At 39.7% G+C, this 204,779-nt stretch overlaps 2 protein-coding genes and 2 long non-coding RNA genes across 9 annotated transcripts; 1 reads left to right on the forward strand and 3 right to left on the reverse strand.

The window, feature by feature from the left end:
- Positions 1 to 41,834: 41,834 nt before the first annotated feature.
- NREP (neuronal regeneration related protein) lies at positions 41,835 to 61,982 on the reverse strand. 2 transcript variants are annotated; one of them, XM_079331340.1, is made up of 5 exons: positions 61,911 to 61,982; positions 61,470 to 61,517; positions 59,943 to 60,005; positions 46,926 to 47,003; positions 41,835 to 43,512 (listed from the first exon to the last, which is right to left on the reverse strand). In XM_079331340.1, exons 3-5 carry the CDS (start codon positions 59,943 to 59,945, stop codon positions 43,390 to 43,392), a joined length of 204 nt encoding a protein of 67 aa, XP_079187466.1. In that variant the 5' UTR covers positions 59,946 to 60,005; positions 61,470 to 61,517; positions 61,911 to 61,982; the 3' UTR covers positions 41,835 to 43,389. The 2 variants fall into 2 exon arrangements, with proteins under 2 accessions (XP_079187466.1, XP_079187465.1); XM_079331339.1 differs by lacking the exon at positions 61,911 to 61,982 and having other exon boundaries at positions 61,470 to 61,615.
- Positions 61,983 to 65,260: 3,278 nt separating this feature from the next.
- On the reverse strand, positions 65,261 to 167,379 carry LOC306814856. Of its 4 annotated transcripts, XR_013777260.1 has the most exons (4): positions 162,237 to 162,442; positions 154,529 to 154,788; positions 152,989 to 154,231; positions 65,261 to 65,321 (listed from the first exon to the last, which is right to left on the reverse strand). It is a non-coding gene; the product is annotated as an uncharacterized lncRNA (long non-coding RNA). The 4 variants fall into 4 exon arrangements; XR_013777261.1 differs by lacking the exons at positions 65,261 to 65,321; positions 162,237 to 162,442 and adding an exon at positions 167,060 to 167,379 and having other exon boundaries at positions 152,980 to 154,231; positions 154,529 to 154,782; XR_013777262.1 differs by lacking the exons at positions 65,261 to 65,321; positions 162,237 to 162,442 and adding an exon at positions 167,060 to 167,379 and having other exon boundaries at positions 152,980 to 154,231.
- A 9,733-nt stretch (positions 167,380 to 177,112) lies between these two features.
- On the forward strand, positions 177,113 to 179,377 carry LOC306814776. 2 transcript variants are annotated; one of them, XR_013777243.1, is made up of 4 exons: positions 177,179 to 177,199; positions 177,886 to 178,036; positions 178,403 to 178,636; positions 179,071 to 179,377. It is a non-coding gene; the product is annotated as an uncharacterized lncRNA (long non-coding RNA). The 2 variants fall into 2 exon arrangements; XR_013777242.1 differs by having other exon boundaries at positions 177,113 to 178,036.
- A 3,425-nt stretch (positions 179,378 to 182,802) lies between these two features.
- LOC306814853 (band 4.1-like protein 4A) lies at positions 182,803 to 203,302 on the reverse strand. The gene is made up of 8 exons (XM_079331337.1): positions 203,178 to 203,302; positions 198,655 to 198,732; positions 194,428 to 194,547; positions 188,822 to 188,869; positions 188,151 to 188,219; positions 187,163 to 187,273; positions 186,078 to 186,159; positions 182,803 to 184,909 (listed from the first exon to the last, which is right to left on the reverse strand). The coding sequence occupies exons 3-8, from the start codon at positions 194,526 to 194,528 to the stop codon at positions 184,781 to 184,783; spliced, it is 540 nt and encodes a 179-aa protein (XP_079187463.1). The 5' UTR covers positions 194,529 to 194,547; positions 198,655 to 198,732; positions 203,178 to 203,302; the 3' UTR covers positions 182,803 to 184,780.
- Between the last annotated feature and the right edge of the window lie 1,477 nt (positions 203,303 to 204,779).

The raw sequence follows: 204,779 nt of genomic DNA on the forward strand, positions 1-204,779 counted from the left end.
AACTGTATACATTTAATCCTAATGTCTTGCAAGTCGGCAAAATATCTGCACTTTACCAGACATATTGGATCAAGTTCTGATTTTGTAGCAAAGGTTATGGAACTACTAATACATCATATGCTCACTTGTATATGACACTCAGCAGGCCACTTCCAATCCAGAACAATGCCCAAAGTATTTAACTGGATGAAACCTTAACTCCAGCTGTTGGAAGAAGAGTAAATGGCACTCAGTTACCTCATTAAAGTTATTCTAACAAATTTATTTCTCATATATTTAAATGTATTTAGTACCCTTTCCAGATAAAAAAGATATTCTTGATGTCCCTGGCAAGTGTTATATGATCCTAAAGTTCAGCAGGCTGCCATTAATAATAATGTATTTGATATTCTCAGAGTTAAATATAATGTGAACTTGTCTCACACAGAGAACTCTAAAAACCCACCATATTTTGTCCTGCTCTCTGCTAGTTGAGCTAACTTGATCATATGGAGATACAATATCTCAATTTATAATTAAATTAATATAGCTCTTCAGAATCAAATCTAAATTATGGAAATGAAAAAGCAAGTCCAAGATCCATGTTACCAGGCTTACTGTTTTCTCACTGCTTTTTACCAAGTAATCAATAGCTGCAGATAAGTTGGAAAGCAGCAGTTTTTCTCCTAGTTTTCTACCTCATTAGGAGCTTTCTTCTTTCTACAAGCATTAACTAAGTCTTGTGCAATTCGAGGTGTCAGATAATTCCAATGCAGAAGGGTGAAGATAATGGCACTTGGCATCCTTTATTCTTTTGGGCATCTACTTTCCTTTGGCTGATGGGTTGGCAAGAGCCATTATACAGTATCTCAAGAAGGAAAATGTAGCTATCACTGTTTATCAGTATTGCTTAATACTTCTGAGGAAAAAGCAGAATTTTGTCACTAGATTTCTTAGCAATTTATTTTATGGTGAGTAAACTACAGTGTGTCAGTGGGGTGTGATTACCAAGGTAGCCCGATATATTTATTTTGAATCTATTTTAGCAATTATGAACTTATGAAAAGCAGCTGCAATGTCTACATCAATACATGTTCTATATTACAGTTCTACTTGACATATCACTAATGAATTTTGGGGGCTTTTGTCTAGATTTGTAATTCTGTAGGAGAGTGATGTAATTGGTTGATTGACCAGTTGATCTGTTCCTAGAGCTGTGCTTAATTTGATCATGAGGGGTGTGTTTATCATTACTCTCTTCTGAGTGCTCAGTTTTCCTTAGCTGGTTATTTTGCTCACTGCTACAATGAAATTGTGCTCAAATCTACTTGAATCTGCCCATTGGTGGAGGAGGTTGAGCAATTTCAAACAGTGAAAAATACACACATCTGAGAATACAGTTCAAAATGTTGTTGGGTTGTTGGTTTTTTTTCAGGTACTAACTTAAATTACATTTAACTGTGAAAATTCACTTTCTAGACCTACACCTCCTGTGCTGCACAAAACACGTGGGCTGTTTAACGCTTTAAAGCTATTCTGCAGTTCAGAGCCAATGACTGGATGGTTGAAGCTGACAGGGATCTCAGTGCCATCTGATCTGGGGGAGGCTCCTGTCGGCCCCTTTCTCCAGCCTGTCCAGGTCCCTCTGTACAGCACCACCACCCTCTGGTGTGGCAGCCCCGCCTCAGTTTGGTGCCATCAGCTAATTTGCTGAGGGTGCAGATGCCCCATTATCCAGAGCATTAATGAAGGTGTGAAAGAGGTTCAGACCCAGGACTGACCCCTGGGTCACACTGCTCCAACCAGACTTTGTGCCACTGACCACCACCTCCCTCACTATCTGGTCATCCAGCTGGTGTGTCTGCAATTTCTTTGTAAGGATCTTGTGAGAAATCCTGCAATTACTTTGCTTCTGCAGCTGACTTCCAAGATTTTTTTCCCTCCACTTTTCTAACTACCCGATTTATGTTCTCTGTCAAGAAAATAAAATACAAGTATCCACATTTGCAACTCAGGTGTAAGTAGAACATTTGAAAGTTGAGCTTAGAGTAAAACCTGCTCTGGAAAACCACAGTCTTGGAATGTAGTGGAAGTGGCACAGAAGGACTGAAATTTAAGTAAAACAATTTTATTTTGAAGCTTTCTACTGGCTCCCCTGAAATTATATGGCCCAGAAAATTTCTTGCTAAATCATTGACTAGCAAAAGTGTTTTGCTCTTCACCACTCTTGGTGTATTCAGTTAGACTAGCATAGTATGTCACCCAGCAGGACAACTGCAGGGAGTCTGACTTTCGAGAAAGCTCAGCCAGCGAAATCTTGAGAGGCTGTTTTTTGCTAAAAACATTCACATGTATTGTTCACTCACAAACTGTCACGTGAACCACTACATCTTTGGTAGGAGACTCTTTCAAATCTGGCATAAGCAAATATTTCTTTCATACAAATATGTCCTAGGCATGAAGAAAACAAATAACTTTACTTTTTGTTTGGGCAGTTAAGAAGTGAGCCACCACAAAAACAAACCAAACCAACCAAACAAAAAAGCCTCCAAACTTTGTAGAAAGACTCTAATATTTTTTCATATCTGATCCTCAACCACCTATTTAACTTTGGCTGGATTAGGGAAGTGTACAATGTGATGGCTTTTAATCAGAGTGTGATAGAAAGCAAGTCTTTATTTTCTACAGTTGGCCCATATAAAATGACAGAAATGCCATTAGGATTTAATGTTTGTTTTCTTAATATGATCCATATTCAATCAGAGCTTGACCATTCCCTGTAAATGCCAAAGAATTCCAAAAGGCTATGGCTGGATTCTTAGCACACATACATATTGCCAAATGCAACTTTCCAGATGGTGAGAAGTGTAACTAAAAATATTGCATGTTTCACTTATGTAGCACTGGTAGGGTTTGGCTCATTTTATGAGTGAGCCAGACTAGAATTCAGCTCACTTCTCACATAATCATTCAAACTAATGTATTTAACTAAGAAACAGGAATGCAGTAAGAATTCACTGGCTTAGACAGATCTGGGTCAAGGGAACAGTCTGGAAGAGAGAATGGGCCACCATGCCTCTGGTGAGAACTGGGCTAGCTGGCACAATTTCTTTCCATGGTATCAAGTTGTAGGAATTTATTGGACTGCAGGTTATTGCTGTTGCAAGCTGCAGTGTTGTTTAGGGAAAAGGGGTGATGGTGTGGAACACAGGCCAAATACTATTCCAAAAGCAATCGCTTTTGACAGACCAGCAATTGTACCTCTTTCTTTAAAGTGCATTTTGTGGTTAAGCCACAAGATGGCAGGAAAACAAAAAAAATATTATTTTATGAAGCAACTGCACTTGAAAGTTACATCTAAAACCAAATACGATCGAGAAGGAATTTTAAAGAGAGTGGCTTCTAAAATTTCCTGTCTCCCTTTTCAAAAGCAGTAGTCACAATGTCATTGTTAGTACTGTGTAAGTAGCAATAGTGCACAGTAGCAGTACTTGGTGGTAGTGTCTAAGTGTGGTGTACATGGAGTCTTATGGGCAATTCTCAGTTGTTTGAATAGTCTTGCCCTGCAAACACTCTTGAATGTCCTGTCGTACTGATTGCAACCCAGGGAATATGTTGTCTTCTGTAATTAATAATGTTTAGTGGGTCTTAAATGTTTTCCTGACTGCAGCAAGCAGAGTGTAGTAAAAGACCTGTGTCCAAGGATAAATACAGTTTTAACCTCTTGGCTTATCTGGATTCCTGGATACACTTGCAGTGGCCCTCTCTGCAGTCATCTCATCAATAGTGAATCAGGAAACTGTTCACCAAAATGCCTTTATAAGTAGGACTGCTTATCTCCAAAAAAAGTTGTTGAACTGGTTTTGGAAAGGCCTCAATGATGCTCTGGAGGGCTTTCTGTAGTTTCATCTGTTTGAGAGCTTGCCTCTTTCCATTCCTGCTGTTCTCATTTACTGCTTCTAACAGGAGCACCTTTTTATTCTCCAAGAGGCAGCCCTGGGATGTGCCAGTGACAGAGCGGGTCTCTGCTGAGCTGGTCAAGGAGAGCACCATTCTGCAATAGCTGTGCCTTGGTTAAGGGTCAGAAGCATAGATTATGGGCCATAAGGCAGTGTACAGAACCTCATCACTGACAAGAAATGAGGAGTAGTTCGTGGCTTTGCCATGAAATTAAGCAGTTATAGTTTATCTGTCCATACATAATTGCCCTGCTAATAAAAGGAAAAAAGTATAACTGAAAAATTACTATGTTGGTAAGTCCTGGTTTCTACATACATCACACTTCTTTGTGAGAGCTACTGATCCCATCCCACATTTTCTGGTATGGAAATGTTTGTTTATGATTAATTCATAGCTGTCCCTAAAGCAATTTTGATCCCTGGGTGATTCAGATAGCAGTCCTAAAGCAATGGTCATTTAAAGCAGTCATTTCAATGTCTTTTCTGTGAATTGTTCATGCTTGTGCTGCTATGAGGGAGTAATATCACCAAGGTGTAGCTGTTGGATATATGCCTGTTCTAACTCATCATCTCAGTCATGGTGAGGAATTCCTGTTTTCAACTAATGAGTACCAAAATTGACTTCTTGGTATCAATCATTAAACCTGTCAAGTTTTCAAATGTTCCTTGAAAAGACATATTGCTCAGGTCACAGACAGAAGATGACATTCAGATTTAGGAAACCAGATATTTTATTAGAGCAATAAGAAAACAAAAAATATAAACCTGAGATTACAGATCTTTGAAAGGTGGATGTTGGATCAAAGCAAGGGCTCTGTACTACCTATTAAGATGTTAATGATGTTGCACTTTGCCTGGGAGAACTTACAGCAATAATTACCATTCTTTATTTAGAAGGCTAATGTTTAATGGGTTTTTAGAAATATGCTTCTTGCCACCTATCCATTGCTTTCCAACTTTGGGATTGTTGTAGTAACACAGTGTGTTGTGATTTATGCACCCTTTTAAAACCTTAGTCTCTGCTGTTTCTTTTTTTCTCCCTTCACTCAAAGACAGACAACAGGTGTAATGGAGCTGGTTGCTGCAGAACAGTGAAGCTGAAGCTGAATTCCCTCCTAGTGGTCTTACACCAGTAGCAGAGCTGTGCCAATCTCACTCTGCCCACTCAAGCTGCTGTTGTAGATTTGAGGAAATTATGGGAGGAAAAGAAAAAAAATAAAGAGAAACAATGACAAGTGAACACCAGATCCACTTTTCCTGTGGGTTTTTTTTAAAATTATTTAATTTAACATATCTCTTGGCAGCACTGTAGGCTTTTGTGCCATTTTCCTTTTAATATATGCTAAATACCCCCATGGCCACACATTGCTCTGCTTTGCTATTATCCTGACTTTAGCAGATCTGGAAACCATGTTCCTGATACATTTGCTGCTACACTGCAACACTGTTACACTGTTTATATTAATTTTTCAGTCAATTTGAATATGCAAAATTTGGTCACCCTTTTACCATTTTAAGTATACATAGGTATAGGGCTGCCATCATCACCAAAATATTTTGTGTGAGTCATGATCATTGTCAAGAAGAACAAGACCTCTTATGACCACTATGATTTCCAGGCTCAATGGAAATGCTTAAGCTTAGTAATAGCCTTTTGTACCATATATTTTCTGAAATAACTCTTACATTTTTGCACAGAAATTATTTTGTAGCTGGATGTGGGGTTTCTTTTCTTTTTTTTTTTTTTTTTTTTTGAGTGGTGGCAGAACATTATAGCACACAGTCCTCCTAGATAACATTTTTTCTTAGAAAAGTACCCTCCTTATCATCTATATAAAATAGAAACTACTTAGAATACTTCCAGGGTAATAACTTTGAGCTTTTAAGACCTTGAAGTATGTTTGGCAACAAGTAAGATACATTTGTCTTGGCTGTCTGAGCTATTTCCTTTCAGAAAATGGCATTAGGAGTTGCAAACAAGCCTTCTTGACTAATGAACAGAACGTGGCATCATTGTTTTAACAAACATTCTCCTAATCAGCTAATTAGGTGGACATAATACATGGTCCATTTTCTCAGTCAGTCCAAAACAGGCCAGATATCTTGGACTATACCTTCATTCAGGTTATAAATGTAATATTGGGAGTATTAAATACCATAAGGCAGCATAGTTCTGGTTGAGGCTTGCAGTCAAAGACAGGAAACCTAAAGTATTTTTCAGATGTGACAGTGGCAGAAGTCTGAACCTGATTGTCTTAAAAGCCTTCTTAAGTGCCATGACCTCTTGTTAGCTAGTGGTAGTGGTGGTATAAATAAAAGTACTGGTACAAATAAAACAGTTCTTCCTCTGCACCATGAAGGCATGTCCTTGTCTTTTCAGATGATTCTTACTACAGTGTTCTCCAGGGTTTGATGTGGAGGAGAGTAACAGTATGGACAACAAAATTCAGAACACAGCTTAAAACTTGTTGTATGCAATTGCTGTTGGTTTTTCTTTTTGTTTTTTTTTTTTTTTTTTTTTCAAGGGACTCCTTGAGACAGCCTTAGATGATTAGCAGAACATTTTTAGGAAAGAATTAATTTCCTGGACAAAAGGACCTTTGTCTTAGGATGGGATCCTGAAAGGTGACCACAAAAAAAAAAAAAAAAAAAGAAAAAAGAAAAAAAAAGGTCCTCTTGCTCTAGTGGCCAGGGTTCTCTGCTAAGATATAGCAGAGAACTGATGAGGAAAGTATGCACATTACCAGGTTTATGTAGAGGCAAAACAAGGTTGGAGTTCAAGGAAACCATGTATGTCATTGCCAGCTAGAAGTAGGAGGCTGATGATTTGGGGAGGGTAGTTCAGCTAATAAAAGGATGTCATTCTGTCGAGTAATAACAAAGGCTGCACAACAGGGGTCAGAGAGGGACTGTGTGGTTTCAAATAACAGCAAAACTTTAAGGGGCTTCAGTCACATCAACTGCCTGTGTGTACAGCAAGGAGGAACTTGAATAAAGCTCTACTCAGAGTTCAAGAAGCTGTAATAAGTTTGAAGGATGCTCTGACACAAGTATATTTTATGCAGTGCTCTGTAAATAAGAGGTTGAATTTGGGTCAAGAGAGCAATATTCTTCACAGCACAGTATTTTAAATTGCAAGATGCATTAGAAGACCTGAGTGACCTCTTCTCTGCATAAGAGGTTCAGGAAAATGAACTGTGTGTTAATGCATGTTTTTCATAGAAAATTTCTCTGCTGTATTTCTGTGGCAGAAAATTGTCAGATAGGTAGCCTAGGGAGAAGCAATTTCTATTAGTTTTCTTCTCAACTAATTCTGATTAAAGCAGAAGTAGGTGGTTTCATCAACTGCATATACCATAAATGTGATGTGAATATATATATTCTCTTTAAATGATAAATCTTGCCCAGTGGCCCAGCACTATATAGCTTAGTGGCTCCATCTTGCTATATCAGAGAATTTTAAAAGTTGTCTATACAATCTTCTTAAATACAAGTCAGATGTGCATTTATTTTTAATAAAATAAACTCATTTACTTTATTGGGGAAATATTTGTTATTTATTGTCATTTATTTTTGGGGTAACATTGGGCACTTTATGTATTCAGTAGCTACTGACAAAGTTTTTGAGTGGTGTTAAATAGTTTAAGGTAGTAACTGTGGTTTAAATTTTCTATAACTACAGCTGTAAAGTGATGGCAAAGAAAATAGGATAGTAATAATTGTTGTGGTTTTATTTCAAGAGAAAAGCACCAAAACAATAACAACTCTAACAATCTAAAACAAACAAACAAAACAACTTTCCTAGGAAACAATACAAAAAGTTTTATTTGCTAAAATGTATAACTGAACACTTAGTGTTGGAGAACTTTCACAATGTTAACCGTAGCTGGAAAATATTATTTTTTTCTTATTTAGCTTAACATTAATCCAGAGCATGCCAAAAGCCTGAGTTGAAATGTGACTGAATTCTTGTTTTCTAGAGAAACGGTTTGGAATTCTGGGAATGGATACAGAATTTACATATTTCTTTCTTTATTTTAACAAAGGACAATAAGCATCAACAACATTTTAACTGTCCTGTTTTGCTTTGTTTTGTTTTGTTTTTAATTTTCACACATCTTCTCTCCGCATCTTCTGGACTGGGACAGCCTCCGGTGCCTTCTCTTTCCCGTTCTGCTCTTCCCTTCGCGCCATAGCTCAGTCTGCACGGAAGACTTGCTCAGAGGATGAGTCGCAGCGTGTGCCGAGAGGACAGGGCCAGCATCGGGACGGCGGCGGCGGCGGCGGCGGCGGCAGCGGCGGGACAGCGACAGCGGCAGCGGGACAGCGGCAGCGGGACAGCGGCAGCGGGACAGCGGCAGCGGGACAGCGGCAGCGGCAGCGGGACAGCGGCAGCGGGGCAGCGGCGGCAGCGGCGAGCTGAGGTAGTACTCAGGGCTCCAGGCTAGGGGCTGGGCGCTGCCGTGCCGTTCAAAACTCCTTATATACAGCCTGGCCCCACCCATAGCCCGGCCGCCCCGAGGAACCATTGGGTCGCCGCAGGAGTTCATCCTAGCGACAGAGCCCCCGCCTCGAGGGCGCTCGGGGGGGCGGCTCGGGGGAATCATCGCAGCGACGGAGCCGCACTGACCTCGGACTCCTGACGATTCTGCTCTCTCTGGGCGTGTCACTGCCAAGGCATGCCTGGCTTTTCTACTACTTTTGAATCTAACGTTAGTAAACCAAATTTTGAAGCAACAGTACAGAAAAAAAAAAAAAAAAAAATCCAAACAGTTTGAGACATTTTCATTCTAACATTAATCTTCCCCCTCAAGTAGAGGAAGAACTCTTTCCTGATACCCCCGACACAACATCAGACCATTCCCTCGTGTCCTGTTGGTGCCTTTTTCTGGAGCAGCTGCACCACAGAGGAGAGATCAGCCTGCCCCTCCTTTTCCCCCCAGGATGAAGCTGCAGACTCCAATGGGGTCTCTTCTCAGTCTCCTTTTCTACAGGCTGAACAGACCAAGTGCCCTCAGACACTCTGCATATGGCTTCTTCTTGAGGCCCTTCACCATGTCCATGGCCCCCTTTGGATACTCTCTGATGGCTCAATGTCTTTGTTATGTTGTGTCTGCCAAACTAATCCTAGCACTTGAGGTGAAGCCTCCCCAGCCCAGAGCAGAGCAGGAAATCGCCCTTGCCCAGCTGGTGATGCTGTGCCTGATGTCTCCCAGGACAGGGCTGGCCCTCCTATACCTCCTGTGCCCCCAGGGCACTTGACTCAGATCCAGCTTATCACTGACCAGGACCACCAGGTCCTTCTCTGTGGTGCTAGTCTCCAGCCTCTGATTCCCCATTTCCAGCCACCTTGTTTGTCAGCCGAATAAAACAGGCAGCCCAAGGAGGTGAACAGGGCAGGTAGCTCTGAGTTAGGTTCATGCAGGCACCTTCTCCAGATATGTAGGACATCTCTGGTTACATAATCTCAGTTGTATTTTGAGAACCTAGGACAGGTCCCAGACACAAAGGGACTCAAAAGATCCATGGGTTCCATGGCCATGTCTGTGATGTTAAAGTGCTCCATTACTCACCCCCCCCAGTGGAGCACAGGGATCCAGTGGCACATGGAAGGGCCCAGGAACACCCTGCCCTGGCTGCTCCCAAGGAGCCACCAGCCCCTCACAGCCCACCTCAACACAGCCAGAGGAGCACAGGAGCCCAAAGCCAGGTGGGAACTGTGCCCTGTCCAGGCTCTTCCCAGGACTCTCCCAGGGGACCCACCACCCCGTGCCCAGCTGTGACACCCTTTATAATAAAAGGTGAAGGATGGAGCAGTTTTTGAACTGAGGGGGTTTCTGCCTAGAGGCATAGGATGTCTTAGGAGAATAACATTTTTGGATTGCAGAGGATTTATAATGGGCCATTTAGGGAAAAACCAAAGGTGGGAAAGGAAAGGAATTTAGATGATTTGGGGAGGAACTAGTGAAGGAAAGCAGAGGGACAAGGTGACAGAAAGGGCTGGTTGTTTTTGAATAATTATGCTCGTCTGCCTTTGCCGTGTGCTCAATTAGCTGAATCTGACCTATTTTCTTATCATATTAATTTTTAACTCTTTTTTTCACTGTGTTTAGGGAGGAGCTCTGTCTTGGGGGCCCAGAGGAATCCCAGTTGCTGGAGAGGACATAGGCACTGGGGTCTTCAGGGCAAAGGCAGGTACCATGTCTGTGTCAGACCACAAAGTGGCTGTCTCCATGTTGTCTCTGTCTGAAAGGGTCCTGTACCTCAGACGTTCCTACACCCACTGCCTACACCCCTGGGGAGGCTGGGATCCAGGGACAGCTGCTGGATCCACATCCTCACTGTCCTGCTCAGCCAGAGGAGGGAGCAATATGATGCTGTTTGTGCTGTGTTTGTGTGCCTGTGCCCACCATGTGGCAGGCTGTGACTACCTGTGGACGTGTCGTGCATTTCTGTGCTCTGCGTCCATCTGTCTGAGCTCTCAGTCATCTCTGGATTGGTTTCTTGTGTCATTTTAAGACAGCTCAAGCCATGTCAAAGTAAAGAAATTTTGAAGCTCTTGATTTCTGGAGAAAGTGTCTGGCAACATGACAGATGGAAGTTTAAGTTAGTTACAGAGAAATGGAAAGGGGTTTAGAATTTAAAGGCACCCAGCAAATTGAGTTTATCATCCCACATTATTTAGCCTTTTAATAAGGAAATCCACACTTCACACGGGCCAGTAGATGAAATTTTATCCATTTTAACAGGAAATACGGGGGTTGATGAGTTAATTTTTAATTATGGTTGGGGTTTTTTTTCCTATACTGCCATTACTCTTTTCTTCAATTATTTCTTTTATGCTCATTTTATTTCTGACTTTTTTTTTTTTTTTTTCCTTTGGCATTAGGTTGATTGTGGTTTTGTTTATTGGTTTTTTGTTTTTTTTTTTTCCTGGTGCTGTTTAATTGAAGAACAATTAATACTTATTCACTGATCTTCCACAATACTTTTGAATTTCTCTGTTTTGATAGGGTTTTTTTGCAGGAAGTAGAAGTTACTGTGGTATGAGATCCAGAATATTTGAGTGACTGATTTAATCTCAAGATTTGAAGTCATGAAAAAAAAATGCAGTAACTGTAGGGATCTTTTTCCTAGATCTAGTCATATGTATAGAAACATGTTTAAGAATTATGTTTGCAATCTTTTTGAGATAGTCTAAGCAACCAGAACAAATATAGACTGCAAATATAGAATGTTATTTCACCTCTTGCATAAATTCCTATTATTTTTTTGAGAAAGTAAAAAGAAGTAGGTAACTCATGCCATGAAGAAAATTATGCCATTTATGGCATAATGTTCCTTAAATTGCTAAAGCAGTATAGTCTACTTCTGTAAAACATTTATAATAGTATTTAAGACATCCATAATGACTTTCAGAGTTTTATAATACACTGCAAAGAGCATAAGAATGTCTCTTGCAGTGGCCAAGGGCAACTACCCATAGGAGAATATAACAAATTAATCACAAACTAATTTTTGCACATACACTCTCTCACCTTTTGATTATTTGCAGATAGGTATTTTTATAGGGTTTGATTAAATTAACAACTGGTTATGGATTTTTCTCCTATGAATTTGCCTACTCACTTTTCAAACCTGTGTAAAATAATACTATCCAAAAATTTGCCATATGCTGCAAGGAAAACCGCCTCCTTTTGCTTGTTTTCTATCTGCCTTCTGTTACTTTTATGTGATGCCCTCCCCAGCTCTGGTGCTGGAACACAGTGAACAGTTAATCCCCATTCAATATCTCTGTGTACTTGGGCTTTATTGACATCTGTTACAGACCTCATTCAGTTGTCTCTCTTTTTTCAACTGAAGACTCCTCACTTAGGAATCTTCACTGAAGAGCCTTCACATAAATATTTGTTGTGCAAAAGAAATTATAGACACATGGGCCGTGTTCTTTGCTTTTCTCTTAGTCTGTTGCAGTTCTATGCCCTCTCACTCAGACCTACATAAAATAGGCCAGTGCCTCTACATATACTAATGCTTTTAACTCTTGGGGGGGGGGGTGTGGAAGAAATTTATTTAGGTTACATTTATTTAGGTTACATCTGCTAGACAAATAGATCACATATCTTGCCACGCGTTTCAGGTGTCTTAACATTTGTACATTAGGTGAAACCAGGCCAGCATCTGTGAGTATCAGATCTTGCTAGACTTTGACTGCTGATTTAGAGAGAGTAGGGTTTGCTTGTTGACCAGTTCTGTTCAGCCAGGAGCTGCGCAGGAACCCTTTCCAGAACTAGAGGTATTGGTTCTGTGCCATTGGTTACTTATAGACCATGGTGAAGTTCCTCTTGAAATTATGCCCCCAAAATGTTTTAGTCAGTTCTTTATTCTATAACTTGAAAAGATGACAGATGGTGTTTTCTTTGCCTAACATGGAGGAGTTGTTTGTGCTGGCATAGGGTAGATGATATTTCATTACTTCTCAATGATTTTGTGTGGTTTTGAGTAAGAACAGGAAAAAAAAGGTGCTTGGTAAGTTTCACTGCTCTCCATTAAAATCTTGCTCAGTCATACTGCAGCCATTTCAGTAAATTCCTGGGGAATTTTTGGTCTACTTTTTTTCCCTCTTGCCCAAGATAATGACAACAGTAGCATTATGCTTAAGGTTAAATATGATATTCTGATTTAACCCTCACTATTCATTTAGCTTTTAATTCTGAAGAATAAATAATTATGTTGTGCTAGAAGCCCTTGCTGTGGTCACTGAGAATTGTGTAATCTATCACCTTGGACAATATGGATACCAGTCTGAATAATATTAAACTGATGCATCCTTCATAACTCTAGATATTCTTCACTGAGGATGTTAGTGATCCTCTCAGCTTCTTTATGGCATGCCACTTTGTGTGTTCCAAGGGCTAGTGCAGCTTGGAGGTTTTACTCTCTGAGTGTAAAACTTGCCATGAAGTTCTGTACATTTCTTCAGGTCAGCCCTCATTTAGAGATGGGGGAATTGCTGCTATTGATGCAAGACCTCCCTGGTATCTTGGCCATTCACACAAATATACCCTGCAGTGCCTTAGTGGAGGTGGCAGCAGTACCACTTCCAGGGAAGGAGCCCAAGAGTCCAAGGAGTGCAAGGGAGATGTGGGGACACTGATTTGCAGTTCTCATTGTGAATTGAAATGATAATAATAGACAGAGGAAAGCTCGTGGAAGGTAAAAAAATGGAGAGGAAAGATGATGTGAGACCTTCAAGCAGTGCTCAGAGTAAAAACTCTCTCAGTGTATTTTAATTCTCTGCAATAAGTGCAGAGTATGGGTTTTCATTCTTAAACTTGCCAGTACACTAATGTTTCTACTATTTCTGTTTTAGCACTGGCACTGCATCACTGACATATAAATTTTCCTTATGAATCACTCCAAAAACCACATTCTTCGCTAATCAGTGACCATTTTCCCCCCTTTGAAATTTTTGTTACTACTTCACACACAGATTGTCTGGAATTCAATGTTTGGGAAGTTTTTAAATGTAATTCTTTCTGGTTAATCAGGACATCCATACCTGTCCTCCAGCTTAATTCTAGAAGGCTTCGCACTTTTTACCCAAAAAATGCAGTTTTTTTAGAGGTGTACATGTTCTGCTATACTGCCCTTCCCCTCATCTGGAAGGTCAGAATATAACAAGTTACTCTTGTGGAGAAAGTATATCAAAGACCCAAAGACAGTGGGCTTTCAGTTCTGCCTTGGAGATAGAGGAAATGAAGCAGCTTTCTACTTTGCCTGGTCTCTCAGAGCACCCTTCTGTTGTGGAGTTGCTGAACATCAAAGAGCAACAGCTGCCAATCAGTTCCACAACTGATGTGGAAGATTCCCTGATTCCCATTAATTAGGTGATTTATCACCTGGGGAAACAAGGAGTGATCACCAGGATCTGTTTATCCTTCAGCAGTCCCATATGGCCAGTGTGAAAGTTTGAGGAAAAGAATGGAGACTAGCAATAGGCCATTGAGTGAATGAAGTCGCACCATCACTGAGCGCTGCTGTACTGGACATGCTGGAGCTTCAGTATGATCCAGAGTCAGAGGCAGCCTAGTGGTACCACAGGGAGTATCACTGATGCATTTTTGTCAATCCTTTTGAAAGCAGAGTGCAGGCCACAGTTTGCTTTCACTTGTCTGAGCCATGCTGGATATGGGGCTCTGACCCCAACTCCCTTTTCACCACACATTGATGAAGAATGAACTTTGATAGAACCATGAGCACAGCAGTGATGGATTCAAAACTGCTTTCCACATGCAACAGTCCAACACCACACAGCTCCTTTCCTGCCAGAAAACTGGTTCTGACAGATGGAGCCCAGGGTCATGCACTCAGTGAACTCAATGGGCTTTTATAGGGATGGTCCATTATTTAAGAGAACATTGTCTGTGGGCGTATATGTACCAAAAGAGAGGAAAGTGATGGGGTTTTGAGAAGTGGGACCTGGAATTAGAGAAATTACATGGAGTGCCTACTGCCTTAGTTTCAGCTGGAATAGAGAATTTTCTTTCCGGCAGCTGTAAGTGCTGTTTTTTTGATTCAGTGTGGGAATAATACTGATAACACACTGATGTTTTTGTTGTTGCTGAGCAGTGCTTATCTTAAATCAAAGACTTTGCAGTGCTTCATGCTCTGCCAGTGAGGAACTGTGGCAAGAAACTGGGAGGGAGCACTGGGACAGTGTGTTGGGTTGATGTGGCCAGAAATGTGTATTCTATCACCATCTGTTGAAGCCATGGCACATATTTGTTAATGGGCCATCTTTAAGACTAAGTGGGGCAATCATCTTTATCTTGATCTTTATCTTCATCTTTCATCTTTATCTTTTAACTCATCCTCCCTCCAGGAAAATATCTTCTGCTAATGGGCCATTAAGTCCCACTGCATGACAGATAAAATCACATCATCCCATGAGGAGATGCTCCAGCCAGGGAGAAGAGCCAAGCCTTTCCTACCTAGATAAAAATTGAAATTTTGGACAGCAAGATACCTTCTTTCCACTGATTACGAGAAGTTACCGGACCTTTCCATATCATTCCTGGACCTTCAGAGGAAAACTGCACCTTCTACAGGAGCACTGCTTCAGCTGAACCACATCTGCCACTGCAGGAGGACTGCAGCCACCATTTAATGGGACTGCTACCATCACCCTGACTGACAGGGTGTCAGGTTGTATCCTGACTCTGTCAGTGTTTAGGGTTTGTTCTTTGTAATACTGTATTTCTATTTTAATTTTCCTAGTAAAGATCTGCTATTCCTAATTCCCTTATCTTTACCTGAAAACCGCTTAATTTCAAAGTTATAATAATTTGGAGGGAAGGAGTTACATTCTCTATTTCAAAGAGAAGCTTCTGCCTTTATTGGCAGACACCTGTCCTTCAAACCAGGACAGATGGGTAACCCAGTGTGGCCAAAGGGATAGTCCATATCACAGAATGTCATGTGCCCAGTATGTAAACTGGGGTGTTGGGTGGCAGGGAACAACTGATGCCTGGGCAGCCTGGGCATCAGGCAGTGTATGCTGAGTAACTCTATTGTGCATCACTTGTCTCCCTTGTATTTTAGCTCTCTTTCTCAGCTCTCGCTACCATTGTATTGATATTGATTTTCTTTATTTCAGCTATTAATCTGTTCTTATCTCAGGCCATGTGTTTTTATGTTTCTCCTCCCAGTCTCACCAGGGGTGGGAGTGAGCTAGCAGCTGTGCCTATTTAGTTGCTGCTGGGACTGAACCAAAACACCTTATCGTCTTTGGAGTTTACAAATAACAGTTGTTGACTTGCACAAATCACTGTATCTGTGTACACAGGGTATCCATGGATACACTGTAAATACAATAAAGAATTTCTTAGTTCTGTGAATGCAGATTCTGTGATGCAGAATCACAGAGTAAGCTAAGCTGGAAGGAATCCACAAGGATCATCGGGTCCAACTACCAGCCCTGCACAGCACCATTCCCAAGATTCATACTATGAGAGTATTATCCAAAAGCTTCCTGAGCTCTGTCAGCTTGCTGCTGCAACAGCTGCCCCAGAAAGCCTGTTCAGTGCCCAAACATCCTCAGGGGAAGGAACATTTTCCAGATATCCAAGGTAAAGCTCCCCTGACATAAATTCAGGCCATTCCCTCCAGTCCTGTCACTGGTCACCCCAGAGCAGAGATCAGTGCCTGCCTCTCCTCTTCCCCTTTACAAGGAAGTTGCAGCCTGAATCAGGTGTCCCCTCAACCCCCTCTTCGCCAGGCTGGACAGATCAACTGCCCTCAGCTGTTTCTCAATGGCTTCCCCTCAAGGCCCTTCACCATTTTCACTGCCCTGCTTTGGACACTCTCTAATAGTTTAATACATTTCTTGTGTTGTGTTGCCCCAAACTGCATACAGTATCTAAGGTGGCAGCACTAGTGCAGGGCACAGCTGGACAATTACATTTACATATCATGTCTTGGTTTAGTTCTCAGTAAGTCCTGAAGATTCACTCATCTTGAAGGCGTACTTGCTTCAAGTTACTTCAACAACAGCTTTCTGCAGACAATCGGAGGTTTCCAGATTATGAAAGGGACAGTGAACCTGCACTGTGAGGAACAACTGAGGGAGTTCAGTAGTTTCACCCTAGATAAGGCCTGGGGCCATGTTTGCTATAGTTTTCCAATATTTAAAGGCTAGCTACAAAGAGGAAAGAGCTTGTCTCATCATGAGGACAAGACAAGGGAGAATGAGTACAAGTTGCACCAGGAGGGGTTTCAACTTGAAAAGAAGAAAAGAACATTTTCATGGTAAGAGCAATTTTCACTGGGACAGAGCCCAGCAATAGCTGCAATAGCTTTAATAGGCTGGATAATTAATTAAACAGATAGTATGTGAAATGGTTATTCTGAATTATTCAGGGATGGCAAACACATGCTTTTCAAAACATTTTCTGCTTCTCTGTCTTCTTCTCCCCAATTCACTTGTTTACTGACCTGACCCTTTTCCAGGTAATAATCAATTTACTTGCCTACTCAATTACATGGTAATATAGCAAAATCCTTTATGCATTTTCCCAGAAATCTGGTAAGGACCACTAGAAACCTAACCCTTCCTCCTCTACCTTTTATTTATTTATGTTCCCGTTCTTTTACGAAGTTTGGGTTTTTCACATGTGATCGTGACTCTGACAAACAGCAGTAATTATGTTGATATGTACTTTATAATGTTTCTTCCTAGCCTAAGTGTTTGCTATTTTCCAGGTCGAACTCCTCCAATGTGAAGAGGTCCTCATTGTAGTTTAGAAAACACTTGGCTCCTCTTGATGCTACCTAATGGCTTTTAAAAGCACTAACACTCAATGAGTAATTTTCTCATGCCTGATTTTGACTATTGGTGATTTGAGTCAATTTATATACTGAGCAGGCCCAACTGGCTTAACAGGAATACATGACTATTTTGTTTTCTACATACTATCAGTGAAGATTGGTCTTTCAGATCATAAAAACACTGCCCAAGAAAGGGCAGGAGTCACAAAATCCTAATTATTATTTTTTTCGTGCAGTTTTGTAAGAAGAACAGCAAGTCTTGGTATTTTGTAGAGTTTTGGTAAGGGAACTGTGTGTGCATGGGTTCATATCCTCAGAACAGGCTATTATTTTCCCTCTTTCATACAGTTCAAATGTGGCTCCCTTTTTACCAAATGCTTAGTTTTCACTCCTGTGGGAGTCCTGGGTTTTTCCCTGGCTCCTTTGGGGGTGCAAAAACCCCCCTGGCAGACCCCTCAGAGACCCCTGAGTGCTGCCCAGGAGCTGCAGGGGCTGGATTTGGCTCCTTGGGAGAATCTGCCCACATTGAGAGAAGAGACACAGAAAATAATGATGAGTAGAGTGTAAATTAGAATGTTAGAACGTAGATAAATAGGTTTTCTTGAATGTTTATGATAAGGGACACGTGGCCAAGATGGAGAATTTGGGGGGGGGACACCTTTTCCTCCTTCTTCTCCATGTCATCCATGTTGGGTGACACGTTGGCACTCTTGGATTGGTTGGGGTCAGGGCTGGACCATTTAATAAAATTGTATTGTATTGGTAAAATTTTGTAAACATGTAATACGTAGTACTAACTATATAAGATAAGCCCTGCCTTGACCAGGCAGATTCCACCATGGATGCCAGGCTGAGCAGATGGCTGCTGGCCAGGCAAAGTGTCCCAGAGATAAGAAACAATAAACAATCCTTGGGAAAGGAGAAAACCGTCTCCAGCAATCTTTCTTTGGCAGCTTCAGAGAAAAACAGGGTTTGAACCACCTTCGTGTCCCTCTGGGGTGATCTCAGGGCAAAGGAGAAACCCCAGACTGGGACACACTCCCATCCTCACATTTTAAAGGTAGCATAAATGGGACTGAATGTGTGTATTTCTGTGTAAAGCAGTTTGAGGTGAACATCCACAGGTTTGAATTTTGCATAGTGCAAAACCCAGAAAAATATTATTTTTCATCTGAAAAGAACCCAAAACAAACATAAAATACCACAGAAAAACTTGCTGCATTGAGAAATGTAACTAGTTTGCTAATTGCTATCTATGTAACTTTCGTTCTTGAAGAGAGGCCCTGCAGGGAATTTTTGGGAGAAAGGCAAAGATGTGGTACTTCTAATACACACTTTACCTATCAAGTTTCTTACTCTTTAACTACTGTTTTGAAATAGTAGTATCATCCCAATGATTCATCTGATTATTTTTCTAGTTTGTTACATTTATTTTTCACTATAATGGAAGGATTTGTTTGCCATGAGCATGAGTATAAACAATGAATTGGAAAACAGCACCTGAAGCTCACGTGTGGTGGCAGCAGTACACAAGCCTGGTGTTCAAAGGCTCTTTGGTGCCTACAGAATGTCTGCATGGCAGCCAGGTGTGACTGCAGCATATGGACATCTACCAAAATAGCAGAAGCCAAGATTTGTTGATGGCATTAACAGATAAGAATTACCAGCCAGGTTTGGGTGCATAAAGCTTGCACAGGACAAGGATAGCCAGCCTAGGCAAAAGCCCTTAGCAATGTTGGTGATATAGGCTTTAAGTGGATTAAATTGGGCAAAACTTTTCCTGTTCTCTGTGTTTTTACACTTCCACTTAGACCATGGTCATACTTAATGCACTGCATGTGTGTACACAAACATATGAATGACCCCGGTATCACTTCCAAATTCCCATTGCCAGGCTGACTGTCCTTAATATGGAAATGTTATGACAACTGCAGCACTGAAACTGCTGGCAGGATTTGTGGTCATTTTGATTCCTGTTTCATTAAAGTTTAGATGATTATTTATCTATTCTTGCTACTTTCAGAACCTTTTGCAGATCATTATGCCAGCTGATGGTGTTCCTTTCAACTAAATTTAAAGGTTCCTATGTGGATGTCTTAAATAAATTTTAAAAGGATCATTTATTTATTAACTGGTGTAAAAGGGATAATGCTGAAAGTAGACAGAATGTTCTGGATTGAACTGATGGATAAACGGGAAATCAAAAGACTAAAGATATTAATGGGTTACAGATGAAGTTTCCTGTATTCGATAAAATAAGAAAGCCAGGGACTAGATGAGGTAAGGAGATAAACACTAACATTCCTGATGGGAAGAAAACAAGGTCACCATTGCAGCAATAGAACTAGAGCCCTGGGGGAGGAAGGCAGGTGTGCAGGCAGCAAGGTTGCTCCTTCTGGAGCACTGATCTCCACGGAAATTGTGCCCTGGGAAACTCAGGGATGAGCAACACGAGGTGTACTGGAGCTCTGCAACACAGTGACAGTGAGTATAGGATCAACCCAATGTAGAACCTTCCTTCTACATTGATATTTTCACCGTGCTACAACTGTAACACGAAATGAATGCCACTCGCTTCAGTGTGTCTCTTTCACTGAGGGTACAGAAATCGAGACAGAAGTCCTCCCACTTTTACTCAGGACACAGGCTAACCAAGGTGGGAGTGACGGCACATCCTTTTGCTATTTTCTGCACGAATGGGTTTGTCATCCTTATCACCATAAGACTGACTAAACTTCTAGGCTGTGGGATTCTTCAGTGAGAGCATTTCCTGCTATTCAACTCCTTGGAGCAAAATTTGAAAAAGCCTAGAAAAAAAATAAACTGAATTAAAAGAAATTCAATGTGCCCTTGCGATTATGACATTTCAGTGAGTGTTTAGATGAGAAGGAGCCTCTTTTTTCTCTCTGTGCTCCAAAGACTGCTCTCTATTGCTAGGGAAAAGGAGCCTGTGATCACTTTGCACACAGCTGAGTCTGTAGACCCAGCTCTGCTTGTTCCAGCCCAGAAGGAATGGAGACTGCTCTTCAGAGGGAAGTTGGTTAGAGTGTGCTATACAATAACTGAGACATGGCTCCTTCAGTCCTTTTTAGAGGAGAATTTTATTTCTGGAATGGGCCTTGCCTTCCCACAGGCTTCAGAGCTGTCCATATCTTTGTAGCCAGATGTTTGGTGATGAATGTTTGAGGAAGAGCAAAATGCAGAAATTACATTAAATACCAAAACTAGCTGTGCACACATCTTACTGTCAGGAGTCACAATCAGAAATAGCACTGAAGCAGTTGAGAAGTTCGGTCCCAACCAAATTCTTTTTCCTCTGCAGAGTAGTCTCCATGTCTCTTTCGGGCATGTTGTGTGTGAGCAACACTGAGCTGTCTCTCTGAAACTTGGCTTTCTTCCCTCGCTGTTCCTACATCAGATTTTCTCTTAATTTCCCTCGGTAGAGACAGTGTACCATAAATAATGAAATGCTCCTGCCAATGCCAGCAAGAAGGTGAGCACGCTGGCCACCGTAAGCCATCACCACCACCATAAAGACACCACCACCATCTGTACTGCTCCTGGAGGTCTGCAGGTGGCATGATGGCCATGTCTTCAAATTGTTTCTCACATATAACAGAGGTAGGAGATAATTCCTCGAGTCAAAGCTTTGATTTTTCCTTTTAGCCCCCTCCAGAGACTTGCATTTGACTGAGGGCAGTTCTAAGTCAGAATTTATCTAACAGGGAGGTTAAGGTGGCAAATAAAAGGGCAATTATAACTGCAATGCAAAGATTAGTGAAAAAGCCATCAGATCATAAGTCTTGAACACATAATGTTCATGTTAGTCTTCCTTCTAATCTACTCACCGTGGAAAACAATTATCCAGCCTTTTCTGAAAGAATTAGTGCTGAGATTGATTAGCTGTTGTAGTGCGTAACCACTCATGTGTGGTCCAAAAATTATTTCATCCTATCAAGTCAAATATTCTGCCCTTGCTTCACAGTACTGTAATGTGATGTATCCTCCATTTTTTATCATAAAGGCAGAATTTATACAATAAATTTGCTTTGTGCAGCCTTGTAAGATTTCTCCCTTGTCTTCACCCTCAAATTTAATGTTCTAATTAGTAGAAAACAGATAGATACAGAAAAGTACAAACCTTGCAATGCTAAGCAGTGACTTTGACTTTGATCAGATTATGAGCTTCAAGAACACATGTAGGACCTTCACAAATCCAATTATACAGTTTATGCCAAGAGGAAAAATTTGTTCCCATCACAACCCTTGCAGTCATGAATTCTGACATGAACCATAAATCTATTCTGTATTAACTCTAATTCTGGTTCATTTAACAGCAAATAACATCTCATTTATGAAGAATATGTTAGATTTTTTTTTTAATTACTCTTTATCCATCTAACCTCTTTTCCTTGTTTTTCTGAGAGAATGAGATAGAAGGTACTCTGTTTATTATTTGGTTCAGCACGTAATAAAATTTCTCCACCTGATTCTAAATTGTTTACTTCTGTATTTTCAGTGGAAGGTCCTTTTTATCTTGTCTTATGGAAACTAAATGGGTGACACTTGGCTGACCTCCTGACACTGACTGTCATAGGGTTTTTCTATCTGCTCTGATATTTTTGTGCTAGGACATGTCTAGTGGCCAAACAAAAAAGCATTGCAAAAAACTGTTAGATGCTACCAAATAATTACGTCCCTGAAAGGTCATAACCCTGTCAGCCTTGGTCTGATCTCGAGCTAAGAAGCCTTGCTCCAAGGACTAATGAGATTAGGTTGCAGCCTACTGACATGGGATTCCAGATTCAACTTCATATTTTATTTACAGTTCTGGGACAACTCACATGGGTGAGCTTTTGAGTTCCACCACTACAGTGAAATTCGCCAGTGTGCAAAGGAGAATTACACTCTTTCACATGTAGGTCCCTGCCTTCTGTGCCTGAGGACCTGCTGCTCAAATTAATTTGTCTCTTCTGCTCGGTGTTTGGCTTAGCTAATACTTGTTGCTTGGCTCAGCAAGCAACAGCTACACACATCTGTCTGCTCCTGGGTCAGAGGACATCCTCTCTAATGTGCACAGTGAAGATCTTGATGTTTGGTGCAGATTGGGCCAGCTCTACCCACACTGACTACATGGAGTGTCCTCTGACAGCACAAGCTGGACATGTTGGACAGTGCAACAGGACACTGAAGATGCCACTGCTGCTCCTGCAGTATAGCTGCCAGAAGCTGATTGCTCCACAGATTGGAAAACTTCTTCTTGGGGGAAAACTTGAAATGCAAAGATTTTCAGCATCGGCCTCTTCCTGTTCTCTGTCTTCAATGGCACTACATTGCCACTGCAGAGAAGAGAAGACACAAACACGCTGGTTGCAAGAAAAGCTGTTTATTTGGGATAAGTTTGTTCAGAACAAGGTGCTCAGTACTGCCATAGTGCTGTAACTATGCTGCAGAGACTGTGCTGCTCTCAAAGCTGGCTTGCTTTCTTGACCTTCCTCAGGTCGATCTGTGCTGCTCTTTGGGCTGCTCACAATACAAACAGTCTTGGGAGATCTCAGAATCTCCTCAACCCTGCTAAATTGTTTCTATCACCAGGCTGCTCTCGCTTTCTAGTTGCTCTTTCAATGTGAGTATTAGCCTGTGGCAGAGGAGGGAAGGAAGGAAGGGAGGGAGGTTTAACAAGATCTTTGGGTAGATGTGAGAGGATTCTTTCTGGGAACTGAGACCTTAGGTCCTACAGATTGTATCTCATGATCTGGAGCAATGTCTTATCCTTTAATTGACCCAGCAGCTGAGTACTATCCAAGTGTATAGACGGGTTAAAGGATGCCAAAGCAAAGCACAAGAGAATGGGTTTGGTCATCGAAGAACTGAAGCAAATCAATTTTCAGGTGGCCTTGGAAGTGACAGGTTTTTTCTGAGGCTTTAGCACTTACACTACCAATTTAGGCCAACTAAACTCTCTGCAGTGTGAGAGCTTGTACAGCTCTTGATCTCTCCCTGTCAGACAAATTAGCTTTGTGAATTTGCCCTTCATGGTCTCACCACTGACTTGAAGGGAGTGTGACCCCAGCCCCTTGAATTGCCTGGTTTGTTAAAGGCTTTACAATGTCTGCTTCTGAGGGGCCTTACAGAAACTGAAATCCTAGAGGTCTCATAGTTCTCAGAGAGAAGAATATATGTAACTACAAATACTATGCCAAGCCAAGCCAAACCAAACCAAACCAAATCAAACCAAAAAACCAACCAATCAACCAACCAAAACAAAACAAAACAAACCCAAAAACAAAAAAACAACAAGCAAAAAAACCAAACAAAAATAAATTAGAAAAAAAACAGATTGCAAAATACTAATTAATAGAAAACACAAAAGTGGAGTAAATATTTTGTTCCAACTTAAGCAATACCTCAGGATTAAAACTGGGGATATTTCTTAGTGCTATTATGAGATAAGAAATAAATCAGCCTGCATTTGGCCCAGGTTTATCAGCAACAGTTACTGGATAATCAGTTCAAACATTACCTTGTTAGTAAGCAGAAATATTCTCTTCACCCTCTAGTGCATTCTAAGCCAGATACCACTCAGATAACACATTTTTCAGTATTGTGTTGAGATGAAAAGCAGATTTTTATTGTTTACCTGCAAACAGGTGATGCATTCTGGCTTTTTCCAAAAAACTTAAGAAGATAATAAATTCTATTTCAGTTGATAACTGATGCAGAACTGACCTTGAAATATTTTCTGTATCTATTTTAATTGATCTTTTGTATTTTTCACCAGCAGAGTATTTGTCCTAACTAGGACTTCAGGCAGATTTTAAGATTTGAATAATGCCTCCCAGAAGCCTTGTTTTCCCACAGAGAAGGGTCCTTTCAGCCTTACTCATACTGTGTATCACAAGCAAGAATGTGGCCCTCAGCTACAGGAACAACCTGAAACATTTAAAATTGTCTACCTGGAGTTTTTTAGAGCCATAATATTGCATATTTGTCTTTATAAACTTCATACTTCATACAATCAGAAATTGTCTGTTTAAATAAACACTTTAAAAAACAGAATGGGTGACTAAGCCTATGCATAAATTTCACTACCTTCTCATCTACACTGGTGTATAAACATCTGACTTTCTGCAACGGTATAAAATATATTTTAATAATAGTAGAGAATGCTTTTCAACTGGTTAAAATTTCAGGTTCAGTAACAGGTTATCTTAACATATGGCAAATAAGTGCCATAATTGCTCTAGCTTGACACTTCTGATTATGTCTAGCTTAAACCAAAACACAAAAAGTTTATACAGTCCTAGTAAAACATTCAGTAAAAGTGGAGTCAGCAGGATGGGTGAGACTCAAGTCTGTTCCTATTTTGTGTGTTATTAGGCTACCTGTGCTGCCTGGAAAATTCATTGAACATTAACTTTATTTCCTGCCCTTCCACCTCAGCACCAAGTGTGGGCTGTGTGGCAGAGTGAGATGCTGCTTCTTACATTGTTTGTCCTGCACACGTTAAATAGAGTGAGTGTCTAGTGATGGTACTTCTGATGGTTTTTACATTTTGTGTGTTTAATATGATTTTGTGGAGTTTGGTTTTGTAGCAATGGGGAACAAAGTGACACGTACCCCTCTACGCATCCCAGCCGATCGCTTTATTGCAGGAATCACCCCTTTGATTCCTTAATCTCCACCGGCCAGCACCGACACCAAACCGAGGCCTCACAACACCGAACAGAAGGAGGGCACCCATTGGCTGTCTCAGCCGCCGGGCCGCTCTCCTCGCGTCCTTCCACCCAATCAGCTTCCCGCTCTCACGCTGTCCCCGCGTTCCTCCAGCCAATCACCATCTCAGCCCGGCTGTCACTCATCTGGCCCCGCCCTCAGCTGCTGCTCCCACAGGGCCTTCAGCGCTTTAACAGTTACAGCGCCATGTCCCACAAGGTTTTATTAACCTTGAGCTGTTGGAGCAAAAGCAGATAAAACAAGTTGTGAGCAGTCAGCAATGAGCACTGTACAGAAAATGTTTAATTTTTAGTTTTAGTGTCTTCCCTCACTTAGGACATCTTTATAGTTTGTCTGCTAGGAGCTGCATAATGTGCATGCAAGATATTTGTGCAGGTGTGGAGGAAAAAGTCTTTCTTTCTGACGCAAAACTTACTATCTTCTTTTTTTGTTTGGTTTTTTTTTTTTTTTTTTAACATATATGCTTACATAACTGTGGTGTTTTTTATTTGGAAAAATACTATCAACTAGAATGCCCTGAAGTACTGGGGTCCTTTGGCAGCCGAGTGCTTGGAATGCAGCCACCTCTAAATGACATTGCATGGCTGTATAGGCAGGAAAACCTGAAAACAAATGAAACTTTAAATGAGCCATGCATACTTGTTTTGGAACATCAAGAGAGCAAGGAGGGTTGTTAGACTTAAACTACATATTTTTGCAGTCATCTGCATTTATTTTACCATCATAACTCAAAAAGATTTGAAAAAAAAAATAGAAAAAATATCTCTGTGGCTAGGAAAACATGCTAGAGGTGAGACAAAAAGCTGAACCAATTCTTCCAACTCTGTTGTTCAAAACCTCTGACTTTGGCTTAGCTTTCATTTCAGCACATGTTTATGAATACTGATATAGGAGGAGCTAATACTTGTCTCTGATTTACCAAGTAGAATCTTGCAGATAGATACTATACTCTTGAGGCTGGCAAATGAAATTGGACTTTTGGCATCTCTTTCTCAAATGCTTGCCAAGCTGGACAGCTTCCTATATTAACTGCTGCCTTATTTGGAAAATGCTTAAACTAATTCATGGAAAGTATTTGAACGTCAAGCAGAGGGGGTTTTTTTTCTGTGTTTTACAGTATTTATTATTACATAAGAAGGTTGTGTCTTACTTCTAGAGATCTTCCTAAAGACTATTGATATGATGGAGACATGCCTCCTGACACATTAGAAACCATGCTGAAGACAGTGAAAGGCTGCACTACCTACATGTCCCTGTACATGCTGCTCATCCATATTTACATTTAGGAAATAGGCACTCTAGAATTGTCTTTTAAATCTCCATTTTTAAATCTCCTTTTAAATATTAATGCACTGCACAAATTTTGGGGCTCAAAATGAGGTCTCTGATAAGATAGCTTTGGAATCATCTTACTCTGTGGAAGAGACCCTCACAGGGTCTCTCCTTTTGAGACACCTCAGAGAGGTGAAGAGACTGTGAAGATACAGGCACAAGGGACCAACAGGAGCCTGAGAATGAAAGCACAAATCATAACAGGTCAGCAGACAACAAAGAATAGGAAATACATATACCAGATGTTTAAATCTCATATATGGTAAAAAACCACAGGAGAAAACAGGGAAGTGTCAAGAATTATCACAGCCTCTCGAAGAACAGGAAGAGAGAGAAAGGGGAAAAGAATGGGAGCGAAAAAAGGAGGAATTGCTCCACTCGTCTTCTTCCACCAAGGACAGCACTGCTCTTTAATCACAGCAACTTCCCTCAACCTAAGGGCTGCTTTTTGTCTTGCTATTCAGTATATTTTGCCTGTGTGAAGTGCCTCTGCTATCTCACTGTGTAATGTAAATTTGGCTCCTACAGAGCCCTGTGTGTGCATATGTGTGTGTGTGTTTCCCACTCCAACCTGCCCACACAACAAAGTGATTGATCCGCAGCACTGAGCCAAATTCAAGTTCAGAGGCAAAAACTCACTTGAATGAATATGAGAATTTAAAATCTCCTCTCCACTCCCTCCCACAGCTTCTTTGATCTCCTTTTAAAAATCTCAGACTGAAACATGAATGCGTTTATGCATTTATGCACATGAATAGTCCCAGCAAAGGCAAGGAGACAGGGTTCTGCCTACCCTCACATTAGCACACTGCATGAAAGACGAACCTCTCCTTTCCTCTGCACTTCTGTTCTTGCCTTACCTGACCACTGGATTTGTTCTTTACTGGCTGCTTTCTGTCCCACGCATTTGTACATTGCATAGAAGAGCACAGTAGCAACCCAATTAATTATAATTGTAATTATAATTAGTTGAATTGCAAGAGGAGTGTGTGATTCAAAGAGCAGTGGTCCTGCTGTAGAGAAAAAGAACAAAATAAAGTAAGGAATAAAGAAGTCTAGGGTCAGTATTGGTATTTCTTTTATTGTTTCTCTTTTAAGGTTGGAGTTGTTCTGGTTTTGTTCAGCATAGACTTAGATTTCTGGGTGGAGAAGAAATTGTTGAAGTGTTTGGATACTGTGGTGTTCTTAGGTAAAAGTGTTTTGGCAAAGTATCTCCAATTATTTGAAATGTTTGTTTAAGAGATGTTGAGATTTAGATTGAAAATAGAGAGATAATAATTAGAAAAGTACCAACTTGAATTTTTGAGTATTCTGGGGGAAAAAAACCTCACCAGAAACCCTCTTTTGTTCACTTTATGGCTTTGAGAAGGTACTCTGTGCTTGCTCACTAACTGCTCTCCTACATCACCACAGTGCTGCTGTTCTGAGCCTGTCCTTGTAATTTCACTTATGTTTGCCTATAGTAGAAATTCAAAGCAGCCTTTGCCTTTCAATGAACTCAGACTGGAAAGGCAGTCAATAAACTGCCTAAAGTTTGTGGGCAGAAGCCCAAGAGGTAGCTACATTAACCTCAAATTATGTCTCTGGCAGACTATAAACATGATCTGCAATCTGGTGGAACAGTGTCATCAGATATGTGCTTCTCAGCTGGAGGTGGCTTCCCCCATCCTTTTAAAATTGTCATTGCTAACAGTGGTGTATGGGAGATGTGAGTGAGCATAAATACAAAGGCAATGTGTAGCACAGACAGTCAGTTAAAAACAAAAAAAAAAATTACTTTGGCGTGAATCACCCTCTGGGAAAATTATTGCTTTTTGAAGTATGCAGGCCAAGCCCTGAATGACACAATCTGATAAATTGTCACACATGCCACATGTTATGGCCTTGCTTCAGAAGCTCCTCAGAGGCAAGTTTTGTGAGAGACACCATTTCAGGACTGGATTATTTTCCCTTTTTCCAGTTCTTCATGAGCAGACTCAAAATTATTTGCAGAAGAGGGTCAAATTTGTCAGTGGCCTTAGAATAAAAGCACTCCCACAAACACAACTAGGGAGCAAGAACCTATTATGCAATAAATTACACTAGTTAAAATTGACCTTTGCCTTTGCCATCTTGCTGAACAATTGCACATTTTTTCTGAAACAGCTTTAAGCACCAGGCTAATTATATTCCTATGATGAGCAGCATGCTGAAGTTAAAGTCTGTTAGAAATTCAAACAGTTCTACTTCCTCCATATCTTGCTAACTTTCTCCCTCAAATGTCTGTCTTGCATACTCCTTCAATCCTTACACTATTATCTGTAGACACACTGGCATTGAACAAAGCAAGGCAAATAGTCTATTAATTGCTGAAATGAAAATAATATTAATTTTATCCTTTGGTGTAACTTGGGTGTAATTGCTGGGAAAACAGGAAGCTGAGATATTCTAAACAGCTGTTGGCTACAACAGTGTATGAAGTGATCTGAGTTACAGGTGAAGGAAGCCAGTCAGACATTCTTTCAGGTCTTGTCAGTTCAGAATCTTTCAAAGAATTGTACTAAACCCCAGTATATTATTACTATCTATTCTAAAGGAAGTACCAAGTGGAATGTTTCTGTTATAACCTTATTTTGTATTCCAAATACCTTCAAGCTATTGGAGCATTCATGAAGATGAACCGTATGAGACTTTAGAGAATTCCCTTCATAATTACGCACCACATTTTTTAGCAATTCGTTCATATTGCAGCAGAAGCCAGTAAGTTTTTAGTTTGATGTTAATGTGCAGGTACTAAATCAGATCTGAGGCCTATTCAGTTGAGTTTCCCATCTCTTAGAGTGCCCAAATGCAGAAGCATTTCATATCTGTACAAAAGCAGTCTGGTAGGAAGAAATTTTTTCTGCTGCATTAGGTCTTTCCTTTTAACTCCAATAGCAAAATTAGCTGAACTCATGAAGATAAAATTTAAAGACATACTGTTTGATGGTGGTCCTCTTATCTGCATGAAAATCACCACTGTAAACCTTCCTAAATTCTTGACTTCACCTCTGAAAAAGGATGTGTACAAAGCTTTCTTTAATGAAATTTAATAACAGCTGTGTTCATTCAAAAATTATGAAAAATACACAAAGTAATATAAGCACCTCAAAATTTTTAAAATGGGAGAAAGCAAAGTAATTGACATAAATTGCTGTCATGTAATATAGAAAACATAAGTCTTCTTGTCAGATTTTCCTTAGAGGTAGTTTGAAAAAATAAGCTTCTCTTTATTTCTTTACTAGTATAAAGAACATATTTTATTTAATTGCATTACATTTAATTTCATTTGAGTGTATAATTTCACATCTATTGACTGTCTAGTTCTGATAGGCCCCATAAACTTACTATGGTATCAATCCTTAGGATTAAGCAAGACTGAGTCCGAGAAACTTTTCACTTCTATATTCAGTGTAACGTGTAAATAATTGTTGCCTTTTAAGTGTGCATGAAGAACTGTAATCCTCCTGATGATAATAATGTTAAGCAGATGGTGTGCCAGATTAAATGGGTAAAATAAAGGTATTACAGACACGCTTCTGAGGGCAAACCTAATGCCAACATGAAATCAAAACTTGCTTTTGGACAGATAATTGTCCTGATGGTTACGTGTGCCTTGACAAAGCTTGAGGCAGCTTGGATGTCAACAGCTGAGCCCCGAGAAACAGCCAGTGAAGCGTCATGTTGTATGTTAGGAGCAGGTTTCCAGATACAAATCTGCTCCTGTACATCTTCCTCAAGGGGAATGCTGCAGTAGGCAGCTTGTTCAGCAGGTTATGTCCAGCCTGTGCTACCCAGCAGGTTCCAGAAAGGTGAAAGCTATTTCCAATAGTCAAGTAGTTAGACCTCTAGCTTCAACGGAAGCAATAGTTTTTACGCATAAATTGCATGTGTTTGGATTTTCATTGTCTATAAGTTGGTCTAGTACAGGTTTTGACAGCTGATGAGGACACCTGAGTTGTCCATGGGACTGCTCAGCAGCCTCAGAGCAGGAAACTCTATTCAGTGAGCTATTCACTGGGGTCATAAACACCCAGCCCATGCCCATGTCCCAGTTGCAAGCTACTGCATCACCTTATGAGGCAGAAATAATTAAAAATAAATAGAAATCTGGCATGCTCTAGGGCACTATGTAAGCTGGTGGGAGCAGGGTGGCCTAGAGGGCACCTGGAGCAGGTGACCTTGTTGTTCTCAATCCAGCTCCATGAGCTGCAGCTGAGTCCATGCTCATCTCTCTTAGAAACAGCAGCTGGTGGTCCTGGCCCAAGGGTAAAGATGGGGAACTGCCTGCTCTTCTTGGCATCACATCAGTGGGATGCACAATGAGGGGGAAAACTGGCTTATTATATGAGTAGTTGTCTTAAAAGACACCAATCTCCTTGGTTTTAATTTATTGTTTTCTTAAGGTAGTGAGATAAAGTGAAAATTTAAAAGAATTTTTGAAGCAACATGAATATTGTAAGTGCCAGAAATAATAGAAACTGGATGAAGTGAAACTTGTATTTCACTCACTATTTGTCTTCCTCTTCACATTTGCTGTGATAGGTGCATCATATATTCAATTAAAGCACATATTCAATTAAAGCCCCAGGGACTACAATCTGCAACTGCTGCTTCTGCTGGTTATTAGGTTAGATGCAGCCATGAAACCAGTAGTTTTAGCACAGTCTCATCAGAGTGTGGCAAGAAGGCAGTTAAGGTTAAGAGTTTTATGCATTGGTCTGTTTACACCCATGGAAACCAGCGCACTTAAACATACATTAAATGTTTTGGTGAGGTACAGAAGGAGAAAGGAAAGGATAAGATGTAAGTATAAAGCACTGAAGTCTTTGGTTTGTTAACATGATGATGCATTCCTGATTTAGGTATTGGGAGATTGCTATTGCAACCAGCCTGCAAGACCTGTTGAGATAGCAACGAGTGCAAGGCAAGGGGGAGCATCAAAGGCAGCACCTTTTAGGGGGCAGGACATTTCCACCATGTCCAGAGGACAGCACCACCACCCTCAAAACAGCTTTAAATGTCTCCCCCTCCACCAAAGGTCGCTAAGATTTTTGGCCTTCTTCAGCAGTATGAACTATATGCATGGTTGTGAGGTTTTTTGCAGCTTGGAAAAATTTGTGCAATTTTCTTTCTAAGATGTCCCATGTCAGAAGCCTGACTTGTAGGAAGCCACTTTCAAACATCATACTTAATGTTTCCTACCAGGATTTAGGCTCTTTGCATCCTGGCCTGACTTTAATGGACCACGAAATAAAATTTTTCCTCTGCCCCTTTGCAACTGCCTGTTTTGTTGTTTGTCCCTCATGTAAAATTAAAGAGTCCTATTTCAGTCTTGTGCAGTCTTTCCTTGCTGAGTAAATTTTCTAGACTCCTGGCTACTCTCACTTCTCTCTCAGGCATCCTCCAGTCTCTCCCCATTCTTGCAGGAAGTGCCTTGCCCAAAATCAGATACAGCTGTTCATCTGAGGTTTAGCAAATGCTGACAGGAGCGGAATGAGTTTTGCATGAGCCCTGTAGGTTAATGCTTCTTTTTGTATAATCTGGTAGAATGTTAGCTTTTCTAGCAACAGCAGCAGATTAATTGCTCCTTGCTAGAGATTCACTGTGACCCCCAGATAGTTTTCCACAGAAATACTACCCCAAAATTTGGCTAAGTTCTGGGTGACATTGCCCTCTTCTCAAATAACACTCCCTTAAAAGAAAAAAATACCAGTTTGTCATTAAAAGTTCAAGTGTTTGTGGTTTACACCACTGACACTGACTGTACTTTTACCTCAGTCCCTGAAATTCAGTTGGGTTTCTTCCTAGTTCAATATCATAGTTGCTGGAAATATTGATTTGGACAAAGATAAGGACTTAATTCACAACTGTGTTTTTGTAGTAGATGGCTGGGCACTTTTCTGGTATGATTTTGCTCCCACAGAAATGTATTTCATCCAGTCTTGGTTTGCTTAATTTATTTATAGAAAGATCACACCAGCCAGTGTCAAAAGCATAATGAAAGACAAGATTTATGGTTTCATTGTTTATTCACAAGCCTTTGACCTCATTATAAACTTCCATAAAGGAAATGGGATTGGTTGGATTTAATTTTGTTCTCACCAAATCCTTGGTGAATGCTGAAAAATGGTTAGTATATTATTAGTCTTGTTTAAAACTTTTTGTATTTTGTCTTAAAATGTTTGTGATCAATTAATTTAATTGGCTAAGGCCAACTTCTCCTGTCTTGCACAGATGAAAGTACAAGCCTACACACAATACCACATGGTGTAGAGAAGGATTTTGAAATTCCTGATGCAAGGCATCACTAGCTCTAGAGGAGGATTAGACTGTCCAAATTAATTTAAGGAATATATTCCTAGACATAGGATAAAATAATAGCCAAATCCCATACCTTATGATGAGCAGTGAGTAGACCCTTATGGCCTTAGCAAGCAACTCACCCAAGGTAAAGTACAAAGGCTTAGAAAAACTTTATTTATCAGTGTAATTTGAGTTGTGAATATCAACAGTGACTATTATTAATAAAAGGCATGACAGGATTTTTGGAAAGCCCTGAATAATTTAAACTCAATAACTTACATCAAGGGTAGACTCAAATAAACAACAAAACCTCGAATGGATACAGCAAACATGTAAATGCTCCTCACAAAGCACAAGTAAATAGAGTTGAACATACAGGGAAAAGCAACAACTATTGTTGATCCCAAATAATGTTGCTGCTAGCAGGAATATAGCTGAGGGAAAGCCTGTGTGTTGAAGCAGTACTGTTAGCTATAGCAGATATTTAATATTTTTAGAATCCTGAAATGTCAGCAACCAATCTTTTGAGCTACCATTGTAATAGTGTTTAGAAAGGAGTAATGACAACCACTGCATGTATCTTTCATACTTCCTTTCTTTTAAACTTTCCTTTCGTACATTCTTACTACTTTTCATGCATCAGACCACCATGCATTTAGTGTTTCCATGTGACTGGGTTGTCCCTGCAGCTCTCTGGGAAGGACGAAGGTCATGGTTTACAGAGGGGTTGTGATAAAAATGGGCAAGGAAGTGGGGTTACACACTTGGAAAGTACACTCCAACATGGAACCCATAGTTGATTTCTTTTGTTTTTCTCTTCCTTGTTGTTGTTGGTTGTACTGTTGTTATGGTTGGTTGTTTTGGGGGTTTTTTAGATCTGACATAGAGTGACCTGCAGTAGTTGGCATAAGAAATCAGTGAACATGACTTGTTTCCCGTGATTTTTTTAGTGTCATTTTCTGTTCTTTGGGCTATTTTTAATGCACACTTTATACTTGATCTCAGGGATTTCTGTACCATCTCACACTACAAAACCTAATAATCAATATTATTTCCTCTTACACATGTAAAAAGAAGCCAGGGATAACTTAAAGTTTCTTCTTCAAAAGCATCTGGTGTATCAGGAGCTGTGGCTTAGGGATTTAGAGACAGCACCTCTTTTAAGGACTGCAGCTGTTCCTAGGGGAGCCTCCTGCAGCTGCTGTGCATCCTCCTGGCTCTCCTGCATCCAGCAGCAGAGGCATCTGGCCCTGGGGAACAGGCTTTTCTGCTGCAGCCATTAACCTTTCTCCCTTGGGGATTTCAGCTCTCTTTTTACAACTACTTGCTTTTATTAGGGTCAATATGTTTTGTGAGTGCTAGGAGAGGTTGTGGTTGGTATCAACTTGGGATACACAGCTCATTCACTATTAGATTTTCTCTCTACTTTTTCTTATGAGTGCCAGGGAATCAGCAGTAAATCAAGAGAATAGCACAGCACAGGACATCCATGACTGTTCAGATTGCCAATGTGAGGTGTATACTTCTGCAAATGCTGTGGTCCAAGACATTAATATATGTATTTTTGTTTCCTGGCAGAAAAAAAAATATTTGTAGCAACTGGTAGAACATAAGCGAGTCATGAGCATCGGAAAAAGTAGTTTTCCTGATCTACTGCTTTCTTTTTATTTGCTTTCTTTTCAGTAACATCTACATATCATTCTGGAAACAGGAATGAAACAGAAAATCAATCAGTGACACAGGCTTGGTATGGAAGTGGTCTGCTTTGAGGAAATTCTAGTTGATACCTGCCATCTCAAAGGTGAATGGTGCAGTCCCAATTAGCCATGAATACACACCTCTAATACTCTAAAAATACTCTAAGAAGCTGAATGCTGTTCAGAGTCAGTTCAGAAGCCACCACCTCGGGCTCAAAGAGAAGACACATACTCTGGCCTTGAGTCACTTTGACACACTGACATACTGAGGGCACAGCATGCTAGTTTGTGCCCTCTAAAATGCCAAACTGGCCAAAAAGATCTGTTCCATGGTACAAGAGTTGCTTTGTGGTGCACAGAATGTAGGGAGGTGCCATTCACTTATCTGCTTACTCCCATGGGAACAGCAGCTGTTCCTGTCCTACTCCTTTGCCTCCTGCCTGTACTGTAAAAGCAACCTCCTGGCTCAGAAACAGGCAACATGAGGCCCTTAATCTGCTTTCTCTTCCACACTGAACTTGCATAATCCTTGAGATAGCCAGGCCAAATCTGGTTATTTATAATCCATCAAAACTCAGGCCTGTTGTCTCCATTGTTCCAGAGGGACTTTCCTAAAATGCAAGACAGTGTGATATTCACCAGCCTAGTTCTGGCAGTTTGCTTTAAAAATATTGGTGCTAAAAACTATCTACATAAAATGTAGCAAAATGATCTAATTTAAATAAATTTTTAAAATTTATTTTATTCTCAGATATACCTACCACCCTGAGTATAGATAGTTTTGTTCATTACAGAGTCAAAAAACTTATGTAGGTTAACAGTATTGCAATGACATCTTCTGAAATTATCATCTCTGCCTATCCCTTATAGTTTCTTATTGCTCTGAAGCCTCTGGAGAGTGACTTCTCTTGGTTTTGCATGATATTCCTAATATAACACATTACATAATGTTTTCTAGGGTTCAAGACTTAAAGGTTAACCAGAAAACATTACGTTCTTCTCTGAAGGGAAAAAAAAAAATAAAGGACATGGGTAATTATTCTCTCAGCCTTCAAAAATCCATTTTCTTAACAGCACTTATCCTCTCAAAAGAGAGTTTATGCTTATGGGGGTGGTTTGCTGATGGACTGTGCGGGAACAGGTTCGGTACTTCACGTGTTTTTCCAAGAAGCTCAAGGAAGCCCAGCTTTCTGAAGTGGGTCCACCTGTACCAGCCTGAAATAAACACAAAGTTTAGAAATAGGAACAAATCTTGCCTTAACCTGTTCCCCCTCGAGGCAGAATATTACTGCACTATCTGCAAACAAGGTGTTTGTTCCATTGCAGTCTGCAATTTGGATTGCTGTTTGCATTTCTGATATGAGTGTTTACACAGACAATAGGTAGGAGTGTAAATTAAAGGGGTATTGGCTTTGCAGCACAGGAATTAGCACAAGAGAAATTAGTTGTGTGTATCTTGTGCCTTCCTTATGGCCCAGCAGGACACGACCTGCTCTTGATGCCAGTCCCAAGTTGCCTTTACCTTTTTAGCATATTAGAGCAATGCAGAGTCCATTAGAGCATCTGGAGAAATCTGAGTTTTTAGGGAGCCTGTGTTCTAACTCCTTTCTGCAGCATGTAATCCCTAAATCAGTACAAAATTATTCACTATCCAATAAAAGCCTCATAGCTGATTACGAGATGTTTAGGCAGGTCTCAAAGCTTCCCAGCAGAAGGTGAGCTCTGGCTTACATCATTCTTCCACATCAGAGCAGTCCAGTCCTTCAGGAGGGAACATCATAGCACAATCACCTTGATAATAAAGGAAAGCCATCCACAGTTAGAGTGGTGGACTTACTTAAAATGCATGGAGAGATTCTGTTTCTGATCAGTAGCAGCCAAGAACCCCTGAAAGGAGAGAAAAATTGAGGTTTGCCTTTCAGCATCCCAGGGTGGGTAAAAAGACAGGGGTGCTGTGCATGGGCAAAGCCCAGCTGAGGGAGATTTGCCTACCCAAGCAGAATTATGCTCAAACTCTGTCTGTCTGTAAGACAATGTCAGTGACACTGTCTGGGCTGTAAGAGCTGAGCTCTGCAGTTTTCCTTACCCATCTGGAATGTCTGCCTCACAAGTGCAAAAGTTTTGGGTCATCCCTATGAACCTGGGATCTTGTTTTGATCTTGTTTATTCAGCCTGGTAATTCCAGTGGAATAGCTCAGCATTTACCACTGTGTGAGATCAGATGGATGGTTTACTGTTCCAAAATCGCTGGGTTTGGCATGTGATTTAGGCACACAGTGTTCTTAGAGTCTTCTTCTACTGAATTTATTGAAAATTAGGATAGATTAACCATAGAAAATTCTTTGATCAAGATACCTTTTTTTCTATCACAAGGAGTCATTCCTTACATTCCAGTTGTTTGACAATCTTGCATTCCAAGACTGAGGTAATCTATCCCACTCCTCTCATTTCTTTTCAGCAAGCTTCTCCCCTGCCTCTGGACATGTGTGCTGTATTGTCATGGATTATCAAGTATACCTGAGGCCTGTATTTATGTTTCTTGACTCACAGGAGCTAGACCTAAGCTTCTCTGGCTGCAACTTGCTTCTTTGTGTCCCTTTGGGCAGAGGAAAATAGAGCAGAGGCCTCCAGAGAGCACTGGGACTCCAGCAGGGTGGAAGGTGGGGTGCTCAGCTTTACATCTTCTTGCCAGTGCCCGGCTCCTCGCTTCTGCTTTCAGGGGTTCAGATCCTTCAGTAACAGGACAAGCAGCAGGTGAAATGTGAGGAACAATGCCCAGTTTCTTTCCTCAGGTCTTATTTGTGATCTGCCAGTGCTGTGAACAGTTACAGCAAATTGCAAGTCTGCTAACTTGAGGTTCCCCACTGAAAAGAGCTACCTCAAATCGTTCATATTGATGTATTTCAGAGTGGAAAGCATGAAGTGCATCTTTTCTCCTTTTGATAATGAAAGCATACTTTTAAATAGTAGCAGTTTTGCACTTCAGGTAACAATTTCCTGTCATTGCTGGCTTTCCCGAATCTGACAGAAATGTTTAAACGTTTCCTGCTGCTACAGTTAAGTTACTGATAACTTACTGCTGTTTATTTACAGACACAGTAAACGCAGTGTTCAGACATCCTTTTTTATAACCTTCCTCCCCCTTCTTTTCTCTCTCTCTCTCTCTTTTTTTTTTAGGGTGTTTTTGCCATATGCAGCCCTGTCCTCATGCAACCTTCCTGTCTGCCGGCTTGGGTGGGCTACCAAGGAAACACCGAGAGTTTGTCGGACTCGAGAAGAAAGCAAACGGACTGTGAATTAGTTAGCGGCTGCAGGTGGTTTTGATCGGCTGCGCGGAGTCTGTGCCGGAAACATTACGGCTCCTGAGCCTCCCACGGGACCCGAGCAGACAGGGCTCTACAGCCACGCTGGTGACTCATGGGCAGAATCTCACCTCCGAGCGAGTGGCTGTAGCGGGGAAAAAGTGACCAAGCCAAAATGACTCACGGCGGAGCGAGGGCTCCAGAGCGGGACTGCCCTGGCAGTCTGCTGACACACTTAACTTCAGCAGCTGCCACCAGAGCCGGCGGGAGAACCATTGCATAACTGGTGCGAAACAAATCTAGATGTAGCTGTAAAACCTGTGGCAGCCGGGTTGAAAACATAGCTGCCTTTAGGGCTTGCTGTCCAGTAATTTTGTTGCAGAAAGCTGGATGATCTGTGCTAAGTCTTGGGTAACAGAGAACATTAGGAACATACGGCAAAGTTTGCAGCTCAGAAAAGCAGCTTTGGGGAAGATGCAGTGTTGAATGGAGAAATTATATCACAAAGATATGTCTACAGTCTTATATTTGTCAGTGGCAGTCTTTTGAGATCAACTAGGGACCTGAGACTGCAAAATCACCTGAGAATATGAGAAAAAACACACAAGAAACCTGTTCAACCCTTTCATTTTCAGGATGTGTCCTGGAAAATAGAAGTCCCAGGTGTTGTGACTTTCGAAACCTTTGGGATCTGTTTTAAGTTACACAAAATTAATTTCCCAATAAAACAATTATCTATATGGACAGATTCATGAGTTTAACTTTGGACACGTGCAACATGAATTTGAAACAGTGCTGTGCAAACAGGATACTCTTTCTTTGTATAAAACATCAGCTGTTGGGTCACATCTCTTCCTCTGGAATCAGCAGCTGGAAAATATTAGATGAGTCACAAGAATCTGAGAGCTCTGAAAAGCAGCACACAGTAAGTGATATACAAGGTGAAAGCTTTAAACCCACAACCTAAAACACCAAATCAGAGCCCTCAGAGCAGGAATAGAGTTAAGCTGCTTTGAAATGTTACAAATTGACTGGTGGGATCAAGCTAATATGCTCAGGCAGCATCAGGAATGGCAAGATACAAATGAATACACAAAGAGAATGAGCGTCTTTTTCTGACTTCTTTTTTTTTTTTTCCCCCCATGCAGTGTTGATTTTGTAGTTACTCCACTTCCTGAGATAGTTTACACCGGCCTACACAGCACTTCATGCTCTGGCCATACCCTGACAGACAGATGGTAGCTCTGGATGCACTAAGAAAATAGTTCAGGTGTAGGCTAGCAAGATTTTCAGTATGCTAGTAGGATACCTGGAAATTCTAGGGTATGTTTACATAGCATTGAACTAAAAATGCAGAATTTTTTATTTTTTTTTTTTTTCTTCTCTCTCTCTTTTTTTGTTCCCCTGGAGCATAAGCAGGGAGTATTTGAGTACCCAAATACTGGGGTCTTCCTTTGGGGTTATGCAAACTGTGGAATAGCTCATCTGTTACACCATGTTAGTCTAGGACTAGGACACAGGCTCTAAATGTGGTAGCCACTGTCTGAACTTTGCCAGGCATGTCCATGAGCAGAAAAAGAGCCAGAGTCTCGAGATCCAAGCTGGGATAAGTCTGCACCCTGCCCCTGACACAGCTGGCCAAGAGTCTTGTCCTGCCATGTATTGTCCCAAGAGGGGATGCCAGCCTCTCCTGCAGCTCCTCACTCACAAAATTTGGTGGGAAAAAACCACCATTAGTGACTGTCTCATAAAGCCAGGGTTTCTTCCTGCATATTTTCAACAGGGCATTTCACAGGTCTGTATCTGTGAATGAAAATAGCTATTCCAAATTGGAATGTGATACTTGTGTTTTCTCTCTGCAAATCTTGCACTTCTGGAGTGTAAATTAACCATGTTTTCATGGCTGCAGCAGCAAAGCCCAAAGCTCCTGCATTTCTGCCTCCTACTTCACCAGAACTCAAAATGAACATCAGTAAACAGGGATGTGAAGGGCCACAAAAAGGGGGCTTGTTCTTGAGCACATAGATCATAGATCTCTTGGTATCAGCTTGTAGTGAGTGGGAAATGAAAGTCTTGTGTGAAGAATTCTGGAAGTGTGTAGGGTCACACTGTATTTGCCAGGGAAGTTTTTAGGAAGCTACAGAAAGATGGAAAATCCTGATTTTGGGCTCTATTTACTTCATGATAGGATAATGTGGCTTTGATTTACAGGTAATACAAATGGTAACAGATCTGACATGAACTGTAGGGTCTCAGATGAGCATGGATAGCCCCCACCATGGCATTTGTTGAGCACATTCCTAGCCTTCCACTTTTGACAGTCTTTTTCAAACAGTGACATGTAACCACAACCTCTTTTTATGACTGTGAGGTCTTGCTCTGCCCCTATGAAAAGCAGCTCTTCACTTTGGACTAAACCAGATTGTTTCACTCAGTCCCCATTAGCCAGTCTCTGCCATCTCTCACACTACTCCTGCTGCTTTTCACTGGGTTCCTGATGCTGTGTACCCATGTTCTCTGAGCTGGGGAACATAAGGAGAATGTTTTATTCCAGCTGTATCTTTGCCATTGCTGAGTGGTGCTAAACCACTACCTCACTTGGTTTGCTGGTTATAGTCATGTTCTCTTTTTCACTCACAATAACATGATGATGATAGATATGGGCTCATTCCATTCTATTTAAATTCCCTTTTTCTGTTTGAACTTCTTATGTAGAATACTGATTTAATTTTTCATCTTTTGTAATATGGTAGTACAGCTTTAATAGTGGAAATTTAATTGAAGTTTGGCACTAAAGTACTATTGATTTAAATTTTTTATGATTTTTTTCCATATGTTTTATATGCTTGCAGACAGAATTTAGGTAACTTCCAATGAATAAAATTATTCATATGAATCAGTCTTTTTAATACACATTTTCAGGATGCTGTTGGTGGCACAAAATCTAAGGTGTAAGGATTAATATTTTCTGCATTTGGTAATTATTGATGCAGCTTTTTTAGTATTGGAATATAATTGATAACACATCATTCTGCCCTACTCTTCATTTAAAATATGATGCTCAATGGTAACAACAGTTAGTTCCTAAATAGTGATTTTGTCTGCAGAGCTTAAAATGCTTTATGAAAACAAGTGTTCATTGTTATTTCTATTTTTCAGAATTCATCTTTGGGCTTTTATTTTTTGCTTGATTTGCTGAGGGACAAACATTGATTTGCCAGATACTTCATGATATGTTATAAAAAGCTTTGAAGTTGGAACCAGTGTTTCCTGAATCAATTTATTTGAACATAATGCTTTCAAAATACTCATATTAGTCCATTTCACAAATGATTATTTAATGAGGTAGGTAAAAGAGTAGCTGGTCACAGTGTTCTGCAACAACTGATCGTGAGACATATACACTGAGCTTTTTTCCCCAATAATTCTATTTATATAATATAGTACTTCATCCCAAAGGTGAAAATACATTTATTAAATCCTAGGGGCATTCTTCGAAATGGGTATATCCTTCTGTTTTGTTCTTAATGTATAATAACTATAACATTTTTCCTTTTTAAAAATCTTGTGAAGCTGATCCTATGTGTGTGCCACTACTGCAGATGCAGAAGCATATGCCATCTTTGCTTATTCTGGAGGCTTCTATTAATCACAGTGTATATTAAATAAGCTTTGTCTCTACTATATCTATACTATAATGAAACCAATATATGTTCTAAAACTTAGCAATGTTACTTTTCCATCAATAAAAGTGTTTTTAAGAGGACTGTATCAACACTATTTTAAACCAAATTACCCACACAAGGGAAAATACCTTTTAATTCAGTTTACCAGAGGTGGAAAATGAAACATATTGTATTTGCCAGGCCCAGCCCCAGAGTGTCCTCCTGGGGATACTAAAAATGGCATTGAGTGTCACATCTGACCCAGCCACTCTGCACTGTGGGAAGCCAAGTATGTGACTGCCATTGTCAAGCAAGCTATCATTTCCCAGATCCAGGTCTGGCATTTAGGTTATCTTGATAACTATTGTTTAGCAAGCAGCAAAAGGAATCACCTTTTGCTTCACCAGATATTCCTGAAACAAACCTCAGGGTTCAGGAAAAGAACAGGTAAAAAAAATCAGTAACAGGAGCCCTGTCCTTATTGTAATAAGGAAACAGACACATCACAGCTACCCTTAGAGCTTGCATATTTATTGAACAAATCCTACTAAAATAGCTAAAATACATCGGGTACTTGCATTATTAAAGATCACATTGTTACAAAAGCCTGCATTTTCAGCAGTACACAACTGCAACTATACATAAATGCCACAACTGCTGAATATTACTTCTTGCTCTATATACAGCACAGCAGACGTATCTATTCTATTGGAAAATAAAGTGTACAAGGAAAGGAATACAGAAGATAGGGAAAGGAAAGGAATCTAGAAGTGCAGTGCATGCATTGGTATTTAACAGTCAGAAGCTAAGACAGTTCAAAACAAGGCCTGCCCTGTAAAAGGAATAGCTAAAAGACAGAATTATATAAAAAATTAAGGTGGGCTTTCAGACTGTGTCTAACACAACAACACTCCATGAGTAGATGATACTGCTTAGTTTTGTGGTTTGTGTTATTTTGTATTTATAGTAGTTTGGGAGCAAGAACAAAAATGTAAAGTCCACATGTTGACAATACTGTGGAAATGTACTCTTTCCCCTTTAGGACTTCTCTTCCCAGAAATTTGCTGTATTTTTCTTACTATATCCCCTAGTTTATGGATTTGAAGAGGACATTAAAACTTGTCCCTTCTTTAAAAAAGGCTTGTAAGAAAAAAAGACAAAAATCAAGAGATTTTGAGAAGTTGGTGGAAAATTATTGCTCATCTTTCTCCGTAAGGTGGATAGGAGTCAGAAGGGAGATTTTACGAAAATTACAATTTTGTGATTGCTCCCACTGTAACTGCATGTTTGTGAGTGGACACTGATAGGGAATCAGTTCCTCACTTGTACACTATAAGTAGTTACTCACCTACAGCACTGAATAAGAAAGCCACACTGAAGACACAAGTAAACAAGTCAGTCCAGTCTAAAGAACAACATTCAGAAAAACAAAGTACCAACACCCTCTCAGAACATGGAAATAAAAAATAACTCCATCAGAGCTACCTTGCCAAGGAGCATATTTAAAGTCCAAAATAGCACCATTCATCAGTGTCTCAAATCCCGTGGCAGCATCACGATCACTTACCACAAGGAAACCATGAGTTTCATACTACTTCTATACATCAAAAGAGTACATGGATAAAATATAGAGATATACAGACAATCGATGAAAATAAACTACTAGGCTTGTTACATCTAAATGAAAAAGAGGGGGACTCTCAGCCTCTGCAAGAAGCAGTTTGGGTTGGTAGAAATGGAGAGAGTGGTTTACCAGTTGTGTGTGAGCTGTGGAGTTTGAGTAGTGAAGGACATTGCTGTGGTAGAACCAGGCCTGAGGGCCCACCTGTAATGTTTGTAAACATGGATTCACAGTGTGAAATTCTGAGAGCTTTCACTTGAGTTAGAATGTTAAAAACTAGTTTTTATGGTACACGTTTGTCCACTGTTATTCTCTAAAGCAAGGCTCAGAGTCCCATAGTTTCTTCATACACTTGATGATTTACACAGAAACAATTTCCAATATATGACACCATGACCTCATCAAACCCATACACCATATGTAATACGAATGGAGAAATTATGTTTAAAAAGAGTAGAGGTAATTGATTTTGGTGAAATGTTGCCCATAGCCACTTGCTGGAGCCAGGCATGCCCCCTCCTCCTCACTTTTCTTGCGATTCACTTCCTTCGAGATGGGAAGATTTCCCTGTGGAGAGGAATAAGTGACATTAGTTGTGCTTCCCTTTGGTGGGGTGCTCCCTTCTCTCATGATAAAATTTCCATAGCTTTAGTTCATCCACTGAACACTATTGAAGTACCTGATGCCACAGATTACAAAGAAAACCAGACAGTTCTTGGAAAAAACATTTCATTTGGGCGTGAATGAACGTGTCCCAGCGGCAAGGAATGTGAAAGATCCCACAAAAAAGTGCATCTTATTTATGAAAGATCATCTTAATATTAAGAGAACTTTTCCCACAACTTTTTCTCAATTTTTAAAAACCTTACTGTTTTACCAACTAAAATACACTAGTAAGTCACTTCCTATAATAATCTGTCAAAAAGAGAACACTAAAAACGCTGCAGTGTTTTCTTGTTCTGAGCAGGTAAGGAAGTGGTTTGCAATATGAGCCAGCTGCCTCAGATAGATCTTTGTTAGCCATACATATTAATTGTGCTATTCAGCAAAGTTTTTAGACAGCATTTGAATATATGTTCAGTTTTAAACCTCAGAATGAAGCCTAAAGGCTAAGCACATGCTTAAAGTACTTCGCTGATGATATGTCACTACAGAATCTGAAACAAAAATAATCTGTTTAGCTAGTAATATACCTTAAGTTAAGGAAGAAAAAATCTGTGGCTCTTTTGTGTTTACTTGATAAGAATTGTAAATGTGTTTTATTGCTCATATTATTTAGGATGTGTTTGTCATACAAGCTCAATGCCTCTCTTTGCTTAAGAAATTAAAGTTATCTTCTCCAAGTTTTTTTGGGGTTTTTTTTTCTGTTGTAAGGGTTGTGAATTTCTGAATTAGGAATTAAACACATAGTAGTTTTTCAATGACCAATAAACTACACTCTTCGGCAATTTTCCTTTCTTGGCTCTTCAAACCCAGAATTTTCCTGGGATGTTCATACTTGCTATATTCACTTGTGCTGGGAATGAAGCCATCCCATGCTCTCCCACTGTCTTTATCACAGTGTACAGGATAAATTCTGCTTTTAGGTAGAAGAATTTCCCACTGCACACAGGAGCAGTTTTCAGGCTGAGCTTAAAGCAAAATCCCTTCCTGGAGATTGCTGGTGACCTGTTCATTTGGGGCATCAAGAAATGGAGGAAAAGAGGATAATTTGGTCAGTACCTGTGCAGAAGGATAAGGAGTTGTAACATATCTTTGCTGAAGCCAATATGGGTATTTTGCAAGAATTTCAAAATGAGAAAACAACATTTAATTTTAGGGACTGTACAAACATGTTTCCTCACAGTACTCTAGAAAATTCCATCCTCGTACTAATAGTTTTACTTATTTTTGTTTAACTAAATTTGCTACTTGTATATCATGACAGGATATGAAGGGAAAACTAGAAACTTACACATGCAAACAGGCACACCACACAGACCAAAGGTCTGGGCAAATTTCCAGAAGCATTGTGTTGGGCTGTTCCTTTTCAGCTGTGAAAACAATCTCAGTTCTGAAATCCTGCCATATAATCATGAGATATAAAGTCCCATGTGACCCTTCTAGGTCTGGAAATAAAATGTCATTAAAAACTGAAGCCTTTTATATTTGTTGGTTGCATGAAAATAAGATTTTAAGGAAACATCATTTTAATCTCAAATAAAAGCTTTTAAAAATCTATCACTTTTGCTTTATTCTACCATAAGTTTGTGCTGTTTAGCACTGAGTATATAGAAGTGCTCAGCTGTAGGACAGAAAACTTTCTGCAGTTTTTTTCACCAATTTATTCTAATTAATTTTATACTTCAAATGAAAGTGTTTATGAAGATGGAGAGTTTCTGTTAAATATGATACTGTGCTGGAAGCTGGACTGTGTGCAATCAATATTATAAATAATATTATTTTATATATAATATTATAAACCGCATTTTTATATAATATTTGAAAGTTGCTTTCGCATGTCAATTGTGAAATAAAATTTGAAGCTAGTTCTAAAAACTGTTTGTTGTACCAGCACATGCCAAATATATTCTGAAGAATTACATAAAGGCTAGGGGGAAAAAATTGTGTTTTAAAAGTGAGAATCCAGTAACTTTAAAGGGGAAAAAGATTTATAATATGCTTTGGCTAGTTGAAAAACTGTTATCCCCTTTAAGAAAGTTTCATTTTATTTTAACTTTTAATTTTATTCATAAATCCAATATAATGCAGCATTGTTGCTATGCTGCACATAGTGCCCAGCTTCATTTCTGTTCTTCAGGAGGAACTTGTTTAGTGATGAATGACAGCTTAGTGAAACCTTCTAACGTAACATTTTGAATAAAAATAATCTAGTTATCATGATTTTTATTCAAAGAACACACACCCAATTCATAAAATTAGCAAATTCATTTGATTCAAGTGTGACCCTATAGGGCACGTTAATCATGCTCTGGCACTGCTATCAGCCCTCTCAGCTGAATTTTTGGAATACTTTGTGTGCTCAGAATGGCAGTACTGCTATATATGCCAGTTTAAAAACTGGCAGGCTGGCACATGAGGTTGCAAATAGCCCACTTACAAACTTTAGAAGTTCCCTTGTAGAAGTGTAGAGGAAAGTATAGTGTTACCTATATGGAGCAATAACAGAGTTTTATTAGCAGGGAGCAGAAGTCTAGCTAATAACTGAAAATTAAGCAAAACAATTTTCCATGTGTTCTCATCTTTACTTACCAGCTTAAGCCAGTGACTGAAAAGGAATATGAAAATTAAACAAGTACATCCTGTGGCTCTGCATAATCTGTTATCTTTCACTACTGAAATTGAATGTCCAGTTTCACATTTATTAAGCCAGTAATGGTAACAGAATAAAATGTTATTAATGCTGTCTGATGAGGCACATGTTCTACCTTTATACTGTGGTACTTCTTGTCAAACTCAAATGAAAACTGCTATGCTTTGTATCCTTGTTACTCAAGCCAGGTAAAGCACAAACAATATACTTAATAAAAGATAAGTAACCCCACTCAGCTCCTTCTGCTGCATTATCACTGACTTTTTCATCTGCATTGCTAGGAAAGCATTGCCAAAATGAAGCATTTAAAACTCAGATGTCAAGCTTGTAAAATCATGAGACAGGCTTGAGAAATATGAGCCTTTGAAAATTAGTATGTTTTCGTTTTGGTGTGCAGCCAGCAAGAGTCCATGCTTTCTGCAAGCCTGAAGGCTAAAAACATAATTATAAGATGAAATCTGAGATCTTCAGTTAACTGCATGGTGCAAGGAGCCAAGCTTTAAGAAAAACAGGGTAACATGAGACTCATGATGAAATCAAGAGCTGGCTACTTTCTTGAAGTGGTTGTAAAATAAAATCCATTGAACTTTCAATTTTTTTTTTTTTTTCCTGAAAACTGACATCTTAGGAAACTATTATATGAAAGAAATTACATAAATAACTTTACCTTTGGAAATCCCCCAACCCCACAGCTGGTTGGAAAGATCTTCTGGCTTACCCAAATCATTGAACCTGGCTGATAGACCTGTAGTGACACAAATATATACAAAATCTTATTAACAATGAGAGATTCATTAAGTGCAGTGACAGATCACATCACTAAAACAAGTCTAATGTCAATACAGCTTGGCCCAGAGTGTTTAATGTTTAGAATATTTTTTTGTACCCATGACAACATCTGTCCCTAGAGCATTCCAACTACATTGTTTTATGTTTATCTGCATTCAACAGGCACATTTTAAAAATGAATAATTGAAAAAGTATAGGATGGATTTTTTTTAAATATCCAAATAAATTCTTTATAGACAATGTCTGTATTAATGAACTTGCTGAGGATATTGTTAGAAAACTTGTCCCTTCCCTTCTGCCAGAGGTCACTGGCAAAGGGCTGTTTAATGAAGTTCATTGTCTTTGCTGATGACTGCAGGTGACAAGAGCACCACAGCTTTGATATCCTTTCACAATGAGTGGTGAACAAGAACATGTAACTTTGTAAGATTGTTGAAACAGTTATGATTCCTTGTTAGCTCCCTGTATTTTTCACATTAAAGAAATTCCAACACATTATAAAACACATACAATAAAATAGCTGGCAGCAAGATTTAACAGTCTATGAAGTCTACAGGAAAACTTTTTCTCTCTAAAATGGGTAAGATCCAGAACTGGCCACTGACTACAGTGGAAGTTAAAGTGAATAAATACCAAGCTAATGCCTCTCAGCTTCAAGGTGAAGATCAGAATATCTCTTCATCTCAGTCTCAGAGACACTGAAATGGTCAGGTATGAGTTACATGCAATGCTGAAATTCTTAAACTTATTTTCTTGCGGGGTCTTTCTCCTGGGCTGTTGATGTTTGGTGAGTTGAACTCTTTCTGCATTATGCCAGGATGCCAAATTGTCAGTGTTTTGAGCTAGCTGTTATAATCACTCAGATTTGTTTGCACTTTGGGATCAAAGCTTTCATTGTCAGTTAAGTGCTGGGCCAGTTTTACTCACCTGCTTGCTCCTGTGTGCATATATTGAAACATGAGAAAAGTTTTCATTTCTGTGGAGGTGCATGTTGGCTGTTAGCTGTCACAACTGGACTAGTTCTATCCTGGAGAAATTACCGGAAGATTATTTAAATCTTCCCAATAGAAAATGCTGAACTCTTCTATAATGCAGGACGTAGAGGAGAGATTTAAAACACAGAGTTCAAGGCAGTGCCTGCTTTGGACATTGTCCCATGCTTTTCTGCAGTGCAAGCCACAGTGTTTTCTATAGATTAAAGCAACAGGGTTTTTTTCGTATCTGAGGTCTCAGACAAACCAGTTCAGCTGTCTGGGTGTCTTTGACATAAAATAACAAATGTGTGAATTCAGTTAATGTTCACTCTGAATATTTGAAACATTGAATGAAAGATACCAAGCAAGCTCTGGGCTCTTCTGTTGCTATTTATAGTCACTGGTTACCCATTCTGTAATTATCTCTTGATTTTATTGTGTTGTCATACTTTCTGTGTGAAAACTCATGGTGGGAAATAGCAATAGGAGTTCAGCTCTACCACAGGATGTGCTGTGTACACCAGCAAAGTATACAAAATGTATATACAACACATAAGCATCAAAATACAGAATTAGTCATTGTCATGAACACAAATGTCTGTATTTTCCATGGAGTCTGAGATGTATTGTAGGTTAGACTATAGTAGTTTTATCCCTATTAATAACCTAATAGGAATAAAATAAATACCTGAAATGAAATTAAAAAGAAAGGAATCCTCAAATTAAATTCATAGAAACTTGGAGGAATTGCAGTTTGAGTGTGGATTTAGGGAATGAAGCAGGAGAGAAAAGATGTAAGGTGAGCTCACAGCTATGTCCCAGGGTTAAAAAACAAACCCCAAATCCTACCACCACCTGCATAAGACCCCACATAATCCTCAAACTATCTTTCACAGTAATTCTTGGGGGGTTGGGGGGGGGGATCAATAACATTCTTTTCTCTTCTTCAAAAGCAAATAATGTGGCCCATATTGGTAGATAATAACCACATGGACCTATTTCACATGGGGTGGCTGTTCTGCTATGGCTGTACCAGACCTGAATGGACAAAGGACTTTAGGTATCTGCCTTGGGAGCAGTGATGAAAGGCTGGAGAATCATAGCTTAGAAGCTGGCCAAGTGGAGGAATATTCTGGAATGGAAAAAAGGATGCAGGTGTAGAGAAGTCCACTTAGAATTTACTGTAATTTACTAGAAGGAGGAGGGAAAAAAAGAATAAAAAACAAGCCATGACATCTTGCTGTGCTTTATAAATTCAGAAATTACTTAGGTGTTCAAATATAGTGATAACTAGGGTATTAGAAAAACATATAGAAAGTTATTTCAGTTGCAACAGCTCAAATTTGCTAATACAAATGTTGAAAATTAGCTATGAGAGAGAGGAAAGCAATGCCCCATTACAGAGTAGGATGTGATAGTTACAACATTCCAGCTGTTCGCATGAAGCAAACACTTCTAAATAAATGCTTCCATTGATGCACACCAAATTTTCATTTCTTAGTACTTCCTGTGTGACTGTTATGTAAGTGCAGGCTTGGCTTAAATAACCAAAGTATCAGGATTCAGAAAGGAATTACTGAGCTTTAGAGTGGATTGAAACTCCAGTTACTGCAAGTCTGCATAATGCTGACTCACACTGATAGCTCAGTGTTTGATCCTTGTTTGCCAGGTAGTTAAGCCAGGAAAGCTTCATCCATGAACCACCAGATGTGGGAAGAGCTGCCTGAGACCCTGCTATGCAACAACCCTAAGTTCTGCCTGAAACATTGAGGCCAACTTGAAAACTGGGAACCATAAGCTCTCTGGGAGTATGCTTTCAATTTTGTAGCCTCCAGCCTCCTGAAAAGATATAAATAATAAAATTTGTATTTAAAGAAAGAGCAAAAGTGGAGGAAAATAAATGCTTCATCTGTTTACTAGTTCTCTCAGATTCCAGAATTACTGATAGCTGTTTGGGTTGTTTCAGTTTGTTTTGTTTTGTTTTGTTTTTTCAAAACAAGGAGGAATAAAATCTACTTTATTCCTTTGGCCAATGGACTGAGAAATTCTTTTGCTCTTTCTCTGTTTTACCAACATTTCAAAATTCTAATTCCTGGGGTTTTTTTATTTTAAGCCATGCTTTCGTGAAAAATAATGGTAGGGGAGCACAATATTTTGCCCAGCCTTAAAACAGATACATAAAATAATTTTAACAGAGCTGAACTAAACATACTCTATTAGTATCAAAATGCTAAAATTTATTTGGTACCCACTTCATTCCTATTCACTAAGAGCATCTTTCAAACCTTCAGATAAATCCATCAAGAGGAAAAAAGCCCCAGATTTATGGCATGCTAAACTTATTAAAATAAGCATACTCCTGTCAAGCATTCCCAAGGTTTTTATAGTTAAGAAATAACTGAGAAAGCCCTTGGAATTACTTTTTATAATTTTTTTCCTTTTTTTTTCCTCATGTGACCCACAACTGAGTTCTTGTAATCAAGTCTCATTCAGGACTTACAATGGTATTCAACTGCAGTCTTGATTTCTTAACTAAAATTTTATTAAAGAGCAACTGCTCTGAGGAAATTAGAAACCACCTTTTAGAGAAGCTTCAGGTAACTAATTTTGAGGCAGAGGGGAATGAAAACAAAGAAGAAATGGTGACAAGTACTGTTGATCCTAATTCCAAATAAAAAGGTGACAATGTCCAATAATTCTGCAGTAGCCTACTTAGGGAAAAAAAGGCAAAAACAAAAACATCACCAAAAAACACTGTGAGAAAAAGATTAGCTGTATGGATTAGCAGTGTAATAGCAGACACAGATGGCCACATGCTGAGGAGCATGGGAGCAGGATGATAAGAGGTGTGTGTGGAAAAGAAGGAAAGAAAGAGGCATGCAGCACTAAAGTGACACTGTGCAGCAGTGAGGACTGAGTGCCCTGTGTGCCTAATCCAGAACAGAGAAATAGAGAGAGGCCACCTTCCTCCTGACAGTGGGCTGTGTAGCCAAAAAGGAGCTCCTCATTTCTGTACCCACATTTCTATAAAATTTCTTAGTTGTCAGCTAGTTTGAGCTGTAGATGTACTTTTCACAGCACATCCTACCATGTACTTTTCAATTCCCCCAAATGCCTCCCACTGCAGTAAAACATTTTCTTTCTAACCAACATCCCACAATCACAGTCCAAATGCATAAAAAGTCTTACTGCACCACTGGTCAAACACTGAATAAATAATTTTGTGAATGAAAACATCACTAATTCTTTTTAAACCAAACTGGAGGAAAAGCTTATGCTAGGATCAAAGCCTTTGCTTCAGTGTAAGGGGTACATTAATGTTCCCATCCTCAGTAATTTATTTTTAAGACTGTGAGGGGAACATTATGAAAGTATAACATACAAATATCCACTGTGTTCCTAACCTACCACACAAGATTTAATACATACAGCAACTGTCAGCTGAATGGTTGCTGTTTTTCAAGAGATTAGTTGAGCAGCAGTATTCTATCAGTCACAGCTTTAATTTTCCAGATCTTCTGGAGAGGGCAATGGCAAAGCTACATCAAGAGTACTCATCATTACTCCTTATTTCAATGAGTCCTTGAAGTTTTTATGAGCCTTTGTTACGTTTGAGAAGCTGTGGTCATGATGAAACGGGATGCTGCCACTGTGATAGGCTGACTCTGGAGCAGGCTCACTATGGAAACAGCAGAAACCAAAACTTGCCCAAGTTAAAGTGCAACTTCATTACCTTAGCTGAATAATTTTAAAATGCTAACATGTGATTTAGCAGATGTGAGGCTTAACAATTTGGTGAACTTGTTTGCCTTTTGGAGGGGCACGAGTCTGAGCCTCTGCTTGGTGTGCAGTAACAGTCATCTCAAATAACCTGACTGCATGATTTCAGTGTCCTGTCAGGGCAGCAGATTTTTCTGTCATCCCTGCTTTTCACATCTGTGCCATGAACATAAAAAAAAAAAACAGTGGGGAAAACCAATAATTTACATTTTTTTCACTTGGTTAGTTCCACGCAGCAAAGAGGGTTAGATAAATGGTTTGAGAGAGCTGATGAAAAGTTACATCATCATTCTGCAGCTGGGATTGCTCCAAGTGACACACCTTTTTGTGAGACTTTACCTGTCATTGCAATGAAAATTAATACTTGGCAGTGTATCAGCAGAACATGGCAAGACATCTGTACACCTGAATTTGCCTTTGACTTCTCTGCATCAGCATCTTTTGATGTCTTTGCCTTTTCATAGGGAAGATATTACTGCTGCTTTTTATTCCTCCCCATCTGATGACTCAAACTCACAACCACATGGAGATGAAAAGGCCTAAATGAGACAAGTATGCTTTTCCTTGCGTCCTCCTCTCCACTGCAAATGAATTATAAAGTTTTTTTATTAGGTATTTGGGGAGTTTTTTGCAGTCCTTTTGCATCTCTTCTGCAGTTTCTGTCAATTTCACAGAATAGGATGTAATTTGCTCCTTCCCTACACAGTATAAGGAAGTGACCTTGAAAAGCTTCTCCTATAAACCCATGGTCATCTGTTGTTTTCTTTGCTCTGAAAGCATCTGTTCTTGAGGTTACACTGAAGTGTCTGCTCCTATGCAATCTCCTACCCTGGCTTATCTGTATCATCCTCTTCAAGAGACTTTTTCCTGTCCTCATCCATATAGAGGTTGCATGTTTCATATATGTACTTACATATAAGACTCTGCCCAATTATTTTTCTAGCAAGACCCCCTCTACAGGAACTTCAGCTGTATTCTAACATATGCTATAGAATAAGGTTAGCTATAGAAAACACTTTATAACTATTCCTGGGGAGGAATCCACTCCACATGACCTGAATGTAATGCAATTTTTAGGAAGAGGGATCAATTTTCACTTTTCTGCATCGGTTAGGATCTATCCTGTTTGTGTGCTACAATTGTTGTCATGTTGTTTTTTTACTTCATTAATACACAAAAATAATTTCAAAACATTGTTAATATTTACCATTAATACAATGAGTAAGAGAAAAAAAAAGTAATACATTGTGAACACTGTCATAAATGCTCCTCCAATTTCTTATAGAAAAACAAAATTATATTATGTGGAAAGTTCCATCAAGCAATAAAATGGCTGCAAATTATTTTATTCCTCCAGTATTCCTGTTTATATTCTTCAAAACTGCAAAACATCTCAGAAATCAAAATAAGCAAATCAGCCATCCAGAAAACCAAACTCAGAGTCCAGTACAACCCCACATATTTATTTTGTTTGCCTCCATACTACAGTATTTTTTCTGTTTTACTTAACATGCAGCACAGAGGAAAAAAACAACAAGGCTGAAAATTTAAATAATACTCTAGTTCTCAGTTAATTACAGAGAATTTTGTCATTTACTCCTCAAGTACAATAAGGTAGAACTTAATTAGTAACTATTTGCATCTTCACCTAATGGTAACTGCAGAACAGGATGCATAAGCAAGTCTCTTGTGATAAACTCAGCTGGACACACAGCATGGCAGTAAAAATTCTGGACCAAAAGATGCACAGTCGTTTTTCAGTGGTGTCATACCTAACATGGACAAATTACTTGAGCTACAGAGAAGGAGGAAAAGGAGAATGGTCAGAGGCTGACAAAAAAGTCTATTTAGTCCAATGTCCTTACTCTGTCAAGTTTTGGTCTTAAGGGAAAGTCCAGCAAGAGCAGTGGCTGGTGAGTGAATCCTTAGCAATAGGAACAGAGACAGACCATAATAATGCTTCTCCTGTGTGCCCTCTCAGACCTGGCCCTCTGTTCTTGGGGTATACAAAACATGCAGTCTCCCCAAAATAAGTGTTTCTTTTTAAAAATTTCCTATACATTTTCTAAGTTAATGGCCTGAATGCTGTAACTTACAGAACACTTTGGACTACAGCAGCTTTTCTCCCACATCACAAAGATGAGCAGAAATCCAGCCAGGGATGCTGTTCCCCTAGTGCAGGCAAGCTTGCAGTCTCTGCCCAGCCACAAGAGCCCTTCTTGCCCCTCAGGAGGTGCCAGCCCCTTGCCCAGGCAGCATTTTGCAGGCAAGTATTAAAAAGTTCCAGCCATACGACTGGAAATGGGAGAAAGAGCCACGCTGTAGAGCCAGCCCTTACTTACCTCATTAAAGGAGTGTAATGAGGGCAGCTGATTGTTAACAAGTGCTTGCAGGCACTGTGGAACATTTACCCTGTTACCAGCCTCTACTGGGCAGATAGTAATGCAGCTAAATGCTGCTCCAGACACAAAACACCAAATGTATTGTGGATGTTCTGGAGGCTAACAGCAATAAAACATCTGTGGGTTCTGGGACTCATCTAAGAAACTGTCATCTCTTTCATGGTGGAGATTTACCACAGATACACGGTCATTTCAAAGCAAAAAAAAAAAAAAAATCAAGATTTGTTCCTCTCTAACTTGACCTTTCTAAGTAGCTGTGTGGTGTCAATGTGTGACTTCTGGAGATCAGTGCTGGAAGAGGCCAGGAGTTCTTTGTGACAATGTGTGTATTAAAAGCCAAGGCTTTTACCACCTCCAGTAAGGATGTAAAATTTCTTACAATTTTTTCAACTTGCTCCCACACAAGTATGCCAACCTAGTAGAGATAATCAGGTTACTGTTAACAAAATCATTCCAGAGACACTTCTTCCTGCAGGATGAGAAAAATCCTAGTTTTTCTGAGGGTGGGTTGGTTTTGCTGGTTTGTTTGTTTGCTTTAATGCAGTATTTACAGAAGGAAACATCAGGAATCCTCCCAGCAACATGGACACAGTGATTCATTCAGTAGTGCTACTGTGAATTTGCCAGACCAGAAGTCCAAGTCGAATTGCATGTAACACTCAAACAATGATTCATACCATCATTCTATATTAAACGTTTGAAAAGGAAATTTTTTGCAATTTTGTAGATTGTGCCCTCAATCAATATGATTTAATAAGGTGAATAAATAATTGAAATAAAACCAAAATACAAACAATTAAAACTATTTTTATTAATATCCTGTCCCAGTCAATGATGCCAACTGAATTATGTTTATGAAGTTTTTCTAGAACTATTAAGTGTCATCCTTTTCCCATCTCTTCAGCATATACAAAAATCAGAATTCAGGTATGAAACACCAGTACAGCTTGGTCAGAAAAAAAGTAAAAATAGCCTTAAAAAAACAATGTCATATCTATAGTGTTACTAGATGTATATTCTTATTTCTGATTTTCCAAAATGCCAGCCTTTGAGAAAAAAAATAGTAAAGATTTTTCCTGGACCTAGTATTACATAAACTTCTCATTCCATGTGTCAACACAGTTTGGTTCAGACAGAGTATGCTGGGGCAGAGTAGCAAAATTTCAGCACTCAGAGCATGTTTCTGACTGGGTAGAAACAAGTGTATAAAAAGCTTTTGTCTTTTCATGTGCATTTGAGCTGTACCACTGAAATATCCACAGTATCTATAGCTTTGGGCAAAAATTACTTTTTTTTTTTTTAAACTCTGCTTTTCTACTCATAATCAATTAAAGGTTTGTTTTCTGCTCAGCTGAACAGGTGGCTTGACAGAGGTATGGCAAAAACTGGTTTGTATTTCTACTTACAAACTTTGTAAGCTGGAAAGGCTTTAATTCTCCCTGAGTTTTTGGCAATCAAGTGGCACTGTGCAACCTACACACAATGTATAACATGTACATTACATAAGCATAATAAAAAAAGCACAATATGAATGTTCAAATAGCCAAAACAATTTAGCTTTAATCCCTCACAATTACTTCTCTTGACCAAATTCTGCCCATGCTATACATGGACAGAAGAGGACCTGACAGTCCTGCAGGTTTGGTGTGGCTCTGACTTACCATAAAGGAGATTCCAGTTCCAGTTCCAGTACCAGGCTTGGTAATAATCAACCAGGTATGAGTTTTCTCATGCCAGAAAAGCGGTGTCTTTTGTTCAGTGTGTGTCTGGTAATAGGCTGGACATAATGTCTCATTTCATTACCTTTCTTTTTATTTTTATTTTTCTCAGAGCATATAGAAAGTTACAAATAATGCCTGCCTCTGCTAGAACAATTCTAGACCCCATTCTCCACAAATAATCCTAAAATTAAGAAAAGCTGTTCCAGGGGCACAGAAAATTACAGAATGTGTAAAGGCACCTGCATGTAACTCCCTGGAAAAAGGTTAAAAATGGCTAAACTGGGATGAAATCTTAAAACACAAAATTTTCTTCATAAATATCTTTACCTAAAGTAAATTAGAAAATAAAAAATAAAAAACCCCACACTAACAAAAAACTAAATGGGATGGTGGTTCTTTTCTCTTCAACCAAATGCAAGCTATCTTTTCTTTCCCTCTGACTTAACAAAGGGCTTTTCTCCAAATTGTTTTCACCCCTAAAGGTCACCATCATCCCCTACTTCTCTTTCCCCAAGTAAGACTATAAAATGTAGGGAATGTAAATGACAGACTATGACAGAATAACCTCAGAACTGAGGCAGTTCAGGCAAGGATGCACTGGAGGAAGCATTCAGCCCAAATGACCTACTTCCAGAGCCTTTTGCTCTGGGATGACACAGCTATACTGTACAACAGCCAGCCCAGAGACTCTACACCAAAGAAATGATGACAGGAAAGCCATCTCGTTGTGGTAAACCAGGAGGAAATTAATGATTGGCTCTAGATTATCTTCTGTTTACTTTCACTAGAGCAAAAATTAAATTCTGAAGGATCTGTTTACTGATACACATATTTATTAGTGTTGTTAGTTTAAATTCCTTAAGCACCAGCCCTGGGAGCTCCCAGAACTTTACTTAAAACCCACAAGAAGGAGAAAAGGACACACCTGAGTGCTTTGCAAGCAAATAAACAGGCCACTTCTCTAACTGTCTAAAATGATGGTCTGATTTCTTTATTTAAAAACTAATATTTACTATAACAAGAACAAATATAAAGCCCAACCCTTTCCTGGTTTTGGTAGGAGCCTTCTTTGAGATCACAGAAAACTGGAATTAAGATTTCCTTACTTACACTCTTCTAACATGTTCCTTTATTTAAATAATTGGATCACTTTCAACGATTGGATGGGGCAGAAAAAAATTTTTAAAAATTCCATTTTTAAATTTTTTTTTTAGCTAGAACCTAATTCTCCCCCTTGTTAGCACTAAAATTTTAGTTTATATTTCATGACACTCAGCACTTGCCATGAAGGTAGTACACAGAAGTTCCAACATTTCAAATTAAAAGACTACTGAAGTCACCTCAGAATTTTATACATTTCACATAAATACAAAAGCACTTTCCTCCTTCAGGTAGATACTTAAGGAAATTAAGATTATGCAGAAGTAAAGACAGATCTTCAAATGGCAAATGTTCTTGTGTAAGATGGCTCAAAATTACCACAAGTTAAAATTATAAGAATAATAGAAAGTGCACTCTTCTGCTTTTCTGTTTCTATTAAAATTGAGGATGTTATTATTAAACAGGTGCGAGAAAGATTGATTAATTAATAAGGTAATTTTAATTCCAAGTCCAGGAAAAGAGAAGCAGCATTGAAAACTGATGTGTTAGATAACTTTTACTGTTTAAAATGTTTAAAAAATATCCTATGAGAAAAGAAAATTAAAAAATAAAGAGGGTAAGACAGTGAAGTTAAACCAAGGACTCATTTGTTCTCACTTAACAAGTGAGAACTTTATTCTAGTCACTTCAAATTTTACTCTAGGCCTAGCTAAATAATTAATGAACTTTCAGACTGGCAAAGTAATAAGAAGGTCATTTTCCACCATTTTTAAGGTCTATCTCAATCTAGTGAAGCGCAATAGCTAAATTTTTACTGACCAGTCAGAGCAGGGTAGAGCCTTTGCATATACTATGATATTAAAAACAAAATAAGCAGTTTCATCATCATGTATTTCAATGTGTAGAGAGTGCTGATATGCAAAGAAGAGTATTTCCTGCAAATTAGAATGGTTAGAGAGACACTTGAAGTTAACACAAGAAGAAATATGTCAAAGACAAGTATGTCCACTGCTGCACAGAAAAGTGTGTCACTGGTCTGACTTAGAATTACATTCAATGTTAGTGTGCCAGAAGTGAAAAAAAGGGAAAAAGAGGGTGTTGGTAAGAGAAGAGAGTCTGCCAAGTATCACATCTTAACCTTGCAAGCTGGGGTAAAATATAATAGCACATTATAATTTTGATCACAAAAAAGAAGTGGAACTTTAAAAACAGCTAAATTAGGTTTTTATTTATTTTATCTGTAAAACAAACGATGGGATTAAACAGGTGGGTAACAATATTTGGAGCTTTTTTGCATTTTAATAGTTTTAAGTTGTATTTTATGTTCTGGCCCTGAGACTGACTTTACAAAACTGATTTCATTGACTACTACAGGAACCTTGCTAGATTTATAGAACCATCTGCTGGTGGAAATCAGTGGCTATTTTATGCCTAACTACACTTAAAATAATCTTTTGTTCCACAGATAGGAATATATTTCACACAGCAGCCTGCATAACATCTAAAATGTGGGCCGATTGTCACCTTGGTGCTGGTAGGAAAACAGTTGCCTTATCCAATATTCCACAGTTGTGTGAACAACATGTATTTTAACATTATTTCTATTCACAGTTTAAGTGAATCATTTCCCTTTTAATTCCCCACCCCCACCTATTCATTTATACACAGATGAGCAAAGCACTTTGATGAAAGTAGGTTCCAGAATAGACTAAAACTCCAGAATGTGCAAGTTTATTTTTGCAGACAGGAATGATATAAAACAAGGAGTCAAAAACAAAAACAAAGCCTTTATAACAAAGTACGTATTTGCTTATTTTAATCATTCTTTGATCATCACTCCTCCCCCATATCAAAACAACCAGACAGGGAAAATATTAATGCAATTAACCCAATCTTCATAGGAGTATCTCCCTCAGAACCTCAGAACTGGAGAAAATACTCTGTGCTAACGTACACCCTATGCAATGCTACTTAAAGCATTGCTCAATACTAATTAACAGAGGTTTGATCATGATTTTATCATGTAGCATCCAAAATATATCACATTTTTTGCCAGTACATGTATTTAGATATGCTTCTGAGCTAGCTGCATCCTCAGCTAGGAATGCTATAGGATAAAAAAACCATCTAAACAAAATCTGCCTACTTTGAGCACATATCCTAAAAAAATACTGTCACCTTTGTCCTGCTGATTCTGAGACAGTCCTTCTCAGAGAATGACATATTTACATGCATATCCTTAAAATCAGGAGCTTGTCAGCAGTGGTACCTCAGGGTATGAAAAATGGGCTTTAATCAATGAAAGCACAAACACAATTAGCACTGAAGGAAAGAGGTTGTTATTCATTAAACACATTCCAAACAAGTGCCTGTAAGCTCTGTCAGGTTTGAGGCCTAAACATTTTTTCTTGAACAGATCTGTGTCACAAAGAATGGTAGTGTTTTCAGAAGGTTAACCTAATAAGAAAATTTGGTTTGCACCTTATGTACTTCCCTGACAGACTGGCATTAAATCTTTTTCACTTACGAAGTGCAATGACCTATTTCTTCTTTTTGGGAGAAAGGTGTCAGTGTTGGCATTACTGGATGTTGTTTTATCTGCATGTATTGCTTCATGTCTTATGATGTGTGTTTTTCACAATAACTTAAAATATTTCTTGTTTCAATTAAATAAGCCTTACTGCACAGAGAGGGATTTCAGAATTTTATTCAAAAAAAAAAAAAGCAAGAAAATAAAAGATCATAAAACATAAGGAGCTTTTCAGAGTACATCAGATATTGTATGGCAAGTCCCCATAGCCTCAAAAAGTATGTTGTATAAAGGTCCTATTATAAGTGAGTATTGGGAAGAGGGAAATAAGGTTTGTATTGACACAAAAAAAAATACTGATTCTCTGCTAAAGCAACTAATTCTTACCATTTTTAGGTTCTGTTAGGTCTTGGGATTGCAGTTTCTCTCAAGTAGCACAAGGAGAACAATCTGAAAACAATTTTAAAAAATTTTAAAATGAAAAGTAATTCTGACTGTTGCAATAGTTAAAAGGTATTTTTTTGCCAGCATAACAGTGGGTTAACCACCGTGGTTAAGATTAAAGTCATGCAAATTATTCTTACCACGCATATGCTTATATATCATGCATCTTTGCACTTCAGTGGTCTGTAGGCTTAAATATAGGACAAAGGAATCCCTGGTACCTGGCTTTGCAGAACCCCAAGCTATTCTTAGCACTGGGTATATTTCTGAAGAGCCCCATACGTAATGGTTAACACAGGTTAAAATCAGTCAAGAGGACAAAAAACTGTCACTGTCACTGTTTACTGTAATTTCTGGTCCATTGTTCCCAGGCATACTACTAAGTGTGGGGTTTTGCAATCAAGGAACAAGTACAACACAATGTAACGGCCCAGAGAGTAGGTATTTTTGGAAATGGCACTGCATTACATAACCTCCAGTTTTCTCCCTCTCTCTATTCCACACACACCCCCTATTTTAAACAGGGAGAGAAAAAAAAGAAGAGTAGGTCCTACCTCATTTAAATTATGACTTTCTTAATGAACTCAATTTGTAGCATATGTCCTTTATCTGCTTTCTTATAGAAATAAAAATTAAAAGTTCTCTTCTATTGATTACATATTTCTTACCTATAGCGTGTATGTATGAAATATAATTAGGTATGAGTCATATGTTTACACCAACACACACATACATACTGGATTTTAAACTGCAAACTCATATATTCATAGACGTACACAGAAATGTTTGAAAAAAGCAGCACGTCACTACATGTTCAGCAAAATATGGTTTGTTTTGGTTTTGTTGTTTTGTTTTGTTTTTTTTCTCGAAAGAACCACCCAAAATTTAACTGCTGCACATGCAAAAATGCAGAAGGCTGTTGCAAGAATGACTGCTTTCTAAAAATAAACCCCAGCAGCCTGAGAGGAATCCAGTGTCAGGGCGGAGAAGAGGGAGATTCGTTTTACAAGGGAGAAGAAAGGAGATGATAAACCTATCCCGAAGCCTTGCATGCATGCGAACAAAGCCAAGTGCATTAGGTTCAAAAATGCATTTTGGTGTTTGCAGAGTGCAAAACCCAGAAAAAGGAAAACATTTTAGAAAAATCATTTCTCATCTCCCCTTGCATGTGTGCAGAAAAATCCTCAGCCTAGAAATCCAGCCTTAAAGCACAAAGACAAAGAGTTAGATACATATGCTGCATGTTTTCTCGTTTTCCTTAAAAAAGCCTGTTTGGAAATGTGCACTGAGAAGGGAAAGCCAAGCCGCAGCAAAGTCCAGCTAAGGACAGAAAGAAATCAAAAAGAAATTAAAAGACACAGAGAAACACAGAGAGAAGAAAGCAGAAAGGGGTGAGAGGGAGGGAGAGGGAGAGAAAGGGAATTGGTTAAAAGAAATAAAATTCTGCGGATCGGAATTGCATATACTTACAGACAAAAGCCCCCGCTCCCTGCTCACTTTCTGTCCTTTCTACATGATCTGAAACACAAATGTGGATTACAAAAGGGCAGCATGCTACAGAAGGGAATTTATAGTTGGGGGAGTGGAGAGAGGGTAGGGGGTGTGGGTAAGAATGACTGCACCTCTTCCAAAGTGCAGCCTCGGAGGAAAAAAAAAAAAAAAAAAAAAAAAAAAAAAAAAAAAAAAAAAAGGGGTGGGGGTGGCTGGGGGAAAGTCTCTCTCTCTCCCTCCCCCCCCTCCCGCCCCCCCCGTTCCCTCTCTTGGGCTGGGCTTTGCTTGCCAGCACTGGTTATATTGAACAATGAGCTAATTCTGATGGTAGCTGGCCAGCTGCCAGCTCCATCCCCCCTTTACATACACACACACACGCACGCACACACACTCCCCCTGCCCGCCCGCCTCCCCCCGCACCGTGCTGCAGCGCCAGACTGCTTAGTCTGCAATAATCCGCAGCCCCGCGTTCCCCCCGCTCGCTGTCTGCGAGCCACAGGGCAGCGCCCGCCCTCCGCCGGCCGAGCCCCGCGGGCAGCGCCGGCAGCGATGCGGGAGCGATGCGGGAGCGATGCGGGGAGCGGGGCGATTGTTCGGGGCGCGATGCGATGGAGCGGGGCGCGATGAGATGGAGCGGGGCGATTGTTCGGGGCGCGCTGCGATGGAGCGGGGCGCGCTGGCTCCGCGCCGCGGGGATCCCGCACCCTGGGCGGCGGCCAGCCCAGCCCGGGCCGGGAGCGCGGCCAGCGCGCTGCGCAGCGCGGAGGGGGGGCAGGCAGAGCGCAGCCACGAACTGTAATAATAACCCTGCAAAGGGCATCTGAGGAGAAGGGGAGGGAGGCGGAGGCAGCCGCCCGCCCGCCGCTTGGCCTCGGCCGTGCCTGTCTGGGAGGGGAGAAGGCGGTGGGCGGGCAGGACGGGGAGAGAGCAGTGACACGGGCGGACAGGACGGGGAGAGAGAGCTGAGACACGAGGGGGCAGGACGGGGACAGCCGTGACACGGGCGGGCGGCGGGGCCGGGGGCGCGGGCGGGGTCTGCAGGTGCGGGCGGGGCCGGGACAGCGCGGTATCGCGGGTCAGGAACCGGTACTGGAACCGGGCGATCGCGGGGCTGGTACCGGGACTGGAAACGGGGGATCGCGGGGCTGGCACCGGGACTGGAACCGGGATTTGGGGGGCTGGCACCGGTATAGAACCGGGGGATCGCGGGGCTGGCACCGGGACTGGAACCGGGCGATCGCGGGGCTGGCACCGGGACTGGAACCGGGCGATCGCGGGGCTGGCACCGGGAGTCGTTTGCAGCAGCAGGTTCGCCTCTTGTGGCAAAGCGTGCCCAGCCCTGAGTGCAGGAGCGGGGGACAGGCGACAGGGACAGACGAGCGGTGTGCGCGACAGCACGACACAAAGACTCCGCGGAGGCTCCCGCTGTGCAGGCGCCGGGAAAAGGGTGCGGTGGAGGGGCAGCGGATGGATGGAGGGACACAGGGGCGGTGTGCTGCTCCGTAGTGTCTCCTACTCAAATGCTGTACAGTGACATGCAGCCAAAAAAACAGATAAACAGGTGGTAAGAAGCACATTCCCTGCTACTCAGCAGCGTGTGAAAGTATCTTCCTCAGAGTTAATGTCTAGGGCAGGAGTGATTAAAACAGCATGGAATCGTTCATGATACAAGAATTGAGTATTAATAGATATATAGAGATATTCTATATAATAGAATATTAAGCCTTCTCTGTCAGGCCTAGGTTATAAACAACTAACCTTGTTTTTCAAGCCAACCAGTATTTAGCTCCCCATAAAACTGCATTGTTCTATGGTCCATATACGATGTCCATTTATTGAGTGCAAGCAGTTGGCTAGCATGTCTCTGCACCTTCCTGAACAGCTACTACATCTCTGGGAATGCTTTGCAGGCCTGCCAGCTTCAGGAAAATTCAGCAGCTGGTAGGGAGAAATGTGGGACATAAACAACCCCTGATATTTAAACCGCTGGTAAGCTGTGATAATAATTCTAAGTTTAGTGCAGTAGGATCAGATCATAAGCCTCAAAAATACAGTTACTACTGCTCATGTCTGTTCAGCTGCCTACCTCCTCCAGAGATTTCACCCATCAGCTGTTAAGACTGAAACACATCAGAGCTTGAACATTTAAACTTTATCTTGAGAGTGATATAATTATTCAGGGTTTGTTGTTTTTTTCTGAAAAACAAATATGAATCCAATGCAGGCAGCAGGCCCTCATAGCACATACCCAGGTACAAGCAAGGGGTTCCCTTTGACATTGGTGTATCTTCTAACCTGTAGAATATATGTCCCAGCTAGTGAAATGTCAGGGATTCACCTCCTGTAGAGATTAGGCACCATGGACTGAAGCTGGAGACCAAAGATCTGACTCTGAAAGGTGGGAAGCTTGTGCTGGTGAAGTCCCCAAGAGACAGAAATGGACAACAGTGTCCTCCAACACAGAGGAGGGGATGAACAGATTCTTTTAGGGATCCTTGGCAGAATAATGGTTGCACTAAGTCATAGTGGCAATTCAAGGTTTTTATTCTCAGCAGAATAAAGATAACATTCTATATCGTGACTCATAGTAGAAAATTTGTTACAATCACTATGTCAAGATAACCATGATTGGCATCATCACCAGTCTTTTATTAAAAACTTCTCATGGTTTCTGTCAGTGGACTTCCCTCAGGCAACTCCACACAGCACTGACTCCTTCCTTCACAGGCAGCTCCACACTGCGCTGACTCCTTCTCTCTGCAGCTTTCCTTCTCTCTTCTGCCTGACTGGCTAACCCCAAGCTGTTCCTTACCTGGCCACCTAACCCTGCCTGTCCCTCACACAGCATCTTCTTACCTTGTCTGTCCCTTGCATGACCACATGTCCCCTCCTCCTCACAGCACAGCCAGCACACTCCATCCCACACTGCAGCAGACTCTGGGTCTCAAGCTCCAACTAACTCCAGACCAGCTAACCCACTCTGTTATAGCCCCCATCCTCACTGGGCCAGCAAGGCTGTCTCCACTCCTCAACAATCAGGGCAGGAAAATTGTCTTCTGCACTGTCCTCACAAACTAACTTCCCAGAAAATCCCCCTTTTATATTTATTAAAGTAAATCGACATTATGATACATTCACATGTTTAAGGATGTGCTTCACATCCTAGTTCTTCAATATCCCAGGGTCCTGGTTTGAAGAACAGTTATTACCAATAAAGGCAGAAGGCTCTCTTTGAAATGGAGAATGTAAACCCCCTCCCTCTAAATTATAATAATTTTGAAATTAAGGGGCTCTCAGGCAAAGGTATGGGAATTAGGAATAACAGTTCTTTACTAGGAAAAATAAAATAGAAATACAGTATTACAAAGACCAAACCCTAAACACTGACAGCGTAAGAATACAACCTGACACCTGTCAGTCAGGGTGTTGGTAGCAGTCCCATTAAATGGTGGCTGCAGTCCTTCTGCAGTGGCAGATGTGGTTCAGCTGAAGCAGTGCTCCTGTAGAAGGGTGCAGTTTTCCTCTGAAGGTCCAGGGATGATGTGGCAAGGTCCGGCTTTCCTCTGGAATCCAGTGGAAAGAAGGTATCTTGGTGTCCAAAATCTCAGTTTTTATCAGGAAAGGCTTGGCTCCTCCCCCTGGCTGGAGCATCTCCCAATGGGATGATGTAATTTTTAGTCACACAGTGGGACTCAATGGCCCAGCAGCAGATGATATCTTCCTGGAGGGAGGATGGGTTATGGAAAAGCTAAACATGATTGTCCCATCTGGTTTTAAAGATGGCCCATTAGCAGATGGTATGTGCCACAGAGATAAGGGTCACTACCCCACCTGGCTTCAACAGATGGTGATAGCATACACATTTCTGGCCACATCAACCCAACATACTGTCCTGGGTTGATGTTACAACTCTTTGTATCCCACATTCGTGTGCTGTTCATGCTTGGAAGGTTTGTTTTTGTCTAGTAACTTGCCGGTGCCCTCCCCCATCGGCGGATGCTGCCTCAGCACTTCACAAGCGGTTTCTGCTTCCTGCTCCCCTGCCTTGCTTGCTCAGCTGCTTGCAAGAAGCATGACTTTTGCATGGCTTTGCCTTATTTTTCCTTCCCTTATTAGCTAGGAATACCATCCGAACCCAATTAGGACTCCACCTGATCTGGAACATCAAGAAGATCCCGGACTCTGTTTGTGGCAAGACATACGCGTTCTGCCCTCCCTGGCATCGGAGCCGCTCTGAGAGTTACACCTACTCAGATGGGTGACAAATTCCTTTGCCATCCATGGCTGTTTTTCCCTTGTGTTGGGGAGTGGGGGGGCTTTTGTGTGTTTGCTAAATAAATAAGTTTTTTCCACTTTTCCCTCGGAGGAAGTTCTTACTGAGCCTGGTAGTGGGAGCGGGGAAGAGTTCTGGGAGTTTGTTTCCTGGGGGGCTCCTTTGGGAGATTTTTCCACTAATTTTGTCCTAAACCAGGACACATACCCAGGTAGTTTGCCTAGCTTTACTTTATGATGGTTACTTTCAGTTATATAAGTTCTTATATAAGAGATAATTGTCTATATGCTGTAGATTATCATAGAGTTCTTTTAAATGGATTAGATATTTACCTTTCCTCAGAGCCAAGAGTCTTATCTTATTACTCAAGTTTTTCCTCACATATAACCAATTTATTCCAATTTCATTACTCAAATTGAAATTTTTCAGTAGCATTATAACTATATCCAATTCATTTCAATTAATTTTTTTCATTCTTTTCTCATTGGTTGTTAACTTAATCTTTTTGTTTACTTTGGTTTAGTTTGGCTTTTATCAGTACAGAACATTAACCTAAGGATTCTCTCTTAGCTCTGAAATGCATTTGTGAATTAAGCTTGATATAATACCCAGATTCACACAGTACATACTATTAAAGTTCAAGAATCAGAAAGCTGCAGTTCATAAATACAATATGTATGTTTCACCATCAAACAGATACATTGCATTGAACAACAGAACTACCATCCCCAGCTTTTTCTGTATCTTTTTGCTTTACTTATTTTACTTGTTTCTTCTTCAGCTTAGTGGCTTTTATAAAGTTATTTTAGCTAACTGCTGTGGAGAGTAATTTATTTTGACTTGGCACTTAATTCTGCTTTTTGGAGACACAGAAGCAGCTCTAGCAGCCTCTACTTCAGGGACAGGCACATTCTCAAGTTAAATCTCATTAACTTCTAGCCCTTGTTCTTCTCCCACCTCCTGCTCTGTTTTCCATTCTTTTAAAGTCTCATAGAGCAATCTCCGGGTGGTAGCCAAATTTGTAGCTACCTTGTCCATTTTGGATACCATATCCCATAGTCTTTCCCCAACTTCTTTCCATACTTTAACATTAAAGGCAGTACTTTCACCAGTCTAAATACACTTTTTTCATAAATTTTTTCATATAGATAAAAACAGCCTGTTCCCAGTGAATTCAGCTGGATAACCATCCCTCCAGGTGTCAAAATCAATCAGGTCTGGACCAGCATCTTCCCCCACTGCTCTCAGCTTCACTGGGCTCTTTCTCCAGCTGTACCTTGCCCTACAACCCAAATCCCAAACACATCAGGGCCACCACTGTGCAGCAATTACATTGAGACAGACATGACTAGCATCATCACAGTCCTTCATTAAAAACTTCCCATGCATTCTGTCAGTGAACTTTTCTCAGGCAGCTCCACACTGCACTGACTCCTTCTCTCTGCAGCTTTCCTTCTCTCTTCTGCCTGACTGGCTAACCCCAAGCTGTTCCTTACCTGGCCACCTAACCCTGCCTGTCCCTCACACAGCATCTTCTTACCTTGTCTGTCCCTTGCATGACCACATGTCCCCTCCTCCTCACAGCACAGCCAGCACACTCCATCCCACACTGCAGCAGACTCTGGGTCTCAAGCTCCAACTAACTCCAGACCAGCTAACCCACTCTGTTATAGCCCCCATCCTCACTGGGCCAGCAAGGCTGTCTCCACTCCTCAGCAATCAGTACAGCTGTAATTTATTGAGGAAAATTGTCTTCTGCACTGTCCTCACAAACTAACTTCCCCACAAATAATTTCCTGAAAAGCTGTGGAGAGAAGAGATAAATGCCCAGGTAGAGCTGTTGTGCCTTTCTGCATTCCCTGCTTTCTCAAAACCACACGTGCCTGGTTTCTACAGTCTCTCTGTAGTCTATCCTCTGCAGTACATTTGAGAACCTCTTGCATCCTAAAATTCCTTCTGGAACCACCAACAGTGATTGTGAATATGTGCAAACATCCTTCTGAGCCCTTTCAGCCTTGATTTTCTTCCCAATATCCTGGTTTTGCAGCACGGGAAAGCAGCCTGTTTTGCTGTTCTGTGTGTTGTGGCTGCATGTGGAAAGTTATACCTGTTTGCCTGTGCAAGTTTTGTTGCAGGGTTCTGCTCCAAGTCTGCACTCTTTAATTTGGCTGTAGCATCAGCAGTTTCCTTTTTCTCAGCCAGCTTCCCTCAGCAGCTCTGATGGAAACTGGAAGCAAAGTTTTAGCTGTTAAGAGGAGTCAGAGGGCAAGAGCCTGCATGGGAGAACAGAAGGAGGCAGTTGGGCCTCATTGTGAGGCAGAAAGGGTTTTGGAAACGCAATTACACTTCCAAATTTGGGAATGCCAGAAGCCTAACATGGACTGCAGATAATGAGTAGAAACTGAGAGGTTAAGAAGCAATTCAAGCAAACTGCTAATATTGAACCAAAGTGTCTTTGAACAGAACACTTTGTTGAAATTATTAGTCAAGTAAGTTTTTTATATTAGGTCTTTGTCAGAGTGGCAAGAGCATTATGATGCTGAGGAAAACACCCAATAGGTGAGCAGCCTATTAGGGGAAAGTATTGTCCTTTCTAAAATGCCCTGTTGTGATGTACTGGAAATCTTTTTGCACCTGCAGCTCTGGTCTTCAGCCTGGCTGGGAGTCCAGTACCAACATTCCAATGCTCTTTTAGTCTTTAATCACTCCTCTGAAACTTCATTATTACAGATGTGGCACTCAGGTAGATTGTCCTGCTGTCCTCAGGAAAATAGGTCTAACCTCAAGCCTGATTGTCACACCCTGTGGTTACCAAAACCAGTCTGACTTTGTTCTGCAGTCAGTTATAGATAGGGAGAAAAAGTTTGTTCTTTTTACTAGCTCTCATGTCTGACAATTCCCTTTGATTCATTTTCTCTTTATTTCTGTCTTTGTTCTGATTTATAATCCCTAAAATGAATAGAGTCCTGACCTACAAAGTGCTATTATTATACAAATAACCTAAAATGGGCCTGTAAAGTGGACAGAGCAGAACAGGCTGTTGTGGCTGAGGAAAAGGTAAAAGTAACAGGACAAAAATTTACTGTTATAAAGCAGCTGAGAAACTACATGGCTTGCAAAGAATAGACCTAAAACAGTCACCAGAAAATCACTCTGTAACTGTCCTTTCCAATTCTGGCAAGAACCAGAGAAACTGTGGGCTGCAATTGCCAGTCTTCTCACCTCTGTCCTTCAGCCATCCAATTCCAGCACTGGGCACAACAAACAGCACTGGCAAGACTCTGGTCTGGAAATCCATCAGACTGAACCCTGCTAGAGGTGCTTGAGAGCTGCCTGGTCCTGTGATGAATTTGTTTTGAATGGCCCAGAGCACCTGAAGAACAAAGGTGGTTGGAAGGTGCACAAGATTCTGGATGGAGGTGATATCTCAGCAAATGGAGTCAGGTCATGCACACAACTCATTGTAAACCCAACCAGACCCCAAAATTCAGTTATATTTACTTTGGTTTTTGTGAGTGCACAGTTTCCATTAATGGTATCTGCATCACCCCTTACTTTCATGGGTAAGTTCTAAAATTACCACAAAGAAACTCACCATATGAGTATAAAGACAGAATATATATTGACAGCTTCCCTTTCTTTCAAATTCCTCAGTGTTCTGCTATTCCTATTCTTAAGTTCTATTCATCAACAAAGAGATTTGAGGAAGAAAGTGCATTAAAAAAATTTGAAATATTTTAAAAAGCATAAAGGGGGCAATGTGGATTATAAACAGTATGAGAAATCACATGTGATGTTTTTTGTGGCAACAAGATGAAAGTTAGAGGGGCAAACTGATGTTTAAAGATGATACAAACTCTGGGTTGTATCTCTGCTTAGTTTTCTGGGAGCTGGATTCAGTGGGTTAGTTTTTCATGCATAATCTCCAAATTTATGAGAGTTTTGTTTTAATTTATTTTTATTACTAACAAAATGAGCCATGCATAAATAGTGAAGGAAATCAAGTTTTCTGGAAAATTTCTAAATAAGATTAGCTCATCATTAAATAAACCAAATATTCAGGATTTTTTACTGGTGCTTCATCAGAGGACAGCTTGGATAGAGAGACCACACATCAGCTGCCATACCAACAGGTTCACATTTAAAAGCCTGAAGTTCTTCACACTTGCAGTATGAATTCTTTGTTTAACCTGTTGTTGTTCCTCTTCAATAATGACTGACACTGGACATTTGACAGAAAGATGTGATCTGAAATATGCAGAACTCTTAAATAATACAGCAAAGGAAGGGAAATCGTGGCAAAGCCTGTACAGTTAGATTAGTCTCCTTGAGTGCAGCAAAGCTACCTACATGGATAGAGTTAAGTACCCTGCAAAGGTTAAGCACATACAAATTAAAGTGAAATTCTATATCCACTAAAATTCAAGGGAGCATTTTCATGGACTGAAATAAAGTGACTTTTCCCCTTAGATCAGACAGAAAAATAATTTGAGAGTATTATAGGAGAAAAAGTATGATTCAGGGTCTTTGAAGGGAAAAAATTGAGCAAATTTCTGTCCTGAGGCACAGTGAAGTGAGCAGAGCTCCACAAGCAACAGTAAATGATTCAAAGAGCTGCTGTTCAAGGGAAGAAAAAGATAGTGATGCTGACTGTCTTTATTTTGTCCCAGTCAGTACTAGTTCATAATGCCCAGTTTTGAAGTTGTGCACTTGGAAAACAGCAGCCACAGTACCAGTAGGTGCCTAAGAGTTTAGGTAAAGTCCTTCTTTGGACTTGCAAAACAAGAAGCAGAATAGAGTGGCTATATTGTCTTGCTTGGTTGGTACTCTTACTCTGCATGTGCTCTTCATGGATCCTAATTCAATCATGGTTCCTTGATCACTGGCTCTTAAAACTGTTGGCAAATTTTACTATATGATAAAAAATACTGTGTCTCACCTTCCTGTCAAGTCAACTAATTATCTCCTAGCTCTTGTGTTGGAGTAAAACAGAATGATGATTCTCCAATCAGGGTTCCCATGGGTTTTACATGCAAAGTTAGGATTTCTTTTGTAGAATCAGACCCAGAACACAGGAATGGACAATTGTCTGAATTAGGGTATCATGTAAGTAAATCTAGAATCTGTTTGTCTGTTTAACTTAGCTTTTCAGAGCATGTGCATGCTACTTCTGGGACATTGATTTATTTGTTATCAGGTCCAATAATACAAATATTTTTACCAAAATACTAAGCACTAGTAGATCAAGAGACCTATTTGTGGCCAGTAGATTATATTTTGAAGGAACCTTGCATATTAACCAACAATTGCTTAACAAGCATTTAGGACTTGGCTTGACCTTGACCTTGTATTTTCCTATAAACTAAGTTGTGCTGCCTGATTGCCAGAATATTTGAAGCAGAATCTGCATGTAGGGAACAGGGAATATCCTGAGGTCCCTGAAGACCCTAAAGGGTGGTCAGTCTCAAGAACATGGCTTGCTTTGATGTATGGCATTTCCATTCATGGCCCGAGTGTAACAGAGACATCATTAATTTAAGTTTACTGGAGCACGGAGCAATGCCTAATTTTCTTGTAAGGAAATCATGATAAATTACTAGAACAAGACAGAAAGATTCAGAAACTTGGGGGGAAAAGTACAATATGGGTTAGACTCCTTGCTAACTCAGGTACTTTTGTGTGAAAAACAGCAGAAAACATTTTAATTCTGACTAAGAGTGACTGGGGAGTGCTAGTTCTGCCAACTGGGATAAAGAATTGGCATGTGTTCCCTGGACAGAGAGAGATGAAAAACAGGGCAGAAAGCATTAGATGTTATCAAACTTCAGAAGAAAAATTAAAATACAGATCAAAGGATTTGTTGTTGATAACTACCAACCAAAATTACACCCAAAGCAGGTGGAACATGTATGTACTTTGCTCAAGCCAACGTGAGACCTCTCCTAATTACATTGATTTTGTGAATGTTGGTCTGACTTTTACATATGTAATACATGTGTGTGTACACACACACACAAATATATATACAAATTTACATATACTTTCAATGCTGCCATGCCTAGAATGTTTAAGAGACGTGAGTGTAAGGGGAACTCTTAAACCTTCACTTATGAAGGAGCATTTACTCACACTAATGACAGCACAGATGTGTTAATTACTGTTCCAAGCAATGGTTCCAGAGACAAGCCTTTCAATTCAAGTCAATTAACTAAGTGCAGTATGCTTAATTTAAATTCACAAGAATTTGTTTAATTAAAAAAATCACACTACAGTATTACGGGCCATGCATTCAATTATTCTCAGCAATTTAGCGAGAACCTGCAACATTACCTTCATCAACACTTCATGAATTTAAGTCAAACTTAAGTCTGGCTATGAAGCAGAGTTTAAGGTTAAATTTAATTTGTCTGGGATGCAAGACCAGAGGATCAATTGTTGCTAGTTCACCAGTTTTGGAAAAATAGAAGTAGAAGATAGCAGTTTGATTTAAATCAATTCCGTCAGCTTATTTTCAGATGTCTGGATTTTGATGATTTTTTTTCAGCACAATGTAAGTAAATAAATTCAGTCAAGGAAGATTCCTTCTAGACTGGGGAGAAAGCCACTCAGGTTCACACTGCTAATGAAGGCGAAAATGTTGATGATCTGGGCACATTATATTACTGCTGTGATTGTATTAGAAAACAAATGTCCCTTAAATTTCTGCATCCAGACCTGGACCAGCAGGGTTCTTGAAAGTAATCATAAAAGGGACGGAGTTTGGGTCAGACAGGAAGACAGATATTTGTGTTTGGGGAACATACATAGGGGAAAAGAATCAGTTAATATACCCAAGTATATATAGGGGAAAATTAAATTGCCACAGCTCAGGGATCCCTTAATCTGTATAACAGGCTATATCATTTCCTTTAGAGTATTTCAGGACATGTACCAAGAAAATGTGAAGTTATGGAAGTGATGGGTATGGAATTAATTGTGGTTTTTTGGCTAGCTGCATAGACTAAAAACCAAATAAACCCAAAACATTCCCTTTAACCAAAATGGCTTATAAATTCCCCACTGCAGAAAGACATGGTCAGAACCTTCTTGCCTCAGAATTCTTCTTTTCAATTTTTTTTCCAAAGCATTGCTCTATGGTGTCTCTCACAAATTGCATCATCATTTACTTTTCCTCTTTCTGCCTACAGGGTATATAAGAAAAAGGTCATGACTCCGTTCAGCAACAACACATCTCCCATTCATTTGGAACAGACTAAGCTTCAGTCCATCCTTCATCCAATAACTCTCTTTTTCCTGGTGTTTCTCATAACAGTGGCCAAAGAACACGCAGTAAAAGACTAAAGTTAGAAGAAAAAGTTAAAGGATCCCTTTTAAATGGGTGAACAGAGCTTCTTTCTTACTCTGTGTGTGTGTGTGTGCCTGTGTGTCTGTGTGTGTGTATGTGTGTTCACTGAATACTTTGTATTTTACCACTTTGCTGAAGCCTGGGATTCAGCAATTCCAGCATGTCATAAAAAAGAAATTGGGCATTTAAAAAAGATTAATAAATTTAAAAGACTTCCAAATTAGAGACTCCTTCCTACATTTAGAAGATTAGTTCAGTTATGCTGTGTTTTACACTGACTAATGAAAATCCATCCCTTGCCTGCAGAGGTAGTTACCACACTTGGCACCTGCCAGATACTCCATGTAAAATGTCAGACATGCTTTTCTTGTAAGGAAAACCCAGCCTAGTTTGGGTTCAATAGAGTTTTGTTCAGGGATGAAAATGCCACAATCAGTCTTTTGTTCTTAGGTTACAATGCATTCATAAACATACAGTGTCTGCTTCCTTCAACCTACTGCCTTGTTTTTAATGGCAACTTACTTTTTTCTTTTTTTCTTTTTTTTTTTTTTTTTTTTTTTTTTTTTTTTTTTTTTTTTTTTTTAATATATCCAGGGAAACTGTGGTCAGTTCTTCTAAAAACCAGAGCTTCCCTCTCTAGAACAGCTGCAACTGAAGTATTTAAACCATGTGCAGAAGGAGGACTGGGCAGCTGCATGTTACAATTCAGTGTGCTCACCTCTGCAGATGGCAATGCTGTTAGGAGGGCAGAAGTGAATTGTAAGTGGCTTCTAGTGGAAGCTGTCTTGGTTTGTATCTGCCACTATTAAAAAAGAGCTGTGTTCATTATTACCCTCTTGGTGTTGCCTTTTTAAACCACAAGTGTGCTTTAGCATTTTGTAGGGCTGTTCTAGAAGCAAATCTAGAGCTCTGATGAGTGCTCACAGTTCAGCGATTTTCACTATTAAAAACTTATACAGCTGAGGGGAAATTCCATCTTAAAAAAAACCCTAACATACCTTTGTAAGAAAGTTTGGGGCAGAAATGCAAAGGAACAGACTCAGAACAGTGGAATAATATTTGGCAAGCAGTAGGAAAGATTCAAGTTAAATGATCTTTGTTAATGATGTTAAATTTCCTCCTTTGGCCTCACTCAATCATTCATACAAAGCATGTCTGACTAATGTTCTGTCCTTGTGAACACTCTATGATCACATTACAGAGTTTGCATCATTTGCAAAAATGTGTACTCAGAGAACTCTTTTCAGCAGCAATAGTGAAGAGTTCCAGCATTTTAAAGTCATTCTGAGTGTTATTTTTATGAACAACTAATATGAAACAGATTTGAAAACTATGCCCTTAAAAAAAAAACAAAACAAAACTTAAAAAATATTATACTTTCTCCCAAATGAAAAACATATTTCCCTTCAAACTACTAAACCTCAAAAACATATTTTCAAATTTATTTCCAGCCTTTCTTGGGGAAATGCATCTTGGGTCAGAGACTGCACATGAGAATCAAGAACAAGGGCAGCGTGGTGAACATCAGGCTTGTCATGAAAAATAATTACCAATCTCCTCCAAGATGTTGTCTGCAGAATTTTCAGTGCTGCTGTGGACTCCATGAAGCTGTGTTTTCCTTCTGGTTTTGTAAATTCCTGGCTTTAATCATAATTTATATTTTGAAAACGAAGGCAGAACCATAGAGATGTAAGGTGGCAATTAAGAATGGAAGATCTTTGTTGAGGATTTTCCTGGGCTGTCTAAGGCTTCTGATTGCTGTGCTGGCACTGCACAGGAGCAGCACACAGGGACCTGGAGGGCAGAGAGCTGCCAGGGGCAGTGGGCAGGGCTGCCACCAGCCTCTCTGGAAGGCTGTGCAGAGAAGGACGAGCTCCTCAGCTGGGAGGGTTTGCATGGCCAGGTTTTGGTAGTGGGGGTGCTACAGGGGTGGCTTTTGTGAGGAGATGCTGGAAGCCTCTTCCATGTCTGGCAGAGCCAGTGCCAGCTGGCTCCAGGATGGATCCATGGCTGGTTGAGGCTGAGCCCATCAGCAATGGTGGTTATGCTTCTGTGATAGCATATTTAAAAACATGAAAAATAAAAGTTAGAGTGCAGATGTAATGCAGCCAGACAAGAAGGGGTTGAGAGCATGTGAGACTCCAGGGCAGTGGAGAGAGATTCCCCCCAGCCCAGGGGGATGCCCCTGGAATCCCTGCCCAGGATTCCACACTGGAGCAGGTTCCCTGGCAGGACTTGTTACCCCATGAGGGACCTACTCTGGAGCAGGCTGTGCCTGAAACTGTGCCCTATGGAAGGAACCTCAATTTGGCATCTCACCAATGCATATTCACACCTGCAGGGAGGGTGCAAGGAGGACAGAGCATGGATCTTTCCAGTGGAGCCCAATGACAGAGCCATAGAGAAAATGGGCACAGACAGGAACACAGGGGATTGTCCTGAGCAATTCAGTGCAGATGGATAAGAACATACACAGATCCTTTTTCTTGGCCTAGAAGAAATTAACTGCTCATCTGCATGTGGTCATGTTTGATCTAAGGCTGAAAAGGCATCTTTCAAAGGGCATTCCTTGCTCCTGGTGAGGGTAGGGGGTGGGGGAAGGACTTTGGAAAGGCAAGAAAGTTACAAACAGAGAGAAGGAAGGAAAAAATAAACCTAGCAGCAAAGTGCAATATTTAATTATAGGTTATGGAGGTCTTCAGTAAGTGACTCTTCCTGAATCTATCCAGACCATCAACTGACACAAGGTTAACCACTGTGTGTGAAAGACTTGGTTGATCAGCTTAGCTCATAATTGATATTATTTCACCCAGTGCTTGCACTCAGGGATAACTGGCGTTCTCATTTCCTGACACAGTAACAAGGTGGTGGACTAAAAATCACTGCAGATAAATTGAGGAAGTCCTTTCAGGTCAGTGCTATGACACTGCCAGCTGTATGGAGGGACATATAACCCTGTGCCTTTTGCTTTTGCATCATCTTTCAACATGTATCCTGGCTATCTTGTTGTTCTTTTCTGTTACTCCACTATATATCCTGAAATACTGTATTATCACAATAAAGGAATTTGTTTCAAACTTTAAATTAAACAGAGAATACATACTTTGTTATATGTATTTTTTGTTGAATTCATACTCTGTTGTATGTTTTCTTTTCACTTTGTGGATAGTATTTGTTTCTAAATAAATGCTTTCCGTGGCTGTTCAGATTCTGCTGCTTGATCCTGTAGTAAAGTAATAACTCTGAATTTGCATATCATAGTCTGTTGCCCTGTAAATTGCTAATGGTGAAGTTCAGAATCTGTACTCCCACGCAACAGCAATTAAAAGATAGATTGTATAAATTAAAATCTCATTTTGTGTGTTTAAAAACCATGTTAAACATCTTCAGGATGACCAAGAGAAATAGCATGTTAGGTCACAGGTTTATAAGGAACACTTAAACTTCAAACTTATTACAGTATAAAAATTACAATTTATTTAGTTTAGATCCCAAGTTAAAAGTGAATAGCAATTTGTGTATTTTCTAAGTTCCTCTAAAAAGTAGTAACAGTACTGTTACATTTTTTATGAGAGATAAGTTATTTTTAGGATTGCTCAGAAGTTCTAGGTAATATTTTTAAAATTTGCAATACTGTATTTAAAAACACCAACCAAACCCCCAAATGTCAGTTTTCATTTGCAATATTGCACATCTGAAAAAAGAAACAGTAAAGAACATCTTAATACTTTTATTTTTAAACAAATTAACTGAACTCGACTTTTCCATGCTATTTTTCTCCTTAGAGGTTGTAACCATATAAAATAACACATCTTAAGAGCATATTTTTCCAAAATATATCAAAGCTCATACTGACCAAGTACAGTTTTACCACAGATGCATCCCTCACATTCCTCATTTAATCTGGATTCAAATACATGGCTGTGAGAAAAGCACTGGGTGGTTTGAATTTTTCCTTATAGTGACACCCATTATGCAGCTTGATTCAGAATCAGCTGAATTAAAAGCTGGGACTTTTAATGAAGGCTTTATCAAAAAGGCCTCCAGCAAAACAACTTGAGGTGCATGCCTCTCCAGCTGCCTGAGAATGGCAGGTGCTCAGCTGCAAATTCACACTGTTCACACATTTGCTTAGCTCAGATTCACACTATTCACAGTGGAAGTCCTGCAGCCTGAAGGGTGGAGTGGTATCTCTGCTCTCAACAAATGGCTCATTATTATCTCAGAGTGGCTTGAAGGATTTTACTGGAAGAGTAACTGCACCTTGAATTTGAAGGTAACCATGGTGGGTTTCAGTACTTCACAGTATTTATAAGCCAAGTGACTGCCTTATCTAGAAATGGTCACCTTGGTGCACTTCTGCAGCTCTGGCTCATTGAACTCCAATCTGTTTCACCTTTCTTTGATTTTGAAAAGACCTGAAGGCTTCAGACAGTGTTTACCACAGCAGTTAACCTCTTGCCTGGAGTGAACTTCTGGCATTCTCCATTTCCTTAGATTTGGTGGTCTCTATTTCCACCTCCAAGTTATAATTCACAAGTCCAAGTTTCAACAAGGTCTGACTTTCTGCAAGTTTTGATTTCTTTGGGAAACTTTCCCTTGCCTCCAGGTTTCTTGTCTGCAGAATGATGACCAAGGCATGCTTGTACTCACAAGGACATTGTGTGCCTGCTCATGACGGAATGGTTATGCCCTGCAAACTCCTTTACTTCATATCTGGATGGAACCTTCATAAGGTGTCCATTAGGGCACAGCGTGAGGCACCTCTAATTAAACTTTTATCTTGCCAGCCTGGCAGAGAGGGGATATGTTTGCTGGTAGCAGATGACTACTTCATATCTATGAAATTGTGGCAATCTGTCTCTGTTTTTACATCTGATTGTGTCTTGGGGTGACTTTATGATGCTCATATCCCCAAATTGTCTGTTGGTGTTGAATATTGAATTGTGCAGCTTTAAGACTGGTTCCAGGAGTGAAGGGGGAGAGAAAGGTGCAGAGTTGTTATCAGAGACTGAACTTATTCCCACGCATGCTTCACACAAACCGTGCTGTCTGCAGTGGATGGCAGGAGAGAGCTCTTCTTTGCTTTTAGTTAGTTTTTTACTAGCTGAGGCAAAGGAGTCCCCTGGACTGATTCTTTATCTTTTTCTTGGCATTGTTTGAACCTGCTCTGGACTGAAAACCCAGAAAACCAGTGAGATCTGGCACCTGTGGCACACCAGGCCTGGGCTGTGACACTTCCCAGCTCAGGAGGGACTGAGAAGATCCTGAGTGAGCTGTGACCCACAGAGGGACTGAGAACAGCCTGAATGAGCTGGGCTATGACCCACAGAGGGAACCAGTCTCCAGAGGGATCCCATTCAGAGGTTTCCTCCCAAATTTGCCCTAAAATAGGACAGATTGCATGAGTGCGAAATAATTCAGGCTGGAGAGGATGTCAGGAGATCTCTATTCTATCCCTATTCCATCCTTCTGCTCAAAGAAGGGTTAACATCTGAGGTAAGACAGGTTTGGAAAGGGACTGAAAGTCTGCAAGGACAGACACTACCTAGCTTCTGCATAAGCTCTGTCACCAATTGACTGTCCTTGTAGGGAAATTTTTTCTTTAATCCAATCTGAATCACAGATTTCAACTCATGTCCATTGTCTTTGATCCTCTTCCCATATACCAATAAGTGTGTGGAAACTTCTTATTTGATTGTTTACTCAGCCCTAAGACATCATTATAAATTGTACAATTGGCAAAGGAAACCAGCAGTGTCAGAATCGTAATTCCAGGGTGGCAGCAGCAGGAGAATTCACACTTCTATCAGCCAAAAAATGAAAAAATATTTTATCAAGCGATATTACAGCATGCCATAAATTTTATCACTCAGTTTATTCTAACTCATCTGAAATCTGTGTGATTTGCAGGTCTTTTTAGTCAACTTGACTTTCAGTTGTTTGTGTTGTTCTAAAATTGTGGAGTTCAACAACAAAACCACCACACTACAGAAGAGTCAGACTCTGGTTTTAATGTCAGAAGAGAGACATAAGCTTTCTCGATCTAGTCTTGATGAAATATAAAAAACTCAATTTGTGCTAAATGAACAAAAACAGTAGCTTTGGTCACCTCTAAAATGAAGAAATAGAAAGAAGATTTTCAGAGTTGTTTATACAGACTGAATAGATTTTTTAAATACTCAGTGTTGCTACTTCAGAAAGTAAGTAGCTACAAGTAGGACATACATTATGAAGTTACCCACCTGGGCTTTTACCATTCAGCAGGAACACTACCTGAAAAAGGAATATCCTTCACTTCCTACTTTGTCTAACTGTGCTTCAGTGTGTCTGAGCAGGACAGCTGAGTCTCAGTTCTTTCTGAATATCCAGTTTTGAGATGTGGGCCAAAGCAGCAAGCCTTAGCCAGGTCATTTCCTTGGTAAGGAGCCCAGGAAAACACTCACACCTCACCAGCAGTGCTGTGGCAACAGAAGGGCTTCACACATTCAGCTGTCCTGTTGAAAAGTTCTTGCACAAATACAAGTTGTACTCCTTAGGAACCTGATTTAGGGTAAACTGGCAAAAGTGCTGTCTGTGCTAACATCAGGTACCCTACTTTCTGCACAGCTCACTCTACCTACAAGCTGCCTGATGGATGGGAAAAAGTATCTTTAATGGAATCCTAGAATTATACAATTACTAAGGTTGGAAAAGCTCACTAAGATCATCAAGTCAAACCATTAATTTACTATGCAATTCACCCCTGTCAGCAACCAAGCATTAATGAAACTAGATTTCTGACTGCGAAAATAATGGAGTTATATCCATTTTTACTAATAAACATCTTCACTATTTTTGCTAATTTAATATATATTAGCTATAAAATATTTTAAAAGAAAATTATGAATATTTGTCAGTCTGTTCCCTGGACTTTTTCAGATTATTTATAACCTCTGTGACTCCCCTTTGGAAAGAGCCTTCTAGAAATTGTCATCTTGCTCACCTCCTTTTGAAATAAACAAGCAGCATTGTGGTCAACCACACACCTTTACAAGAAAAGCTTAAGACATCTGGGTGTATTTTTGCTCATTCTGGAGCCCACATCTGCCTGTTTTTGAAATGGAGAAAAGTTGCATTCCTATGGATGAAAAATTTGGGACAGAGAATAAATGTGGTAATTTAATATTTGTTTCATCTTGATCTATTAAGAAAATGTTTTCTCCTAGTCTTACAGCTCACAGTGTTTGAAGCAGGGTTTTGGCTGTCAAGAGCTTTATGATGGTAATCATTAAGGTTGAATTCTTATGGGTGAGAATTAGGGGAAATTGGGCCAACAAGGCAGATATCCCAGGAGTGTGTTATAGACCACCCAACCAGGACGAAGAGACAGGTGAAATCCTCCACAAGCAGCTGAAGAGAACATGCAGGTGCTGGCCCTTTTCCCTTGGGAAACAAGAGAGTTCCCATGTGGTGGCTAACAGCTGGCCTGAAGGCCTCACAGTTACAAATAATCTTGATTTTATAACTGAAACATAACTAACTATATAACTAATTATATAATTACCTGAATTATATAACTCGACCAGTCTGGACCATTGGGGAGCAAGTCTGGGCTATTGGCCTAGTTGGCCAATCAGGACTAACTGCACAGATCTTCAAATGTCCACAAGGAGAATGGCACTCAACAAAAGTTGTCACATGCCTGTCTCCAACAGCAGCAACATCCCCATAATCCAGGAGGAAACAGTCCACGGGCTGCTCCAGTTCTACATGCCAAATGGTTTTGAGGGAACTGGAAGTGCTCTCTGAGCCACTTTCCATCCTTCTCCAGCAGCCCTGGCTAACCAGAGAGGTCCCAGCAGACTGGAGGTGAGCACTGGCTTTCAAGTGTTCAAGAACACATGTAGATGTGGTAATTAGAGACATGGTTTATCACCAGACTTGGAGTGCTGGGTTAATGAACAGTGGACTTTAACAGTGCTGGATCTGCTGGAAATTTAACAGTGAACTTAAGTGCTGAACCTGACGATATTCAGGGAATTTCCAGCCTTAATCACAGAACCACAGATCCATTAAGTTTGAAAAAGACCTCCAAGATCACCATGTCCAACCTTTGACCACTATGCCCAGTAGATGAAGGGAGAGGTGGTTTTGACTTTGCATTATGCCATGCAGTGAAAAAGAGAAACATTTTTTCCCCCTGAATCTTTGTAGCAGTGAGAAAAATCTTGTGGTTTCTCCCTGAGCCTGGCTCAGCAATTCCCTGGCAACACTACTTCAGTGAGAAGTGTTGCAAAAACTAGAAAGAATTTTCTGGGCCCCTCTAGCACTGGAAGACTTCCACCTGTTAGGCTAAAACTTCATTGTGAACTTCAAATGTTAAAGTTAATATAAAGTTATGCTTTATACCAAACAAAAAATTTAATGCAGCAAATGTTTACTGACCTTTGTTGCATTCAGGAGCAGTTTTGAGGCTATTTCAAAACTCAATTCTGCACTTTCATAGTGAATAGAAGAGTCTAGTCCTTAACCAGCTCATATCTTCCTATTTATTACTCCTTTGCTAATAGTTAAAATAGAGTTGTTTTCTCATGCTGCAATTTCACTGTGACATTGCCACTATATTGTGAAGAAAGTATGAATCTCCTGCCACCTCATTTTCAGCTACAAAACTGTATTTGTTCATTGCTATGGCAACGACTGCCCCAGCCCAGCCTAATAGGGTGCTTGTCTAGACAGCATTAAACATATCTGTGCTTATGTGTGTCTGGTTTTAGCAGCCAGGTGTGCAGAAGGCGGGGTGAAAGGAAGAGAAGCAAGAGAAAAGAAGTGAGTAGAAGAGTAAAAGCACCTCAGAAGACACCACATTTTACATGAGAATTCTAAGTTCTGGAAGCCCTTCCCAGGACACAGTGTTAAAATGTGCTCCTCACTCAGGGCACACACATTTATAGACTTGTGTGAAAGAACTTCAAACTGACTTCAGACTGAACTAACTAAGGGGCCAGCACCACATGAGGGCTACTCCAGAGCAGAGGCATTTCTCAGGAGCAGAAATCCATTTCATATTTCCTATGGAGAAGAGTGACGTATCTGAGACTGATCCATGACAGTAGGTCTTAGCAAGAACCTGTGGAAAGCCTGAGTTGTGGTTCAGATCTAATGGTTGGATCCTGGGGGAAACAGAATACAGCACCCCAGGGCTGTCCAGATCCCTGTCACAGGAGACCTTTGGAAAGAGAGAGTTACCCCAGGGACAGTGGAGTAAATGAGCCTGTGCACACCAAGAGAGCCACAAGGCTTCATTTGTGCAATAAAAGGAATGCATATTTTTAGCATTTGTCATTCACACGGATAAATCCGTATTTCACAGTGGAAGAACATCTAAGCAGAGATCCTTCCTTCTTTTCTAATCATGATACAAGCAGATACTTGCTAAACCATTTCAAAATAACCTTTAGATGTTCTTCTGGAAGATAAGCACCAACCTTCCAGCTGGCACTAAGGGACAAAGAAATACAGAGCTGTTCAGAATCAATTCAAGGACAAAATCTGATGGCAAACAGGCTCCTAGCAGGTGTTGGGAAAAGCCACAGATGAGTTTTACAGCTGCTTTGGTGCCAACACCCTGCTTCTGTGCTGTGGGGAAGATTTGTTTTCAGAACTGCTCAGAAAAAGAGCATCTCACTGAAGAGAAAACAGCTAAGACTGTTGGTGGAGATGCATGTTCAGCTTATTCTCATTACCACCTTGTCTAGACAGAGAGTTTCTGAATCCATGAGAAAATACATTTCCTGTGGAAACACTACAGGTAGCTCCCACTACTGAGTCCATATTTTGTCTGTACTGGACAAGGGGTTGCAGTTTGCACTTTCTGAAACAGATTGAGTAGTTTGTGAGCGAAGACTGACAAGGACAAAAAAACAGCATTAGGTGATCATATGTCCACTGCCCATTTTACAGCCATCCCAAACTCATGCTTACAGATTGTATGGTGTTCAGATGTTGCACCCCAACCTCAGCAGAGTAAAGTTATAACCTTCCATGTTCTTGGCTCAGCACTATTCAAATTAGAGCATCTGATCATTCCAAAATGGGATATCCTTGTAGCATGTTCATTCATCCTGTAAGTATGAGGAAATCATAAGCAAAACACCTATGTGTTGTATTTTAGAGTTGAAAAGTATAACTACAGTCTCAACTGTAGTCTGGCAACAATGTCCCAGTTTTCAAGAAGGGCAAGAAGGAGCACTCTGGAAAATACAGGCCTATCAGCCTCACTTCGGTGCCTTGCAAAATTATGGAGAATATTATTTGGGGAGGTATTAAAATACCTGAAGGACAATGCAGTCACTGGTCAAAGTCAGTGCAGCTTCATGACAAGAAAGCCCTGTTTGTCTAACCTTATTTCTTTTCATTACAAGGTAACACCACCTAGCTGATCAAGAGAAGGCAGTTGATGACATTTCTCTGGATTTCAATAAAGCTTTTGGCCCTGTCTCTCACAGGATCCCTCTGGACAAAATATCCAGCACACAGCTGAATATTTGCTTTATATCAACCTTTCCTGGCCAGAGATCACCATTATTTTGATGCCCCGTCAGGACTTTTCCAGCCTAGGTGTTAGTGGGGGTTGGACTTTGACCATCTGTTTATGGCAGGGTACTAAAAATCATTTGGTCTTAGGAACATCTCTTAAATACTTACTGCTCTTCCAAAATCTTAAAAGTGTCCACATGATATAAGTCGCTTTCATGCAGCCAAATTAATTACTTGTAGCTGTTTGAAAATGCTCGAATTGTCTAAAACCCAGTGTTATTTGGGTTAGCAATTAAGCCCAAGACAAGCTTAATGAGAGCAGTAGCATATATGAGGGTACTGTTGCTAGGCTCCCGCATAAACTCCTTGAGTTTCCTTTGTTTAAATGCTCTGGAGAGAATAAAATATCTTCCTGAGACATCAAGTGCCTAAGCTGAAGCATTACTTGTAAGAGCTTATTATTTTCCATCAGGAGGCCACACTGCTGATGAATCTCAATAATTGATACAATGTAGAGGAGACTGTACATGAGTGAGGATTTTATCTCAGTGTTAGTATTGCCCGTAGGAAAATTACCATCTGTGTTCAATAAAGGATGAAACTTGTTGCTTGAATATGATTTTTGTGTTTAATGCTTAGCATCAGTTGTGTTTCTGAGGCAAACAACTATCCAGGATACTCTTTGGCAAAAAATGCAGATGAAGAGGCACAATTCAAATACCGGAAGAATGATGTCTGTTATACAGAGACACGCTCCAGAAAGTTTATTATTTTTCTAAACAGAAATTATGTCCAGATGTCCAAAGTCTACTGTCAGCTACTCCTTTCATGAGGCTGCCAGACATGCAAGAGAGTTGCCCCTGGATGATGCTGCCTGTGCTCTGATCCTGATATTGCTCTACACTGGAACTGCTGGATCCAAACTGGATTGAAGCATTTTCTCCACAATATTAGGAGCACATCATTCTCATCTGGTCTGATAAATGAGTGCTAGAGAGTACTTGTGTTTAACATCAAATAATAAATGTATTTTTGTTTCATATGACATGAGATATGAATTGCAATAACTGCTGTTCTCCATGAGTAATAACAGCCACCACTATCATACATTTGATTGCATGGTAAGGTTGCAGCAACTGCAATCACTGCACTCTTTAATGAGGACATTACAGTTGATGAAAAGATGTATAAAGACAAATAGTTTGCATATTTTAAAAGGAAACACAAGATCTTATTTAAATTTTTTTATCATAGATCAGGGAAATCAAACTTATTGCAGAGGTCTACAGCAATGCAGTAGACCTCTTTTACTATTTCTGTTCAGTTCCCTGTCATAATCTCCAAAAAAAATTAATGTTTTCAAAGATTTACAAAATTTTTTAAAACCCACCAAAATGAGCAACAACTCTGCTTTAACACTTCTGTTATAAAAAGGTGATAACTTCTACATCTGCAGAATCAACATTTTTGTTTCACATTCCTTGCCTTAGTGGACAAAACTTTGTAATATTTGCAAAGAATTTTCAAGCTAGCATCTTGTTTGGCTGTGCAGCTTTTCTGGCATGCTATTGTACATTTGCTGTTATTATTCTTCTTGATGCACTTACTGCTGCTTTCATCTTGCCAGATCCTATCTAGAAAGAATCACCAAAACAGCTGCTAGGATAAGTGACTTCATGGAAGGAAGAAAGTAATGTTACATGCCTTGAAAATGTATCTGGTGTACAGCTTTATGAAATAAATATTGATAAAGTTGTCTTGGTAAAAGTCACAGGTGCCTTTTTATTAGTCTACCAATAATTTATTAAAGTGGGACGAGGATTTGGTCCACCTGTGTATTTTAACTGACAATCTTGAGCATAAACACAAAGTATTTAAAGTAGCTTTTGGAGACTGATTTCTTACTTTAATCAATTCTTACAGTTTCTCATCTATAGCTCTGTCATGCTTAGCTTTACAAAACAATTCTCAGTTGTAAACTCAGTCATGAAAACTGTAAAAATGCAACATGTCCTGCTTTTGCCAGCTGAAGTAGCACAACAGTACTTGGTATGGATGCCACTGGGTTGTAACTAACAGAGGAAATCTTGGGGTCAGATTCTGGTTGCAGAGACAGCCTGTCAAATTCTGGGAAAGAGAGGAAGTGCTGTGCATGCACAGTTGAAAACAGAAACCGATTTTGTTCAGTATTTTCAGTGTATTTTGTTCAGTAAATTCAGCATACACTGATTCAGTGTACAGCTGCAGCTGTCCCTGTAGCATGTTTGGATTTCATGGTAAACTTTATATTACGTGTATGAACACAGTGGCTGTCTGAGGGCTGCCAAGGGCTGTGACAGACATACTTCCAGGCAGTGCTGCAATGCCAGAGATGTCACACGCTGGAACTGGAATGTTTGGCATTCTCACCTGCAAGCCAAATTCTGGCTCAGCCCTAACTGTATTAAATAAAGTACATGAAATACATACATAAGAAAATCACTACCTAAAGGCCAACAGCCACTAGAGCCATCTGCAGCCCCCAGGGACACCACGGTTTGTGGGAAAGCAAAAACAGCCTTCCCATCCTGTTATCTCCTCATGCTTCCACTGCAATATTCTCTGGGGAGCAATGAGCTGAAGTTTAATTATTCCTCCATTTGAACCCATAGGCTGAGAAACCTTTCTGGTGTGTTGCTTGCCAGGGTAAACTGAGCACTTGGGGTAGAATCTGGCTTTTATACTTCTATTTTAGTTTCTGCAGCAACATTAATAAAGCATGGCAGCTTGTCCTCATTCCAATTCAGTGGCAGCCTTGTTATACAATGTACTTTGATGTACAGTAATCTCTATCTACTATCAGACTGGGAGACAAAATCACACTGAAAAGCAGAATCTGGTAATTTATCTCACTCTGACTTAGGAGCATGAAGGTTGCATCTAAAATGTAGAATTTGGTCATTACATAATGGACTTTTTACAGGGTTTTTAAAATTGCTATTTGAAATCTGTTGTGACAGGTCATTTTGTGTTTGTATGGATTTGTCTCTGCAGCATTAGTAGCAGTTTGGCCTTTTCAGCACAGTATTTATGGAAAGAGAGAACTGGCAAAGGGAAGAAACACTGAACCATAAGTAAAACATTAAAACAGAGTAAAATATTGAGTGATGGCTGGTGGATCTGTCTGGCTTTCAGAAATGGAATCAAAAGCACTTCCAGTTTCTCCTGGGTCATTATGCTTACTGTTGTGGGTTTTTATGGGGTAGCATTGTGTTTTCAATGTTCACAGACATTCCCTGAGAAAGATGAAGATTGAATTCCTGGTTCACTGAGCTAGTTTTTCATGGGGGAAAATTAAGTATCCTTAAAACCAAAAATGATAAAAACATGCTTCTGATTAGTAAGATCTAATCAGTAGTGTTATTATAGGTCTTCAAGTAATTAACCACAAACTGGCTTTACTTTTTAAAGTCAAGTATTTTACTCTTTAACTTTTCTCTCTAGGAAGGGATTTGAGTGTTTCTCAGATCTGAATCTCCTTAACAATTGACCACAGAATAATGTGTATTAAAATTCAGACAGATTTATCTTTTCAAGAAGATATAAAATAACTATAATGGGAAGAAATTAAAATAACAGAGACTTTCTTTCTCTACTGTATTAGCAGAATAAGCCAGAGATGAAACCAACAGGATCTTAGTGTTCCTAAAAGGATTAATACCAATAGAACGAAACCACCTTCAGATTTGCATGAAAAAAAAATAAAATAGTGTGGTGAATGCTTTGCCCTAGTAGCATGCACAGAGAGTTCTAAGAATTAAAATGTACTTTTCTTTATTACATTGCTCTGAAGGCACAAAGAATGTCATTTATACATTAGGATTTTTCTTGTATTTCTGCCTTAGAGTCACAGAATGGTTTGGGTTGGAAGAGATCTCTAAAGACCATCTAGTTTATTCCCCCTTTCATGGGCAGGGACACCTTCATCCAGACCAGTTTGCTCAACAGCCCATTCAGCCTTTTTTTATACTTCTTAGGGGCATCCACAGCTTCTTTGGACAACCTGTGCCAGTGCCTCATCAACCTCACAGTAAAGAGTTTCTTACCTATATCTTAAGTAAGTCTACTGTCTTTGTCCTATCCCTAGAGATCCTGCTAAAAACATTTTTCTCTTATATGCCCCTCAATGTTTCCAAAGGGCACATTAGTGTCTTTCTAGAGCATTCCCTTCTCCAGATTGAACAACCCACTATCTCAGCCTGTCTTCATGGCATAATTGTTTCAGACCTCTGATGATCTCTGTTCCTCCTCTGGAGCTGCTCAATCAGGTCTGTGTCTTCCTTGTACCAGGAGCGACAGAGTAAGATGCTGAGGGGAGAAATGTAATTTAGAGAAGTGCTGTTGTGTAGTATACCCTCAGTACCCTGCACCCCTTATAATGTCATTTCACCAGCATTCAGGTCTGACTGCATGTTGTTTAATATTTATGAAAGACACTGGTATTAAAGCTGAAATTAAACACATAGGGAATCTTGAATATGTGAGTGTAGGGAGAGACAGAGAACAAATGACCTAGGAGAGCAGGGTCTCCATGCAAGGCTGGTCAAGCAGCATTTTCTCTCCCAGTCTGTTCTCTCTCTGCCACAAAAACTTCTGTGTATTGATTTCCAGAAAGGGCACATGCAATATTTGACTGACCTCTTTTTAGGGGGGACACAGTAGATGAAATGAATGTAACACAACAGCGTTTGCTGACAAGTTTTTACACCTTATTTGCTCGTACAAAAGAAACAACTGGATTCATAGGTCCAATCATAAAAAGGGACAAAAAGGTCTAGACTACCATACGCAAGCAACTTGTGTATGTTGGCATCTGTGACGGAGAGCTCTGCCCTGAAAGCAGCAGCATCTTTCACATCTGCAGCAAGATATGTTAGCCCTGTCCACAGACAGATCTGCACATTCTCAAGAGCCATGAGCACGAGTCCTGCGTGTCTTTTTCTAAAGAGCAATTGCAGGGATTCTTGCAGCCAGAATTTCTATTGGAACAGTTTTTTTCACCTGAAACCTTAGCTGAGTGTTAATTCTCTCACTGGAATGCTGCCCTCTAAGTCTTGCAGACAGGGGATCAGATTGCTTGTGGCATCCAGCTCGTACTGTCTTTGGCAGAGTGGGGTGGTGGACAGGGAGTTCATAATAGCACTCTCAGTCTTTCTAATTGGGGGCCCAATGTGGGTTACACCACAGGGGATGCATGCCAGCTACTGCACTCAGAAAAAAACCCCTCACTTTATCTGCTCCACTTCTTGTACTCTTGGTGCAGGAAAAATCATACTCGTGCTATGCCATTTGCATATGCTGAGACTCTTTCCAACACAGAAATGTATCCATAAAGATTGTGTTCTAGTGATAGATTGCAATGAAAAGTCCTAAAAAAGAACAATATGACTGAGAAAAAAATGCTTTTGAACTTGTTAGACCTAGGTTAGAACCCTAAGTAGGACCTGAATGTAAGGCTTATAGATATTCTTGTACCTCAGTGTAACAACTACATTACACCAGTCTGTTCAAAACTTCTCTGTTGTGGAGAGATTATTTCTTTGTAAGACTGTAAAATGAACACACATTTACCATTGAATTTACCTTCAAATAGATACAAATACATAATTTTCTATTCTATATGCAACAATTGTGCTGGGGATTAATCTCACTCTGCCTTACCAATTCTTACTGCAAATGAGGGGTCACCAGAGCTGCTCTCTGCTGCTGGACCTCTTGTTTCTCAGTTTTATTTCATCATTACAACAAGCAGGAAGTAACAAAAGGGCATATATCTTTCAAAGACTATTGTCCATGAGCCGTATTTGACTTTTTGTCTGTGTTAAATTCCTAATTCTGTAACTTAACAGAACTTGGACCCAACACAGTCACCATGTGAGTAGGCAGATCAAGGGAGAGCAACACTAATTAATTGCTAAAACTATTCTAGTGAGGTTGGGGTTTTTTTGCTTTTTTTTTTTGGTTTGGTGGGGGTTTTTTTGTTTGGTTTCATTTAGGGTTTTTTGGGGGAGGTTGGGGTTTTTTTGTTTGCTTGGGGTTTGGGGAGGGGGTTGTTGAATTGGTGGTTTGTTGTTTCTTGGTTGGTTTTTTTGTGTCTCAGACCATAAAAAGAATCTGAGAGGGAAAGGAGCAGTGGTCTGTAAAATATATTGCCAGTACATGCTCATATCTGCGATACTGGCATGGTACTGCCTGATCCAGTATTCACTGGAAAACAATTTCTTAGCAAAGAGTTACAGACTGCAGTAGGGTTGCTGCCAGAGCAGAATGTCAGCTTCAGCAACAGAGCCTTGAATCCAGCATGGCTGTCATGAATCCTTGCTGGAGGATACCCCATTAGGCTTTAAATTTTCATGAACTGCACAACTGCCAGCTCTTTCTTGCTCAGCTTCAATCATTCATTACTTTGTATGTTGCACTTTTTAAATCGTGAATCTCAGTAGGGAATTAATGAGCAACTCCACACCTCCATTAGAACATCCCTTACATTCTCCTCTTGAAGCTAATTTTATAGCCCTGTGTAGAAGAAGCTGACAACGAGATCACCTGTAAGGGACTTCTGGATCATTTCATTATTACTGGAAACACAACCAAGGGAAAAAGAGACCATTTGGAGTATATTTTTGCCAATCTTCCATCATACAATGGCACACAGTCGCTGACATCTACATTCTTGCAAAAATTCTAGTATTTCTTTCCTTTTCTTCCCTCTATTAAATGACACCCCAGGAAAAATCAGTGTCTGAACTTCTGTGGAACAGTTATGCTTAATGTTATTCTGTGGTACCGTAACAACTGGGGATTTCTTCCCTTTGGAAAATAAGAACATGGCTTTTAGGAGCACAAGACTGGTGAGAAATAGGGAAGCTATGGATTCTTGCCTCTTGTTTTGCTGAAGAAAAAAACAGTCTTGTCCCCCTCAGACCAGGTCAGAAAGCTTGGCTTATCAGAAATCATGCATTCTGAACAAAGCTTTGTATCAATAGCTTGACCCAAGAAAGATATTTTAGAGATAACTTGTGCTTTGGTTAGTTGGCAAACATAGAACAGATCAGTTCAACCAGTGGTTCAGATAGAGCGTCAATAATCCAAATGTACATGGTGCTCAGGCAAATGGAATGACAGGACCTTGATGGTCTCAGATTGATGTAAATTTAACAGAACTAGCAGGCAGAGCGAGCCTAAATATCTTGAACACAGGTAAATGCAGTGATTGTGAAATGTGCTGTCTACCAGCTATCCCCCAAGGAGAAGCAGTGTATCTCCAAATCCCCAGGCAGAAACAACTCCCCAGGCAGCAATAAGCTTTGCCTCTTGTTTAGCCAAATCATTCCCAGGTGTTCAGTTTTCTCTGTATTACTACTGATATTGTCAATAAGACTGTCCATTACTGCTAAAAACTTTGTTTAGTGTCAGCTGGACTTGTGAGGTCCAAGGGGAATTAGATGTCTTCTAGGGGAATCCTAGGTGTGACAGGACACAGCCTTAGGGAACAATTTTCATTCACCTTTACAGGGAGGATAATTGCATTCAGAGAATTCAGATGCTGGTAGAAAGTTTCTGCTGAGTCCTGCCCTAACCCAGATGTCCATGAACACAACAACTCCAAATAATGAGTCACTTTTCCAGTGACAACCATATGGGGTTTTTTCTGCTCTCAGATTATTTTGTTTTTGTTGTGGTTTAACCCCACCCACAGAGCCCCACAGAGATGCTCCCTGATAAGCAGGACTGGGAAGAGAATCAGAAAGGCAAGGGTTACAAAACTCATGGGTTGAGATGCAGACAGTTTTATAGGGAAAGCAAAAGCCACGCACACAAGCGAAACAAAACAGGGAATGAATTCTCTGCTTCCTGTGGCTGGGCAGGTGTTTCAGCCATCCCCAGGAAAGTAGGGCCCCATCATACTAATGTCACTTCAGAAAAGAAACCCCATCACTCCAAACATCCCCCCCCTCCCCTCCTTCCTCCTTCTCCCCTATCTTTTATACACTGAGCCTGATGTCACAATGTCTGGAAAATCCCTTTGGTCACTTTGGAGTCACCTGTCCTGGCTGTCCCAACCTCCCAGGCACCCCCAGCTCTTTTCCCAGGATGGCAGTGTGAAAAGCAGGGAAAGCCTTGGCTCTGTGAAGAACGATCCCTGCTCAAGAAGAACAAAAACATCTCTGAATTATCAACTGTGGCTTCAGCCCAAATATGAAACACAATCCTATGCCAGCCTCTGGGAAGAAAACTAACTCTATACCAGCCAAAACCACCACAGAACCTCAGAATCAAAGTTGAGAAAGATACAAAGAGAAGATCAAAAAGAAAAAGCTTTTCCAAAAGTGCAGCAGCTCAGAGGCAAGATTGCTCTACCATGTGATTGCACTGCCATTGCAATGCAGCTGTTCACTGGGAGTAAAGCAGAGATACAGGATGTGAGTGTGGGGATCAGGGGTCTGTTCTTTCATCTCTGAGATACTCCTCACATTCCCAAATTAATATATGGTGCAATCACTGGTCTCTATCACACTGATTTCCCAGACATGCTTAAGAGATGGGGAATGTCCGATAAAGATAATATCATAGTAAAAGTTAATTGTTCAAACAGGATCAAAGCGAGAAATTTCTCAAGAATCCTTCAGATAGAAAGCATGAACTTATGGTATAGCTGCAAAAATTACTCCCTTAGTAAAACAGCCACAGAGTCCAGGCAAAGGTTAGTTTGCCCTTCATTTTCTCCCCCACACAAAAAATCCAGATAAAAGTATGAAGAAAAAAGAGTAATATAAAAGCAGCAAACTGCACTAAATGGAGCTGTCCCTTGTTCCAGGACTTCTTGTAACTTTTCACCCTAATACTAATGCTCTGGGTTGCCAGGGAGTCAGACAAAAGCAGGCCTGTAAATGTATTGATTCCCCACAATATTATTACCAGAAGAACAAGCACTACTGATATTTAGTCTTGCTCCTCTCCTTTCCACCAGAGAAGATAGTGTAAGGAAAGCCTTGAAGATACATTGCTGCCAGATATTTATATCTGGAAAACAGGCATTCTATCTTAGAGATGGGGGTGCATTCCCCTGGGTGGCAGCTCCAAGTGCTGGCAAACTTGATGGTGAACCAGCATATTGTGCTCCCTGACATCTTGTGGATTTTGTTGCGACCATAACTTTGACACAGCTCTTGCTTATCTCTTGTTCTTCCCTGTTTTGTAAAAATTGCAAAAGCTCCTGCCACAGCACCATTGATTGAAACAAAAATGCAGTAGTTTTTCCTGTTATGACACCTCCCATTATTGTCCATAAAATAAAGGGTTCACCAGGCCAAGGAATTACAAGGAATTTTAATAGACATTCGTGTGCATGTCTGTTGTACAATAGACGATAAATCTATTATGTAGAAGACAAACGACTATACCTATTATAAAAAGCTAAGCTTTACAGGAGAGAAAGCATCTTTTATTAGCAAGCTGATATTGTTTGTAACAGTCAGGTAAGATCACACAGTCCCTTCATCAAGTCAGACAAAGCACCAAGCTCCATGCCAAACAGATGTTGGAAAAGATACCTGCCTACACCATCCTTCCTATTGCCACAGGGGCAGAAACTTGACTTGAACTGACTTGTCAGTTGTTCCAAATAAAAAGTGACATTTTATAACACAATAACTTTGTGGAATAAAGCAGTACAGAAATTAACTGCATTAAGTATTCTCTTCTATACAGATTTTATGTACTTCTAAATACAAAATGCCTGAACCACAGATTACATGACCATGGTTCAGTTTGCCCACATACATAACAATAAAAGCAAATACTTAATTGAGGAAATAAATGTCTTCAGTAGATGTGATACATTGCAGTAGTCACAGAAAAGGAGAAAACGTTCAGCACTTTGAAGTTTGCGTATTAAAAATATTACACCATTTTTTTCTGATAAATTAAGAAAAAGCTCTTTTTTTTCCAAACTAGAATAACATTGTGCATATGTTTCTAGACTAAAATACCCTTAAACCCCTTAATATGAAAAACAACCTCATGAAAACACACAGGCATATTCTAGGAAGGAAACTGTCTTCTGTCCCTTGTAGTAGGCAGTACAAAACTATGCAAGAGAAAATCTCCTACTCAGTCTATCATTTCTAAAACAAGTTCTCAGTACAGATCACATATTCAGGCATCTCAGCCCCACCAAGAGCAGATGAAGTGTTTGTGCTTCCCTCTCATCCTTACTGAGGAGGCAGGCAGGCAGGCAAGGCATATTGAGGGAGACTTGAAAGAACAGGGACAATGTTCTACCCAGAATAACCTTGCCCTGGACATGCAGTCTCCTCAGATTTTGGGAGTGGTTCTTCACCACAAACCATCTGCAAGCAGCTGTTCTGTGCCTAGAGCAGTGGCTGAGCTTCCAGCTCATGTTGTAGCTTGTGTGAGCTGTCCTGCAGAGCTCATTAAGGCACCTGGTTGAGGTGGTAAAGTGAAAGAAATTTCCATCATTTATTAGAAGACAACATTGCAAAATTGGTATTAAGGACTTGGAGGGATTAGAGAAAATCCTCTAGGTGATATTAGTCCATTAAGAAGGACTGAAAAGATTGCTGTTTCAGCTAGTTTTCCTGTATATCTCACCAATATTGCCTGTCAAATCCCAAACTCCTTATCCAGACAAACTCCTGCTGAGCAAATGGAATTTTGCCCGAGGAAGGACTGAATAAGGTTTCCTGCAGTTATGTCTCTAAGCCTGGCACTGAAGCACTCACTGTCATGGTAATGCAACCTATTATCACAGAACCTGACAGGGTATTATACATTTTTATACACTGTCCACATGCATTTGTTTAGTCTGGGAATTCATTTGTCACCAAATAAACACAATGCACTGGTCAAATTTTGTTTGCTCCACATACCTCTATAATTCATGCATTGTTCTTTTCCATCCTTTTTGTACCAAGCAAGGATAAATACAAGTGCTTTTTTTGGTAACTGTCAACCTTTCTTCAATTTGTGGTCCTCTTAAAGACATAACACTATTGACAATAACTTTCTGTCCTTAACTGTCTTTTATTAATCCCTCAGAGGCATCCCTTAAGAGTTGCTGTATCAGAAAGCTGAAAAACATCGCTATCTAAAACTATTTCCTTTAAGTACTAAAGCTGCAGATGTAAGTATGAGCTAATAAATTTTTAAAATTTGACAACAAAAGTTAAGATTCTGTCCATTGACAGAAAAATTTTCTGTGGGCCTACTCCTCAATGAAGTACCATAAGATAAATAAGAGCATTATCATGCAATTCTACATTATTGATCTTTATCTGCACTTTGTGCACAAGTATCTGCTGTAGTCTTGGAGCACTGCAGGACCTTGAAATTGTCCTGACCTGAATTTTGCTGGTACTGGGTAACTTCCCATTATTATTCCTCATAAATTAATTACACAGATTGTGTTTACCCTCTGTTGGAGGCACAGCACTGTGTGTTATTGTTATGTCTAATGTCAGCATTTGCTCAGGGCAGAACCAGACAAAAATAAATTGGCCGAGATTAACTTAGCACACTTGAATTTCACAGGCCCACATGAATGCCAGAAGTAGTAAATTACAAAAGAAAGTAAACCTAAGTGTTCTGTATGCAAAATGTTCAGCTTAAGTGCTCTGAGAGAACTCAGTTCCCATTTCACCTATGAAAAGAGGTGTCTTGGTCAGATGCCAATTCAGTTAAATGCATGAAAGTCCAATTCTTCTGTAAGACATGAATGAGCAGATACTACTTGGATGACCTAATATAATTTCTATGGGCTTGATGTAAATCCTGAATAGTCTGACACCTGAAGCCAAACATCTGAATCATGAGCATGAAGTCTACTCCTGTTTTCTGTGCATTTAGAAGGCACTGGGCTTTCTTCTGCAGTGATGTAGTGCACTGAGAACAACAGTAAAGCAGCTGTCAAAACATAGTCACACTATTCTCTTTCAGTGGCATTTAAAAGGAACTATGAATATTTTGAAATAGAAGGCCTGAAATCATAGTAACACAAATGAGTGACTTGATTTCCAAATTAATTCGACAGTTTAAAGTTCTCATCCAGCTGTTGTTATTAAGCACACTAGAAAACAAAGCCACTAATTTGTACAGACTAATTACACACATGATACACAGAGGAATGAGTGTGTGCAAATAGTCATCCTCTTATATTCTTTCTGTTTTTATCCAGTAAAAGTGATGTGTCACAGAAGATGCAAGAGAAACTCAATAAATGGCAGATGGAAGGATAAGCTTCCCTTAGCACAGATGACAGTCTGGATCCGGGTGCCACACACTGTATCCACAGAATCATAGAAAAAGCAGAGTTGAAATAGACACATCAGGATCATTCAGTCCAACTCCTGGCCCTGCACAGTACACCCCAAGAGTCACACAGTGTGCCTGAGAATGCTGTCCCAGCACTTGAACTCTGTCAGGCTCGTGCTGGGACCACTGCCTTGGAGAGCCTGTTCCAGTGCCCAAACAATCTATGGAATAAAAACTTTTCTGATGTCCAGCCTAAACCACCCGTGGCAGAACTTTAGGTCCTGGAATCTTGGGTCCTGTCAATGATCCCCCCAGAGAAGAGATCAGTGCCTGCCCTTCCTCTTTCCCCAGGAGGAGGCTGCAGACTCCAATGGGGTCTCCCCTAAGTCTTCTCTCCTCCAGGCTGAACAGACCAAGTGACCTCAGCCACTCCTCACATGGCTTCACCTCAAGGCTCTTCACCATCCTCATGGCCTCCTTTGGTACTCTCTGATGGCTTAATGCCTTTTTAATTTTGTGGCACCCAAAATCTCCCCCAGGACTTGAGGTGAGGCCACCCCAGTGCAGAGCAGATGGACAGCAAAGAACTAAATGTATTCTAGTGTGAGCAAATTCTGATGGAGCTGACATATATCATCTGTTCTTCTTGGCAGTGTGCATGACAATGAGTTTGCAAAATGCCTGTAGAAGTTGATTTTATTTCAGGATCTTCTTACACACACAGTGGAGCTCATGACTCTGTGTTTAGCCATAGTTGATGTAGGTCTGTGAGTTGGGTATGCACATACCTGTGCCAGTCAGTGAAGTCCTGGTCTGTAGAAAGCCTACAGAAAGCAATCAATCTGATCAAAGACAGGTGCGTGCTTTAGAATCAGATTTATCAATTTCTCATCTTCACTGCTTAGACAGACGCTACGCACATCAGTTTCAAGGTTTTCCTTGAAAACTTACACCCCATTTTATTTTAGTTGTCAGAAATCTTTGTGAAAAGTCAGCCATCTTCTTGAAATCTTGTTTTGTCTCATTTTCTTTCTTTTCCTGTCTTACTTTGTGACACTCTGATATTCTTGCAGACCAATCACCTTTCTGACCTTCCACATTTCTCACTGTTGCAATGCCATTATATCTTCCCTTGTTACCACATTTCTCAGTTGCCTTGCTTGCGAATGCAAGCCTAAGAATCATTGTGCAAGTCATGGTGTTACCCCTTTAGTCTGCAACTGTCTCATTCTGGCCAACCCAAAAGTTCAGCAGGTTTCTCCCAGGGAACATCACCTTCAGTCCAAGCTGTCTCTGGGCCCTCATGTTCAAGTCCTGATGAATGTCAAGGATACTATTTTCAGTAGTATATGCTGTAACTGGATCCTGATCCATGAGACATGTACCTATCAGAATTTTTAACTACATTTAGCAGTACTGTCTTGGGCTGCAATGCAGGATGTAATCTATCACCATCTGTTAAAACCAGGTGAGGCAGTGTTCTGTATCTTTTCCATGACCCATCCTTCCAACAGGAAGATCTATTCTGTTAATCAGCCATTGAGTCCCACTGCGTGACTGATAAAATTACACCATCCCATAGGAAGATGCTCCAGCTAGAGAGAGGAGCCAAGCCTTTCCTACCTGGATAAAAACTGAGATTTGGGACACCACAGTCAGATTTTTTTCCACTAGATTCCCCTTCTACATCACCATGGGACCTACAGAGGAAAACCGCACCCTTCTACAGAAGCACTGCTTCAGACCTACAGACCTACAGACCCACATCTGCCACTGCAGGAGGACTGCAGCCACCATTTAATGGGACTGCCACCAACACCCTGACTGATGGGGTATCAGGTTGTATTCTGACACTGCAGTGGTTTTTTGTACTACTGCATTTTATTTTAAGTTTCCTATTAAGTGGTAGTTTGTTTGTTTATTTGTTTTCATATTCATACATACTAGTAAAGAACTGTTATTCCTATTCACATATCTTCACCTGAGAACCCCTTAATTTCAAAATTATAATAATTCAGAGGGAGGAAATTTTCCATTTCAAGGAAGCTCTTGCCTTCCTTAGCAGATATCTGTCTTAAACCAAAACAAGTACACAATGAGAGGTCAACCCTGATCCCCATTTTTAAACTAAAATATAGGCATACAACAATAACAGAAGGTTCAATTTTCTCATCATGTCTTTTCCAGGACTGAACTTCATAGGGAGAAATGTTACTTTTCCAAATGATTGCTGGCTACTCTACAAAGTATGCAGCCCTGTAGAAGGATGCAGAGCTTATAAAAGACTGTTGCACATACCAGTGTGTTTTTTCTAAGGCGCTTTTTCATTCAACATTTTTCTTTATCGAAAACAGATGACAGAATTCGTCCTCATTTTAATGTGTTGTATATCTCTTTTTCTTGTTTCAACAAGAACTTGGAAGATACCCTTTTCCACATTATTTTTTGAGGACTTTAGAAAAGAATTGATACATACCTCACCAGATCTGAATATATTCTTCTCACTCCTATCTCTGATTGAGTCCAGCATATTTTGAAGGATGCTTTAACAACAAAACTAGGTTGTTTTACAACAGATAAAGGGAGGAAAGATGTTTAAATATTTTTTAATGCCTTATGAACATAACTCTTAAATCTTCATTTCCCTAACATTCTCCTTCTAAAGCCTGTTCTCATCAATAATGCCGTGGTGAAATGGCTATGAGCCAAAACAGAGGAACAGCACATATTTCTCCAAGTCCCTTCCATTTCCTGGGTTCCACCACAATCAGGTATGTGTGTCTAGAACAGTGGTGGATGGAGAGGAGAAACGATCAGATATGTTTGTCTCCTGCTAAAAATATTCCTATCAATACAGTAGGCAGTAAGAGCAGCTGTATGATGATACTGCACCAAAGGACATACTGACAAATCCACGAGATCCTTCTCCTGTGGTGTCTGTACTTTAAGAGTGTACTTTCCATAACTCTCAATGAAATTATCAGATTTCCATATAATAATTTATAAAATGTCTTTCCAAGCAATATCACCTCTCATTTGAAATTTTACTGGAATCCTGTTAGCTTGCTGATTAGTATGAGTTCTCACAAATATTCTTAACAATGCACCAAATTTAAATGTTTGACATGGCAACCTCACTGCAAAACCCACAGATTCTGCAAGGCTTCCCTCAATTCCATTTAGGACTTGGCATCTTTGTTACATGGTGCTTTTCAGCTGTTTCAGCTGTTTCATTCCTTTCCTTTTTCATGTCCTTCACGCAAAATGGAAAGCAAAGAATTAATGAACAATGAAGGTGGTTGGAAAAGGTTTTATTCTATTATCTCTCTGCTAGCAAAAGTCCACATTTTCCATATACCTATCTTACAAATTGCTATATACACTGCCCTAATAATTGCTTCAGTAACTTACTTTATCACTGCATTACAGGTAAAGTAAATTATTTCTGTAGAAATGTTGCAAACACATTTATTTTCACACATGCCTATTTTCACGTCCATCTATTTTCACTTCAGAAATGTTAAATTACAAGACTGAACAGTCATAGTGTCAATTTTTAAATGTTAGAGAATCTTAATATGTATAATTCAATTTGCAGGTGCAGTGACAGTTTTTTCAACAGAAATATTTATAAATTTAAAAGGAGGGGCAAAATTTATTCCTGATTTAGCTACTTAATTCCTGATTTACCTGCTTCTGAGGACAACAACTCAAAACAGTGAAATTCAATGGATGCAGAAGTGGAGGACCCTCAGTGCTATGAATCAAAGAGTGTCCTTGCTCCATCTCAATGACTGGGAAAGGACAAATGCTGTCAACAGTGCCTTGCAGTGCCATCAGGCCATCTGCTTGCACACCTCAGGTGCAGGAGGACTGCTGCAAGGCATCTCATTTGCTGGGCAGCGAGGTAACATATGGAGCCCTCACATCAACACCTGTCCAATATAAACCTGCAGCCACACCCCCCGTGGCTCCCGGCGCCTTTCCTACCCTTTTTTCACAGGTGCAAGCGCAGGCACGGGTTTGAGACAAGCTAAAGCAGTTGCTTTCCTGAGCTCAGAGCTCTCTGCATCACTGTGCACCTGCCAGCCAAGCATCACCTTGTGGCACACAGCTGGGCAATCTCTCTCAGCTCCTACCCAGGGATGTTAGGAAACACTGCGGGTGTGGGGGGATCATCTGCATGCTAAACTGGGACTGTCCGCCAGTCTCTGTTCTTGATCAATTAGGGATATCACAAGGAAGGACAATAGTCAGCAGCAATGGGTGCTGACAGCACTTTCTCAGGTTCTTTGGGTCTCTTGTTTCAGTCACTGGCCCCTTCACATCAGGAAGAAACACCAGAGTGTTGTGAGAATACAAGGAGAGACAGGTGGCACAGAGATCAACTTGCAGGGAAGTCTGGAAGCGAGTAGATTGCAAAATAACGGAAAGTAAATATTGGTTTAATGACTATATAAACATGTGTCTCTCCCTTCTTTTCAGAGCCCTTGGGGAGAGACAGGCGAGTATGAAAGCAGTCTCCTTAGCAGTGTGACGTTGTCCTGGTGTCATTCAAACCCCTCACTCTTAATCAATAGCAGAGATGGAAACATTAACAGCAGAGAGATAGAGAAACAGAGCTCAAACCATAAACAGCACCTGCTTCCAAGAACCATCTAGTGGCTGCATCTTAAAAATCAGGGTTGTCTAAATCCATTAGGCACTTAGCATAAACATGTGTAGCAGACCTGTCATTTTGAGTTAGGGCGAAAAGAGAACAAGATATCCTACTCACTGAGAAAATATATGAAATTACAGACAGTTTAAGTCAGACTGTGCAGTTCATGGCCTGTAAACTTCTCCATTTAACATGCATTTTCAAGATTCAACTGATAAATTTGCCCTGAGCTAAGTTTTGCCACAGAAAGTTTTGGAAAAGGGCAGGCAAGTGATCTTCCATTATTCCTTTCTTCACAAGCATTTGAAAACAATTACGAAGTCACTTTAAACTTCAATATGAATTTTTTTGAATTTCAATATCTATTTTACAGTGACTGGGGAAGGATTAACAAAGCTAGGATGTGGACAGCAACATGAATGCCCATAGCAGCAAGACATTTAAGTAAGATTTACTTAAAGTAAGTAAGATTTACTTTAGATTGAAGACTGCAATTTAACAGCCAAAATAGACATCTGTATGCTGGAAAGGGTAACAGTGAAGACAATAAAAAAGTGAGCATAGATTAAAAGTGTCACCCATGAACAGAGAAGCAGGTTTGTGGGGGATGGGGGATGTTTGTTTTTTACTCTTAAAACAATTTCACTTTCAGAAAATGTTGTGCCTTGTTCAGGAATTAATTTGGCCACTTGTTATGCTGCTAAGATTGCTCAGATAAACTGTTGCCCCTGTGGGTATTTGGGAAGTAGTGAAAACTTGAGTTCCACAAGTTTTGCAGTTCAACTATGGAACAACTTGTGGTGTCTTTTTCATATTGGTGGACTAAGAATGAAAAAGGTCACGTCATTAATGTGATCAAAAATGGGCAGTACCCCTTTGTGATACTACCACGTGTGATAGTGAAAATGTGCTACTTAATTCATTAAATTACTATGGGTCATTTACTCTACTCTCACACAGGTGACCAAAGATTGGCAATACATGGTCACCTGTCAGCAGCCAATGTAATACAAACTATCAGGCTTAGAAAGCGGATGGAAATTAAATTGCTGTAGAAACATGCTTTCTTTGAAGAACTACCAGTGCACATCTAAGCTTTTGAATGCTGTGCCTGTAGGACCCCTGATTCCTCTGGACTGAAACCATGAATATTTGATCCTTAAATGCATTCCCTTGTGGGTTCACACTTCCCACCCAAGGCTCTCACCTGGTCTTATCACAGACCCATAATAAAGGGTTTTTTTAAGCTGATGGGGGTCATACTGGGCATAAACACACAGGCTCTGCTATGACTCTTTCCCAGGTGTGCAGGTCAATGCTGCCTGGTGCTGTTTCCAAGAGCAAAATAAACCCTCTAAAATCATACAAATGAGTATCATCTGTAGTGACAGACAAAGAATTCTTCTACTCCTGACAGTCTTTGGAAACAGAGGTGGAACAACCTCATTCTCAGCTTGAAAGAAAAGCCATTCAAGTTTTAACATCAGGACACAAAAACGTCATAGTTTAGGGGATGTGTGGTTTAAAGTAAAGAGGACATTCCTTGTACGTAAAACTTGGTAGGAAAAGCTGGAAAAGCTTAATGGGAAATTAATGGTGTGCTAGAATGCAACCTGTACAGCTCTTTGTAGAAAGCCAAGCCACTACTGACTGCTCTCTGATGTGATTTCAGTTTCCTTTTAAAGGTTGTCAGGGCTCCTCTGCCTTCAGAGTTCAACTCAATTTTCAAAAGATTGAAGGGACCTCAGAGATCATCATCAACCTTCCTCTAGAACAGGTTACGCAGAATTCCATCCAGCCTGGGCCTGAGCACCTCCAGAGATGGGGAGTTTATGATCTGTCTGTGTAACCAGTTCCAGTTCTCAAACATCCTTATAGTAAAGAATTACTTCCCAACAGCTAATCTAAATCTCTAGGCTTCATGTAGACCCACTCCATGTGCTAGAAAGGACTCAAAGTTCTTCCCAGAACTCTCTCCAGCCTGAACAGCCCCAACTCTCTCAGCCTGCCTTCATAGGAGACATTATTATGTTGTAAGAAACAAATTACCATTCTCCACCACAGTACAGCAGTGTCAACAAGTGAACAATAGTGACATGGTCCCTAAACTACTCCACAAGTCTCTGTTGGCCACCCTGATTTATGTTGCCAAAAGAAAAGCTGTTTGGCAGCATTGTCTTCCTATCCTGCTCTCAAGCATCACTTCTCTGTGTGTCCCTGTTGCCTGTGTGTGACACAAGAGTGGTAAATGGGAATGTAACCCAAACCTTTCTTCCTTTCCTGTTGTATGCCATCCAGGAGCTGTACTCTGAGCGAAGTGAATGGGAAAAAGTGCACCAAGCCAGAGGGCAGCCACAGTATGAGCTATCCCTTTTCCTCATAGTGTTCTTGCCTGGCTTGAGCTTTCTGGCAGTAGCCCTTGAAATGCAGCAGCAATCCAATATTATTATGGCAGAAGATACTAATACAGTACTTTTTTGCAAAGGATAAGAATAATGTTTATTTCTGCCTGAGGTCATCTGTATTTCTAAACCTTGCAGAATATTTGGACTAAAATATTTACATAGATAATTATGAGAGAAAAGCTCATTATGCTATGACATATTATAATAGATTGTGATTTTACATATACAAAACCAGATTCTTTATATGCATAAAATCACAAAAGCACTCTTTATTGCTGTAACTGGCATATAATTTCTTTTTTTCCCCAACTACTTAGTTCTCAAAACTCCACTTACAACAGTCTCAGTAGAAATGTAACAATTCTATATATGCAGTAGAATAAAAATTAAAAAAAAAAATAAATAAAATTGACAACTTGAGTGCCCTGAAGAAAAAATGCATTATTTGTGATACATGTTTATTCAGACTGAAAGACATCACTGCCATAAGTTACAACAAAACATCCCCTGCACAGGAAGGACATGGAGCAGCTGGAGTGAATCCAGAGGAAGCCACCAAGGTGGTCAGAAGGATGGAGCACCTCTGCTATGAGGAAAGGCTGAGAGAATTGGGATTGTTCAGCCTGGAGAACAGAAGGCTTTGAGGTGACCAAATTGTGGCCTTCCAGTCCTGAAGGGAACTCACAAGATGGAGAGAGACTGTTTACAATGGCATGGGGTGACAGGACTAAAGGAAAGGCTTCAAACTGGAAGAACAGGTTCTGATCAGATATTAGGAGGAATATCTTTCCTGTGAGGGTGGGGAGACCCTGGACAGGTTGTTCAGAGAAGCTGTGGCTGTCCCATCCCTGGGAATGTCCAAGGCCAGGCTGGAGGGACTTGGAACAACCCAAGCTAGTGGAAGTTGTCCCTGCCCATGGCAGGAGAGACTGGAGCCAGATGATCTTTCAGATCACTTCAATCCAGGCAATTCCATGATTCTGATTCATTGGGCACTTCATGACATTGTGGACTCCAGCAGGAACTCAGCATCAGATCAGAGCAGCACCAGGACCGTGGCTCTTAGCCAGAATCATCACCCCAGTACTGTGCTGACCCAATGTGCACACCAGCAGCCACGTGGATCTGGGCTCAAACAGGCCAGCACTGGAGCTGGCACGAAGAAAAGAAATGTCAGGGAGCTAATCAGGAAACAGAACTTGCTCTTTTACTCATTATGGGCCGATGGGGAGAATGTGTATGCCAGGCCAGCTACTGCACAGGAGCACATCAATAGCAACAGCGGCAAGAATTGCCTCCCTCCATCTTTAAGCCAAAAACTCTGTGTCATTTCCTTTTGGACCAGAGCCCTGCTACTATGATTTATGATCTGCTTGGTTACTACAACCCACTGCATCAGGAGCTGCACAGATGCAGAATGAAAAGCTACAAAACCAGATATACTCATAAGAACCCTGACTGAGGAATAACTTCATCTACAAGACTGGAGTCAGACATTCTGGTACATTGAAAATGTAACTTCAAATAAAGCCTTGTCAACAGTCCAGCCATTTTTTCTTGAGCAGATCAAAACAGAACTATGAAGAAGTAAGGGGGATGTAATTAACAGAATGGATGAACATATTTAATATTAGTCTCATGTTTACCTCTATCATGTAGATTTATCAGTGAGAAAAGTAGAGGCAGATGGAAGACAGAAATCTATTTCTTTCATGCAAGGGAGTTTGCATTGCTTACACAGCCTCTAGAGCTCAAGGTGTACTTTGTCCCCATAAGCAATAAATTCAGTTAAGAAATAACATTTTGGACCCGACTGTCTTTGACTCATGTAGTGGATCTGAGTCCAGCTGAATTTCTTTCCATACTGGGGAAATTTGAATTTTATCAGCTTCATGAATCACTACCAACTTTCCTCACTTGACTCCAGAGTCACCGAATTTCCATTCTTTGGGCATGAACCTGTTCAGAAACAATGTGAAATAATAGTCCTTCTGATGCAGTGCCTGGCTTTGAAGAAAAGTTAGTCATCTAGAGCCTGACAAAAGTCTTCACAAGAGAGCTGATGTCCATTTATTCAGAAGAGAGCAGTGTGTACAGCATGTTCCAAGCCAAGCAGTGTCTTCCAGGCAAACTGACCCCACTTCCTGTCATTTTTATATAGTAGCTACAATATCTTGCAAAAATTATGGTTTGAAGCTGCACAAATCAGGTATAAATGAACAAATTACCTTAGGAAATGGAGCAGTAGCTACAGACGATGATGATGTAAAGTGGATGCATTTGTATGTACATCAGAGGTTCAACTTAGTAGCTTTTAAATATATGTTAGCTTTCTAACAGGGTTTTGTCTAATGTTCTTATGCTAATATCTGTCCAGGCAGAACCATGCTGTATGAATGTTATTCATCAGTGTCACTCAAACCAGCCATAATTAGAGTTTAGCATTTTCTTTAAAATATATTTTACTAAGTTGTTGCTGAGCTCATGCCTAATCAAATATAATGAAAGAGCAGTCCTCAAACACAGCCACTGCAGATTTAGGTGAGGTTTAAAAAAGAATAGCCATTAAAATGCAGCAATTTAGTTTAATTGTCATTCAGCATGGAAAGCCTTATCAAAACATCTGACAGTGACTATCTTTATTTATTTCTTCAGTTTAAATATGATTCACACTACAACCAAAGTCTATTTTGTCAACTCTACTACACTGTTTTTAATGGGAGGGTGGGTAGAGAATAGAGTGAGAGAAAAGAAGATATATAAATTGTCAGTCAGAAATTTGGAATTAATCTTAACTAAATAGGTTCACAAATCATACTACTCACAGAGCATAAAATCTTCAGAAATGTTGAAATGTCTAGATGTAAGTTCTCAAATACCTAGACACTTTAAAAAACAGGATCTAGGCTACCAGCTCACTAAACTGAGTGTCTTACACCTATTTTGTGTGTACTTTCTTTCCCACTCAACCCCCTGGCCTCAGGGAAAATGACTGGAGAGAAATTTACAAAAGGATGAAGCATCTAATCCCAAGCCTTTAATCACCACTTCCTAATTCTAAGCAAAACAGTGTGTATCTTTCAAAGTTTTGCCTCACTATTACTTATGCAGAAAGACATTAAGATACCTGCATTGTGGTGTGTCTTTGGTGAGACTTAAGCAGGAAGCAGCCTCATCAGTGCATCTCAGGGACAAGATCTAACAAGGTTTCTCATTCCTCTGACTCCACCCTACTCATTTTTTACCCCCACTCCAGTGTCTGCAGCACTCTAATACAATGTCCGATTTTCAAACACCAATTTTCAAATTCCTGTAAAAAATTTCAGTTCAGAAGCTCCAGCACTGCTCTCTGACTGACAGAGTCTGGGCTTGTGCATCAAGGCCAGCTGTACTGCTGTTGGAATAGCATTTATGAAGAAAATCAATATCCTTTAAATGGAGAAGAGCCATGACTCCTCTACCTTCGGATCTTGCACTTCTCATTCTTGTTTTTCTCTAGGCTAACCTGAATCCAGGTCTTCCTTATATTTACTCCCCTGCTCCTTCTGGCCAATGAGAGGGGGAAACATCAACCACAAAAAACAGAAAACCCTGTGATTGTGGCAAAAACTTGGTGAGACATCTCTGTTGCTATGGTGAATTTCTCAGTTTTTAAAGATGAGGGTATGGTAGTGGTTATGAACAAGCCAAGCACAGTGAGTATGAGGTGACCACCTATGTACAATAAGCACCTTCACTTTCATACACTGAACAATGGTTACTGTACAAATTAATTATCTGGCTGCTGCTCTGATGCTGAGAATTCCTCCAGACTGGCTAGTTCTCATTCTTAAAAAAATGTTCTTAAATGGCTCCTTCTTGATTCTCCAAGGAGTGTCCAGACAACAATATTAAAGCAAGACATCAACCAGGGACAATTTTTAGTACAACTGCTACTCCATTGTTCCTTGCCAAACAAGCCAACCCAGAATACTCATTTATCAACTGTCTGAACCAAATTTTTTAATCAGAGATGTCTAACACTGTGAACAAAACATGATGGAGGCAACACCTGGACAAAATCTAAACTTCTTCCCTGCTGCTAGCAGGTTGGAGAGCAGAGAGCTCTGTGTGTCGTTTATTGGCATTCATGCTACTGAGGGTGAAAACAATCCTATCAATCTAAGTACAAAATTAATTAAACATTCTTAGGATAGGTAAGGAGAGGTTATCAGCTCTTGGCAGATTGTACAGACATATGCATGGTAGGTGCTCCCAGGGATTGATCTCTAAAAGGCACACCCAAGCAAAATTACTGTGCGAATTTTGCTTCTTTACCTTTATTTGTGCTATACAAAACCCAGCTTTTACACAACTTCAGAATTTTGCATTTTGTGGAGAGAAGGTGTGTTTCCCACAGACAGACTTTAATATCCTAATGAAAGCAAGCATGTGTCTTAAAAAAACCTTTGTCCAAAATCTCCAGTGCCTGTGGCTTATTCAGATTTTTCTCTGCAGATGGAGAAAATAAAAGCAAAGACCTACATAAAATGGACACTAAATAAAAGGTTTACAAATTGCAGTATATAACAACTATATATCTGAAAGAAATACTGATACTCTTTCTTTTTTTATTTTATTTTTCCCCCTTCAATTTGCTCAAAAAGCTCCTCAAAAGCAGGGCTAGTCAAATCACCCATTAAATGATGGGAGCAGGGGGCCCTATCAAGGGAATAATATATTGTGTGAATGTTTTCATTTAGTAATCATTTCTTGAAGTTCTTTATTCCATTGAAACTACAATGAATGAAAAATTTTGCTCAGGTTTTATGGGTTGAAAACTGGCTTTGTTCCCTTGGCTTTTTATATTTAAATTATAAAACAGAAACCTTTCAGCAGAAAATATCTTGCCAACAGTAAAATATTTTTGTGGAAAGTCAGTTTCCAAAGAAGAATTATGTTTTTTTGACTGGCCATTCTTATCATTGATCTTCCCCTAACAGTGTGGAACATGTCAGTGAATTATCACACAGAAGAAAATTTTTTCTTTTCTCACTGTAGCAATCACCAGGCTAGATTATCTCAAACAATATGAGTGATACAATTTAATTTAGACATGAATTGATTTGGTTCACAGTTAGGCTAACGGTGACAACTGTTGACAATAGAAACACTGAAACTAAGCGAAAGCAAAAGAACTTAATACATACTGAAAAAATTTAACTCTGAAAATGTTAGACATTCAAGGTTGAGTAGGTTGAGTGAACTTAGTTATGGTCATCCACTTAAAATCTGGTTTAAAAGCTCATAATGAAAAGAATTAATACAAAACTGTTCATTTAGTTCCCATCAGCAAAACTGACATTTTACCACTTCATGGCTCTGACAGGTTTTGTCACAGCCTTAAGGCTGTCTCACTTAAGTCTTCACAGTTAAATTAATATTTTATTGCTCATTAGCAGTGTCATTGTCCCACCAACAGCACACACCTAAGCACCAGTCAGACTGTGCACAAAATTAACTAATTAGAAGCAAAAGGAGTATTTGCCAGGAGAAGAAAGGAATCACATTTAAAACCTTGAATCACTAGCCTGGTTTAAGGGATCTGAAATAAATGCACAATATGAAAACAAAAGCCTGCTTAACACTTGCATTGCCCACAGAGGCAGTTGTGTAAAGTCAGTGTGCCTTCCCAGCACACTGAGCAGTCCAGCTGAACAGGCACAGTTGGTGCTTTCTGATGAATTATTGCAAAAATTCAGTCCTGTGGGATAGTAACATGAAGGAATCTGGCTCATATTTGTAAAGCTCCTGAGGTGCTCTGGGATGATGGCAGTAGTGTGACTCTGCTCACTTCAAACTCCAGAGGCTGAACAAAAACACCATGATATGGAATGTGTGGTCTTATTCTTAAGCATATCTATGGCATATCTACAGCCAGGGATAGACTGGAAACAAAACAACAATGGAAAAAATGTGGCCATGCATTATTTAGGTAAGAGGCAGTAAAGTGAAGACTCAACGCTCACCAGTGATTGCCTGAGACAGGAGATGGGCTGAGAGCCAGACATGCACACTTTTGCCTTCCCTGCCAGCAAAACATGTCTGCTTAGAAGTTACCTGCTCATCTCTTCAGCAGGATATTTACAGCCCTACTGTAGGCCTGGAAGAGTAGCTATGGGAGATTTTTAAGAAATCTTCCACATGTTTGCAATGAGGAGATCAATGTATACATTTTATGATGAGCTGAAGTTTCTACTCTGCACAAAAAATTTTTTTCTGAGCATCCTAACACCTTTTTTTAATACTGGAAAAGGAAAACAGGAATCACCTGTACTGACAGGCAGTGTGAACCCTTGATTCCAGCAAAATTCTCACAGGAAGGCAGGAGAAGTGAGCCAAGAGAGGAGCCATAAAATTTCAATTATCCATTTGAAGCATTTCAAATACCAGGGGCAACACCAGCAGAGAGGCTACAGACCCACTGCAGACCAAAATACTGGCCACAAAGCAGTCACTGAGTGACCCTATGCTTTAACACCGAGGGATAGAAATCTCATTTCAGCAGGCATTCCACACTGTGCTTGCCCATAGCCCCAGCCTTCAGACATGATGGGGGTGAAGCTGAATTCTCCTTTACTAGGACACCTATTTTCACCTCAGCCACAGACTGGATGGTGTGATGATCATTCCCTCTCAGTGTTACTGGCCCATCTTTGCCTTTGTGTGTTACTTGGACAAAAAAGTCCCACCTGGAGACAGGTCTAATGTGAATAAATATATCTAAGCATGAAAAAAGGTAGAGTAGCTGCCATGTGATAACCAGTTAAGTTTTTTGTTATTTTTAGCTGTGTTTTTAATGTCTCTGAATGGCAGAAAAAAACATGAAAAAAACATGGCTAACTTCTCCTTCTCCCATAGCAATCTGCACCTTAATTATAACATTCTGTTGTTAGCACCCTTTAATAAGCCTTAAATTCAAAAGAAAAGGATAATGGAAAAGATGAATGCAGAAGATATAACTGTGAAAGTTCTAGTGGAGAAAGCTTTGGAAAAGTAAATGGATGTGACTGATGGCAGAAGTAGACTATGCCTGATACAAGAAAACATAGTTATAAATTTAACTCCTAGCATTTATACTGAGAAAGAAAACATGTAAGAGGTTACAGAAAAACCTCTGTCAACCAGTGCTGCTTGATGAGAAACAGTTTGAAGTTTAAAGCACATTCCTGAGATAGGCAAAGCAGTAGGAGCTAATGTATAGAAAGGGGATTCCTGACTGCCTGCTCTCATATCAGGAGACAGCCAAGGTTTGGTATTTTTCTGGACACAGTGCAGCAGTTTGATTTGCTGGCCTACTTGGGTGGAACAATTTGCCAAGAAGACTCTGTCCAACAAGCCTATATCATGTGGTGTAGCCAAACAAACCCTCGGTTTTGTCAGAAACAAGACTGATTCAGTAGCAGAGGACTTAGCACAAGCTATCTGGGGCGGTGCTCTGATTCATCTGCAACACCATCTGGGACAGGGGGACTCTTTTCTTCACTGCCTGCAAGAAGGCAAGGAACAAGCCTCATGAGTCCTGGCCACCATCCTAGGAGGCAACATGCAAAATAACCATCATACAAATCCAGGAAAACAGGACTAAGAGGTACTCAAGAAGCTAAATGTGGCTGTGAAGGATTACTCAGAGAAGAGAAAAATGTGAACCAAAGTGCATACATAGCCACCCACAGCAATGCTGAAGGAATGGGAAACTGAAACTCATTTACTACATATTCATTTTTGCTTTAGACTCTGTAGCTTTTGTAAGTCCAGCCTAAAAATAAAGTTAGAATGGTGGCTGATATGACAAAGAACTTGATGAAAGTACTGGGGAGCTCTTGAAGAAAGAGTGACAAAATTATCCTTTTTTTTTCCCCGCTGAGATTTTCACTCTATTTTTAACTCTGTTTGTTTCCCCCCTCTGAAATGTTATGATTACTGGAGAAGCAGAGAAAACTTTTGAAGGAGAAGCTGAAAATTTCCTGGTGCTACCAAAAATTTCAAATTGTACTTCTGGCTTCTGGGCAATTTCCTTTATCTCTGGGTATAGAAACAACACAGCTTTGGGGAAAAGACCTCTCAGAAAATTAATACCTATTTTTGGTATTGCTTCTTTCTTTTTTTCTTATCTTTTCAAAAGTACATGTTCCAAATATAATGTTGTAAACTCTGAACAGTATTCTTCAATATTGCAGTACTTCCATAGACAACTTCAGTCTGAGAAAAAAAAAAAAAAAAAAGAATTTTTAGGAAACAAAGACAAACTGTAGCAGAAGCCAGAAACAAACGTGGTTTCTTGAGGACTCTTCAGTGACTAAAGGAAGCTCTGTTCATTTGCATCATTATTCTGGTGCTTGGGTCAAAGCTATGATTGCATTTTTATATTTGAAGTTTTTTAGTGGTTCATATAGAGCAATGCGCTGGAGGGTCTTTCTAACGTATTTGTTTTATTTATTAAATAGACACCTGCCATTTACTTTAGGTTTCCCTGAAAACCTTTGTAAGATTGAATAAGGCAGGAGTTCATGTCATGTATCTTCAAGATCTTTTTCCTTGGCTGTGTAGAACGGAGCTACTTGAAATAAAAACTTTTTCATTTGTGAAAAATTTGCTGCCAAAACTCTCTCAGTTTTTCTCCAAAAGTAGATTTTCCAGTGGTGAGTCACAGGTCATGCTCTGATGTAGACAGGGGACAGAGTGCATGGGCCAGCACACAGCCTTGCAACAGAATAAAATGTTGCAGCAACACAGCTTCTGAAAGATGCTCACACTACAGCTCCTGTGAGTCACAAAACTTTCAAGATTGCTCCCTTATGTGCCATCCAGCCACATACAGCAGTCACAGTTCTAGCACATTCAGTCTGTCCTTGCAGGAGATGTAGGCTGATGCCTCTGTCATCTCAGGGCTATTTCACACAGCTCACAGGTGTTTCAGCAGCCTGAAGAGCTGGATGTTTTTTAGAAGAAATGGGAAACTATTAGCCTGTTCATCAATGATCTCAAGATTCCTTCAGTGAAGAAAACTTTGTGGGAAGGTGAGGTTTTTTCTACTTAAGACCCAAGAAACATGATGGCTTACTGTTTTATAGGTGCTGCCCAAACCATCTCGCTTTGGAATCCAAACTGTGTTGCATTAGTAATTGGTTGAATCACTCAGCTTTTTCTTGCAAAGGGCACCCTATCAGCTTTCTCTGAAGGCATGACTGTAGAGCAGAGGGGATCTGGGCTCCCACACATGACCTGGCATCCACTGTCCCTCGAGACAGTGACTAGACACGGGACAGGGCAGCCACATGCTGTCGTCTCCAGGTACACAGCACTGCCACATCCTCACTTCAGAAGGACAGGAATTATTGTAGCCAATAGTTCCCTTGGAGGCAGAGTGAGGAGGAGATCATACTCTCTCAGATCAGATCCTATGAAGAATAGGTGAAAAACTTACATATTAAAAACTCGTCTTAGTCCTTAAGTGCTAAGATGAGCAAAGAAGGGAAGTAACTCCTTCAGACACAGTTTGTAACTCCTTGCCAAAGCTGGACAACACAAATAAATGCATGGTCTCTGCTTTAGCATGTCAACTGCTAGTGCTAGCAGTGTTTTACTCAACTGTGTTGGGCATTAGTCATCACTAATTAATGACTACTAGGGGTTGAGATGGAAAGTGGCTTAAGAGAATGGCCCTTTCAGGCAGCTGTGGACCTTTCGGTGCATCAGTGGTAATACCTGTACTCTTCTTACCACAAGAAAAGCAGGAACTACAGGGGAAACAAGTCTGAAGTCCATGATTACAGAGCCAGACTCACATATATGCAGGTACCAAGGTATCAAGGTGGGGCACACATTTTCTGTTTATGTCTAGAGAGGCAGAGCTCTTATTTACTTCACCCAAGTAATTTCCCATTTTAATACCTGCCCTCTCCTACACTTTACAAAACATCATTTACCCTTTAAAAACACCTGGTATTTTACCAATAAAAAAGACCACATGGCAGAAGTGTAATAGTAAGAAGTGTAGTAAGGAGTGGCAGGCTGGACTTGCACTTGCAGGCTGAAGGACAGTGCTCTTCTCCTAAAATATCAATGTCTATCTACTAAGTGCCAAAAGCAGACTGACACAACTGTGTAAAAAAAAAAAAAAAAAAAAAAAAAAAAGTTAAGGGTTTCCATTCCCAGTGTGCCCCTATATTGTCCTACAAATAAATGTACTAGAAAGTTTGCTACTTTCCTATTCTTTTTTGATTCTGAATACCTGTGCTGACATACAGGCTGACTGGAGTTGCTATAAAATAATCAGGGGAATTTTGGAAAGCAATGTTTTTGTACCAGCTGCCTCTGCACAAATAATCCTTGCAAATGTGAGAAGAGCAAATGCATGTAAACTTTGCCATGGGCTAAAGGAGTTGAAGAACCATCTATGGCTCTGCAGTTGTACGCAACAGCAGGAAGGTTTGACAGGCCTGTGTTCCTTCAGAAGACCTCTTGTCCCAGCTTTACAATCACAGGAATTATTACAATTATCATAAGACATTTGACAGGCTATAAAGGTATTTCATGACATTAAGTCCTTCTTTAGTCAACTCTGTCACCAAGGAAACAGAAGTGCACTGTGGAAGTGACATATTCCATGTTCAGGTGTTAGCCATCCTAAATGTAATCTTGTCAGGAGTGGATGAACTGAGATGATTAAACTTCTGGATGAGTCTGATTAACTGATTAATCTACAATCAAAACAGTTGTTTTCAAAAATATACTCTACATCTTTTAGGGAACAGAGAAAATATGGCTAGAATTATGAGGTATACTTTTTTTTCTTACCAGGAATTGTTTTTTTGATGAATTTACATCAAAGCCATGTTAGTATGGTGTTCAGTGAAACTTAGAAGCCAGGAATTGCAGATATATTATCAGAATATACAAAAGATTCACTGAGAGATTTTCATAAGGATGTCTTGAAGTTATAAGAAGAAAAAACATCTTACCAAGCTTCTTCTGAATTGTGGTTATGAGTGCTTAGTCATTTTAGTATGTATAGCTTTAGCACCATGTGGTTATGAGTGAATAAAATGGCATTTGCATTGATATCACCAGTTAAGAAAATCTAATCCACAATTAAGACAGAAATAGATTTTAATTACAAATGAAGGTTATGTAAGTGTAAGTGCAGATGGAATAATTAGAGCTTTTATAGTGAAACCCTGAACACTTGTTCATGAAGCTATATGAAGTTATAGCAACATCTGGTTCAATAAGAGAATAGAATACTCGTTTTAATTTTAAAGGACCTGCTAATGTGAAAAGAAAAAGTCTCTGAACTGGAACACATGCAAAGTGCACACACTGCACTTTGAAAGACATAGTAGCATGTTGTTTATTGATGCATGTTGAATGTTTTAAAGTAAAGCATGACAAGCAATGCATAAAAAAGCAAATCAACTAATTTAATCTTTTCCACTAGTGTTATCCAGCTTCACAGTGGAAAACAAAGTGGCATCTTGGTGAAAACCAGCAGACAGCACAAACATTTTCTGCAGTCTTTGATAACAACATAGTGAGATAAACTCTAATTCCTCTTTAGCTTCTGCTTATGACTACAGCAATTTGCCTTTTTTATTTTTTATAAAAAATAAGGCACATCAGATCACAGTTACTGTGATGCTTTGATTTCAAGGCAAAATCCTAGTCTTTCACAGTCCATGAGAAGTAAATTTATATGGCTTCTTCTGTTAGAGGAAGAAATGTCCTGGAATAGAAAAATAGTACCACTTATGGTGTCATTACATTGACATCAATTGGGAATACCCTCAGGATGACTGTGCCCCAGAAGTACTCACTAAATATTTCATGGAAGGAATAAGGAAATACAAACTGAAATAAAATTGCTCCATATAGATCTTTCAGTGGTAATTTGACATGTGATTGCACTTCCTGTGTGAATAAAGTTTGCATAGGAAGTCTAGGAAGTTGTCTTAGGAGACTACTTTGGTCAAAAGAACTCAAAGGAAAAGTGTTTTCCCTTACTCCCTCTAGTTGGCACTTTCTAAGTGGCTCCCTCAACACAGATAGCAAGGCTTCATCTTGAAACAATAAAAAATATATGCTTTATCTCACTTTTTATTTGTAATCTGAAGACTTGGGTACCCTGAGAACAGAAAATCCTATTCTGCAGAATGATTTTTAATCAGGCTGTAAAGGCATTAGCTGACAATTCCTAAACCTCACATATACACTTCATTACCTACTTCCTTAAAAGATGCCTTATAAAAAAGTGTTGCATTGACCTCAGCAACTCGCTCCATAAGAAAAGCATGATCCAAGATTAATGTTTAAAAACACAAGAGAGAGCAAGAAGTAACACTTTCTTTCTGGAATGCTTCCATTCCTAAGAGAGGGCTTTTAAACAATGATTTTACCTTCTTTTGTTTTCTTTTTCATTCTTACTTTTTTTTTTTTTTCTACTTCCAAAGTAATTTGAGAGCTATTAGGAAAGTATTTAGTTATTACTAAATATACCTCTTAGTGCTCTCTTTCTGTAACTCAGAGACCCTGAGGTTTTCTGCAGGTGGAAGTGATGCCACCTAAAGACAGATAAAGATATTTAGTACTTTGTTCTACCTCAGCTTAATTAAGAGGGAGCAGATAGATCTTCCTAAATCCCCTGTGTTCTTGCACGCAAATTCCGAGTTACATTAAAACAAAGCTATCCTAAAACCTCTCAACAGGGAAGATAAAACTGAATTTTGCCAACTCATTGTGGGGTAGAGCAGGGCTGTGTCCTGGACACAGACTGGGAGTGGGAGAGCCAAGCACACTCTGATTGTTTTGTCTCACAGAGGAGGGTCTGTGGGTTATTACAGGGGCTTCAGCATCACTGCTGCACTTTAGACAGTGTAGCAATGCTCTCAGCTTCCTCTCAATTATCCCTTTTCCTGCATGTGCCCATAGCAGGCTCTGAAGTGGCAATTCCCATGTAAGCACAGCATATTCATGGCACTCTGTGGGTTGATCTGCTAGACACAAATCCAGAACCAGCTCTAAGTCACGGGCAAAATGCATTTCAGAACAAATGGTCCCAGAGTCACTCTAAAAAGATGATGAGGAAGTTGTGAATGGGAGAGGTTTGGGATACAATCTTCAGACAGCAGAATATTGTTGTTGTTCTGGAACACAGGCTGTAATTTTCTTCTGAGCAGCAGGTTATCTGCATTTGGGGATCTACTTGGAAACATCAAAATAGAGCAAAGCATTCACTTTTCCTTCATTCTGGAACCTCACTGTCTAAAAATTTTTCAAGAGTTGTATGTTTGAATATAATAGCAAGAAAGAGTGAACTGTCTTATGACTAAATTAGTCTGATGCTTGGTAAGTTTGTTTCAGTGAAAAAAAGCAGTCCCAGCTTTGAATATAGGATTCCTTGTTCCCTTTATGAGCAGCAATTATTGAATTTTTTACAGGCATACCTTGACTTCACACACATGCAGACAAAAAATCCAGCAGCAGCAACAAAAAAAGGAAAGCAACAGAAAGAAGAATTAGAAGGTTTTGCAAAAGAGACTAGGAAATTCTAAGAAATTTTAATCTGACCAAGTCTAACTGAAGTAGTTGCATTCTGTGGCATACCTGATCTGAATGGGTTTAATTAATTTTGATGACTAACAATGTATTTATTATTTTCACTATGTAATAACAGATTGACAATGGTATCTCTAAAGTATTAAAAATGCAATTGACTGTAAGAGTTTCTGTCTTAGTCTTCTCTCTCCTGTTTTTCTTGGGCTTATTAAGGACTAGCTTTACTATTTAACTCAATGCTTAGCATATTGTCTGTGCTTGTCTGCATTCCAGTTATAAACCTGAAAAGTTATTTTGAGGAAAAGGTAAATAAATGCTTTAACATTGATTCTATGAGAAAACCTGATCAATTTTTGTTTCAGAAATAGATAATATAGTACCTGTTCAGCTGCTATGGAAGTTTTGCCTTTGTCTCCTTTAAGCCTACCCCTATTTTATTGATTAAACATATTGCAGTTTTGAAACATCTCTATCAAGGTCTATTTCTGATAACTAATCCCATGAAACAGCTGGAAACACTACTATACACAACTGTTATTTTCAAAAGGAAGTGAGTAGAAAATATCCAACAGAAAACAAAGTAACCAGTCAGTGTAAAATAATCATAGTGATTTTCACTGCAAAGAAAACCCACTGATTTCATCCAGCACTTGATGAATCTTTTTCAAAGTCTGGTTTTTTGTTTTTTTTTTTTTTTTAACTGGAAATTATGTCTAACTGGCTTGTCTCTTCCACCAGTTTTGCACTTGTTGCATTATGTTTACTGGAACATGCCGGCAATTCGCCGTGGTCTGGGCTCACAGCTCACAGCAATGAGTGCCCTAGAGATGATAAAAGCATCTTGTGAGAGCAGTTCTGCCACTGAATCAACAGAAGCTGGGCCTTGTTTGCATCCTGTGCTCCTTTTGTTAAGTGACCAGAAGGTACATACAACTGATAATGTGAGAAATTATTGGTGCCACAATAATTCTGATACCAATGCCTTTGCCTGGACTGAGATGAAAGGGAAAAGTATTTTACCCTCGCTAGAGCCACATACTCCTTTATAACTGTCTCAGTAATACAGAGAACCTCCTGGCACATATGTAGTGACCATGATCTCTGTGACAGAGAAGACTGGGCGGCTGAGGACTCAGCTTTCACAGCTGAAAGGAAGCAGCACAGTTTTGCATGCCTGCTGCCCACCTTGAGTGCCAAGACTTGTGCTATTCTAGCGCTTCCACTGTGTCCCACAGTTTGTTGGAACTAGAAAATGAATGATGAAAAGGTTTGCCATTGTAAGGGACACACAACAGACAAAGAATTAACAGTTTATTTTTTTGTTTGTTTGTTTCTTTTTTTTTTTTAAATAGAAATGGCAAAATTATCTAGAAGAGCTGTTTCTCTCTCTTTGTCCTGTTTGTGCCCTGGATGCTGGGGACCCAAAATGTAATCAGCTCTGCAGTAGCAGCAGACTGCTCTTCTTAACTTCTTCTTAGCTTGCTAATAAAACTCAAAATTTGAGCACTTGAATCAAGTGTGTTTTAAAGGAAAAGATAGATCCTCTTCATGACAAGGGATTTCTAGTTTCCACATGAATTCTAGATGACAACTGCTTTTCCTAATACTCTGTAAAGGAAAGTATTTGGGAGTGAAAATAATTCCCCTGTTGCTATCAGGATGTTTGCTCTGCCTAGGCCTGCTTCTTAGAGATGATTATTTTACCTCTGGATTGCAGTTATCTGATTGTATCAGAGGTACACAGTGCTGTTTGGCAGCTGAAAATAGTCCGTCACAGATTCTCAAATTAATTTAGGTTTATGGAAATAATTATTATTTGGAAAAGTTAAAAAGGAAGGTGAACAATGTTACTGAAGATGTAACCCCCACTCACTTCAAACAGTCCACCCCAGTGCTATGCTAAAATAAGACTAGATTTGTTTGCAGATAGGCCTCTTGAGGGTTGATCAAAGATTTATAGAACAAACTACATGGTATTATCTTAATTTGTTGTGATTACTTCTACTGCCTCCAATCTTGATAACAGTGATCATGAACACACCATATATGTCAAAGTTTAATATCATTTTGACAATATTGTGCCACCTTTCTCTGGAAAGACTATTGCATTTTTGCTCAAAACACAAGGCTGACAATATGGGTTTAATTTTCTAAAATAACTCCCTTTGCTGACACTAGGAACTTATCCTGGAGCTGTCAAAAGAAAATATTCTGTTCACCCACTGCATTGATAGTGAATACTTACAGAAAAAAGAAGTCTGTATTGTAACTGAGGTTTCAAAAGTCTTCTGAAGTCCCCAAAATTGCTTGACTTTTCCATAATTCACATGACAGGGACAGAGATCTGTGGGATCTATTTCATACCAAAGAAAAAGAATGGAAGCTTTGAACGTCTCCTTTCAAAACAACATATTCTTTCTTTCAGAACCATGACTGGTTTTCATAATTCATAAATTATAGGTAGGTGGAAAAGAAAGTCAAATAGCAAAATACAAGTCAAAGAGCAATGTATTAGAGAGAATTAATTGTCGGGCAAATCAAGGGAGAGTTTCTGATCAGTAAGAATGCAAACCTATGCAGTGAAAACTCAGAAATTAAACATGAATTTTAAAGGGACAAGTTGATAGTCATTAGTAGAGTTTTCATACTACACCTCCTCCCTCAAAGAAATTGGTTGGCAAAATCAAAAGAATATTTGATACATTTGTAAGACAACTGAGGCTTGATAAACAGAAGAGAAGTAAGAGAAATGAGGCTTGATAAACAGAAATTAAAATAGAAGATTTAATGAAAATGCCACTATAGCAAAATAACTTTTCCGGCTGCTATGAGATAGATACTCATGGAAAGCTGTAATGAGTTGGATGAGTAACTTGCTTTTAATCAGCCAGCTTTTGTCTGATGACTTTTTAAAATAAGGGATTTGGTAATAACACAAGAAAATTTTTGAAGTAGCAGCTGGAGAATATGGCAGGAAACCTGAGGTAACAAAGACTAAAATAATACTACTTCTTTGCTTGTTTGCCAGTGACTAGGTAGTTTGGTTTATCCATTTCTTGATTACCAATTAGCCAATCTGTTAAATGCCACATTTTTTGAGATCATCAAAAGTTGACTAGAATTGTGCAAATAATACAGCACTTTTAACACAACAGCCTAGGAGTCTGCTGAGATGCAGTTCCTCCTGGGTCCAAAGGTACAGTATTCATGACACTGAATGTCTTCCCAATCCATTCTTCCTTTGCTGTTAGAGGTATCAGGATCAAAATTAATGTTATTATGTAGTCTTTCCATGCATAGGCATTTCCAAACCTCAGTGATCAATTTCTCATCAGTGAATGCAGTATCTCAAATCAAGAACTGTCCATGTCTGCTTCTGTCAGGACTGAGATTCTGGCCAGCTCTGGTTAGAAACAGGGCAGCTCTTATGTGTGTTGACATTTGTGATCAAGATCTTTGGGCAGTGATCTGTGCAGAAATGTGTTCTCAAGCATCTCTGGGACCAGGATCTCAGGAAGTTTAGACACATTGGTTTATTCAAAAATCTAAGGCAGTGGTACACATGAGCAGGTATGAGTTGGATATCTAATTCCTCTGCCATGACAATCTGGGGCTCCAATATCTGTAAAGAGGCAAAATCTTACAGGGGGGAGAACAACAAGAAAGAAACCAACAAGGATGGTTTGTAGGAGTGCAGTTTTGAATTTGACTACCTACAGTTTTCTCTAGCTGCACTACAGCCACCTTAACCTTTGCAAGATTTTCAGACTGAAGCATCACCTTTGGAGGTTCATTACAAGTTCTGGATGAACAAAGGGACTGAATAGTCACCTTACTGTTCCATCTGTTCTTCTCACCAAGAATATGCACCAAGCAGCTTTTCTGGTCCCAAACCTAAGGGTCAGTAGCAGCTCTCAATCCTCCTCAGTCTCCTCAGCTCCTAACCTAACTGCTCTTGCCTATTCTGTGACTCTCTTTTAATGGCCTTCCAGAACCTTCTACAATCTTTTCTCCAGTCTTGGCTTCTTGACTGACCTGCTTATCCCCTCTGATGTGGAGATATCTAAGCAGGTCATCCTCTCTTAAATTGAACTCTGGAAATCCAGGTTTGGAGACTTAGTCATGTGCACTGCAGCCAGTCCAAGGCTGTGCTGTCTTTCCAAAGAAAAGAGAAACTACCAGAGCTGAAAAGACATGATGTAATTCCTGCTAAACCCTTAAATGAAATGAGTCTTTTGCCTGTTGGTTTCTGCCTCCTGTTCAAGAAGAAAGATAAAACAAGTAGTAGTGATAAAACAAGTTCATTCTGGACAGTTCTAATGTTTTAGAGACAAGAAAATACAAGCTATATAGGCATATACAAATCGCCAGAGAATTTTGCAGGTGTCTATTAATCCTTGACCAGTCCCTTAGCCAAATCATACTTTCCAATGCATCTGTTGATTACTTTACCAGATCCTAACACAGACCACACATTCTGAGGTCTAATGCAGTACTGTTGGCAGTGGCATATTCTTTTGACAGATTTCTTTACATGGAAAGTCCCTCCTTTGTAATTAATATTCTCTTTTTAGTTTACCAGTAGCATCCCAGTCCTTACCAGCCCCCCAAATGAAGACAGAATCACATTGTTTTAGTTAATGAAATAATGAGAGCAGACAGTTTTGTCCAGAGGTAGGTACTTCAAACAGGTCACAACCAGATGAACAAGGAGGGAAAACAAGTGGGTAGGATTGTGCAGTTGCAGTGACTCAGCCTATGTAAACAGCATTAGATGGTGGCTTTTATGTCACTACTCTATGTAAGGTGAAGTGCAGTTTACTTCAAGATGCTGCAGTGTTTCAAGGGAATCTTTGTGCACTTGGTAATGAGCAATTCACTCATGCACTGTGTCCACTTCATTCCTCAGCACACAGCTTTCAGTACCCTTCCCACAGCAAGGACTCAAAACAAGCAGGGCTGGCATTCCCATGCTAGAAAGATTGCTGAGCTGCAGGAGGAGGAAAGAACTGTCACTCTAAATTCTAGCTACAGGGAGAAGTCTCTTTTTCCTCTATGGGTACAGTTGAATTGCTTGAGTAAATGAATGGGTACAATGTGTGTTGGTGTGCATGTGATAGAGATAATTAACTGCAATACCCTTCAAGGGTAAATAGAGGTGAAAGCACTTCATCTGTTTGTAATTTCAGCAAGAACAAGTTTATTTAGTTCTCACAAATAAAACAAAAATAATTAGACATGTTTTTTTAAAAATTTATTACATTTTTCAATGCTAATATAATGGTAGCTACATAAATCTACCCCAATAGTAAAGGAAATTCACAAAGGCACCTGGCAGTATAACAAACTTTTTGGTAAGTGTGGTTTTGAAAGTCCAGTTTAAAAATATATTATTTTCAAATAGAATCTGGAAAGAAACCTATCGCCTTGTCAACAACAATTTTCTTAATATTATTTTACTCTGAGTAGATCTTGAACAGAATGCTCTCCAATATTTTAAAGGGTTCAGGTTACTCCTTAGCACCAGATCACTGTGTAGAGCTTCTTTTGGAAATGTACACCTTGTATTTGACACAATCACAGATAGCTTAGTAAGTCACAGGTCAAAATACATCCTGGCCCATTAAATCCTGAAACACATCTGGTTAAATACGATATTTTCTGTGAAGGAGAGGTCTCCATTCATTAACAAAACAAAACTTTTTATTCAGAAAACAAAGTAAATCATACTAAAGATACAGCAGTCTGGATTTGAGAACTGGGTAACCAGTAGCAACTGGTTTATCTTTACTTTCCATGGTGATGTTAGCAATATTTGTTCCTTGAAATGACTGCATGCAAAGGAATCAAAGAATACACATATTGGAAAGAAATTAAACAGTAGCATAATTTCATACATTAGGAATTAGATGATAAACCATTAAGAGTTCCCAAAGAGCAGAGTACATTTCCCTCAAATGCCATCTCTACTGCAGTAGCATAAACATCCCTAGTCAAGTAACAAAAGGTTTCTTTATGTCACAGGAGATGATTTTCCAGTGATCTCAGTTCTTAAGCCATGGTCTTAAAAAGCAGCTTTGATACTGACAGCAAGGAGGCTAATAAATGCAAATTTGTATTTCTTTACGACTGGCCTAGTAATATTCAATGCAGTGAAAGTTACTCAAATATTGTAATCCACAACTTTGTCCTTGATATCTGGCAGCCTTTTAGCCTCTTACTGAAGGAAAATCCTTGGAGGCAAAACTAGCTTTCCCTCTTAAAGCATAAAGTAATGTTTGGTTTTGCTTCATCTCACTTTGGTTCTTTTACGTAGTTTGATAAAATCTTAAATTCAATCAAAACGCAGAACTACAATTAAAAACACTACTGAAATGGCCATTGAAATGAAAAGGGTTAGATGGCAATTTTTGTTGAGAGACTTTTCATGCTGTGTTCATAGTTACTGAAATGACAGTAGACATGATTCCTATTACCATGTACAAATTGGTCATCCTGCATATTTCACTGCACTTCGTAGTACCTAATAAAAGAATTCAGTCCAAAATTTGCTAACATATACTATTGGTTGCTATGGAAAGCAAGCGGACTGCAAGCTGGGAAGATGGGGATCTGGGAGATGGGGAAAACAGGGAGCTGCCCTTGGGCAGAAAGGTGTTCAGGAGAACACGGGACAGGAGGTGAGAAATAGGAATTGAGCTACTTAAGGGTCCGGCCAGGCAAAAACAGAGCCAGGAACCAAAAACAAAGTCTGTAAAACTAGGACTGAAAATATAGCTGCTTATCCATAGGATACAGAAATAGATGCCTTTCTACCTGTTATCACACACCCAGTTCTGCAGGGGACCATATGCCACAGAGTCTCGTACTCCTTCATAAGCCTACTGTGTACTGCTGTCCTTGACTGCTCTCACCTCTTCTTGCCCCAGCTGCTGAGGCGCGGCCTCTCTTTCCCGTCCCTTCCCTCCCGGCCCTGCCCCAGCTGCTGAGGCGCGGCCTCTCTTTCCCGTCCCTTCCCGCCCGGCCCTGCCCCAGCTGCTGAGGCGCGGCCTCTCTTTCCCGTCCCTTCCCTCCCGGCCCTGCCCCAGCTGCTGAGGCGCGGCCTCTCTTTCCCGTCCCTTCCCGCCCGGCCGCCATCGCCGCGCCACAGCGCCCCCTGCCGGGCGGGCACCGTGGCCCCGCCCCGCCCCGGGAGCCGCCGCGCCCCCTGGCGGCCGTGCCGGGAGCTGCAGCGCGGGGAACGCGCCCGCGGCGGGAGCTGCGCGGGCTCCGCTGTGCCGGGAGCGAGCGCCGCGCTGCGGGCTGTGCGCGCTACTGCAGCTGGGGAAGAGCTGCTGCTGCCGCCCATCCCAACCGCGGCAGCGCCGAGGGACCGGGGCTGCACTCTCCAACACGAGGGAGGGCCCTGCTTTCCCAGCAGATAAACTGAGACACTCTGCCTGCCGGGGCTTCTCAGCCCAGCGCCAGGGCAAAGAGCTGGCACAGTCACAATACTCATCCCACAGCAGTACAGCTGGACAGAGGGCCTGCAGCGCTCAAAGGCCAACAGCCGGGCTCTGACAAGTTCCCACCACGCTCCTGAGAGATGACTTCTTTTTTTGGACTCATCAGTTGTCTAAAATAATTTTTTTCTGTGATGTCAAAAGATGTGTTTTTGTTGTAAGCAGCCACCCTTCCTGCCAAATCTCCCAGCCCTGCTTCAAAACAGGGGTGTGCAGAGCTTCAGCTATGACTATATTTCTTATATCAACACAGAAGGGAGAATGGGTATTTTTGCCTCATACAGTCTTCGTTCAGATACAGCTGAACTTTCCAAAATGTTTAAGGCTGAAGGTTAAACGATACATTAATGTACCAAGAGTTTTACAAGGCAACTTGCCAGGCAAAAATAAAGATAGGCTTCAACAACTTTCCCTGTTTAAAATACCGTAATCTGATAGGACCAAAGATACAGATGAAGAACTCAAATATGAAAAACATGAAGAAGTGTTTAGAAGAGATAAGAAAAAGTAACAAAATAAAATTAACAAATTGAAAACCTATAACAGAAAAAAAATCTTCCCAGCACTGGAATTTGATTAGACATAGAATATTGGCTCTTTGGAGATGCTGTAAACCCTATGATTCATCAACCAATCTATAAAAATATGTTGAACAAATTATTAGAAACATATGCCCTGCTGAATAACCCTGTGCTCCGAGATGGATGAACCAGATGACCAAATATGACTTTTCCATCTGTACCATCCATGAATCCAAGAGAATTTCTGTATCACTCTGTGGATGAACAAACCAGAAACCTCATTGAAGGACCTACCACTGTCATCAATGCCCATGCCAATTAGCACCTTTGCTCCACAGCAGCCCTCTCTCCTCCAAATTCCTCTCAAAACTCTATTCCAAGGGAAAAAGTTTGCAGAAGAGAAGAAAATAAAGGTGAAAGTCCTTGTGTAGCAATCCAGGAAATGTCTGAATTTCTTCCCTGGACAAAGGGGGTGGAAATGATGGAAAAGAGAAGGAAGATGAAAGCACATGATTTGCTAGAAATGTGATCTTAAAACTATGGCCAGTCACCAAGGTCAACACCTCATCCTGCAACACTGCTTCTCCTTCCCATGAGCAGCACAAGTGCCTCAGAGACTTCATCATTCTGCTTACTCACTTGCGAATGTACACCCCCTCTCATCAGTGCAAGAATCTTTGTGAGATGCTCCAATGATGTTTTAAGAAGGAAAATTAATTAACAGCTTGAACAGCCAGACGAAGTGCCATCCACAGAAGAATTCCTAGTTGGCAAGGGTAACCTGTGCTGTAAGGTCAAACACAAGGGTGACACAAGAGAGTTCTCTGCAGCAGCAGGAGCAGACTGCTCTGCAAGACAAGATGAAAACAGACAAACCAGAGAGTGATAATTTTCACATTCAGTCATAAAATTGCAAATTTTTCACTTCCAACAAAGAGAGCCACATGTCTCATTGCAATAGAGCTGAAAAGAGAGAAGTTTGAAGCCATAAACTGCATGATTTTCAATAAAAGGAGTGCAAAAAATTCTGTTGATTAGTAGTCAGGATGCAGCTTAACAGTTTGTAGAATTATGGAATCATAGAAAAAATCTGAGTTTTATGGGACCATCAGTATCATCAAGTCCAACTCCTGGCCCTGTGCAGGACACACCCCTAAGAATCACAACACACTGCCTGAAAGGGTTGTCCAAAGGTTTATTGAGCTCTGACAGGCTGGCGCTGTGATCAGCCCTGAGGAGTCTATGCCAATACTGCTATTTTTAAGCAGTTGCAGAACTGATAAACTGAAACAAATCAAGCAGCTTTCTAACACTTAACTCGGAAAAAAATATCTACTTAACCTACATTCTAAGGGTGGTAATTTTGGATTATCTGGTTCAAAATTCAGAAACAGCATTATGAGAACCAACACCTGGAGTTAGCATTTTGAAGTTGCTTTCAAACCATGATGACTGTGTGAAAATCTGGGTCTTTGGCTTTTCGTATTTTGACAAAAATATATAAACTTGTGGTGAAAACATGATTTCTGGATCACCAGTTACTCTGTGGGCTAGTACCCACATTTTTCATCCAGATTTGGTGAGGATAAAGTAGTGTCTTTTCCCAGACTGACTGTCTGATGGATGTCTCCCCAAAAATCTGAACTTTTTTGGTAGCTGAAGGACAGAAACTGGAACTTCCTGAAAAATATTGACTGTTCTGTTCATTCTCTTCTGAGCCTTGATGCTTGAATGTTACAGGTGTTTGCACTTGACAATACTTAGGTATTGCTGATGACAATTTAGATATTGCTGATGACAAAACCTGCTGTTTCTCATAAAGTCTTTCTAATTCTAACGGTAATGTCCTGAGTGGACAATTTCCCTAGCAGTGGAGTAGCTATTTATCATTTATCCATTTATCCATATTTACCATTTATCACTACTACCTACTTGTGAATCTTTCTGAATGCTAGTAACTGACTTTTGCATGTAATCCCATACACTTGCTTTTAATTTTGCAAAGATTGCCAACAAATTATACAGCTTAAGTTTCCACAGTTAGCACCAACAAATTTCACATTTAAAGCAGGAATTCAGCCACTTTCATAATGCAGGAGGAAAGAAGCATAAGTTTCATAATTATGACACACACCCTCCATTTTATGAAAAGTTACTAGTTGTGTTGGGTTTGTGGCCAGGTTTTTGTAGTGGGGGGTTATTGGATGGTTTCTGTGAGAAGCAGCCAGAAGTTCCCCCCATGGCACATCCAGTGTCAGCTGGCTCCAGGACAGCTCCACCACTGGCCAAGCCCAAGCCCATCAGCGATAGTGGTAATGCCCCTGTGATAACAGTTGAGAGAAGGAAGAAGAGTTATTGTGCAGATGAAAGAGTGCTCAGGGAAGAGAGGGGTGAGACCATTTGAGAGGAGCAGCTCTGCAGACCTCTGGGTCAGAGGAGAAGGAGGGCAGGAGGTGCTCCAGGTGCCAGAGCTGGGATTCCCCTGCAGCCTGTGGACAGACCATGGTGAAGCCCCTGTGTGCCTGCAGCCCCTGGAGATCCATAGGGATGCAGAGATCCACCTGCAGCCCCTGGGGATCCACAGGGATGCAGAGATCCACCTGCAGCCCCTGGGGATCCATGGGGATGCAGAGATCCATCTGCAGCCCCTGGGGATCCATGGGGATGCAGAGATCCACCTGCAGCCCCTGGAGGACCCTGACTGGAGCAAGCGATACCCAGGAAAGGCTGTGATGCCATGGGAAGCCCATGCTGGAGCAGAGTCCTGGCAGGACCTGAGGCCATGTGGAGAGGGGCCCACACTGGAGCCAGTTTCCTGGAAGGACTTGGGACTCCATGGAGAGCCCAGGCTGCTCCTGAAGTACTGCACCCTGTGCTGGAGCAGTTTGGGAAGAGCCATAGCCATGGGAAGGACCCATGCTGAGAAATGAATGGGGAACTATCTCCTTTGAGAGGGAATCCACAGTGGAACAGAGGATGAACTCCTCTCCTTGAACAGCACAAAGGAACAGGAACAAAGTGTGATGAACTGACCATAACCTCCATTCCCTGTCTCCATGGGCCTCTGGGAGAGGAGGTAGAGTCTGGAAAAGAGGCAAGGGTGGGGGGAAGCTGTTTTTAATGGCTGTTTTTTTATTATTTCTTATTATCTTGCTCTGATTTTTGTTGGTAATAAATTCAGCTAACTTCACCAAGTCGGGTCTGTTTTGCCTTTGATGGTAATCACTGAGTGATCTCTCCTTGTTGTTATCTCAACTCAAAAGCCTTTCATGGTATTTTCTCTCCCCTGTCCAGCTGTGGAGGGGAGTGACTGAGGGGCTTTGATGCGTGCCTGGCATCCAGTCTCAGGGTCAACCCACCACACTAATAAAGCAAAGACCATTACAGACATGTTGAGAGATATTGCTCTTTCTCTTTTAGGGCCAGTGAAATGGAGAATGTTGTCAGTGATAAAAGACAGAGAGAGGCAGCTGGAAGTGACTGAAGGCTTGGCATGACATAAATGAGAAGGTGCAGATGCAGACAAATGTCTCTGCAGAGGGATACCCAGCACAAACCATTGCTGTGCAAGGTTTGGCCTAACAAAGGCAACAAATGATGAGACTTCAGACTTAAATGCAACTGTAGAGAATAATAGAGATTCATCATTGTGATGAAGCAGAAAATAGGTAGGTAACCCAAGACTGAGAGGTACCTTACAGCAAAAAGTACCAGAATAACCTGTTTTAGATGGGTTGCCTGTAGAAGAATGTGAGGACAGAAGAAAGGAAGAAAGCTACCAGAGCAAAGACATTCCCAAGGAAGGGTTTGGCTGCACTAAGGGAAAACAGAATATAAGAACTATGGAAGCAGTTTTTCCCAAAAAGAGGTGGAGAAGAAGAAATAACAAAAATAGAAGGTAGCATAAGGATGGTAGACAGAAAAAAAATTGAAATCAGGCCAAACCATAGAATGATATGCAGACAGGAGAAAAATGCAGGGTAGGGATTCCATAAGAAAATAAGTGGGCTTACATGACTCTTTTAGAAGAATTTTACAGGCCATTCACAGAATGGGAGAGTGGGCTGTCTCAAAATGGAAAAATGTGGGCACATCTTTGAAGGGATCATCACAGGAGTGGAGTAGAGGGCAGTGGGATGCATGATACAGTCAGATGCCTACTGGGATGACTCTTACGTGCAGCTGGAGAGGACAGGGAAAATGATGGAGGGACTCAGTCTTGTAGTGCTTCTAGAATTAGAAGAGATGAAAACGTGGACCAGATGTCAAAAAAGTACAAACAGGTATTCAGAGAAACAAGCCTCTAAAAATAAATGCTACTTCGTGGAAAAAATGTTACAACTTCCTCTTGTTTTTTTCTGTATCCAGATACATAAAACATTAGCATCTAGTTCATTTTAAAGAAAGTGTGTAATGCACCCTCTTGCTCCCAGTAGTCCTCGGGATTCCACACAGCAGCTGAAAACAGCAAACTACCACTAGCTATGGAGAATTCTCAAAACTACTTCAGTCCTCTTAGGCAGTTCTCACAGATGAATGGTGCCATGAGGGCAAATGAAATAAAGGCTTGTGATACTCTGTGAGCTTTTCAGGTCTGAAGTTAGCAGTCCTAAGCCTCATTATTGAGACAGTCATTCTCAAGTATGCTTCATTTTGCTGTTGTTCAAAGTAAATTATAAAAGTGATGTATTTACATATTGGAGGGAGGGGGGGAGGAAGGGAGGAAGGATCCATGTATGCTTCTGTATCATGTTTTCCAGGTTCTTTCTTCATCTTTAGAAAATGCAGTATCTGTTCTAAATTTCCAGAACAGAGAAAATTAAGATCATGGGTCTGATTAACACTTCTGGTTAATTTCTAACTGGCAAATGAGAAGCCTCATCTTGTGATAAGTTTAATCACTTACCATTCTTAATCACTATTAAATGCCACTGTCAGGCACTCAACTCACCTTACCTGAGGGGAATATAAGCTTTTTTTGGAAATTCAAAGTATTTTTATGTGATCCTACACACAAAAGATATTAGATTTGGCGGTGGGATAAAGGGATTATTTCCAATGCTAAGGATAAATTAAGAAAGACAGCTCATTTATAAAAGCAGTATATTTTGTGTCGTTGAAACAGAAGTAATCTTCTCCAATAATCTAATAATCAATACCCTTTGAACCTTTGAAAGTTCTCGTGTCTGCAATAGACATTGAGTGTAAATCTACTTATTTCAATATTTATATCTTCCAGCATTCACTTCCCCTGATCCTTTTATCATGACCTACATTTTGTGAAACCTAGGTTTTCATGCAAAAATGAGAAGCTTTTGTCCAAAGGATGTCACGTTCCTCTCTTAAAATGAATATGGATAGCAAAACAAAAAAGATAAGATATTGTTCTTTTCACTGTCATACATATTCACAGACCCTTAGTATTTACTCCAGTCAGGCAAAAGAAGATTATTAATCCTTTTAGGATTACTAACTTTTGTCTAACTAAGCCAGCTGTTCAATGTAGGTAAAATCTTTTCTTAGAATGACAAGATATGTTTATATGTTGCTAACATTATATATGCAGAGCAGGTGACACACAGAGAGCTTTCCATTCTGAAATGTTTACCCTCAGATACCAACATCTGTTACCATGATGTTTTAGATCTTATTAATTTAAAAAGGAAGAGTGATTTACAGCAATGTGTAAAAAATCACTTCAGATGTTCTCTCTTTGATGTTTCAGTCCATCTCTAATTGATGGTTTCCAGCATCTAAGAAAATATCTTGCCAAAGCACGGAACCGCTAGGAAAGAATTCTAATATTCTACTAATTAAAGTATTTACTTTCCTTATAGACTATATTTTAAAACTGTATTATTTATGGTTTGTAAATGTCAGTCATGCTCTTGTCAGACATTTTTAATTTCCTGGGATAAAGAATTAAGGCTTTGCAGAAGAATTCAGAGTGTAAACCAAGTCAAAATGTTAATTTCAATTTCAGAATAATAAAACTAATTTAATTGGAAGATTAATTATTTCAGTGGCTTTCCCTTCAATCCTTTGTGACCTCCATGTATACAATTATATTATCAAAGAATGAAAATGTTATATTTTCTGAGATGCATCTCATGATTTTACAAATTTAGGAAAAAATATTTACAAAGCAGAATCTATTTGCATGGAAGTTTTCATTTTTGGTGTTCATACTCCACAGCAATTCCTTTCTCATGACAAGTTACTGAAAATTCATAGAGTATTAGAAAAGACAGCAGTGTTGGGATTTCATCTTGTACCCCAAATAAAAGCAGCAGGTACTGGAGATCACTGAAATCTGACAGGAATGCCATTAGGAACTACCACATGCAAAAGAACAAAGGGAGTCATGTACACAAAAATTTCTTCTCAGCGTCACTTTTTGCCTGTCACTGCTGGAGGTTTCCAGGGGATGGTTACACTGCTAACAAAATCCATGCTGTTAAATGGGATGAAACTTTGTCATCCTTTGCTGTGTTCTCTTTGCCTCTTTCTACTAGAGTCTAGCAGTAAACTCCCTTTGGTATGACCACTCAACCCTTTCTTCTCTTGCCTGTTTTTCCCTCTTCTTCTAACTTTCTGCCAGACTAAAATAACCTTTAGAATAGCATAAAACTGTTGCAACCTCCCCCAGTAAATAGTTAATAAGGAGATAATAACCCCAGGATATGACAAAGGGCCTTTTCTTTCTGTTGTTTTTCTTTTGAGGAGTGAGTACAGAGCTATGTAAGAAAAAGAGATTCCAAAATTCTCCACATTCTAGTGGTTCTAACACAAGACATTCCTTCCAGTCATATATTTTCCATAGGGAAACCACACAGCACAATATGTAATAAGAACCCTTGCAGGCAGAATGCCTTGGCTTCCTGTAGGTTTTGCAAAGAAAATGCTGAACAAAGCAGACAGCTCCTAGGCCTGCCCCATTCCTGCCTGGATATGGAGATCTTACTGAGCTCCACCAGTGTGGAGAATGGAGCTAGAAAGAGCAAAAAGGTGCACAATCATTTTCTACAGAGTAGTATTAGGTTAAAATAATAATTTTGTCACTTCAAATAGGTGACATCACTACCGGAGCAACGGAACTGTATTTGCCTTATGGAAATATTCAATATGTAACATCAGTCACAGGCTGAATTAACACCAGCCTGTATGAACCTGGGGCAGCACAAGCTGAGCTGAATTCTACTGAGCTCTGATTTTGTCACCCATTCAACTGCAAAAGCTGTAGAAAAACCACAGCCACCATTGACAATTGTGCTGTTGGACATGCCTAATTCCTAACCTGCATCCTAGGAACAGCCACACTAAACCAAAGTAGCCATGTACAGAGAATATTTAACACTAAAATAGAAAGGGTTTTAGTAATATGAAGACACACTTTTCTCTGATGCACAGTGAAAAGAGCCAACTGTCCCAGCTTGCAGCAAAAGCAATTCTGACAAGATTTCCAGAGAAAATGTTCTCTGTGGGAGAGGTAAAGCACCAGCATAACTGCCTGAAGAAGATATTCCATCTTTGGAGGAGATGTCCTCAGCCAGATCAGGCGCTGAGTGACTTTGACCAGGATCTACCCCACCACCACAGCCATGTGCTGTGAGTCTGCAAGCAGGTGAACACAAATACCATCCTCAGGAGAGATGAAACACTGCTAGCAATCAGAATCAAGGCAATGAAAAGTCTGTGCTCATCTCCTGACTAGACCAACCCAGTTCTCCATATCTTTATACTGCTGAACAAATTAACACAGAGCTCTTCATCTACCCTTCTACCATCTTCATCCTCCTTCTCATCTTTAAAAGGCCACAATGTGCACTTGGAACAATTTCTAGACTCACAAGCTTCTGTCAGAACTTGTCAGGGAAAGCCAGTGTTTACCAAAGTTCTTTTGAGAAGTCTCCTAAAAGGTTGCATGGGCAACTTCAGCTTGAGGCAAAAAAAAGGGCTGGTTCACAACCTGAAAAAGAGCCTTGTGTATGATGCACTTGGCAAAAACTTCTCATTCTGATCATTTTGAAAGGTTTACCAAAGGGTTTTATCCCATCTCCCACCCCGGATTTCCATGCCATGGTGCTGACCTCAGCACACAGGCAAAGTTCAAACAAGTACCATGGCTAGTAAGCAATGAGACAGATTATCAGAAACAGCCAAGAACTCACTCTAGCAGGCAGTTGTAACAACCAGTGCAATATCAAGCAAATTATGAGTCATATTAATAAAATATTTTAGGCAGTTTTCTTCACAATATGATATTATATGTGGCAGGTGTTTCCCAGAAAACTTGCAATTGACTAGATGAAGAGGCTAAGGAGAGAAATCAGTTTGAATGAAACATTTCAGCAGGCAATTTGAGCCAAAAGGTCAAACTCAGGGATAAGTACTTACTAGGAAGCTAAGAGGAAGAATGTCTCAGATGTTGAGAAATATATTTAATGCAGGTAGCTCACTGTGCAGATTAAGGTCGGGATGGCAGAGCCCAGGGCAAGCATCCATGAACTGCCAACCTTCTGCAAAACTAATCCACAGGGACCTCTGTCACAGCCAGGTGAGGGGCACTGCAGGAGCCAAAGACTCGCCAGGGAGACCCCAGATGTCCCCATCCAGACTGCCAGGGTTTAAAACCTTTTTTTTGGGGGGGTCCCTCCTCCTTGGCACCAGCCTGGAGGTGAGGCTGTTGCACATCTGCTGTTGCACAATGATTATATTATTTTAAGGACCCAGAGGTCTGAGACTCTGCTGTGGGAAGCCTGAAGTCAAGGCAGTAAGGGAAATGGTCTGACTGTGTGGGGTGTGCAGGGAGCTGAGCAGGGCATCCATCACCTCCCTGGGGCTGCTGCTGCAGAGGGGGTCAGTCCCAAGCAGGTGGTGCCAGTGTGGCTCACAGAGCCCCTGCACGGTCAGACAGCAAAGTGTCCTTAACACACTCAAGTCTGACACAAGAAAATGACCACCAAGTGCAGATATTGTGAATAAAAAACCAGTACTCATCTAGGTTTGCACAGCAAGGAATTTGCTCGGAAAGATTGTGAAGCTAAGAAGAACATGAAGCCCTACCCAACTGACCTACTGACAGAAGACCTTACTGGAATAACATTTTTTTCTGAATAATCATTTGTTTCCCCTGGGGCAGGTGAGTGGGAGGCCACGGTGGCTTTGATATATGTGTAAACTGCAAATCTTTGCCTTTATAGCTCTGCTGCTAATGCATAACATCTAGGTGACCACATTCCAGGAAAGCACTCCTTATGTAAACAAACACAGGCTAAAGTTCAACCTTTTCTCGCCAAATTCCCTGGACTTCCACATTTTAAAATTCACCTTTCAAATAAAATTGGATAGCTTCTGTGCATTTCTGAACCTGTTATCCTGGCAAAATTCTTTTGGCATGGCCAGAGCATTACCTTTTGAAGGCAGTACTTTAGAACAGGCATATTCAAATGATAGTAGGATATGCATTAACTACTGCATGGTAAACACATAAGCAACCTGAGCATGCTACTGGTTCAGATTTTTAAGCTTCAGAGTAGAAGTTAATAAATCAAAACCTTAAGGAAGCATGTCCATTGACCATGTTCTTTGATAGTTAACAAGACTGATTCACATCTCCTGGAAAAGTTTGATTGTTGCCATATATCTGCCTCCAAAAATAGTGGCAGTGTTGGCATATCCCACTGCTGGCAATGTAACTGCTGCTTCAGCATTTTCCTTCTCTGGTAAGCATGCTAGCCTACCTGCATGAGCTTGCCATGCACAAATTACTCCCCAGATTCTTGGCTGGGGTAGTTTGAGCGTGGTTTTTAAAATTTAAAATTTTTTTTTTTTCTTTCTTTCTGACTTATCAAAAGTGTTCCACATAAAAGGCTTGGCTTAATGGGAAGATAGTTTATTCTGGTCAAGTTCTTGTCTTGGCATCATGCAGAAGCCTGGGTAGCTATTGATCTTTTAGCCCTCAGAGTGGTGACCAAGTTTATCTAGCAATTGTCTTCAGTCTTTTGCCAAACATAAAAGCAGGCAAAAATGTCTTCACAGTCTTGAAACGAAACCAGGGAAGGGAGTGTTGAAGGAGGAGTTGCAATGAGGAAGCAATTAGTCAGAACTGCAAGGATTGTGCATTTCAGCCAGGCATGTGTTCTTCTATTTATCTGGTTTTATAAGTGAAGACTACAAGGGGAGCCAAATTTTAAAGAACAAATTGTACATCTTTGGTACTTAAGTTCCATAAATATGTAATTCTGCATGTCCTAAAAACATCCATCTTGGGCCAGGATAAAGTCAGTTAAGAATACTATAAAAAAAAAGGAAGAAAACAAAAAGAAAGTAAAAATAGTGTATTTTCATACTACAAAAGATCTGTAGATCATCTTAAGCAAAAAAATTATGTGGGCTTTCTTATATTAGATTCTGATTTCTTTCACTGTATTACTTATGGAACAGAAAAAAAGGTACAAAATTTTAAGTATCCTTCATGACGAATATGCTAGTCTCAAACGAAAATATTTATACATGTGATTATTTATTTATACATTTTTATAAAATGCAGCTGTGCAAAGTGCAGACCTCTGCTGCTCTGAAGCAACAGCTCTTATCTTCCACCCACAAAACCTTGGCTTGTTGCTGGACATCTTAACATGCGCCTTAGAGCTGCCAGGCTCGCCACGGCCTTCCTGTGGGCATTCAGTGCTGCAGTGATGTGAATAAGGAAGAAAGTCAATCCCAGTGCTGTTCACAGCTTTTTCTGGCACCATTCACAAAGAAAAATGTAGATAAAGTCATAGGATTCAAGTTGCATGAGACTGCAATTCCACTGAGCAAGATGGAAAGTTCACCTTTTCTTTCTCTTTGGCTCTTTCCACCCAAAGCTCACTGTTTGAGGGCCATGAACTAAACAAAGATTGGGTCTTGCAGACCCCCACAGAGATGAAGGGAAGCTGCTGGGTTGTGCTCACAAGCGTGACCACAGGCAGAGTATTCCAGACATGCCAATGCCACTGGCATAGGAGAGAGTGAACAAGGGAGCCTTGTCTTTCTCACCAGCCCTAAGGGTCTGGCAAACATCCTGACTGTGCCAGATTTCTGTATGAGAGCTTTCTCTCTTTCTCCTATTCCATTCCATCACATGTTTTTCACAAAATGAGACACATGTTATAGTCTGATCTACAGCCCTCTGGCTTGGTGTTTGGTGTAATATAGCAATTACAAAATAGCAAGTGTTTATGATCTGTGTGTATTCTCGTATATCTTTTCTCATATTTGCTTAATTGGGGTCTTCATTGTCACTTTTCCTGTTATTACTTGCTCAAAGACAACTAAGGCCATCTAGCTTGGCTAGTGCCTTTTCTTACTTGAAGATTGGTGTTGATAAAAATTAGATTTTCATTCCCAATACCACGCTAAGATCAACGACTCATGAATATCACATATTCATTTAGTATAAACTCATGAGTAAATGTCACTGCTTAAACTAACCAAAATAAAAACCAAAAGAGCAGCAGAAGACAACGTGGATGACAAGTCTCTGATCAATTTCTCTGTATTTGTTGTCTGAAAGGTATAAAATGTTTGCCTTTCTTTACATGATTATTTAATTTGTTTATACCCATGGCATTTAAATCATTCTCTGATTCACTAGAAATATCCCTCTTTCCTTGTGTAATACAGGAGAGATGATGGTCTTAGCTCACATTAGAAAATTACTAATATCATTGCTGTTTCCCAGTGAGCTCCCAATCCCTGTGGGTGAAATTCATCTTCATGGGGGGGAGGAGGATCTGCTCCATTCCTGTGCAGCATTTCAATCCACAGAACAGAGAATTACCACAAGGATGATATTTAACCCTTCCCAGCAGAGACTGACCAGCCATGAATCTGAAAATTAATATCTGTCCAGAACCTTGTCCCCATAAAGATGCAACAATCTACTCTCAGCTTTCATGTCACAGATCCATGCCTATGACTCAGACCCATGAAAGGATTTGGATGTCTGAAATAAATCACCAGCAGGACTTCAGTCAAAACATTCAAGCCCCGTGACCTCTGTCTAACCACAGTGCTGAGTAAATCTTGGAGACACCTCAGGTCTGGGGCAGGCAGTGCAATGGGAGCATCTTGTCCAGCTCAGCATCTGTGCAGATGGGACTGAGACAAGCTTCTGCTGAATTCACTACCAGTGAGGTCCATCAAGGCCCAGGGGATGCTCCCCACCTCAGCCAGGAATCTTTGCAGGCACCCACTGATCACACCCAATGCACCCAAAGACTCATTCAGAACTGTGGCCAGCCAAGAGAAAGCTGATTACAGCATGTGCATCCAACAGCAGCACACCCAGTATGTGTCTACTGGCATATTTTGATGTCATTTGCCAAAATTAGGATACACAGTTCCTAAAATAAGTATTTTACAACAGTCTTTTATGCTACATCAAATATTTTCGTTGGCTCCAGAAAGGATAAAAACTGCTTTAGCACCGTGAGGTCTAGACAGAAGTTTTGGCTTTCAAAATTAAATTCTGAAAGAAAACACAGATCTGGAGCTCCAAAATTGAGAACTTGGTTTTCCAATGTGTACACTGGCTCTTACAACTATCCACCAAATGAACTCTTACTCCCTCTCTTTCAAATTTCCAGCTTTTTATGGAAAACTGTTGTCTTCCCTCAGCTCCACAAACAAATTACACATATAAATTAGTGAACTTCAAAAAAAGAGTTGAGGGAAATTCGCTGATAATCAATGACAGTGATAACTTACAAATGAATATTTCAAAGACTCTGCCATAAGGGCAATCAGAAAATATCAGGCTGTGACATATTTACATCACATAGCATTCAATACCATCATCCAGACTGTACATGAAATTATCCACATTTCATGGCAATGATGAGCAGTGAGATCAGCATTTCAAATATCACATGAATCATCCCTGTAATTAGTCACTTAGGAATGACTAGTACACATAACAGAGTGTACTGAATAACTAATGTTCTGTAGTGCTAATGAAAAGCAAATCTATAGTTTATCTTATTACTAATATAATAATTAATTCAGACACAGATATTTCACTTATTCTAAAACTGGGACTTTAAATCAAAAACTAAAGGTCAATTCTTTTCTCCATCACATCAGCTACTCTGAGGAGTTGTACAATTATAATCAGGAAATGCATAATTATAACTCATGGGATAATTTAATGCAATTAATCAAAATATTTTTTGTATTCAGTTCATTTGTATGCCACCAAGAAAAAAAGAAAACATGAGGTCATTTACCTGCTATTAGTCCTCCCCAAGAACTCCAGTAGCTTTAAGTACCAACCTAGGACCCCTACTTAGTCACTCATTTCATACAGTGTGAGACCTGTGTCTTTGCAAAACTAATTTCTGTCTTGATTTCAGAATATCACAATCACATTTTAATGACTATATCATCTGGGTTGTAATTTTTTTTTAAATTACTGGTACAATTTAGAATTGTTTTCCTCTTTAAGCAAATTGGCCCAGATTGCCTCAATATTTTGCTATTTCATGAGCATTGTGTACATTGCTTGCCTTATTGAGGGGTAGAGATTTTCAAATTTGACTACATTTTCTGTGTATCAAGTTTAGATGCTTTAAGAAGATTCCACTGTCTAAAAAACTCCCTTTAAAATTATGAAGAGTGGGGGACACAAGGTCTGAATCCACAACTCAGATTCACCAGTTGATTTGGAAATCAAATTAACATCTTTTTCCAATAAACTCAAATAAATCAAATTATTTTGCTTGAAATCCAATTGCCTCTCATCAGTTTCCATGTGAGGACACGAAGAGGCTGTGCAGCCCTGAGGAGGATAAGGGAGACAGTGGGGGATCTCCTCAGAGACCCTGCAGGCTCAGGAGTCTTGTCCCACCATGGCAGCAGAGGTGCAGGTGGACTCTGCCATTCCAAAGAAAGTCAAGAGTCTGTTGAGTGTCAAGGCTGAAAGCAGGTCACTGCCCACACAAGAAAGAGGGCTCCTTCTCCTCCTGAAGACTACCAGTTAGCAGACAGGTTTTGTACCTCACACAACGGGTATCAGGGTCTGGAACTGGGTGCAGCAACCAAAGATTCATAGAATGGTTTGGGTTGAAAGGGACCTTAAAGATTTTCCAGTTCCACCCCCCACCCTGCCATAGACAGCAACACCTCCCACAAGACCAGTTTACTCAGAGCCCCTTTCCCACCCAGACTTGAGCTCCTCTGGGGATGGGGCAGCCACAACTTCCCTGGGCAACCTGTGCCATGGCCTCACCACCCTCTCAGCAAAGAAATTCCTCCTAATATCTGTCCTAAACCTACTTTCTCTCAGTTTGAATCCATTCCCCTTTGTCCTGTCATTCCATGTCCTCATAAATACTCCCTCTCCATCCTTCTTGCAGGCTCTCCTAGGGCACTGGAAGACCAAAACCTTCTCTCCTCCAGGTTGAACAATCCAAAATTCTCTCATCCTTTTCTCATAGGAGAGGTGCTCCATCCCTCTGATCACCTTGGTTGTCACCTCAGGTCTTACCTATATTTTTAAATAAATATGTGACTCTTTTATTATTACATGTTCAGTTATAAGTTTAACAACTGGAAAAATGGACAGACTTTCAAAACTTCTTAGCTTCCATAACTGAGGCCAGATTTCCAGAATAGATAGATATACCAAGCACAAAGTTCTTGGGTGTCCTGTCAGTAGGGTCACAGTGGGAACTGCTAAACAATGAGAATTTAAAAAACTCACCCTAAACTGGTAATAGCAATGAGAATTCAAAGCATTTAGTATTACATATTTTTCACTTCTTCAAAAGATTAAGCACACCGTACTCAGAAGCCAATAGTTTCTCTTGCTTTAGCAAGGCTCACGATCCCATGAGTCACAGTCCTTCATATGACAAATCAGGAATGGGGTGGAAAGGAATTAGTATTAAATTTCAGGGAGCAGGATGATGTCTGAACCACTTCCCCAAATCTTTAGTGCTTAGAAGATGGATAGTGTGGAAAAGAGTATATTTCTCATCAATCTCATTATATGTTTGCTTGATGTCAATATTCTGTTTATTCCACATCTATTCTACTTAAACAACTTCACAGATGCAGTTACACTGTAAGTTATTAGTCTGATTAAAAATTGTACTTTAAAATGTTATTCTAAAACTATTTTTCCTCTACAACTTCCCAGTGGTCTCTGGGAACTGCTATATACAGTTCTGGCAAGCACTGACTTCACAGCTGCTATGAGTTAGTTATTTATTTATGCACCATCCTACTTGGCACAGTAGATTTGATTTTGTTAAAGGCACAGTGAATAGGCAAAAATCAGAATTTTCAAATTAATTCATGGCTATCAACTGTTAATGTTAGAGGCTGAGAGCCATTGCTCAGACATTGCTCACACTCCAGCAGTGTGAAAGCCATAGAGGTTGCTCAGCCTTCCTCTCTCAAATGTTACTTGGTCCTCAAGCTGAAAGGACAATCTCTGCCATCTCAGGCTCTGGGCCAACACACACCTGACTGGAAAAAACCCTCACAGGAATACCTGAGTGGGAATTCTGGGTTATGAAACACTTCCAGGGCCAGCACCTTAACTGATTTCTCATCTACCTGTCCAAGTAGAATCTTACAGCACGAAAACACTTCTCACTGGGAAGGTGCTGAAATTCAGTTTTCTTCAGCAGCTGCCAGATTCTGTGAGGTTTTCTGTCAGTGATGACCTCCCCTTGTGTTTGAAGCTGAAATTCCAAAACAAGGAGATCCTGGGCTGTTCTGGGGAGGATGTGGTGTCCTGCAGTGGTCAGTGACAGGGGAGCTGTCAGTCATGTCAGTGGAGCATCCCAAAATGCCTGACATGGCACGTTATGACACCAGCCTGTGCTTTGCACCCATAAGCAGATTAATACTCAGGGTCAGTATCAGAAAAATTTACCCACTGGATGACATCACTTTTGCAGCTCATCCTGATGGCAAATCTTGATTTCTTCTGAGGGCTCTTGGGACGAGTGCCTGGAAGGGAGGGGCAGGACATTTCCTGCTGGAACTGGCTTTTGCTGTGAAAAACAGTAAGAAATATCCATGTATGCATGCTGTAATCAATGTGGCATGTTTTCCAACACTGATCATCACTATAGTTACAGAGCCTGATCTATTTTGGGTCCAAAATGACAAAGAAATGTAGAATATTATCCATTTGTAGGCTGGCCAGATAGTACAGTCATGCAGGCATTAAAAATATGCATGGTAAATCAAGTAACCAAACAGAGGTAGGCAGACAGAAATGTGGATTTTGAGATGAAAACATTAGGCTCATATCTGTTTTGGTGAAATGACAACATCCTTCAGCATAAGATCTAGTATTACTTATGTGTTTCTGTGGTACTGTGTGGTACTGTGTAAGTACCACACTGTGTAAGTAATACACTTCAGGCAATAACCACTAACTAACTGAAAAAAAAGAAAAATCACACAAAAATTATGGCGCAAGTACTGACTTACCCCTTTTCTCAAAAAAATTAAAACCCAGGAACTAGAATAGTTTGGGTAAATTGTGGAATAAATACCTCTGTTTGTTACCAATAATACAGTGAACTGTTTGGAGTTCTTAACAAATTCATTCAGTCTCATCACTTTAAATGGGAAGGTTCCTATAAAAACTGTTTTGCTTGTAAAGTGGAAAATTATGCTTTTAATAATTTAAACATCATCTACCAATACTGCACTGTCCCACTGAATAATTCAGAAATATATTAGGTTGATGTCATGACATTTCAAATCTAATATTTGCATTTTTCAGTCACCCTTTTTAATCAAGTCTCCATAAAAAATCTGATTCAGATAAAATAATTCCTGATTTGATGCCTTGTGCTGATAAGTGCAGATAGCTTGCAGGCTAGTTTAAAGTTGGGGTTGGTTATGTCTAAACAACCACTGCTTCAGTCAAATCTTTTGAATCAGTTCCTCACATCACACTGCTGTTGAAAGATAAACCACTTTTGGCAACAGAAAATGTGGTATCCACTTTGGGCTGTTCATTTTCAACTTGAGAGAGACTTGGAAAAGGATTAAAAGAGAGCACAACTGGATGCTGATATCTTCTAGAGATTTTGAATAGCAGAATAGTGCTCTGCTACCAACCTGCCTACCCCACACATCAGGAACTTCCAACTCTAGGGACATGGAAATGGCTGGAAAGACAGTTCTGCATTCTTCTTCCTTGATTTTCCCCATAGTGTCAATCAGGCCAGAGTCCTGGCCCACACGTAATCCATTCCTAACATCAAAATCAGATCAGTTTATCACTCACCCTTAAAAGTATTTACACACAGCCACATTCTGTCCTTATTCACGGATGGGACGCTTGCCAATAGCCACTTTTTGGCTGGCAGCTGACAGACTCCCAGGGCCAGCCACAGGTACAGCAGCCAGCTGTTCCTCTGCTCTCCATTTTCACAAACCTAATGCTCAGCACCTCACTGGCTCGCTCAGGAGCTGGATGCTCAGGCTTTCTTCTGGCAGACAGTTCACCTCCTGTGTTCAGTGGTTACTCTTCGTGCTACTTTCTTCTTCCCCAAGTGATTCAGTGCTTGTTGGGCATCACTTCTCCACTGTTCCACCAGACTTTCACAATTTTGCCTCTTCTTCCTCCTAGTGCTTCCTTCTTCCTCCTTGCACTACCTCTTTCTTTATTGTATCTTCCTCCTCCTCACCTCATTCCTTTACAGTTCCTTGTTCTCTTTCTCACAGCACTATATCCACCATCCTCCTGTTCTTACTCTCTATTCCAAGTAAGATTTTCTCACCTCCTCCTGGCCACTTGTCCTATTCAACCTTAGGCATATTTTCCTACCTTATTGCCATCTCTGTTCTTCTCTTGTTTGCTGCTTGATCCTCATTTCTATATTCATGCTTTTCCTCCTTTTCCACATCTTCACACACTTCCAGAAGTCACCTACAGTATCTGGCTGCCCTGCTTGGCACAGACCCTTGCAACTAACACAACCCCTTTTCTGTGTTGTCCTATCCTCTTCTCCTTCCTGCAGCCTGTTAACATACCCAAGAAAAGGCAGCTGGAAAATCAGGTTTCTCTTTTCCTGTTTAGTTCACTTCAAACTATCCCTTCATGCTCCTATACATTTTCTCTTCAAATCTGGCTCCTCTATTGTAAAAAATTTTTGCTGTGTTTCTCAAATAATTATGAAAACATTTATACTATGAAGACTTTCCCTGTTCCCTCCAATGTTGTTTTTTCATCCAGTTGGATGTGTCTGATGCGAGTACATTGAATTTGCTTGTAAGGTCCTGAGGGATGTTCCTGACTTTTATTTACTGTCTTGTATTCTTAGGTTGCAGTAATGCTTGGGACTTATGTGCACTTCTAAATGACAAACAAACACAAGTGATAAAATTACCTTGTATTCCCTGCAAACTACAAACATATTACTGTTTTTCCTAATGCTGATTAGCAATTAAAAGTGAAGTTTAATTGTAGATAGTCCTCTTCTACTCTTTCTGTCATAAATTCTGCTTCCGGTAATGATCCTGAGAAATGCCAAAACCAGGATGACAGGAGGAACCCAAAGAGAGAGGTGGAGAATCCTGAAAGAATAAATTAACAAATTAAAAAACAAACAGAAAAAACTCCACTGAAAATAAACAAAACCAACCAACCAATAACAAAAACAAATAAAAACCAAATCAAACAGAAAACTCCCCCAAATCCCCAAACAAAACAAACAAAAAATCCAAGAACACACAAAGAAACAAAACTGAAACAAAACTGAACCAAAATAAAACAAAACAAAAAAATAACTAAAAAAAAAACAAACCCAAAAAAAAAACCCAAAAAAACAACCCAAACCCACCACCCAACAAAAATCCCCTAACAATTAAACAAACAAAACAAAACAAGACAAAAAGCCCCCAAACACAGAAAGGAAAGCATGCACTTAAAATATAAATACACTTACAAAAGTCACTCTTATGGCAATATACCTCTATCCATCTCCTCAGGCCTTGACAAAAATAAAATTTTTAAAAAACCCAAACAGGGACTGTTTCTGCTCATTTTTCTCAATTATAAAACTGTATCTTACTCTTTTTTTCACTATTATGCATTAGCTGAATTTTCATGTCTCTGAAAATACTTAATTTGTGGCAAAAAGAGCAATATATTTGAAAAAAAACTTCAAGAAAATTAATGCAGTACCTGGAAATTTTGTTTAACAAGGTTTCCTAAAAGCTGTGAGTCATAGCAAATGATAGTACATCTCCTTCTCATCTACTTTTTCCTGATTCACAACCCACAATTGTACTGGGACTAGAGCAGGAGATGCTGTTATGATGTATATTGCCTGTCCTTGTACCTTACTGCACATAGTAATTCTACAGCTGTGTCAGGTGACCTTGCCAGAGAATAATAATTTAAATAGTCAGATAGCAGGGAACAAAATTTGATCTGGAGTGGAAATCAATGTCAGGGAAGGACAGATTTCCTTCCATTGCTTACCACTGCAGCCAATATAAAATCATTGGTTTCTACCTTGCCAATTGTGGCTTTTCTGTTGCCACCTAGATTGTCAGAGGCTATTGCCTCAACAAAGTCTCTAATTTGCACCTGCATTATTCATTTGTTCTTGTTGACTTACAGACTTTTATTTCACATGCACTTATAAATGTGTGCCTGCATTACAATTGTAATATCGATTGAAAGGCATTTTAAGAACTACTCAGCCTGTGCTCCACTAGGCTGGCAGCAGCAATCTCTACACAAAATGCCTCTTGCAGCCCAATTTCAACAATCCCACTCTCAACAACAGCTTTCCTAGTGGGTAACAAACATCTGTAGATGTATTTGAGTACCTATACATATGTAACCACAGGCTTGAATAAATGTCTTTCTTCTTCTTACAGAGGTAGTCAGCAGTGATTACTACTTACGGTAAATTGCTGCACTTAGATTTTGCTCTTTTGTTATTGTGTGCTGCTATAATTCTTGCTGCAGTCTGAGTGTGAAAACAGGAGTGTGACCACGTTTGTGTCTGCCACAGAAGTATCAGGACAGCCCACACCCTGGCCCCAGGACAATCCCAGCTGCAGCTTTCTGTAACATGCAAAGATTTTTAATAGGCCACAATAAGAGAATTCATTTTGCATTTTTCTCTCTTTTCATTGCATTTCAGTTGTTCTTTTGGTCTGCATTTTGTGAGCAGTATGTACAACCCAATTTAGAAAGAGAAAAGTTATTTACCATCAGGGAAGGAAATGTTTGTATATTTTGGGCACATTGAAGTATGTGGTTAGGTGCAAAGGAGGTACTTTTGCTTCAGTGCTGCTTGAGATGGAAGCAGGTTGAATTACAGAAAGACAGGGCAAAAAGACTGGCGTGACCTTTTGAGAACCATGTGTAATGTTACAGTATCAGACAGGAATATAATGTGAGCAGACAAATGGAAGAAGAATTTTAACATGTCCTGCTCCTGAGACAGTTGCCAAACCGGCTGAGTAAAATCTGCCCACAAGAAAGCATGAGATAATGCAGCCATAGGTTAGCCTGAATGACTGTATCACAATTAAATCATAATTATTTGAGACGCATTACAGCAAAAGCAATATACCAAGGGCTGCCTCAGTATAGCACGAGTTTGTTGCTAATACAGATCACATTCCAAATCCACTTCAGTCTGTGGCACACGGCCAAGTGGAAGAGTATCTGCTATGAGCTCATCGTCCTGGGGGAAAGGGGATGGGCTGCAGGAAGCCAACCACACTGAACAGCCAGAATGGCCAGGTGAGCCACTCTCCTTCTCACACTCCTTCTCACACTTCTTCTCACTCAGCCAGTGCCTCTCAGCAGCTGAAGGTCAGCTACCACGTCCACACAGAGATGACTTTACAAAGGAGTGTTAATCACAGCGTTGGCTATCACTTTCTGCCTCTAGCTTTCCTTCACTTGTCTCTTTTTCTTTCTGGAATTGAATCTTCTGAGGTTACTCAGTACTTAAATCACCCTCCACCCTACTCTCCTGCAATGATCATGGTTATGGACTGTTTATTACTCTCAGAATTTCTATAAGTGCTTCTGAATACTGGGGCACTTAATTCTTAACTTACCAAGGTTTTCCTCTTTCCACTCTTCCCAATGCCTTCTGAATCAGAGAAATATACACTCCTCTACATCTCAGCACATAAACTGGTCTGAAAGAAATGAGATATCTGTTTATTTATCATAGTCAGCTGCAAAGGAGTCTGTGTACCAGTTCAGTTTTCAGGGAGTCTCATCTGAGGAAGCCTGGTCACTTTTACAGTTGCCTACTCTTTTCTTCCACTTTCAACTCATCTGTCACTGACTATGTAGGTAAACATAATTAATTTATTTCAGTTTATGGTGAAATCCAATTCATTTCAAAGTCTGGGGGTTTTTTGTTTGTGATGTGCTGCAGAATATTGCACCACTGCTTACTGCAGTATTAATAATTCTTTTCCCCAGGCAGCATATCCTGAAAGATCTCTCCCACACCACATGGTTGCTGAGGCAATTGCAGTTATTTCACAGTGCAAAGCTTGACATCTGGGTCCAGGAGCCTAATAACCAGAGGGTTACTCCTGCTGAAACCCCCTGGGAGTCTTGAACAACAGTTTTAGGAGTTCAGGCTATGGAATCAGCGAGTTGATATCGTGTACTTAGCTGAAAAATACTTGTACAAGCTGAAATTTAGAAAAATTCTCACACTACACCCATAAGCTGACATTTTGTGGTTTTCATTGATTTTTTGGATTTAGGCAAGTTCTTACTTTGTCTGGTTTTATGATACTAATTGTGCTTTCAGCCCCCCTCTGAACCTATGTGAATGACACTGTTTTGTCAATTTGGAAAATTCCTTCTTTGCTCTGTCATTTTTGCTGTTAGGTCCTCATGTGAAACACCTGCATGTGTCATCCTGCTTCTCCCACTCATGCACAGATCTGTGATAAAAGGAGCAGCTAACACCATGGCCTCAAATTTCTTGGCTAGGGTATAAAAGTTGGTTTCATCACTAGATACCAAAGAGATGTATCTATAATCCTCAAACAGCTACTGTTCTCTCTGGATCCTTGGGATTACTCATGCTCTGTATCTCATAGGATTTGAGCCAGAGGGGGGATCAGCCAACCCTGGAGCCATTCCAGTTCTTTGCCCAAGGTGGATCAGCGTTACTGCTGATGTTAAATTACATTGATGTGAAATTATACTGAGTTTCCACAGCTGCTATGCAGCTTTCCAAGCAGCAGAGAGCTGCTGTGATGCTACAGTCTTTTCCCATTATGTGCCTTTCATCCAGAAGCAGTCAAGAGACAAGGTGCAGGTGAAACTACCTGTTACCAAACTGAGCACTTAGGGTCAGAACTGACACCTGAAATTTAATTTGTACTGGACTACCTAAAAAAATTCTGGTCTATGATAGCTATATAATTTCCTGAGCTTTGTCACCATTACTCACAAGTGACCTCACTGACCATCTAGAAATAGTTCTGGGTCAGATGTAATTTTGCCCTGTTCTTATATTTTATGCATCATTAATTTCTCTTGGTTTTGTAATGTTGGTTGGGGTTTTTTACCAACATGAGTCCCCATGAGAAGTAGCAAAAAGAAAGACAATGCCAAATTGTGTTAGGGTAGATCCTGTCATCATCATAATCCATCCCTGACAAGTGCAACACCTGCCTGCTCTACAGCACAGAAATACTTTTCTTTCATTATAGCTGATTGTGTTTTCTCAATTAAATTAATGCACACAATAGTTCTATCTAAATCAGAGCTTTCAGCTTTGTTTGCACAGGCAGAAGGAAATCCCAATCCTTTCAACACATCCTAGAACTACCCATTCAAGCAGAATGTCCCAAAAGCAAACATTCTTGAAAGGGAAACCAGAATTTAAAACCTGTTAAAACCTTCAAGTTTCAATGCAATCTGTTTTGTGGCCCCATTGTTTCAGCAGAAATTGCTCCAATATGCAGTCTAGACCGTAGCCTTGACAGACTTATCTTTTATTCATGGAAAAAACAGAGGGAGCAGGAAAGAGAAATGATCTGGCTGTTGCAGATTTCATTGTACACCAACCCACTCCTTGCTGTTGTTTTGCTGACATCAGTGTGTTGTCCTTTTGCATCTATTATCCATCACCATATGTCCTCTGTTCATAAACATGATCCTCAGGGAATCAAATAGCAAAGCACTCTAAATATCAGATATTCAGATATTTGCAAATGATCTGTCCCTTGCACTGTGTTGTGGAATAAAGAGTTTGCCAGTTAAAAATGTAAAGTGGCATGTTTTATTTTAGTTGGAGATGTATGGTGGGTATTTTTACTTTATATGTGTATTTGGTTAGGATTGGTTTTAAGTTTAAACATATATAGATCTCATAGACCCACACCTCCCTGTCTGCCTACTCTCTGCTTCTTTGTGCTTTATATTGTAATTAGTTTTTGGGTGCTACACCTCCTGGTGGTGGTGGGTGGAGGTGTTTAGATAAGTAAAGAGGTCTTCCTCAGGTGTTTACTGTTTGACCCTTGTCTTTGGCAGGTGTAGTGGAAGTTTGGCTAGTTCTTCAGTTAGTTTGTCTTGGCTAAATTAGGAGCTTGTTTTTTGGAGCTTGTTGGTTTCATAATGAAAAGGTTTTGCTTTATTGAGTTTTTACAACACTAAAGTTTTGATTTAGTGGGTTTTCACATTATATATATTGGTTTTATGGCTTCTATTTAGTAACTAAATTTTTTTAATGTGTCTTGCTATAAGTTGTATCTAATAAGTTATATTTTTATGTGTTCTATTATAAGTTGTTTTTCTACTTTTATTAAATTGCTAAATAAGCTATGGGGTTTTTTTGCTTTTACTTATTTAAACATATTATAAGCTTCTACAATTTTGAATTATCATATATGTGTATATATATATATATATATATGATGTAGTCCTGCACAAGTCTTCCATGGCCCTCTCCTTATGGTGAAGCTGAGAAGGGGAACATCTTTTGTGCCCTACAGGCCACAGGAAGAAACAGAGGCCAAGCCCTGCCCTGAAACCCTTATGTCCTCTCCTTCACTCCTCCACTGACCAAGGGCTAACTCCTCCACGGAGGAAAGTGGAGGAGCAGTCAGAGCAGGGAGAACACACCTTGGCAAAGGACCAGCAGCCTGCAGTTGTCTGAGTGCCACGTCCTCCTGTCTCAATCCATCCTTGAACAGAGCAGGAGGAATTGAGGAAAAGCACAGAGATACATTAGTCTGTGACTGTGGGCACACTTTCTACCTGAACTGGGTAGGGAGCTTGGAGCTGTTTCAAGCTTCCCTTGCTTTAACTGGATGCATCATGCACCCAGAATTTTCCCATTGGTCTGGCTCCTAGGCTTAAAAAATCCCAGCTCTGCTGGGAGCCAGGACTTCTAGCAGAGAAGTGATATTTTTGAAACAGAAGGCAAGGAGATTCCAAGGGAAAAACAGGATGCCTGATTGTGCACCTCAGAGAGAGAGTGAGTAATGCCTGGTGGCAGTAAACCTCCGCTCACCGCTGAGAGAGACAACTGTGGACAGGGGAGGAAGGTAGGGAAATGGCTGGAAACACCAAAGACAGTGGAATATAAATAATTTTGTATTCTGCCACTGAGTGCCACACTAGAAATTATTTTCCTGTTGCTACATTCGCAGGCATTAGACAATCAGGAAATTCAACCTCTCCCTTTTAACATCTCACACTTTTGGCAGCTCACAGCAGTTCATTTGGCAGGCGCGTGCACCAAATGTGCCTTTCAGTCTTGTAACAGATGGAGTACATTACACACAGGACTGCATGCCTCACGTACAATATCTAACACTTAAACTAGGAAAGGACATCAACAGATCCCACTGACCACAAAATTGCTTCCATATTGCTGAAGGGAAGAATTTTATAAATGAGTTAGAAGCAAATATTCTCTCTCCTCGTGGTAAATAAATGTGTTATGCATGACTCCACAGGCTTTGTTTTCAAAGATACAAACAATTTATTATTGTATTCACATTTTACTTTGGATATGTCCCACCTGAAATCTAAACCTAATTAAATATCCTCAGATCTGTTTACATTTGTGGTATAATACCTTCAGAAAGAATGAGTACCAGATCACTTTACTAGCTCTTTGGTTTTAATCGCTTCTTTGTTGTATGTGTATGAATTCCAGAATAAAATATTAGCCTGACAGAATTGTCAGGAACCATAGACTTTTGAATAATTTACAGATTAAAATGTTTTACTTGATTCATGGATCAAATCTGTAATTTCAAGAACAACCTGCAGAAGATTTTTTTAAATTCTCAGAATTTTTTTTTCATTTGTGCCCACAGCAGATAGGTTGATGTAGCTATAGATGGTACCTTTAAAACATGGCAGCTGCCAGGTGCACAGAAAGAACAGCCAGAGGGCAGAATAGAAAAAGTAACACAAGTTCAAAATATTAAAATATAAACACTGATGGCTTTACTATTTAGATATTCAGAAACTGAAGGTGAGATTTGCACAGCTGTGAATCACACAGCAAAGTTAGAAACTACCAGTGAATGTTTTATATATATTAAATACATTTGCTGAATTTCACAGAGTATTATATAACATATATTAAGCACTCATGGGTGCTTTATAACTTGCAGTGTGACCTGAGGTGAGATAGTTGCTCCCTTCTTCAATTTCAGAATCTGTCAGATGGGGATAAAAATATTTGTTGATATCAGTGGTCTAGCCTGAGGATGTCCTGGTGCTTGAACAGCAGCCATTCACATGTATAGTGTTACAGTTTTTATCACTGAATTATAGATAGTTCTGTCAGTACTTCAGCAACTCAAACACCAAAATAAGCCACAGACATAAAATCCTATCCTTTTCACTGCAGAGCTGTACTTAAAAAATAGACTCTGGGCTCATTTTTTCCTCTGTGATTAACATTGTCTCATCTAGGGCAGGGTCAACTGTAGTGACAAAGAAATTAAATGTAAAATGAATGCTGCAGTGTTAGCTGCTGTTCAACATGACTTACCAGAAATCATGTGAGACTTCATCCTCTTCCGTCATAACTGTGGGAAAGTGTTTAAAGAGCTTAATTTCTGCAATTTTGTATATATGATTAGCTGTTTATTGTTATACATCCTGACACGAAATAAGTCTGGTATAAAGCAAAACATAACACTTCATTTATGGACATAGCAATGCATTCTTTGGTCTGTCTGAAATCAGCTAGCTGGACAACAAGTGCATATCCAATTAGACAGTAACTATACATACGTGAACAGAATTGCAGTACAGAAAGGTTCAACAAAATAATTGACTGCATTTGTTCTCATTTTATGGAAATAACAACAGTTCTTCAAGAAAACCTCCAGAGCCAAACACTTTTCATTAAAAAAAATAATTTCCAGCTGTCACAGAAACAGTCCTAAACTGAGCAGAACACAGCAACAAAATTAATATTGACTGAATTCTTACACTCCAAAAACTTATCCAGACCACGAAGACAAGATAACAGACAGGGATAAAGAACAACTCTTAGTTCATGGAAAGAGAGTAAGAATTTACAGAGGAATAGTCCTGTATTCAGCCAGGCCTTATCTCTTTGCTCCAAGTACAGATGGATTTTATTGTGCCAGAGACAAGAGCCAATAAAACAAGTTCACAAATTTCTGTATGACACAAAACAATCCTGTTTACAATAGCAGTATGTAGACATAATACCTCAGTATAAATGTGTAACAAACAATTTCAGGCATAAAAATTCAACCTTGCTTGAATATTCAGTTGCACCTATAAAATCAGTTAAAGCAGAACAGGAAAATAAGAGAAATAAAATGCACATCAAACTGGCTGTGACCAGTCCAAGCCTTCTCTCACACAAGTACATATGAATCTTCTTTTTCTGCTGTGCTATTGAATCTAGACAAAGGAAGTATTGTACCCCATGGACCCACACTGTTCTTCAGGACAGGGCTCTTGACTGTAGTGGCACTGGTGAAGTGCTGAGGATTGGGGCCTCATGTGGCTTTTATAATGTTAATAATGATTGTATGGACAAAGGCACTGATGACAATGCACTCAGCAGAGACAGAGCTGTGCTACCTGCAAAAATGCTGCACTAGATAAATTATCAAGCCTGGGTTGCCCAAGTTTTTGCTTCAACAGGGGAGTGGCATTCACACATTAGATTTATCTGACCTTCATTCACTATTCATGTGCAAGACATCAGTCAGTTTAAGCAATGCCTGTTGTGCTCTAAAGTGAGCTAAGCATACTGAATTCCTCAGATCTGATTTCAGAAATAAAAGGATAAATATGTGCAATAGAGAGAGAGAGGTGCAGGACTTGTTTGCACAGTTCAGGACTTGCTCTGCCTGAAACCATGATTTGGCAAGCCATAAAGCAGCCATCTCAAGAACCCATGGGACACTGTGCTGTGCACATGCTGTGCTAAACACTCTGACTCATGGATATTGTCAATAACAAATGTCACAGTTTCAAAACTGACAGCAGTAGTGATCAAAAACGCGGCATGTACCCTTCAGCAACAGCAGCTCACATCCAGAACTTTGATTTGATCTGGTAAGAATTTGGCATGAAAATAGCTGGGGTACAGGACAATCTCCTAAAAGATTTCTAATGGAAACTGCTGCATCATATCAGCTAAAATCAAAAGGGAGCTTAGCCGTATTACTGTTATTGGACTGTCCTGGTTTGAAGAACAGGTGTCTGCTAAGAAAGGCAGAAGATTCTCTTTGAAATGGAGAATGTTAACCCCCTCCCTCCAAATTATTATAATTTTGAAATTAAGGGGTTCTCAGGCAAAGATAAGGGAACTAAGAGTAAGAGTTCTTTACTGGGAAAAATTAAAATAGAAATACAGTATTACAAAGAGCAATCCCAAAAACACTGACGGAGTCAGAATACAACCTGACACCCTGTCAGTCAGGGTGTTGGTAGCAGTCCCATTAAATGGTGGCTGCATCCTCCTGCAGTGGCAGATGTGGTTCAGCTGAAGCAGTGATCCTGTAGAAGGGTGCAGTTTTCCTCTGAAGGTCCAGGGATAATGTGGAAAGGTCCAGTTTTCCTCTGAAACCCAGTGGAAAGAACATACCTTGCTGTCCAAAATCTCAGTTTTTGTCTAGGTAGGAAAGGCTTGGCTCCTCCCCTGGCTGGAGCATCTCCCAGTGGGATGATGTTATTTTATCAGTCACACAGTGGGACTTAATGGCCCATTAGCAGATGATTCAGAGGATGGGTTGTGGAAGAGATAAAGATGATTGTCCAACCTGTCTTAAAGACGGTAAAGAAGATAGTATGTGCCACGGAGATAAGGAATCACTGCCCCACCTGGCTTCAACAGTTGGTGACAGAATACACATTTCTGGCCACGTCTTGTAGTGCAACCCAAGACATGGACCTATCTTAGAATACTGCAGGGACTGGTTTGCAGGCAAATACCTAAATATTCTCCTAAAGATATCCCCTTATCTCAAAGAAATGTACACATAATAAAGGACACCTTTCCAACATCTATGCTGCTGAATTTTGTTTCTAGTACACTGAACACAAACCTACAGTGTGGATTTGCTGTGGGATTATTACTGGGATACAGATTGAAACATGATACCTGAAACAGCAAACATCTTCGAAAAAACCAAAATCCAAATCAAAACAACGACAGCAAAATCATACACAATATCAACAAAGCAGCATTGGTATTAGTCAATTTTTACTCACAGTAAAATATTAAATAAATAAAAATAAAAATAAAAATTAAAAATAGTAATTTGGTAGCTATACAGCAGGCATAAACAGAGTATAAATATTCTGGTTTATGTATTCTGAGGGTCTCAACCATCACTCAGAAAGAAGATTATTAAGACAATAAAAATATCCCAGGATTTGGGTTTGTATTAATCCTGAACGCCTTGGCTAAAACATTGCAAAGGGGTGAAGCAACAGCAACTTTGAACAAGATCACATCAAATGACAACTGCTTTCTTTACAATCTGTACTTCATTCTTTTTTGCTCTCCCTTCCATTTGACTTAAAGCACATTTTTAATACAGGTTCCATCAGTGCCACATTCTCAAAGAGCATTTCCCATGATATAGAAGGTTTCACATGGGTAAGGGTAATTAAAAATAATTTCTTTCCAGTTTTGGTGAAATTCACAAAAACCTGTGTAGTGGCTGTGCAGATTTGTAAAAACAAATAATTTTAATTTTCCATGTCCTAGACAGATTATATCTTGGCAGCCTTCCATTTCATCTTTCCATATATTTTATAGAATTTGTGTGACTTTCTGACAGTTAAACTCTGTTGTTGCAAACTATTATTCCACTGCAACCCTGCTTCATCCTCCTTTATCTGCTCAGCCATCCTCCATCTGGTGCAGGTAGGGATTTTAAGCCAAGTGCAGCTGCTTCAATGGGTGACCACTACATCTCACAAACAGAAACAGGAGTTGAATGTAGGCTGAATTTTACATTGCTGCTGTGATGGGTTGGAAACTGCAGTGGCTAAAGTGGCTTTGCTGGTCATCAACCAGATGTTTGCCATGAAGCTGGTGATTTCCAGGAGGGGCAAGCTGGAAAAAAGGGGATGACAATATAACTTTAACATTGGGACTCACACTTGCTGTTCCAGCCCCCCTATAAAAAACTCACCTCTTCAATTGAATTCCAATCCCACTTAGCAATAATGCCTTCTCACATTTTTATGCTTCTTTATCTTGTTAAAAATACCTTAGCTAGTTTCCCAGTTGGTTAAGATAATCATATTGCTTCAATAGCCAAGGCAGCTCCATCCGATCTAAATCTGGTCATGATCCTAGGACACAGATTTTGTGTTTAGACCTCTCTGTTGTTATCCACACATTACTCACCTTATTGCATTGCAATGTGATCTTAATGAGATTTCCCCTTCCAGACTTGAAAAGCTGACAATGGCTTTGATTTTCACTCATTGCCTCCTGAGAATGTGTGGTTACTGACAATTCTTTGACCTTAATAAATAGTCTGTTGGATTCTAGGTGATATTTAACAGCATAAACTCTGATCTGAATAGTGTGAGAGCTACCCATTTGGAAAAAATTCTTATGGCATAGTGTTAATGCATCTGCCAAATGTGCTGGTCCACCTGAAACTCAAAAAAAAAAAAAAATAAAAGGAGTGATGGAAGGTATTTTCTTCTATGGCCTAGCTTCAGGACATCTTTATCTTTCAATAAAACCTGCCTGGGAATTTTTAGACTAGTGCAATGGGTATTGTTAGACACTGAATTAAATCTCATTGAACCTGGTTCATACATCTCCCCTCACTGAACAGGCAAAGGAATTCTGTTGCTATAGGTGAAAGGGATTTTATACATCTTTATTTGAAGTTTGAATGGATGCTGGGCACTTAAGTTAGAAAAAAAAAGTGAGATTCTGATGGGGCAGGAAAAAAAATCAGATTTGCTTGAGCATAAAAAGAAGTACAAAACCAGGACTGGTCCTAAACTAAAATACTATGAGGAGGATTTTATTTGATTACTCTTCTGCTAAAAAAAAGGAAAAAAAAAATCTAATTTTTCTGTATTATTGCAAACAAACAAACCAGAACAAACTAACTCAGCTCACTGCTTGGTCTCTTCCTTGCTAGAATATCCTTAAAAGCCCCAAATGTTTTCTAGTCACTTGGACCAAAAGGAAGGCAATTATCTGTGCTAGGTCTTTGGGGAAGAAAGAGAATTTGTGTGGGTAGATCTATTCCCTGCTGTTCTACATTTGTTCATGTTTCTGATGGGCGTATTATGTTTAATTAAGCTTTACATAATTTGTTATTTAAATAATTGCTAAATTATTTAATTCTCAAGTAATTGCAGGGTCTAGATCTGGAAATGGATGGAAAAAATAAACAGCATAGCTGCCCATGGAACAATTTTAGTCAGGTGTTTTATTTTTCTCCCATTTTCTTTCTCCTTCTTCCCCATCTCTCAGGAGATGGGTGGCATTCCATAACTTGAACCCAATTATACCTTTTCTTGAATTGTCTGAATTTTCCATCTCTCTTACTATAACCAACACCTAATCATTTCTTGAAAACAGCTGGAAGCTTTTTACATAAGAAAAGCAGGGAGGAAATTAACAAGACAGCATGTTTTATAGTCCATCCAAAAGACCAAAAGCTTTCTCTCTTCAACACACCTCCACATGAGATTGTGTTGTAAACAAATTCAGGGTCCAAATTCAAAGAAAAAATAAATCAAACATTGTCGTTTTTCCCTGCCCTAACAGTGCAATACAACAAAAGATAATTAAATGAACTTTGCAGAATAAGCTTTAAAGTTATTTTAGCTTTCTGGATTTCCCATTATCAGCTCCTACCCGACATGTTTGAAACAAAACATCTTTGCTTAAAAGTAAATATAATTGTCATTATCAAAAATTGATTCCTCTCCATTGATGTTATCTCCACACGTGGTGGGTTGGCCCCTTTCTTTCTTACAGGAGGGTAGACTCAAGGATATAATGATTGTAGATGGTGCAAAGTGTTTTACACTTTCCAGCACTTATTTTTCATAATAAAAATTCTTCTCTGTATCTTACTCTTCTGGGTAATTTCATGGTTTCTGCACTTAAAGGGGAAATGAAACTAGAATTCCATCACAGGTGTTGTTGACTGATAAAGATAGAGAATGAAGTCTATTTTTAGGCCTAGCTAAATAATAAGTTTCACTGTTTATCACTAATGTTCCCAGACTCAGATGTGATAATTGCAATGGTTGGTCTGAAATGCAATAAACACATGACAAGACATAAAATGTTACATTGATGTACTTAAAGTTGTACTTCAATATATTTTATCTACTTATAGGGAAAAAAATCCAAAACAAACTTAAAATCTTAAAAATTAAGCTTTTTCTAAAGACACACATTATTGATAGAATTGGGTTTTATCTGAAGTACCACTTGAAACATTTGATCTTTAACATTAATAAATAGAAGAAAAAGACTTTAATAACACAAAATCCATAGAAAGTGATTAGCACCTGGGAATTTTTTATATGTCCATCCCCTCACCTCATTCACATTTATCCTTTATTTAAGTGGAATCACTTAAGTTGTCCCTGCATGTTGTCTGGTCCAAGCTCTTACTCAAAGCAGGTTTCCAATGAGCCCCCAACTGGATTAGGTTGCTCAATGACTGGCCTGCAATGAGAAATCTCCAGGGATCAACATTAAATATCTTCATAGGGCACCTGTGCCAATTTAATCACTCCCACAATTAAGTTTTTTGCCTTATACCTACTTAGAACCTATTTTCTGCAGGCTGGGACTGTCTTTCGTCCTTCAAGCTCACACCCCTGGTAGCAGTGGGGCTTGATCTTAAACAGCCCTCATTTTGCAGGTGAAGAATTAAGTCTCTTGAAAATTGAGCCAATCAAGTTCATTACCCTCAGTCAGAACACGTTATGCGCTCAAAGCACCCACTGCTGACCTCATCCAAGTTTTGGCAACAACTTTACTGTACTGGGGTCCCAAAATAGGACACAGTACTCCAGTTGTGGCCTTCTAAGTGCATAAAATAAATAACCACTGGCAAATGAATTCTAGCTAATGAAGCCCATCTTCCATACACAATGTCCATCTTACTCATCATGCTACTTAATATTTGTCTCTGCAGGCTCACAGGTTCCAAACACACCAAAATCTTGGGTTTATGTACAGCCCAGTTAAAATAAAATCTAAGCCATCACTCCTTTAAAAAGATTTTTTAAAAAATGTTAAATATATTACCACTCCAGAGGTTGCCTGGTGAGCAGAATAAATGTAGATGTCCAAACCTTAAATCACAAATACTTAAGCCATAAAACACGGAAGTCTTGTTATTTCAAAGGCTGCTCTAACCCCAAACCTCCAACCCAACATTAATTAAAGAACAGTTACTGTCAAAATAGCCTCGAGCTAAAAACCAGATCAATCATTGGACTTCACACTAGTTTAATGATGATGTTTTGCTACTGTTAGTCCAAAAGGCTACTTTTCTCTGAACAAACTCTAGTAAATTGGACAGTGATTTTTGTTAGCAGTTTGAAAGGTGTAATACACCAACGAACACTTATTTTGGTCTGCTCAGGTAACTGTACTCAGGTACTTACTATGGTAAGTTCTTTTTATTATAAGAAGAGCTGATGTCCTATTGAGTACTCCTATCTACACAAAATTTATTTCAAGGTATTTCATAAAGTTACCTTCTTGCACAAATAAGTTCTACAAAGAAACAATGAAGAACTAATTCTTCCTTTCTTCCTTACAAGTATACTGGATTCTTCTCACTAGACAGAGTTTTATTTCTATTTAAACATATCGTTGCTAGTCTTCTAAACAAGTAAAGCAAAGCTTTACACTACCTTTTCTTAAGCATAAACTACTTGTCTTCTAAGCAAGGTCTCTCAAACACCAGATTCTGAAAAAGGAAAATTATTTATTTTATTTGTGCTATGAGCATTTTCAGGATCTGAAATGCTGTCTGAATGAGATCTTTTTCAGACAATGTTTTTTCAAAGTCCATCTAAGCACAAATAGTGATTTTGACAAACCTTACAATAAGGTAGGGATTGAACTAGCAGCTCCACAGATCACCTGCCAAAAGATTAGAGAGAATCAGTAAGTGATTACTTGTATGATTCTGAAGTCGAGCCACATCTTGCTGTGGTAAGAAAGCACAGCCACAAAATTAAGGATAGATAAGATTTTTACATAAGAAGGCAAGTTCTATCCATGTTTACATTAACTAAAATGACATGATTTTTTATCTCAATCTTGGAGCAGGAAAGAGATGAACAGCCATCAGTTCATCTTCACAGATAAAGCCTATATCACTGAAAGGCACATCAGTGAGAAAAAAGTCATTCCCTGCCACTAACTTTTGCTTATCAATCAGAATGTCCATTTCCATCTCTTGAAGTTAAACTCTGCAAGCCCATTGCTGTTAGCCCTGAAACTAGACATCCAGAAATGCTGGTGTCATAGTGTCAAAAATTGTCAGAGCCATACTTAAGTGAGGAAAACAAAACAAAACAAAACAACAAACTCACAAGGCTTTTGCTAGTATACATTAGTAAATTTGCATATAAAGTTGCAGCTCTGTTAGGAAAATTTTTTGACTTAGCTAAACTTATGAACATTATATTGGCAAATTCTTTCTATTGGTCTTATTTCCAGAATACCTTATACAGGAATGGTGACTACTAAAACCAACTCATCTGCCAGGAGTCTGAAACTGCTGAAAAGGCAGTCAGGTTACAGGTGGCCACAGCCACCCAGCTTGTCAGTCACACTTCTTCAGAGCAACATTAATTTACACCACACGTAGTACCAGTGATTTGGTACACTCGACATCAACATCAAGGAATAGCCCTAGTGTAAAAATATTTTTAAAATTAATGTAAATTAGAACAGCAGATGGGGGGAACAAAAAGCAGCATGAATAAGGGGGTAAATGAGCACAAAGTTGTTGGCAGTGATGCAACTTGAACTGGACCAGCCAGGGTGGCAATTGAAATAGGGACAGGAATGATTGAGCAAGCCCAGAAAATAATTTAATAAAAAAGTGATGATAACAAAAGAACATAAGGTGAACACAGTACGGGACAACCTTGAAAACCCCTCAGAGGGGTAAACATAACAATATATAACCTTTATAGCAGAACAGTGAACCAATGAACATAAACATTACCTTATATATAAAATGTGACTAACCAATTAAGAACAAGAACTCAGAACACTGCCTTATATGGAACCAATATATTAACATATCTATTCCCATAATCCCATCCTTCTCACCATAACCTAACCAGATGTTTTCCTTCCTAGCATCCTGCCCCCATGGCCTCAGATTGATGGCTATTTTACTGCTGGCCAAGGCCAGCTCATGGTCAGTCCCTGCCAGTCCAACTCCCACACAAAGTCACATAAAAAGTCAGACACAGAAACAACTGAAGAGTCCAGTGGAGCAGAAACAGTCATTTTTCCACTCTTAAATATAAGTTCACCATGTAATTTGTCCATGAGAACAGTTTCGTTTGAAGAAATTCACTTGGAGAAGTGAATCTGCAGCCTAGATTAAAACTGTGAATTCAAAGAGAAATTTAGTTTCCATGACTTTCAGTCCAGAATATTTAATGCTTACTAACTGTTAGGGAAAAAAATGTTAACATTTTAAAATATAATATTAAGCAAATTACTATGGTCATTGTGAAAACAGACTACAAAACCAAGCACCCTGAATTATTCACATTTCATTAATTTATAAAAAATACTTGGCTGTATTTCAGCTTCAGTCTTAATAAAAACAGCCACTTGTACACTATTTTATGTACCATAACTGTTTTTACACCTACCTGAAAAAAACCATCAACAAAATATACTGTTAAAATTGCTTAAAATTTTAAAATATACTAGGGAAAAAACAAATCCGAACTTAATGACTATTCCTGAATGCACAATAGTAGAATTCTGTCCACTCATGACAGAAAAGTAACGCACTTCATAGATCCTGTTTGAAGCACTAAGGTCATATATTGTCAGATAAATTGCTTCCTGATTCATCAATCAGCCTGGGAAAAAGTTCTCCTAGCAAGCCTAATACAATATGCCCAAGTGACAAATTCAATCCCTTTTGTCTTCTTATATTCAACAACTATTAAAATAAATGGGTGCACAGACAGTAATGTCTCCGTGAAAAAGGTCTGTTAAGTGAACATCCAAAAATTAGAAGTATTCAGATCAAAAACATTAACTTAAGGAAAAAAAATATTTTTAAAGGGAAACATACTTAATGCATAGGGAAAAGTAACACACTCTACCAAAACTAATAAACCTTTTTAATGTCATGTATTAAATATGTGCAAAGAAGTACTCAGAAATTACATTAATAGAAATTGTTCAGCAACTTTTTTCAAATAACAGAAAAACACAAGGAAACTGTAAGTAATTCACAATTAACAGCAAAAGAACATGTTCATTGAATAAAGGATTTGAATAAAATTATTGTCTTGCATCTCACAGTTCAAGTTTCCATGACAACTTTTCTTTACTCATGAATAGCAGGTTTGAAGTAGTAGCAAAGTATGATTCAAATGTACTCTACATTTTATTTGAGCTTATCAAGCAAGACTGCTAGTAAAGAGAAAATACATGCTTATTACATCCATTTTACAAAATACCTGAGTGTGCACTACAAAAGACTCCACGACGGTGATGTGATGGTAATTATTTCAATTTTAACTCCTGACTGCTAGCAATAGTGGCACATACTGAAAGCCTATGCTTACAAAACATTTAATTAGCAAAAATGAGGCTAGTCAAATTTATTTAAAATATGAACAAGTTTTGCTTGCAACTGAAGTGTCTCCATATTTACTAGGTTTAATCATGAAAACCGCACAGGAACTCAAACTCCTGTTAACTTCAATATATCACTATCTGAATAACCAGCAGCAGAAAGAGCAAGTTTCTCATGTGAGTGGAGTGCTAAATGGAAGGAAAAAAAAATTATGATGAAGTACCTTCCAGCGACTGTGATGCCATCAAACTACTTTAAATAAAATTATGGTCTGGGCCTACCTTTGTATTCAAAAACACCCCAACTTTTGAGGATGACAAGATTTTTAAAAATGAAGCAAGGACCATTACCACAACAATGAATCAACTGGATTTCTTTTCAGGATAAATTCGTCTTACACAAGCTGTATTCTCTGGGTTCATCAATTTAAAAACCTATTTGAAATTAGTAGGGCAGGTTTAAAAGACAGAATTTGCAATTATTACAAAAGAAGTATTCAGCTTTTCCCAAAGGATATGTATCTTTTTCTACTACCTCAAGGAGCTCTGGAGACAGGTGCAGAGACACATGAGCTTGCTCAGCACACCTTATTAACTCAGGCTCAGAGTCATGGTAATGAAGCTATATGATCTGCAGGTCAAACCTGGCCCAGTTCCAGGAAACTTTAAGTGTAGTCAGAAGAAATGCATTTACTTTTTGTGTCTCTCCATAAAAATGGCACTCACAGCCAGTATTTCAGCTTCAGCGTTCATTCTGCTTGTCACAAATTTTTGAAGCTCAGCATGACCTCTGCCCACATTTAAGCATCAGCTACATCAAATCCCAGGAACAGAGCTCTTCATCTGAGTTTACTGAGTTCACATTTGAAAAGACTGGCCATGGTCACTAGTTTTCAATTTGAGGTTTCATGCATTATTTCTAACTATGAAAACCAGGCCTAGTCTCAAAAGGCTAAGGCTGAGAATAAAAGGCACATCTACTAGAGTGCTTTTTAGAGGATCTGCAAGGTGAAGAACACTGGCAGCTCTTCCCAGAAAAGTACTCTGTTCACTGCCCTGGAGTGTCACTCCAGATCTCCCACCAATTGCACTGAGACTTATAGTTTCACTAAGTTACTGAAAATACAGATCATATATTTTTGCCCTCTATTTGTCAGTAACCTTTTCCTCTATGACAAAAATCTTGTGCACAGCCCTACTCCTTTGCTTTTTTTTACCTGCATAGGCAATCTGTTTTCTGTCACCTTGTGCTAATAATACTTACTCACAAAACATTGTCACCAGGAACAATCTGCTGCAGAGAAATGCTGATTTCAAGTTTCAGAGTGCTTGAGGAATACATTTGACCATTGACTATCAGTTAGTTGTGAAAGAACACATTTTTAAGTACACTTAACCAGCTTCTGTTGTTATCTTTTGTCCTTCTCCCAGAGACATCAAGATGCTAGAATCTAAGATAAAATTTATGTTTGTCACATTACATGTACCACAGTATAGACTGCTTGATAGTCTATATGCAGGATTCCTCAAGTGATGTTTAGAACGGCTGATTCACTCACATGAGTCAAAGTCACAAGAGTGAGATGAAATCCCAATTCAGAACTGTGTTGACTAATGTCAACAAAAGAAAACAGTATGAAGAAATCCCAAGAGCACAGCTGAGTCCCTAATAGCCAATTCTAGTATTTTAAAGGTAAGCCCAGTTGTCAGTTGTTCTTCTATCACCTACACAGTGGTATCAATAGTAGTTTCTGGGAAAGAAAGAAAAAAGTATTAGGAATACTACTAAATATTACTAAAACACACCAGCTGAGGTCTTATATAATTCCTCATGTTATCTTACTTCTATATACTACACACACCATATGTATAAAAATAGGATTTGTGAACACTAAAATATGACAATGCTGTATAGCATCTGCAATTCTTTACTCTTACAGCATCTTTTCTTTGTATTTTGTATTCAAATTACTGTACTAGAGAAATTTTAAAGCCATCAATAAATTATATAAATTACTTTTTCTAAAAAAGTTATGGATTTTATGTTTTTAGTCTTCTAAAATATTACAGTTGTCAAATGCACTAAACATTGCAGGTTTAAGGCAAATATTTGCTTAAAAACTCCAAAGCTAGGACAAATACTGGATTAAATTACATTAATAATGGTTCATGAACATCGGCTGTTTTTGAAAAAAAAGACTCCTACATAACTAATTTTTAGAAAAGTGAAGAAAACATTTTCTTGTCATGCTCCTTTCTTCCTGTAATCATTTGTTGTATTAGAGGTTTCAAAATTTGGAATAAATCTCACAGGTGATAAATTAATAGGAACTGCACATTATCATGATCACAGTCACTGGATAAATTGTAGGGGATCAGACGGATTAGTAATCCTGCATTCATATAAATATGCATGTAGGAGACATGGAATGGAGCATAGGCCAGTCCTTCTCTTTAGGTTTTACCTGAAAAACATCCCAATATTGCAGCACCATACAAGCATGTGTATAAGATTCAGTATATACTGTATATAAACCGAAACCTATTTTCTGCAAGTGACCTTTTCTATCTTAAGATCCTAATGAAATGACATGGTGACTATCTTCCTTTAAAGGTTTGGTTTTAGTGTCTTATCTGAACAGCAAAGCATACAAACAACTAAACTTCAGTGAATAGTCCCACTAGCTCCACTTTGTGAAAATATTTCCATGAACCATAGTGAACTGTAGCAAAAAAGTCAGCAAGCCTTGGCATCACTGCTGTTTGGAAATCCTGTCTAAACAGAGGCCGTCTTCAGCATGAAAGTGAAGAGGTCTGGCTCTGCATATTTTTAATTTTATTTTCTTCCACTCTGAATACAGTAAATCTTATATTAAAACAAAACAAAATGAAATATTTCACAAGCTACTTGAAAAAATATATTCAAAGCTGTAGGTGCTGCATAAAAATAAAAGCAAAAAGAAAGAAGAATCTCAGTTTTAAGGATTTCACCACTTATGGGAAAAATTCCATTACTCCCCCACACTACGAACGTTCCTAAACACAGATATATATGTATTAATATCAAGTCCTCCAAATCATCTTCAAAACCTCCACCATCTGTTAGCATACATGACCAAGAAGGTACTTGTCCAGTAAAATTTATTTCATGTAGTTGTGTCTTTTTACTCTTCTTAGATCACAGCTCTATTTGTGAAGTTGTGCAATGTTTCACTTAAATCAAAACTCACCAAAAATACAGTTTGGTTTATGATACAGCATAGCAAGTGTTTCTGAACTTCTTCCAGATCATTTCAGAGCAAGCAAAAAGATGTGTCCAAATTTCAATTCACTTGAACCAATACACATAAGTCCTTCTCACATACCCATTCTCATCTTATTATGGTATATATGAGCTTCTGTTTAGTATTACAAATCAAGATGATTTTCCACTCTGGTGTAGTATGTTAATGCCAAGAATGAGTCACCTTAATCACATGGAATTTTAAGTAGCTAGTCCTTGCTTTTGAGCTGAATAAATTAAGTTTTCTGCAATCCTTACCTGCTATGGCCCCTATTTAACATAACTGTTTATCTTTCTAGTTTCAGGTAATCACAATAAACAAATGCATAGTTTCTGAGACAAGTTAACATTTGTGCAAATCTGCAGCTTTGAATCTGAGTTTAGTGAAGTTTTTCCATAGGCAGAGTGACATATGTTTAAAAATATTCCTTGACTAGAAACAGTGCTTTCTCTGACTTTTTTTAACCTAAACCTAAAATACAGCTATCCCTCTAAAATTCCTTGAGTTATGGCTTGAATATATAGCTCAGATGCATTGCTGTACATAAATAAGCCAAACTAAATGAACCAACCAAACAAAAACAGCAACTCAGAAGAGAGAGGAAAGATGCTCCAGAGCTAATAAAATTATGTCAGGGCCCAATTGGTTTTCAAGTGCATTTTTCTGGAGAGGGTCAGAAAACAGCTTTTTTGCCTTCATTATGCAATTTTTCTAGCAGTCACATAGCTTATATTGCTTCTTTAGAAGCTACTTTATTCTCTACTTTAAAATCCATATATGAGTATTTAGTTTTTCTTTCAGTAATGAACTTGTCTTATATCTAAGTGCTTCTCATTCTCAGGTAAAATGAAATCTGCTTTTGCTTTGCAGTTTTTGAACAGCAATATAAAGGATGCAAAAGAATGTGGAAATGTTTTCAGCTTAACTTAAAAATGCAGAATTACTTGCAGCTCTCTATTTTCAAGTCACTTACTTTCTCAGGCCAAGATCTTGTACTTTTATGCATTTAACCTTAACCATATAATTAATGGGAATGTTGCCCTGCAGGAATTCAGGTAATCTGATAACATTATTTTCACTAGCTCTTCACTACAAATCTGGTTTTCAAAAAACAAGTTGTCAAAGTTGAAAATGATAATTTTAAGGATTTTATTCACATCTAGGACAGTAGGGCTCCATTGTTTTCTGGATCTACTGAGTGGTCTTCTGAGCACTACTGGAAATGAAGAGGTATATACTGAGATATATGAAAAAACCTAGACCTAACAAGTGTTTGCAATTTGGACACTGCATGTTACTTGGCTTATCTGTAAAGAATGTAAAAGGAGATTAGATTCAAAAATAGGAAAGCCATTCCCTGAGGAATTTAGGATTTGGAAAAGCATCTCCAGCATGAGCATCAGGCTGTGCCAGAGAATGTGTCTGCCTAGGCTTCAGCATCAGTGCTTATCAATTTGCAGAGCTCATACACACACACTCCAATGCCTCCATTTCAAGGGCAAGTGAATTATCTAATACCCACTTTTGGGGCTGTGTGGAGTGGGCAGTAGCACCTCTACCCTGCTGTCTAAATTTTCCTGGAGGTGACCAAGGAATGCTTTCCAGGGATAACTACAATTGCAGCAGTGTGGGGTTCTGTTCAGTCTCCCACAAACAAACCCTTGTGCAGCTGGGTTCTGCAGGGCTGCACAGTGCTAAAGCTACATGACTGTTCATGCCTGAATGGCCCCATTTTACAACACCTTGCAGGTGTCTGCTTGAGTGAAGGTCATACCTTCCTCTACATGTGCATAGAAGTAGAAAGCAAAGACTCACTCTCAACCTCCTATTCCCCTGTAACATTAAAGAATGTTCTAGTTTGTTATGATTGAACATTATCAATTGTTCTGTTCTAATTTTCTCTAATGTTCCCCATGTAGGCCTGGCCAGTCCCATAAACCAGCAGTCCTGACAAAAGATCCTATTTTACACTTCTCATTGAATCAGTTTCTGTTTTGAAAATGCTGATTTTCTCATTACCTGAAAGTGTAAGTATTACAAGGTATTCTGTGGGTAGCAGAACTAAGAAGCAAGCTTCTTAGAATTGTGTCCTTTGTTCTTAACCTTCAGACAACTCTCAGTTGAAATAGGTAAGAAACAGAACATGCAGCTGCTAATATTCAGCTGCCAGATGGTTAATGTGCAGCCAAACACAACATCTAACACCTGAGTTGTCTGTGTGGTATCTTTCAGTGACAGCTTTTGCTTACAAAAAGTCAGTAGTTTTCAGTAGATCCACAGGAGAAAAGTTTTCTACTAAATAATATTTTAAGTGTAAAATATGTAATACTAAGCAGGAATGAAGAAAACATACTACTATAGACACTGTAATATCCATTCTCTGTGTTAGCTATGCCTGTGTTCTAGCTGCTTGATTGCTCAAGCAATAGTTACCTTTTGTCTGCTTCTGGGTTGTAAATACTTCATGGAATACAGGATTACCAACTAGTGTTTGCCACTTATTAGCACACACAAATAGAGGTTTCAAACCTTGCTGTCCTTACAATCTCTTCTTCTCATAAACTGAGAAACCTGAATACTTTTTGTTATCTCCAGACATTTGCTTCCTACTCATTATAGAGAGAAACACAGAGCATTAAAATTGATAATTTGGGGTTTTTTTAGTAATTGAGTAATAACAGATTATCTCACTTATAGCCATATGCCAAGGAAGTTCCCTATGAAGAACTACAGTGACAGCTTTCTGAGAGTCAGATCATTACACATTTGAGAGGTATACAGATCTATTCTCCTGGCTACTTACATTACTGCCCATCTGTTGCAGTGGCAAGGTGCCTGCTTATGGACAGACATGTCCATTTCAGTAAAGCAAAAATAAAAATTGTCAGGAACAAAAAACTTCCAGGTGACGTAAAATCTCCAGCACTCATAATTCCAAGGAATCCCTCCTCAGTTGCAGCAATACCATATGCTCCTCTCACACCACTCCCAGTGACATGTGTGCCAAACTCTGTTGGTAGGAAGAAAGGACACCATGAGTTCACAATTGCCAGGATGACAGACTGCATGCAGCAGGAGGAACCTGAGAAGTGCACTAAGACAACATGTGGTGTTCAAACATGTCACAAAGAAGCACAACTGGCATCCATGGCTGGTAAAAGCACTCACAGCAGACGTGTGTCACTTGTAACTGATACTCCAATTTGTATTCTCTACCTTCATATTAAAACAAAAAACTTCTTTTTTTTTTTTTTTTCTTAATGGATATACTGATGTCTCTTAGGTGGGTCTTTTGGGCATTCTGCATGTACTATTTTTCTGGAACCTCCATATCAGTATGCTCAAGCTAAAATGAAGTAATTTCTGACAAGCCCAAATTTAGCATGGGATTTGAATGTCAAGATGAGTTAATTCCTGTTTGCATATGATCGTGAGAACATTCACCAGGAACAGGGAAACCCATTGTTTTCAAAGGATGTACAAAAGTTGGCATTCATTAAGCAAATACATGAAGAATATACAAGAAGAATACTCAGTGTATTCCTTTCATATGAGTGAACTCTAAGGTTAAGAGGAGGAAAAGCTGGTTAATGCTTGTTTATCCTGTCCTCCTGAATCTAGTGAGCAGATCTGTTGAGAAACAAAAGCCTTTCCGGTAGTCACTTCCTGACACAGAGCAGCTTTTAAGTTCTAAGTAAATTAAATTTTAGACAAAATCATATCTGGTTGACAGTTGAAAGGCAAATTTCCAGAATAGCTGCATGCATTCTGGATTTTAACTAGTTGAGATGTTAAACGCTAAGGAATTACATGTTGAATTTCAAAATCTGCATGTATTCCAAGCACCTAAAGGAAAAATTTGAACCTGGCCCGGTAGTAGCAGAGTCTTCTATGTAGAAGTCTGAGTGAAACAGCAAGTATATATTGGTGAGCAAAGCCAGCTGTACACAGTGATAAACAGACAACAAGCACAGTGAAATAGTGACATCTATGTTTGAAAACTGTTTTCAAATTGATATCCGGGTGCTCTGAAAGGCTTCCATCTTCATGCCCTTATTGAGTCATATGTACAGGTGTATTGCAGTGCAGAACCAGGACTTGGCTGCTCTGTGATCAGATCCATAGAGGAATACAGGCTTCACAATCCTGAGTGCTGCCTTGGCTTTGAAGTCTATCTCTCGCTACCCTGCAAAGAGAGAGTTCAGTATTTCTGAACACACATGAAAAAAACCACCTAGTATTTTGAGTAAGTTCTACCTCTAAGGGTCAATAGAAAACCTGCTACCAAAGACTTACTCTGCCCTTTCCATAGTTTGGCATTGCATTTATTCCAGGAAGAAGGCAAGTCTGCAAGGAGGATAAGCTTAGAGAAGTATCCAGTGCCTAGCTGGCTAAGCCTGGTCTGCAATAAATGTGTATGTGCCATGGCAGCTGAGTATGTCCTCAGTGAACCCTGAACACAAATTTCTCCTGTGGAATGGACACCTGTAACCAGCAGCTGTTCTGGACTAAGTTAAAGTCAACAGCTCTGGAGGAAAAGTGAAAACTTGCATCCCATTTTCATGGTGAAAAAAGCTATATGGGATTTCTTTTGTATGGGACAAGAATTGCAAACCCATTTGCGTTGCAGTGCAAATGAATACCACTGTGTATAATTTATCCTTTATAATTCATCACTTATAATTGCTCATGGTGAATGGGACAAATATTGTAGATTAATACTGCCATTTTTCATATTGCAGCCTGAAAGGATCTTCTACTCTGCAATTTCCTAATTAAAGAGGAAGTGTGCAATCACAGAATGAAAGAAAAGCTCTGATTATCTTAGCCTATGTCAAGCCAACACATTTTCCAGTGAAACTACAATGTTGAGGGTTAATGAGCAGCATTAGTGTAAATTAACGTTAATTCTGCATATCAGCACCAGCAGATATCATTACTTCTCAACTATAAGCACAGTCTCACAACTGAGTATTTCATTCTCTGAATCACACTGTGCTGTCATTTGAAAAGAAAAATCTCCTGGAATTTTACATCCTACTCAGAAAGGATATATTAAAATACACTGAACCACACAAAAGATCAAAGGTCATCAAATAATACTATGGAGGTGCATGGTAGAAGAAGGGGATGGGGAAAAAAGGCAGAAAAGCATATGGATTGAAATTATTTCCCGTTATGTGGTCCGTTTAGAGCAAGCCAAGGCAATTTTTCCAGCCTGCAGTTTCCTTCCAGATGTCCTTTTTCCTGAAGACTCTATGGAAGCAAGTCGCAAGGTGCACAAATTGTCACATCATCTTCACCTGGCTTGCACCTAACTGCCTCCCGTCAAAGCATGCCTCAAGATTTGTCACTGATTATTCCACATTTCTAGGAAGCCTCAGGTCTATCATTTAAGCAGAAGAGAACTGTACTATATTCACAACTGCTTTTCTAGTTAGGGAATAAGTAGGGCCCATTGCCACCATTAGGTAAAACCACTCACTGACTAGAAAAACTGGTTATGAGGCAAACATAGACATTGTCAAAATACTCTGGATTTAAAAGGGCGCCACTTTTTCATTATTAGTCCAAATTAGGTAATTCCTAAGCACATCAGGACAAGGAACTTCTAGCAGGGACACAGAAATGTCAGAACACTACAGAAAGGCCGGATGGAAGATGTCAGTTGCTAACTTTTTTGGAGACAGCCATTTCTAAACACTCCTCTCTCCAGAAACGTGTGCTTGTCAGCATATCTCTCTCCTTCCAATTCCCCTGGTTCTGAGTGACCCAGAGACACAGTGATTTTAGATACTTCATCTGTATACAGATGGCAGCATTTACAGTAATGATACACCAGCACACTTTTCAGAGTGAGAAATGCTGGCAACAGAATCACTGCACACGGAATTGTTTCAGCTTCTTACACGTATACAGAACCAAAAGCCAGAACAGTGATGCATCACTCTGCAACACAGCCATGGGCTCCATTCTTACAAAGCCAGAGTTGAACTGCAGAACATTTTTACAATGAAAACGTATTGGTAATTTGAGTACATAGGTGACAGCTCCTGATTATCTGGACGAGAATAAACAAGCCCTTTTCAGTACAACAAATGTTGTTGAATCTCTTCCACTCCTTCCCACTAGAAATTAAAGGACAGGGAAGGAGAGAGCCTGAGACCTATCCAAGGGACTCTGCAAAGAGAACACACCCTGAAGAAATGCAAGGACACTGTAATCTTTTTCACTATTGTTCTGCCCATTTCCACAGGACTAAAAGAACCTTAATCCAAGAAATTGAAAAAATATTTAAACAAAACCTAGATCCCATATTCAAAAAGTGCCCAGTGTCAAATTAACTAAATACACTACTCCTGGGTAATGTGCAAAATGCCATAATAAGACTGAACTTCTAGTGGAAAGAAATAAACTACTTTCACAAACCACCCTAAAAAACTCCCAGTACTACGACTACTACATGGTGGTAATTTAGATAAACAAAGAGTCACCTTTTTTACTTGGTGCCCACCTTGACTGAGCTTCTCAACAACAAACAAACAGTTCAAAGCCTTAACAATGATGATAAGAACGAGGGGGTGTGTGTTTGCATTAACTAATGTTTTGAAAATAAATGTTTTGGAAACTAATGTTTTGAAAATAAATCCTATTTCTAGAACATTTGCATGTATCAGGAATTAGAGTTAACTTTTTCCCAAAACAAGTTTAGTGTATGTACAGTGCAAGACAATGCCAAGTCACATACAAAAATATATTGCTTTGAAAAGAATCAGTCCACTAAGTCAAAAATTAAAATTTTTTGACTTAGCAAAGCACAAATTCTCACAATCAGAATCTGGGGCAGATTCATCCACCATCCCCACAGAGCAGCTGAGCAGCTTATATCTGCTGAGTAGAACTGTGACACTATTCCAAGGACAAATGTCTCATTTTCCTGCACCAGTTTCAAGATTTCTTCTTAATGCAAAAGTAAATAGATATATGCTGCTGGGTAAATTTCTGCACCAAGCAATTCCCATACTGTTTTTCTGTGTTTTTCTGTGTTTTTTCAATAACTGTGAGAATTATTTATACAAGAATGGAAACACGTTATTCTAAAAGTATATGTAAGGTCTGTTATTTGCCACTGATGCCAAAATTCACACATTAGTGAGTCCTCTTTTAGGTATGCTCAAGTGCATGAAAATCTGCTTTACTAACTGATTTACCTGAGCGTAAGTACTTATTTCTACCAAATTCTCAGTCCTAGAACTACCACAAAATAGAGTCAATTGATGCATCCATAACACAGAGGGAGAAGACACTCGCTTGAAACATTTTTTATGTTCAGGATAACGTAGCCTATTGTCTTGTTAGCAGTGATAAAATTCACATAACAGGTTGGAAAAGGCAAATCAGCTTCAAATGCAATGCACCAGATAAAGAGACCTGTGATTCAGAGTGTCTACAAAAAAATTCTGAATAGAAAAAAGTCTTACACGTTTAACAAAATTCTTACTATGCCAGTATTTTAGTGGGTTTTGTAATTTAACATACTTCACAAGTGAAGCTGAGAGGAACTTACAAATGGCCTACACAAATCAGCTGATTACGAAAATACAAACAAAGTAACAACAAATAAAAGAAAAGGAAAGAAAAAATTCATACTAGGAGTCCCAAAATATTTCCCATTAATATTACAACTTTTGAAGGAAAGTGACATATCATTGTAGTCAAGTGAATAATAAACATTATTCAATGAACAAGTGCTGCTAGAAAAGGAAGGGAATGAGCCATTGGCACAAGAACTTAATAAGATTAGGCTATTCTTTGGCTGTCCAGAATATCTGAAAAGCTGCTAAGTGACATTAACACTCTTTGAAAGATACAGCCAGCTTCATGTTTGTGGAGGCTTGTGAGCCTCTGGCAAGCTCACCATCTCAAGTGACTTCACACTGACTTATTGCCAGGTTTATACCCTTTCCCTAATTCAGCTGGAACTGACAAAAGACAAGGCACGCTGTCGACAGATCGCTACTAGGCTCCTATAAACTCGCAGCAACTTGGCAAGAACTTGGCATTACTGTCCTGGCCATGTTGCTCGCCGTTCTTGGCATTACACTGACCTCTGGTGGGTTGCAGGAGAACAAGACACCAAGAAATAAAGCGGATAAAAAGCGAAGGAAACCATACCCTGCAACTCTGGTGGGAATTCAGCAAGGGCACACAGAAAGTCTGGTTTTGAAAGTGCCTCAAGACAGCCTGATAGGAACAATGCCACCCTAATGCCTCGCTATTCACAAACTGCTTTAGAGATATTTCAGCTATTACACACAGTGCTCCCTCCAAATACTCTGCTGTGTTGTGCTAGGATTTCCTGTAACACCACTAAAACACATTGTACAAACAGCAACCCCTTAAACTTTATGAAGGAAGCAAGGAATAGGTGGATCTGCAAGCTTTCTCTGCAACATACATCCCAAACTGAAATGCATACGTTTAACTTTTCTCGACTCTTCCCAGGCTATATTAAACTATTTTTGTTTATTTTATTATCTTCTATTGCATATTTCAGTGTGCCTGGAGGCAGACTGCTTGTTTTAGGAGTCTGACCGTTTCAGTGACCAGTTTTGTGGTATGCTGCCACACATACCAGCACTGACAAGACTCATGGAGCAGTTAATAGATGTTGGGAACCAAAATGAGGCCACAAGCCAGGAAGGGCAGGAACTGGTTTTCTTGCTGAAGAAAGCACTAGAGGGAATTTTAGCCTTATAAGTTAGTGCTGGAATTCACTCAGGAAAACGAAGGACACACCCAAAACGGAAAAAAAACAAGATGTTTATTGCAGATTCAGATTTTGACTGCTTATTAGCATTTACAGGAAATCAATGACTACTAAAAAGGATGAGGAACCAGAACTGTGCTTACTGCACTTGTGGAGTAAGACTGAATATTCGCTCTCCCTTGCACATAGTGATAAATTTATAAAAAAATACCTTAGTTTGACATTGTTTTTCCTGGGGAATGGTGGAGTGCAGAGCCCCATTCTTACTATGCCAGTTGCCAGCTGTTGAATTCTACTTTGCAAATAAGAAATAAGAGTGAATAAAGAGATGATTTCTGATATGCAGTACTTTTTAGAACTAAAGTTAATATCATTTAAAGCCTAAATAGGCTCTTTCAGTACTAACTTGCCAGAAAGTACTCAGAGACAAACTTGCTGCTGGAAGTCTGCAGTGCCGCTTGCAAGCTGATTTAATATATTGGAAAAAAATTGTAGAAAAGAACAAATACACTAGTGAGTGTAGACATTATCACTGAGCCTCCATGCTTTCTCCATTTGGCAGGATGGCAAGTAGTGCACACAGCACTTTCAGCCAGCCAAATGATGACTTTTCAGAAAACCTACAGAAACTTACTATTCTTTAGCTCTTTTACAATTTGGCTTAAACATATATTGACAACTGACACTGAAATAATTCCAGTGATTAAATAATTGATTACATGTTTAGGAAGCAAAAGAGGAAGTAGTATCTTACCATTAACTTCAAAGACAAAAAGCTGAGTGTCTTATGCCTTTCACTGGGGAGGTTCAGCTTTTCATTCTTAATCTCTGTAGGATCAAAGTTGTTCTCTTGTGCCCTGTGGCTAAGTTGACAAACTGGAATACATCAACCACTGCACACTACAGGACAGTAGCTTAGCTCAGATTCCCCATAAGAGGACCCAAAGCTACAACAGGGCTTTGTATCAGTGCAGCTAATTCACAGATGATAACCATGCAAAATATACAATAAATAATCTGAACAAGAGGGCCAACTACTGGGACAGAAATGTCCTGACATGGCAAAGCAGGACTCACATTTTAACCTTCGGTTAAACCTCGCACATATTAAAATGTGGTATCAGTTTCCACCTCAAGAGGTTGTTCTTATCCACTACCTAACTATTGTTACGTATTGTTACTACGTAATTATTGTTAGCTATTGTTAGCCTTCAATTTAGCATGTCCTGCTCTTCAGGGAACACTTGTAACAAATAAAATGATCGCAGATTCAGAGACCAGTTCAGATTCACTGCGATCATCTAGAAGAGAGGTCACGTTAGGTCATCCAAATAAATTATGTTGCCACTTTACAGAAAATTCTAACCCTGATAGGACTAAATGAATCAGTTCAAAAAAAATAAACAAATGCAGCTGTGCAGTATCATCTCCTGTCCTTTGTAAATTGTGCCACTGATTATTTTTACTGTCTTGAAAGTTGTTTAGTAAGAAAAGAAACACAGGATGTACGACCAATGTCCCTGAGCTATGTCTATGATCTGAAAAGCTTTGATCACTGTTTTCTCGTGGTATATGATTGCTCCAGAAAGTTTACACATGGCACAAACCTGAAAGGCTTGAGGGAAGGGATTTTCTTCATAGAAAGCTCGACAGGCTTGAGGGGTAGGTTCAGAAGACTTGGTGTTGCTCAGTCTGGAGAAAGCTACAGGCAGACCATAAAGCAGCAAATTTTAATACTTAAAGGGGGCTTATAACAAAGATAAAGACAGGCTTAAAACCAGAACCTATAGTGACAGAACCATGGTCTGAAACTAAAAGAGGAGAAATTTAAATTGACATAAGGAAGAAATTCTTTAGTCTGAGGATGCTGAGGCCCCAAGCCAGACTGCCAGAGAAGCTGTGGATGCCCCATAACTGGAAGTCTTCAAAGCCAGGTTGGGGGTGGCTTTGTGCAACCTGGTCTCGTGAAAGATGCAATTGCCAATGGCAGGCAGTTTGGACTAGCAGGTCCCTTCCAACACAGACCGTTCTGTGACTTTGTGACTCAGTAACAACTACTGCATCACCTGAAGTGACCACGTTTTTCATAGAATCAATTAGTGTTCTATAGTTGGAACATTTTTTCATTTATTTATACAAGTTCTCCTGTATCCCCAGAAATAAATAATAAATGTCACAGACATTGAAAGCTTTCTCTTCACTATACTTCACAATACTCAGATAATCAAAACCTACTTTCCAGGCAGCAACAGAGTAACAGATCTCCACTCATTTAACAGCTTGACTGTCAGCAACAATCTCATCCATGTCCCTCCCAAACCACAATTTGTGACTTACAAGTATCACTTTACTCAAAGTGCTGATCTTTATGCATGCCCAAGTTTTGCTTGAGGCAATGCCTAAGACAATCTTCCTCATGTGAAAAGTTGAACTTCAAATGACAAGCCAAAGCTACTGCAGGTGAATCTGCTTAAAATTGATGTTGATTTGTTGATCTAATGTTGATATTTTAGTTTGTGCTATAAACAGCACCCTGTTTTAGATATAATGATGCAAAAACTAATTTCTGTAAAGCAAACTAATGCTTCACCCCTATACGTATGTAGCCTTTCCCAGAAGCCCTAAGTGGTGACATCTGTTTGCCCCTTAACTTTTTCTTTTATTTATCTTTATTCCTCCTAACTGTCTTGGTTGCAATGAATCGTGCCACTTTGCCTGGGCATTAGGCAGCCTTTTCATGACCTCCTGTAATTTAGCTAAGGCGTCGCATTCCAGGTTGCTCTGCCTTCCAGACACTGTATAAGTGCTTTTTCTGATATTCTCAGGTGAGAAGGAGCCCCAAGAAGCAGAGCAAGGCGAGCAGGAGAGCTGTACAGGTTTCCCTATAGCTAGCACCAGCCTCATCCTGCTCTTCCCTACACACAGTGCCAGTTTATCCTGCTGGTGTACCTCCCTGCTCCAGTTCCCCCTTCTCACAGCGTTTCAAATGTGTGAACGCTGCCATTTGCAGGGGCAGGAAAAGTGGCAACTGTGCACTCAGAGCTGAGTTTCTGCAGCGTTCAAGCCTTAAACGTCGAGGACTTTGGCAGTTTCCAGTGCGAGCTGAGGCCGGCTCCTCTCTCCATGTGCTCCCGGCGGGGCGGCAGCAAGAACTGCTGGGATGGACGCGGCCCATTTCGGCCCTCTGAACACAGACAGACACGGATTTAGAAAAGAAACATTGCTTATTCTGCAAGGGAGCAAAGTGAAGGCTTCCACAAATCAAGCACACCAAAGGGTAAAAGGTCACAGCTTTTACACACGAAATAATTCTCGGCCCACCTAATGCATGTTTATTTCTGTGATACCTTGCGCAATTCTTGAATTCTTTTATTAAGCAGCTTCTACTGTATAAGTTATGTGACGGCACTGGCTCTGTTCACAAAGGCGAGGGGAATCCAGCCTGAGGCCGACAATTCAACCTCAGGGCATCGCGACCGCGAGCGAGCGGTACACGGCATGGGGGTGCTTACGTGCAGCCACCTCGCCGTAATCCGCCTCTGAAAAGACAAAGGAAACCTCGGGAATTTGCCCGCCGCAGCCTCCCGGAGAGCACCGGGAGCTTCCAAAAGGAACAGGAAACATCGGCAACTTCCCCTCCACAGCCCCGCAGGCCTCGGCGGGCGTGGCACTGCGCATGCGCACACAGCGGGATACGACGCCTTGTCTGCCTTTCTGAGGTGGCTCCATCGCCGCGTTGAGACGGGAGGGGAGCCGATGCTGCTCGGCACCCCGGCCGCTTTCCCGGGCAGAGTCGCCTGCCCTGGGCTCCTTCTGCCTGGATGGCGGAGTGCGTAGCCTGGCGCGTGTGGCGGCCTCGGTGGCGGCGCGCTGCGGGAGGCGGCGCACGGCGTGTCCCCCTCTCGGGAGGGATGGTTCACGCCGCGAGGGGCGCGCGGGGCGAGCGGCAGCTGCCGTGAAGGGCTGTGGGGCGGGCGGCTCCCTGTCCTCGACATGGTACGTGTAGTACGAAATTACCGCTGGTACGTCGTTCTTGACTCCTTGAACTGCTCGTGTTTCTCGTCTTCTACCTTTTTTTTTTTTTTTTTTTTTTTTTTTTCGGATGAAAGCAGTGGAAGTTGGTCATTGTCGGGAGCATGCACCAGCATGACCAAAAGATGCCCCAAGAGCATGGTATTCTTGGCTTTTCTTACCAGATATTTGCTCTGTGTAAAATACTGTTTAATTATGAATTTTGAAATACTTGTCAACTGATTAATTCCTTACTTTCATAAGCTGTGAATTTGATTTTACAGAGGTAAAGAGTTCCCATACTTAAGCTTTGGCCTTTGTGTTGCCCATTCATTCCTGCCCAGAATGGATGTGGTGTCAAAAAAGGCAAACAGGAATTCTTGCTCAAACTGGTTTAGGGAGCTGGTCGTGTACCTTCCTTCTCTCTGTTTTTGCAAGGACAAAAAGCCTGTAGAAATAGTACCGCTGAGCAGCTACATACTAGATTTTATTCTTCAGTTTTTTAAAGTGGAGAATCTGACAATTATTAAAAGAGGAAAAGCTGAAGTTATAATGGCCGCTTTTAGCATTGTTTAGCTGTCCTGTTTTTCATAATCTTTACATCTGCAAGTAATTAATACATGAGTTTCTAGGTTGCCTCTAGTTTTTCTGTTATAAAAAGATATTTATTTACAGCTTAGTACTCAGGTATAGAAAAGATTAAAATCTTCTTAAAGATAAAAAAATGTGTTTTGTTTTTGTAGATTTGTGGATCTATTATTCAGTATTGAATTATGTGCTGTCTACTCTTTTGCTGTGCTTTCCTTGATGCCCTTTTAAAAGTGTAAGGTATACTTTGATATTGTCAGATTCCTGCCAGAATGCTTAATGCTAGGAATGTCTCTAACAGATTTTGCTGGAAGTTCAGGATCTCCCAGAGATAAATAGCCCCATGTGGTGAAAACCTCTGAGCATGAGAAGAGCATGTGGGAAGAAGCATCAAGTGCTGATTGCACAACTGTGAGTAACAATAATTCTTTGTCCAGCTCTGTCCTGTATCCTGCTTTTGCAATGGAGCAGGCTGTCTGCTGAGAAGGACGTTTGGCACAGTGACTTCAGAGCAGAAATTAGAACTGGACAGTGAGAGTGACATCAGCCTGATGGCTGATGGCTTTGCTAAGAACAAAGTGGAAGCTATAAAATAAAAAGTTTGGTGTGGGTGGCTTGTTAAATCAGTATGTGGTTGCCAGTGTGTCCAGGACAAGGATGTGACTAGTAATCCAAGTCTCTGAAGCTGGGAACTTCTAGGTCAGTATGGGAAACCTGCTGTAAAAATGATCCAGTACTCCATCACTGTAGTTTTTGTTTGGATTGTATTTTTTTCAGGAGAAAATATAGCTAATCTTCAGTGAAGTGATGCAACTCCTTCAAGTTGGCCATGATGCTGTTGAAAATAGTAACACCAGAAAGTTTTATCAATGAAATGCGAAAATCTGCTTGAGCAGCACAGATGCACTGAATCCTTTTCCACTGATGATGGTAGGAAATGAGCCTGTGAAATCCATCCATACCTTCTGCACCCCAGGCACCCCAGGGACTTTTGCAGGGCTGAAGAGTAAGGTGGCCACTCTTTGTATGAACCTGGGACACAAAATGTTCGTGTAATCCATTATTAGTAACGTGTCCAGTAACAGGGCTGCTGCTTGTTTTCCAGCATAAATGTGCATTATTGACTTACTGTTCCCAGAGTGTTTTCTCATGCACAGTCGTATGTAGGAGTTAGTAATGCAGAAATTTCTGTTGATTCCCACTAGCCAGAAAGTGTTATTACTGCCACCAGCTTTTAGTTACCATCTGCGTTCTTGCTTAGGTGAGCAAAACACTTCTTCTGCAAGCAGAAGCAGATTGGCAAATTGTACCTTTTTGTTTTTTGCCCAAGGTATGAGGAGAAGCTCATCTTTGTAACCTTGTATTAGTTTTAGGGGATGTTACTGAAAAGGGCTTTGTGCTACATGTGTTCACTCTCACATTGTGTGTTTATTTCTTTTCCTTAGGAAGAATTGTTGGAACCAGCCTGAGAGCAGTACCTATCTATGCAAACACTCCTCCCCAGGAAACAAAAAACTATTCAAAAGATGGATTATTAAGCCTCCATGTAGTACAACAGAGTGCATTTAACTGCATTGTGGCAGTGTTTAGTAATGTTTATATAGATAAAAAATAAAGATTTATGTTTCAGTTCTCAGAATTTCTGTCTTTCCCAAGCTTTAGTAACATTGCTTCTGTTTCAGAGTTCGGACTTCCTCTGTGTTACTGGGATACCAGTGCACCCCTTTGGATGAAATAAAGCCTAAGAGCTGCTGAGTGTCTGGGATGTGATGACTTAAACCATGGTCAGCTGGAGATAGGTTTGGCTGAGATTTGTAGTGTGGTGACCAAAAGTAGAAATTTAAAAAGTAGATATTCAGCAAACCTGGGTTTAAAAATAGCAGGAAAGGTGTTTATCTGACATAGAGAATGGCAAGTTTGGTTTATTATTACCTTGACCAGCTACATTGTGTGGTACTTCAGCATATCTTGGAGAGAAATACTCTTGACATTATTGGGATTGCTGCTTTTTCTTCTAGGAAGATTTAACATGATTTATCAGAAGAACAAATGTTTAAATTTTGAATCTCGCATTGTCTGAGTTTTTAGTACTGAATGTAACCATGTTACTGATTCTGAGTGTAAAGTTGTTTTTTGTTTGTTAAGAGAAGGAGGTTTAGACAATAGTAATTAATTTTTACTGATCCAGCATGTAATTATGGGATGTACTTGAAAGTTTAGTGTTTTTTTAGGGATTACATTTCCTGAAGATACCATCTGTTCAGGAGATCTGCTCAGGGGCCATTAAACTGTGAGACCAAGAGAAGTAGCTTTTTAAAACTTCTTTAAAAATCTCAAAAGCTTAACAGCTAGTGCCAGGATTTGATGATTGGTATCTAAAATTTGAATTACCTTTCAACTAAAGAAAATGTAGAACACAAAGATTTAATGAATAATACAGGTGTTGTAGTGGGGTAGAACAAGGGAAAAGTGAGATAGAGGGAGCAATAGGTGGATGCAAGGGTCACAGATTATTTAAATAATAATGCTGGTAAATGTGAAGTACGATGTTAAGCATTAGGACTGCCTTTTATTTTGTATGACTGACTAACTGAATTGCACCCTTGAAAAAAACATCAGACAATAAGAATCTGCTCAGCAATAAATTCTGAAGAGAAAGGATAAAGAATTCATATTCTGGAACAATCTATTACATGTACTGAAGCTCTACCTTGCAGGAACTGAGTGGACACCATGTGCTCCTGGGAAGTAGAAAAGTAAATCTTTTGGAGTGAGGAGGTTTTTTTTGCTTTTGCTTCCGCTTTATTAAACTAATTTATCTTGACCCACAAAGATTTTTTCCATCTCCCATCCTGTTAAGGAGGGGAGTGATAGAGCAGCTTGGAGGGCACGTGGTGTCCAGCCAAGGTCAACACACCACAGCTCACACTCAGGAGAACAAACACAGGAATAAAAACAGACACATAAGGGAGAGAGTCTGCCACACTGGCTCTGTATCTGTGTGTTTGGTTTGACAACTTACATGGTCTGCTATTGCTCTCTGGTGATTTTTAGGTGAGAAAGGAAACTGGTATAGATGTGCACTGGAAATGCAAAGCTTACACTGGCAACTTCCTGTTACAAGATAAAATACTTAATCTGGAGAAGCTGTATCCTCAAGTGGATTTTAATTGGTACTACACCTGTTTTTACCAGATGGTGGTGTCAAATGAATCTGTGTTTCTGAAGGCTTTGCTCCTTTGTGTAATGTAAATAAGACACACAGACAACCATGCAATGCCCTAAAAATTCAAGTTTTACTTGACTTTAAGTAACCTGGACACAAGTATTGACACAGCCATCTATCAAATTCATTTTAAAATAAAGCACACAGTTGCTTCATTAATACCTAATGTACATGGAAAAAATGTATCACATTGGTATGTTCACGTATGTTGTCTTCAAACACTTTTCTAGGGAGTTTTGAATTAAACCAATCTTCCCAAGAGAAAACATGTTATCTCTTGTGTTCATATCCACCTGTATGAAGGGAATGAATTTGGCAACTTAAATAGTAATGACTTTTCCACAAACATCATCAATATCATGAGCTTGATTAGAATACAAGTTGCAGAGTTAATGATACTGGTAAGAGGTGCAGTGTAGAAAACAGCAGGTCAAGACTAGTTCCTAATGAAAGAAACCAGTCAAATAAGCAAGGGAGCTAGTACAGGATATACAACAATACTTTTGTGCTGTGGTTAGCAAGCCCTCTTTATTGTATAAAATACATGTTTTGCAAAAGGTTGTACAAATATGTTGTAATTGTTGTAATTAGTGAGAGTTCTATAACTTACCAATGCTTAGCACTTATGGAAGTCTCAGAAGAGGTAAAGGCAGAGGCACAAAGTTAAAATCATTAGCCTGAGATCAATTCCCCAGGGTAAACTTCCTGACACACATCTCATGTCTTTTGCCTGACTCATCATGATGTAGAAGTATTTTAGACTGACATCCAGACCTCAGATCTGAAAATGCAGCTGCCTCTACACAGTGAATGCCCTAGGAGAGCTGGGGAAGGGTAGCAACAGTGGAGAGGGCAAGGTGTAGCTCAGAGCTGTAAGAGGCTAGTCACTTAGACATATAGTACTGGTTTAGGTCTAGAAGGCATAGTTGTGACACAGTGAGTGCTTTTAGTGGTTGATCACTTGTGTGTATCTCTCACAAAAATAAAAATATAATAAAAAAGGTGCTTTACCTCAAATGATTGAGGAAAAGCTGGAAGGGAAAGGAGGATCACATAAATGAAAGAAATTTGCTTTTCTGTACTATTAGCTGATAGTGAAGTCCTTGTTGCAAGTTTTGCCTTGTTTTGGCACAACAAAACATTTGGAAAATTTAATATAGGCATTACATCTTTATACTTGTGTGGACACAAAACTGGATTGCAGTGGCCCAGGTTAACATCTTTTAGCCCATTGCTAAAAACCCGCTTCCTACAGGAGAAGACCACTAACTCAAATCTAGGGCTCATTCCGTAAAGTTCTCATTTAAATGCAAAAAAAATTGTTATGAAACAACTCTCCAGTGACTTGAGAATTGAAATATTTCACTGTTAGACTAGATAGAAGCCCATTTTCTGATGCAGTGCAGTAAGTAAAATAACCACACACTTGGCTGATGGTATCCAGCCATAACACACAAAAGGCCACAGAAAGATGAAAGCATACAGAAAAACATGAGTTTGGATATAAACCTTGATCAATATATAAAGATTGGCAAGACAGGTACACTATGGACAGATAATTCTCAAATAATAACACAAATCCTCCTGAAGCAGTAGATATGTGCTACTTACCTGTGCCTGGGTAAGGACAGCAAACTAATGGTAATGATTTAGAAAGCAGCAAACTACAAGCAAGTGTGTAATGCTCCAAGTTAGAACACCTCAAAGGAGCAAGGAGCAGCTTTCACTGCAGACACTGTAACCAGTTCTTGTATAGTTTGTCATTTTTCAGTTGTCTTCCAAAAGATGGTGATGCTCTCCACTAAGCCGTTTTGCTATAGTGATTTTCTTATTTTCTTTTTCCTAAGGGTTGGTTGGGCTTTTTATCGTGATTTGGGTTTGGATTTTTTTTTGTTTGTTTGGTTGGTTTGGGTTTTTTTTAATTTTGTTTGGGCTTTTTTTAACCGATGTTCATGAAATACTACACAAGGTCATAAAAAAAGGATAGGAGCAGTGACAATGAAACCAAACTGAGCAAATTGACAATTATAAAAAATTACAAAAAATTACAAAACTGAGCAAATACTTTAAGCCAAGCCAAACAATGTCCTAGAATTAAATCCATAGTAAATTCAAAAAATTCTGAACCCCTATGAAACCAAAATTTTTACTGCTGAGGGGTTCTAACTCTTTCCTTCCCTTAGATTTGTTCACTGAGACTGTAGAAACAGAACTGTCCCAAGTAAATGACCAAAGAAAAGTATTTATTAAGTGAATCTGCCTTCCCTGGCAGAATGCAGCATGTCCCAACCTAGAGACCACTCCATACTGTGATATACAAACTGTGTGGCTGCAGCCCTGGCTAATAATATCCATCTGACCACCTCCGATCATGAAACAATGAAGAATTTAAAAAGTGGAAAATAAAGCACATCATACAACATTTTGCTTACCAGTTTAGTCAGTTAAAATGGGTATTAGTAATCCCATGCCTCTTGTAAAGTGTAAATTAGACAGCTTATGCTAACTCCAGTTCTCAAGCAGTGCTGCTTTTATGACTGGGCTGCAATTCCCTGGTGTTGCTTGGACTGGAAGACACAGGATCACTGCAATTCTCTGTGGGTTGTGGGGGGTTGAGTGTAGAGAGGACAGTCACAGAAAGGCACGTGAGCTGATACAGCAGTTTACGACACTGCTTGAAAAATTCAATACTTAGTTCAATGACTACACTTAGCAAAAATTACTTCCACAACACAAAGACTTTGCTAAGCTCCCTAGCAAGTCAGCAATACCTGGAGGCTCATCCATGTGCTCACTGTGGACAAATGGGAGGCAGAGAAGTGACTTTAATCTATTTGTAAGAAGTGATAGGACAAGAGGACAGCCAGGCAGGCATCACTTCAAATATATATTAGAAGATAACCCACTCAATGTGCAGCATCATTAAGACTTAGTATTCCTATCATGACAATAGAAAAAAAAATTATAATTATCATACCCAAAATACTGCCTTTGTCATTTTAACATAATAGAAATGGCTCAGAGAAAAGTCAGATCATTTTATATGAGAAATTAAGACAGACTTTACTAATCTAGATTAAAAAAAAAACCACTATATTTTAGCTGTCTTAAATACTACTCCACAAGTTTCATTTAACCAGCACTGAAGTGCCTTGCTAAGCAGTCTTAACACAGTGGGTCAATTTATATTCCCCAGTTTCCAGTGTGTTTTACTACAAGTTGGTAACTGTATTTCTGTGGTATGGAATGTTCATTTAAATAATCCCTCTACACAAAAGGGCATTCAAAATTTAGAATATTCAAACCTGCCCAAAGCAAAGTAAGTCTTTCACCTCTGGAACTCACTGCTACAGCATCTTACAGAGTCTATTGTTTTTGAACTAAAATGGGTTGAGTCAGAATTTGTATCAACAACACAAGCATCTGTTTTTGTGCTAGGCTAAAACAACCCTTGAAAGAGCTATCCGTCCTTATGTCTCAGGACATAAGTTCATCCCCATATAAATTGTGAAGATAATTTCCCCATATCACACTGTATTGCACAATTGACAAAAATATGAGTATTTTACTTATCTAGAAGCATCTGGTCCTGATGATGTCAGTTAACAGTCACTTCTTGGAACAAGGCTATTCAGTTACAGAGCAGACCATGAAGCCTGTTTTGTTGCAGCAATTTTTTTCGTTGTTGTTCATTTTTTGGAAATGTAACTGCTGATCATTCAGTTTTGCAAAGACTTTTGGTTTTGGTTGCTTCACGCCACTAGAATGATGTTGGTGATAAAACCATTGCTTGGTCTTCCCAGCAAGCAGGCTGCACTGCCAGGTGAAGGACAAGACCACCACGTTGACTTCAGTTCCTTCCCTTGCACACACAGACAAATTCTCACTTTCCAAAGACCAAAACCCATTAACCATCTTCAATTCATCAGTCAAGTCTCCACCCTGAAGCGTGACACCTGTACAGTTTTTACGATCTTAGTGGCAGGTTTTCCATCAACATTTTTGGTGGATCCCAGAGATGGTTCTTCTATTAGGCTGTCTTTAGATCCATTTTGCCTCTGAAGAAAATAAATTAAACATTGAAAAGATACAGCACAATTTAAACACTGTATTTTGCTTATTGTTGCTATGAAAGCCTTAGGCTGTGGGCATGGCATTTTATATATACATGCATCAGGAATTTTAAAGTCTCTACATTTATTTGATCATACAGAACTTTTTTCCCCTTTTGCCTCCTGCCAGCTGCTGCCCCTTTGTGCTATTGCCTATTCAGGAAATGCCATGATTAATTGTTTGATATTTAGCAAAACACTCACCAGGAATTAATGGCCACTGTTGTGAGGGAGCCTGGGGCAGAGGGGAAAGAGAGGTGTTCGTAGACACTGAACATTTTAACATTACTACTATGGGAAGTTTGGTGTCTGAAATTCTCCCTTCCATGTTTTGGTTCTCCTTTTGTGCATTTGTGCAAAAGACCTGCAAGTGCTTTTGAGTAAAATTTGCTTCTCACATTTTGAGCTCAATAAATCTATCAAAACTGAGAGATATGGTAGGTAATATATGATGAAAGACAGTGATTAAGTTAGATTAATTAAAGGCAAGTTCTGTCCTTTTTATATGTCAATAGCCTAAAAATATTCAGTATTTGTGGTGGGGAAAAGGAAAAGGAAAAGGAAAAGGAAAAGGAAAAGGAAAAGGAAAAGGAAAAGGAAAAGGAAAAGGAAAAGGAAAAGGAAAAGGAAAAGGAAAAGGAAAAGGAAAAGGAAAAGGAAAAGGAAAAGGAAAAGGAAAAGGAAAAGGAAAAGGAAAAGGAAAAAGAAAAGGAAAAGGGAAGAAAAGAAGCACTGTTTCAAGCCCAAGCAACAAAACTCTTCAGACAGCCTCTAAAAGAGGTGATTGAATGATGTGATTACAACGGCATAATCCAAGAAGTTGTAAAAGTCAGTTTTCCTTCTGGGAGGAGCAGAGATGCATCTTAGGAATGCATCAGATTGGGAAAGAGTTCTCCAGAAGCAGAGGCAGGTGTTCAAAGGGATTTATGCTACAGAACTGTATTTATTTTGGAATACAAACAAAGTATGAATGTAATTAAAATACAAAAATTCAATTCCACTGTTGCTGAAAAAAATCTCATCTTTATTTTTCACTGAGAAACAAAGATCATCTTAAATAAGAATAGAGCCCTACCTATCCCTCCAATAAAAAGGAAAATTGCAAAGGATGTACCTGTTGAATCAGCTGGATGCTGGGACCTTTCCCATCTGAAGATCGTGTAACAGGCAGTGGAGGGACCAGATCAGTTTTGACACTGGAATTATAATACCACAAAATAGATATTGCTTTAATGAAGTACACTATAACTCTGCAGAAGAAGAGCAATGAAACTGACACAGACTGCTCTATAGATCTAAGAGGCTTTTGTAACCTGACTTGGGACATCTGAAAACTGTCATGATGATCTTCTGTGGGCAGGTTCAGGGCATAGCCCATCCCATCCCTATCTCTTCCTGGTCTTCAGAGTCAACCCAAATTGATACATCATCATTGAATCAGAATGGTTTGGTTTGGGAGAGACTATAAAGATCATCCAGCACCACCTCCTCCCATAGGCAGGTGGAGCTATCCCAGCTTGCTCAGAGCTCCATCCAACCTGGCCTCGAATATTTCTACAGATGGGGCAGCCACAGATTCTCTGGGCAATCTCTGCCAGGGCCCCACCACTGTCAAGGCAAAGACAAGTCTCACCTGAAATGGGTGTGCCACACCTCCTTCAGGGTGCTATCCAGCTGAAACTGGCATTTGAGGTGGGGACTGCTTTTCATATTTTTATGGCCTTGCTGCAACTGAGAATGGGGCTGGTGCTTTTCCATAATAAGTATTCTTCAGTTTTCTAGGAAAGATTGATCCACCCACTGATTGTGGGTTGTACTGGAGTTCTCAAGGAACAAATTGCAGAGCTAACAGAGATAATAATGCTATCAAGGATGAAGCTATCTGGAAAGCAACTCAGGAATTCTCATCCCCTTAGCAACTTCATGATCCACCACTGAAGACCAATACAGGTTTATTTCAGCCTTTTCAGTTTTTCCTCATTCTAAATGGATCAACAAAGCCACTGTGGTTGAGAACAGACCATAAATGGTTTTGGACTTGTTTCATTCATGTTTAGCTGTATTACATACTATTTAGGGGATTGTCTGAACTCTGTGCCACCACCAAGCCACATTCATGCTGCTTCTTACCACCATGATTTCTAAATAACCTTAGGGCTGTGCTGGACTAGTCCAGTGCTAATAACCATGCTCACATACTTCACTTCAGACAGGACAGATCTCTCCCCATCAGAGCACTGTGACCGCCGGTACTGCCGGTAGCTGCGCGGGGAGTGCGAGTGCCGGATGCGGATGGGGTCGCCTTGAGTCCTAAGAGACACACACAGCTCACAACACGGGCTTGGTAAACCAGATCTTTGGCACAAAACATAAATTCAGCTGCAGACTGAGAGGTCCTCCCACTTCTTACTGAAGTGTAACAGATGGCTTCTTACACTGGCTGCATTTAAAGGACTGAATGTCGAGGGCTGAGGCTTCTTTTAGAAATCTGCGCTTGGAATTCAAGTTCAGTGCTTTAGGAGAGCAGGGGCCACAAACTGGCATGCCCATATTTGAGAACAAAACTTTAATAAAGAACGCATTAATTTATACATCCTTAACATCAGCCTTTTCTGCCTAGTGGTGTTTGGAAGCACATTGTAATGCAACCCAGGATCCCATTTGTGCCACATTCAGCTGCTTGCACTGATACTGGAATCCCAAATGGGCAATTATCACAGTGAAATGGATGTTGGTTCTTAAGGAAATAGCTATGCCCTGGCAGCTGCCCATGACAAGCCAGGGAAGGGATTGCAGAAGTCAAAGAGTGCCTTGGATGATCAGAATATTTAAAACAAAGAAAAAGCTCAAGAAAAAGTGGATTTTCTTGTTTGCATTCACTTCTTTCTGATTCTGTAGTTTATAATATAATAAAGATTCATGACTAGCACAGGGAGGCATACAGAAAATACAGACGGGTTCATGAGTATGTGGGAGAGACTAGCAGAGATTATGATGATTTTTTTTTTTTTTTGAAAAGGCAAAATCTTTAATTTTAAGATTATTATGTACCCCCACCCAACCCATCCTAGGGGAGTATTTGGAAAATATATGTGTAAACCCATTCCTATTTCAGTAGGACAGGGTTCATGGTAAAGTAAGAAAAGTGGGCTTTTATATTCACAAAAAAAATCTGACATAAACTCACTCTACTTTAGTGTACGGAATTTCTTTCAATTGCTCCTCAGATAGGCCAGATGGATCCACAAGCTCCTTCCTATAAAGGATTAGGAAAAGTAAAAAATGTAACAGTAACTGTGAGGTGCAAAAATGCTTATTATATTGGGCTAAAAAGATTTACTAAAACAAGCTGTTGTCAGCCCTGAAGCTATCTTGACATCAAAATAGGACACCTATTTTGAAATAAAACCAACTTCACTTTGACTGCTTCAACTGCGTGTTGCATCCTGTTCCACCTTCCTCTCACCTCCCTGCAAACCTGATCTTGTTGCTTCACCATATCATGAACATTCTGTGTACTAAACAGTGAATATGCTTTGGAATTGTTAAATATCTTAATAAGGGTAATGAGGTGTCACGCTGAAAGTGTTGGTATTGACATTTTGGAAGCCACACAGGCTCTAATCTAATCTTTAAATCTCTAAAATTATGTATTGCTCTTCAATAAATCATTTATATACAATGGTCATCTTTATTCAGTGCACTCAGTTACCTGAGTATCTTCTACACACAGGAGGTCATTAACATATACATAAGTTACTGAAACTAAATCAGCATAGTTCCACAGTGGAGGGGATTTGAATAGCTACATTAAAAGCAAATCAAGCGTCTCTCAGACCCTACAAAGACCATACTTACTGAATATGTTTCCACAATTCTTCTTTAGCTTGAACATCTGGGCTTCTCCTATAAATATCAACAAAGACAACAAAGGCTCAGCTGTTACAACCATCATCTGACATGCTGCTGTTCAAATAACTTTTAACAGCACAGACCCTGCACAGAAATCATGATAAATGTAATCCATCAGTGACTTCAATTTTAAGGTTTGTTATCTCAGAAAATGTATTAAATTTCATTGTTTTATTTCAACTGGAAAGTCATTTCTTGAACAACAGGCTCTCAATCACAATTCCAGTTCCACCAGCCTTCAGCAAGAGTGTACATAAAATATAAACCACAGCAGAATTCCCCAAGCCAAATCACTGCCAATACTTATCCCTTCAAGGACAACATGTTTGGAATAACATTTCTGAGAAAGGCCCTCAAAAATGTCCTGTGGCCACAGAGCCCTTGGTGGGCAAGAGGAGGGACAGGCCACAGGCCACAGTCCAGTAATCCCAGCCATTCCCAGTGGACACCAGTAAAGAGCTGTGGCTCCACTGCAGTCACTGTGCAGCCTCTTTCTGGTCATCTCCAAAAAGAATTTCTGCTCCATTTATTTATTTCTGCTGTCCAGTACAAAAAAAAATCTCCCAACAAACTAATCAAACCAGCAACTCCGTCTATTCATGCACCTAAATACTTTAGCAAGTATTTAATTCAAGTGCAAAGAACCTTCCAGAAATGGTAATCTTCCTATTGAGGAATTAGAGAGGTAGCAAAGCAAGCCTGAGGGGCATGTCTTGCATTTTGTACTGAATCACAGAATAAATGTTTCTAACTGGAACTCCTCTTTTTTTTCTTTCTTTCCCTTTTCTATTACATGGTTCATGCAAAACCACTGCTGTTGTTTAAATTGCATCTAGAATTTAAAACAAAGAAAAAGCTCAAGAAAAAGTGGATTTTCTTGTTTGCATTCAGAGTAATAGATTTAGCAGAGATTTTAGACAGTGGCATGGACTACATTTGCATGGAGAGACCAGATAACTCTTTTCATTGTCATTATATAAGCTCAGTATCAACAGCTAGACTGTTCCATGTCATCTAAGACATGAGGGATGCAACTTTTAGAAACATATGGCACATATAAACATGCCCAAAGTTTCTCAAGGACTAAGTCTTACACCACAGGTCTTACAGCCTGATTTCTTTTTCTCTTAGACAAAAAGGCCTATCACATTCAAAGATGCTTTGGGAGGAGTATAATCCAAATTCAGATGCAGATTAAGGAGGACAGCAGAGATCTGCATTTTTGCACCTCTAAATGGGCTCTCTCTGCCCAGAGACAGACATGTATCAGAAACAATTTCAAACTGCTCTCTACCATTAAGAGTTTAACTGCTTTCTTATTCCACCACTACCATGTTTGACTTATTTCCAGACTTCAGCCTAGGATTAATGTTCAGGGACATCTATATTGCAGTAAACACTACACAGCAAATGCAAAGGCAGAATATTTTGGCATGGTAATGTTTTGGGGCACTTTTTAGATTTTATAGGAGTGGGACTACTAGGAGATACTACTTGACTGGTTTATAAATACCAGAGAACGACCAAAGGGTAAAAAACAACCAAGCATTTCCATTTCCCTAGTAGGGCTAAAATTCATCAATCCATAACCACCCACATCAGGCTCCAAGGCCTTCCAAGCAGGATGATTCCCATCCTTCACAAACTGCTGTCCCTTCCAGCTCCTTGTGATGGCAACAGCTACAGTACATGTGGTTTACAGCCCATTTTTTCTCTGTGTTCAGAACTTTTTAAAGTTTTATGGTTTCTTGTTTATATTATTATTAATTATTATCATTATTATTATTATTATTATGAAGCATTTAGTTTTTCTCTGATTTTCACTTCTGTCTGTGCCTCTTGCTTTCTGCGACCAGCTCCAGGTATTTTGCTCTCTGATCTATGCAATTTTCCCACTTTAGATCCCTGCCATTACACTAATAATAAATGCTTTGCTGTACAATATCAATTGAGCAGAATGGCATCCCATGGGGAAAAAAAGAAAAAAAAAAGAAAAAAAAAAAAAAGAAAGGGAAAAAGGGCTCAATACAATACTCCTAATACTCCCCCTTTCTTGCATTTACTTCTCTTTATTGCATCTGTCCATGCTGCTTTTAACTCCCTGATGCAGTAAATTCAGTGGCATTTAACAGCATTTTTCAGCCCCTCAGTTTTGAATCGATTTTTGCCCCCATGAAGCTTTCTGCTCACAAAATAGCAGCTGCAAACCCTGCATTCACCCTGGGGCTGGAAAGATAAGCATCCTCTTCTGAGGCTGAATAATCAGACAGTGGGGGATGTGAAAGCTCCCTGGAAAATGCCATCTTCTCCAGGGAGGCTTTGTCATGCTTACAAGCCCTAGTTTGCCCGAGGAGGCAAAGCCCCAAGGTCGCTCCCTAACCCAGACCCACACAAAGCAGGGTATTGTGCACATTACTGACCCATTTGATCAGCTCATGGCTTTTACTTATTCATGGAAATACATCAGTTCAGAACCTGGCCTTAAGTCTCAAGTATCACAAAGCATCGTGTGAAGCCTCACCAACAGTAAGAAATATTAATTTGTGGGGCAGCATGGACAGAGAATAGTTAAATAAGAAGACATCTGCATTTCTCCACTTTGTAGAAACTCTGCCTCCTGCTTTCTGTGACCAGTTTCAGGTATTTTGCTCTGTGATCTCTGCCATTTTCCCTCTTTCCATCCCTGCAATTACACTACTAATAAAGACTTTGCTGTACAATACCAATTTAGCAGTATGGCATCCCATGGGAAAAAAAAAACAAAAAACAACAAAAAACAAGAAAAAAGGGCTAAATACAATGATTCCTCAGAGCAAACTTCTCTTAGAATTCACCTAATGTAATTAGTTATTTTCCATCTGTTTAAGAAGTGCTACCATATTGGAATAACCTTACAGCATTTATTCAAGTTAGCTCCCCACCAAAGAAAATAAAGAAATATGATGCAGATAGAGTAACTTAATTAAGGCATTTTCTTTCCAAAGGCCTGTTCCTGCTTCCTTTGAAAGTAAAATGATGAAAAGCTTACAAAAAGAAAGGTGAAATGTAAGATGAAACGTAGGTATTGCATATACTGGATAAGAAATTCAGGTTTGTATGGTTCTCAAGAGCCTGCAATAAAGCAATTCTTCTGTTAAATCTTTAAAGCCAGGTCACAATCCTCCTTTTACTTTGTTTCCATCTTTGTAACTGTGAATTTTTTTAGAACTCGCAGATTTGATATATAGAACTCAGAATGTCCTATCTCAGTATCTGAATCTATACCTTCTGGACAATTTGCATGCTAATCAGTTTCTCTAATGCACAAGAAATCTAATGGGAATTCCCAGTAAGTGATGAATCTCATGGGGGTTTTCTGTTTATTTTTATTTTGTTAACAAAGCTGGAACAGCTCTACACATTAATAAGGTCTACATTATTTTTTGTGCCTCCATCTGCACCCTTATTAGTATTTTAGTTTGAGTCACAAATGCTAAATTTAAATAGCCATGGAATTTTATGGCCATTTTTCTTAATTAGAAAAAGCCCTTTGGCTACACAGATGTTTACATGAACTCTTGAAAATAAATCCTGTGGAACTAGAATTGGGAGCTCTCTGCATTTGCTGATTCCTTGAAGAGAAAGAAAGGTCAAATTCTTGTCAAATACTTTTATTCCCAAGACCAAGGAGTCATCACCTTGCCACCACAAATGATTAATATTACTCATTATCAAACAAATGAAATGCACTGTGCCAGGCACAGTAACAAACATTTAAACTACTACTTCACATAAGCAAAGGGAAACTCGGTTTACAAGTGCAATAATGGACTTACTGTGAAAGAATTACCTGTTCTACTAAATTTTAGGTTTTGTATCAGTTTTTAAATGGGCAAGTTGAAATGACCATTTGACAACATTTAAAACCAAAACAACCATAACCTGTGGAATTATGTTTTCTTCTGACCTGTATCCAGTCAAGGAAACAAACAGCTGAGTTAAACTAAATTAAATGCATTCTCTTATAATGTACTACATGTAACAGTTAAATGCATTTTACTAATTTTTTAAACTTAGTTTAGGCTTATTTCATTGTGGGGTGGGGTTTTTTGGGTTTTTTTGGGGGGGGTTGGTTTTGTTTGTGTGTTTGTTTTGTTGTTTTTTTGGGGTTTTTTCACCTTGAGAGTGTGATAAAAAGGAGAAACACATGACTAGCAAAAAGAACAGCAAAAGGAAATGAGAAGCCTTCCAAAATCTTCAAGATTTCTTCATTTCTTTGCTTCTTCTAGGACCCTTATTTTTTAAGTTAGATGCTTAACATCTTTTGCTAGAAGTAGTTTAAATGAAATATAACTCAATATCACTGTGCTGGAAAATCAAAGCCATTTCATAAGTTAAGTTAACCACAAGAGGGAACCCGTGCTGTCCAAACAATGTGATTTACCTGTGACAGGCCTGTGGGTAAAAAAGAAAAGTTGGCTACAAATTTAATCTAACCATTATTAACTGAGTACATTTCCTAGTTTACAGCACTTTCTGTATATAATAAAACAAACGGAAACCAAATTTAATCAACTTCATTTTCTGTATTCCATGCAAGTGAGCTTTAATATTCCAGATTTTTTAGTAAGGTATCACTGTACCATTACACCTAATAACATGCAACTTTTGTGCAGCTGAAAGTGAAAAAGTCTGTGCAAAGCCTTAAAGTAGAAGTTCCAATATTTGGACTTTTAAAGGTAAATTCTATTCCTCATAAAGAAATAAAACTCTGCACTATAAAACTGAAGAGAGTGATGAGTTTTAGCAACATGGGCAACTGAAAACAGAACCCAAGTGGATTTTAATGATGGAAACTTCAATGCTGGCTATGGTTTCAGTGATACCAAACAGTGTGTCTATGCCTCAAAACCAGGCCATTTTAGAAGAAATATGCAAATTAAAGGAAACCAAAATTTTCATTAGCTTGAGAAAATTAATTTCAAAAGCTGATAACTTCATGTCAGAACAGATGGTAAGCAGGAGCAGCAGTGCATGGCAGTGCAACTCCATCATGGAAATCCTGACATCAGGATGCAATGCATGTCACTGACTGCTGCTTGTCAGGGATAATTTGACATGGAAACATGAGCAGCTGCTTTCACTGCAGCAGATATTATATGATTAAACAGGTGTGCACGTATTTCATAAAAATGTTTGCAACTATCAAGTAAAATCTCAGTGCTTCCGCAGACTTGCTGCCCAGAAAAAAAGGAGTCACTGTACTCATTACAGAACTAATGTCAATTAGCCACAGAACCATCCAGGACTTCTTCCCAGGTGATGGACAGAGTTTCTCAGCAGCTTTGTTACAAAGCTCTCTCTGCTTTATTTGTGCCCTAAAATTCAAATCACTAAACAAGCCAATTTAACCACTAGCAGATTTGTCTTTATGTGGCAATACTTCATGAAAATGTGAAAATCTCTGCTCCTCAGCAGCTGAGGGCCACCACCACGCTGGAGATACTCCTCCTGCTCCTTTGACAGGATTCAACAGCCAGGATTTACACATCAAAGGGTGTAGGGTTACGTACGATCGCGATCTGTGCCGGGACCGCCGGTAGTTTGGGTCCGCGGGGGTTTTCCCCTTCTGCCGCCGCAGCACCGCTTCCCACTGAGGAGCCGAGTCCACCATGTCATTCTCCTGCCGCAACCTGCCAAAGGGGTGCCACCACATTAGTCTGAGGGCTCTGAGGATGCTCTGAGAATGGGGCATTCCCCACCCCACCCCCCCCCCGCCAAAAAAAACCCCAGCTCCTGCAATGCTGCAGTTAACCTGGAATTTTTTCCTTGTTTACACAGTGCACTCTACCTCATCTGCACCAAATGGGAGACCTGCATCATGATAAAAATTTTATAATTGCAACTTTCACAAGCACTTTACTGCAGCATGCAGCTTCATAGGATCCAGGGAAAAACTGCCTTGGTGAGTCCCCACTCAGAAGAATCGCCCTGCAACAAAGCTCAGGATGCATGCAGATCTCCATGGCACTCCTTCTGCACCATCCTCTGAGGCTTTGGTCCCTGTCATGGCTTGTGTGATCTAAATGGCATGCTATGCCTTTTATTTCCTCTTGGTTTTTTGGTTTTTAATTTGGTTTCTTTAAAATCAATGAATTCATTAGTGGAATTCATTATGGATTGAGCCAAATATCAAAATCCTGACAACTCAGCACGTTTGTTAGCAGGCTGCAGTAATTCCACAATGCCTCCAGGCAGTCAGGCAGTGTTTGGTCAATGTTCCACAGATGCTTCCCACAGTTTTGAGGTTGTACATATGACTGCTGGGATGAAGTGGTAAGGTGGTGAAGCAAATGAAAATGGTTGGTCACATGAGTGAATTTAAAATTCTGCGGGGATTTCAAAATATCCCTGGAAAGTTTCACCCAAGTGTGGATTTTCTGATCAGATGGTATGACTGGCATATTGGAGAAGCCAGAGGGGAAGACTGACAGGTAAAACAAACAAAGAAGCCAACAGAGATAAAGGGATTACACTGGAGATGTAGGCAATGCAAAGTATGTTGTTGTTGCTCTTCACTTCAGATGTAGTTTTCTCTTTGAGTTTGGAATTGTATCAGGCTAAACCAGCTACACAAGCTTCTGCTCTTCCTTTAATCAGATCTTCTCTCACATGCATAATGAATTTTGAGCTCAATCCCCAACTACTGTAAACAGCCACAACTCTACCAAACAGTATAAAGCATCTGGAGAAGACTGCAACCTCAGGTTTTGATTTTCTAGGCAAATCTTTTAAAATCTGTAATCTGCTGACAGGTATTAACATAAATGTCTATCTAAGGATTTAGTAGGACTCACACAGCAACAAGTAATGAGTTGTGATTTTCATCCCAAATAATCCAATTTGTGCAAACAGCAATCTTCCCATATGGTATAGACACCACCAACTGCCTCCCACACACAGCAGCCACTTGCACAAAGATACAAAAAATCTAAATATATAAATTTAGCATCGCAGCTATTAAAACAAGCAGTGTCAGCACACCCAAAGCATTGTTGCATCACAGCAGAACTCTACTGGATGGAGACATGAAGAAACAAAACATACATTTTCCAGCTGCAAAGAAAGGTCGTATGCTCAATTTTAACATGGTAAAAATGACCACAATCTATACATGAAATATATTATTTGAATAAAATGTTCAAAATCTAATAATTTTGGGGCAATTTTTTTAGATTTTTGGTAATAGAAATGACAAAAAACCAAACCAAAACAGAACAAAAAAATTGGAAGAAGTTTAGCTCAAATCTTGAATTTCTATTTAAACATACTTTTGAATAAAACCTGTTGCCCTTGTACTGGCAACCCATTACAGTTTTCAAAGCTGCATGGGAAGGGTCCTGGACACCTGGTTCTTGGTGGCCCTGTAGGAGCAGTGGTTGGACCAGATGGCACCCAGAGGTCTCTGCCAGCCTCAACCATCCAGTCACTCTCTGATCCTAATCAGATGCATCTGCTAAGTGTAGTCAGGAGGGAAACTGCTCCAGTACATATTGTCTGCTCCTTTAATATATTTTTATCTACACAAAAAAATAAATTTTGACCACAGAATTGAAAATGCAAATGCTTTTCTTCTGTGATTGAAATACACTCATCACAGGTTTTTCTTCACTTTCATTGGAACATCTGCTTAAGAGAAAACATTCATATAATGGAGCTAAATCTCAAAGATTGAGGTCAGGTAAAATGATTTTCCCTAAGATTTTTCTTGTGTGCTACCTTCAAAAGCTCTCACCTACATTTCTGGTTTTCTCTGATAATTTGTTTTCTTCTGGCAAATAGTTCACAGTGATCTCTGGTCCCGTGAACAATATATTCCACTCTGCTATGACCAGTAGAAGATTTCTTTGGTTAATGTGAATATTCACTCATTTTATTCCAATAAAATGAAACGATTTTGTTTCTGCTTGTGTCAGGGACCTGATTATTGTGCTGGGAAATAAATTGTCATTAGTCCATGCCACAGCAGAAACTTGGGTAACAGCAGTTGCAAGCCTCATTATAAAGTCCTATTTAACCCAGCTAGGGCTAGCTCATCTCTGAAAACAGGAAAGCTACTCAGTGCATCTGACCTTTCAGCTTGTTATGCTCCTGCTGTGGCTGCTAATAAAATGCAGAAATTCATTATGACTGGTTGTTTTCCTGCACCTGCTCACAAGGAACAAGTCTTAGACTTCCAGCTTGTTTATTAATTGTTTAATCAAACACTGATAACAATTTTTTATCTGGTTGGATTTCAAGTGATCATCTAAGAGCAAGAGATGCTGAAACATTAATATTTTTGCTGTATATTACATTTCTGAAAAAGTGAAAAAGTTAGAAACAACAACAAAAAATTTGATTTTTCTTTTTAAGTTTTTTTCCGTTAAGTGAGAAAGGGCTGGTAAAGGCCCTTTTATTCCTCAAAAAATTATAGGCACTACTTAATCCTTCTTACAATTCAGTCTTTATATTACTAGGAGCTCTTAGAAACATTCTAGTGGTCAGTCTCTAATTTCTTTCGCTTGCTTTTGGAGTTCCCTGTATAAGGAGTTTCACATGAGGAAAAAAGCCTGGCAAGAGTGTTCTGGGAGAAAGGGATATAAAATGCAATTTATTGATTATCATTGAGACTACACTCAGCATGTCATTTAAACTTCAGATGGAAAACAAACCTTCCATGCACACTGGGTTATTGTTAGCCCAGCACCTTACAAGACTGTGCTCTAATTTAGGTAAGCCTCAAAGAAATCTTATGTCTCAGATGCCCTTTCTGCCATCCCATGTGAGTGTCACAACGATTTTTTAACAGTTTCTTTCACTACTGCAAGTCATGCTGAAAATGTAATTATACTGCATACTCCTGCAGCACTATCTAGCATGCAACTATTTCTAAGAGCTTCCAGAGATCTGAAAATCATTTATCACTGAATAAAAGACAAGAAGAAATGATGACAGCTCATGCAGACAGTAACTTAGAAACTTTGCCTTAAAACAATTCTTCTTTTGTCTAGCTACATTTCTCTTGCACTGTTTATGCAATATGAGGAAATTCTATGTGCTTTTTAAAAGTTTCTTTTCAGAAATACCTCTAGGATGTTATCTCCACTGCAACATAAAACATACAGCTTTGAAGGGAAATTATAAGAAGTCAGTAGTTATGTCATCTTTTTCATGCCAGCAACAAGAAAAATAGAATAGGACTTGTTAGCAATCACTTGATATGAACTATTGCTGTCCTATTAAAACTTGATGCTGTACACATTTTGAGTTTGGGTCCATAGCTAACATCTTGGAAAACAAAATCTTTATACAAATAAATACATATATTTAAAAAAAACATTGAGATTCAGATCCACTAAAAATATTTTTATTTCTCAACAATTTTCTGCTTGAAAAAACCTGTGCTTGAATTTGTGAAGTAAAAGTATATGCTGAGAATATCATTATCAAGACATTATCTGCTTTATTTGCATTTATATTGCAAGTCTTCTGTAAGTGTGCCCTGTACTTATCTTGTGGTTCATTACTGAGCTCTTCCCAAGCAACAGGAGGGCAAGCATTCATAGCAGACAACTATAATGATGTGTTCTGGCAATTTTCACTCTTCTTATTCAGAAAAGGGTCTTAAGCTGCCTAAGGAGGACTCTATATATATAAAATATGATAGATCCCTTCTTACTAGGTTTGTCTGAGAAAAATCCATGTCCATTTGTCTGTGTTTCATGACTCCCTGACCAAAATATTTAATATATTGTCACCTGTTTCTCTTCTTCCGATGTTCTCTGTTGGAATTTTCGGATTCACTGCCACTGCTGGTGTTACAGCGGGACCGTGACCTGGAGAAGAGAACAGCAACATCTCAGGATGAATTTATCTACTAACACAAGAATTACTGCAGTGCTAAATGAGGAAAGAACAACGCTGCAAAGACATTACTCAGAAAATAAGAATTAAAATGCTCTGGAGTGCTTGTCTGTACCTGAGAGTTGTATTATCTTTTTCTCATTAAATGATTGGGAATAACTGGATTAAAAGGAAGGCATCTGGAGTGCAGTAAGTATCAGGTGGGTGCTATTTTCATTTTGAATAATTTCACTGTTTCATTTATTTTTTAAAATTTGTATTATTTTATCATTCAGCATTCTTTTTGTACATGCCACATCAATGTGTCTCTTGGATGTCTGAAATGTTTCATCTCTAATCTGTATGGCTCTTTTCTTCTTGCACATTGAGGTACAACCAACAGAAATTATACAGAATTATTGGTTTGCAGGCACAACAAAATGCTCACAGATCTATATTTTCTACTCCCTTCAACTTCCATCCTGCAAGTCCTCAGTCTATGGAGTCTGTTCTTCTCTCTCTCCTAAATTAGAAAATCATCAGTTCCAATATCTCCCACTCAAACAAAAATGTTTTAGAAGAATAGGACAGCTGAAGTCTAGGAAAATCTGTTTGACCCAACCTTTCCTGGACGGAATGTTAGGCAGCATGGAAGAAACACCAATAACACTAGTTGCTGCTCTTTATGGAAAAAAAGAAAGCTGCACTATCTACAGGAAAGCTCCTCTCCATTTAGACCTTTAAATCTGTAATTTCATTTTGCGGCAGACAGACCAGGGCTTTGGTCCAAGAAACCAGGACTCTGCCACTGTACCACTGGCTGGGTTCTAAAGACTGGCACTGTCATCAAAATCTGGTTTGAACCATTCATTCTCTAGTGTGGGGATGGTCTTGGAATGGTTGGATTTGATGATCTGAAAAACGTCCTTCCCAACCTGAACCTTTCTGTGATTCCAAGAATGCCCCTGAAGACAGATGTGTTTCTCTGCTATACTGACAGCCCAGCTGATTAATGAGGAAAGCTGACTGATATTAACAGGAGCTGGTCTACAAGGATTTAGGCTGCCTGGAGTTATAATCAGTGATGGTTTTGCTGCAAACTTTTCTTCTGAGGTCTCTGGCCATGAAATAGGAGCTATAAAGGGAAAACTCCTGATGACACTGGCAGAGATATTTTCTTATGGCCTCTGGCTTTTCTTTTGCTCTTTGATAGCTGACATGCATAAGAGGACATATTTGTTAAACTACACCTCAAACAAGCCAAGGAGACAAAGCAGTTCCTTAGGTGAAAGTAACAGGTAAGGGGAAGCATTTAATGACAAGGTAGGAAGCTGCTGACCAGCACTTGCTCACTGCATGTTCTAGTGGTTTAGGAAAAAGAGCCCAAAAAGCATGAGAGAAGATTGATCCCAGGGAACAGTACAGATGCAGCATGGAGCTGTTCTATCTGGTCAGGCACACACTCTGCTTTCAAGAGGAGTAGGACTAAATAACCAGACACTGCTACACATATCACTCTGACATATATGAGAGCCTCATGAAATTCTCCATAATACCAGTGAGTTATGGTCACCTTCATCACATTGCTGAGTTTTTAAATTTCTTTTCTATAGAGTCTGTTCTCCCCTCTCTCCTAAATTAGGAAATCATTATCTCAAATAGCTCCAACTCAAAAAAAAGTGTCTTAGAATAATAGGACAGCTAAAGTCTAGGAAAATCAGTTCAACCCAGCTTGCCTGAAGGGAATAACTTTGGCAAAAATTCTCCCCAGAGAAGAAGCTTCTCCCTTGTTGGAAAAGATACCACGTTTTTTTTTTTTTTTAATATATATAGCTTTAGTCAGGTTTGTTCTCCTTTGCCCTGGGGGAAGAGAATTGAAGTTTTTCGGGGCATTGTTCCACTAGCCAAGGCCTGATGAACTTAACATCTCAACAGATTGGGAGTAGCACAGAAGATACACAAAAGATAACAACCATCAACCACTATTAATGACCATCAGCTCTAAACATCAACCATGGCGTGGTCAGAGACATCTGGTCTGGGAAAGGAGAGATAAGAATATGGACCAAATTAGCATGGGAGGTCAACAAATTCATTTCCAACGGAAAACCAAATACCAAGAACTACATAACTTGGAACCAATAAACATTGAACCAATGAATCTCTATGGGTTTTGACTACATAAAGTTAGTGAAAAATCTGGTTAAAAGTATGTGTCATGGAATTTTTTCCTCTGCACATCCAGGCTACGTGTGGATGAAATTATTTCTGTTGCACATCCTGGTCAGAACAACATCCTGGCCAGAATTAAGTAATGCCTTGATTCTCTAATACTAAAAATGTTGTTGGAGGGTGTTTGATTTTCCTGCAGTTTTGGTGACATCCCCATCCCCAAACTTCACGTTGATAATTTAAAGCCGGGTTATACATGTTGCCAGATAAAAACACTTTACTGGGTGAGCTCAAAGTGGGGATAAAAAAGTGTGTATTACTACAGAAAATTGTAACCCCAAAGGAAGATGGAAGATTAAAGAATGGTGTCAAAGAGTCACTCAAGCATATTGGAAGAGTTAAGAGTAATAAATGCTCTAGAACTGCAGCAGAACTTAGACAGCCAAAAGTATACCTTTTCCCACCCCCGTCTTATCAAATATTTAGTAAGTGTAACACTAACATCATCATTAATAAGTAATTTAAGCAACACTGTTCTTTAACACTTCCATGTCATTTACATTACTCTTTCCTTCTATGTTTTTCAGTATGAAAAGAAGTTTTTTTACTTTAAGTAATTTAAGTAAGTTATCTCATAAGGTACCAAAACCGCCAAAAATCACACTGTGACAGTACAAGATAAAACATCCAGTTTGATCAAACTCAAGATGAGCCTTTCTCTAACTTTTCAGGAATGGAAATCTGATCCACTTTTTGTATACTGCACATTGAATTCCCTTGTGTTCCCTCTCAGGAAAGCACTTGTGAGGACACAGAAGGGCTCCTGAGATGTCAGCTGTGTGGCAGCTGTTCATGCTTGTTGTCAGAATATCATCTTTCACTGGATATTAAATATCATCTTTTACTGAACTGAATAAAATACCAAAAATGAGTGGGAAAAAGTTTCCTAAATCAGGTGCAAGGACACTGAGATCATCCTGATCTCTGACAATTTTAAGGTACCTTTTGTCCTTTATTCTCCTGTTTTCCTCGTCATGTAATAGATTTGATATTTTGCAGGTAGAATACCTATATACTCTGGCATAAGGAGCAGGAAAAAAGTCATAGTTGGTTTTACAAAAGACACAACAAGTACTGCTTAGAAGAGGACTTGGAGGGCTGAGGAAAGCTCACATTCTGGCACAGTCTTTTTCTGATTAAAATGAGAGAATAGCCAAATTGTGAGGAAATGAAGAAGGTCTTTTGCAATACACAATTATAAACCTGTGGGAAGAGGTCCCTCCTGACCCCTGAGGCTTTTTCACCTGAGGTGCTTAACTAAACCTTCTCAGTTTTATGGGCTGAACATCTATCACAGGACTATCACTGGTAGCTTGTAATGCTAACATCCTTCCAAAAAATATTGTTATCTCATAGTAAGTACAAAGTATGTGAGCACTTTCTCTGGCTTCCTGTGATTGTCCTGAGATGTCTGTATCCCTGCCAGAGCTCCCTTCCCGTGCTGCTCCCTTCCGTGATTCAGATGGTGGGAGAGCCTCCCCTCCTCCCCAGGCTCCAGGAGCCTCTGACATTGAAATGCACCCCACTGTCTCCTTACTCTAGCAGTGCAGGCAGGAGCACAGGAGCGAGGAGAAGCCCTAAACAGAGCCATGACAAGCAGATGTGGCAAAAATCAGTGGAAAGCTGAAGTTGTTGAAGGGCACACCCAAATTCGCACCTGCATTTTATCTGATATGTGACAGCTAGTCAAATCTGAAATGGGAGATGGGGGCAGGGAGGAAAAGCCTAAGAAAAAAATCAACCAGAAATGTGCAAGACAGCAAGAGGACCATCAGGAGTTACATATGCCTTTGCACTTACCTCTGGCAGAACAATTCATGTCAGAAGATAGCACACTTGCTTGCAAAACAGATTAATTAAAAGTGGGTAGGGAGGCTGGAGAAGGAAAAACAAATCTGCAGATTCAAAATCCAAAAGCTAGAACTTCTGAAACTGACTTTCAAGTTGCAGATATGCCCTTAGAAAACTTTCATAACATGCTTCACATAGTAACCATATGCTGCAAGACCCTCTGCAGTGATGAGGCTGTGCCACATAGCGTCTTAGCAAAAGATAAGAAATAAAAAATTAAAAGGTCATAACACAACAAACCTTTTATACATTTAGGAAGATGAGGGAGAAAGAAGGAAAGAAGGGAATGCAGTAAATGGCATCATGACCAGTACCTTCACTATCATTTCATAGCTGCTATAGATGATATATTTACCTTCTCCTTTGCTTTAAATCTGAATCTTCACCACTGTTTTGATTTTTCCTGTGACATTAAGGAAGTTTTAATGAAATATCTTAGAGTTATTTAATACAAATACACAGAACTACTTATTTAAAAAAAAACCCCAAAGTGTTTTAGTCTTTTGATGGATTCTTTTTCACAGTATGATGTCAGGCAGAGAAAATAAGGCATGTGCTTGTTTTAAACCTTTCAGGACACCTTTACAGTAAGTTTTGAAGGCATGATTCCGTTCAAGCTCTCATTACCCCTGACTTGCAAAATTAAGCAGAGCATGCTGGCCTTTAGAGTTTCCTACTGTTTCCAACATAGCAGAGCCTGGTGGTTCCAGTAAAGAGTGCATAAACAGCACAGCTATTGTTATTAACAGTTGGAAAAGGAAAGTGCATGAATAAAACCAAGACTCAGGAAGGCATAATTAAGTTAAAATCCACCTACTATTGTCAGTCTTCACAGTCCCACATAACAGATAAGACTTCTAAAAACATTTTGTTCATGTGGTAGCCCAAGAGAAAACTTTCTATTGGCATGACTGTCTGTCCACCGACTAGATCAGCCCAATGCAAATCCCAGATGACAAAAACAATTTCCTGCTGCACAGTGCACTAACACTTTTCTTTTCTTGGTATGAGAGATATTGCACATCTCTACTCTTTTGTTTTTACAAAGCCAAACGAATCCTCCTGACAACTAAGCTAGCAATCAGAAAACCTGTGCTGGTTTTGTCTGGAATAGAGTTAACTTTGTTCACAGAGGCAGGCATGGGGCTGTGTTCTGGGGTTGTGCTGAACACAGGGTTGATCATATAGACATGCTTTTGTTGTTGCTGAGCAGGGATTGCCCAGAGTCAAGGCCACCTGGGGGAGGAGACCAGGGGTACATGAGATGCTGGCTGGGACACAGCCAGGACAGGTCACCCCAAACTGACCAAAAGGATTTTCCAGGCATTGTGACATCAGGCTCAGTGTATAAAGTGGGGAAGAAGAAGGAAGTGGGGGATGTTTGGATTGATGGGGTTTGCCCTCCCAAGTCACCATTGGTGTGATGGGGCCCTGCTCTGCTGGAAATGGATGAACACCTGCTCAACCACAGGAAGCAGGAATTCATTCCTTGGTTTGCTTCGCTTGTGTGTGTGGTTTTTGCTTTTCCCTGTTAAACTGTTTCTCCATTGACAAGGTTTCTACTTCCTACCCTTCTGATTCTCTCCCTGATCCTGCTGGTGGAGGAGTGAGGGGCTGCCTGGGGCCTGGCTGAGGTTAAAACATGACAAAACCCATTCAGGAAACACACTGCTGTTAACACCTACAAGGGCTCTATCCAACAGAGCAAATAAACATGACTCCATTGCCCGAGAGCTACACTGATTTATTTGAGGTCACTAAGCATGCACTATGGGTGAGTTTCTTCTCTCCTGTTCCAGACAGCTAATGGCAGATAAAAGGTCTGAAGCAGTTCAGAAACCAGACAAGGATAAAAGCTCCACATCAAATTAGATTTCCTCATCAATATAGCTGCATTGTCAGAGACCCCTTGTGAGCTCTGACTTTGAAGCCAAACAGGTGCTTATTTCAGAGCTGT

Source organism: Erithacus rubecula, assembly GCF_903797595.1.
Source record: "Erithacus rubecula genome assembly, contig: SUPER_Z_unloc_2, whole genome shotgun sequence".
Taxonomy (NCBI): domain Eukaryota; kingdom Metazoa; phylum Chordata; class Aves; order Passeriformes; family Muscicapidae; genus Erithacus; species Erithacus rubecula.

What these genes read in the sequence shown, in the direction of transcription:
- NREP (XM_079331340.1), bottom strand. An exon ending in GGGTTGGGGGATTTCCAAAG is followed by an intron (nt 43,513 to 46,925) that starts GTAAAGTTATTT and finishes TCCTCTCCACAG; the next exon opens with GGAAATCTTCCCATCTCGAA.
- LOC306814853 (XM_079331337.1), bottom strand. Translation starts at nt 194,528, where the DNA reads ATGGTGGACTCGGCTCCTCAGTGGGAAGCGGTGCTGCGGCGGCAGAAG. An exon ending in TCCCGGCACAGATCGCGATC is followed by an intron (nt 188,870 to 194,427) that starts GTACGTAACCCT and finishes TGATATTTATAG; the next exon opens with GAGAAGCCCAGATGTTCAAG. An exon ending in GAATTGTGGAAACATATTCA is followed by an intron (nt 188,220 to 188,821) that starts GTAAGTATGGTC and finishes AATCCTTTATAG; the next exon opens with GAAGGAGCTTGTGGATCCAT.